At 43.1% G+C, this 228,329-nt stretch overlaps 1 protein-coding gene and 1 pseudogene across 3 annotated transcripts; one reads left to right on the top strand and one right to left on the bottom strand.

Moving 5' to 3' along the window:
* Nucleotides 1–13,004: 13,004 nt before the first annotated feature.
* GRIA3 (glutamate ionotropic receptor AMPA type subunit 3) lies at nucleotides 13,005–204,341 on the bottom strand. 2 transcript variants are annotated; one of them, XM_035112435.3, is made up of 16 exons: nucleotides 203,513–204,341; nucleotides 200,698–200,856; nucleotides 157,710–157,949; nucleotides 116,199–116,386; nucleotides 99,600–99,653; nucleotides 95,915–96,076; nucleotides 89,545–89,712; nucleotides 88,798–88,902; nucleotides 85,287–85,394; nucleotides 83,955–84,161; nucleotides 75,287–75,663; nucleotides 63,320–63,518; nucleotides 49,155–49,402; nucleotides 22,953–23,067; nucleotides 19,786–20,050; nucleotides 13,005–15,785 (listed from the first exon to the last, which is right to left on the bottom strand). In XM_035112435.3, exons 1-15 carry the CDS (start codon nucleotides 203,601–203,603, stop codon nucleotides 19,805–19,807), a joined length of 2,667 nt encoding a protein of 888 aa, XP_034968326.1. In that variant the 5' UTR covers nucleotides 203,604–204,341; the 3' UTR covers nucleotides 13,005–15,785; nucleotides 19,786–19,804. The 2 variants fall into 2 exon arrangements, with proteins under 2 accessions (XP_034968326.1, XP_088520623.1); XM_088664497.1 differs by having other exon boundaries at nucleotides 13,313–15,785; nucleotides 19,803–20,050.
* On the top strand, nucleotides 27,178–31,959 carry LOC118083703 (SMAD family member 3 pseudogene; annotated as a pseudogene). Its single transcript, XR_015948648.1, has one exon. The product of XR_015948648.1 is annotated as an SMAD family member 3 pseudogene (transcript).
* Nucleotides 204,342–228,329: the final 23,988 nt, after the last annotated feature.

The following is a 228,329-nucleotide window of genomic DNA, read 5'->3' as shown; positions in this document are numbered from 1 at the left end:
TTGCTGTAAGTGCTTTCTTTTGTCAACAAAGGATCAACTATCAGACATATGCCCTCCTTGGCTGGGGTGCCTAGGGCAGGTAATTAGAGAGACAAAGGCAATTAAATATATATATATATATATATATATCTTGGAAGATTTTAGGGTTATAAAAAGTACATATAGCACCTCCAATTTCAGTTCATAGAATCTATTTTACAGGTCAGCTGTATGCAATTTGACACACTACTGCTATAGATAGTGTGAGGCTGTGGGGGGGAGAGATAAGAGGGGAGAGAGGGGGGTGTTAGGTACCATCTATAAATGTTCCCTTCTTTTGGCTGAGGTGGATATAAAGGGTGGTCTCAGTTTAGACCATTGAAAGCAGAGCTGAGTGATGAGAAGTTTGCAGACAACAAGGTGGGCAGCTGGGAGACAGAATCATGCCTAATTTCTGTTGGAATCCCAGACTACGGCTTTGAGAGAAGCAAAATGTTCCTGGGGTGTTAATGCTGTGAACCCCTCCACCATTGGCTCAGTTTGCATACTGTATATGTAAAACACTACAGTCTCCACTGCCCCTCATTCCAAGGAAACCAAACCCTGGGTAAGTGCCTGGAACCCCTGGAATCCCATACTACTTGGAGATTGGGGTGGTATTCAACAACCCAAAGCCCCAAATAGCTTTAAAACTGTTTAAAAGTGCTTAAAAACAGCACATCTTCCAGCACCAAGCATCTCAAGCCCAACAACCAGCAGGAAATATCTTATTGTGGTGCTACTGCTGGATGCTGCCCAGCTAGTGTTGACACAACCTTCTCAGGCTTTTGATGGTTGAAAGATACTTTTCTTGGCAACCTCAGATCCTCCAAGTGTCTCTATTTTCCAGGGACGTCCCTGATTTAGAGAAGCCATCCCAGTTTCTGAATTGATCCCAGAATATCCCACTTTTCCTTAGGATGCCCCTATTTTCATTGAAGAAATGTTGGAGGTTATGGAGTCATCCGACCCCTGAACCGTCTGAAGGCAATCCTGTATATAGGGAAGTTTTTTTAAAAAACATGCTTAATGTTTTATTAAAGGTGATAGCTGTTTCCTAGTTCTGCTGGATCTCTCAGCGGCTTTTGACACCATCGACCATAACATCCTTCTGGACCGTCTAGAGGGGTTGGGAGCTGGGAGCACTGTCATACAGTGGTTCCGCTCCTTCCTCCTGGGCCGTGTTCAGAAAGTGGTGGTGGGGGATGAGTGTTCAGACCCCTGGACTCTCAACTAATCCAGAATGCAGCAGCTAGACTGGTGACTGGGAGCAGCCGCCAAGACCACATAACACCGCTCTTGAAAGATCTACATTGGCTCCTAGTACGCTTCCGAGCACAATTCAAAGTGTTGGTGCTGACCTTCAAAGCCCTAAACGGCCTCGTCCCAGTATACCTGAATGTCTTCACCCATCACTCAGCCTAGACACTGAGGTCTAGCTCCAAGGGCCTTCTGCTGTGAGACGTGAAGCTACAGGGAACTAGGCAGAGGGCCTTCTCGGTAGTGGCGTCCGCCCTGTGGAATGCCCTCCCATCAGATGTCAAAGAGAAAAACAGCTACCAGATTTTTAGAAGACATCTGAAGGCAGCTCTGTTTAGAGAGGCTTTTAATGTTTAATAGATTATTTTATTTTATTTTTCTGTTGGAAGCCGCCCAGAGTGGCTGGGGAAACCCAGCCAGATGGGCGGGGTATAAAAATTATTATTATTATTATTATTATTATTATTATTATTATTATTATTATTATGTTTTTATATATGTTGGAAGCTGCCCGGAGTGGCTGGGGCAACCCAGTAAGATGTGTGGGGTATAAATAGTGAAATTATCATTATGGAATGGGATGTCCCTATTTTCATCAGAGAAATGTTGGATGGTGTTGCAACCTTGAAAGCATTAGCTCTGAGGGGATGTGCTTTCAGCTACAAAACAGAAGTATGATCTGGCCTGCCTGGCAGGTTTAGCTTGTGAGAAAATGTAAGCCGTCTGACCGGTCCCATTAAACCTATTCAAATCAGCCCTGAATCTTTTTAGGATAAGAGCTGTAGCTCAGTGCTAGAGCATCTGCATTGCATGTAGAAGGTCCCAGGTTCAATCCTCAGACTCTTCAGGTAGCGCTGGGAGAGAGAGACACCTGCCTGAAGCTCTAAAGAGCAGCTGCCAGTCAGTGTCAACAGTTGCGGACTTCAGGCTTTCAAATTTCAGCGGTCCCCCCCCCCCGGTGCAATGGCAAAATTTGGTGCCCCCCCCACCTCTTGCCTTGTTCTAAGTTGTGACACCCCCCTGTGGTGCCCTTTCAGCTCTGTGCTCAGTGTGGGTGAATCACTCACACTCTCCTAAATCCACCTCTGGTCTGACTCGGTACAAAGCAGCTTCCTCTGTTCCTTTCTATCTGGATTTCAGACTCCTTTGCACATGTGATATATTTGCAAGAATTGGTTTGTAGGTGTTTTCTGTTTTGTTGCTGTCTCCTTTATAATTCCAAGCCAGAACCTTTACTGATCATGAATTGCTATTTGGTTGGTCATTCAGTTCCAATGCCAGTATTTTGTGCCAGCCTTAAATGGCCACTAAATGTCAGTATTGCTCCAAATTAATACATCTTCCACAAAGCTTAGAAAATTAAAATGCTTCTAAAGTTGAAGGACTGATACTGAGTAGGTTGAAATTAACAGAACTTGCTCCTAGATTTTAACCTAATGCTTTCTTTTCTCCTTTCTTTTTTCCTGGAAGCCTGATTTCCTTAAACCTGTGAAGCTGTAATATTGCAGTGACTTGTAATAGCATAGTTCTTGCTTGCTTGCTTGGTTCCAACTCATTATTTTATTTATCATTTATAAAGCACCTAAAACGTACTGGAGGTTAAAAACAAAAACAGAAAGCCCTCTTTTGTGAACTGCCTTGAGACCTGCAGGTATCAGGGTGGTATACAAATTTAATAAATAATAATTCCGTATTGGCTTGAATATAAGCCGCACCCAAAAATAAGCCACACCTTTAAAATTGGAGGGGGGGGGAAGAACCCCTCTGAATATAAGTCACTCCATTCCTCGCTGCTCCAGGCTGTAGACTGGGGAGGGGGAGAGAGCCAGGGAGCCCTGCTGTGTTGCCATTGGCCTTTCTCCTTCCTCACTCTCTCCCTTCTCAGCCTTGGGGGAAGAGGATGGGGAAACTGCAAGCGGGGTGGGCACTGCTTTGCTGCGCTCCTGGTGCTGTTTGCCCTGCGCTCCTGGCTGCATACCATAAGGTTGCGAACATAAGCTGCACTTTAACTTTTCATGGCTGGAATTTGGGGGGGAAAGTGAGGCTTATATTCAGGCTTATACGGTAATAATTCTGGAAGGCTTTCAATCTTTCAAAAGAAGAAAGGGACGGAGAACACTCAGACACCAATTAGGAAAACTACAAAAGCAGTTCTCATAACCACCGATGTTAGCCAGGTGGGATACTGTAGCTGCTAATTGATAATGGCTGAGGAAGTTGGAGCTAAACTGCAACAAATGAACTGATTGGGTGGGACCGATCACCCCACTTTTCACTTTGATATTGAAGCCAGGTGCAGTGGCTTTTTATCCCATTTCCCTGTTAAGAATCAATCAAAGCAACTAACCAATAGACAAAATAGCCATGGCATCAAACAAATATCTAACGGAACATTGCGACAATTAAATAACTTGATTAAGAGCTCTAACTTGCAAATAAACAAATAAAATAAACCAGGCAGTGTTGTGTATTAAAGTAATAGCACAGCCAAGTATTGTATTGTATTACAGAGTTTATTTTAATGTACAAGTTCCAGCGGGAACGTCTATCATTTGCTGGTTCAGGGTGCAGGATTTGGATCTTCTGCTGGATTGGCTTCCGCGGGAGGGAATCCGTGCCATTGGTTCCCGCCAAAATGTATCTTTTCCCTGCTAGTCCTCTGTATTATTATAAGCCCCAATTTTCCCCATTCCTGTGTTCTGGCCAGGGCCGTCTTAAGGGTATCCAGTGCCATGGTGCAAAAATCCCTCCAACGCCCCCCCCCCAATTTCCCTCTGGCCTGAACTCAACATTTATTTGTTGGGTTGATGGCTGGGCACACTCAGCTCTGGCCTGGTGCGATCATTGGAGGGGGTAGTGGCTCCAGGTTCCCCCAGCACCTGTGCAGCGTCGGCGGTGGTTTGGGCGGCTCTTGGCGGCTTGGGAGCCGCTCAGGCAGTGTGAGCACGCTGGCTGGGGCCCTCCCTCTTCCCCTCTAGAGCACCGGTGCTCCGCAGGCCGGGCTACCCCAGGGCCTCGGAGCTCCACCCGGTCGATGGGCAGGCGCCCTTGGCTCCAGCCTGGCACGATCGCTGGGGGAGGGCAGCGGCTCCCCAGGTAGTCCACCAGGTTCGCCCGGCATCCACGCAGTGGCGGCGGCGGCCTCGGTGGCTGCTGGGTGCCAACAAATTTAAAAGCGTAATAGCGTTGCGTGAGGAGCTGTCTGGCGGCGCAGCAGCGCCCCTGGTGGCCAGGCGTTCTGGCGGGAGGCGGGCCCCACACACAATCACTTTCCTCCGGAAGGGAGGAAAGTCCTTCTCATCAGGGAGGAAAGTCCTTCTCATCAGGGAGGAAAGTCCTTCTCATCAGCTGTCTGGCGCAGCAGTGCAAACATCACCTATCTGGCGGCGCAGCGGCGCCCCTGGTGGCCAGGCGCCCTGGTGCATTGCGCCACCCAGCCCAGGCCTAGAGATGGCCCTGGTTCTGACTTTTACCTGTTCTTACCTATCTGCACCGCTGAAATCACTGAAGACCCACTACACAACAGGCAGCTGCCTCATTAGGCTGTAATATGGTATAATTGTAAAATCAACTATCATATATTCCTAATACATGTTTTGAAACAATCTTTTTAGAAAGCTAGTAGACCTTCCTTGGGATCACATTCCAGAATTGTGATGGCACCACAGAAAAGACGCTGCTTCCTTATGCCCACCGTCAGTTTCTTGGCAGAGAGACATGGAGCAGTACCTCTGATGTTGACCTCAGCACTGGGTAGGGCTATATGGAACGAAGGTCATACCCTTTGGCTATATTTTCTATTTCCTTCTCCTCGCCTTTCCCAACCCACCCAGAGCTGAGCCCACCACACGCCAGGTGGGGGGAGGGGTTGGGATGCGGCGATGGGGTGGGGGTGGGGAACGGCGGCGGCGGGGACACGAACGCCCCGGCAGCTCATGTCTCAATCCCTCACGGTCCCTTCCCCTCTTCCCCTCGCGCCATTAATCGGGAGGTGAGGCGCGGAACGGCAGTTTGGAGGGGAAGCCGTTGAGGGAGAGAGAACCGCATTCCGCTCCCCCCCCCGGCTCTGTGTGCGTCCAGTCTCTGTGTCCAATCCCTGTGTCTGTGGGGGACATGCTCAGTAGCGCGGAAAACGGGACACACGGAATCTGGATGCAGAGAAACAGGGACTTTATTATATAGGATATGATTGTTCTATGAACCATCCCCTCATGGGAGGAAGTGGTTCATAAAGATATTCTGGTCCTGGGCCATTTATGCTCTGCCCCAGTAGACTGAAATGCCCATAGTTTCAAGGCAGACTTTGCTGTCTTCCTGATATTTCCTTCTATATTCCCAAGGTTCTTGTGGGGTAAGAGTCTTAAGGGTCACATAGAAATGCTTGGAGGGCTGCTTTTGGCCTCTGGGCCTGGGGTTCTCCATGCTTATTGTAAAGTAACCCAATGTCCTCAAGTCTGCTAGAGCAAATGCTGAAACAACATTCAGCTACTAGTCCAGTTGAATTCAGGGCAGCCTTGCTCAAGTTTCCTTAGCTTAATGGCTTCCTTCCAAGACATGGACAACAAAATTTCTTGGCCCGTCCTGAATGAGTTACGTTGCATGCAAGGATGAGATCCTTCTTGTGGTTTTTACCTTCAATAACTTAATGTGCTCAAGTACCATCAGTGTGTTCCCTTCACATTGCAGAATCCATCACTGTGTCCATTAAAACATGTGGGCTCTCTCAATATGGTTTGTGGCCTTCACAGAATCATCTGGTTGGTCACTGTGGGAGACAGAATGCTGTACTAATTAGGTAATTGGGGTGATTCAGAATGACTCTTCTTACCTTTCACCTTTCTGGGTCTTCATTCTACAGTTTCAAATGCCTGTATATTCCACGCCTCCCCCCCTCCCTCCCTCCCCACTCTCTAACATTTTAATGTTCTATCATTTTATCTCTCCAACATTCAGTTCTTTATAACCTTTAGTCCTAGCAACCGAACTTTTATAGGTTTTTATAATATTCTTTTATGCATTATGTTGTACCTCCATTTTTGTGGTACTGCTTTGTGCTTTTGTTGTGCCTTTGTATAGCACTTAGAGATCTTAAAACATTGGTTAGAATTGTTTTTACATGTATAACTAAATAAAACTGCCAAACGTCAATAGGCTATCTCTGTGGCTTTTTCTTAAAGCTCCGCTGCTGCTGCTACATGCGCGCGCGCACACACACACTTTAAACAGTATTGTAATCTGAAACAACCTTATTTGGTATTTTGATAACGCCAAGGAATAATAAATCCTCTATGGTAACAAAAGATTCTAAGCTTAATAGCTTACTTCCAATACTTGTTTGTGTTCTACAGATTCCAAAAGAGCATAGATTTTAAGCCAAGATTCACTGAGGAATGCTGCAATTTCATTACAACGCCCAGAAACAACTATTATTCTGTTGGCTTTCATTTCTGCTTATTTCTAGCAGTTAAGCTTATCACACTTTGCTCTGAAATAGACAATTTGCACATCAGAGGGATATGATCCCATTTGATTTATTTTCAAAGTAGCAGATTCCAAGATATTTTCCGAGATCGTTTGAGCTTGTGCTTTTGTGAACCTTTTTGGCTTTTTAAAAGAAAGTTGCTAGTCTTGATTGAAAGGGCAATCAAAATGAGAGAGGGGGGTGGAGGAAATGTTAAATCCAATATTGTTGGGGTTTTTTTGGGGGGGGGGGAGATAGAGTGTCCAATATGTACTGCTGGGAGGACACTGATTTGCATAAAACCTTCACATACTAATTAGGAGGTGCACATTTAGGAATAATCACAGCAATTGAAAGAGAAATACATAGTGAGGAAGATTAAGACCTGGTGACCTGTTGAATTCCTGCTGAATTCACTGCTCAGGTGCTGACAATTGATGAACAGCTTCAAGTCCCTGATCTCTTTTCATACGCTTGTTTAACTCTAAGCATGACTTGGACAGCCCTTCTGCAAGATTACTTCTTTGAACGGACAGCTCTCGGCTGACAGTCTTTCAAACAGATAACTGTACTCTGTGCGGTAGTACTGTACTTATGTCCTCTCTTACATGTGGCTATGTAGCATGGTGGGGGTGGGAGATGACAGGGAAAGAATACAGTTCCATAATACAATGGGCAGGGCAAAAGCAACGTTAGAAAATGGCCCAGGAGTGCTAGCATTGTATGAATACACAATAATATCCCATGCCTGAATGCATTGTAAGTTTATAGTGCAGATATGCTCCTTTAAGTAATGTTTGCTGCTTCTTTCAAATATGCTAGAGCCTCAGTTCTCCAGGAAAGCACCCCCATGTGCAATGAGCGCAACCTGAGACCTACATGCTCCTGCACCTCTTTGGGAAGACAGCCGCCAGCTCAATTTAAATGTGCCAATTTCCTAGCTTCTTGTAGCACACAGCAGCTTGCAGCTGGAATAGCTGTGCAAAGGGCTGCTTGCACAGCGAGGGCTTTATTTATTAGTCTGTCATTACAGTTTCTTTCACACTTCTATAACTCTCACAGTCAGAAACGTCCAACAAATTAACAGCCCGGTTCTCAGTGCCATGCTGGTAATTTTGACATGTGCTTCGTTGGTTAGAATATCAATCACCAGCATGCGGTTGGTTCTGCTTGCCGGATTCCACCATATTTTGCACTGAGTCTGGAAATAAAGGAAGGCAAGCACATTTTGCTTTGAAGGATGGGGGTATGGTGGGGGTGGGGAGGAACCAACAACACACCTGTCTGGGTCTGATTAAATTTTGAGCATGAAATGAAGTTGCTAACAAGGAATATAATATTGTTCCTTAACATGCATCTCTCTGTGTGCATACTGTGTGGGAGGTTCAGTACATAAATAGATTCATCTTGCTGCGTTGAGCTGAATGTAGCTAGGTGACAAATTTCAGAAATAACCTTGCATCTAGGATTTGTCTAAGGCTGCAATTCTTTGGTCCCTGGGAGGGTGTCACAAACGTGCTCTTCCTGCAGCAGTGGCAGGGCATCTCTGGCCCAGGGCCAATCTTGGCCTGCCAGGGGTCTAATTTGACCCACAAGGCCCTTTCCCCCCAAACCTTGCCCATCTCTCAACCATCACTCTAATGAGCAGGTGAGACTAGCTGATGGGCATGGGGTGGGTTTCTGCATCTGTTGCACCTACCTGTTCCCGACAGGGAAGTTGGGTGTGCACAATCGAAGCAGCATGATTAAATCACCTGCTTATCAACAGGCTAAATCCAGCTCAGCCTCAGATCCTTGGAGAGAGCAGGGTTAAACTCTCTGCTCAAGATTTCAATCCTCATTATTAAGTCATCAAGTGATATGTGGTATGTGGTCGGCACGGATACAGCCCACCTGGTCAAGAAGATTCCACTGCTGGGCTATAGGCTACATTGGATTTGGTGTCCCCCCCCCCCCCAGACAGAGATCTCCAACCTCGGCAAGGCTGATACTGGGTCACACCTTCTCCACTGCTGCAGAAACTTTTGTGATGTTGCAGTCCATCTAATGTTGGCTCTCCAGTGTCCATAGAAGGATTGAATCTGAAGGGTCAGGTATCTTTGCTGTCTACCATCCCATCCGCAAAGCTAGGGTAATTTTAGATGTGCATAGGAAACTGCCTATAGACATCTAGCTCAGTGTTATTTACACTGAATGGCAGCAGATCTCCAGGATTTCAGAAGGGAAATCTTTCCCAGCCCTACCTGGGATGTTAGGGATGATGGCCTCTGAGCCATTCCCTCCTTTCATTCTAGATCAGCTCAGGAGCTGGAGTGGCTCTCTCCCTTGTATTTCTTCCTCTCTTTGTGCTCAATGGAAGGGAAATGCTTTTTTTAATTTAAAAAAGCAAAAACAAAACAAAAAAGCAAAACAAACAAACAAACAAACAAACAAACAAACAAACAAACGTGCTCTTCCACACTCATTTCCACACCCTCACCTTACCATCACAACCTTAGGGAACCTTGTATGTCAACCTGTCCATGCAGAGTCTCTGCGTATCTCCTGGGAGAATCACCTGGATTTTCAGAGATGAAAACTAGGGTGTTTTCATATCATAAAAAATATCAAGGCACATGTGTCGGTAATCTGGCCACTGAGCTGTAACCTTCTCCAGCTTCTTAGGCAGATCAACTGCTACCTCTGATCTATCCCCCCCCCCTTCTGGATATGCTGGAGATTCAAACTGGAACCTTATGCACACAAAGTTCAAAATTAAACAGATTGAGGTTGAATCCTGACAAGACAGAAGTACTGTTTGTGGGGGACAGGAGGCGGGCAGGTGTGGAGGATTCCTTGGTTCTGAATGGGGTAACTGTGCCCCTGAAGGACCAGGTGCACAGCCTGGGAGTCATTTTGGACTCACAGCTGTCCATGGAGGTGCAGGTCAATTCTGTGTCCAGGGCAGCTGTCTATCAGCTCCATCTGGTATGCAGGTTGAGACCCTACCTGCCTGCAGACTGTCTAGCAAGAGTGGTGCATGCTCTAGTTATCTCCCGCTTGGACTACTGCAATGCGCTCTACGTGGGGCTACCCTTGAAGGTGACTCGGAAACTACAACTAATCCAGAATGCGGCAGCTAGACTGGTGACTGGGAGCAGCCGCCAAGACCACATAACACCGCTCTTGAAAGATCTACATTGGCTCCCAGTACGTTTCCGAGCACAATTCAAAGTGTTGGTGCTGACCTTTAAAGCCCTAAATGGCCTCGGTCCAGTATACCTGAAGGAGTGTCTCCACCTCCATCATTCTGCCCAGACACTGAGGTCCAGCACCGAGGGCCTTCTGGCCGTTCCCTTGTTGCGAGAAGCCAAGTTGCAGGGAACTAGGCAGAGGGCCTTCTCGGTGGTGGCGCCTGCCCTGTGGAACACCCTCCCAACAGATGTCAAAGAGGAAAACAACTACCAGACTTTTAGAAGACATCTGAAGGCAGCCCTGTTCAGGGAGGCTTTTAATGTTTAATAGATTATTGTGTTTTATTTTTCTGTTGGAAGCCGCCCAGAGTGGCTGGGGAAACCCAGCCAGATGGGCGGAGTATAAATTATTATTATTATTATTATTATTATTAAGTGTGTGCTCTGATGCTGCGCTCGGACTTCCCTAGAGTGGTCTTCCCTCGCTCTGCCTGCTGTGCTCATGTACTCTACAAAAGCCAGTCTTCCACAGATTTAAATACATTAAGGCCCTTTCTTCTTGATATAGTAAGGAAAGAATAATTATCCCAAAATAAATGACCAGCAGCTCAAATATAACCTGGTGGTTGCTGTGTACATGTGAAGTGGTCTGCTGGTCACAGCAAGGTACCTTAGTGTTGAGGCCTCATGTTTGAGAGGGGCCATAAATCAATCTACTTTTCTTATAGAAGGTCCCAAAATCCTACATCAGCAGGTCAAGATGGGGCAAGGAAAGAAAACCTGCCTGAAACCCTGGAGAGCTGCTGCCAGTCAGTGTGGACAATACTGAGCAAGATGGCCCAATGGTCTGACTCAGTAGACGGCAGCCTCCTATAAAGGCACTCTCTTGAAACTCTAGAGAAGCAGCTATATATGAGTTGGGGCATTTGTGGCCCTCCAGTTGTTTTTACAACTCCACCTCCCATCACCCCTGACCAATGCCTATGGAGGCTGGGTCTGATGGAAGCTGGAGTCAAACAACATCTAGAGGGCCACAGGATTCCCAGTCCTTGGGAAAAAGAATGAGAATGCCAGCAAACTCACACTGACCATTTCACCAGGGCATCCCTACAAGACAAATGTTTGGATAAGTGAGGAACAGTGATTTACAGGGGTTAGAAAACAGGGACTGTTGGTCTCTTCCAAAGAGGATCAGTTGGAAAACATGCAGGGCCGTCCCATCCACCTCAGGCAGCAGGATACCCAGGGGCAACAGATCCTGAAGTCAGTCCTTTATTACCCTGTTGCTCCCAATGCAGATCTTCATTCATCCCTTCTCACCTGGCAGGGAGGGGATGTGCTGTTTTGGGGTTCACCTCAAGTGGCAAAATGTGTTGGACCAGCCCTTAACACATGCAAAAAACCTTGCAGTGTCCATAGATGATGGGCCTTAATGTGCGTTCTGACCAGGCTTCTTACTGTCTTACTGTCACCACATAATCTGAAGGGTGGTTTGTGTTCTAAAACACACCTATCTGTGTTCCTAAGTGCCTACCTGCCATTGCACATTGTTGACAGAGATGGCTGGTGCCCATATGGTCTGCTAAAGCAGAAGGCAAGGAGCACAACAGTAGATGGAGTCAGAGCCAATGGCAAGCTGAGCCAACTGATCCTGGTTTTGGCCCCATCCTCTTCCCTTCTGAGTTCTACAACCCCAACACCAAGGAGGAAGCTGCCAACAGTACTGGTTGTAAGCAGAGAGGTAGGCAGGTGGTGAGACTGGCTGAGTGCAGAGGTTGGTGGGGCAGTGCCCCATTTGAATTAATGAACCAGTCCACACTGGTTGTGGGCATACAGGGTGTAGGAGTCAGATGGGCAAGAGATGAGAAAGGGACCTTTCTGCTGGGTTTTCCACATCACATCTCACCTGCTGCCAATTCTGCTCACCACCCATTGGTCCCACTGCAAGACTCTTTGTAGGACTGACTATGGGCCAAGGCAAACTTCCCCACAGTCTTTGTAGAAATGACCATACTGCTGGTTAAATATGTTGCAGAAAGGAGCTGTTTCTTTAAGTAGGATAGTTTATGTGACCAAGCCTGGTGACAGGCAGAGGCATTCGGGGGGGGGGCGCCCTGGGTGCCATTCCAAAGGGTGTGTGTGTGGCAAAATGCCGACCCCCAATTGGCGGCACCCCCCAGGACACACACCATACCCCTGGGACACATGCCACACACCCTGGAATGAGCGCTGCTCCGGGTACTGCAGCAGGTTGCTTCACCTCTGGTGACAGGGGGTCAGCATGATCAGGCATCTGTAGATGGTCTTCACCCCAGAAGTGGGCTGTCTGACAAGAACCCTGTTGGATCTGCTGCAGTGAGGAAATAGATACATTGAGGATGGGGCGCCATAGACGGTGCCATGCCTAAGAAGCCATCTGAAATCTGGAACCAACAGTATGTGGGATCCTATAGGTCTGATTCCAGCTCATCCCAGCCAACCTTCCCCCTGCATCTTGGTTGGAGAACCACATTGCAAAATTCTCAGAAAAGCAGATTTCAAAGGACAGCTATGTTTTGGTTGGTGTCTTGTTTTAGAAAGTGGAGATTAGGTAAGTGCACCTTCAAATGTGAGCTGAATTCAAATGTCTCCCTCATCCCTAACTAGAAGATGCCATGTAAAATTTCCCATAATTCCCCTAATGAAGTAGCAATCTGGAGAATTGTGGGGATTTCTTAAATGGTGGCTCAAAGACCCAGTCACCTAATACAGGAGACTGAGATGAGCCCTGATAGTTGCCTAGGTGATTGTGTGGATGGCTATTTTGTCATTTCAACACAACTAATTCCTTTTGATAAAAACTGTATTTAGTGAACCTGTGAGCAATTGCTGCCATAGTTTTATTTTGGAAATGCCAAGTATACCCCCAGGTTTTTCCTGTATTGATGAGGCCTAGAACCTTGTTCTTTCTTTCTTTCCTTTTTTTAAAGGGTTCTTGAGAATGGTGGAAACTATTGCAGTTGCTTGGGTGTAAGTTGCCAGGAATATCCGTGAAACAGGCTACTGAGCCAAGTGTTTGCTGTAGGCAAAAGTTCAGAATCAGATTTTTTAAATTTTGTTTTCTTTACAATTTTATTTACAAAATGTATTAAAACTCTTTGTACAATGCCTCATTCAAATGAGGCTTAGGAATTTATGCCCACACATGCAGTTTTACACTTTTGACAGCCATGAGTTTCACTCGGCAGGGTTTTTTCTTCTTCTTCTGTTCACTGAAGTGCAATTTTAACAACCAAATAAAGAAATAACCTAAAAAAGATTTGTTGTTGTTTTTAAAAACAAAAGGGAAAAAATAAAATATTTTCAACTGGTTACTGCTGAACTTCCAGAGCTTGAAGTTAGTAGCAGGATTTTTTTTTTTAGCAATTGACACTTTTTAATTATTTAAACATGCATGTTTTTAAAAATAACAACCCTTTTACCAAACCCTTCACTAGTGTGAAGTCTCCACTCTGAAAAATTATTTTCATTTGACAAACATACATTTCTTTTTATACAGCATCTAAGAAAATGTCTATTTTTTCCTTTTTTTAAAACTTAAATACAACATTTTGCACAGCTTTGCATTTCCTTTTGCTGGAACATTATAGCATTCAGAAATTGAGAATCACAGTTTCATGAAAAAGTACAGCTTCTTTTTGCTTAATACCTCTGTAAAAACATGAGCAGCAGCTTATTCTATGGGAGAATTTTCTCTGATGATTTTTGTTTTTTAATGTTACATTTGTGAAAACGTATCCCCCCCAAGTCCTATAGTATATCCCTTGATTTAATGAACTATCAAATATATCATCAGTGACCTTTATATGCCTTGTTCTAATGAGCTATCAAATATATTCAGTGACCTCTTTCAAACATTTTTTCCTTTTTTGATTTTAAAGAAAAAATATATTATTCATAATATTTCTTAAAATTTTGTTTAATATCCAGTATGTTACCAGTGAAATGAAACCCTTTGCTGAACTACCAGTTGCACATATTGTCATAATTAGAGGTAATTAGTATGTAGATGACTCCTTTAACTTGTACAGTATTCTGTCTATCTGGTAAATGACAATGGGGTTTGTTTGTTTTTGTTTAAAGATGCAGCTTATGAACATATGATGCTGCTTCATAATGAGTCAGACCATTTGTCCATCTTGGTAAGGATGTCTACTCTAAGGAGCAAAAATCTCCCCAAGATCCCAGACTCAGAGGTCTTCCTTCACCCTGTTACCTGAGGTCTTTTACATTTAGAGATTCCAGGGATCGGACCTGGGAATCCTCTCTCACTCCAGCCACATGCTCTGCCCCTGAGCTCTTCCAATGTTGTCAACTTCTGCTAGACTCTATGGTGGAGCGCATCCTACATCTGAAAAAGCTGTAAGGCAATAAATGCAGTCCGTATCTTAAGCTGTATATACTGGAATGCGTTATATCTGTTAGGAAAACTGAAGATGAACCCTAAGTATCTTTCAGAAAGGAAAGGAAAAAAGTAGCCATGAAATTATGATTGGCAGCAGCTGAGAATATAATAACTACCAGCAATAGTAATGCTAGAGTGTTTTGTTACAAGTCGGACCAGCTGGTCTCTTTTGAGGTACCATCCTGTGTTATGTTTTTAATTTTAGTTTTTTACAAAGCGAGGCTGATCCACGAAGCATCGTTTGAGCACAGTGCTAGATTTTTTTTTTAAAAAAGTTATCATCATCATCATCATCATCATCATCCTAACTATTACAAAAGGAAAAGGAAAAAAGAAAAGAAAAGGTGGAGATTCTGAAACTGTGTTATGGGGGACAACTGTAGTCTTCAGTCCTCTCACTTATAATCATTTGATATTAAATGCTGAATGGAGAAGGGGACAAAGGTGCCAGCAATAAACATCCAAAAGATATATCGCACAGAAACGTGAAACGTGGCAGGAAATGGAATGGAATGAATTCTTCTCAAAACTAGTGATGCTATTTCTTTGTTTTAATAATAAAAATAAGAATGCACTTGCAGATGATAGAGGACATGGGTGCATTTCTAGCCTGTCTGTCCTCTTGTGTTTTCCTTCTTGAAAACTTTCCTTTGTAAGATACACCAGGTCCTTCCTTGACAAATTGATGCATGAGCCTCCATGATGTTTTATTTTGATTGGTTGACACACCTCCTCCCCCCCTCCACATATTTTCATCCTTTTTTTGTATGTTACATTCACTTGTTGGAGCAGATATATGCATTTTCTTAAAACGTGAGGCAGGATCTAGAGCGGAAATGGCAAAAGAGGATCCTTACCATCACAAAGGAAGGAACAAAGCAACACATTGTGACAGGAAATCACAGAGTTAGGTTAACAGGCTGCCCTAAGAATATAAGCAGTGGTATTCTGAGGCATAATATTAAGAACAGCTTAATATTTTGATAAAAGGGGGCACTTGAAAACCTTTTGTCTCTTTTCAAAAGAATTAACGTCCATATATACTGTGCAGTGGTATCAAAGAATGGCTTCTGTTGAACTTTTGTTAAAATTATTTTTACAAGAATACTTTTCTCTTTCTCTTTCCATGTATGAGAATATCATCTTCTTATCAATCTGTGTTCTTCTTGTAGTAGTAGTTGTTTTGTTTTGTTTTCAAGCAAAGCAAGACTATTTTTTGATGGTTTGCATTGTTTTTGAGTCTTAAGAATTTCCTGTAAGGCACTGAAGGAAAAAATAAAATTCCTATGAAGAGTTCATTGCACCATCGTCAATAATGTGTCAGACCCGACATCTGGGAGGGAGTAAAATTGGCTCAGGTGGTCAGGATCACTGAAGTTGCTGGGATCTTGGTAGCTCCTTCCTTTGCATGTCATCATAAGTGCGGGATCTGCAATGAGAATGCAACTATCTCAGCTCTGTCCCATGAGAGGGAGGTTACCACGAAGACATAGGTGAAAACCAGGGATGAAGGAAGAAATGATCTGAACATTAGCTACTTGAGCATTATACTGAAAAATACATAGCATCACAAAATCCAACTAAACAGAGGACTTGTTCACACATTACACTGAACACCGGTGCAAGCTGTCTCTACACATGAACAAGTGTTTGAGTGAAAGAATGTACACTTGCTGATGTGTACAGCTCAACTCTTGAACACACAGGGACACAGACTGTACACTTGCTGAAGGCTACATGTGAATAACTGTAAAGGTAGTCGAGTTACCACAGGCTTAACTTGACTCAACAGTGTGATGCAGCAGCCAAAAAAACCCTCTAATGCTATTCTAGGCTGCATCAACAGAAGTACAGTGTCCAGATGAAGGGAAGTAATAGTCCCACTCTATTCTGCCTTGGTCAGACCACACTTGAAATACTGCGTCCAATTCTGGGCACCAAAATTTAAGAAGGATGTTGACAAGCAGGAATGTGTGCAGAAGAGGGCAGCCAAGATAATCAAGGGTCTGGAAACTAAGCCTTACTAGAACTGCTTGAAGGAGCTGGGTACATTTAGCCTGGAAAAGAGGAGATTGAGAGGAGAGATGATAGCCATCTTCAAATATCTAAAAGGCTGTTACATGGGAGATGGAGCAAGCTTCTTTTCTCCTGTTCTGGAGCCTTGGCCCCGAACCAATGGCTTCAATCTACAAGAAGGGAAATTCCAACTCATTATCAGGAAGAACTTTCTGACAGTAAGAACTGTTCAATAGTGGAACAGATCCCCCTAGGGGTGGACTCTTCGTCCTTGGAGGTTTTTAAGCAAAGGTTGGCCATCTGTTGTGTACGATCTTGTTGAGATTCCTGCATTGTACAGGGTTGGACTACATGATCCTCCGGATCCCTTCCAACTGTACAATTCTATGATTCTAAGTGTGTATACAGGTACACAAATAATGAACTCATGGAATGTAGAATGTGAACCCCATATATGTAGCTGTCTTCAGAGTGGCTGGGGAAACTCAGCCAGATGGGCGGGCTATAAATAAATAAATAAATAAATAAATAAATAAATAAATAATTAATTATTATTCAAGGGTTGCAGATGAGTTTGCAAAGGGGATTTAAGAAACATAGGAAGCTGCCTGACTCTGAATCAGGCCATTAATCCAACTATATTACTATTACCTATACTAATAGGCAGTAGCTCTCCAAGGTTTCAAACAAGGGCCTCTCCCAGTTCTCTCTGAAGATGCCAGAGATTGACCTTGGGGCTTTCTGCATGCAAAGCAGATGTCCTACTACTGAGCATAACTCATAGCCTATCACTCTCACTCAGCGATACCAATTCAGCAGGCTGCTGTTGCTTTGCATGCGCTTGCTAGACAACAAAGATCCAGTCAATGTCTAAATCAGGGTTTCCCAACCTTGGGTCTCCAGCTGTTTTGAGACTACAAATCCAACCATCCCTAGTTAGCAGGACCAGTGATCAGGGATGATGGGAATTGTAGTCCAAATCAGCTGGAGACCCAAGGTTGGGAAATCCTGCATATTGTTGTTAAAGCTTCTCTGGTGCAGGAAAGCTTATTTACCGTACTGATATGCTAACTAACCTTTCTTTGAGATTATCTAGGCCAGGCATGTCAAACCTGTGGCCCTCCAGATGTTTTGGCCTACAACTCCCATGATCCCTAGCTAGCAGGACCAGTGGTTGGGGAAGATGGGAATTGTAGTCCAAAACATCTGGAGGGCCGCAGGTTTGACATGCCTGATCTAGGCTGTATCTACCTATTTGGAGTAATAACCTCAGCTCCATGTAGAATTGCCTTACTGAATTAAGAATTAATGTTATGACCTTCGCCTTCCTGGATGGCCATTGTGAGAAATTACTTTTGGCACAGCCACAGAGGATGTTGTCATTATATTACCTTGTATTTAAATTGGGGTGGGGGAGAATCTGAGTTTAGCCATGGAGGAATTTCTGTTACATCAAGTGAACCTGTTTGTTTTCTGCTATCAGACAAGGAAAATTATGTCACCTTGCATTCTTCCTTGCTTGCACTGGCAGAAAATAGAGAGTCGAATTCATAGCTGAATTCTGAATGCCATTTTATCTATGTTATGACTTATAGCTAGAGAAATGATGATTGCTAAAGCTATAGCACATTACTGTGACCTTTCAAATGCAGTAGAGATAGGAGTTAGGGCTTATCCACTTCTTGCCCCACTCATTCCAGGCAACGGTCCACAAACGGTTTTCTGCAGATTGTCCTTTGCTCTGATTCAGCTTTTGAAAGTGTGTTTTTACAGGGAGCAAAGCTCTGGAGCCAAAAAGAAAGAAAGACAAAAGGGTGCTCGAACACAGAGCTTTAAAGTGTTGGACTGGGCCAGGAAAGCATGAAAAAAGGGTTAGTGTGGGTAAGTCCTTACTCATTGTTAGAAAGCAATAAATGAGAATTCTGCCCTTGTCTTTACCAGGAGATTCCCCTACCCCTACTCCTACTCCCATGTACATACAGACTTGTCATTCACCCTTGCTGCTTATAAAAGGTAAAGGTAAAGGGACCCCTGACCATTAGGTCCAGTCGTGACCAACTCTGGGGTTGCAGTGCTCATTTTGTGTTATTGGCCGAGGGAGCCGGCGTACAGCTTCCAGGTCATGTGGCCAGCATGACAAAGCTGCTTCTGGCGAACCAGAGCAGCACACGGAAATGCCTTTTGCCTTCCTGCTGTAGCGGTACCTATTTATCTACTTGCACTTCGACATGCTTTCAAACTGCTAGGTTGGCAGGAGCTGGGACCCAGCAATGGGAGCTCACCCTGTCGCAGGGATTCGAACTGCCGACCTTCTGATCAGCAAGCCCTAGGCTCTGTGGTTTAACCCACAGCACCACCTGTGTCCCCTTTGCTGCTTATACAAATCACATAATTGTAGAAAGTCAGTGTGTTACCCACCCCCCCACCCCCACGGCTTTGGCAGCAGGGAAGACACCTCCAGAATGCACTTACCTGAAGTCACCACAGTTCCCTTTAATAAATGAAAGGGGAAAAGATCATAAGAAAGTCAGGAAAGAATAATCAATGATGTCCATCTCTATGTGTAAGGCTGGAGGGCATGATGATATCCTGGCAAGACCTGCGGTGCCCAGTGCCAAAGTTTTCAGGGCTGACCTTCCAGTGAGGATAAAATGAGGCAGCTGGTTCAGGAGACAAATTTAAGGGCCCCTCTTAAGGGCAAACAAATTCAATTTATTTTTTATTATGATTTTTAATGACTGATTTAAACATCATGTGTTCTTGTTTTATATTTGTGTGTGTTTCATATTTGTGTGTGTGTGTGTGTGATTTGTAACATTAATTTTTGATGCACTAAGGTGATTGTTGGAGGCTGCAATGTTAATGCATCCAGTCATGGCAGCTAATAAATTTGGGATGTTTTTTCATTGAGTATGCACTGGTGTGTGTGTGCTGTTTTTATTTACAGTAGATGATCTTTCAAGTTGTGGCAAGTCCTGGACCAGCACTAGAAGCTGCTATTCAAAGTGTCCTGGCATCATAGTGAAAATCCAGGATGGCAAATGGTTTAAGAAGTAATCCAATACTTGTTTGGGAATTAAAGGTGGGGAAGCCGCCTTATACTGAGTCGGAATGTTGACCAGTCTCATTGGGTATAACTTGCAGTGGCCTCTCAGTATTTCAGACATGGTTCTCTCCCAGCCAGAGGGCTGGAGACAAAACTAGGACTTCCTGCATGTGAATCAGGTGCTCTGCCAATCAACTACTGCCTTTCCCATGGCATTGCTAGAGCACATATTGGAAAGGCATCAACTGTGTTGTGTCCCATTTCTGATGTGCATAATCCTGAGATGTTACTCCACGTTGGGGAACACAACACCAACAACACATCACCACAGGGAACACCAAAAACATAAACCAGTTGATTTGCTTACTGGACCTTTAGCCGTACCACTAGATCTTAACACTTTCTGTTCCATACACGTTGTAGCCTTCTCTGTACGTAGCATAATTCTGGGTATTGGGTGCAGGAGCAGGCTTAAAGTTTTGTGTGTTCTTTGTGAGTTTCATTCGTTTGGACTCGGCCCGAGACTTGTAACAGAACTCTATCAAGGCCACCGTCATGGCAAGGCCGAGACCTCCGACAAGAATATAGAAAACCCCAGCAACATTGCTCAGGCTCAGAGCGCTTGTCTTGTCCTAAGAAAAATGAACCAGTTGGTTAGTTTTGCAGTGGGAAGGAAAGAGACAGGAGGACAACATCTTTCTAGAGGTGTCTAGCTTTGAAGGCCTAAATGTGCATTTAGACAACTCACTCTCACTATTTTGCAGCTTAGAACTCTTTGTACCCAAATCTTTACATCAATTTCAGAGGTAACCAGCTGAACCAAAACACTCTTGCCAGATTCATCTCACAAATAATGTCCCATGACATGAAAGAGCTTAAGGCAGGAACACCCAGGAAATAATGTTTTATCTCCCCCTACTTGATACTAACTATACAGTATCTGGTAACAATATGGATTGTTCCCTAAACCAGTGGTATTCACTTTGTAGCTGACTACACACAGCTTCATGGTGAATATCACTGTGCTAACCTGAACCTTTCTATTGATCTTTTAAATATTTCCCCCCTCTAGAGCGGGGCAGAACACAGCATGGTGAATTCAGAAAAAAACTGCTTTTTCATTAAAAAATTAAAGGCAGGCCTTTAATTTTGTTGATATTGGAGAATGTAGAGGAAAAGAATCACTTTTTTTAAATACTTTTTAAACATCTGGTAGCAACAGTTGCTGTTTGATGAAGCTGGTCAGTTACTTTCAGGCTGAGCTAAATAATCCTATGCTCTCACTTGAGTTTCTGGGGTTGAACAAACAAACAAAACTCCCAGCTTAAAATATTAATCAATCTATACTGTCTAAGGTGTACCATCAAGGCAATGGGGGAAGCCTTTTGTTTGAAAAAAATAATATTAATGATTTCTCTGTCTGTTTTGAGACACCATCATAACCATTTTGCTGCTGAATTGGATTACCTGCTACATGGTTTCTCAATTGTTTGAATACTTATGGTTTGAGCTGTGACACAAAGAAAATCAGAAGGCTTGTCAACATGAGAAGGCTGTGCAGGTGTGCATTGGAATATGAATTCAAACCGATTGAGTCAAACTGGTTAAAGTCTCAGAGTGGACAGACTGCTTTTGGGCTTGTGGGACTGGGTTCTCCTCCCAGCCAAGACTCACATTGCAACCAGTGACTAAACTATCAGCAGCTGTTAATGTTGCAGGACTAAATGAGCCTCCACGGTTATAAGAATTGCAAAACTTAACTCAGCAAGCAGAAAGTGGCAACAAGCCATTCTAATTAACAAAAAAGCAGTCCACACACAGGGGCTTGCTCCAGTCTGACAACTGATTTCATCTAAAACCAACACAGCTCTCTCATGTAGGCAAGGCCTGAGTAATTGATGTCAATCTGGATTCCAGACCAATTTGCGGCAGAAATTTGAAACTGACTCTTTAAAAAGTTGCAGGTTAAGCCTCAGCTCACCAAAAATCTTTAAGCAGTTGCAAAATGTCTTTTGAATTTGGAGACACTCCCCCCCCCCAAATGTCTGAAAACCAAACAATGAAAACCACACCCCAAAATAGATCAGTTCCTTCCAGCCAGGGGAAAACAAACACACTTTAGAAGACTGGGCTTGGCTGTCTTAATAAATTTTGAGTTCTTTCTGATTTTTTGGTTTTAGGTTTGAGTTACAAAGAGGCTGATCCTGCAATGGTGCATTCAAACATCCATCGGCCCAAAGTTCACCTTAATAAGAAGCCATATCCAAGCCCTACTGGAATCAATACTCATCAGTTGACTTCAGTAGGACCAGAAAATGGAGCCCTCTAAAAAAACTTCTAGTAATTCTTATTATGGTCATTATTACAGTAATTTTTCAAAGGCACAAACAAAAGGCAGGTGTTCAATTCTCATCTATTTGCAATGGGAACTGGACATCAGGCTGTTGTTTGGTGCCTTAGAAATGCATCCAAATCAGTACAGTATTTAATACTGGTTGGGTATTTCAATTCTTTTTCCTTTTGAAATTGTTCCATTATATACATCTCCATGTTTCATCACAGCAGGTAAGCATAATGTTTTCTCCCAAATCAAGAAGGAAAAGCGTTTATGGATGGAAACCCCCATGGTTACTTCTACATATGGAGTATCCATTTCAAACTTATGGAAGTTCCACTGGAGAAGTCCCCACTGGGCTGGTCCACACCCACCGCCCCAGCAACATAATTTGTGTGTGAAGCTTGTGACAAGCTGAAAGCCATACCATAAAAGGGAAATCAAAGTACGCAGTGGCAAAAGTTTCTGGTATGGAATGTGAGTAATACAGTAGCAAAATGGTTTGATGAATAATCATAAAAAAAAATTGAATGGCTAAGATTTATGGAATGAACCAGCAATAAAATAGTGCGCTATTATATATAGATTAAAAAAATAAACCCCTCCAAACTTTCTTTTTTTAAAAAAAAGGATATGTCATGCTTATTAATGTGATGTCCTCTGAAAAATATCCATCCTTAACACTCATGCATTTGTTGTTCAAAAACCATCATTGTGCATGGAAAGGAGTTACGAAATTTCGTAATAAAATCGATGAGTTTTGAAAATTTATGGAAAATAAAGGCAAACTGGAGGCTAATAAAATCATACATGGACTCAAACGGAACTTCTGTAGGTATATATTAAAGTAGAGATACCAGTTTGAGATTCTTTTTTTTTTGAGGGAGGGGTCAACCTGAGTATATATATTAAAAAATGTACTTACAACTAGCGCCTTTGATACTGCAAAAGAAAAAGGCTGTCATTTTTACTGAGTTTTTTTTATATAAAAATGGAGTTCTCTTAAAAATAAAATAAAAATAAAAATCCCTGCCCTTTTTTGACGGGGATGGGGTGTGTTTTCCTCAAAGCTTTAGAATGTAAATATTTAACTTTGGAGAATCATTTTGGTATAAAATAAAACAGTGGGTCAAAAATATATATATATATAAATATATATGTGATTGCTAATCAGTACAAAAAGACCTTCAGCGACTGACCTTACTTCCCGAGTCCTTGGCGCCACATTCACCCTTATCGTACCACCATTTGTTTTTCAGCTTGTCTAAGATGCCTTGTTCACTGAGTTTCAATACTGCAAGGTTTACAGGAGTTCTTCACGTGGGAAATAACATAAATAACATTATATTATGTTATTTTATGTTATTCAAGCTTTAAACTACTTAAAAACTATACAAAGCGATAAAGCAGGGTTCCTGGCCACAAATGTCAAAAGAAATTATCTCGTACTGCAGGCAAACTGGAATCGTAAACCCCTTAAAAGTTAAAATTCTAGAGCATCGCTAGATCACCAGGTCCTGCCCATATCGCTTTGAGTAATCGGCACACACTGTTAAATAAACTCCATGGAAACAAAGTGGTTCAATTCTCCCCAGTTTTTTTCCACCCCCTTTTTCTTTTTTTTCTTTCTCCCCCGGTGAGTACCTTTAGTCAGCTTGCAGTAGCTTTGCAATAGATGGGAGTTGGAGGAAAAAGAAGATTGCACTCAAAAGGTTGCTTATTGAACTAACAGAAAGAATACCTCTTTGTTTCAGCCAGTGCTGATGAATGTTTTTCTACTCACCCACCCCCATTCCACTTCACCTATGCATCCAGCTGATGAATAAGATTGGGTTATCCAGTATATTTGCAGAGAATTTCTAGTGATGCAGCTGCGGGTAATCCCTTTGTACAGTGGTATGTCAAAAGAGATCACAATGCAGTTTTCTGCACTGTTGCATGTAGAAATTATCTACAGTCACTTTTATCTCTGATCTGGTGGCACAGGAAAGCTCAATAGATATATAAAATGGATTTCCTTCTTATGACTAGCATAAATAGAACCTCATGTGGGCTTGGTGAGATCACACCTGGAGTACTGTGTCCAGTTCTGGGTGCCACAATTTAAGAAGGATTCAAGCTGGAACTTGTGCAGAGGAAGGTGACCAAGATGATTAAGGGTGTGGGAATTAAGCCTTATGAGGAATGGTTGAAGGAGCTGTGTATGTGTAGCCTGGGAAAGAGGAGACTGAGAGGAGATATGATAGCCATCTTCAAATATCTACTGGCCACATGATATGTGCACTTTGAAAATATTTCAGCTTGTTTCCCTTGTCTTATATTCAAAAGAAGGAAACAAACAAAAGAATAGGGAGAGAAATTCAAACAAGCTAGAAAGTCTCAAGCTGTTTATGAGAGATGTTAACCGAATACATACCTTACTAAGGAAGTGTGAGTTTCCCTAAATTCTGGACACAAACCTCTCTCTGGCAAGGTCTGTAAAAAGGGAGCCATGATGTGGGACAGCTGAATGATGAAACGGTTTCTTGTTGTTGTTATGGGAACAGTGTGGGACCACACATTTGAGAAATAATGGATGGATTGGATTACACATGCTCTGTAGTCTGATGATCAACCACAACACAAAGCAGGATATAAATCCTAGAGCTGCTTCCAACTGAGTTCTACTCGGAGTAGAGTAATTAATGATCTTATATTAAGTATTGTCCATTAATTTCAAAGAATCTACTCTGAATAGGACTAAGATTGGATGCAGCCTCTAACAGACTGAGCTACAGTAGGATATGTTTCCCCCAGAATCTCAGAATGAATGAATAAAATTAACCACTTTCTATGGAAATAATGCTTGACAGCTGGAGCAACTAGTGCTGCTTGGATTCCAGTGACTTCATTAATCACCACAACTTTGAGAGGTGGGTAGGCATTGGGTATGCCTAGTCTTCGTTGGAAGGGAGGTTGTAGTCTCCATCTGCTCCTCCATGGCTAAGGGTATCCTGTTAAAAGGACCTGGGAGGAGTGGCTCCTGTCCAATGACCAGATGGGGACTAGGGGCATACCCCTCCTCCAATGGAGACTGCTTGGGGGATGCCCTGATTTGACGTAGGTCATAGAGCGATCCCCCCTCCACCCACCAGCTTCACCTTTAGAAATACTCCCAGTGGACGAGCAGGAGTGGCATGAGCCATTGTTTACCACAATGCATTTGGTCAAACCTCACATATGTAACCAATAAAGTTGTGGTCTTACTTGATCCCCAAAACCAATATGCCATGTGTTGTCTAGTTATTTGCAGGGAACAGGGCAGTCACAGGGCCTTGATATGCAACCAGATGAAAGCAGACTCCCACAAAATCTCACAACCACAACAACTAACCCTAGTGAATTGCTAGGCAACAAGCCTAGCAGCTCACTTTTCCAAAGCATGTTGCAGAGTTACAGGAACAGGAGTCCTGATCTGGACTTGGGTCCTGATGTACCGGCTTTAACACTTTGCCCCTACTTCAGTCCAATCTGGATAGGGTTCCCATTCCTGCTGTTTGCACCAGTAGTGTGTGTGTGTGTGTGTGTGTGTAAGGAATCTCCCATTCCAATCAGGATTTCTAAGGTTGAAATATATTTTTAGGATCAATCTTATTTTTGAAATGTTAAGTTGTTGGAAACTGTTTTTTAATATTATACAACATTGTGTTTTAATATCAATATTGTATTTTAATTGTTATAAACTGCCCCCTGAGACCTAGGTAATAAATTGCAGCAGCAACAACAATTACTATTATCAAATGAAATTGGGGTGGCTAGTGGCTGAGAGAAATGGCCATTGGTTTCTTCTGAGCTCATGTTCCCAGTGGCTCATCCTCATAGAATCTCAGAACTGTAGTTGGAAGAAACTCTTGGAGGTCCTCTACTCCAACGCCTTTAAATGCAGGAATCTCAACTAGATCATAAATGATAGATGGCCATCCAACCTCTGCTTAAATACACTCAAGGAAGGGAGAGTCCACCACCTCCCAAGGGAGTCTGTTCCATTGTCAAACAGCTCTGTCATATCTTCTTTGAAGCATTTGCAAATACCATTGAACAGCTTTGCTTCTTTACTAAGTGTATGTGGACTAACTGATTCGTGTGCACAAGGCACACACATACTTGATCGCTGCCAGACTAATGGTTGCATCCAACCTTAGATATACTCAGATCCATTGGAATGAATGGGCATGATGATTAATTCATTTCATTGGGTCTATTCTGAGGAGAACTTAGTTGGATACAACCCACTAAACAGTAAGTACATGAGAGAAGCTTGGTGGATCAGGCCAGTGGCTCTTCAAGTCCAGAATCCTGTTTTTATCTAAACCTTCCCCCCGCCTTGATGCTAACTTTTGTACTGTTGAATAGCAGAAGCATGGAATTCAACAGTTTTAATTTTTGGCTCCTGTTTCTGACTTCTGAACTCTGCAGCAACATCAAAGTATTCCATGGGGTTTGGTGTAGCCTTCCCTAACTTTGCATCCCACAGATAACACAAGAGCTCTTCTGTGTCAGGCCAGCATCCTATTCTCACCAGATGGCCATACGAAGCTCACAAGCAGGAGCTGACACAAGAGCACTCTCCCCTCCTGTAGCTTTCAGCAGCTGGTATTCAGAAGCGTTACTGCCTCTGATAGGGGAAGCAGAACATAGCCATCATGGCTTGTAGCCATTGATAACCTTACATTCCACAAATTTGTCTAATCTTTTTTTAAAGCCATCCAGGTTGGTGGCCATTACTGCCTTTTACAGAAGTTAATTTACTACAGCACAGCAAGGACATTTTCACCATCCTGACAAAAATCTATTTTAAATGGACAAACTACAGGTGATGTTAATTTTGTGTAAAAAGCAATGAAATATTAGAACAAATATACCCATTCCACTACCCTCCACCCCAAAGGGCAAGTTTAGGGCAACAGTGATTTTAAAAAGCTTAATGAGCTACTGGGTGAGATCCCATGGTCAGAAATATTCAATGAGAAGGGGGTCCAAGAAGAATGGGAGTTTCTAATAGGAGAAATATTGAAGGCCCAAATGCAGGCAATACCAACAAGAAATAAAAGTGGGAGGCATCTAAGGAAAGCGGTGAGCCTGCATAAGGAGTTTACAGATGAGCTGAGAGTTGAGAAGACAATTCTAGGAGAACAGGTGAGGTCCCTACAGATTGGAGGCAGGCAAATGTTGTCTCCATCTTCAAAAGGGGGGCGGAAAGGAAGACCCAGGTAACTACTGACTGGTGAGTTTGGCATCGATACCAGGGAAGGTCCTAGACCAGATTATTCAACAGTCAGTTTGTGAGCATTTAGAAATGGATGTTGTGATTACTAAGACCCAGCATGGGTTTCTCAAAAATAAGTCATGAAAGACCAATCAGATTTCTTTTTTCTTTTTGATGGAATTACAAACTAGGTGAATAAGTTAATTGCTGTTGACATAGTTTATCTAGATATCAGTAAGGCCTTTGATTTGTGGCTGGTTGACTGACCGAACCCATTAATGGTCCCTCATCCTGGAAAAAAGTGACAAGAGGGGTGCTGCAGTGTTCTGTCCTGGGCCCGTTGTTGTTCACTGTCTTTATAAATGAATTGGATGAAGGAATTGAGAGGATTCTCTTCAGATTTGCAGATGACAACAAACTAGGATGGGTAGCTAATGTCACAGAAGACAGAATCAGAATTCAAAATGACTTTAACAGATTGCAGAACGGGGTGAATTGAACTGCACTGGGTGAAAATGAATTTCAATAGGTACAAATGTAAGGTTCTGCATTTAAGCAGGAAGAACCAGATGCACAAATATGGGATGGGGGACACCAGCCTTACTGGGAGTACATGTGAAAAGGATCTAGGGGTCTTGGTGGACCACAAGGTTAATGCGAGTCAACAGTGTGATGCAGCAGCAAAAAAGGCTAATACTATTCTAGGCTGCATCAACATAAGTATTGTGTCCAAATCAAGGGAAGTAATAGTATCACTCTATTCTGCCTTGGTCAGACCATAACTGAAATACTGTGTCCAATTCTGGGCACCACAGTTTAAGAAGAATGTTGACAAGCTGGAATGTATGCAGAGAAGGGTGACCAAGATGATCAAGGGTCTGGAAACTAAACCTTACTAGGTGCGCTTGAATGAGCTGGGTATGTTTAGCCTGGAAAAGAGGAGACTGTGAAGAGATATGATAGCTATTTTCAAATGACTATCACATGGGAGAAGGAGCATGCTTGTTTTCTCCTGCTCTGGAGGGTAGGACTCAAACCAATGGCTTCAAGTTACAAGAAAGGAGATCCCAACCAGTGGCGGAGCTTCATACTTCGGCACCGGGGGTGGGGGGTGGAGAGCAGGCGGGGGTGGGGCTGGTGTGCATTCTGGGGGCGTGGTGTGCCACCTGTAGGGGCGTGGCATGTGTTGCGGGGGCAGGGCACCCAGTACGGGTGGGCGGGGGCAGCCATGATGGCGCCCTTGGGATCACACTGCCCGGGGCAGAGCGCCCCTATCGCCCCACCATTCCTGATCCCAACTAAATATTCAGAAAAACTTTCTGACAGTAAGAGCTGTTCCACAGTGGAATGATCTCCCTTGGGAGGTTTGTGGACTCTCCTTCCTTGGAGGTTTTTAAGCAGAGGTTGGATGGCCATCTGTCATGGATGCTTTGGTTGAGATTCCTGCATTGCAGGGGGTTGAACTAGATGACCCTTTGGGACAATTCTATTGGACAAGGGCATGAGAGGTGCAAACAGACCTCTTATTCCCCACAATACTCCAGTGTGCTGTCTGTACATGCAAGGGATGGGGAAATGGCACCACAGGATCTTTTGACAAATTCTAAACATTACACCAGCAAACTTGCGTTTCCCACATGTCTGCCAGTCAATGTGAATGCAGAGGCTGTAAGTGTTTGCAGGAGAGAGTATCAGCAGGAGATGAATCTTCCCACATTTGTCCATTTGCTCATACAAGGGCATTCAGCCTGAGTTTTCTATCACGCTGGGATTCATTTCTGTGTACATCTGAGGGGAAACATTTTTAAAACATCCAAGGGAGAGTTTTTAGGGGAGAATTCGTGGGTGTGGAAAGGGTTAAGCACTAGGTGTTGCATCCAAAGTTCGTCTTACTCAAGAGTAGACCCACGGAAGTTTTCGGACAGGCTTAGTTTAGGTCTATTAATTCCAACTCATCTGCCACAAGCAGAACTTAACATTGTCTACACACCATACATTCAAAGCACCCCCCCCCCCAAGAATATTGAGAACTGTAGTTTAACCTCACAGGATTCTTTGGGAATACTCTTTAAGGAAGTACACTTCCCAATATCCTTTGCACGGTGGCTTTAAATTTAAATTTATTGAGTTCTTGCAGCCATCCTAAACTGGATGAGAACCTTCACTCCCAAACGCAACAAAGTGTTGGTAACTCTGATTGGCTGTGCCCGCCCTGAGATCTCCTGCAAACTTTCTGTCTCCAAGGGATGTTGATAGGATACTAGGTCATAAGGAGGAGTTCGGGGGAGGGTCCGGCAGAGGTATTAGTAGCAGATTTTGCCTTTGCCGGCAGAGGCGCCTTCACAGAGGAGTGAGAGAAATCGGGAGAAAGTTTGGGGCGCGAGACAGGTGTTGCAGCTGCTGCGCCCGCGCCCCTCTTGGCACTGTCCCATCTCCTAGCCGCGACTGGTCTTCGCTGCTATCCGGGTGCCTCTGGAATAAGAGAAGCCGGCAAGTCATCCCTCCTGCTTCCTCTCGTTTTCCCGCTGTCGCTTGGCTGCGTGGGTCCGACGCAGCCATGTCCACCCCATTTTTCCATTCCGCCACCGTCAAGCGCTTGCTAGCTTGGAAGATGTTCGTGTACAACGAGCAGGATGGCAAGGTGTACGAGAATGCTGTCAAAACCTTGGTGAAGAAGGCGCACAGCACCAAGCAGCTGGAGGAGCTGGAAACGGCTATCACCACTCGGCATACTGGCACCAAGTGCATCATCATCCCCAGATCTCTGGTTGAACAGATGTATGCGACCTACGGAAATAACTTCCCGCACGTTTTCTACTGCCGGCTGTGGCGATGGCCAGATGTGCAAAGCCACCATGATTTGCTTAGCTTTGAAACGTGTGAATATGCCTTCCACAAAATGAAGTCTGAAGTCTGTGTGAATCCGTATCACTTTCAGAGAGTGGAAACCCAACAGCTACCGCCAATACAGCCAGAAGCTCCAGCTTCATATCCCCCAATGCAGGACCACAGCTACTACTCTCAAGGAAACGCGAACTACGCTCAAGGAAACGCGAACTACACTCAAGGAAACGCGAACTACGCTCAAGGAAACGCGAACTACGCTCAAGGAAACGCGAACCTCCAGGCAAGTTTTGTCCCTGAAAGCAGCAACTTTGTACCGGTAGAAACAGCTTCCACTGTGTTTCATTATCTTCCTGAGAATGCAGGAGCCTGTAGTAGCCAGCAGGTGAACTACAGCGTGGATACATCTCAAGCTCTGGCGGTCCCTGGACCCAGTAATCTGAACCCCGAGCCCATCCTGTACTGTGAACCAGCCTTTTGGTGTTCCATCTCCTACTACGAGCTCGGCCAACGGGTTGGGGAGATCTTCCATGCTTCGCAGCGCTCCATTATTGTAGATGGTTTCACCGACCCGATCAATGCTGACCGTTTCTGCTTAGGCCAGCAGTCCAATGTCAACCGCGATCCTGTGGTGGAACAAATGAGAAGATACATCGGGAAAGGAGTGAGACTCAAGTACGTCGACGGGGACGCGTTTGCGGAGTGCCTTGGCAAGAATCCCGTTTTTGTCCAGTCTGCCATCTGTAACCAGCGCTTTGGATGGGATCCGTCCACTGTTATCAAGGTTCCAAATGGATGCAACTTGAAGTTTTTCTACAAGGAAGAATTTGGTGCCAAATTGTCCCAGTCTGCGACCAAGGGCTTTGACGCGGTCTACCAGCTGACGAAGATGTGCATCATCCGACTGAGCTTCGTCAAGGGCTGGGGAGCTGAATCCAAGCGGCAGACGATCACGAGTGTTCCCTGCTGGATTGAGATCCATCTGAACGGCCCCTTGCAGTGGATGGACAAGGTCTTGAACCAGGTTTGTTCTTCGCACACCAAATGTTCCAGCAAGTCTTAAAGAAGTTGGAAGCAGAAGCCAAGACCAGGAAATGGAATTCGTTTCACTCCTGGCAAAGAGCAACCTAAGTTATAATCATTATCATTATGGTCATTTCTAACCTGTTCTTTTGTTTGTTTCTGGACCGAATTTACAGGTAAAGGAGAAGTAATAGATTTAAAACAGTAGATATATAAAAAAATCTATTTGAAATGTAAATATATTTAATATGTCTAGCTCAGTACGAAGCACTTGGCCACGGGCAGGTGCCCTTTGCATCCGCTGTGATGACACCAGTTTTCACTTATGCATCTGAGAAGCTCGCTGGATGGGCTGCCACACAGTGGATACCTGTGGGCAAATGTAGTTGGAATGAATGCCTTAATGTTGCAGAATAACGGGACAAGGTGTTTAAGGAGATTTCTCTAGCAGCAAAGAAAACTCTTGTCCCATCTCTGCATCTGGTGCCTTAAATACCTTAAAAACAAGGAACTCACCCCTGCCTTTCGATGGCAGCAATAATGTATGTAATAAGGTTTTGAAAAATATTTGAGTTAGTCAGTTTGGACCATTGGTCCTCAAGTGTCTGGCAAGGAAAAAAAAATAAATCCCCATAAACTGCAAGTCTCTAGGGGTTCTAGTAAAAAAGACAGGCTTTTTGTAATACCGGTAGCTAGACTTTTTGTTTGATTTCATATTATTTATGAATAACATTCTTCAAGCCTATGCTAAAGTATGGTTACATGAAAATACAATTGACAAAATTTAGCACTTATGCTATTTGATTTAATTTTTTTCCTTATTCTTATTATATCTCTGTTAATTAGTATTATATTGACTATGTTTTACTCTTACTCTTAAATCTCTAATCAATGGTGCACACATAAGAAAGTAAATTAATATTTTTGTTTGATTATTTTTGAGTTCAAAAGTACTGCTAATGATTGTAGAACGTTTTTTAAGGCTGTGTAGTAAAAATGACAGGCTTTTTCCAATATTGTCTGATTTCATATTGTTTATGCATATACAGTCTATGCTAAAGTATGGGTTACATGAAATTACAATCAACAAGATTTAGCAGACTCATGCTATTTGATTTTCCCCTTACTCTTATTAGAGCTCTATTAATTTTTAATATATTGATTATATTTTACTCTTATATTTCTATTCATATGGTGCACACATAAGATAGCAAGCAAATTAAGATTAGCATCTTTTTTTGAGCCACCTCTTGAGCTCAACATATTGCTAATTACTGTAGAATTTTCTTTTTCAAATATGTGTAAGTACTTGTTAAGTACAGCAAAAGATTTATGTTCCATGTCTGCACTGATGCTGCATGATGGTTTTTTTCTCCTCCCCTCCTTGTTTTTCCTTCTGTAAGTTTTGAAAGTCCAATAAAAACTATATGAACAAAAGGTCTCAGGCTCAATCTTTGGCATCTGTAGCTAATAGGATCAGGTAGCAGATGATGGGGGAAACCTTCATTTGAGATCCCAAAAAGAGTAATAGAAACATAGATTTGTAGAGTTGGAAGGGACACCAAGGGTCATCTAGTCCAACCCCCTGCAATGAAGGAATCTCAGCTAAAGCATCCATGGCCATCCAAGCCTCTGCTTAAAAACTTCCGAGGAAGGAGAGTCATTGCCAGTCAGAGTGGACAAAAGTGAGCTAGATAAACACAGTTCTAAGGTAAAGTGCTGAGGTGGGTAAAGAGCAAAAGCAAATGAAAACATTGTTGGGTCAACTTTTGCCTTACTTTTCAGAATAAGAAATAAATTACTGACCAAATCTGGGCTATAGAAACAATGGCCAGCTGGGGTCCCAGCTTGAGTTAGGAAATTAAAAGGAAGTTTCTATTGAAGGTGCTTCTCCTTGGAGTTTTGTTGAATAGACAGACTTATTAAAATGCATTTACAATATCTAAAGTGCCAAGATAGACACATGAAGTACAAGGTGTACATAGTGACACATCTGTGCAATTCCATTTGCCATAGCAGTGAGATTTAATTGGGGAGAGGCTGTATCCTTGGTGTTAAGTGCTCCTGAAATTTCTTTTTTCCAAATATGTTTCCAAACAGTGCATTTAGATATTCTTTCTCTCATTAAGGCGTTGAGGACTCTTGTACAATGGGCAAACATTTTCATCTCTTTTGAAGTGCAGTTTCAAATCCATAGAAGTGTGTGAAAATTAAAGCAACGATTCTCCCATTCATCTCTCAGGATGTTGATGCCTGCTGAAGCTAAATGAATGTTTTAAGGTATTCTTTTGCAGAATATGTGTCCCACCAAGCCAAATGCATTCAGCCAGCCTTGCCCTGTAAAGCTCTCCTTTATTTTGCAGTCCCAGAAAAGCAGCAAAAAAGAGAGGTCCTCAGTGGACTGTCAAGCATCGCTGTCGATTGCAGAAGATGGCATGGTTGGGTGGCAGTGCTCACCTCGCTTCTGGTTGGTTGTGTCACTGCTGCTTACCATGATGTAGAGAGGGAAGGGATGAGAAGGCAGTCACTTCCAGCTCCTGGGCAGGTTTTAAGTATGGAAGTCAGCAGGTGGAAGCTGGCTGAGGGCAGGCTGAGGATGGTGGTGCCTCATCCACCCCATTCATCCCAATGGATCGTGCTTCGCTTCATTCTGGAGAGATTATCTGAACGTTCATCTCCACTCCTTGCTGAAAATATTAGGCTGATGTTAGATGGCATGAGCCAGCTTTGTGGATTTATAAAACAGATATTTCTTTATGTTGCAATTCATACTGACAATAGACCCAATCCAGGCAGATGTTGGCCAAGGGTAACATATTCATGTCCGTTTCCTGAAGTGTGTTTTTCAAAGATGCAAGTTAAGTGCAGACATTCATCAGTATTCAGTCTCTTAAACAACACTCCTCAGTCGGCTGAGTTGTAATCCCAATATAAAAACACACTTTTTTCCCCTATCAGGAGTTGGGAGCAATTTTCAGCTGCCTCTTTCATAACCTATGAAAATTAGCTGAAGTGTTAAATCTCATTGATGAGTTAGGAACTGTAGCAACACAGCATCACATCACAGCATTCTTTTCCATTTTCCATTAATATATTATTTTGTTTCTGTAATTAGTTTCCTTCTGAGCAATTGAAAACCCTTCTTATTTAGTTGCTTTCAAGTGTGCACATTTAGCCTTTGATCCCTGCTGTTCCCTTGATGGAATTTAATGCAGTTTTCCTGCCATTTTCAGTGGAATTTACCCCTCCCCCACATGAGATGGTGCATTCTGCTCAGTTAAAATACATAATAAGGAAAACAGCAATATGTGTGTGCAATTTGATGAAGTTATTTTTGCATATCTTTGCATTCACCTCTGTGAAAATGTTGCTATCTATGTCCAATGGCAGCATCTGGCTTGACAGGTGCCTCTTTATATCTTGTATCTCTTATAAATGTAGCCCACACATATTAAATTCTACACCAACAATATTATAGGTGCTAATGCAACAATGCACAAGTTGTCCGATTAGGAAATCAACCCTGCTGCCAGGGATCTTCATTAATTCATAACCATGGTACTGGACATGATCCAGGCAAATACTTAGAACCCAGTTGTCTTAATGGCATAGCTGCCAAGTTTTCCCTTTTCTCGCGAGGAAGCCTATTCAGCATAAGGGGAAATCCCTTAAAAAAGGGATAACTTGGCAGCTATGCTTAATGGGAGAATGAAATCAAAGGGACTGAGAAATGCTTAACTATGGGTTGTACTCAGTGATTGCACAGCACATCAAATGAGCTGTTCAATGTTGGTGGAGAGATCGATACTGGCAGATAAATCCTTTCCTTTGCTCTGGGCTGGGTCTTTGGGCAGCAGTGTTGTCCATCTAGCAGCAACACTGACCTCTGACATCCTCCTGTCACCTGTGGAGTGATGCCAGCATTGTTCAAAAGGTGCAGAGATTCCCCTTCTGCTAGCAGATGTGCTGGCAGAGATTCACCAGGCAGCAGGCAGTTGAAAGCCTGAAAATAGGATGTTCCAAGGGTAAGTTGGGGTTGAGCTAGCCTGGATCCCAAGCCAGTGCTGCTGCCATCATGTGTTGGCTTTGGACCTATTGCTGTGCCAGCTCCAGGTCAGAGTACTGTATCAATAAGTCTGCCCCTCACCTTCCACTCTGGCTGCCAATCTCTGTAAAAGACCCTCTGGGCTACTTGGGCAGTTATGACTGCTTCCTAAATGAGATTTTGGGGGGAGGGGGCTTTTCTCCAATGAGTTCCACAATCTGCCTCCAACTTTCCCCTCTTGAACAGTTTGCTTAGAGATGGTCTGGAGATACTTGATGAAGTTCTACAGCTGAAGCAGCTTTGGATTTGTATACTGTCTTAGTAGGACACCACTGGGAAGCCACATGAAAGCTGCTCTGAGATCCAGGGAGTAAAGTGAAAACACTTATGGGATTTAATTTACTTGCATTGTGATAAACGTCCTAATCAATCTCTTGCCCTTTCTTTTTTGCAGCTTTATTCCCCCTTTTATGAAGCCTTCCCCATGAGTTTCTGAGTCTTGGGTTGTCCAAGGACTTCTGCACGCTTGACATCTTCTCCTATACAGAAGCTCAATCCATTCTGAGGTAGATGCGCTTAGCTGCAGTGGTCCAAGATCTTCATGAAATACATGGGAGCTTCTTGCAACAAAACCAGACCAAACTCATTATAGAAATGCAAATACGTTGAGCGCATGAGCTTCACTCAACATGTCTTCAGGGATCAGTGAATTAAAATGGTGGTTGTTTGCCTATTAAGCTAGGTGTTCCCTTTTCTCCTCGTAGCCCTATCAATATTCAGCTCTGGGTTCCAGGATGTGTATGAAGCCAGTTGGGAATATGGCTTAGATTCAGCCCAAGTACTTCCAGACACAACAGTTGGACACCCTTGGTTTCCTCTTCGGTATGCAGTTCCTTACATTTTCAGCAGCAAGTTTTCCAGGAGGGGGAGGGGGAGAACAACTACAGGAAGAGTGAATCAGAAGGCAACGTAATGTTGGTTCCAGGTTGCAAAATGCTCTCAATGGGTCCTTCTTCTTGCAATTGTCACTTGGTATTTTGTCCAATCTCCACCACTGATGAGAGATAAAAGGAGTAAGGAGGCAATGGAAGCTGCTGTTACTTTGGCTCACTCCCATCACTGGCTGATGCTCTTCCTCAGAGCAGGTGGAAATGGCAAGAGCGGCCGCAACAGGGCCTAGGCTGCTCTGGTGATCACCGCTGGCCCTTGGTAGGTGCCCAATGGTCCTTGACATTTGTCCTGGCACACACAGAAGCTTTCATGTTGATCCTCAGAATTTTGACATGTGAATATCTTGTGGATGCTGGAATTGTACTCCACCCCTTTCCATTTTTAAATTGCATGCAATTTTGATGAGTTAATTTCTGCCAGGGAACTGCAGCCAATCCCAGGTCTCTCATGAGTTCACATAAAAAGATCACATTTTGTCCAGCATTCAGCTCTCACAGTGACAACCAGATGCCTATAGGAAGCCCAAAAGCAGGACCTGAATACAACAGCACTTTACCTTGCTGATTAATCTGCTTAATGCATTCACCAATCTATTGCATTAATGCACCTATTTCTCAATACATACTTGTTCCATCAATGCATTACCTTTATTTGTTTATTGACTAATGTTTCACTAATGTTTACAGGTATGCCTTAAAAATGTCACATATTGATAATCTCATAAAGAAGAAGAAAGGAATATCAAAAAATATGTGGTAACTCCATCTTGCACCCCTTCTTCAAAGTTGGAGGAAAAATCACCTGTCCAAGTCTGATATTTGTGCTTGAACCTCATGCCTGTCACTTGGACTCAATTTGCTAATGAAATTGTTCTGTGTCTTCCATCACATGTCTTTTCTTTCCTGGCCCTTTATTGTCTGCCTCTGTTTGGCTCTTGGAGAGAGATAATTGGGCAAATGATCGACATCAAGTCATTTGTTAAAAAAGAAGTGTGCTTGTTTTTCCTGAGCAAATAATTATCTGGGAAAGTGCTTGAATCTTGCTTTTGCTTCTTCTTTTTACAAGCCCTAGTACTCAGATATTGTCAGAATACTGTCAAATAGTTCAAGGTCTGTCAAGGCATGTTGGCAAAATAATAACTTGCAAGGACTTCTCTTTCTTTTCCCCTTATCCACTGGAAATTCTGAGATGTCAAGATAGGTTTTCACTGGTCTGTTTAGATGCCACTGGGGCTACAGCAGAAATGTCAAAGGCACATATGGGAGTGCACACAGGTCTCTTCTATGCGTGCACACAATTCTGTAGCACTGTTTAAACCACAATCAGTCCACCAAGCATTGCACCTATGCAACCTGCATCAATAATAGCAGAAGATGTATCAGAGTGCTATACACTTCTCTCTGATACAGCATTTATTTTTGCAATACAGGGTTGGAAAAATCAGGCAGTTGTACTGGTTTCAAGAACACAGAAAGTGGCCTTATACTGATTCAAACCATTGTCTGCACTGTATTGTCTACCCTGATTGGGAGTAGCTTTCTAGGGTTTCACATAGAGGAATCTCCCAGTCTTATCTGCAGGTGCTGAGAACTGACTGTGGGAGTTTCTATATACAAAATAGATACTCTATTGGTGAACTTTGATCTTTCCCTAGCAACTGCAAATGCAATTCCCTAGCCAATCACTGCAGGCAACTGAAGCACAGTTTGATCTCACTGTAGCAAACTACCACTTGGTGAAATTGTTGCCTGCATTCAGTCCCCAAACAAACTAAGCAAAGAGCCTTCCTCTGAAATATATTCTCATAAAGGAAAATAAAATGTGCTTCATCTCACTGTATCACTAACCAATAAGATACATGGTATGCCATCCCAGGCATGTCTACTCAGAAGTGAGCCCCACTGAGTTTAATGGGACTTATTAATATAAGTTTGCAAAGGATTGCAGCTTCTAAGCACATTCTTATTTCAAATTAAAAAGTAATGCAAATCAAACACGTTTTGTAGCAGGGATAATTATCCTAACATGAATGCCAAACCACGGTGAACAGAACGGAACAAAGCTGAAAACCAGAACCCTAGTATCCAGAGAAGTGAAGTATGGCATTTGGCATGCAATGCTACTTATTTCTTCACTATTCTAAGAGAAGGTTCACATGTTAACTTTCATCCACGGGAGTAAGGTAATGTGTGATTCAAGAGTTCACAGATATCACTGACTTCTGTAGGGCCTTTGGTTAAGACTGTAAATCAAGAGAGAATGCAATATTCTACTAAAGCCTTGATGGCCATGTACAATGAGCATTGGTACTCACTTGTGAATACTGACAATCCCAGATGAATTTTGGGAATGTTCAATAATAGATATATCCCCTCCCCTCCAAACACGCATACTCTGGGGGCATTCACTACAATAATGATTTAGCTGAGCCTCAGCATTCACTTTGCATCTCTTGAGTTTTAGGATATTTACACAATTTGCCTGAGATTGTCAATATACAAACTGTTTATCAGAATTCATTCTTGAGGAAGCACCAGTTCAATATACATAGGGACACAGGAAGAGCCAGCTGGAGCAGGCCAATGGGTAAATGGATAAAAAAATGTAGGAGAGGGGGAAATGACCCTACTGTGAGTGTCTACTATAGCCCTCCAAGCCAGACTGAAGACTTGGATGATGCATTCCTAGAGCAGGTTACCAAGCATTACAAAAGGAGAGATCTAATAGTCATGGAGGACTTCAGCTACCATGATATCCGCAGGAATTCGAACTCACTCTTTCAATAATGTAAGCTCCAGAAAATTCCTGAATTGCCTCACTGGCAATTTCCCAAAAGGTGGAAGAAGCAACAAGGGGATCATCTGTTGGCGCATTGCCAAAATAAACTTGAAATGAGCCTTGAAGCACGTCCCTGAGGCACTCCTAAAACATCTGCTTAGCAACAAGAATTCTCCCCAGCAACAGGTGTCTTTGGGCATTCTGGAGAAATATAGTTAAGTGTGAGGCAGTCAGTGTGGCTGCCAGAATGTGTGAAAGGCTGTGAGCCTGTCTCTCTGGCTGGATGGCTGAAAGGAGTAGTGTATATAGTTCTGTTTCTTATTTTATATTTAGACCGGCAGTATTATGCAACTTGTAATGTAAATAATAAAGACTTTAGAGAAGAACTGGATGGGTGATGTGGTTATTCCTGTCACAGAAATTCACCAAGAGAGGGCAGGAATGCTGCTGCTGTGAAGATGCAGGAAGACTTTCTGAGGAACTCTGCTGAGACAGAGAAAAGGAACCCTAAGTGTTGGTGCTCATGCACTAACATAATCTCACCTGGGAAGAACTGATTGACGAAGGGAACCTTGGGAGGAAGTGATCATGTCCTTTTGGGTTTCATGATCCAGAGACAAGGGAAAGGTGGAAAGCTGAGTGTAGTTGGACGTGCATTTTGGACTTTAAGAAGGCCAATTTCAATAAGCTGAAGGAACTACTGGGTTGAGATCCCATGGTCAGAAATACTCAAAAGAAGTGAGTCCAAGATAGATGAGGGTTTCTTAAAGGTGAAAAATTGAAGGCACAAATGCAGACAATTGCAACAGGAGAGAAAAGTGGGAAGCATTTAAAGTGACTGGTGTGGCTGCATAAGAAGCTTACAAATGAGCTAAGATTTAAGAATGGCATGTATAAGAAATGGAAGAAAGGGGAAAGAGTATACACAAATGAAGGAAGAGTATATATACATGAAGAGCCAACAGTTGCAGGGAGAAGGTCATGTGAGCAAAAAGCACTAATAAATCAGCTCAGACTTGCAAGAAGGGTAAAAATAATAAAAAAGGGTTCCTTTGCGATGTTTGAAGCAAGAGGAGAACAAGCAAGTAGTGGGTCCTCTGCATGGAGAAGACAGAGAAATATTGTTGGGTGACAGAAAGAAGGTGGAACTGCTCAACACCCATTCTGCCTCTGACCCAAAAGGAAAGCTGTGTCCAACTTGGTGATAACAGAATAAACAAAGGAAGGAGGGAGCAGCAACCCAAGATAGGAAAAGAGGTGGTAAGAGAACACCTGGTAGTTACTTTAAATGAATTCAAATCTCCTGGCTTGATGAGCAGCACCTAAGGGTACTAAAGGAGCCTGCAGATTTAATCTCAGGGTCTTAAAATATTTGAGAATTTCTGGTGAGCAGGTGATGTCCCTGCAGACTGTAGGTCAAATGTTGCTTGATAAGTCTTATTCTTCATGAATTTATCTAATCCTCTTTTAAAGCCTTCCATGTTGCCTGAGACTATAAATATCTACTACCTGATCTTTTTACTAGAGACAGAACGAACCGAATCTAGGACCTTCTGCTCTACAAATATCTGGTCCATGAGCCTTATGGTCCACCAATCCTCATTTTGCCCAGAAGGTCATTTTGGACAAATGTCCACCTGTCCTACACCTGATAACATAGCAGGTGTGGTCAGTAGTAGACATCATGGGGCCAAAATGGGGTTTGCAAGCTCCTAAATGTAGCTAATCATTGGGGGTTGCACCAACACAGCTTAATTCGAAGCCATGTGGGTGAAAATGGTCATCTGATGTCATTGTGATTGTCAGGTGACAGAGTTGGGCAGCCCTGCAGGGGGTGGGGGAGAGAAGGATTGGTCTGGTGACCAAATCCAGTTCCCTATCGTTGCATTAAATTATTCACCTCCAAAGGAGGGACAGGAGTCTGGCTTGGCCTAAGGTCCAGCAACCTTTTCACACTGACTTGAGCCAACTGCATGGAGGCTGTTGACATGTGCACAGAGGTGTTCAGTAGAATCTCTGAGATCCTTCCACATTAGATTCCCTGAGTGTCAAATTTAACCAGACTGTCACTTTATTATTATCAATACATCACAACCATGAGAAGCACAGAGTGGGAGGAAATGTGTGGGTTAATAAATACTTATTTAAGTTCATAATAAGAACTTGGTATGAAAGATTAGTGTAGGTAGGTGCAAAATTACGAAGTGCCAAACCAGAGATGCGAGGCGGAGGAAGCCTTGGAGCAGAGAAGGTAGGGGGCCTCCCATGAGGAAAAGTCAGAAAAACAGACCTGTCATTAAGCATGCATTTGGCCCTATTTTAAGCCCATTATGTGGAAACAGGTTCTGCTGATTTAACAGAACATCATGGTAGTTATCCAGTGAGGGTTCTGACATGAAAGCAGGAAGGTGTCTGTGTACGCTGGGATGTTTCATGTATGTATGCAATTCAACAGTTCATTTGTTCATTTGTTTTTATGCTTTAGAGGAGGGGGTTTAAAATATGGGTAACGGTGTCTACATGACAGCAGAAAGAGGACCGAACTGGAAAAGCCAAGGCCATAAAATACCAGGGATTTGCATGGACCTCTTCTGTATATGGCCAATAAGGTTGCCTGTAACTTTTCAGTTAAAATGAAATAGGTAACCAAAGTGAGTCATGCCCATTATTTTCAACGGACCTACTCTGGATAGGAGCAACACTGGGAAACTACCCAATAGGTCTAGGTATGGGAATGAGAATGTGGAATTCTGTTTATAGCTCCTGTGCTCCTGACTTCAAACTTTTTGATTGCTTCTCTCTTTTCTGTGACGTTATCATTTTCCAAATTGGTTGCAGTGCCTCAAGTTGGTTTTTGTTTGTTTGTTTGTTTTTTGAACAGGACAGCAGGATAGAAATATTTGCAATAAATAAATGAATGAATAAATAAATAAATAAATAAATCACATTAAGCCAGGGGTCAGCAACCTTTTCCAGCCGTGGGCTGGACTATATTTTGAAAAAACAAACAAATCACGAATAAATTCCTATGCCCCACAAATAGCCCAGAGATGCATTTTAAATAAAAGCACACATTCTACTCATGTAAAAAAAAGAATCTAGGCAGGCCCCACAAATAACCCAGAGATGCATTTTGAATAAAAGGACACATTCTACTCATGTAAAAACATGCTGATTCCTGGACCATCTGCGGGCCGGATTGAGAAGGCGATTGGGCCGCACCCGGCCCATGGGCCTTAGGTTGCCTACCCCTGCATTAAGCACAGGAAGCCGCCTTACACAGAGTTATACCACTGGCCCAAACAGGTCACGTTTGGGCAGCAGATTTTCAGGGTTTCAGGCAGGAATTGTTCCCATCTCAATCAGGAGATGCCAGGAATTAAACCAAGCACCTTTTGTATGCAAGGTGGACAGAATACTTTTTTCATAAGGTAAGCAGTGCTGATGTGTCTGTGTTACTATTTGAATCATCACCCTCAGGTGGTGGAAAATCTTGGGCCATTCCTAGAAGCTGTCCTTGTTTCGCAGTTTGATCCTTTTACATGGTTTTGCATGTTTTGTGGTATTTTATGAATTGTGACTTGCCATTATTTTTATTGATTATAATTTATTAAATCTTTATTGTAATTGTTAACCATTTAATTATTATTTGCTGACATTTAATTTTACAGTTTACTTTTATATTCTAATGGATTATTGAACATTGCTTTACTTTATATGTTGTTTATTTTAAAGCTGTTTTTATTATGGCTTTTTTGTATTGGATCAGATTGTTATTAGGTATATGATCTTTAGTGTCTATTTTGTTGTTTCTTCAGCTTGTAAACCGCCTTGTGTGCAGTAATATAGAAAGGCGCTACACAAATTAAAGTCAAATAATTTAAAAGAAGAAATTTAGGTTGTTCTGGAATTACCATGAAAATACAGGGGCAACTGGTTTAAGAATGAATCCAGTAAGTGTGAATTATGATAGGAACATAGGAAGCTGCTTTATGAAAAGTCAGACCACCGACACACCTAGCTCAGTTTTGTCTATACTGACTATTAGTGGCTCTCCAGGGTTTCAGAAAAAAAAAAATCCTCCCAGCCTGACATGGAGACACTAGGGATTGAACCCAGGACCTTCTGCATGCAAAGCATGGATTCTATCTCTGAGCTATAACCCTCCCCTATATAGCTTAGACACTGAGGATATTAATGGGCAACTCCAGAGGATAGTAGTACCATTCAACATTTGCTGGGCTGCCAAGACCAGTCATCACTTCAAAAGGACTAGTCACCTGGGAAGGTTGAAAGGAAAGCAAGAGAATTCTTTGCTTGCCACGTGTCTTGCAAAATCCTGAAGCTAACTCTGGAGCATTTCCTTGAAAGATGTGTAATCTTGGAGATGGGGGGGGGGGATATTGCTTGAACAATTGCGGCTGAACTGTCTTAATTACAGTAGGGAATAAATGCTTTTAGAGTGTTGTACACAAAGACATTACTGTATGCAATATTAAATGTTTATAAAATGTCACTTTAGAAAAAGAAGCTATTTTGAGCAAAAGCTATCTCCAAAAGATGCTCCAAAACATTGGCCCAAGACAAAAAAAGAAAAAAGAAAATTGGGGGAGGCCTATTTCTGTTTCTTTTTATATCAAAAAGCAACATCATGCCAGCCTTTAAGCAGTTTTAAAGGGCACCGTTAATTCTTTGATGAAAATGTGTATACATCTGGCACCAACAACTGGCTTGACCCATATTATATTCCCAGGTGACTTGGCCTGGATGATGGAGGTTTAGAGCTGATGACTTCTGGTTCTTAGGAGCAGCTTTTGTGCTCAAGAACAAACACACAATAATGCAAGCAAGCAAGGGAGCAAGGGAGCAATTTGCTGGTTCGGAACAGGGAAATATAGGTTCTTATTTCCATTTCCATTTTATATAAAGGGTAAATGCTGAGAGCATTTGGCCAGCACAGATGGTCAAATACAAAGAGCTCCTCCAGAGCACCCAAACACTTGGGCATTTCCAGTGTTTTGTTTGTTTGTTTACTTCCCCTGCTTAACAGAAGTTCCTGCATAATTAATTCACTTAATTTATTGCCACAAGGAGTGGTAATGGTCACAGGAGCTTAAATGGCTCTAGAAAAGGACATGGCACATTCAGGGAGGGTAAGGACCTATAAGAAGGAGGGAGCAAAGCTGCGACTCTCCAGATGTTGCTGTACTACCACTCATACCACCCCTGACCATTGACCCTGCTGGTTGGATCTGATGGGAGTTGGAGTCCAGCAACATCTAGAGAGCCACAGATAGGGACTGGCAAATCTGTCAACTGCAGTTTCCTCTGTTTCTCATTCTTCCAGTCATAAGCTCAGTTCTCCGCATTTCCTCATCAATTTGAAATTCTTTTTTTAAAGCCCCCATAAAAACTCATCAGCTTTTTAGCACAATATAATGTTTGCATGCAACTTTGCCTTACACATTTTTGCAATGCAATTTCCCCTAATATAATGTACTGTATTTTTATATGTCATTTTCATAAGTTGTTGTTGTTTAGTTGTTTAGTCCTGTCTGACTCTTCGTAACCCTATGGACCAAAGCATGCCAAGTACATGTATTTTCACAAGTACATGCATTTTAATCCCCAATTTGCCCCACTACTGTATATGAATTTTTGTACATACAGGTAACTCTCAACTCCTGCTTGCTTAACATGTGCAATTTTAATTTTACGTGGTTGAAGGCTGGCTGAAATCACACAAATTAGATGCATGGAAGGTGGAGAGCTAAAAAGCTCTTTTTGCACAGGGTCTTCCTGGCATGGAAATAACTTTTAAGTTCTGAAACTAGTTTACCAGGCTGTGGGAAGCTCTTGCATGGGTTCTGGATGGGAGAGATCTCATAGGAACTTGGACAGCCCTGCAAGATTTTGAGAGCCTGACACATACTCAGAGCCTGTTAACCAAGTCTAAGAGCACAAAAGCTCTATACATTGCTTAGAGGGAGTAGGTAAGACCTGCCTGGTTTTCCGGCTCTGGGTAAGACTGCTCCTGAGGGGACAGGCTTGTACTTTTGCATATACCGGTAAGTGCCATTCGACCCCTGCAAAAGATGTGAGCTGTCTTGGCTGGACAACTGCACTGCAAAACTGGGAGAAGTGCAAATTTCAAAGAAGGGCTGTGTTTTGGCTTGACATTGCTTTGGAAAATATGAATTTGATAGGTTCGCTTTGTACTGTGAACTGAACTGACTGAATCGAATCTCACCCATATCCCTAACAGCAGGTTCCCTAAACCTGACATAGAAAGAATGGATGGCAACCATGGATGGACTTTTCCAAAATAATTCCCCGATCGTGGAACATTTTCCCCAACATTTTTTTAAAATTTGTTTTGGAGATAGAGACTAACACTTTCTTATTTGTCCAGGCATAGTGTCTAGATTTTGTTTTCCTTGCTGTGGATGTTTTATCTTTTTTCTTTAAATACAGTTTTGCTTGCTATACGGACCCTTGTTTTGTATGTTGATTACATAACATTCTTAGGTTTGATAAGCCAATGCTTAGTTTATGTTTGCAAGCAAGGGTGAGGTATAAAGCTTTCAAATAGTGCGTGAGCCTTTGGGTCATGCAGAGCTTTGCTGGAAGCCAAATGGAATGTTTTGGTGGCTGGATTTGGATCCTGGACTTTCAGCTTCATCTCCATGTTATAACTGAAGTCTACATCTGGTTTTTTTTAAGCATAAGAAAGGCCTGCAGTCTAGCATCCTGTTCTCACAGTGACCAAACCAGATGCCAAGTAGGGCAAGAATTCTCTTCTGCTTGGCATGAATGAACAGAATCTGACTTTTATTTGATGTCTGCCCTGATTTGAAAATGAAAATGAGAGTCACCAGTTGGATGCATCTAGGAAGCCCACATTCCCAGTAGTGATGTATGGAAGTGAGAGCTGGACCATGAAGAAGGCTGATCGCCGAAGAATTGATGCTTTTGAATTATGGTGCTGGAGGAGACTCTTGAGAGTCCCATGGACTGCTAGAAGATCAAACCTATCCATTCTGAAGGAAATCAGCCCTGAGTGCTCACTGGAAGGACAGATCGTGAAGCTGAGGCTCCAATACTTTGGCCACCTCATGAGAAGAAAAGACTCCCTGGAAAAGACCCTGATGTTGGGAAAGATTGAGGGCACTAGGAGAAGGGGACGACAGAGGATGAGATGGTTGGACAGTGTTCTCGAACATGAGTTTGACCAAACTGCGGGAGGCAGTGCAAGACAGGAGTGCCTGGCGTGCTATGGTCCATGGGGTCATGAAGAGTCGGACACGACTAAATGACTAAACAACAACAGGAAGCCCACAAGCTGGAAAAGAAAGCAATAGCTTGCTCCCACCATTGTTCCTCAGCAACTGGTATTCAGAGGCACTATATGGTCACCATGAATACTATTCACTGAGAGCCAATATAGTGTAGTGGTTAGAGCAACAGACTAGGCCCCAGGAGACCAGAGTTCAACCCCCACTCAGCCATGAAACTTGACTGGGGCCAGTCAATAGGGCTTGGTCTAACTTACCTCACATGTTTGTTTTGTAAGGATAAAATGGGGGAAGGGGAGAACTGTGTATGCCCCTCCCACACTCTGAGCTCCTTGGAGGAATGGAAGGATATAAATGTAAAACAAACAAACAAACCAGCCATATCACATTATTCAGAGGGAGTAACATATCTTTTTACCTAGACTCTCAAAAGAAGGTTGTGATCTGCTTCAGCATTGCATTCGCAAGCCAAATTCTACTCCTTCTGGACACCTTACCTAATATGACAGCATGAACAAGAGGGAATTTAAGTATTTCATAAACTCACATCAGTTACATTAAAGTAAATGTTGGGCTACGGAATAAGCCTTTGAGCTCAGATGTATACTTGGATATTTCCCCAACCCTAGCTTTTATTCCCGGTGGTAATGACTAGAGAAGTGAAGAAAATGGCATAAAACTTCCTTTGTTTTAATCATATACAGCTTTTGCTGCTATCCAATATGATTAAAGTAAACGATTATTGCACTTGCTCTGCTGATAGAAGCATCATTTATGAAGAAATTCAGGGGGGAGCTGTATTAACTGCCTGCACGTTTTCCCATCAATAATCTTCCTGCAAGTGGGTTTGTTAACTACAGAAAATAATTACAAATTATTGTTGGCTCTTTTTTTTTAAAGAGTAGATTGCATGGAGGGGGGGGAGGGGAACAGCAGCCCAGAGAATTTAATGGAATTCTTCAGGGTATAACTTTTCAATTAATGGGATTAATTTAATGAAATATCCCTTTCCTAGCTGGGTTATTAGATTTGACAAAGGGCTGTGAAACTGAAACATGCATTGTATTGCAGGAACAAGCCATGGGTGTATCACCTTCAAACAATGCACACCACAATGCCTACTTGCATAGCATCATCACAATATCTGCTGGTGGGGGAAACTCCTATGCACCTTTTAGGCAAATCCATAGCATTCAACACATCTCCAATGAGAACAGGGACGCCTTCAGATGTCTTCTAAAGGTTGCATAGTTGCTTATCTCCTTGGGTTACATAAAACCATACTCGCTAACATTTCTCCAATGAAAATAAGGATGTCCTAAAGAAAAGTGGGACATTCTGGGATCAAATCAGAAACTGGGATGGCTTCAGTAAATCCGGGACTGTTCGTGGTAAACAGGGACACTTGGAGGATCTGCAAATCTCGAAGGCACGGGGTATTTTGTCAGGGAAGGAAGTAGCAACCGAATTTTAAAAAACGTGTCTTTAAAAATTCAACATGGATATTGTTTCTTTCTTTCTAACAAATCACAAGCTGAGCATCTGGTTATTTAACTATCCTAGTATCCATTAACCTTACCTGAGCTATATATGTACAACAATACATATTAAAAATTAGCAATGAAAAACTATCAGCTTAAAGAGCCAGCAAATCCAGAAACAATATGATTTTTTAAATGTAACTTTCTAAACTTAAATATTCCCCCACATTTTCTTAGTCTTTAATATGTAACTTGCGAAAATTCTATTTTTTTTTGGAAATACTCAGTGCCCTGTGCTAGATATGCAATGGAGACACAAGGCTAACATTTGGCAACCTTGGCTGGAATCTGAAGAGTGAATCCTTGAAAAATATCTGCCTGCCACACCTACCAGAGGCCACATACAAACGGGGACGGGCGACCCAGTAAAAACCGCTGGTGTATAAGCAGAGACTCATATCACCTATCCCACTCAACCCGTAACCCATCATATAACTACATCCAACTCAACGAATGCAACAAGAGAGGATTCCCTGGACTGCATCCAACGAAGTTATACTCAGAGCAGACCCATTGCCATTAACAGACCTCAGTTAACCATGCCCACTAATTTCAGTGGGCCTACCTTGAGTATGACAAACATTGGATGAATCCCTCAGTCTGGTTTCTTCTCTCTTTCTCTCTGTTAGTTAAATAAGGACCCAGGATTGATTGCAATGGTAGCAGTGCAAAGGAAGGGGGGAAGAAAGAAAAAAACCCCCCTCCCTGAGCCATGCAAGCTACTGGAGAAGCAAGTGACTTGAACATGATGGTTTCAATATGGTTTCTCATCTTCCAGGCTCTTTTTTCCCTGATGCATAAAATAACAGCCTTGCCGATTACTCTTGACTAAGGTACCCGATTGTGGTGACATTGAGGCTGACCTTGGAGTCACCTCCCCCGCTGCCGCACTCTCCTTTGTCGTACCACCATTTGTTTTTCAATTTGTCCAAGAGGCCTTGCTCATTCAGTTTTAATACTGCCAGGTTAACAGCATTTCTTGAAACGATAAAACATAACTCGTAAGAATAATGCACAGATGCTCGGTTAAAGTCGTTAAAAAACGTATAAAGAAAGGAGCAGAAGGAGGACAAATTGGCCGGTAATTTTTGTTTCCTCTTTTCTTTCTCTCTCTCTCTCTTTTCTTTTTGGTTTTTCACAGGGAGATGGAGCTATATAGAGAACGTGTTTGTTACAGCAAATAACAGGGTTTAAATATTGGAAAGGTGGCATGGAGGATCTAAACATTTGCTTAAAAAACGGAAGTGTGCGGGATGGGGAAATTGTCTTTTGAGAAAAAATAAGAAGGAGAAGGAGGAGGAGGAGGAGGAGGAGGAGGAGATTTTAAAAAAAGAGGCGACGAGAACACCACGTCATGCAATTAACACCCGTCACGTATGGCGGTTTTTAAGTTGGGCTTTTACCATTTAAATTGAAAAAAGCCACTGGACTGTAAAATTAAAAACAGCAACAAACAATCGGAAAGGACAACACGGAGAGAACATTTAGAAAAAAAATGGATGCATTAAAGTCAATGAAACCATAATTTACCGTCTTATTTAACTTCATGGAATACTGATTTTTTGTTGAAAACTTTTTTAAGTTTACCTCAAATCCACAAGAAAGAAAAAGACAACACAATACATCAGGGTAGGTGGAATACTATAACAACATGGATATTGTTATATTATTCCACCCACCTTAATGCTGAGCCTTTGGGAGTTGCTACACCATAGCCTTTGGAATCCAGGTTCCCACCAACTTTCATTGTGTCACAAGGCTTCCGTTGTTCAATGTACTCATTCATGGTCGATTCGAGCAGGAAGGCAAACTTCCCCTTAGATTTCCTCACGCGGGCCACCCCGTCCGCTGTTGTTTTGGCAAATACAGATGGCTCTGCTGACTTCATGTACGACCACATTTTCTCATAGACAGCTATTTTGGATCTCTGTAGAAGATAGGAAGGTGGGGTGGAGGAAGAAGGAAAGGTTAACATGCAATTTCTCACTTTACAAAATTCTTAGCAGGGTCCAGGGGTTCCCAAACTGTGGCCTGTAGACCACTGAGCTTCCTTCAGGTGGTCCGTGGAATGTCTGCAATGAATACTCATGATGATATTTAACTGTATTTTTGTTGAAAAAAATGAAAAAAATGAAAAAATTGCCCAGTAGCACCTTAGAGACCAACTACGTTTGTTCTGGGTATAAGCTTTTGTGTGCATGCACACTTCTTCAGACTTCACATTTCTTTTGTTGCTTCTTTTATCTCTTATATTGCATTTTATTGTATAACAGTTGAATTCTATGGAATTCAAAGTCTAATAAAGTAAAATGCAACACAAGAAATAAAGGAAGAAATAAAAATGCAATTAAAAAAACAATAAAGCATCTAGAACACTTCTTTGAAATCGCTAAAACAAGCAGAAATATCATTAAGTGGTCTGCCAAATTTCTTGGAAATTTTCAGGAGGTCCATAGGGGAAATGGTTTGGGAACCACTAGCATAGGCCATTCCCCCCTGCTTCTGATCTATTTTCTTCAAATGTTTAATCCGTTCATACAAATATTTTTGTACCATTTTTCATCAAGAAAGAGATCAGAAAGAGATTTACGGTTTTGGGAGGGGCCCTAGCTGAGGGGTAGAACACCTGCTTTGCATGCAGAAGGTCCCAGGCAGGTTCAATCCCTGACACCTCTTGGTAAGGCTGGGAGAGACTACCTGAAAGTCAGTGCAGACTTCTAGAGATAGTTCTTACGGTATGGTTTTATGCATTTTTGTTGTAAACCACTTTGATATTTTAAAAATGAAATAATATATATTTTTTTAAAAAAACACATATGTATAAATAAATTAAACAATACTGTGCTTGGTGAGCTAGTGGTTTGACTCAGTATAAGGCAGCTTCCAATGTCCCCCAAATCCAGCAAAATTAAGCAATACTATATAAAAGACAAAATCTAGACAAGTGAGCAGGGGTGCCAACTTCAATGAAATATTGAAGATGGGGAGGGGAATAGGTTAAGCCCCGTCCTGCATAACTGATCATATGACATGGGGCACACACACACCATTTGAATGGCAATGCTCTTCAACTTTGGGGGCTCCGGAGCCCTCGAATATTTTACTGGGGGTCTGAATGGACCTCAGCCCCTAGACTGGTTGGCTGCTATGCAAATGAAGTGGAAACATTAAATACAACAGATCATCCTACAATACCAAAGCATCATAAAATCCACTGAATGTGCAGAATTACCATGCAAAAATCCATAGATCATAGGAGCTAACCAGACCATATGATGTGGCAGTGGGTGTACGAAGGCGGGTGCGGTGCGGGTGTCATCACTGAGGGGTGTGTGCGACAAAATGGCAAAAATGTGTGTTTTAAATAATTAAAAATTAGGCTCATGACACTTAAAAAAACCAAAACACTCCCGCACCTACCGCATCCCCTTCCTTCGCCACTGGTAGCTAGGTGAGGTGTGAGGCACTGAGCGCCACACCGCAGGACCTGGATCTCCTGAGGGGGAGGTGGCGGGCGGACTGCCTGCAAGCTCCGTGCTGCTTTTTCGAGCAGCCCAGGGCTTTTGTATGCTCCTCAGCTCAGCCGCCCTACAGCTGAGGGGGAGGCTGCTGCGGAGAGGCTCAACACAGTGCGCCCTGCATTGGCTTGCCTCACCCCGATGGGCAGTTCGCCCCGCCCCCGGCTGCAGGACCCGTGTTGCATCGGGCACCCAGGTGGCTAGCTACACTGCTGGGCGAGGGCCAACCAGATGCACTGGGAGTGAGCTAGCTAAGCATTCTCCCCTTAAGAATAACACAGCCTCCCTCCCTCTCTTCTTCCCACAGGACAGACTGTGGCCCTCCAGAGATTGCTGTCAACATCCTTGGCTGGAGCTGAGCTGGACTCCAACAATCACCGGAGAACCACAGGTTTCCCTTCTCTGGTCTAGGATAAATGGTGCAGGCCTCGTTGCAAACACCTGTGTGGAACCTGAATCTGATAGTCAAGGTTCACAAGAGAGCACAAATAGGGCATCTATATTTATTCTCCCTGCATCTGTGCTGTTATGGGTGAATTGGGTTGTGTGTCTCTGCCTTTTTACATAAAAAAAGGGCGACTGGCTGATAAGAGCTGATGGGGAACAAGTATGGAAAACATAGTTCAAATATGTTAGCCCCAGGTGGGGTTGTTAATTTTTCTTCTGGTAGTACTCTTCTTCTCTGAACCGCTGGCCCAGCAAGGAGAAAGCAGCAGTTAAAATTCCACCCTGCCCCATCACGGAATCCCCATGCCAGGAAAAAAAGGAAAAGAAAATGGGATTTCACATTCCATTGAGTAGATTCAAATGCAGCCCTGAGACCACAGGAGTTCAGTTTGGCTGATGATATACACAGCAGGGAGGGTATACTAAAACACTGTATTAAATAGTAAGCAACTGTTTTAGCAGTGCACATTGTTCAAACCTTTTGCAGGAAATCAGTGAGCCTCCCAAGACCATCAGTAATATAACTCTCTATTTCAAACTTTTAGTCTGCTGTGAGCAAAATCAGGTCCATGGGCTTAAGCAGGCATGGCAGGGTTCCTTGTCTGGCCATTTTCTTTAAACCACACCCACCAGCCCCACACCAGATGTCATATATAAGATGCAGCTGCAACGGAATGTTGGGGAACTTCAAGTGTGCCCTGATTGTTTCTTTGCAAGCACAGCTCAGCGACATCACTGATCAGCTGATGGGCTTTGACAGCAAGCCCCTTTGAAGCTGGCCATTTGCAGGCATTGTTTATATTCAAACCACACCTGGAAATGGGTGTTTTCCCAGGCTGGCATTGCAGTGAGTTTTGCTGGTTTGTAGAGGAACAAATGCCCACTGGAATCCAAATCAGGCTGGCAAATGAACACAATGGGGCTTGCTGCTGTTTTGCTTTTATTACAATGCACTGTTCTTTTTTCTGATTTTTTAATGTCATGCTTTAAGATCCTGCAAGTTCCTTGGTGACTTCTTATGTTTCAAGCAACTGAATCATCACCATCACCTGTGGCCTTTTGCATGTAAAAGCATGTGCTCTGTACTGTGCCACAGTCCTTTCCCTATTACTCTGATCTCAACTCAAGTGGGTTCAGTGGCCTGAAGTAATTATTGTATCCTGGTGTAAATGCAGTGGTACATAAAAGACTTCCTTCCGATCCAGCTTCCTACATTCAGCTTGCCCTCATCATAAACACATGGAGAGAAGCCAAGTGTTGAAGCCCACAAATGGAAGTGATTTCTCTTATGTACTCTGCAAAATCCATTTTCCTTTTTTTGATACTGCTCTTTAGAAGTCCAGAGGCAAATTTTTCTTACAACTTCAAGAGATAAAGATGATAGCTTTCTGGGGGGTTGTTTTGCATGTGTGAGTTTTTAGGGACAGTTCAAATACAAACATATTTCTAAGTCTTTCATGTAGGCCTTCAGAGAGATTAAAACTACCTTCTACAACCAAATGTTTATTGTAGATTATAAATAGACATTATCAGCAACTCCTGATGCTCCTTCGGAAACTCCTCCAGAAATAATTAAGAAGACTACCACACTATTTTCACTGCAGAAAACAGACAAGTGCCTTGAGCTACTTGGCTCAGTAATAGAGCTTTGCATGTATTCATTGTTAGTTCTACTCAAAGTAGGATGTGGCTAACATAAGTCCATTAATTTCAGTGGGGCAACTGTGGGTAAAAACTTAGTTGGATTCAACCCATAAGGCTCCACTAAATCCCCAAATAAGATCTCCAGCATCTCCAATTAGGACTGTCTAAAGTCCTCTAGACCAGAGCTAGGGCTCATCCACATTTCCATTTGTCCCATGCATAGAAAGGGCAGGTCTGAGCAGTTTTCCCACTTGTCTTGTGCGTTCTAGCCATGGGTCTGAGCAGTTTTGTCTTTCCCCAAGAAAACCCGTTCTTTAGCACTCAATCAGAACAACACACTCTCCAAGTGTCCCTATTAACCAGGGACAGTCCCAAAATTAGAAAAGCCAGCCAGGTTCACATTTGAGCCTGGAATGTCCCTATTTCCTCCACCAGTGCTATTTCCTCCACCAGTGGAATGTCCCTATTTCCTTCACTGTCGCCAAGCTTGGGAAGGAGGTTGAGCCGGTGCTTGTCCTAGGTAGTGGTGGCAGCTGCAGCTGCAAGGGAACATTCTGTTGCCTCCCCCTGGCTTCTCCCTGACCTCTCCCTGGCCATCGCTACCACCCTCTTCCCTTGGGCAGCTTGTAGTGGTTGCTGGAGAGCAAGCGAGGAGGAGGAGAGGCTGCTGACCCAGCTCTGAGGTGCAGGCAGAAGGTAGGACTACCCTGGGCAGGAAGATAGAGGGAGTGGAGCAGAGCACAGGGAATCTTGATTTTTTATTTTAAAAAAACGCAGCAGAGTGTGAATTTTGAAGGATGGTGGGTATTTTGGTTCCCATGTTTTGGAAAGCATGAATTAAGTAGGTTTGTCATTAAATGTGAACTAAATTGAATTCTCTCCCCCCCCCCTTCCCTAGCTGTGACCAAGGTTTGTTCTTGGTAAGCAATAGTTAAGAATAAGAGAGATCCTTCTGTGTGCTGGGACTGCTATCACTTCCTATATTTTCTTGCTTTGCCTGCAGGGAAGAAATTGTTAGGCCCTGGGAGCATTACAAGATTGCTCTGGAAACCTAGTGCGGTGTACAATGCTAAGAGCTCAGAGGCTAAGTGAGATGCCCAGAGGATACAAGCAAAGAATCCTTTCTCCAATGAATCTCCTGTCCCCAAAGATAGAGCAGGATAGAGCAGGAAAATAACAAACATCATTTCATCCTGCACAGAATCTGGTGCTTTGGCCAAATGGGCACCCAACTTTATGGATGTTAACTGCTTATTGCACCTTGTTGTAGTCCCAGAATATGTAGGGGTTCTTCCCTTTTCATTTGCACAACTACCTTCAGCAGTTGATTAGGATGACACAGAAAGTGCCCAAGAGCAGCTTTGGCGTCTTTTGAGTATGGAGTGGCTTGTGAGTTGGGGACACACCACCCTGGTGTGGCAGGAGAGGACGGCAAGTGTGGCAGGAAGATTCAAAGAAGTATTTAAGCATGGGGGCCTGATTGGTCTTTTCTTACAGGCCAACCAGTTGTTGCATTCTACGATCCTACCAGCCCAATAGGCTGATTAACTTCTTCCTGGAGCAGGGCCGGCCCTACGGCCAGGCTGGGTGGCGCAGGGCGCCAGGGCGCCTGCCCGCCCGCCTGCTGCGCTGTGTGCTGCGCCCGCGCAGCTCTGCCCGCCTGCTGCGCTGGGAAACGGGTCAGGGTGGGAGCACCGGAGGGATCCGTCGCACCATGGCGCCAGGGCACCAAATATACTTAAGACGGTCCTGTCCTGGAGCCTGATTGGTCTTCTCCTGCAAGCCAATCAGTTGTTGCATTCTAGAATCCTACTTGCCTATTGTTCTAGGATCCAAGCGTAGTACATAAGAAAGAGGTTTCTACAACCCCCCCCCAACCCACAAACATCTCTTCACCTAGGCAAGCAAGACCATTGTTGCAGTTCAAGGGCACATTCCAGCCAGCCAAAAGCACCAGAGTAGCATGCCTTGTAAGGGGTGTGGCCTAAGGAGGGGGCTTGTGGCCTAGAGGCAAGGGGTGTGGCCTTAAGAAATTCCCTAGGCCAAAATAGAGAAGCCACCGGGTCTAAGATTCCCCAGCCCTGCCAAGTTGCCTTCTATTCACTCTAACATGCACACACAGAGAGATGGAAAAAAAACCAAGAACCAGTCCCAGTGCACAGGCAAAACTAGGCTTTATTACACCCAGGTCAAAGACACAGTTTGGCGCCACCCCACATGCACACACAGGCTGGGAGCCTCAATGGCACCCCTCTGGAGGCTTGACCCAGGGCAAAAAACCCAGCTAGCCCCCCCGTAGCTATGGCATCCCCCAGTGATCTCGACCATGCCAAGCAGACACTAATGTGGAAACTGGACTGCTCCATTCCAAGTGTCTCAAAGCCTCAGGTGAATTTGGACAGTTTTGGGTTGTAGAAGGCAAGTTATTTGGGCAGTAAGTAAGTAAGCAAGTAATTTAACAATTGTCGTTTTTGGGTTTTGACATGCATTGTGTCTGTTATCATTATATTAAAAAATGCCTGGATGGGTAGCTGTTTTGGTCAGCAGCAGCAAAAACAGAAAGAAAGAAAGAAAGAAAGAAAGAAAGAAAGAAAGAAAGAAAGAAAGAAAGAAAGAAAGCAAGCTATTGTGGTGCCTTAAAGAATAACAAATTTATTATGGTGCAAGCTGGGGTGGGGAAACACAGGATCTGGGGCCAAATGCATCACTCCAGGCTCTCAGCACTCTCCCCATCACAGACCCTGTTTTTTAGCCTGATTGGAATGCGTCCTTGAGTTCTGATACAGCTTTTTGAGTGACTTGATAAAGATAGGACTGGATAAGTATGCTGTACAAAGGTATATTACATTTGTTGCTTTGTCCGCTTTTGCCTCTGGCCTCTCACCACCACTGACATGTGGCCTCCCCCAAAAGGCTGCCCAGAAGGCAATGCAGCCCCCAGGCTGAAAAAGAATCCCCTCCCTTGATACAAGCTTTCATAGATTACATTCTACTCCATCCAATGCATGCAGACACAGGAAAACACTTCAAGCAGCTTATGCCATAATAATCAATGGTAGTCTCTAAAGTTCTGAAGGATTCTTTGCCATCCTAAGTGAGGCATATACAGTACAGAGCTGGACTTCTCTTCTGTGAAAGGATCTACCATTCGTGATGTTTGTAAGCTTTTTTTAAAAAAAAAGTTGTAAAAATACCTATTATTCATTTAGGGCGCCTCTTCAATCGCTCAAAAGGTCTTTCATCAATTAATAATCTAACCAACTCATCACCTGCACACTTGTGTCCCTACTGAGAAGCTATATATTTTCTTCTAACAAGCACCTATTCATGTGACACAGCAGTTATATAAAGTGGTACAGTAAGTTAGGGGGTGGGGGGAAGAATATGGAGCCTTAACTATCTCAGGCAATGTCACTATCATTATCACGTAGTTGTTCTCCCAAAAGTAGAACACGGGAACAGGGAGTGATTGCATTTCCCTGGGGCTCTGACTGCTTTGCTCTAGTGATACATTCTCCTAGCTACCAAGTTAACCCGTTAGCTGAAGCTCTGCTGCAACAACTTTGCAATTCATGCTTTGCTCTCTGACCTGCACAAAGTCTCAGGTCTCACAGTGTCTTCTGCAAGCAAATATTCATGAGATAGTGAGTGAAATTTGCTTATGTGTGTGTTGCAAATCACAATTAAAGGTTAAATGGAGTGGAGGGAAGATTTGCAGGATGCAAGTCAAAGAGACCATTTATCAGCCATGCCAAATTTTGCTATGAAGATATAAAAGATTTCACTTTAGGACCAGGAGTGGGCAGAGGTGCAGTAGTCTGGGGTCCAGGAGGTCGAGGCCCTGTTACTATTTCTACAGCAGGGCCCTAGTAGGGTCCCTGTCTTCAGCAACCTAGAGATGCCTAATCAACATGAAAAAGGAAATTTGTAGCCACTGAAAAGGAATATTCTCACTCTTTGCACTAACTGAAGCCAGAGTGAAGGGAGCTGTGTGTAAAGGTGTAGTGGTTTTTCCTGTATGCTCCAAAGTTAAGCTCTTGGCAATATTGAAAACACAATATTGAAACACTTCAGTTTCAAGAAAATGGTGTGCAAGTTCTGCCACATACAATGGAACTTCAAGAAAAGCATGCCACTCCAAAAGAAGATATTGGAACATTCCAAATCATTTGCCCATGTACATATGCATGAAAAAGTAGATCTAGCTGAAAAGCAACATATGGAGACCTGCATTGGTCATTACAATGCATCTCTAATGATTAGGTAAAGGTAAAGGTAAAGGGACCCCTGACCATTAGGTCCAGTCGTGACCGACTCTGGGGTTGCACGCTCATCTCGCATTATTGGCCGAGGGAGCCGGCGTATAGCTTCCAGGTCATGTGGCCAGCATGAAAAGCCGCTTCTGGCAAACCAGAGCAGCACATGGAAACGCCGTTTACCTTCCCGCTGTAGCGGTTCCTATTTATCTACTTGCATTTTGACGTGCTTTCGAACTGCTAGGTTGGCAGGAGCTGGGACCAAGCAACGGGAGCTCACCCCGTCACAGGGATTCGAACCGCCGACCTTCTGATCAGCAAGCCCTAGGCTCAGTGGTTTAACCACAGCGCCACCTGGGTCCCTCTAATGATTATTCATGTATAATCTTAGAATATTGTATAATCTTAGAAGAGTGTGTGGCTGAGACCATAATGAAGTTACTCTGCACTTCTGAATTTCCCACTAAATTCTGTGAGTAGGGAACTTCAACCCTGGGGACTGAATGCAGGCCTCTGGACCCCTCTGTCTGGTACTTGGTATTTTCCACAGGTTGCACCCATTCCCTGGCCACATTCCTTTCCCCTTGGCCTGATGTGCACCCTCTTTGAGTGTTTTTTGCCTGACTAGAATGTGCCATTGAGATTCAATAATGGTTCTTGCTTGCTTAGAGGGAGGGTAGAGAGGTAACTAGCCTACTTTAATTGCTCCACCTACTTTTGCTTTGTGTCCTGCCCACCGCTGGTATGTGTCCCCTGGAAGGTTGTCTGGAAGAGAGTGTAACTGAAAAAGGTTCCCCATTCCTGCTTTAAAATGCACTGTGTGTATGTGGTGTGTGTGTGTGTGTAAGAGAGACAGCGAGGTAACTGGGTGCAAGGGTCACTTGGATCTACTGGAATTATCAAAAACAAATGGCAACACCATGCTATTTTTGTGCTAATTATGGATTCTATCATCCTCTTGTTAATTCTGATGTACTGAAAGAATCAGATTCATTATGCAACTTTAACACAATAATTACATTCTCCTAAGGCCAATAGCAATGAATTCAGTTTTTAGTCATGCAATGTGCTGTCAAAACAACAATAACTTTGTACTCCAAGGAGCTAAAGGTGACATACATACAGTAGTTCTCCCCATTTTATCCTCACAATAACCCTGTGAGGTAGGTTAGGCTAAGGGATACAGTCACAAGCCCAAGGTCAGCCGGGAGCTTCATGGCTGAGTGGCAATTTGAACCCTGGTCTCCCAGGTCCTAACCCAACACTCTAACCACTACACCACAGGAGCCTGCTAGATCAAGCCAATGGCCCCATTTAGTCCAGCATCCTGTTCTCACAGTGGCCAACTTGGTGTCTATGGGAAGCCCACAAACAGAACCTGACTGCAATGGCACTCTCATCACTTGCAACTCCTAGCAACAGACATACCGAGGTATACTGCATTGGACAGCAGAGGTAGAAGATCACCTCGGACATTTTGAAATAAAAGGGTTTATTTTTAATAGAATCAAGGATTACACTAAAAATGCTAAAACATTCCTAATGTCTATCCCATCGGGATAAAAGCATTCCAGAATGTGGATAAAAGTGCACGAAACCCATTGACTGCCATTTATAGCACCACCCTCGTAAGTGTTGCATTGCTGCAAAAGGGCCTAGTGTTGCTAACTAGAAATAAGTAAAACAAAAAAAAGGTAAAGGACCCCTGGCAGGTAAGTCCAGTCACAGACAACTCTGGGGTTGCACCGCTCATCTTGCTATACAGGCCGAGGGAGCCGGCGTTTGTCCACAGACAGTTTTTCTGGGTCATGTGGCCAACATAACTAAGTGGAATCCTTTGGTTGCCAGATAACTTGTAGTTGGGAAGCTGTACGAGCTCAGTAGCTATTTGGAGCATAAAGTATGTTCTACAGATGAGAACACCATATCATGAGAACTCAGGGTGTTTTTTTTTTTTTAAAAAAAAAGAATGGGAATGTTTGGCTTATAAAGTTTGAGTACTGCCAGCCACCAAACCATTATGATGGCTAGGGAAACAGTCAGCAGTATAAAACAGGTTGCTGGCTGGATGATGCCCAGTCCTGAAGCAGATGAAATTCATTACCATCTGTTCACATAAAATGAATTGCTGGTGTGATTCCACTTTCAAATAATAAGTGTTCCTCATTTCATTAAAAACAACACCACAACATCAGTGACTAATGCTTTGGGGCTTTGCTAATGAGGCCAAACACTGGACTAACCTAGGCACCTCTCACCTGCACATGGCTACGTGCCAGAGATTCTAGGACATGAACCAAGAACTTCATTTTTCCAAGAACTTGCTGAGTGACATATCTGTGCTCAGGCACCAGAATACTCCTCTGAGCACAGAAAGAAAGAGGAAGAAGATTGCCAATGAGCAGAAAGGAGCAATCCAAACAACCAAAGGACTGGAGCATGTGTCATATGAGGAAAGGCTGAAGTGTTCATTGCTTTTTAGCTTGGAACAAAGGTGGGGTATAACAAGATGCAGGTTGAGAACAAGGGGTTAAGGCAAAATAGATCCCTCATTTCATGACTTTAGAATCTGGATGTGGGTGATCCAGTGAAACACAAGGAAGTACACCTCCACAGAATATGTAATTTGTGGAGTGCAATGTTACAAGATGTGGTGATGGCCATCCACCTAAGTGGCTTTAAAAGGGGGATTAGACAAATTTATGGATGAAAACGAGCAGTCTGTTAACAGCTATCAGCCATAGTGACTGTAGAGAAGCTCCAGGTTCAAAGGCAGTATCTGACTCTCTATCAATTGCTGGAAAGCAAGACTATTTGAGGCACAATTGCCTTCATGGTCATAGGCTTCCAGGAGGCATCTACAGTGGTACCTTGGGTTACAGACGCTTCAGGTTACAGACGCTTCAGGTTACAGACTCCGCTAACCCAGAAATAACACCTCGGGCTAAGAATTTGCTTCAGGATGAGAACAGAAATCGCGTGGCGACAGAAGGAGGCTCCATTAGTTAAAGTGGTACCTCAGGTTAAGAACAGTTTCAGGTTAAGAATGGACCTCCAGAACGAATTACCGGTAAGTTCTTAACCTGAGGTACCACTGTACAGGATGCTGGGCACTATGGATCTTTGCTGAATCATACCAGGGATCACAATATTTCAACAAATCCCCAGGTAGTGCCAGGCACACCTTATCACCACCACCACCACCACCACCACTACCACCACCATCCTGTCTTTCTCCCTGATAAGGACTCAAGGGTAAAGAAACAGTAAACAATGTAGTATTAAAAAATAGAATGTCACATTCTCCCATATCTAGTCAACAGAGCAAGACCTCCTGTCCAATGCATTTCAGCATCAGCCTGTTTCCTCAGCTCATGCTCAGGGATTAAGAACCAATGACCCTTTAGAAGTTGTTGGACTTCAACACCCTTCAGCCTCCCCCAGCATGGCCAATGGCTAGGGGCAATGGACGTTGCAGTCCCACAGCATCCCCACCCTTGCTCTATCTCCTGCTTAAGCCCTAACTCTGGGCCCAGACCCAACCCAAGTCTTCAGCCCTCAGTGGACTTTTTATCTGAAAACGTTCCATTTGAAATCCAAACACCCAAGGTCTTAGCCTGACTATGACCCCAAGTTGTAAGGTACATAAGTGCTTATTTTAGCTGTCAGAGGAGTCCCAAGTTAAGCTGCCACAGTCAATTTCATCTCTTCTACCAACTCCTCCTCTTGATTGCACTAGATTTCTCTTTACATATTATTTAGAATTCCAGATGCATCTTCCTCCAAGAGACATAGCAATAAAGCACCCAGTTCTTTTAATTGTACATTGCAGCATTCAGATATTTAATGATTTCCTTTTTGGTACACCTTGTAACAACACTTGCCTTTCATTACTTCAAAGGAATGATTTCTTTTTAGATAACAGAAGAGGGGGTGCATGCACCCCCATCTTTTCCTATCTGCCAGCAATTGATCTTTATTTAAAACACCCACACCCACCCACCCACCCACCCCTTGAATCACAGTTTGAAGACAACAGAAGGGTCATAGCATCCAATTCTCTGGAGAGGGAGATAGCAGATGAAAATAGACAGTTGCCAAAAAGCACTAAGGAAATATCCTTGAGTGTTTGCGTTGAGACTTTGTTGCACAGACTCCTAGATATAAGGTGCAGGAAGAACTGGAGAGATGGTGGGGGGAGTTTTCAGCTAATCACTCACTGCAGCTGTACTGTAGTTCAATAACACATGGATGACACACCCCTGCATTAAACCATAGTTTATTGTAATGTTCACAATAAATGGGCATCACAATAAACTATGGTTTAATGCAGGGGTATCCTCCAGATGTTGTTGGACTTCAACTCTCATCATACCTAAGCATTAGTTATGCTGGCTGGGGCTGATGGGAGTTGGAGTCTAACAACATATGGAGAACACCATTTTGCCTAGCCCTGGTATAATGCAAAATTAATGAGATATGAGCTCATATACCTATCTCTTCTTGTGCAACTGTGCAGAGACTGCAAACATTTCCTTTTAGCTTTGATTAACCACAGTTTAGTGTTGTGTCCAAACCCTAAATTGTGGTTAATCTGAACTATGATTTGGCCAAAACAATCCAGCTGCCATGTCTCTTAAGTGGCTTATTTCAAACAAGCCATAATTGTGGCTCTCCACAGCTTGTTATGTTTGAACAGCATGACAAGCTGCAGTTAATGGGGGGTAGCTCTTTGAATCCCAACAATTCTTAGCACTCTTTACAAATTACAGTTCCTGGGATTCTTTGTGGAAAGCCAAAGGTAGTTTGATATCGCCTTAAGTAGTATCTAAGAGGAGCCTAAGAGGGCTGGTTCACTCCTTCCTGCTTGTACTGCCAACTAATGAATCACAATCTCTGGCTTTGTGCTATGTTCCAATCAGGGTTCTTGTTTAGCTTTGCTACAGCAAACCATAGTCAGTAAGCCAAGAACAAACCATACATATTGTCGAGATAAACCATGGTCTCTGGTTCAGACCTAATGCTGGGCCAGGGAACATGGTTTGTTTCCTCTCCACATGAGCAGAAAGGCAATCCATTAACTATGGTTTGCCATGGCATGTTAACGAGGTCACTTAATTATGAAAAGACTCCCTCTAAAACAAACTTACAGTGTACCATACCAGGCCTGCTACTGGAATGTTAAGCATATTTACATATACAAAGAATCTTTTGAGACTTATCAGCATATAGTGATCACATCAAAAGGGGAGGAGAAATGTACCTGCTGGATCTTCCCTCCACCCTGAACAGGGCCACATCTACAGGAACATAGGAAGCTGCCTTGTACCAAGTGGTATGGTCCATCTACAACTCCGCTCATCCTTGACAACTGGCCATGCAAGATGGCACTGATTTGAGCCCAGCATTGTCTGGAGGTCAGCACCATTTCTACCTATGTTGCCTATGCTGACTGGCAGCTGCTTTCCAGTGTTTCAGTTAGGAGTCTTTTCGTCTTTACCTGGGGGTGCCAAATTTGAGCCTGGGACCTTCTTCAAGGAAGGTATGTAGAACCATAGACTCATGGAATCATAGAGTTGGAGAGCCATTTAGCCCAACCCCCTGAAGTTCAGGAACATTTCTGCCCAATGTGGGGTTCAAATCCATGACCTTGGTATTAGGAGTCTCATATTCTTACTGTCTGAGCTGCTCTGCTATTGAGCTAGGACCTTCTCCCCTACATCCATAGCCTCTCTCCATGAAACTTTTGCAGAGCTTTTAATTGCACACACAGTGCCTACATGCATGTAGGTTTCATGCACATAGATTACGTTCATGTGTTAGGCTGAAGATGGAGCAGCTCCAGTAGCTGCAATCCTTCTCCACATACACAAACATGCCGAATGAATAAAGGGTGATTTAATAATAATAATAATAATAATAATAATAATAATAATAATGAAATAGTTTAGTCTTTGTAACAAAAACCAGGAAACTTACTCTAAAAAATTCTTTGGTTGAACCTGAATCCAGAGTTCCATAGGCTATTTCGGTCTGCTTAGCCAAGTCCTCAGCACTTTCTATGGGAGACACCATCCTTTCCACCGTAAGGAAGGCAGCAAGATTGGCAGTGTAGGAAGAGATAATGATGAGGGTGAAGAACCACCAGACGCCGCCAACAATTCGCCCTGAGAGAGATCTAAGAAAGAGGAGATGAGGTTATATCGGTTATAAAAACAAGTCTTTGATCTTTTTTGAGAAGAGAAGATGTTGTTTTGTGTGTGTGTGTGTGAGAGAGAGTGAGAGTGAGTGAGAGTGAGAGTGAGAGTGAGAGTGAGAGAGTGAGAGAGTGAGAGAGAGAGAGAGAGAGAGAGAGGTAGACACCCACGTTGGCAATAAAAGAGGCCACAACACCATCAATAATCACGGCATGAAAACCACCAAACAGGCTTGAAGGTAACTCCAGTGCCAAAACCCCTGTTATGATACACCTAATGGGCTGACAATTCATTCACCCAGTGGGTAGAGGCAAGAGAGAAATAGGTCTCACCATGGCTACTATCCTTTTTTGGGCAGAGCTCTGGCTGTCTTTAATCTATGCAAGGGTGGAACCCCATAGCATCTTTCCTCCTGCTCCTCCTGCCTAGCTTGATCCCTTCCCTTTCAATAAATCTTATTGTATCTCTAGCCAAATTAACAACTCATGTCCCGTGACTGCTAATTCAACTCACCTGGCCCTTGACTGTTCTACTCCAGGAAGGCTACAGGCCAATCTAGGCCCCCAACCATGCATGGCGAGAACCAGTTCCAAAATGCTATGGGGGAGCACCCCATCCACCCTCTGTTTGCTTTTGTTTCCATTCATTGTAACTATCCTGTAGAACATGTGTGAGTTATTAGCATGCATTGAACTCTAGAGAAAGTATGGCTTTGTGTGCGTGTGTGCGTGTAAATACCTCTCCCACTCCACTTCTCTCTCCCTCTCCCCCTCCCTCTCCCTCTTGTTATTCACATGCTACACTGAGCACATGTACAAGTTGCCTCTACATCTGTACATATGTTTGTGTGAACAAGTGTACTGGATCACAACTCAACTATCGCATACACACAGGTATGCAGACTGCACATTTGTTGAAAGTCACATATGAAATATTAATGGTGCTCACCTCAACTATTTACCTTACACTTGTTGAATGTAAATGGCCTCTCTCTCTCTCTCTCTCTCTCTCTCTCTCTCTCTCTCTCTCTCTCTCTCTCTCTCTCTCTCTCTCTCTCTCTCTCCCCAACCCCAACAATATCCCCATTGCATGCAACATTCATATACATCAGAGTCAAAATGAACTTTCTCCCAACAGACCTTCCCTGAGAATGTCAACGGAAAGGAGGACTCATATCCTCCTCCTCCTCCTCTTTAACTCTCAGCTCCCTTCCTACCCACAGAGTTCTTTCCTCATTGACTTCCCTCAGCCTTTTACCACCTCTGACATCAATACTTTTCCAATTCTGGAGCTTTGCTTGCCAGCTACATTGACCAGGCTGTCTGTACAATACTTACATATATAAAAAAACCTCTATGTGTGTAGGCTCTGCCTGCACAAACTGTTCCTTGCATATTTTTAGTGTACAGATTGCACGTTCCACTAGGCTGAAACCCTACCTACCCGTGGACTGTCTTGCCAGAGTGGTGCATGCTCTAGTTATCTCTCACTTGGACTACTGCAATGCGCTCTATGTGGGGCTACCTTTGAAGGTGACCCGGAAACTACAACTAATCCTGAATGCAGTAGCTAGACTGGTGACTGGGAGCAGCCACTGAGACAATGGTCATGAAAGACCTACATTGGCTCCCAGTACGTTTCCAGGCACAATTCAAAGTGTTGGTGTTGTCCTTTAAAGCCCTAAACGGCCTCGGCCCAGTATACCTAAAGGAGTGTCTCCACCCCCATTGTTCTACCCGGACATTGAGGTCCAGCGCCGAGGGCCTTCTGGCAGTTCCCTCACTGCAAGAAGCCAAGTTACAGGGAACCAGGCAGAGGGCCTTCTCAGTAGAGGCACCCTCCCTGTGGAATGCCCTACCACCAGATGTCAAAGAGAAAAACAACTACCAGACTTTTAGGAGACATCTGAAGGCAGTCCCGTTTAGGGAAGCTTTAATAGATTATTGTATTTTAATGTTTTGTTGGAAGCCGCCCAGAGGGGCTGGGGAAACCCAGCCAGATGGGTGGGGTATAAATAAATTATTATTATTATTATTATTATTATTATTATTATTATTATTATTATTAGGAAGGTCTCAGGTTCAACACCTGGCATTTCTGGGAGTTGCCCCCTAGACAGCCAACCCAGTCAGTGTAGACAATACTATGATAAATGGGCCAATGGTCTGATTTGGTGTAAGGCAGTTTCCCATTTCTGGGGGTGGGGGTGTTGTTCATTTCTGAAGAAAACTTTTCAAAATGTGACTCACTATGGACCTTCCCCAATTACTATTTCTTTTGGTCATTTTCTTCTGCTTAACAGGAGCACTTGTGCAATTTTAGAAATGAAATAACTGTTCTATATTGCCAGATTAAGGAAATATAAATGTAATATATTCAGTGAATGGAAATATGTAATTTGTTGGGGAAAAAATATGTATCAGCAAGCTTTCTTGATCGGATCCTATTGGGACTTTGAGTATCTAAGTCTAACACAGAGAGACATGAGGAGATGTTCTGGTGTATTTTATGTTAATTGGAATTTGCATGTCTAAAACCCAATGTTCCAAAGCATGCATATTCCACTTTAGCAATTGAGTCTCTGGCAGATTTCCATTTTAGCCAGCATTGTCCCGGAAGAGGACTGCAAATATTTAGTCACTTCATTCTCCCGAGCAAATTTATAAAAACGCAGAATGAATTTATAATAAGCCAAGCCATTATAAGAAAACTTTTTCATCACCAGAAATCCAGAGATATGATTTTGCATTAGTTCACTGGGTGGTGAAGGAAAAAAAACAACCTTCTTTGCACCAGCCACTAGAGTATGGCTAACACACAATTCAGGAAATAACACTAATGCATCAAATCAACACATATGCAGGGGTTGGAACTGTGCTCGCTAGACCAGTGTTTCCCAACCAGTGTGCCTCCAGATGTTTTGGGACTACAACTCCCATCATCCCTAGCTAGCAAGACCAGTGGTCAGGAATGATGGGAGTTGTAGTCCCAAAACATCTGGAGGCACACTGGTTGGGAAACACTGCGCTAGACCCATCCCTGAAGTCATGCCAAATGTGTGTGCTTTGACATAGGTGGCTGAAAAGGAATATCGTTCATTGTGTACAGCTGGACTCATGAAGGATTCCACACAATATGGAACCCTGTTCAACCAATGATTCCCCCTTTACTGATGTTTGTTTGCATCAACATATTGGTGATGTGCATGGCACCACTTCATAGTCACTAATTAATTCAGCATGTGAGCTTTACTTTCTTAAATGCTTCATGTTGTGAGACTTTCCCTCCCTCAGGCTTATAGTTATCATTTAGTTACAGGTAGGTAGCCGTGTTGGTCTGCCGTAGTCGAAACAAAATAAAAGAATTCCTTCCAGTAGCACCTTAGAGACCAACTAAGTTTGTCATTGGTATGAGCTTTCTTGTGCATGCACAGGTATCTGAAGAAGTGTGCCTGCACACAAAAGCTCATACCAATAACAAACCTAGTTATCATCGTTTGGTGCAGACCCCAGCCCAGTAAACCAGGGAGAGACTTACTTAAATTTGATTAAACCATAAGAGTGGATACCCCTTATACTAGCTGCCCCTTCCCCACAGCAACCACCCACCCAAGAGCTATTGTTAACAGGAACAGAAGAGAGCAGTCTGGAAACCAGTTGGGCCCATAAGTCTCCAAGGGTGAATCAACTTAACTGGACTTCCACCCTGGTAGATGGATGGAAAACCTGTAATCAGAAAACCTACAGCGAGTAATGGCCTGACCACGATAAAAGAAGCACACCTCCATCCTTCACTTTCAGAACACTGGAATCTAGGCTAGAATAGAATACCAATCCCAATGTGCGGCCTACAATAATGACTTGTCCAAATTATATTGGGGTTGTATTCTCTTGGTCTTTGAGAAGACTACAAAGCTCAGAGCTTTCACCAGTAGGATACTCATGGCCTCTCAAGTACATTGGGCTGTATTCAATGCTAGTCTGACTCAGAGTAGACCAATTGAAGCTAATAGGCATGACTAATTTAGGTTCCTTAATTTTAATGGTTCTACTCTAAGTAGAAATTAGTTAGATGAAACCCATTATCTCTGCAATTTAAATTTGTGGACTGCATGCACACCAGATTTCAAATTAATGACACAGAACATAGACTCACTGAGCTGGAATGGACCCCGAGGATCATCTAGTCCAACCCCCTGCAATGCAGGAATATGCAGCAGATCGAACCTGCAACCTTGGCATTATCAGCACCATGCTCTAACCAACTAAGCTACCCAGCTATAATGATATAATCTGCAAGGAGTACCAATATTTTTCTGAACCCCAAATCCCTGGTCCCAAAAACAAACTTTAGGATTATAAAAGTCAGTGGTTTCCCCAATCCCTCTAAATTGCACCCGTCCACTCAATAGTATTTATGCAAAGTACATAGAGTGGTCAGATACATGAAAATAAGCACAAAATCAATTGCAGTTAAGAGCACCTTCCTCAACAAATGAACTTTAGCTATTATCATGAAATCAAAGTAAATAGCATACCTTGAGAGGAAAATTTGAGTGGATGCATGTTGTTAAAATAATAGCATGTTAACAAGAAGGACAAAACAGATGCATTTTATGCAACAATTACATTATATTTACAGAACATTATATATAGCCATATACTCAATCTTTAATGGGAACATCGTGAATGTTTAACTATACTCTTGACTTCAAATTATGCATCTCTGACTTAGACAAATTGTCATTAGGCACTCTAATCTGGAGCATTTTTAATCCCATTTACTTCTGTTGAAGTCAGTTGGCATGATTCTTGATGGCCACAAAGTATTTCTGTAGCTGTTTTTTTTTTGGGGGGGGGGGGGAAAGAAAGGACAAAGATATAGAAATGCAGGCTGGGATCTAAAAGTGCTATGTAAAGAGATTTGTAGGTGCAAGGAGAAAATGCTGGCCGGCCTTGGTTTTCTCATATCTGTAGCCATGGAGATTTTCCACCCCACTCAGATTCCTGTTTGCTTGTTTATGTCCTTTAAGCATTTCAAAATATCTACCAACTTTCTAAAAGGATTAGGAAAATTCCTTCAGGGTCAGACTATCAGTGGCTTAGCAGCTGAGTTGGCTATGTTCTACCTCCTCTTGTTGGAATCACTATGCTTCTTCTGAAAGCCAGTTGTTGGGATCTGCGGGGGGGGGGGGAGGTATTGCCCAGTCCTGCTTACAGACCTTCTATTTGCATCTGGTTGGCCACTGTGAAAGACGGGTGCTGGACTAGATGGGCCATTGGCCCAATCCAGCAGGCTCTTCTCATGTTCTAAAGCATTTGCATCCACCAATGGTGGGCCACTGTGTGTACAGGATTCTGGACCCTTGGAGGCCTGCAAACAGGACCTGAGAGTTGCAGCACTCCCATTCCAATAACTGAGTATAAATAAATAAATAAATAACCATAAAAAACTATATAGAAACAAAACTCACTGCAACCTGAATGGGTCCTTTCTGAAGAGACAAGCAGAGAGAAAAGTCTCCCTAGCCCTCCCCAAGTGCTGCCTTCCCAGTAGGGATCCTCCACCCCACACACCTGTAATTAATTAAGGTCACATTCCCTAAGATTCAATGGGGTAACACATGTGTTTAAAATGTAAGGTGTGAATGTGACCTTAATTAATTATAGAGCTCTGTGCTTTAAATGCATTTTAAATGTATGGTGGGAGGGATAAGCATAGTGAGAGGTGCAGAACTGTACTGTGCAGAAGGCATCTCTCCAGCAGCCTATGCTATGCATTCAAAGCAAATTCAATACACATGTGTTACCCCATTGAATCTTAGGGACTGTAGTTGTTAAGGGTTCTAGGAACTGTGAAGGATGAATCACTGTTCTCAGGCCTCTTTGAGGGAAGCCATGGTTGCTTAAAGGGGTACAACACTGCTTTAAATGTGTGTATGGGTGGGACCATATGAGGAAGGATAAAATGAATGAATGAGTGAGTGAGTGAATGAATGAATGAATGATAATCATTAACATCTAACAGAACTCAATTTCCTGGACAAATGCTAATTCTCATGAGGATTCCATTGCAGTGTATAGCTCATTCCAGCTAAAAATCTAACATTAGTAAGGGCATACCCTCAGGAATTTCCACACCAAATACTCACCCATTATAGGTCTAACTAGGCATTAGGTGTTCTGGCTGTTTCACACAAAGGCAACTTGAAAGTGTCTAGGTCAGGAAGTCCAACAGTGAAGTCTCTCCCAGAATTCTCGTCTGTCTAACAGCTCTGCATGCTTTCATTCCATAAATGTACTCCAACAAAACTCACACCGGAGGACTTAAACTCCTTTAACTAGTGATATTGAAAAACAGACTATAGGCTCAGTATCTTCTGAATGAATGAAAACCTTGTTCAGCTTTTTCACATTTGCAGAGCAGTGGATGGGATCCACAGGAAGGGTATGCAATTGTGTGTGTGTGTGTGTGGGGGGGGGGAAGTATTTGCAGTAGAGGTTTGGCTCATTGTCCTCCACCCATGAGCAGTTCCCACTGCTGAAGAAACATGCCTCTGTTCTGCTTCAAAAGTGGATTGGCTCTTTAGCAATAAGAATCATTGGACTGGTTTGCACATAATGGTGAACCAATGTTTAAAAACTATGGCTTACCAGGAATGAGCAAGCATGCTGGTGCATGCATGCTACTCAAATCATGCCAACCTGCCTCCCTTTGCTATGCCATACTGAAACAAGCCATTATGTGCTAACCCAGGCACCCCCAAACTTTGGCCCTCCAGATGTTTTGGACTACAATCCCCATCTTCCCTGACCACTGGTCCTGTTAGCTAGGAATCACAGGAGTTGTAGGCCAAAACATCTGTATGGCCGCAGTTTGGGGATGCCTGTGCTAACCGATGCTCATTGTTTCTCTTCTTCAAACCGCAAGAAGAAGATACTATGGAGCACTCTTGAGGTATGTATGGAGAGAAACAAACCATTAGCATTGGTTTACATGTAATGCTAAGACAGCACTCTGGTTTGTTTCCTGATATAGGACAGGACCTTCTCAGTTGCAGCACCCAGAGTGTGGAATTGCTTCCTTAGAGAGGCCTGGGATGTTCCCTCTCTTATGGCTTATTGACAGGGAGGCAAGTCTCCCCCCCTTATTTCTACAAGCTGGTTTACTATGTGTTGTAAATCCCACTACATATTCTGTTTCATTCACTTCTCCTTTAATGCTCTCTGGCATTTGTTATTTAAAAAAATGTGTCTACAATTTTTATTGTCATATTGTATATGTATTTATATTTTATTATTATGAGTTGCCTTGGGGACCCTTCTGAGCTGAAAGGCAGAGGCAGAAAGGTTCTTATGCATAAATAAAATATTAATTAATTGTATTGAATCGTGGGTAAATCTTCTGATGTTTCATTGTGTGGTTTGGCCACAACACAGTGCTAATTATTGACAAAATGTTGGGCTTTCTTGAATTGCCCCCCCCCCCACTAATACTCAGGCATGGGGAGCAGCCAAGATTGGGTTGGAAACTTTAATAACACTAGCTACTCATAGACTGATATGTATATTACAGTGACTTTGATCTTTCATAGGCCTTCTTGAAGCATCCAAAATTGGGACATTGATAAGAAGAGAAAATGTCCCATTCATTATGCAAAACAGAGATTGCTGAACATGTTAAGAGTCATCTAAAGAGCCTAACAGAAATCCTATGGGATTCTATTTACAGCTGAAAAATAGGTCTAGTGGAAACAAATATAAAGCCTGCAGCTTTCCATGTGATGCCTCATGCTTATTTTCCCGGTCCTTTAATGGGTGAACACATGGTCAACAGCAATTTAAATGCTATCACTACACACTATCTTAACAGCAAGCAGAGAGGCAGGGACTCATTACAGGTTTCAGGATTAAACTACAAAGCACACGGGCACATGAAGGAGGCTATAAGCTACTCATATACAGAAGGGTATTATGACAGAAATTTGTTTGACCATCAACAAATCCTTATAGAGGCATTGCACATAAACAGCTGGACAGATCATAAGGTCTGGATCTTAATGTGACTATAACAAACAAGCAGTCACGGCTTTGTGTGAATTCTGCTCCAGTCCCATTTAATTTCATCAGAACTCTTTGCCATCTAGATCCACAGTCTTGATTTTTTGTTCTTGCAAATATTATATAGGTCTCCTAAAAAATCCACCCCTGTCTTTGTAGTTAGTCCCTGAAGATGGGGAAATAGGTACAAGAGGGCACCTGACTCCCACTCTGCAACTAATAGCAATGAAAAGGAGAGATCATTACACGCTGACAACAGTGCTTTTCTTCTGGAAAAATGGTGCTGGTACTCACCATGAAGACGTTACAGTAAGTGCCACACTTTGAAATAGTGCTTTTCTTTTCTTTTTTTTAAAAAAGAGGAGCTGGTACTGCGTACCCTTCAATACCCCCAGGAAAAAAGCACTGACTGACAGCACATGTGCTAGGGTAGCAACATAGGTATGGCCAAAAAGGGGAGAGAAAATAGGATACAGCATTGCATATGAAATATCATATAACTTCCCATACTGGGGAAGATAGTGAACAGGTGGCTTGTTTGCATGTTGAACCTGCTACCTAGGTGCTAACTGTTGATGCACAACATCAAGGCCCTAGATCTCCCTTCTAATGGCTCTTTACCTTTAAACCCAATCTGGCGTTCATCCCCATCTCGTTCCCCTGGAGAAACCAATGGTTTAGTGTTGAATCAGAACAAATAGCAACTGGGTTTTCTGCATATTGCCATTTGTTCCAATTTGGTGCTAAAGAGTGGGTTTTCCAGGGGGAAGCAGCAGGGCAAAGGCAAAACCACTCAGACCCATGCCTAGAAAGCCCAGCACTTTCTAGGCATGGGAAAGGCATGGGAAAAGGAGAAGCACTTCAGACAGAATACTGTCCCCTGTAAAGTACGACTTATGGCAACTCTGCATGCAGGTCTACATGAATCCCAGGCATCTTCAGGTGGAAGTTTCAGGCACCAGGTGATGGGACTCTGGAGAGCTACTGGTGGCTGGTACTCAATGGGACTGGGAGGGGAGAAGGCAGGAGGACCAGTGGTAGGTGGAACCAGAGCTAATGATAGGCAGAGTTATAACTAATGGCACGCAGAACCAACTAATTCTCCTTTTGTTTCCATACTCCTACTTGTTAAATCCTACAAGGGAAAGACTTATGGTGGAGAAGTTGATGGGCAGTGTTATTTCTCTGGAATAGTTGCAAATAAGAAGGCAGACAGGTGCAGATTGTGGAAAGAAGACTGAAATTGATGGGGCAGCGCCCCATTTGCCCTAATTGAGCATCCTCCTCTGGCTGCCACTGAGAGTAGATAACTGTGGTCTACATAGCCTGGCCTGATAGAAAGTAGCTTTCAATAGAGCAGGGGGCAATTTCACCAGAGAAGCTACATAAATCTCCCTTCCATGGGTATAGCCAGGGTGGGGTGGCGGCAAGGAGGGAGGGGCGGTGGCAGGGAGGGGCAGCTGGCCCCCCAATCAATAAAAACACATAGCTAACTGAGGTTCTGCCCCTCCCAACAAAAGGCCTGCCCCCCCCCAATCCTGGCTATGTCCATGCTCCCTTTTCAAATTTCATCAATACATCGCAACACACTTCTGTTAAAAAGCTTTTGTGTTTGCATAGTTCAGTCTCAAAGAATAAGGGCTCATTCAGACTTAGGGCTCATCCACACTTGCCTTTCCCCTGCTCATTCTAGGCTTTAAGGCTATGTTTATGAGCCCCCCCCTTTTTTTGCTCAGAAGCTTTCCCTGAGAAAACCTGCTTTTTGAAGCTCAATCAGAGCAAATGGCAACCCACAGAAAACTTGAATTGATGTTTGCGGGCAATCGCTTAGATATGGAGCTTTTAAGCTTGGGCCAGTGCAGAAGGGTAAGCCCTTCTGCTGTCCCACTGCTTCCCCCAGGGGAATCCCGCTCTTTGCTGCTGAATAGAAGCAAACATCAGTTGGGTTTTCCAAGTATTGACATTTGCTCCATTCAGCAGTAAAGAGTGGGTTTTCCCAGGGAAAGTAGGGGCAGGGGAAGCAACTGAAAACTGCTCAGACCTGTGTCTAGAAAGCATTGGACAAGCAGAAAACCTTTTGGATCATGGGAGTAGCCAGTAGTAGGATTTTTCTTAGGGGGAGCAGCCAAATTTGTTGACCTTTTTTAGGAGATTGCCCCCTTAAGTTCAGAAATCATGGGGGGGGGTCTGCCTCCAGCTAGGGGGGAGTGAACTTCAGTTAATTGAGTACAGTGGTACCTCAGGTTACAAAAGCTTCTGGTTACAAACACTTCGGGTTACAAATTCTGCTAACCCAGAAGTAGTACCTTGGGTTGAGAACTTTGCTCCAGGATGAGAATGGAAATCGCGCAGCGGCGGTGGGAGGCCCCATTAGCAAAAGCGCGCCTCAGGTTAAGAACAGTTTTGGGTTAATAATGGACCTCCGGAATGAATTAAGTTTGTAACCTGAGGTACCACTGTACTTTCAATGGTTTCCAATAATTTTGGGGAATCTGCCCCCTGCCCCCTGGCCCAGGTTTCAGATCCATTTTTTCTTGGCACAGGACACACTGTAATGTGGAGGGTGCCCTAAGGTAAATCTCCAGTTTTGTAAAACTGTAACTAAAAGCTTTTTTTTTTTAAGTGTCTTTAAAATTCAAAAGCATTGCCTCTTTTAACAGGATTGCTGAGATATGCCATACCAAGATCTAATACAAATAAGATTTATTAATTTTTTTAACGAAATAGAGGATTTGAAACATGGCAGCCTTTATTACAAAGACAGTATGGATTGGGGCTGTAGCCATAATGAGTGGTGAGAAGGAGGCCTCACAAAGACAATCCAAGTCTCCTCTTTGCATTATTTCAAAAGCTTTAACCCTTGTATTTATAGAGATTGGAAATGATACATTTTTTATTGTAAGCTGGCTATTTGAATTTTTGTTGTTGTTTTTGTTGCTGCTGCTGTTCCAACTTACATTCAATCTGCATTTATCTAGTGTCCCTGACATGTCCCAACGTAACATTGTCAGTCAAGGCTCTGAACTATGTTTAACAGACTGGGAGATCCGAGCAAATATGTTTTTCAGAACAACACGTACACAAGGCAAGACATAACAATTCTGGAGGATATGTATGAAGGAATGAATATCAGATAACAACGTAAGTCATGGATGAGAGGAAAAAAAGACAAGAAGATGAAGGCATGACGAAAACTCAAAAAGCTAGTGTGAATAATGGCGAGCAGCATAGAGGGTTTCTATTTTTATTTTTAAAATGCTGTTGCATGTGTGGCTTTGCAAAGGCATTGGCTCTTGTTTTGCAAAGCAGAAATCAAAGTGTTATATGCACCAAGCAGATGACCGTAAAATGAGAGATGCAGCAAAAACACGGTAACCCTCCAAGTATTGCTGAAAGATGTAAAAACCCGATGCATTTTACAGTCTCAACATGGTGTATATAAGTTCTGGCAGTGATGCACGGATGAGAGGCATTGAAAAGCAATGCCCGTCACAAACATTTCTTTTCGAGGGCGAACGCCGGCAAGCAATTGTGGCTTGATGGAGGAAGCTTAGCATTGGATGGAATGTCAAAATAAAAATTTGGAAAGCATGTTTGAGAAAGAAGCATATATGCACCATGGCATCAGCCAACGACCATAAAATGCAAAAAGGTGATGGGAGTGTGATATGGAGTGGAAAAAAACAAACCTTGGAGAAATATCGCATCCTTGCTGCATAAAGGCACCCAGGGAAAACCAAAGGCTGTTAAATATTCCAAACTCATTTGGAGGGTCAGGAGGGTTCTGAGGGTCTCGTGGTTCTTCCTGGTTGTCCTCCAAATGCCACTCGTAAGGGCTGAATCTGCTGACTAGGAACAGAACCACGCTGACTCCAATGTAAGCAAAGACTATACACATCCAAATTTCATAGGCCAAAGGATCCAGGAAGGAGAAGACACCCGGTTTAGACTTTTGGGGCTTCTTGATCATGATGGAAATGCCCAGGCTCATAAATGGCTTGGAAAAGTCTATGACTTCTTCTCGGACCAAAGTTATAGTCAGTGGGGCAACTGCAATATCTGCTCTCTGAAAAGACAACACACAGAAAAGAGAAGAGAGAATTACAGCCAGGTATCCCTGCCATCTTTGCATAAAAACAAAAGGCATTTATATAGATCAGCCTTTCTGCTAACCTGGTGACCTCCAGTTCCTATCACCCTCAGCCAAAACCTATGGAGGGCATCATGGAGGCAAAGGCTTGATGGCTTTAAATGAGGATTAGAGACACTCATGGAGGATAAAGCCAGCAGTGGTTAATGACTACAATTGCTATGCCCTTCCAGCAGTATTGGAGGCAGTGTGTATCTGAAGACCAGTTCTTGGAAATTGCAAGAGGGGAGGGTGCTGTTGCACTCATGTCATAAGAGCCCATCTATTCCCTCATGCTGTTCTTACTCTGTAAGCAGCACCTGAGTGCAATTGTTCTCTCCCCACTTGCCTCCTAACTGCGCAGGTAGAACGTAGCCATTGTGGTCTGTGGCCAGCAAGAGCTTTATCTCCCATGAATTTGTCTAATCCTCTTTAAAAGCCACCCAAGCCAACACCTCCCACATATTATATCTCAGTAGTTCTTAGGTAATTTATACCCCTTATGATTCCTTACATTGCTTCACATACAGTACTTCAGTGATCCCCAAGACAGAGCTATAATAATCAGTATAAGTGCCCATATGTTTTGAAAGTGTGGAAAGCTTATCCTGCCGCCACTCTTCTAGCATCTAGGAACCCCCCAGTCATTGCTCAAACATCTTCAAGCCAATCTTTGGAGCTCACAAAGGCTAGAAACAAACAAACAAAAAGAATCAGGAAGCTTGTGTTCTGTGGTTAATACTATCTCCTGTTATCGTCCTGCACTTTTGCAGAATGCATACAGCCTATTGCCTTTTTTCCTTTCTTAGTTTTGGTGGGGGATAACACCATCCTGTTCAGTTGCTATTTAAGGCGTTTGAAACCAAGTAAAGTTCTGGCATTCTGCTCCACGCCCCCCCCCCCCAAACGCACACATACATGCCAACCCAGTAATGTTTGAGCGAGGGCCCATAATGTAGTGAAGACCCATAGGCAAAATGGTCCAATGCTTTCAACCGAAAGCAGAAACTGACCCCAAGAGGCAAAGTCTCGAAAATAGGGTAAAAATGAGGTTATGCATGACTCTGACACAGATTTGATATTGAAACAATTGTTCAAAAGATGTCGAAGGAGGTGAGAACTCACTAGGGAAGAGGATCTGTCCCCAAATTGAAACAGCTTATAAAAAAAGGATGAATGCTTTCTGCCAAGGTAATCAAGATAGCCAGGTCTTTGCACAAAAACATGAACCTACATTTTTAATGCTATGAACAGTGCCAGGGGTGGGGGTGGCAGGAGGAAGCTGGGAAGTTTCATTTCAGAAACTGAGTCCAGGCTCAATTTAGCCTGTGCTCTATACACTTAATAAATGTGCAAACACAGCCTTCCTCAACCTGGTGACCTCCTGATGTTTTTGGACCACAGCTCCCATTGTCCTTGAGGTCATGCTGGCTGGGGATAATGGTCTGAAGGAAAGTGAGGCCACCCCATTGCTGACACTAAGCGGTGCCTTGGGTTCCATGACTGAAGAAAGGAAAGGTACCGTATTAAATAAATTAAACGTAATAAAATAAATGGGGTGTGTGTGTGCTTTATGCAAAAGGTGGGTTTTGAACAAAGTAGCAGGGATTTAGTCAAATTTAAAGGGAAACACAGACCTGTTCATCATGATGCCTGGATGGAGCTTCCATGTTTAAATGTAGTATACCACTGAATGGTGCTTGCTAGGGAGCAACAGCAGGGAGAGAGGGCTGTTTGTCTTCAAGCCATGCTTGAATGCTTCCAATTGGCCATTGTGGGAAACAAGGCAATGGACTAGATGGAACTCTTCTTATGTTCTTAATTAGGGCTCATCTAGCAAATTATGGACTGTCTGGCCATTTCATTATATCAGCAGGAAAGGACATATTGGCGCCTTTAGGTTGTTTCAGATATATGCAAGAGCAACTTCTGGGGAAAGAGACACAAATTCCCAGCTTTGCTCTGTGAAGGACGCACACTGCTGCAGTGCTCACGCTACTAAGGTAGCATCAGAAGAAGCCGCAATGTGGATACGCATCAGCTAGACTGCCTTGGCCCGCTTCATAGGGAGCCACTTGTCTGCTGTGACAGTTTAAGCACACAGTGGACAAACACAAGCCAAAATAATGAATTATGCAACCGCTCAGCTTGGCTGTTGCAGGAACTGACTTCACAACAGACCAGCTTCCTTCAGACCCCGTTCCTTGCTGCTGCTGCTGCTGCTGCTGGTGGTGGTGGTAGCATAGTTGTTCAAAATTAATACCGTGCATACAAAATAAGCCAATCGTTTTTCCAGACAAGACACACAGGGGCATTGAGAGAAATGCAAAAGCTCTTTGCCCTTGACTTTTCTGACAGGCTCCTAAGCTCCTGAGAGAAAGTAAAGCCATCTTTTGAATGAAAAGTGTATCTACCATAATGAGCAGTTTTATAGGGGAGCTCATCTTCAAATGGCCTTGTGGGCATTTTATTATTAAGCCCCCTGCACCTCTGAACTGCCATATGTTTCTGCCTCTCTATTGCTGGCAGTGGGGGGAAAATGAGTGTGAATTTCATTATTCTGTGAAGAATAATGGTATGAAAAAGGGAGTGTAGAAGGAACCAAACTGCACACTCCCTTCCCCTGGCTCTGGTGCAAGTCATATTAGGTTGAGTGATGGCTGTCTTAATTTTTTTAAAAAACTCTAATCCTTAAGGCCATGGGGGCAAAGTTCAGCTTTCATTTAAATACAGAAAGCAAAGGTTCTAGTTCTTATGGGTGTGGAGATAAGCTTGGAAATGTATGGCAAAGTGTCTGCTTAAATCCAGAAGACTAGTTGAATAATCAGGGATGAGCTCTAGTGCCCATCAACCCATCCCTTTCCCCTCTCAAGGACAAGGAGTGAGAGAACGCATTATACAAAGTAAGCAAAAGGGAAAATGTGCCTATTTGCATAATTCATATCATGGTTAAAGGAATCACCTTTCCTGATTGCAGAATGTGGCAGGTTCCCTAGTATTTGCTTACCAATTTCCTGATTTATTTCCTTCCTTCTTGTCAAGGTAAAATTTTGTCTAAGCAAATGCACCCAACTTGGGGCTACTTGAATGCTGCAGACCATGGGATGATCAAGCACATTATGAGCAAATTACATATTTGGCAGCAGAAAAAGCTGCAAATTGGGGGAAAGGGCATGATTTGCAGTAAAAAGAGTAACAGGAAGGAGGGAGCTTAATCCTCCCACCTATTATGTTCCCCTTGCAACCTTTCCCCGCATCTGTTTCCCCATGTAGTAAAAATGTACCCAGAACCTTACTTTGAGGGCAGAACATTAGCGCTGAATTATATGGAAGAAGGAACCAGTGGCAGGGGTGTTCCTTAATTAAATTCAAAAGCCCTACCCTAGGCTCTCCCCATATTTTGGCCAATTCATGCTCCCTATAACTTTATAATAAACTAGTATCATGAAGCCCGTTAAAATAACGGGTGCTAGAGCAGACCTGTTGCTCTAGCAACCTTGGGGACATGCACAGAGCTGATGAAGCGGCGGGTCTGCGCTCCAAGTCCCAACAGATAGAACTGACCCGATGGGGTAGGAGTTTGGAGAAGGCCTCACTTTCTTTCCTCCTCCACCGAGGCCAGCAAGCAGCCCTACGAATTCCCTTCCCGGACCTCCTACCTCAGCCTGGCTCGAGCCCCGCAGCGGCCTGCCCGCCTCATTCTCTCTCCCACCGGCGTCGCTCCTCGCGTGGATGAGCCACCAAGCTGCGCCCTGAGGAGGCCGGGCCCACCTCTCCCGTCAGGACCTACAAAGCAGCAGCAGCAGCAGCGCCCAGCAATGGGGAACGGGTGGTCCTCGTGCCCGCTTCGCCGCCTCAGCCTGGCTCGTCTCCCTGCCGGACCGAGCGGGCACCAAGCTCCCCTCTCCGAAGTGTCTCTGCACTCCAAGTCCCAACGGCTGTCCGTGGGGCACATGTGCAGTAGCGCAATCCCCTGGACACAGGGACTGGACGCAGAGAAACTTGGATATTATTATATAGGATAAGAGCTAAAGGAGCTGTGCTCCAGGGCTAGCTAAAGACAATTTGGCACCTGATGCAAACCACAAAATGGTGCCTCTGTCCCTGTCAAGGGAAGAAGGGGTGAGTGCAGATCTACACCAGGAACAAGGAGGGAAGAAAGATCTACATCTGGACCTGCTGTCCCTGTAGATCTTGCAGCCTGAGGCAGTCACCTTGCCTTGCCTCAAGGGTGGGCCGGCCCTGTATTTGAGTGCTGGGGGAAGGTAGCTGGAGCAACTGGCTGGCAAGGAAGAAGAGTAGCAGAAGCAATGCCAGATTCAGGCTATGGAGGGCTCTTGGGCACAATGGGTTTGCCTGCCAAACAGGCTTATAAGCAGCTGTCAAAACATAAAAGTTTTTAAATGTTTTAAATATGTTTTAATTATATTTTATATTGCTTTTTGTTATCAGAGGAAGGTTTGCTGCCCTGGGCACCTTTGGGAAGAAGGGCAAGATATACGTTTAATAAAATAAATAAATTCAAAACCAGTCACACAAACATAAACTACATGGTTTGGAAAGTAATTTCCCTTTGGGTTTCACATTTCTCCAAATTTTTCAATACAGCTCTTAGTTTCACACCAAAATGTGCAAAAAAGAGAAAGAAACATATTTTAGGAAACAGTACTTTAAGAAATGTCCATATTGAGATAACCTAATTTAAACATCTTTTTTGAGAAGAAAGGTTTTGATAAAATACATGTGTAAAGTACTTATTTTATGATAAAAAAAACAGATTGGTGCAAAAGTAGAATGGACCTGACATATGAATGAAAACATGATCAATCCACCTTTGTTCATCAGCAATGTGGAAGTCCTCTCTATCCAGATCTGCTCAGGCAGAGAAGTCTGCCTTCCTGTTTTGTTAAAAAAAACCAAAGTATCATTGCCTGCCTAACACTCAGAGCTATTGTGCTCCCTGTGGAGAGAGGTTGAGAAGTGCAATCATGTTCACGTAACACACCCGAGGCTCTCTGCAACACACCAGAACAACAGCCTTCTGAGTTGTACTAATCCCAGAAGATCAAGGGAGATTTTTGAACTGAGACGAACTACCCTACAGAAGTCTGGCTTTTGCACGGAGATTTCGTTGTTTGCAAACTCTTTTATCATTCACTGGATGCATCTGCTGTAGGGAGACATGTAAGCAGATCCCAAACTGAAATGATATTGCCAGTGTGGTCATGAGAAAAGTAGGTCAGATGTGGCTAGCGGTTGAGGAGAATCCAAGAGGTATGGATGCCGAATCGCACGGAGCATGGAGCATCAGGGTTCAGCATTGTCAAGTCGCTGCTAAGTTCCGCACCCATGCAGGCTACCCCTCCGTCAACCCTTGGAGCCCCCTGGTTCTGCCTCTTCTCCTATTCATTACTGCTACCTATTCACCTGCCTTTTCTGAGCAGGCAGTCTGTTAGGAGATGCAGAAGCATCACATCTACATGTCTTCTGCTCTCCCTTAGGACAGCTTGGCAGACTGACAAGTGAAGGAAGGGACAGTGGTTGCAACGCCAAAGAGAAAATGGGCCTGTTGAGAATATCTTGGCCAAAACTTGGAGCTGGCACTAACTGAGCAGTTCTGGGGAAATCACTTCATGTGGGACAATATTCAGACGTCTGTCAGGGCCCAATGAAAGGGGAGGACCCCTAGGTCAGAGAATGGGAGCCTCATGCCCACAGCCCTCCAGACCTCTCTTCCCCAGGCCACACACACTCCCTAGCCCAGGCATAGGCAACCTTGGCTCTCCAGATGTTTTGGAACTACAACTCCAATGATCCCTAGCTAACAGGGCCAGTGGTCAGGGATCATGGGAGTTGTAGTTCCAAAACATCTGGAGAGCCAAGGTTGCCTATGCCTGCCCTAGCCACACAGTCCCTAGCCACACCCTCCTTGGGTTTTTGTTTTGTTTTGCCTGCATAGAATTCTGATAATGCTTCTTGCTTCCCTAGATGGAAGATAGAGGTGTGTGTGTGTGTGTATGATGTCATGGACTGAATGGACACAGGAATGGTAGGAGGCACCAGTTGGGGGACCCCCAAGGGAAGATGGCTCTGAGCCTGGAGAGTGGTGGTGGGGTCAGAGGGAGAAGACCAGGAAGAGGAGGTGTTGGCAGCTGAAGGGGTAACAGGGCTTAGTGAGCTGGGAGAGGCTGTGGCAGTCCAGAATCAGAAGGAGAAGCAGAGGCTGGAGAAGGTGGGCGAAGAGGCAGAGATTAGCCAGGCTGGTGAAGAAGCCAAGGTGTCTCTCCTTCCTGCTGTGGTGAGCTCCCCTCTCGCCCTGGTCTCCCACAAACAGAAGAGGTATGAAGAGGGAGGAGCAGAGACAGGCACATTGGCAAAGTCTCATATTGCTGGGGAGGACACGGGAAAGGAGGATATCTGGGAGCTGTGGAAAGGGGGGAACTTCAGCCACTGCAACTGCCTCATAGGGGTAAAACCTACAGAAAAGAGTTGCTGTGCTCCATTGCCAGATACAGACCTTGCTAAAGCGTAAAAGTCTCCTAATCCTTACAGATTTCTTTTCTGGCCACTGTGAGAACAGGATGCTAGACTATATGGGACATTTGCCCCATCCAGCAGGCATTCTCATATATATATATATATATATATATATATATATAGAGAGAGAGAGAGAGAGAGAGAGAGAGAGAGAGTATATATATTTACCTGCAGCCCAAAGTAATAACCACTCTGAGAAAAACACTTTACCATGTAATTCTACTTAATGTATAATCCACAAATAACACATCAAATGCTGACCAAAGTTAATATTACCTGCCTCAGCACTAAAATGACTAAGGCTATTTCACACATATTTATGTCCCGCTGAATAAAGTGGGGCTTACTTTGGAGTAAACTACATGTATAACATAACACCATTAAGTCTACTTTCTCCTCCTGGCAGCTGAGATGATTGAACGATCGCCAGCCCAGATGAGGGTTGCTGACATGCTCACAGAAGCAGGGATGGTTCCAATTTGAGTGGAGAGGAATAGCTTTTCACACCGGGCAAGAACATTTTCATCATGAAGTCTCCAGGTGTTTTACAAAATCCTTGCTGGGTGAGACTGAGCTTGTATCATTCATCCACATTTTACCCTGGGTAAAATGTCAGGCTCCTTGAGGTTAACTACATGGTCAAACATCACTCAGCAAGTCAGCCGCAGAGCCAGAACAGAACAGGGTGGTATTGGCTTCCACTCCATTTCTTTAATTGCTCAAGAGCTTTTATATCCGGGAAGCTCTCCCTCTTGGTTAACCTAAGCCTACCTCTCTGTAATTTGAAACAATCACTTCTTGTCCTGTTTTCAGTCCATAAGGCAAAATGCTTACTCTCTTCTTCTGTCTGAGATCCCTTTAAACCTGCTAAGGTCACATCTACATAAGGATGTCAGAGAATTCCCATGAAAACAGAAACAGGAGCAATGTTCACTTGTTTGTCCAATGGCCATAACATAAATCATTCCAGTGAATACAATTGGCAATTGCTGCTGTTTATGCTTTCAGTCTATAAGCAATATGTAATTGATTAAACAGCCCCTCCCAATTTTTGCTTTCCATTATTCCACCCCATTCATTGCAATGCAATGACAAGATAACATACATAATTATTGTGCATATGGACATAACATCCGTATTGTCATACTGGATGTTGGGAGGAATAATGTAGTTTTTGGTGGAAGGCGGCAGCAATGGAAACAGTTTTGCATACAACACATACAATGCATACAACAAATACAAATATCTTTATATTCTAGATGTTACTTGGTTTAACCGTCATGGAACCCTATGCAGGATGGTGGAATTCCCAAGAATTCCTTTGGAAAGGAGTAGCCGTGACAGCTATACCAGCATAATACTAATTTTTTTCAGGTTCACCCAATTTGCAGCTGTCCTAAAGAAAATTTGAGTGAATGCTTGAAATGATGAAGTCACGTAATTGAGAATGGTCAACAGGTGACAGACCAAAGAGACACATTATGCTCAGGTTTTGGACATTCACCACAGTACTGTATATCCCAAAGTGATATTTCTTACTTTCTTTGCACATTTATGTTCCTGCATGCACATCTATGGAGCTTTGCCAGTATAGATTATAGAAATTGGGCCCTGCTTGGCTTTGTTGTCCATTCCATCATATGGTTAAGCAAAACCACAATATATGCACAAAAAGTTCAATGGAAACTTACCCCATAGACCAGCTCACCCACCATGCCATTCCACATTTTAGTGTCAGGATCCCTTGCTCCGTATTTCCCATCGGGGACAATGGACAGTTCATATTTTATCCCAACGTGCTTTGCTATTTCATAAGCTAGATCAACACAATAGCCTTCGTACTTTTCATTTCCTCCCTTTTGGTCAGGAGATTGCTTGCGCATCACGTAGGGTGCTTCCTGTGAAATGACAGGGGGTGAAAACAAAAACCAAAGTCCTTTCCCCCCAGTTTTAATATACATACATCTTCTATTAAAAATGTGTCTGGAGTCTGCAGGGTGTGTGTGAAGCAGAGACGGGCAAACCTGCAAATTTTGTTTTCTCTCAGTTTCTCATTTCCCCCCAATCTAAATTCAGTTCCCCATATTCCTACACCAGTTTGCAAATTCAATTTTTTAAAGTCCTCATGAAATTAGGGTGAATTTATTCTAAGTGCATACACATTCGTATGCAATTTTATCTAAAACACACATCATTTTATTTTTCTGACTGTATTTTTGTGTATTGTTTCCACTAATGTATGCTTCTCAATGCATGCCTTACCAAGCATACAGTTGTGTACACAACTGGAGAACTGCATTGTTCTCCAAATGCAAATAGGGTAGATCTAACTTTAAATGTGAACTGAACCAAATTTTTCTCCTCTCCCTAGTTTGCAGGTGTCCATCTTCATCTGCAGCACTATCTCAGAAATGCTGGAAGTAAGCCGAAATGGAAGAGAATAAAGGGCCGTATTTGGATAATCTATTAGCTTTTACCTTGAAGAAAACCCCTTGCACACTCATCTCCCTGTAAGCAGCCATTGTTGGCCTCCGTCTGTCTCTAGAGACAGTGGAATGTGCCTCTGGGGGTGAAATCAAACTGCTGCATTAGCAGCACCAAAGTGACCTCCCTGGGGTGCAAACCTGGGCAGAATGTATGGAGGACCTGGGTTGCCCAGATGACAAGACCCGCCTCTTGGCCTTGCTGATGTTGTCCAAAAGAAAGCACAGCAGTACATTTGGCACCAGCTTGGCCGCAGGAGTTGCTGGAAGGAGGTGTACAAGGCACCACCCAACTGTCTTAGAGATTTGTGTAGGGTTTACTTCTTAGAGGGGGTGGGAAAGACTCTCCCAATGCAGACCTATGGGTCTTTTTGGCACCTCCCATACAGTACAAGGCAATGGTAAAGTGTTTGGGGCTTCTTGAGGTTAGAAAGGAGATAACTAAAGGAGAAGCATGACTGGTTTATACACTTTTGGAGAGAACAATCTTTTTCTAAGACTTCTATTTTCTAGTTACAAACCGGCTGCTCCAGAACTTACAAGGATGGTTGTGACCACGATGGTCCTGTTCTCGACAGAGGAAGTGTCATTGGAGACTGTGGGGTCTACTGCTGGCACAAACCTCTCGTATTCATTCCAGTAGCCGGCCTGTAATTGAAGAGAACACAGCCAAATTAGCACATTGCATTTCAACTGTGTTAATATTTCACCAGCCACTCCATGCAATTCGCTGGGCCACTGTGGGGATAATGACAGCCCTGCTGATTGGCACTCCTGGTGCTTTACATAAATTAGCACAAGACACACATGCAAAAAAAAATTCAAAGGGTTTTTGTTAAAGGTACAGTATTTATTTTTTAGGAGTGCTTTCCCTCTCTTTTTGATATGTCTTGCAATAAGTGTTTGTCAAGAGAACATTTCAAGATATCCATTCTTAATGTTATATGTACTTCCTCCATTCATTCAATAGGTCATCTATAGACTGGTGTGTGTGTGTGTGTGTGTCTGTCTGTCTGTCTGTCTGTCTGGTAGGATATGTACTCCAATCCACTGCTTGATGTAGGGATTCTAGAGGGCATTGCAACACATGGCTATACAGTCTCTGTTTGAAGAGCTGCAGTGAGGCAGAGCCTGCCAGCCCTCTAGCTCAGGGGTCAGCAACCTTTTCCAGCTGTGGGCTGGTCCACCGTCTCTCAGACCATGTGGTGGACCGGACTATATTTTGGAAAAAAATATGAATGAATTCCTATGCCCCACAAATAACCCAGAGATGCATCCTATATAATAATGTCCAAGTTGTCCCTGCGTCCAGTTGTCCCGTGTGTCCCTGGGGTACTGCGCATGGGCCCCAGGGACACAGGGATTGGACAGCAGAGACAACGTACACACACGCGCACATGCTCTCCCCCCCCACCCCTCTGCCAACTGCCGCTCCCGGCCGGACAAGCGCCTCAGTGTGCTTGCGCTAAAGAGCGAGGAGGAGGAGGAGGCTGCTTTAGCCCCCTTCCCCCCCCTACGACCAGCAGACCAAGGGGCTCAGTACCTTGGATGCCGGTCTGGTGGGACATGACGGCAAGCAGCCGCCAGGAACTGCCGCCTCTCAGGCCGGGGGCAAAGGCAGGAAGCGGCGCCGGGGAAAGAGAGCTGCAACTCAGCGCCTCGCTTGCCTTCGCCCCGGCGGAGGCTCCTTCGGGCCAGGCAGCGGCGCCAGGACTCGGGCCGGAGACACCGGGGAAGCGGCAGAGACATCGGGGAAGCGGCAGAGTCACCGCTGCCATGTGCAGCTGAGGAGGCGGCGGGCGTCGAGCCGAGGGGGCCGCCGGGGAGGCCGCCTCGAGCTCCGGGCTCCTTCCTTCCTCCTCCTCCTCCTCCTCCTCCTCCAGCAGCAGCAGCAGGAGCGCGACAATGGTGGGACCCCCTCCTCCCATCTCCCGGCAGCTCCGGCCGCCCCTCGCGGCTCCTCACGGGCGTCGCCATAGCCTCTGGCTGGCTGCTGGAAGAGGAGGAGTAGGCTCGCTGGCCCTGGGATCCACCCACCGCCGCCTCCTTTCCGCCCCTTGGCTGCCTGAGCCCCGACACCTCTCCTTTTCCTAGCAGCGCCCATGGTGTCCTGGCCGAGGAGGTGGCGCCGCGGCCCCGGCTTCTGCCGAGACACGCGCTCTAGCGCCCGTTTTTAAACGGGCTGAATTCCACTAGTTTTAAATAAAAGGACACATTCTACTCATGTAAAAACACGCTGATTCCTGAACCGTCTGTGGGCCAGATTGAGAAGGCAATTGGGCCGCATCTGGCCCACGGGCTGTAGGTTGCCTACCCCTGCTTTAGCTAATTGGTTCCATTGATGAACCACTCTTACCTTGAAGGCCTGACTCCTAACAATCAACCAAAATCTCCCTTTCTGTAACTTAAGCTTTTTAGATCTAGGGCTTATCAACACTTTTCTTTTGCCCTGCTCTTTCTAGGCACAGGTCCATGCAGGGCCGGCCCTACAGCCAGGCTGGGTGGCGCAGGGCACCATGGCGCTGGCCCGCCAGGAGGGCGCCGCGAGTTGCGCCCGCCCGCTGGCCGGCCGGTCCGCCGGTCCGCCGCGCAGCTGCTCCCACGGCAACCGCGCTGTGCCCGCCCATCGCGCAGCAGCGCCTGTGGCAGCCGCGCTGCGTGCTGCACCCACCCACCCACCACACTGGGAAATGGGGCGGGAGGGTCCCGGAGGGATCCAGTGCACCACGGCGCCAGGGGCGCTTAAGACAGCCCTGGGTCCATGCTTTAAAGCTCTATGTCTGAGTGCTCTTCTTTTTTGCCCTAGAGCTTTCCCCATGAAAATCCATTATTTAAAGCTCAGTTGGAGCAAACAAGTGAAACATGTGGCAATTTAGATTTTGTGTGTGTGTGGGGGGGGGGGGGTTTGCTGTTTGCTCCAAAGTGGAGAAAAGGCAAGTGTGGATAAGCCCTTAGTCTGCTGCCCTGCCCCCCCCCAACATTTTTAATAACCCTTGCTGGAAATCACAGGAGGGGAGAGTGTTCAGGTCTTGCTTGTGGGTTTCCCATGGGCATTTTGTTGGCCACTGTGATGGGTCCTGATCCGGCAGGGTCCTGATCCATACCAGACCAGTATTAAGTGGCACATGGCTTTCATCACCTGTTCACCTTAAAGGATTGCAGAGATCTACAGGTGGGGCTTTAATCTCATTTATTTTATTTCACAAATTTATAAACTGCTTTCCAGCCTAGGCCGTCAAAGTAGTGTAGAACAAGATTAAAATAAGATAAAATACAAAACCAAACACATTTCTGGATACAGTTAAAAACCATTTCTGCAAACCACAAAAGCAAGACAACAATTGATTATTTCATAAATAACAGGGTCACACTTCATGGAAAGCCTTCTCAAAGAAAAACAGCTTCAGTAGGCACCTAAGCACCACAACACTGGGTACCTGTCTAAATTCAGCTAGCAACTGAATCCAGGCGGCTAGAGATTCAACCCTAAAATCCTGGGATCTAGTATAAAGTAAGTGCACCTCAGGGGCATGTGGTACAGCCATGAACCATCTGAGGAGGCCAGACACCCAGGAAATGTGAGGTAACTGATCCCACATTGTTGTCAGAGGCAGTATAGCCCTGAATATCAGTTGCTGGGAATCATAGAACCATAGTAATGTAGAGTTGGAAGGGGTCCTAAAGGTCATCTAGTCCAACCCCCCTCCAATGCAACCACAAGTGCTCTCAGATCCTGCTTTGGGGCTTCCTATAGGCACATGAGGCTCTTCTTAAGTTCTTATACGCTATTTATTGCGTTTAATGGTTTTATGCATATTATATATTGTTGTGAGATTTGTAAATTTATAAAGGAAACCTGGTATATGATGTTTTCTAAAAATAATAAACAAAATAAAAAGGAAGCCCCCATAAGTTAGAAGTCTGCTTGTCCCCAATGACTCTATTAAAATATTTCTGTTTTTTTAGCTGATATTTTCTTCTATTTTAAACTCATGGTAGAAGCAGGGCTGAGCTGGGAGAGTAAATACACATTTGCCCATGTGTGGCTTACCTTCCGTGGTCCTCCAGGTCTCATTTCATAAACATCAATTGTATAATTAGTTCTACGTCCGTAGGTGTCAAATTGGATATTTCCTGTCATTCCTTGCACTTGAACCTTAGCAATGATAAACCACAGCTTACTGTCATTGAAAGGAATAAAATGCCCACAGATCTGAAATAATCTTCCCCCAATCTACTCCTTCTTCATTTCTTCCATTGTTTCCCCCATGGTGAATTTTAGAATGTATGTTCTTTGGGGCAGGGACCTGTCTTCTTGTATTTAAATAAATACCTACATTATACACACAAAATGTCAACAAAGATTGTAGTGTAGATTTTCCAGGGAATTGTGTTCAACACAGGCTGAATCATAGGAGCCAGCTTGTAGGGGAGGAGGTCCCTTCGTGTGCCCCCCTAAAATATTTGAGGGGGCTGGGGGTGCCAAATTTGATGGGTATTGCCATTAAAGTGGTTTCCGTGCACCACATGATGTGATTGATGCAGGGTGGGGCACACTTGGGCCCCCCTTGATATTTTATTCAAGTTGGCAACCCTGGTCTGAATACAGACAACCTGTTTACATGACATTGTAAGGTATCAGGTAAAATAAAGGCAATACATTTTGCATGGCAAAGCCAGGTTGTGTACTTTACAGCTGCATGCACAGTCAAACACATTTCTCGGATCCCCTAAAGATAACCTATATAGCCAAATACATTAGGATTTAGGTTGGTGTCGTCATTGCTTTTGTCCTTACCATTTTCAGTGCTCTTTCTATATCAATCCCTTGGCTCCAAGGCACAGCAGGGTTTGCTAGGCAATCTCCAGCACTACCTCTCCGGGAGACATCAACACGCTGCCTTCGGAGGTACCGGAAAGCTTCTGCTATGACTAGTATGGCATCATGGGTCAGTGCAGATGTGTACTGAAGAAGATGCAAAAGAGACAGTTTGATAAACTGCATTTTGGTAACAGCTTCAAACCCAGTTTTGCTCCCTGTGTTCATTTGTTCTTCAGCCTGGAGTAGTCACCCTAACTAGCCCACATCCCTGGAGATGTCAAACTTCATTTTGTAATTACATAATTCTTGACACAGGAGGAAGAAGGGGTTTACGTTTTCCTTCATATTCATGCTGGTCATTGACTGTAACAATAAATATTTCCTTTCCTTTCCTTTACATTCACATTTACCTTTATATTGTCGTTCGTGTCGAAAAATATTAATGGAGGCTTAACAAGAGACTAGTCCAGAACAAAATAAAACCAACAACAGCAACAATAAAGTGTCATCTGCGTATGTAGTTCTGCTGGGTTATCTTATTCCATATTAATTATGCCGATCTCAAGGAGATGTCTTCCTCCCGTAGCCCCTATTTGGGAGACCCAAATGATTCCTTCCTCTCTGTCATTCTTCACCAGCTCCTCCCAAAATTATTTTTGGTGCTTTTGGAAGTTGTGTCTACTAGCACTTTCCCTCCCCTTCCTTCTATAGTGTTTATTTATTTTACCACATCTCTCACCTTTCAATATGCAGTGGTTTTTTGTGAGGTGTTACCATCTGCTGCAATGTTATAGGGAGCTGCCTTATACTCATCCATCTACATCAGGGCATCCAGCCTGCTGCCCTCCAGTTGTCTTGGACTCCAACTCCCATCATCCAGCCAGCATGTCCAATGGTTAGGAGTGATGGGAGGTGTTGCCCACAACTTCTGGAGGGCACCATGTTGTATCTGTGCCAGCCTTCCAGGTATTTTGGGCAGGAACTCTCAGCACCTCCAGAGCAAGAGAGTGGGCAGGTGAGCATGAGAGAGAAGGTAACATGGCTTCTGGTACCTGCCATAGAGCAGCTACCAGAAGGATCGACACACATTGGAGGATCCAGTTCTGATGTGTGACATACCTGGAGAGAAAGCAAAGAGACCACTCACCTGGCAATGGACCTAGGCTGCATGCCTGGCTGCTTTGCCCCTGCTCTTGCTCAGGGGTAGAGCACTTGTTTTGCATGCAGAAGGTCCAAGGTCCAATTTCCAGAATCTGCAGATGGGGCTGGGAATGGCCCATTAGTAAAATGCTGGAGAGCTGCTGCTAGTCAGCATAGACAATACTAGCCTAGTTGGGCCAGTGCTCTGACTTGGTATAAGCAGTGCTCCCCACCCCCCCCAAAAAAGTTTAGTGGTACTCTCATTTTCACTCAAGAAAATCACCATTTTATAGTTCAAATTGGAAAAAATAAATATAATAAATAATAATAATAATAATAATAATAATAATAATAATAATAATTTATTTATACCCCACCCATCTGGCCAGGTTCCCCCAGCCACTCTGGGCGGCTTCCAACAAAATATTAAAATATAGAAATCCATCAAACATTAAAAGCTTCCCTAAACAGGGCTGCCTTAAGATGCCTTCTAAAGGTCTGGTAATTGTTGTTCTCTTTGACCTCTGGTGGGAGGGTATTCCACAGGGTGGGTGCCACTACCGATAAGGCCCTCTGCCTGTTTTCCTGTAACTTGGCTTCTCGTAGCGAGGGAACCGCCAGAAGGCCCTCGGCGCTGGATTTCAGTGTCCGGGCAGAATGATGGGGGTGGACAAAAGTACAATGATTCACAAAATGTTTAGGGGTATGCACCCCCCCAAGAAAAAAGCACTGGGTGTACGGTAGCTCCTTATACTACTATGCCTGTTTCCTGGGTCATAGATTTGTTTTAAAACCCTCTCAGAATAGCAGGATGTTGCATAGTTGTTGTGGTGCACACTGCAGAGGCACTATCTCAAATTTTTAACTTGATGTGTGGCACAGATTTGCCAAGAAAAGTTGGTAACCACTCACGTAAAACAAAATTCAAGGCCTCATTAGGTGCAGGGTCTATTCATGACATTTTTCTGCCTATAAACCAAAGAGATGTTATATATTCTATATAACATCTCTTTCTGTCCTCTTTTTGCTTGCAGTTTTTTTCTTTTTTGTTAAACAATGAGCTAGCCAATATAGGCTGTCTGGTGTTAAATGCACAGCGACTATGAATTACATCTCTCTGGACCGTATTTTCTATTAACTCAAATATGTAGCCAGCAATAAATCTGTTTTTTTCCTTTAGGAAAACAACGAAAACACACCACTTTCACTGCTTTCTCATACGGTTCAGAATTACTGTTCTTATTGAGGTTATAAATCTGATAAACATTCCTGTTCACAGGAAGGGTAAGATCTCTAAATGATTATTATTATTTTTGCCAGTGAATTGAATTTATTTCAGAGAAAGACTTAAAAAGGAAAAGAAAACCCAACTCTTCAAAACTAGAGATTTGCTTATATTCTGAATAGATTGCTTTCTGTGGTCGGCATTCCATTTCTTTGTAGTTGAATATTCAGAGTTGACAAAATTACTGTAGCTGGAGACTCCCCATGTGATTTAGAACCCTGATTACGCAGGATTCTAAATTGTGCAGAGAACCTCTGTGGCTACCGCAGAAGCTTCTCAACGGCTAGGGAAGAGCCACTGGGCTAGGTTCCCAGCTGGTGGGTTGCTGTTGCTTTCTGGCTTGCTGAGTCATTTCACGGATGAATGAACCAGCCATGGCTTATATCCAGCTAGTCTTGCCTGACCAATGTCTATGGTGGGTGACCTAACAAACCATGATTAAACAAGGCTGTTGGATTCAGGCACCATATCATAATGTAGTTAAAACAAGTAATGGTTTGTGAGCCATCAACAACCCATGGCTTTGCTTTATGTTTGTTGGTAGACAATAAACAATAGTTAGTCTGCTGGGCTAGGTTTACACATTCAGAATAACCATAGTTTGGCTAAACAAACCATGGCTTAGCATTATGTATGAACCAGAGAAGAGGGAGAAGCAGGAACACAGAGAGAAAGAAGGATGTGTATGATTTTAATAGCATGGCTGAAGCTAATGTTGAAGGTGGGTTCTGAAAAAGTTGAAGACTACTGTGCTACAACATACCAACTCTGAGTTAAAGGCTAATATGAAAAGTAGTGGGTCGTAGTGAACCAAGTACTACTCAGAGTAGACCCAAAGGAATTAATGGGCTTAAGTTAGCCATGTCTATTAACTTCAGTGGTTCTACTATGCATAGGACTATTCTTTATTTAATTTGTATACCACCTCTTAGGGCATTTCACAGCATAAAAATACAAGATAAAAACACAGAAAATATACTAAAAACAATAACAAAAAAACCCACAAATCACTAACCCTCCTTTCCCCAACCCCATCACATATTATAGGATAAAACCCTATGGACACTGGGTGGCAACCTCTCAAAACATGAGCACGGTAAACATTCCCTTTATCTCCTCTTTCACTTCTACTAAGCTAAATGGTGGAATGATGTCACCAAAGCCACAGCCAAACCACACATTTAAAGCACTTTAAATAATGATAGCTCCCCCCAAAGGATCCTGGGAGCGGAGGCGTAGCAAGCCCAGGTGGTACCTGGTGCAGAATTTTTTTTCACCCCCCACGCGGCTCTGGCTCTGGCTCTAGCTCTGGTGAAAAGTGAAAAACATGAATTGCAAAAAAACCCCTAGAGCTTACAGAACAAAACCGACTTCAGATATGAAACCAGAATTGAAAGAACATATAAGAACAGTGGAAAAATCTCACGCAACAGAAAAAAAGTTCCCCAGTGTGTGTGGGGGGTACCGAGTGTTACCCCTCCTCCAGGGTTGCACCTGGGGCGACCCGCCCCCATTGCCCCCCCCTGCTATGCCACTGCCTGGGAGCTACAGTTTCCTAAGGGTGCTGAGAGTTCTTAGTAGACTCCCTATTCCCTTCCTAAAGGTACCCTGGGAAGAAGAATGGCTAAACAACTCTGGGAACTTTAGCTCTGGGAGGGGAATGGGAGTCTTCTAACAACTCTCAGCAGCCTTAACAAACTACAGCTCCCATAATTCTTTTGGGGGGGCACCATGGCTGTATAAAGTGCTTTAAATGTATGGTGTGAATGTGGCCCAAGTCGAGGAAGCACTTGATCACTGCTCCCAGCAGCTACACAAACCCTATAACATTATTTTGCCCTTAAAAAGACCGCCTTTGCTTAGAAGCCCATAAAGAACTAAATATGTCCTCTCTGAATAGCTGTGTATTTCTAAGACAAATAGGCAATATCTGAGGGAATCAGGCTCCTGAGTTTTAAATTGCAACCCATTTCCATAGCACTCTAGATCAGGGGTCAGCAAACTTTTTCATCCACTGTCCCTCAGAGCTTGTGGGGGCCCAGACTATATTTTGAAAAAAAATATGAACAAATTCCTATGTCCCACAAATAACCCAGATGCATTTTAAATAAAAGCACACATTCTACTCATGTAAAAACACACCGATTCCCAGACCATCTGCGGGCCGGATTTAGAAGGTGATTGGGCCGGATCCTGGCCTTAGTTTGCCTACCCATTCTCTAGATAGTTGGTAGCCCAAATATATCTGGGAGGATATTTAATAAACTAACTAACTAACTAACTAACTAACTAACTAACTAACAACTACCGTAACTAACTAATGCTTCTTCTGTTTCACATGTTAGTTTGTTTTTTGTTAGAGCTTCTTTTAAAAAGTTAAAAACTAGCAAATATCACAGAACATCTCCACCACACAACTGAGCATTAGAGTCGACTTTTGCTCTTACAAGAAAGGGGTTTTGTAAGAGCTGTCCAATCTATTACTATATAAAGCTCACACAGTGGTATTGTCTCCCTCGGGCCAGGCCTGCTTTAATGATCAGAAACCCAAATGCATCCTCCTTGGAATCATGCCAAGAAACAAATCAAATTTTCTATTTTATTTGTATTCTACTAACAAATGCATGAGCATGCAAAGGAAAGCCAGCGAGGGAAGAAGGAAAGAGTAGATGAAATACTGAATAAATCAACACACCAGGGCATTAGTCTCTAGCCAATTACATTTCTTAGTCCCAGACAATTGTACATTCATTTGTCAGGATGGTTTTCTAAAGGGGAGTGGCTGTCTCTTTCATAAACACTGTACAAATTTAACAAATCAGGAGTAAATCTGTGCAAATATTAGATTCAGGTAGGTAGCCGTGTTGGTCTGACATAAATAAAAAAATTAATAAAATTGTCCAGTGGCACCTTAGAGACCAATTAAGTTTGTTATGGGTATAAGCTCTCATGTAGATGCACACTTCCTCAGATGTGCAAATATTAGTTTAGTTCCTGAGCGATACCCAACAATAAGAATATTTTTTAAAAGCCAGAGGAGTACTTTTTTTGCCCCTGACCCCCAAATCAGTTATTTTTAGGCCTAAACTATAGTAAATTACACTACAGAGCTCTGATACACGACACACTGCAATGCTTTTTGCACTGGATTGGACAAGATAGCACTGTCCTGCCCCCAAGTAGGAATGGGTGAATATGTCAGTTTTGGTTTCTCTCAGTTTACAAGTCTTAAGTTCAGTGCAGTCAAACCTCTGTTCTCGAATGCCTCCATTATTTTGGCTCCCGAATGCCGAAAACCCAGAAGTAAATGCTCTGGTTTTCAAATGTTTTTTGGAACTCGAATGTCCAATGCAGCTTCCACTTGAGTGCAAGAAGCTCCTGCAACCAATCGGAAGCCATGCCTTAGTTGTTGAATGTTTCGGAAGTTGAATGGTCTTCCAGAATGGATTAAGTTCGACAACCGAGGTTTGACTATATCACATTTGCAAAAAAGCTATTGTAAAGGTTTTTAGCATTTCGTGGAAATTTCTCTCACCACACACATTTTTGTATGACATTTTACCTAATATGTACATGGTCTGTCTAACACAGTGTTCATTCAGCAGATATCAATTGGCATCAGTCAACAGGTATTGAGTTCCAAGAAGCTGCATCTCCAATACAGCTGAGAAAGGCTTCCTACCTGAGATCTCAGAGAGCAAAGTCAGTGGTACAAATTAGTGGTGAGGGAAAGAAGAGGAATTGCCACAATGGTCATGGTTTTAAAAGTGGTCACCCAATATCCATAACTTTTCATTTCGGCCTTCATAGTTCATGTGTTTTAGCATAGTAGCCTCCAACTTTTTCAGATCCGGGATCTACCCTGAGAAAGCTATAGACTCCTATTTCTTACCCATTCTGTCACTGCTCCACAACACTTACCTTTAGCGGAGAATTTTTTGCTTCAGGGAATTCTCGTTCATCAAGTCTCACCCAGCGCTGCATAAACTGCTGGACCATTGGATTGTCATTATTAATAATCTGAAATCCAGTTACATTGGCACCTCCTTGTACCACTCTTTCCAGTGAAATATCTGTAAAACCCTAGAAAGACAATAGAAATATTTTTTTTTGTTTTGACCTGGAAACAATCTTGCAGTCTCCATCCTAAGGAGGCACATGCCAGGAACAGCTTAACCACTTTATGCTGCTGGATGTATAAACTGTTGCTTTCAAGTTGGAAGAGAGAGAATTAGAAATACATTTATTCATTTTTTTGGAATACAAAAAAATAACTGTTTTGAAATTCAGAAATGCAGTATAGATACATAAAATAAAAGAAGAGCCTGTTGGACCAAGCCAATGACCCATCTAGCCCAACATCCTCTTCTCATAGTATCCAACCAGATGTCTATTGGAAGCCTGCAAGCAGGACCTGACCACAGGAGCACTCTGTTCACCTGCGATTTCCAGCAACTGGTGTTCAGAGGCATATTGCCCGTGACAGATAAATAGAACATAGACATTGTAGCTAGTAGAAGGACCTACAATTGAAAACAGATTATCCTAAGTGGGATGCAATTATGTGTCTAAGCCTTATAAATAAGCACCACCTTATTTAAGGGACTGTTGTCTGAAAATTCTGTGTAGGTGGCACCACAGTGCAGTTTTCTCATATGACATCAAATATCCTCAAGATTGTTGGTGTGGTTGCAGTAGCAAGCCTCCCTGCAACTCACCCTTTTGAACTTGTGGGATGATCAAACCACATCTTCCCAATCTATGGAACTTCTTCTTAACATGGATGCTGGCTACAAGACAAACCTATTTGGCCCAGAAGACACTACAGAACTTAAACCTCTTGTCATAGTCTAAGGCTATGTGGACTCTGGCTATTGTAGAGAACATTTCTATGCTGTTTGGTGGGATTTCATTTCTTAAGTGTCAAATTCAAATACATACAAAACTCTCTTCCCCCACCAGATCACAAATTTTGCTTTCATTCTGTGTTTTGTTGCTTTTATTTTACTACATTATATGCTCTCTATTTATGAGGAAAATCCTACCTTTCTTTTTTTACCTCTCCTATGTTTTATAACCTTGATTATACTCTTTCCTGTTTATATTTTTTATTTTACATTAACCAGGCCCTTTTTGTGAATGGTGAGTGGGAATAATTTAATTGATCCAGATTCAGTAATCCCACATCACTTAAGATCACGCATTGCTGTATTTAGCCAACTTCTACAGTCCAGCATCTTTTGTAAGGATCTCAGCAAACAGTGTGTGCTTGCAGGCTGGCCCTACCAAGGCTGTGGCTATGGGAGGAGCAAGACCCTTTTGGGGTATTGGTGCTGCAAACACCTCCATTGCAGGCTCAGGTTGCATATATGTGAAAATGAACCATGTATCACAAAGACACCACAGTCTGTTGTGCCTCATTCCCCAAGGAAACCCTGGGTAAACGCCTGGAACCCCTGGAATCTCACACCGCTCAGAGATTAGGGTGGCGTGCAACACATGGGAAGTGGAGAGAAGACTTTCAAAACTCTCTCTCTCTCTCTCTCTGTCTGTCTGTCTCTCATGCCATAAGAAGAAAACCTTGGGAAAAACCTGTTATAAAGTATATGTTAAAAATCAGGGCTGGCCTAGTCATGAGGCAAAGTGAGGCAACCGCCTTGGGCGGCAGGATCCACAGGGGCAATAGATCTGGCCTTCAAGGAATACATCCACCATGACCACCACCGCGGTGGCAGAAACAACTGGAGCACACCTCAGCAGGGCTCCTCAAATGCTGCTTCCATAGCAGCCTGCTGACTCCCCCCCCCCCAATCATTAAAGAGGAAATGGTGGGGGTTGCTTTCTGGGGTCTCCTGTCCATGATTTAGAGTGGACCCCTTTCCCTCAAGCAACAGCCTTTGATTAACACTTCAACCATCAAAGGTTGATTTGATGCCCACCTCCACCCCTGTTTCTGATGTAGAACTTTAATCCCTGCTTATTCCTGGTGTAGACCTTCACTTTCCCCTTGCTCCCTGTGGTTCATTTCAGGTGCCAAAATGGGCTGGCCCTCTTAAAAATAGACTGACACCATACCTAGTTATTTAATATATGAAATATATTAAATATATGAAATTTAATATATGAAGCAAGATATATCTTACTCTCTCCACAATAAGCTTTAGATGTACTGCCTGGAATTGGACAAATGAATTGTTAAGCAGCTTGACAACTTGGCAAGATAGAATTATGGATTAACTTTGAGTCTTCGTAACAACTGTAAAATAACCAAGCACAATGTCGTACTTCTTAGCAGTGAGGTTGAAACATTATAAAGGAGATCTGGATTCTCAGTGGCATAATTTGAGATGAAATACAAATTATGAATTAGTTTCAGATTGTTAGGGCAGGGAAGCTTCAGTAAAAAGCCAAGAGGCAGTCACTGAGTACAAATGATCATGACATCCCAGTTCTAGCATTGTTCCAAAGCCACACATCAAGGGCTGGAAAATACATTCTGGCCAGGATTCAAATAGGTGCTTTAGAAATGCCTTGAGTTTTGCACATGCTCGATGGAACCTTTTTGAAATGTCCCTTAAATACAAAAGAAATTTGCCAAGATTTCAGTCTTCACTGACTTCCTATTCCCTTCTGGGCTCATTTTAAGAGAGGATAACAAGATCCTGGCTGGATCAGGCCAACAGCCCATCTAGTCCAGCATCCTGTGCTCACAGCAGCCAACCAGATGGCTGTATGAAACCTGCAAGGAGGACCAGAATGCAACAACCTCCTCTCCTGTGGTTTCCAGCAACTGGTGTTCAGAAGCACACTTCTTCTGACTGTGGAGAGAGAGTTTAGACATTATGGTCAGTAGCCATTGAGGGCTTATCTGCCATGAATTTGTCTTTTTAAAAAAATATAAAAAGTCCTCTAAGTTGGTGACCATCACTGCCTCGGGCAAAAGGGTGAATTCCATAGTTAACTACTGTGCGTGCTATATAAAGAAGTACTTCAATTCTCATAGTGGTTTGTCAATCCCTCTTCGTGGGGAACTCTGGAGATGGTAGCTTTGTGAGGGGAAAAGGGACATCCAAACAATTCTCAGCCTCTCTAACAACCTACAGTTCCCAGGATTATTTGGGGGAAGCTCACTCTTTAAAGTGGTATAATGATGCTTTTAATGTATAGTGCAGCTGAGGCCCTAGTCACCCACCTCTAGACCTATTCCACTTTGTCATTGTCTTGTGAACTGGACAGAGGGCTCCAGATACAGCCTGAATTGCTTAGGGTTGAGTGTAAGGATTGCTTCTTGTGATCTGGATAGGATGTCTTCATCAGAAGCAGCTCACTGGATGGGGAAGGGCTGCTAAGCTAGCTTCCTGGCTGGTGTACCACTCTTGCTTTTATTCTAAAGAGTGAGGTGGTTTGAAACATTAATCCTGGGAATATGGAACTAGTTGCACACAATTCATCAGATTCTAGTGACCATCCTTCAGTTTGCTTGGGCAATTAGGAATGGCATGACTTAAAGGTCACTATGTTATTTCCTGCAGTCATGCTAAATCTCCTACATTGATAGATAAATAGATAGAGAGAGAGGGAGGGAGAGAGAGACAGAAGGTCTTACCAGATTAGCAAGCATGTAGTGATAACTTCTGGAATGTTTACTAAGGGTTGCAACCTGTATAAGGGATAAAGAAAGGGAAAAAAGACACATTATTTAGCTGCAGGAAATTCCACATGAATAAAAAGGCAAGCATAAGGTGATGTTGACTTTGAGGCACACGTGCAAGGATTTCTGTGGTGACCTCTGCTATTCACATTGCCTTCCACGCAGGGAAGTGCTGCACAAAAACTCACAAGAAAGGACTTCTCCCATGAAAATTCTGTTTTTGAAATGAATGGAACCTTGTGCTGGAATGTATCTGATGGTAGATTTTCTACTTTGTGATCATGGGTGCCTATTCCCCAGGTCATGTTAGCCTTGCACAGATACTGAGAATGGTGAGGATTCCTTGACTGGGTATAGAACACATTGTTCATGTAAGCAACATATTAATCTCTGTCTAGTCTTGCATAGATCTCTGCTTGGAACTGCTGACTGCAAAAGAAACACGGAGTCTACAGATCTTTGGGGTGGTGGTGGTGGTGGTGGTGGTAGGAACACCTTAATGTGAATCCTGCATAGGAACATACTGAATCAAACCACTGGTCTACCCACCACTGTATTATCCACAATGACTAGCAGTGGCTCTCCAATGGTTCAGAAAGAGTTATCTCCTAGCCTTCACTAGAGATGATAGGATTGAACTTGTGACCATCTGCATGCAACTGAACAATGGCCGCTCCCCAGCTTTTGTCCAAGTGACACTTCTCACTTTCCTCCCCAAGATGGAAGCTCAACAAGCTCTCTTGGCAACCTATACTTAGGGCAACTTCACAAATGAACATCCATTGCTTGGTGACAGTGGCATCTAAGTGTTGACTTGTATCTACAGAACAGGCAAAAGACCACAGAGAAGGCTTCCATATCTCCTTGAGCCACACTGGGAACTCCTGGGAACCTTGGAAGTTCTTGGTGCAGAACAACACAATGACTCAAGATATGTGGTTAGGTTTCTATGGAGAAATCTCCCTGAGTTGTTAAGGAATGAGGCATGTGTTGTTAAGTACTTTAAACAAAGCTGTTCATCTTTTCCAGAGTTTTTGCCTCTGCAGCACTGTCCCTGTGTTTTATTGGTCAGCACAAAGCAGTTATTATTGGCAGAGTGAGTAATTAAGCTAGGTTGGTAACCTCTATAAGGACAAAGCCTTTGCCACACTCACAGGTTCAAAGCATAATGGATGACCAACATCCAGCCTGCAGTCCAAATGTGATACCTGGAAACCACACCAGAAAAATGTGTAGGAAACAGGAGAGTCTGTTCCGTAATGTTATCTCTTTCTTTTGAATCTTGCATGTAGTATATATTTATACACATACATGTGTAATACAGAATTGACTAAACGTATGTGTTCCATAACTGTGAAGTTAGACAAAATTGTAAACCAGTGGCTCAGCAGTAGATGTTGCATGCAGAAGGATTCAGTTTCAGTCCATGGCACCTCCAGTTACAAAGGCTGTTAGTCCTGAGACCTTGGTCAACCTTTGCCAATCAGAACAGTCAGTAACCTGTCCCCAAATAATATACTTTTATATTTTTATACAGACAAGGGATGGGAAGCCTGGGGCCCTCCAGATGTTGTTGAACTCTAACAGCCATTAGCCTCAGTCAGAATTGATGGGACCTACGGTCCAAGAAGATCTGGAGCTTCACAAATTCCTAATCTCTGATATGTGCAGATTTTGGTGGCATGATCTTAAGAGGTGTTCAAATGCATAGCAGATGGACAAACAACTTTTCAAAATATATACTGGAAGGCAAAGTTAATAATCAGAATGAAGTAGTGCTCATTTAGATTTCAGAGACAGATAATTCTATTGGAGGAAAATAACAGAACCCACCCTACCTTTCCCTCTGCTTCTACATAGAAAATGCCATGTTATTACATTTAGTTTGCCTTTCTCTTGCCAGGATTAAGTGGGAACAATCTTTTGCAGCTGCTCTTTGAATGTCTGCTACCCACACAGCCGAATCCAGTCATTTCTATGTGCAAACGGCAAACAGTTCATTAATTACCCTCTATTTGGCAAAGCTGTTTTGATTGCATATCTGAGGTTTTTTTTTAAATGATGTGCTCAGCTGCACAATAAGAATACCAGGAGTACGTTAACAATTGCACGTGCACGTATACACTAGGGTTACCATATGTCTGGGATTTCCTGGACATATCCAGAATACTGCAGCAGTGTCCAGGTGCAAATTAGGGCAAAATGTCCAGGAAAATCTGGACGTATAGCAGCCTATGTTGGCAGAGCTGTTTTGCCGACTTCCCATAAAAAATAGCTTTAAAAGTGAAATTTTTTTTGTGCATTTTTGCCCCCAAAGCCCAACAACTTTGCCCCAAAAAGGTCAACAACTTTCACTGTTTGAAATCTTCTTCTTTGGCGATCACTCGTAGATGAGTAAGATTGTCTTCCATAAACACGATTTTAACAATGAGTCCATAAGTGACTGTGAAGGCCAATTCTGGATCCACACATCCTTCCACAGTGGGGACATTGGTTTCCAGGCGGGAGTTGATCATGGTGTGGATTTGCCAAGCGTGCCTTCCTCTTAGCACGTTTCTCCTTTGCGTCCTGAGATCGAGTGTCTTCTAAGCCTATGTCACCTTTGGTAAAGGTTGTTCTCCAACTAGAGCGCTCACAGGCCAGTGTTTCCCAGTTGTCAGTGTTTATACTACATTTGTAAAGATTTGCCTTGAGACAGTCTTTAAACCTCTTTTGTTGGCCACCAGCATTACGCTTTCCATTTTTAAGTTTGGAATAGAGTAGTTGCTTTGGAAGATGATCATCAGGCATCCGCACAACATGACCAGTCCAACGAAGTTGATGTTGAAGAATCATTGCTTCAACACTGGTGATCTTTGCTTCTTCCGGTACACTGATATTAGTTCGCCTGTCTTCCCAAGTGATGTGTAAAATTTTTCGGAGACACCGTTGATGGAATCTTTCGAGGAGTTGGAGATGGCATTTATAAGTGGTCCATGTTTCACAAGCATATACAGTGGTGCCTCGCAAGACAAAATTAATTTGTTCTGCGAGTCGCTTCATCTTGCAATAATGTTGTCTTGTGAAGCGCGGTTTGCTGTGGCAAACAAAACAAAACAAAAACAAAAAACCCTGGGAAAAAAAATCATCTTGCGAAGCACGGCCATAGAAAACTTCATCTTGCGAGTCACCAAAAACACCGCAAAACACTTTTGTCTTGCGAGTTTTTCATTGCGCGAGGCATTCGCCTTGTGAGGTACCACTGTAGTAAGGTTGGTAGTACAACCTCTTTTGTTGACCACCAGCATTACGCTTTCCATTTTTAAGTGGTCCATGTTTCACAAGCATGGTAGTACAATAGCTTTGTGGTTTCCCTGCGAATGTCCCGGTCCTCAAATACTCTGCACTTCATTCGGGAGAAAGCCACACTCGCATAGCTCAGGTGATGCTGGATTTCGGCATCAATGTTGGCCCTTGTGGAAAGGTAACAGCCAGGTAGGAGAAGTGATCTACATTTTCCAACGTTACACCACTGAGTTGGATTTGTGGTGCTGCACTTTGGTTTTTTGGATGTTGAGTGATAGGCCAAGCTTTTCATAAGCTTCTGCAAAGATATTTAGGATGGTTTGGAGGTCATCCTCTGAGCATGCGCACACTACGTTGTCATCAGCATACTGAAGCTCTATGACGGAAGTTATGGTAACCTTACTTTTTTGCTTTCAGCCTGTTCAGATTGAAGAGCTTTCCATCTGTTCAATATATGATTTCTACTCCGGTGGGGAGTTTCCCGCCGACAAAGTGTAGGATCATGGCAATGAAATATGATTTGAAATATGTTTGAAATATGGCAACCGTTGCATACACACTCTGCAAGTTTCGAAGTCAGTAAAGCAAAGTGATTAGGTAGAACAAGATGGTTGGTGTCAACCAAACCAATAACAACTTACAGAGAACAGAATCCTTTTTTCTCTTTTAAAAAGGGTTGATTGACTTAAAAGGCACTCCCAATAATGAGGAAGGGACCAGGCATGCTGGGTGCCTCACCATACATTACTGGTAGCATTGGAGCCAACCTCTTGGGGATGAGGTCGTTTCAGCCCCCCAAGAAAATATTTCAGGGCTCCCCCTCAATTGATGGACCCTGCCATTCAAATGGTGTGTGCCTGCTGCATCTTGTGATTGATTGTGCAGGGCGGGTTCTCACCTGGGTCCCCCCAATATTTTATTCAAGTTGGCACCCCTGGCACCCTGAAACTGCACCCTGAAACTTCCTCCTTATTCCACCACGTCTGTTCAGTTCATTGCTCTGATGTTGCCCTACCCAGCCCTGCCTTGCTGTGTCCATGGCACAGGGCACCTGACACTCTGTGTAGCTTCTGTGAAATCTAATAGATTTCCTGCAGAGAGTCTGAAAGCACCATGTGGTTCTAAGATCACTGTGCAGCAGCGGCCAAATCCCTGCTTGAGAAAATAGCAGCATTTCCAGAAGAAAGTTATCAGGTTTTGTTTTATATATGTGGTGAAATCGAAGCTCGTTAGAGGGAAAATGACTTAATTAGGCCCTAATAGTACTTTTAGAATTCAGCACATCTTCCTAGCCTAGAGCTAACGGCATGTAAGCCTGTGAAAACATTGCAGCAATCTGAATGGAAAGAGAGGCAAGCTTATCAGAACCAATCAGCCACACTGGCGTTGGCCCTACAGGAGCAAATGAATTTGATAATGCCTTTCCACAAAGCAGAAATACAGAAGCAGAACATATAAATCTTTTCAACTGTGTATACATTTTTTTGAGTCTAGCAACCTAGAGGGAAAACTGACAGAATTGTTACAATGAGAGCAGAGAATCTTTGTTCAGCTCCTTAGCTTAGCCAGCTTATTTATTTTGATTGTGCAAGACAGGCAGGTAAACAACAACAGAAGCCTTTTTCTTTATAATGATGATGATGATGATGATAACAACAACAACAACAACAACAACAATTTATTATTTATACCCCGCCCATCTGGCTGGGTTTCCCCAGCCACTCTGGGCGGCTTCCAAACGAATATTAAAAACAGTACAGCATCAAACATTAAAAACTTCCCTAAACAGGGCCGCCTTCAGCTGTCTTCTGAAAGTAGAATAGTTACTTATTGCCTTGACATCTGCTGGGAGGGCGTTCCACAGGGCGGGTGCCACTACCTAGAAGGCCCTCTGTCTGGTTCCCTGTAACCTCACTTCTCGCAATGAGGGAACCGCCAGAAGGCCCTCGGTGCTGGATCTCAGTGTCTGGGCTGAATGGTGGGGGTGGAGGCGCTCCTTCGGGTTTACAGGACCAAGGCTGTTTAGGGCTTTAAACGTCAGTACCAACACTTTGAATTGTGCTCGGAAACGTACTGGGCGGCCACTCCCAGTCACCAGTCTAGCTGCCGCATTCTGGATTAATTGTAGTTTCCGGGTCACCTTCAAAGGTAGAGCGCATTGCAGTAGTCCAAGCGAGACTTAACCAGAGCGTGCACCACTCTGGCGAGACAGTCTGCGGGCAGGTAGGGTCTCAACCTGCGTACCAGATGGAGCTGGTAGACAGCCGCCCTGGACACAGAATTAACCTGTGCCTCCATTGACAGCTGTGAGTCCAAAATGACTCCCAGGTTGCGCACCTGGTCCTTCAGGGGCACAGTTACCCCATTCAAGACCAGGGAATCCTCCACACCTGCCCGCCTCCTGTCCCCCCAAAACAGTACTTCTGTCTTGTCAGGATTCAACTTCAATCCATTAGCCGCCTTCCATCCTCCAACCGCCTCCAGGCACTCACACAGGACCTTCACCGCCTTCACTGGTTCTGATTTAAAAGAAAGGTAGAGCTGGGTGTCATCTGCATACTGATGAACACCCAGCCCCAACCCCCTGATGATCTCTCCCAGTGGCTTCATATAGATATTAAAAAGTATGGGGGAGAGAACGGAACCCTGAGGCACCCCACAAGTGAGTGCCCAGGGGTCTGAACACTCATCCCCCAACACCACTTTCTGAACACGGCGCAGGAGGAAGGAGCAGAACCACGGTATGACAGTGCCCCCCAGCTCCCAGCCCCTCTAGACGGTCCAGAAGGATGTTATGGTCTATGGTGTCAAAGGTCGCTGAGAGATCCAGCAGAAATAGGAAACAATCCAGCAGAACTAGGAAACATTAACCCTTAAGAAATTAATACAGTGGTACCTTGGTTTAAGAACAGCTTAGTTTATGAACTTGGATTAAGAATGCTGCGAACCCGGAAGTAGGTGTTTTGGTTTTGTGAACTTTGCCTTGGAAGCAGAACGTGTTTTGCTTCCTGTTGAGTTTGTTCCATTTGTAAATTGAGTCCCCCGCTGCTATGGGAAAGCACTCCTTGGTTTAAGAATGCTTCGGTTTAAGAACGGACTTCCGGAACGGATTAAATTGGTAAACCTAGGTACCACTGTACTTCATAAGAAATCTAGTGGCATACAGAACTGATCTGCTCTCTCCCCTGCCCTTGGATGAATTTCATAATTTCCAACTTGTAGGTATGTTATATAACTGTACAATGCTGGTGCCAGCAATGGTGCCCAGTGGAACTCAGTGGAACCCAGATCATCCTCTCAAGTTTATGGGGTGTTTTAAGAGGAAAGAAAGAGCTTTTTTTTTAATCACCTGGTTATGGAAATTTGGTGGTAGAGTCTAATTGCTCTGCAGCCCTTATGGCTTTTCATCCTCCCTTCCCTTGCTGATGCTCAGTAACAGACATTGAACTCTCATCTCAGAAGCTTCCCAGCCACCATCTTTGTTTTCCCTCAACACACTGGGAATTCCTGGGACAAAGATGGGCCTCTGATATGATGGAAGTGTGTTTGTTGCTGTTAAGTGGTATGGAAAACATTGGGGTATTTGGAGGGTGGGTGATGCTGAAAAACCACCAGGACTACAGAGAACTGTATCATTCACACAATTTTCTAGAATAGAAAGGAAGAAAAGCAGATATGATGGGGTCGGCCAGGGAAAGTGGGGCATGGAGGTCCCTCCTGTTCTGAGGGCCTAGTGCCAGCCTTGGAACTGTCTCAACAATAGTTTTACTGAGGGATATAGGATAGACATGGTGAATGCATTGCGTTCAGCTCCCCAGATCTATCAATGCCTAATGATCCATGCTTATCTTTTAAAATGAGGGTTAAACCATTTGCTGCCGTGTTTTCTTTTTTCTATTTGCCGCTTCCAAAGGTGACATTTCAGATATTCCTGAGCCCATTATATTTCTCCACCAGATAAAATATTGAAGATGACACATGGCATTGCTAAAGATTTTCATGGGTTTTGCAGTAAGTGACAACTCATAGAAATATGCCTCTTAAGCAGGGGTGGCAATGAGAGATCGACCTGCTCCAATGCATTTTTCTCATTCTGCAGAAGCACCATACAATGAGGTACTATTCCAATGGACAGACAGCAGTTTTTATGGGTTACTGAAAATGGTTGTAAGATGCACCCAAAGAAGCATAGTCTGATTACAGTCTTTTTTCTTTCTTTCTTTGTTTTCACTAGAACCTTCTGTGTGGTCTACCATTTTTTGTTTTAGTTCATTATTTTATTTTTAAAAACGAATAGGCTGCTCTTCTTTTATGACTGCAGCGCTAACGGTGACATCTACCGTGTTTCTCATATTATAAGACATGTCTTATATTTATTTTTTCCTCAAAAAAACACAATATGGCTTATTTTCAAGGGATGTCTTATTTTTTTCCTTCTCCTCCTGCCGCGGCCGGCATTGCTGCTGCGCCTATCACTATGTCTTATTTTCGGGGTATGTCTTATATTCCTTGAATGCTTAAAAATCCTGCTATGGCTTATTTTATGGGTATGTCTTAAAATATGAGAAACAGGGTAGCAAATAGCCAAAATGTGCATTTAACATTCACATTGAAATCAAGGCATTTAAAGAAGATTTTTCTGTATGCTAGGCTTTCTAGGCACTCCCGTGTTGTTGTTTTTGAGACAATTAGAGCAGACTCCCCCAATCTGGTTCCTGCACAATGATTTGGACAGGACTCCCATCATCCCCGACAATTGGTCATGCTGCTTGGGGTTGATGGGAGTTGTAGTCCAAAACTCCAGGGGTGAACCAGGATGGTGAAGGCTATAACAGAGGATGAGATCAGCTGGGCAAACTTAATATAACCCTGGGGAATTGATCAAGAATGGGATTCATCTAAGGCAGCACTATTTCCAAAAATGTTATTTCTGAGATAATAGCATTCTGCCCAGCTGTGGTTTTAGGAAACCTAACTTACAACTTCTCTAGGAGCAGCAAGTAGGATGTAAAATGATAGAGAGTTTTCATGTCAGGGCACTTCCTGATGACCCATTTATTGAGCATTTCTCTTGTTTTGTTTGTGCAGGAGATTAGATATTGCAAGCTATTTCATAAACATTCCTTCTGATTTGTTTGCAGACATGTTCAATGACATGGAGCCAAAGCAAGCGCTATCCCACATTTTTCAGCACATTTCTCCTATTCTTTAGCTTAAAAATACCAACCTTTTGGAGGAAGCAGGCTTGTTGTGTAAAACTTCCCAATCAATTAAAATTATGCAACCTGATTTTGCTGATATGTGATTGCATCTTACTTGGAAAGGGTGACAGTTCAGAATACTTTGGCTAGTTCCTGGGGAACTTTCCCTATTACTCTTCCTCAGTACCAGAAAAAAATCCCTGTCTACTTAATTTTAATTTTTATATGCCCACCTGCTGTTAAGGGGGCAGAGTTAATTTATGTAGTTGACATCTTTCACTGGGAGCCCTTGAGCAACTCACTCACTCTCGTCCTAATCTACCTCAAAAAGTTGATGTGACAATATAAGGAAAGCAGGCTATGTAGGTTACCCAGAGGCACCGGAACAAACTGTGAGTGGAATACAAATACATTTAATAGATAAAGTAAATGGAAGATTGCTCCTTGGAAAAACCTGAACCATAACATGTAATGGTTGGGGGTTTTACCCACTGGCAGATTTACTTGCAAGGAAGCAGTTGGGGGTGGGGGGTTGGTAGCTTTGCATTTGCTCACATGTAATTCATGCGTCACTTTTTCTACATAGGAGAACCTAGAACTATATGAAGTGTAACACAAGAACCAAGTGGGACAAAGGCAGGAGGAGATTTTCACCTCTTTGTTCTGGACACATTCATTGGAAGGAAGAGCTATTGCAGAATAGGAAGCTGCTTTCTACTGAGTCAGGTCATTGGTTCAGCTAGCTCAGTACTGTCAATACTGATTGGTAGAGGCTGTTCCGATTTTCAATCAGGGATCTTCTGAAATCATTCTTGCAGATGCTGGGGATTGAACTTGGGATCTTTTGCACATGGAGCAAACGCTCCATCTACCGAGCTACTTGCAAAAAGCCGATTCTTAGGGCATTATCTTATCATTTGACATTGCCATGTTTTCATCTGCTTTCTCCTACTCAGTTTAACCAAGTTCCTCTTTTTTCCAGAGGTTGCCTTGGAAACTAATTAAGGAGTGACTCTACTTGCGAGTGAAGTTTCCACCCCAATGCTTGAGTTGAGAGACAGATGCAGAAATTAAGGTAATGCCTACAAAGAGAACAACATGTATGATCTTTCATTTTAAGCTGAACAAAGATGTAAATGTTAGGACTGGAACACAGGATTTGCTTGCATGGAACCACTGAGTTTTTTTAGGCTTACAGCAGGGGTGCTCAATGTAGCATCTGTGCCAGTGTGCCCACCACTACTTCAGTACATATCCCTTCAAAAGCCCACAATGCACAGGAAACAGTTTCCTGCTTGGCCATTTTTTGTCTTCCCTTCCCCTAAAAAATGCCAACATTTTATTGGAAGCTAGGATTGGACAACGACCTTCCCTTCCACTCTGAACGGAGGGGAGACAGTAAGAGCTTCTCTCTGTGAGCAAGCACAGTAGTGGCTGATGCAGGAACCCATTTTTAACTGATGGGGTGGCTGATGAGGGAAGCACATACCCACACAATTTTGGGTATGGGTTTTTTTCCTGCTGTTTTTCCATGTTGCAGCATTTTGTGTCCAGTTTGCTTGCATTGGGTGCTGCAACAATGATGAAAAACAAAAGGTAAGAGGTGGCACTGCACAGGGCAGCACTGAAATTTTAAAGCCTGGAGTCTGCCATTGCCATGCAATGTTTCACAGGTGAAAACAGTGGTGTGCCTGTGAAGCAGGGGACGGGGCTGAAGCTCAGTGCTAGAGTAACATCTTTGCATGCAGAAAGTTTCAGTTTCATTCCCCATCATCTCCACGTAGGGCTGCACAAGTCCCATATGTGCAGACTGGGGGTAGCCTTCCAGACTATAACTGATGTAAATGCAAACAGCACTGCTTATATTTCACAGGAGCATTCTCGTTTGCAGCCTTATATCTCAACTGTCCATATCTACCAGGGCCTGCCTCTATTTTTTCTGGCACCTGCCTGTACCTGTTAAATCACAGTTTCTATATTTTCTTTTGGAGGAGATGCGGGACGTGACTGGGAAGGGCCATAGCTCAGTGATAGAGCACTTGCTTTGTATGCAGAAGATGCCAGGTTCAGTTCCTGAAAACTCCAGTTAAAACCAAGAGAGGCTCCAGGCTGAATGTGGACAGTATTGAGGGTAAAGAACCAAGTATCTGACTCAGTATAAGACAGGAATATGCTCCTTCATTCTATCCACATTCACATACTAACTGTTGTTACTCAGGGCCCTATGACATATTGTTATGCTCCATCTACTACATTCATTAGAAAATGTCCTTTACAGTCCCCCCTTCACTGTTTTAAAAGTAGCAATGAGTGTGTCATGTCCTCCTTTAACGCCTTCAAATCCAAGTGATTGTCACCACCTCTTTTTGTGGCAGCACATCTCATAAACGAGTTAGGCACTGGGTGAAGTGACTCCCTTTGTTTGTCCTGACTCAATCACCAATTAGTTTCATTGGGTGAATCCAAGTTCTAGTGCTAATGAGATAGGGAGGAGAAAACTCTCCCTGCCCACTGTTTCCACACCATGCAAAATGAACCACTCTCAGAGAAGACTTCTCCCATTATGCCTCTGAAGGAGTTGTGGGCTGAAACCAAAGGAATTCAAGTTAGCTATGCTGGACTTCGTCTTACATTGATTTGGGACCTACCTTGGTCTGCATCCAAATAAGGCATTCTGGGCTTGACTCACACAATGGCTAATTCTAGCTTTTAAAAAAATAAAAAAATAAAATCTTCAAGACATAAGAGTGAAATGAACCTCCCATTTTAAATGTCTAAGAAATGGTGCCATAGTGATCAAGAATGTGTGAAAGCACATGCTAAACTCATTCTCCAGAGAAAGCGAAAAGCACCAACGGCATATATAATTCATTTCAATTCTTTTGCTTGCTTTCCTTTCCTTTGGCTGGGTAAATTCTCTTCTAAGCTTAACGGAAAAAGACAATCCAAAATATGCAAATCCAGAGTAATCCCACCCCACAGTGCTGCATTATCAGCCAAACACAGTTGCCAAGAAGAAAGGACCTCTCCTTTCCCCTTGACTATCCCTATGCAGAGATCTAAGAAGTGTTTAAAATTTCCCTGAGATTGTCTTATTTATTTATTTACCTTGTGTGGTGATAAGGAGTTGAGCTGGAAATAAGGAAGCAAACACTTTCAAAGAAAGAAAATGTAAACCACACAGCAAGTAAACCCAGGGGTAGATCAATCCTGTCTGGGAAAGCAAGGGCAGATCTTAGGGCAGATTGCTGCCACTAGGCAGAATGAGTTGAGCACATCAGGTGGAAGATATAATAATAATAATAATAATAATAATAATAATAATAATAATAATAATAATAAATTATTATTTATACCCTGCCCATCTGGCTGGCTTCCAACAAAAGATTAAAAATACATTAAAACATCAGTTATTAGAAACTTCCCTAAACAGGGTTGCCTTCAGATGTCTTCTAAACATCAGATAGTTGTTTATTTATTTGACATCAGATGGAAGGGTGTTCCACAGGGTGGACACCACTACCAAGAAGGCCCTCTGCTTGGTTCCCCATAACCTCACTTCTCGCAAGGAGGGAACCTCCAGAAGGTTCTCGGTGCTGGACCTCAGTGTCTGGGCTGAACAATGGGGGTGAAGGTGCTCCTTCAGGTATACTGGGCTGAGGCTGCTTAGGGTTCAAAGGGTCAGCACCAACACTTTGAATTGTGCTTGGAAGCATACTGGCAGCAGTGGAGTAGCAGCAGCATCCTGGCTATTAAGGACAGAACCTTTCTAGGCAAGGCCAAAATCGCACACAGACCAGCATCCTATTCTCACTGTGGCTGATCACATGCCACTGGGAAGCTTGCAAGCAGGGCCTGAGTGTGTTTCCCTGCAACTGGTGTTCAGAGACATACTGCCTCTGACAGTGGACACAGAGCACAGCCTGAATGGCTAGTAACCATTGACAGTCTTGTCCATCATGAATTTGTCTAAAGACCCTTTAAAGCCATCCACATTGGTGGCCATTGCTACTTCTGGTGGGAGCGAATTTAATAGTTCTAAATATCTTGATGGCACCTGATTGGAGACAGCTCTTGTTTCCTCCTAGCCCTGCTTTGACACCAGTCCTTTTGGTACTCATCACAAGTTTGCTATTAGAGGGAGTGATGCCTCTAGGAAGCGTGCAATCAGTGCCTAAGTGTAACAGCACCCTTCCCAACAGCTGGGATCCAGGCGTATACTGCATTCGACAGTGAAGCAATAATATGGTGTCTCTGATCCTGGAAGTAGCATATAGTCATCATGCCATTGGTAGCTGTTTCCACCATAGGTAAAGGTAAAGGTAAAGGGACCCCTGACCATTAGGTCCAGTCGTGACCGACTCTGGGGTTGCACGCTCATCTCGCATTATTGGCCAAGGGAGCCGGCGTACAGCTTCCAGGTCATGTGGCCAGCATGACAAAGCCGCTTCGGGCAAACCAGAGCAGCACATGGAAACGCCGTTTACCTTCCCGCTGTAGCGGTTCCTATTTATCTACTTCCATTTTGATGTGCTTTCAAACTGCTAGGTGGGCAGGAGCTGGGACCAAGCAACGGGAGCTCACCCCGTCACAGGGATTCGAACCGCTGACCTTCTGATCAGCAAGCCCTAGGCTCAGTGGTTTAACCACAGCGCCACCTGGGTCCCTTGTTTCCACCTAAATGCTTCTCTTTTTGAATGCTTCCGTATTGAGTTTTTCGTGTTAATTTTTCCGTTTTGAGGCTTCCATATTGAGTTCTTGGTTTTTGAATGTTTCGGAACTTGAACAGTCTTCTGGAATGGATTGCATTAAAAAACCAAGGTTCCACAGTAGTTTCATTCGTTTTGTCTTGAATCTTTCAACATTCAGTTTCATTGGATTTATCAGTTTTAGTATTATCACAGACTTCTCCCTGTTCATCTTCTCCAGAACTGTACATAGTATTCCAAGTGCAGGCTTACAATACATGTGCATAATGACCTTATGACAATGACAATTTCATTTTCAACCCCTTTCCTAATGATCCCTAGAATGCACTTTTTCCAACAGCTGCCACCCATTTTTCACAGCTGCTACACACAGGGTTGACATCTTCATGGAGCCATCCAATAAGACCCCAAGGTCTTTTTCCTGGTCCACAGTAGTTAGAAACCGACTGCTTCTGATCTTGCCTTCTAGAGCAATAGAGTGAAAGTCTGCTCCCTCTTCTCAATATAATTTTAGTTTTTCCTCGGTGCATTCAGACATGTGATTTATTGCATTAGTTTTATGAATCAAAATGATAGCACTTCTGTCCCAATTTCCATTTTCCCTTTTGTACACTTTACTTGATTAAAGAACTGCATCCCAACTTTCAGAGGAGTAAGAATTTTAAAAGATGGCTGTGTTTCTGTGTACTTTTTCGGAAAGTGAGAATTAAGTAGGTTAGTCTTTCAATATGAACTAAATCATAATTATTCCCCATCCCTACTATCAAACCGCCAAACCCTTTTGGGGTTCTATGTAGCATGTGTGAGCTAAATTCATAACTGTTAGTTCAGATTCCCAGTAATGCCAGGGATCAGTACCATTGTTTGGAAAGGATCCTATTCCAGGTCTTTCAGGTTGAGAAACCTGCAGTTCTGCTACATCTGTATGAAAGGATCAGAAGATGAACCAATAGGATCTTCAGTGTAAATCAGATAAAAAAATACAACCAAGGATGTTTATGGGTAATTCCCAATCATCACCAAAAAGCTTAGCTTTTTGCAATGCAATTCAACATCATGGCTCTCTTGCAATGTTCCTGCTAAGTTCAAAAGCAGCAGGATATGTATGACCCAAGCTCCCCAGTTACCCATGCAGATTCAACACACAGCTTGATTGGAGCTGAATGCTGTCGGAACCAATTCACATCTTCAGCGCTTCTCCCGAATTGCTTATAGCGGGGAGGCTAGTTTGCCATCAGTCAATAATGGAAAATTTGCTCAGGAAAATATGCTAATGCTCTGTGAAATTTTAGGCAACAAACCTAAGCATGCTTCCCAGGAATGAAAGCCCTGCTGAACTTAGTGATACTGATTTCCTAGTAAACAAATTTACAGTTCGGCTGCAGTTGTGACTTTCCATTAAATTCCAAGCTGTAAAGTCGAATACTTGATTCAATAAATTGAATTCTTCATATATTATTTAGATAGCGCCATGAGCACTGATGACATTTCACAGAAAGTGCAGGAGGACAACCCTGGTGGTTCATAATCTATCATATGGTGCACTTTTAATCCAATGATTTTATTGTATTCCAAATTGCCACAGATCAAGCTTTAAAAACAGTCCAGTGCATATTCTGCTAGCTCTTTCCCCAACCTACAAACAAACAAACAAACAAACAAACAAACAGCCCTCTCTAACAACCCTATTTAGAAATAATGATCTCAAATGCAGAATTATGAGAGCTGTGTTGTCACAACAGGGCACAGTTGGGAAAGGACCATAGCTCAGTATTAGAACATGCTTTGTATCTTCATTCCCCAGTATTTCAAGGTAAGGTTTCCCTGAAATCCAGGAGAGCAGCTGCCACTCATTGAAGACAACATTGAACCAGATGGATTAATAGTCTAAGTATAAAGCAGCTTCCCATGGGAGTGAAGTCTTCACTCTCTGCAGTGGAGGCCTGTCCCTGAGAGCCCATATTGGGTGATAATTAGGGTCTCATGAGTTTTGCTCAGCTGTCAGCACAGCCACATGGGATAGGAATCACCCCCAAGGTCAGAACGCCAGCACTACATCACTCCACCATCATGCCAGGCTGCAAAAGCCATTGCTAGGAAAAAAGGAATAGGGCTTTTTGTCTGAAGATCAAGGTAAACATGCTTTAAATAATGAATGAACAAAAAGTGATGGTGCAGTAAATTGTTACTGATTCACCCTTGCATGTAAAAAAGGGGTTAAAGTGAGCCATGAGCTCATGTTGCCAGCGAGTACTGCTTTGCTTGCTCCCAGCAGCTTTTGCCTCCTTATTTCCCCCCCTTTTTGTTTGTTCTCCGAACTCAGCAAATGCTGCATGTAAATGAATTGAATCTCTGTAAAACCCTGTATGTTTGCTAACCCAAATAGTATATGATCCTTTTGGTAAGAAAACCAAGTACATTTATTTTTAAGTCATCTGGAATATTTTTTATCTTTATTTTACTGCCAGCAGATGGAGACTCATTTGATGCAACTTCTAGAAACCCTATGAGTAAAACAGTCACTTATCTGCAAAGGTAAGTTTCTGTGATTTATTCTGGCCTAGATATTTTTGTGGTGAATGTTTGTTTAAAGGTGGATAAGAGCCAATATAAATCTAACAAAGTTTTAATGTGCTTGGAACAATAACATTGTGCTTAACTCTGCTTTTGGAGAGTAGGTAAAGGTAAAGGGACCCCTGACCATTAGGTCCAGTTGTGACTGACTCTGGGGTTGCAGCACTCATCTTGCATTATTGGCCGAGTGAGCCGGCGTACAGCTTCCAGGTCATGTGGCCAGCATGACAAAGCCACTTCTGGCGAACCAGAGCAGCACACGGAAACGCCATTTACCTTCCCGCTGTAGCAGTACTTATTTATCTACTTGCACTTTGACGTGCTTTCGAACTGCTAGGTTGGCATAGCTGCCAAGTTATCCCTTTTTAAAAGGGATTTTCCATTATGCTGAATAGGCTTCCTCGCGAGAAAAGGGAAAACTTGGCAGCTATGTAGGTTGGCAGGAGCTGGGACCGAGCAACGGGAGCTCACCCCGTCGCAGGGATTTGAACCGCTGACCTTCTGATCGGCAAGCCCTAGGCTCTGTGGTTTAACCCACAGCGCCACCCGCGCCTCTCCCAAATCTCTCCCAAATCTCTCTCTCCAACATAATTTTCTTCTGAATAGGCAACAGTGGTGCTGCAGGCCCAATACAGGATGGCTCACAATGCTTGGTAACAACAGCAGGCAGCCCAATCCTTCAATTCACACATCCGGTAAGGTGGAGTGCAATGTGCATTATGCATAAAACTGTTGCACAATGATATGCCCATTACAAAAAGGGAAGTTCTTTGCCCATCACCTACCTGTTCCAAAATGGTGTTTATTCTTTCAACCTCGCAGTCAATCAAGTATCTTTTCTCCTGCCGCTTGTCCATTTCCTCAATGATTGCCTTGAACTCCTGAACATCTTTTATGCTTCCCACGGATCGGGCAGTCACTTGCCAATTATTTTGCACGGCGGCTTCCATAATTGCCTGAAGAATGGAAAATCCTGGGGAAAGAAAAGGGGGAAAGAAGACTTAAAAACAGAAAGTGGGGACAAATTGATTTAAAAACAAAGAAGGAAAGAAATCTCCTGCTTCATCTGGAAACAGCTGCAGTGTTTATAACCCAGTAAAATTAATGACCTGCGAGCATTCTGTGAACAATAGAAATCCAGTTGTAATTTCCCTCCTGCTTGTAGTAACCCTCTGGATTTAGCAGAGTTGCCAAGACATAGAGATTGTTCATGAAACATTTAACACGTGCCTTGACAATTTTCAAGTCCATTCATCCTGCTGCCATAGACCAGGTACACCCACACCCACACACTCACACACCAACAAACCAGCGTAACTTCCTTTAGATGACCTCATGATGCAATCAGCTTGATGTTGCGGAGGGAATCTATTCTGCGCAACCTTCCAGGAATCACATGCCAGAGATGGAAAGGTGGGCAGAGCAGTAAAAGTGCAGTACAGACACATGTACACCCCTCTTTAACCTCCATCCAGTCAAGTTCAAGGCCACCTTCCAGGTTGGGAAAAACTGGAGAGTGAAAAGTAGGGCTGGTAAGGGTCAAGACCTAGGGAGAGGAAATGTGGCTAGGGAAAAGGCATAGCCCAGGGAAGGCTTCCAAGGGCCAGATAGACCTTGGGGGGGGCACATTTGAGTTTCCCCATCCCTGGCCTAATCAGCAGCCCAAAGGACAACTTGAAAAGTCATGTTCACACCTTCAAAATATGCTCACTGAAATTGTGAGGATCATGTTTTCCACCCCAGCATTGATCTTTGTATGTTCAGTGGAAGGTGTAACAAACTCCAGCTCCCAGGATTATTTGGGGGAGACCATAACTGTTTCAAGCGGTATGATACTGCTTTGAATGTATAGTACCGGTGGAGCCTTATATTACATGAAGTAGCTTCTGTTTGACATTATCAGATTTCCAAGGTGGCACGGAGCAGTACTGGAATTGATTGGGAGGTGCGGTCTGTCCAATAACTAGCACAGACTGAGCTCTACATAAGGAGAAAATGGCAATTAAAATATTGTGGCAATTATCTCAAGGCAAGTAATGTAGACGTGGTTTTACTGGTATTCAGAGGTGTGCGGTCGTCCCCCCCCCCCCCCGTTCATGTAGTGCATTTCTTTCTTTTTTTAAAATGGAGAATGTAATGGCATTAAATAACACCTTTAGAGCTCATATTAAGGTAATATCGACTCATTTAACAGCTTCAGCAGAGCAGGGAGGCAGCATAAAACGAACAAAGAGCAGCACAGTGGGAAATTTACGCTTGCAAGTGGACCATTCATTCCTTGTGAACAACTGTGGCTGGGACGTAGACTGAATTTGAGCAAACTGCTGAGAGCTAATTGTGGAACAGCTGGGGAGAATAATCTCATTCTTGAAGGCTATCTGCATGGAAGCTTTTTTTTTAGGGGGGAGGGGCTGCAATCTTGCTATGGTCTCTTATAGCAGGAGGGCAATGTCCCCTGACTTCATTTAAGAAGCCATTATTTACTAATGATAGGGATTCAGTCCAGGGCCGTGGGTGGATTTAACAGGTCTCATCTGCACTTTATTCTGCAAGCAGTGCCATACCATTTTAAACAGTCATAGCTTCCCCCAAAGAATCCTGGGAAGTGTAGGTTCTTAAGGGTACTGAGAGTTGTTATTCCACTTCCAGAGCTACAGTTTTCAGAGTAGTGTAACACTCAGACCCTCTTTTCAGGGAACACAGGGAATTGTAGCTCTATTAGGGGAATGGAGGGATGCTTCCTCATAACTCTCAACACTTTTAACAAACTACATTTCCCAAGTTTCTTTTTGGGAAGCCATGAGAATCTGAAGTGGTATGCTGCTGCTCTCTATGGCCTCTGACTGGCTGGCTAAACCAGGTGAGGGTGGCCAATGGGTCTCAAACTCTCAGTGAGTTAGTGACTTCCCCTGCATGCAAAGACAGGCTCCAGTGGATTGAGCGGATGAGACCCATAGTGGGTCCAACCGTTAAGAAGGTAGTTTCTGCATGTGCTGCGGAGGTAAGTGAGGGGCAGATCGGTTCATCAGCCTGGGAAGGGAACCCAACTAGGAAAAGAAAAACTCTGATCATAAACCTCTGCTGCCTTGCAGGATATCTTTGGAAGAAGAAAAGGTGAAGGAGTAAACCCTAAACAAATCTGGAGTGGAGTTCCTAAAATGGTTGGATGGTGTCATGTTTGCCTCCTTCCAGCAACTTCTGCAGCCAAACTGGTGGCAAATGCATTGCTTTGGGCCACATCAGTGAGGCTAAGAGGGGGGTTTTGACTGCCCAGGCTTGTGCACTGTGGAAGGTCACTTTGGTGCTGCTAACACAGCAAAAACAACATGGGAGGCAGCAGCTCTGAGTTACCGGTTTCTTCATCCACAGCAGGCACTATAATTCTCCAACGATTTGACTCTGGAGGTGCACTCCGTTGTCTCTTGAAACAGATGGATGCCAACAATGGCTCTTTGTCCAGCCTGTGAAACTCTTCCCCAAGCCACACACCAGTTGGGCTCACATCAGTGTGTAGAAGCCAGCTTACTATGCAAAGGTAACTTTTATATTTGTTGCTCTGTCCACTTCTGCTTCTGGCCAGTGGTCCTCAAAAGGCCACCCAGAAGGAAATGTAGGCCTTGGGCTGAAAATTACTCCTCACATTACCTGGTTTACAGGTTGGGTTGTCTGCCCTTTGTAAATGAGCTTCAGTCCAGGCAGTTCCCAATGCAGCATCTTTTAAATATAACTTCTGAGCAGGGCTTTCTGGTTCCCTTAATGATGTCCTGACTTTGGTTGCTTAATGCTTCTTGAACGTTCTTGAGTTTGTACGTGTGCACTTTATTGCCGTACAATTAATACATGCTGTGCTTGGGAATACGGTCTGGCTTCCCCTCTCCCCTGAGACCACTGAAAGAGAGGCATTTACATATGTATGGTACAATGAACTCAGCCTTCCTTAACATCATATTTTACAAAGATGGCTGTGATGTCTGAGGCAGCATTACGATTCTGCTACATGCTATAGAACGAGCAGGTACAAGGCTTGGGTTAGCAGACAGCTTACAAATGAGACATTCTTATAATTGAAAACTCCAAGTGCAATTAAAGGGAAATTTATGCTGGTTTTTAAAGCTAAGTGGGGAAAAAATTGGCCTTTTATTGCTTTTGCTTAAGGAGTGTTTAATATTGTACATCTCGTCCCTAAGGGAACCTGCCAATATACCTGGAGTCTTGCTTCACTGCCACACAGCTGTTGTATGCACTCATACTTTCCAAAATTTCAGAGACAAGATTCTTGGGGAGGCATAGGTCAGTGGTTAAAGCTAGGTCACCGGCCTTTGGGGGCCAAATGGCATGTTTGCAAACTGGAGAAACATGCATGCCACAAGCAGGGATGGAAGTCTGTTTAGATCCTCTCAGCTTTCTCATTTTACCAGTCTTAAATTCAGTTCTTCACACATTGCAGCAATTTGCAGATTTTTTTAAAAAAAAATGCACATGAACCACCAGCATTTTAGTATGAATTTCTCCCAACAAACACATTTTTATATGCAGTTTTGACCAATGTACACATTTTTAAAGCAATTTGCCTGAATACAATTAATTTTAGTGATTTTCTTTAACAATTATCTTCATTTTTGCGTACATATTCTCCTGATAGATATGTTTTTTGAGAGCTTCATCACAATTTTTTACAAGGATATAGCTATGTCTCTGTTTCAAAAATGTGCAGATTTGATAGATTTGACTTTAAATACACATTTCTCCCTTAGCCTTAGTCACAAATCACCCCCTCCAAGGAGATTAAAAAAGCCTTATTTTGCCCAAATAATTCTTTGTGGAGATGGGACCCTGAGGACACCAAGGATGTGTGCCCGTGTTGGTGACACATGGGGTAAAAAAAAAAAAACCTTTTACCTATGGGGTAAAAAAAACAAAACCCTTTGTATCCTTAAGGTCCAGATTCAGTTGCTGGCAGCTTCTGTACAAAGATCTGACAAGTCTGGAGGCGAACCAAAGCAAACCGGAGTAATCAGTGGCAACATCCATTCCACACATTTAAGACACATTGAAAGCACATGACTCCCCCCCCCCCGAGAACTCCTGGTAGTTTGTTAGAGGTGTAACTCTATCAGGATTCTTTGGGTGAAGCCATGTATTTTCAATGTACTTTCAATGTGTAGTGTGGATGAAGCAATATCAGCTATTGTGATTTCAGCTAAACATTGGGTGAAATGCATTAACAACAAGAGTTATTTGCCTATGGAACAGAGTGCTTCACGAGGAGATTGCTTAAATATCTCTAGTGAAGGAGAGAGATAGAGAGAGACACTGGGTGGCCATTTTTAAAAATATATATATTATATTCCTATTACTGACTTTTCCCCAGTGAGATCAGGGCCTCTATTCCGCTCCACTCTATCCATGTAACAACCCTGTGAGATAGATTAGATTGAGAGACAGTGATTGGCCCAAGCACACCCCACCCCATGGCCTTTGTGTTGGGAGTGGGGATTTGACCCTGGGTCTTCTTCTAGTCTAACACTGACCACTGTGGCACATCAGGGGTTGAACTAGATCAGGCACCCCGCCAGATGTTTTTCCTTTTCTCGCAAGGAAGCCTATTCAACATAAGGGAATTTCCCTTAAAAAAAATTCCCTTTAAAAAAGGGAGAACTTGGCAGCTATGGAATTGTAGTCCAAAACATCGGGAGGGCTGAAGTTTGGGGATGCCTGAACTAGATGAACCTGCCCCCCTGTACGATTCCAACTGTATGGTTCTGTGACAGCTGTGCTACACTGTTGCTGCAAAAACACCAGTCTTCTTGTGGAACTTTAAAGACTCACAGGTTTATTATCAATGGGACTCAGTCACGGAACTAATTTCTGAGTAAGTAAGTATAGGGCTGCTCTGGTCATGCAGGAGGGCTGTCATAGATTCTGCACCAGGAACTATTTTCTTACCACCTTAATGCAGTTGTAAGTGTGGTCTAAACCTCCTGCTCATGGAATCATAGAACTGTAGGTTGCTGCAAGTGCAATGCCTCCCTCTATCCCAAATGCAAACAAAACTGATATATCGCTGTCAAAGGGGAAAAAAATAAACACATTTTGCCTACAATTTTAGACAGATACTGTTGCTCTGATAATACCACTACACAGACAAAAGAGGCCTATTTGCCCAGTTTAATAGCACTCTAAAAGTGTGTGAGAATCTCTCTTTTCAAAAGCAAGCTGAGCAGCAAGAGGAAAATAATACTTTTTCCACTGAAGAGCTCATTCAGTTACATAAAATTCCATGTCTAGCAGGACTGAACGAATTTTTTATATAGTTGTGCTTGGTCAGATAGCACTGTTGTGAATGCAACTGAAGAAATGATAGATCCGATAAGGGCTTGCATCCAGTGGACCATATTAGCGCATATCTTTGGAAGCATGAAAATCTTTAGGACAGCCATCAAGCACATTAGTGCAAGAAGGCACCAGTAATTTAAATCCGTCTTCTGTAGCTAGCTGCTCTTCTTCTCCAGCCCACCCCACTCCCCTCAATGGGTGTTCAGGCAATTATGCCTAATATACACATTTTTGCAAAGAGATATAATGATTTTTTTAAATGTTATTTTTACAAATACAATGCTTTCCCTTAGTATATGCATTTTTGTAAACATTACCTGCCTGGAGAAATGCATTGCAAAACTTTAAGGCGTGGGAATCTCGAAGGATGCCTGTGTTTCGGTTCGTACATCATTTCAGAAATTTGTTCTGAAGTGTGAGTTAGGTAGGTTTATCTTTAAATGTGAACTGAACTGAATATACCCCAGGTTTTAAAAATATGCCCAGCAATCTGGAATGCACAAAATCAAAAGCATTTCTCTCTCCCCACGCCTCTCTGTGTATATGTGTAAAAAAAATTCCCCCTCTCTTTAGCTGCTGGTGCCTAACTGAAGATGCAGATGAACACATCTGCCCATGTTTATGTATTTATTTAAGGAAAAGGGATCTAATTAGGAATCCTGCAGTTAGTAATTACCAGGTTAGCAGATAACCTCATGCACTGGGTGAGACGGTTGATCTGTGTTCCAGGAGGGTTGAGTGCCTAGATGCAGGGATACCCAAACCTATAATCAGGTGGCTCTCAGCTGGAGGTGAGATGCTGCTGCTGCTGCTGCTGGCAGCTTCACAATTGCCAGAAGCACATTCAACACCCTCAAAAGGTACATTTGGCTTATGGAACTATTTCCAAGAAAATTGCAAAGAGTTAATTAATTTATTTGACTCTCAAGCCAGATTGGCTCTCTTAGCTGTGAAGGGCATTCTGCCGTTGACAAAAGCCTGCTCCCCCTCTGAAGGGGTATGCAAGATTACACACACACACACACACACACACACACACACACACACACACACACGGCACTGGGATTCCAGTCATTTCTGCTGGTCTAGTTCATTTCATGCCTTATTCATTTGCATTTGTTTTGTTGTGGCACCCACTTTTATTTTTTAAAAATAAACAAAACAAAACCCCAGCCCCAACCCCATTTTTTTTTATTTGCTTTTGGTGGCAGCGACAGAGCAGACATCTGTAGCCATTTCTGGAAGCTGCTATTTGGTGCCCCCCCCCCATTCAGCAATGCAGGATAATTCTGGAGCATTGCCAGGGGTGGGGAGTGATGGTAGCCAGGGTGAAGCATTCTGGGAAAAGACAACAAATGGCAGCTGACAGGAGCAGCTTAATTTTCTGTGCCTTTGGGGTGACGTTTTGCAGGAGAAAAGGAGGTCAGGACTGGGGAAACATGGAAACAAGCCAAAAGGGATGGAGCAATGAATGTGGGAGGGAGAAAGATCTTCTGCTAGCAATTGGCACAAGATCTTTGGCAGGAACAATCTAGCCCTCTCCTCACAGCCTGCTGAGCAGGGAGAAAAAGGTGGTTGGTGACAAGTGGCTTGCTCGTCCCTTGCTCGCCATCACAACATGGCTCCAGACCCATTACCTTGAAGAATACAGCCCCATAGCTACCATCTGGAACCCACCAGATCTAGGGGCCAGCTAGGATCACCTGCTTCACCTGACTTGCCACGTTTTCTTGCCACACAGGATTCCTGTGGGGAGCAAGTGCCACCCTGAGCTCCAAGGTGGAAGGGCATGATAAAAATGTAATAAATGTAATTTCAAATGCATGCAGTAATCTTACTGATAAAGTGAATCAAGTTTTCATTACGCAAGCCTGAATAATGCTGAATAACGCTTAAAAAGAGAGAACAAAAGTCCAGAAACTGCTGAGTTTAAATAATGATAAATAATATTCGTTTGAAGAAACAATCGCAGGAGATTATGTTAATCAAGCCACGAATGGAAATTCATATTCAACATTTATAAGAGTATGTTAGCTTAGCAAGTCTTAGATAAATGTCCCAGAAAAGTCAAATATTTGGCTGGCTGAATTGTCTTCCTATTTCGTCAAAAGATTCTTGATGCCTAACCTCCAGTCATCAAGAGTGAATAAATATGTACCTCCTCTTGCTAAACTTTAATATATATTTCTGAATCCACCTTGATATTGTCATTAGAATATGCTAATAATTTTAAACCAGAAATAAAACAACCACCCCAAAGCAAAAACCTACCAGTTCTGTCAGGGAACATGTCATCCTTCACTATTCAACTTTGTAACAGGAATTCTGTGCCTGCACATTTACGTGAAGTTGAATTTTGTTTTAAAGAAGTGGTCATCAAAAAGTACTCTGAAATTTACATACACTGTTTACAATGGCATTAATAATAATCCATGGATAACTTGGCATACTACATGCAAATCAGTCCAATAACTATGTTCTTCATAGTTGAAAGTGGTATATGTTTTTCTTTTCGTTCCCAGCAAATATTTTATTCAGCACTCTGCAGTCTCCCTGGCTACCCCTGCTTCCTGATCTCAAAAACCCTCAAACAAAACCACCTTATGGAAATAATTACCCCATGATGTTTTCCCTTGGTTTCCCTTTTATCAGAACATGGGCAGCTAGGAAAGCTGCAGGGTGAGATGATTGGCAGAATGAAATAAAGGGTGCTCATAAACACCCCTTGTCCCCAGTGGCATCGCAACAGGGTGGGGGCGGGGGGCGGTTCGCCTGGGTGCCGTGTCTGCAGGGGTGACAATAAGTCACCCCACGGGGGCTCGCAGCGGCGTGAACAGCCATTGTGCTGCTGCAGCCACATGTGGAGGATCCTCCGTTCGCGGCTGCAGCCATGAGCAGAGGATCCCAGCACTGGCAGCAAACCGCTATGTACAGTACATGTGCTGTATAGCGGTTTGCCGCTGCCACTCCAGTACCGTATGGATGGTGCCGGGATCCCTCCGTCACCACTACAGCCGCAAATGGAGGATCCTTTGTTCACAGCTGCAGCCGAGAGCAGAGGGACCCGGCACCATCCGTACAGCACTGGAGAGGTGGTGGCGGCAAACCGCTATGTACACCGCATGTGCGGTGTTGCTATGGACAGCGCATGCGCCCTACGTAGCGGCGCCCCGCCCCATGTGTCACGACGCCTTCCTTCACCCCTGCTTGTCCCCCTCAAATGGTAGGCAAGCATAACACAAACACAGTACCACTCCCATGAGTATTTCATGGAAATGTTCTCGCCCCTTGGATAACTTTGAAATGTTATATATACATATATACATATATATGTAGCATATAATTTCCAAATATCTCATTACATACATTCATATCTTATTCAATTTTTTGACTTCCCTCAGCCACGCCTGAAGATTTCCCCACTTCCTCACTTAGTCTTACATTCCATTATCTTCACTATTACTTATAAATACACCATAACTCAATGTCCTTTCTAAGTTTCCCATGTAATATTTCATATAATCCTCCTTCCAGAACTTCTTGTGAAATACTATATATTTTCACATTTATTGATGGGAAATAGCTAAAACAACAACCACTAGAGAATTTTTGGCACAGCACTAGAATTGGTTTCTTTGTAGAGGAACATATCTGGTCCCAAACTCCATGGAACAGTCTACAACACTCCCATTTGCTTGGAGGAAGATCCTTAGATGCATTCCTCTTATGCAATGCTGTGTGATCATTGCAGTCCTGCAAGGACTAGATCTCCATTGGGTGGGAAGCGGACTGCTGGATGCTTCGAGGAACATTTTGGTCTTAGTTTTGAAATAAGCAGTTTAGCACAGCTTCAGCACAGGGGCAGCATGGTGGGAGAGGGATGGCAATAGTGACATACTGTGAAGAGTTCGACGGAACCCTTCCCACCATGTGCAATTTGAGAGGGATTGTGACCATAGCTCAGCCCCTATGCACAGTTTTAGAATTAACAAGGTATATGAAATAAAGCATTGTCTGGGCTCCAGCATTAAGACTCTGTGGGTGTTCCACCGGACATTCTTACAGCAGTAGATTCTCCTCTATATATTTAACTGGAGCATTCAAAGCAAGAAGGTAAGGTGTTAAGCAGATAGGGTACAATACAAATTGAGTGGGAAGTGTATTAGTGTTCTCAGTTCCCCACCTCACCCTGTGAATCGGATGCTTCTCTTTTCTTGTTTATTTCACATACAAAGCAGAAAAGATGTTTATTTAATATTGCCTCACTATGATATTTATATCTGTGCAAAAAGAGGAAGGGAAAGATAAGAAACCAGGTCAGTGTTGCCCGTGAGCCACAGTACAGTTGCCTCAAAGGAGGAGGTGGGGAAAAAACATGTAAAATGGCTAATTATTTGCTTGCAGATATTACAGGCTTGGAATAACTCCAGGGACTACACCAAATTCTCTCACTACCTTTTGCCATCCATTTAATCACAACCCTTCTGTTGAGATTTATTAAGGCTAGAATCATGGAAGCAGTATTTCTTCTAAGACAAAGGTGGGGGACCTGTGGTCCTCCAGATGTTGTTGGACTACAACTCCCACCATCCCTGTCCATTGGCCATGCTGGCTGAGGATGATGGGGGCTGGAGTCCAACATTGATACTCTGATTCCAGAGAAAAACATGGGGGAATGCTTACAATGTATTTCAAATGCATTCCAATACACATTTAAAGCACATGACAAACCCCAAAGAATCAAGGGCCCCCCTCACAAACCTACAATCTCCAGTACCCTTAAAAACTAAAGCTCCCAGAATTCTTTTGGGGGGGGGCAGGGAGAAGCCATGTGCTTTAAATGTATGGTATGGATCTGTCCCTATAGTCACAGCAAAGATTACTGTTAATATCCTGTTCTGTATTTCTGATTGTTCTGTTCTGTTGGTTGTACGCCCTGCAATCACCCACCCTCCACAATACAAAACAGGATAATGTGTTTACTTATACAGGTGTGCTTTAGACCCTGAAATGTGTTGGAAATTTCCATGAATGGAGGAGATTCCCCACTTCACAAAGCCACACTCAAGCTCACAGAGGGCTGAAAGGTGACTAAAGGTAATGCAACAGAGATCGCTGAGTCCCGTGCCTATCTCTGACCTAAAACTTGAGTCCTTGAAGGGTGAACCAGACACCTCCATAGACTGAGGGCAAAACTACAATTCCCATCAGCCCCAGTAAGCATGGACAATGGCCAAGACTGATGAGGGGTGTAGTTCAGCAACATATGGAGAGCCAAAGGTTCTCATTCCCTATGCTAAAACTTTCTGAGTTTCAAAAAGAGAAAAAGAAACTTTGGTGGTTAATTTATCAACTCCTCTTGTTTCAGAAGCATAGCTGCCAAGTTATCCCTTTTTTAAAGGGATTTTCCATTATGCTGAATAGGCTTCCTCGTGAGAAAAGGGAAAACTTGGCAGCTATGTTCAGAAGCCATTGCATGATAGGCCATTGTTGGGAAAATGAATACAGGATACAGCAGACAAAAAAAAAAGGCAGGTAGACCTCTGGGTTTCACCCCATCGCTCCAGCACCTCTTACTTGGCTGGATGGAATGATATGTATAGAAACCTATGAGTTTGGGATGAATGGAATGTAGCTTGCTGGCCAAAGTTGCATTAATTGCTCCACTTACTTTGCTTCTGGCCCCACCGATCACTGGCACACATGACCCCTGGAAGATGCCAATGAGGAAATGTGGCCTTTGGACTGAAAAAGGCTCCACATCCCTTCAATAATGCAAGTGTTTCAGTTTTCATCTACAAAATGTTAAATATGTTGCTCTTCAAAGAAGAAAGCACAATACTTTGTTCTAGTACAGTAATGTTATTCCTTTAAAACCCTATACCAGGCATAGGCAAACTTGGCCCTCCAGATGTTTTGGGACTACAACTCCCACCATCCCTAGCTAACAGGACCAATGGTCAGGTATGATGGGAGTTGTAGTCCCAAAACATCTGGAGGGCTGAGTTTATCTATGCCTGCCCCATACGATCTAGGACCCTTGTACCTATGGGAGTGCCTCTCCTGGTATGCGCTGCAGAGGACCTTATGGTCTGCAAATAATAATACTTTGGAGGTCCCGGGCCTCAAGCAGGTTAGACTGGCCTCGACCAGGGCCAGGGCCTTTTCGGCCGTGGCCCCGGCCTGGTGGAACACTCTGCCACAAGAGACCAGGGCCCTGCGGGATTTGACATCTTTCTGCAGGGCTTGCAAGACAGAGCTGTTCTGCCAGGCCTTTGGTCCAGGCCCAGTCTGACCCTCTTCTTTTCATGAAACCCTGTATGTAAGTGGCCCCCTTGGCCCTTTCTATTGGCCCATATGGGACCAGCATGGGTGACCAGGCCTGGCGAATATTTAATATTCCTACCTTCATGGCTATGATTCGTGGGTTGGCCACTTAATTTTATTTTGATTTTACTGTGTTTTTGAGCTGTGTTTTTTTTAATGCATTATATATTCAGTGTTTGCTGGGGAGGCCGGGAATAATAATAATAATAATAATAATAATAATAATAATAATAATAATAATAATAAATTATTACTAGTGGCTACTGCAGGCAGAAAGGAGCTTTGCAACATGTGTTTTCTAATTATCAGGGGTAATTAGGAAATTGCCTCAGAGGAGGTTCCTTTCTTTATAAAAAACACCAGCAGTGGGGTGTAGGGCAAGCTGCAACTGAAAGTGGTAGCGTAGCAGATGTTTTGTTAGCAGTTGTTCCCTAATAGCAAACATCGCCACTGGAACTTAATGGTATTTTCATTCTTTAATGCTCAAGGTTTCTGCATGAAGACTTGAACTGCACCCTTTGGGACGGATGGATTGAAATCAAGATTGAGTGCAAGCACAAGAATTGATTTGAGTGGGGTGCAAATCAAGACCATTTAGTGACTTCAATCTTCAGTTTAAATAATCAGAACCACCCTCATTTAGGTTACTGATCTTCATCAATTTTCAATTTGCACCTCCATTGCTCTCAGAAACTTGTTCTCGACTTCATTGGTTTGAAGAGCCAAGCAAAGCATGTGCATTCTCTCTGTGCTTCATTGCAGAGGATGTGGTGTAATATCATCTCAACACAGCAGTGCCCTTTCAGATATCAGTAGAGAGACAGGGAAAGAGATTTCATTAGTGGAGGGCAAGATTTACAGCAAGCAAGTCTGGTGTCAGCACCTGATGTGGTAGGACAAATGCCAGGGGCCCCATGCAGTGGCGAAGGAACCCTCTCCAGCACCCGGGGTGGGACGAACCACTTGGTGACGCATGCGCAGTGTCCGTATGGACTGTGCATGTGCGGCATCCCGTATGGAGTGCGCACATGTGGCGACCGTATGGGCTGTCGTGCGTGCGCACTCCGTATGGGATGCCGCACATGCGCAGTCTGTATGGGCTGCCACTCACACACAGTGGCTGTACGGATGGCACACGAGCGGCGCCCATACTGACTGCGTGCGCCCTCAGCCGCTCTACAGCTGGTGGGAGGCAGGGGCCATCTTGTCACACCCCCCCGAGTGGTACCCGGGGCGGATCGCCCACTCTGCCCCACACTTCATATGTCCCTGGTCCCATGCCTCAAGGGTCCATTGCTGCTGACACTGGACTCGGTTTGGTTTTTTTTGCTAAAGAATCCTTTTTAAAAACCCTTTATTTAGGACCTGGCACTCTAAAAAAATTAAAAAAAATTTTCGTGTAAGTTATATATACTGTATATTTATTTCCCTCGAATGCCTCTGGACTCCAATGGGCATAGGAAATTGCTTTAGACTGAGGCAGATCACTGCCCCATTTAGCTCACAATGCATGGGTTCATTTAGGCAGCAGACTGGAAATGACAGGTTTGGAAACTGGGACATTTTGCAATGAAAACATGTGCTCCACCACTGAGAGATGGGTACTGGTAATGAATATGGGAACCTACCTCTGTCTGAGCCAGGAAACCATTGGTCCACTTAGCTCAGTATTCACTTGCAGTGGCTTTCTTGGACTTCAGACAAGAAACACAGGAAGCTGAAACTGGGACCTTCTGCATGTACAGTGTGCACTACCTATTGCCCTCCTTCCATAATGGGGAGCCTTATCTGGATACCATAATTCTGTGGAGCCTCTGCACTGAGAGTTACTGAAGCAGGTTCACTTGGCTCTGCTGAGATACCACATCTGTTGGATTTATCCACTCCCTAATCTGTTTCCATTCCAGCTGGTCATTCTAAGAACTACTGTAGAATGTTCAGAATTAGTGTCTGAATTTGCTTGTTTTCTTCTTCCCTCACCCCATTTTCTTTTTGTGCCATGTCCTTCACATTATAAGCTTATGGACAGGGAATGTGCTATTTTTATTGATCTTAAGTAAACTACTTTGGGAGTTGTTATGGATTAGGGTGGGGTAGAAATCTTTAATGTCCAAATACTTAATCCACTCATCTTCTTTTAATAAGAACAGCAATAATAAAGCATGTTCCACTATGCAGAGGACTCCTCATCCATGCATCCTACAATGGAGAACTAAAGAAATGTGCACTGTCACAAGAATGTTGGGTGTGGAAGGAGAATAAGAAAGCCAAGCTATTGAGGGTTGAAAATCCAGTTATTCCCAGCTAGGCCTGATCTCCATAGCAACCAGTATATGGAGGAGAGGAAACGCAGAAGCAAACAAACAAACCTAATTTAAAGAGTCAGACTTTCATTAATACTCTGCTTGGACTTCTCCACTTCAGGTGTCGAGCCTGGGATGCAGAATGGGCATTGTTTCAGAGCCAGCCCCAGATATCCAGGAGCTCATTTCTTAGGCCTAGAGATTTTGCTCTGCTCTGACTCCAAGACTCCAGTTCAGAAGCCCTAATGAAATCACACTCTCAACTGACTCATTGGAGCTGATGACTGTCAAAACCAGTCCCCTTTAAATGTGGAGACTCCTACCCAGGTGGAGTTGCAGCTGCCATTTAAGGCTTAGGGCTCATCCACACTTCTCTCTGTGTGTGGGTCCAAATGGTTTTCTGCTTGCCCCATGCTTTCTAGGCACAAGTCTGAGTGGTTTTACATTTGCCCCACAGTTTCCCATGGAAAAACAACAACATTATTTACCACTGAATTGGAACAAACATCAAGACTTAGTGGTAATCAGTGGGATTTCCCAGGGGAATGCAGCAAAGAAAATGGAGGTGGGGGTGAGGCTCTTAATCTTATAATAGCAACGGTGTCCATGTGAGAGGTGCCAGAACTGAGTTCCAGTGAGTTCTGGCTGTATGAGTCTCCAGCTTGACTTCCACATGGAGCTACCGGTATTTATATATCCCTATTCAATTCCTGAACCCTGGCCTTTCCTGAAGCTAAATCTGCCGTATGTTGACTCACCTTGTGTGCTTGATGGAATCAGAGCTACTGATCTGAACCTATTCCCCTTTCCAAGCTTAGGCCAGAATCTCCACAGCTGAAGCCATCTCTTGGAACATAAATTAATGGATACAGTGCTGAAAAGTCCAGCTTCTGCAAGCTTCTCATTTGATGGCTGATCAACAACAAAACCTGAGCTAAGGTTTAGAAATTGTCTTGCAGAAATGCTAAGAAGAGACGGACATACTCTAATTGAACTCCTGAGGCAAGAGGCTCCGATATGCGTTTTGCAAAGCAATTCACAATAGTGGAATGCCCAAATCCAATTAAGAAAGCAAAGGGATTATGTGTTTCTAGTTGCTCCAAGGCACCATTAAAAAGGAAACAAACACACAACCCTGATGCATCAAATTCAAATATTTCCTTTTGAGAATATGCCTGGCAGTCAATCTGGGAAAGGAAAGGTTAGCTCCACCCCCTTGCCCATTAATTTAACTCTCTGATAGACTGATCCTAAGCAGGTTTAGTCAGATACAACCTTCCACTGGATTTGACAGCCCTTTCTTCGAAGGACAGTTGCTTAGGACTGCAATGTTAGGCAGCCACTGGAATGGGGCTGCTCTGATTGTACTTTGATTGTCTGGCTTGTGGCCTGCAGGCAAAAACTTGGCTGCTTAAGTCTAATAAATTATTCATCTATCTAACAGAATTTATGTAGCACTGATTGCAAGTAGAACCTCTAAGCAATTTACAAAAAAAACATTAAATTTTTAATACAAGAGAAAAGTTTTACTTGCGTCATCACCTAGTAATACTTGGATTAGAAAGACTTCCTAAACAAACAAACAAACAAACATTTTAACAAATGAATATATATATATATGAATACATTATTTTGCATACTTCATTAAGTCAGTTTATCACCTTGACATTCTACCTATGTCCAAGAACCAAATAATTATCTTAGGATCCATCTGCAGCATACATTTAAAGGAGTATCATGCCACTATAAACAGTCGTAACTCCTCTCCAAAGAATCCTACGAGATGTAGTTTGTTAAAGGTGCTAAGAGTTCTGAGGAGACCCATATTTCCATCACAGAGCTACAATTTGCAAAGTGGTTTTTTTTACAATCAATTCATTTTTGTGGGGGAATTGTAGCTCTCTGAGGGGAATAAGGATTGCCTGACAATTTTCAGCACCCTTAACACCCTACAGTTCTCAGCATTTCAAGGAAGAAGTCATGGCTGTTTATAGTGGTATGGTATTGCTTTAAAATGTATGGTGCACATGCGGTCTAGGAACACACAAGACTTGTTTTAATATCTTAGAGCTTTGTTGTTGGTTGGGGATGAGGAATGCATGACTTTTCAATTGTTCTTGGACTCCAACTGCCATCAGTCCCAGCTAAGATGACCGATTGTCAGGGATGATGGGAGGTGGAGTCAAACAACTTGCAGAGTCAAACCTACTTTCACATGATCATCATTATCTCTAATTCTTGTACTTCATTTTCACCAGACCTCCCTGCTAACAATCACTCTCCCTCTTCATATCTTAGTGTTTATCTATCAAATGTAACAAAAAGGTGACTCACTGGAAGAATGGAATAAATTTACTTTAGATTCAGTATCAGAATGTCAGAAATCAAGTAAATTGATGTGAGTATTAACTGTCTGATTACAATGATAATATATTGATTAAAATACATATTGTTTTGATTTTTTAAAAAAACCCTCCGAAAAGTACTACATTTTATGTGCATTTTTAAAATATATTTATGCTGATGTAAACAGCTCAGAGTTCTAAGCAGTCTTTCTCCCTCGATGTGAAAGGAAGCTCAACATTTTTGCATTGTTTTCAACATGTTTTATGTGTCATGGAAGGTGTAGCGGACAAGTCAGTCAGGAAGCTAGAATGCCACTATTCGCACAGTTAGAACTAAAATAAAACTACAGGAGTCCAATCAGGTAAAATTGCACCAACTCTAGTACAGTATTGTGCTGGTTAACAAGGCAAGTTGGATTCAGAGGAAACACTACTCATTCAACTTCCACCTTACCACTAAGTTTTAAGAGGGGAGATAGAGATTCACTCTTGTCTAAACACTACAATGTTACCAACCAGCAAGCAGGTATTGCTGGATTTTTCACAATATAATCTGGCCCATGTTCCATTTTGGTGTACTGTTTGATTTGCATGTGTCTTTTGCAGAGATCAGAAAGACCAGCAAACTCATTGGAAAAACACTTTGTAAAGATGCCGGCACTATTTATAGAGTAAGGCCACTGACACTCAAAGCAATTATATGCATGAAAATGCAAGTGATTCTTCTTTAAGTAAATGTGGTTGCTAGGCAAAACTATACAGCTCTTAACAATGGATACCCAAGAACAATTTTGTTGCTGCTGGAGCGACAATTTTAAGCATGACTTACCGGTACATACAAAAAAGAGTAAAGTCTCCATCTGTCAGTAGGATGTGAAGGAACTCCACTGAAGTCACCTTCAGTGAACATCAAACCACCCCCTTCAAATGTGGGCACTTTGGTTTCACTGAAGGTAGTAGCTTTAGACCAGTGGAAGCCAGTGTGGTGTCCTCAAGATATTGTTGGACAAGTAGGGATAGGAAATTCTGTTAGTTTTGATTTCTCCCAGTTTCTTATTTTTCCCAGTCTTAAGTTCAGTTCTCTAAATTTGTGTGTGTGTGTGCGCATGGATACACATGTCTTTTAAAAAGCCCTCATGAAAGCAAATTGGCCCATTTTAGTACACATTTCTCCTAATAAACACATATTCCTATGCAATTTTACCGAATATTTGCAAATCAATTTCCCCAAATGGAATGCATTTTCATGTGTCGTTTTCACGAATACATGCACTTCTGTGCACGTCATACCCTAGTATATGTGTTCCTACACACATTACTCTGTTGGAGAATGCCAGTGCAAAATGGGAAGAAGTGTGAATTTTGAAGAGGAGGAGGAGGAGGAGGAGGAGGAGGAGGAGGAGTTTGGATCTGATATCCCACTATCACTACCCGAAGGAGTCTCAAAGCGCCTAACATTCTCCTTTCCCTTCCTCCCCCACAATGAACTTTCTGTGAGGTGAGTGAGGCTGAGAGACTTCAGAGAAGTGTGACTGGCCCAAGGTCACCCAGCAGCTGCATCAGCTGCATGTGGAGGAGCAGAGACGCGAACCCGGTTCCCCAGATTATGCGTCTACCACTCTTAACCACTACATCACACTGGAAGGATTTTCCATTCATGTATTGTTTCAGAAAGAACAAATTGGGTAGGATAACCTTGTAAGTAAGAGGTGAATAAATTTTCTCCCCCACCCCTAACTACAAATCCCACCTTCCCTCCTCATAGGCCATGCTGGCCGGGGGGGGGGGTTGTGATGGGAGTTGTAGTCCTATCTGGACAATGCCTGAAGGGAACCGGGTTAGCTATCCTTGCTTTGCACCACAGAAGCACCATGGCTCCCCACAAACACCTGACAGCCCTTTGCAACAACTAAAGGTTACAGTAGGAGGTGCACCTTTGCACCCTGCACCCCAGAAGCACTATACTGTATATTTAAAGCAGTATCATGCCACTTTAAACAGTTATGGATCTCACCCCCCAAATACAGTGGTACTTTGGGTTAAGAACTTGATTCATTCTGGAGGTCTGTTCTTAACCTGAAACTGTTCTTAACCTGAGGTACCACTTTAGCTAATGGGGCCTCCCGCTGCTGCTGTGCTGCCACCATGCGATTTCTGTTCTCATCCTAAAGCAAAGTTCTTAACCCAAGGTACTATTTCTGGGTTAGCAGAGTCTGTAACCTGAAGCGTCTGTAACCTGTGTGCAGTGTTCATGCACACAAACGCTCATACCAATAACAAACTTAGTTGGTCTCTAAGGTGCTACTGGAAGGAATTTTTAAATTTTGTTTCAACTATGGCAGACCAACACAGCTACCTACCTGTAACTAGTACTAACCTTACTGTATGTTTGTGAAACATGGACCTCTTATGAACACCATCTCCAACTCCTTGAAAGATTCCATCAATGGTGTCTCCGAAAAAATTTACACATCACTTGGGAAGACAGGCAAACTAATACCAGTGCACTGGAATAAGCAAAAATCACCAGTGTCGAAACAATGATTCTTTCTGGGAATTGAAGCCCCCTAAGGGCAATATGGCTCTCCTAACAACTCTCAGCACCCTTAACAAACTACAGTTTCCAGGATTCTTTGGGGGAAGTCATGGCTGCTTAAGGTGTTATGATACAGCTTAAAATGCATAGTACAGATGGAGCCCTAGAACCTTGTGGTCTACAAGGTTCTAAGTTCTGCCACCCCCCTCAGCCTTTGTGCATTCTGTCTGCAGATTTCCTCTGTGAGAGGATATTCTCTACACATAGATGCTTTCCTGTCTTCTTATCTCCCCTTCCTTTGTTGTTTCTGCTAACAAATGTTAGCTCCTTGGAGTTGGAGATCTCTTGTAGCATGCACACTGATGGCTCAATGTAAGTAATAAACATTTTTTCATTTTCTTTTCTTTGGAGAGACCGGGGGGGGGGGGGGGAGATGGCACAAAGTATGCTTTGGGGAACTGTTCTCCAGCAAGCGCCAACTGCTGTAAAGACATTCTGAGCCAAAGTTTGGAATAAATGTGCTCAGAACATGAAAAAAAAATAAAAGATGTTAACAATTATTGGGGAATGTAAATATTTATACATGGTGAGATTCAGCCAGAATTGTCCTTGCCAGTCAGGAAAGTTGTAAGCTGCCTTAAAGCAAATCAGATTATCTAGCTCAGGGATGGGAAGCTCTTCCTGGCCATCCTTTCCTTGGGCGCTTTTGCCTGGTCCTTTTGCACAGTGTCCTTGAATTAGGATAATGGCTCTTACTTGCCATGGAGTAGGGTAGTGTGTGAGAGAGAGCACCTTCATCAAAGGCACACAAAGAAAGCAGGTCAACATTCTTGTACAATGAATTTGCTCTGTCAAGGTGAGGGGAGGATCCTTTTGCTGTAGGGAAACCGATAGAAAACTATAGTGTGTGTGTGTGTGTGTGTTGGGGAGAGTCTCTCAACTACAGTGTCATAACCTCCACACGGACAAATGAGGAGAACTGCTCAATATAGGATTAATCTATCAGAGATGAGCACAACATATCTAACTGTATTAAGAAACTAGTCTTTGCGAGGGATCTAGCATATTTTTAGTCTCAACCTGGTAGGGTAGCTGGGTTTGCTCTGTCATCATTTTTTTTGGGGGGGGGGATTTTGTCCTTGCACAGGGCACCATATTGCCTAACACCAACCCTGGCTCAGTATTATCTACACCGACCTGCAACAGGGTTTGAGGCAAAGGTCTCTCCAAGCCCTGCCTGGATATGTTGTGGACCAAACCTGGGACTTCCTTTGAGCAGAGCAGATGCTCCACTGTGGTGGGCCTTCCTCTAAATTTGTCTAGGTGAGTGGCTGTCACCAGATCTTGCGGCATTAGTTGACTGCACCCTGTGTGGTGTAGTAGTTAGTTGTACTGACTCTCCTGTCAACCAGTGTTCTGACCACCTCCTCCTTCCTGCAACCAGGCAACATCTTCACCTTCATTTCACCTGACAGAAAATAGCTAAGCAATACACATTATCGATCAGCCTTGCACATTTGCCTGCACCCACAATCATCCATCCACATTTAGGTGAAGCTCTTATTAAAGAAATTAAAAGCCTAATGTCCATCTCAGCCTCCCTACTCAACCTACAATAATGACAGCCTGTCTTGAAGGAAGAACAGTTTTTATACAGAGCCCCCCCCTTTATACAGAGTTTCTGATTTATGTATACCATTTTCTTCAGTTTCTTAACCTATTTCCTCCTCATGTGTCACAGGCATTCAGATGGCTACCCTGAAGGGATGCAGAGTAGGAATGGGAGTGGGGGTTGGGGTGGGTGGGCAGGAGAGGAAATGATGCTTGATATTATTTCTGAGAAAAGGAGAGATTTTGAGAGGCGAGGGAGAAAAGCAAAGGAAGGGGGAGAAGCCGAATGATACATAAGCAATAGCTGCCTCAAGGCAGCTGTAATGTACACAGTGACAGTCTGAGTTTCATGCATTGCTATTTAAAAATAATGGCATTACTAAAGAAATTGCCCACATTACATTAGGGGAATGCGTGGATGTGTCCGCATCTCAGGGATTCATGCTGAGCATAAATGGCTAGAATGTAGAGAACTACCCAGAACTTATAACAAGTGAGTGGATATTGAAAGAAGAAGTGGCAATTCATTTTGTGAGAGTTTTGGAAGATCAAAGATGAAACCGTATTATCATCTACCCCCATATTATTATTATTTTATGTGGTGTTTGCGCAAGTTTCATTTCATGGTTGTTATATGGATTTCTCTCCTACTCCATCCTTTTTGGTGCTATTTTGTGACTGCATCTTTTCGAAATGAAGGTATCCTATAGACATTGGACAAGTAAAAAAAAACACCATCTGGCTTTTATTGTGGCTGTTTCTGATAATTGTTTTAATGATGAAGTTTAATGTGTGTCTGTCTGTTCATATCTCAATAGTCACTTTGAGCAATTTCTTTTGGACACAAGTGTGTGATATTTCTATATCTATATTTGTGTAAGGCTGTTGTCATGCCATAGTTTGTATGGCTACCAACAGATGGCGCTGCTAACTGCTGTGTGGCCAGGGGACCTTGATAGGCAGCTCCAGCAAGCCACAGACAGAAACAGATGGCTTGAACAGACTGCAGCAGCCCCCTAGTTTAATGGACACACCTGCCTGCCAGTCTTGGGGCCTCTGCCTGGCTGCCTTCCTCCTTGTCAGGTCTGGAAATCCAATGCTTCTGCTGCTGATTAGGATGAAGAGAGGACTTAAGCAGGAGAGGAGGCTGGGGCAGAGGAAGAAGGATGGGAGGTATTTTACTACTACTACTACTACTAGTACTACTAGTAGTAGTACCATAGTACTACATAGTAGTACCATTTTACTACTACTACTACTACTACTACTACTACTACTACTACTAGTACCATAGTAGTAAGGTAAAGGGACCCCTGACCATTAGGTCCAGTCGTGACCAACTCTGAGGTTGCGGTGCTCATCTCACATTATTGGCCGAGGGAGCCAGTGTACAGCTTCCAGGTCATGTGGCCAGCATGACAAAGCCGCTTCTGGCGAACCAGAGCAGCACACGGAAACGCCGTTTACCTTCCCGCAGCAGCGGTACCTATTTATCTACTTGCACTTTGACGTGCTTTTGAACTGCTAGGTTGGCAGGAGCTGGGACCGAGCAATGGGAGCTCACCTCTTCATGGGGATTCGAACCACCGACCTTCTGATCGGCAACCCCTAGGCTCTGTGGTTTAACCCACAGCGCCACCCATGTCCCACTTTATTAATTGCATTTCTATACTGCCCTTAATCCAAGAGGCTGGATTACAATATAAAAACACAAAAATACATAACATACTAACAACCAAAACAATGCCCCCTCATAACTTAAAATCTCATAGATTGTTTGATTAGCTAAAGGCCTGGGATAAGCAGAATGATTTTGCCTGTTACTGCAGAAAGGGCTTGCTCCTGCATAGCCACCTTCCAGACCTCTCATGAAGAAGGGCCTCAGATGATGACATGTACGACTTACCTCACATTGGCCCCACCCACCGCAGTCACGTAGCGCCCAGAAGATTGCTCAGAAGGAAATGTGGCCCTGGGCTAAAAGGGTTTTTTTTTTGGGGGGAGGGGGCAGACTCAATCGAGGGGTGACCCAGGTCTAATCCCTTCATTAGACAGTAAAAAGACTCAGAAGCCTGTTGCCAATTGCCATCTCGGCAGCAGAGAGAGGAAGAAAGTAAATAAGACCAACCTGCCAGCTGCTAGGCAGAGCCATCTCTATAAACCCACTGAATTAAATACTCTCAGTAAACACATCTCCAGTCTCAGTAACATTCATGTAGATAGGCGCACGTATACTAGACTAGCGATACCATCAGGTGCCGTGTGTGGCATTGACAGAACTATCTCAAAGGCAAAAGACATGTTAAAGCTTTTGTGACATACAGTTGCAAGACTCCTGCAGAATCCTTAACAACTGGTGCTTGGGACTCCTTTAACCTTCCCAGGAGGATCTGCCTTTTATCCAAGTGTCATGCCTTGCCGTAGCAGCAGCCCCAGTAGCTAAACTCAAATTTATGAGTCTAATAAAATATGCTCCCTATGGGGCTAAGGAAACAGAGCTGGGGTTTATGTTTTCATTAGTTACAAGTCTGGCTCCTGGGCTACACTATGCTCTGAGGCAGACAGAGATGTTTGCTACAAGTTTCTATTAGCCAATCAGTGCTTTTGGGGGACCCAGGGCTGATTTCTTGTAGCACATTTGGAAAATTTAGACTAGAGCTGAGTGGAAGTGGCTCAGAAAAAAAAGCACTTCCTTGAGAAAATGTTCATCAAAATGGCTCCCTCTTCCATGTTTTTCTGTCCATGAGAAAGGCTAGCTTGAGATCTTCCTGGATATGTCAGGGAATTCCATGGAAATGAGGAATGGTACTAGGAGCTGGGTCACTTTGTGAGTCCATCTGCAAGTAGGAATGGTAATCAGGCAGGCAAATACAATCAATATTTGCTGCCATCATTTTCTTCTACAGTCTGCAATTCGCTATTATTTCCCCCACTACACAAACAATTATTATTGATGGTGCACCCCATTTAAATTAATGGTGCGCAATCATATAACAATAATGTAATTAACTATATTATTAAATCTGTCTGCAGATTTAATAATATAATTAATTAATTGATAATACAATCCAAATCCAGCTCTTTTCACAATCTTTCTCTGTCTAACTATGTATTGCTGTCAGCATCAATAGCATGTAGACATTGTTAATGACACCAAGCCTTGACTAGGAGCCAATTCCTGAGAACATGCTGACCTTTAGTAACAAAATCCTCAAGCTAAGATCCTATTTTGTGGTACTAGCCAAAAAAAAAAAGGGGGGGGGAGCGCTTCCGTTCAGGTCAAGCCGGAACAGCCATGTTGCCTTCCAGAATAATGCATTTCATTCATGTAAACAATGGATTGGCAGCTGGTAGAATCCAGAAGAGCCCTCCTGTTTTAGGCCAATGGCTCATCTAGCCCAGTTTTCTGTTACTCACACAAGCAAACCAAATGTCTCAAGAAAATTCACAAGCAGGGCACAGAATCACAGACTTGTTGAGTTGAAATTTTTGAGTTTCTGAGCACAATTCAAAGTGTTGGTGCTGACCTTTAAAGCCCTAAATGGCCACGGCCCTGTAAGGAGCGTCTCCAACCCCATTGTTCAGCCTGGACACCGAGGTCCAGCTCCGAGGGCCTTCTGGTGGTTCCCTCACTACGAGAAGTGAGGTTACGGGGAACCAGGCAGATGGCGCCCGCCCTGTGGAACGCCCTCCCATCAGATGTCAAAGATGACACCTGACGTTTAGAAGGCAGCCCTCTTTAGGGAAGTTTTTAATGTTTGATGTTTTATCGTGTTTTTAATATTCTGTTGGGAGCTGCCCAATGGACTCCAAGGGTTATCTAGTACAACCCCTACAATGCAGGAATTGCATCAAAAGAATCTCTGACTGGGATGGCCTTCCAACATCTGTTTAAAAACCTCTAATGAAGGAGAGTTCTCCACCTTCCAAAGGAGTCCATTCCATGGCATGAGGACTTCAGCTCTCCCACCCCACTACCCCCTCAGCTGTTACTCACAGATTTATCTGATTCTCTGGATTGTATTGAACCAATCCATATTCACTTTACAAGGAGAATTTCCCCAAGAATACAATATAGTCTGTTTACCACATTCGCTAGGAAATTAAGCTGTGACTCACTAGAGGCAAGAAGATATATGAAGGAGGAGGGATGACTATGATTTTAAACATCTCATTGGAATGCCAAACAAAATCCATCTTTGTAAGAGGGAAACACTTTACAAATTGCTTTAAAAGTAATTCAAAACGAGGTCATTTCATCCTCCAGATGCACAAAGTTTGTCATGTTTGTGTCCCCCCCCTTAATAAAACATCTGAGTCATCATTATGCTCCACTAAGGGAATTAATACTTTCCCAGAAAACATGACATGGATAATTAAACAGGTAAGAGAAAACAGTTGATTCCATTGTGTGAATTTTGAGGAGTAAACTCTAGAATAATAATAATAATAATAATAATAATAATAATAATAATAATAATAGAAGTACTACATGCTTTGGCTCAGTACAAGAAATTATCAGCCTCATTTTAGTGCCAAAGAGGTAGAGTTTGCATGAAGTGACTGTATCCCTCATCATTCTATAGGAAGGGGCCTGTAGCTGTTTGCTTCTATATACAAAGCGGCTATCAGCTGTCATCCTTGCCAGTTTCTGAATCAAGTCTTTTTGTGCTTGTACAAATGAAGCAAAAATGGCTTCCCCCATGGGCAAGAGGGAGATATTAGCAGACTCAGAATAACCCCCAAGGTTTGCAGAAGTCTTCAGAAAGGAGAGAGGGAAAACTCCCAAACTGTCCAATAAATACTCAGCTGCCATCTGTAGACTGACTGAAAAGCAAAATACTGGGGAGGGGGGAATGGAATGCAGTAACTGGAAAAGGAAGATGAAGGAAGACATACAGCTGTAGAAAACGTGAGGAGAACCCCTCTCATTGTCTGGATGAACAATTTCCTGGTTCACACTGAGAAGCTGTGGTTAAATGTCCTTAGGGAAAGAATGTATGTTTTCTGCACTGAAAAAAAATGGCGTTGTTGCTTCTTCTTTTTTAAAAAAAGCTTTAACAGTCAATGTGCAATAAATAAATAAATTAACAAATGGTGTATATACTGCTAATTATAATTAGTATGTAATTTGGTTGGGCTTACTATTTATTTATAAGTTTTCTCACTCACCCCTCTCACAGAAAATATAGTTATAAAAACAGATAAAACCATAACCATAACAGATAAAACCACAACCACAACCACAACCATAACCATAAAACCATCTGGTATGCAGATGACACAACCTTGATGGCAGAAAGTGAGGAGGAATTAAAGAACCTTTTAATGAGGGTGAAAGAGGAGAGCGCAAAAAAAAGGTCTGAAGCTCAACATCAAAAAAACCATGATCATGGCCACTGGTCCCATCACCTCCTGGCAAATAGAAGGGAAAGAAATGGAGGCAGTGAGAGATTTTACTTTCTTGGGCTCCTTGATCACTGCAGATGGTGACAGCAGTCACGAAATTAAAAGACGCCTGCTTCTTGGGAGAAAAGCAATGACAAACCTAGACAACATCTTAAAAAGCAGAGACATCACCTTGCCTACAAAGGTCCGTATAGTTAAAGGTATGGTTTTCCCAGTAGTGATGTATGGAAGTGAAAGCTGGACCATGAAGAAGGCTGATCGCTGAAGAATTGATGCTTTTGAATTATGGTGCTGGAGGAGACTCTTGAGAGTCCCATGGACTGCAAGAAGATCAAACCTATCCATTCTGAAGGAAATCAGCCCTGAGTGCTCACTGGAAGGAGAGATCGTGAAGCTGAGGCTCCAATACTTTGGCCACCTCATGAGAAGAGAAGACTCCCTGGAAAAGACCCTGATGTTGGGAAAGATTGAGGGCACTAGGAGAAGGGGACGGCAGAGGACGAGATGGTTGGACAGTGATCTTGAAGCTACTAACATGAGTCTGACCAAACTGTGGGAGGCAGTGGAAGACAGGAGTGCCTGGCGTGCTCTGGTCCATCGGGTCACGAAGAGTCGGACACGACTAAACGACAACAACAAAACCATAACAATTAGAAAACACATAAAACCATTCCATGTGGGACAAAACAATATAAATTCAGCAAACAAGGTTGGACCCGCAAAGCAAAATACCTTAATTGCCAAGGGCCAAGGTAAAGAAGTGTATCCGCAGCATAGAGCAAAAACTTGTACGTATAGTGGAAGATGCTAAGCATGCCTCCATGGGGAGGGAGTTCCACAATGTAGGGGCTGCCCCAGAGAATGTCCTCTCCTGGGCCACCATATCCCACACTTTTGTGGATGGAGGAAGTACCACGGGTCTATAAATCTTAACACTCAAGCCAGTTGGTAGGGATGGAGATAGTCTCAGATGTAAGTTGTTGAGGGTTTTAAACACTAATGTGAGCCCTAGCTGCTACTGTCTTCTGAGGAGACGAAATACACCAGTCTCATGTTTTATGTATCTCCTTGCCAGTGTCCTATGCTGCCTGTGCAATTAGCACATTTATTTGATGCTTAAAATGCTTAAAAAAGAAGACCACAATGTTTGCATTGCTCTGCAGATTTTGGAGGAAGGGGTAGGATAGAAATTCAATAAATAAATGGGAGTTGCCCATAAAACTAATGAAACTAAATCCAAGAATTTACATTTGTGTGCACACAGAGACAGGGAGGGAGAACCAAAATGAGGACTGAGCGGCCACAGTGAGCTCAGAATGCTGAGTGAAGGTTTGGGTGCTGGTGAGAGAATGGAGTGATATGAACTCTCAACAGAAGCCAGGAAGGCTGTATAGCTCAGTAGTATAGCAGCTGCCTAGCATGCAGAAGGTCCCAAGTTAAATTCCTGGCATATCCAGGTTGGGTCAGGAATGTGCCCTGTCTGAAACCCTAGAGACACACTGTCAGCCAGTGTATACAGTACTGAGCTTGATGGACTAAAGGTCTGCAACATTTTGTTGCAGGACCCCACTTCTATAATTTGAGTGCCTGGGGTTTCGAGAGCAGGCGGCAGAAAATGGCCAGCACACTACTGGCAAGACCTCACAAGTAATTTGTCTAATGCTGCAACACCAAATATTTCATTGAAGAGCGTGGTAAAGGGGATCAATCCTTCTCTTAAAATTTAAGCAGATGAGTAGCTCTATGGAAGTCAACTGGGGCTTCCGCCATGATTAATGTCAGATGTGCATTTTGGATGCAATATATTGCTCTAGGCATCTAAATAATAGAAAGAATGGCAGAATTAATCAGCCCCTGTCTGTTCCATCTTTACAGTAGCAAGTCTTACACTTGGCAATACTAACTGAAGCACCTGCAGTTTTTCTGCTCTTCCTTCACCTTGATATATGAAAAGGAGAAGCTGCGGAAATGTTTATACACAGCAACCCTAAGGATTCATCTCCACACTGTTATTTTTTTAATGGGGGACTGGATAAAACTGGAAAAGGAAGAAGCATTAGATTTGGAAGGACATGACAATAGATATGGATGGCATGCATACTTATGGTATGGGAAAGGGAAAGTACATGAAGGATTTTATAACCATAGAATTAGAAGGGGCCCGTGACCATCAGGTCCAATCGTGTCCGACTCTGGGGTTGCAGCGCTCATCTCGCTCTATAGGCCGAGGGAGCCAGCGTTTGTCCACAGACAGCTTCCGGGTCATGTGGTCAGCATGACAAAGCTGCTTCTGGCAAACCAGAGCAGCGCACGGAAACGCCGTTTACCTTCCCGCCGGAGCAGTCCCTATTTATCTAGTTGCACTTTGATGTGCTTTTGAACTGCTAGGTGGGCAGGAGCTGGGACCGAGCAACGGGAGCTCACCCCGTTGCAGGGATTCGAACCGCCGACCTTCTGATCAGCAAGCCCTAGACTCTGTGGTTTAACCCACAGCACCACCTGGGCATACCTGCCAAGTTCGGGACGTAAAGATCCGGGATCGGCAGTGCGCGCATGACCGGAAGTTGCGTGACGCAACTTCCGGTGGCGCTTCGCCCTTCTATGGGCACCAGAAGATGGCGGCGCTGGAAGTGGCTTCCGCGCATGACCGGAAACACGTAAAAGCGACTTCCGGCGCCGCCGCCGCCATTTTCTGATGCCCATAGAAGGGCAAATTGCCACCGGAAGTCACGTCACGCAACTTCCGGTCATGCGTGGAATCGACTTCCGGCGCCGCCATTTTCTGGTGCCCATAGAAGGGCAAAGCGGCACCAGAAAAATGGCCGCCAGGCAGAAGCCGATTTAAGGGACAATACCGGGATTTTTCACTAAACGGGAGACCGCCAGGAAATGGTAAGAAAAAAGGGGTTTTCCCGGCGGAAACGGGATACTTGGCAGCTATGCACCTGGGTCCCGACCATATAATTAGGAAATCATTAATGAGAGTGTGGGAAAGGTATAAGGATTTAATAGAACAAAAAACACCTTGGTGGTTATCACCAATAGAAGCTTCGTTACTCAAACCGCTTGGCAAAAAGGGAAATTGGCCTACATATAGAGATCTATTGAAAGATCAAGAAGGAAAATGGAAATTAAAAGACTACAAAGAAATTAAAGAACATTTTCAGAGTTGGTTGCATTATAGACAGTTAAATGAGATGTTCAAGGAAGATAAAAAAGAGTTTAACTATACAATCCCCAGATTTCAAAAGGGGGTTATAGAAGAAGTGAAACTATTGAAGAAAGCATACAGTATTCTGCTAGAATGGGAAATGAAAGATGAAGAGGTCAAATCAGTTATGATTAAATGGGTGCAAAATATAGGACACAACATACAATTTGAGGATTGGGAAGGTAGATTTGAAATTTACAGATTGTTCTCTTTTGAAGGAAAACTACATGAAAATGATGTACAGATGGTATATTACACCAGTTAAAATGGCAAAAATGTATAAAACTGGGTCAAGCATATGTTGGAAATGTAAAGAAAAAGAAGGCACTTTATATCATATGTGGTGGGAAGTAAAGAAGTCAAAAATTTCTGGGAGATGTATGCTACAACAGTGGCAAGAGTCTTGTTAGCACAAAGATGGAAGAATGAGGAAATCCCAACGAAAGAACAATGGCAAGAAAAACTGATGAGGGGTTGGCAAAGATGATATATAAACTACGTAAGAAGGACAACTGTGACTTCAAAGAAGAATGGGAACTTTTTACAAATTATTTAAAAAGACAAAAAAAAAGGATTTGGACTCCTTGGCAGGTTTTGAATAACTACCCACAATTTATTAGTAGAACATATGATAGATAAGGCAATGATATGTACAATTTTATAACATGCAGAAACCAATATGTACAAACAAATCAGAGAGGGGAGCTGAGGGAAGTCCTTAGAGCAGGGGTCAGCAACCTTTTTCAGCTGTGGGCCGGTCCACCATCCCTCAGACCTTGTGGGGGGCTGGACTATAATTTGGGGGGGAAAATGAACGAATTCCTATGCCCCACAAATAACCCAGAGAAGCATTTTTAAATAAAAGGATGCATTCTACTCATGTAAAAACACCAGGCAGGCCCCACAAATAACCCAGAGATGCATTTTAAATAAAAGGACACATTCTACTCATGTAAAAACACCAGGCAGGGCCCACAAATAACCCAGAGATGCATTTTAAATAAAAGGACACATTCTACTCATGTAAAAACATGCTGATTCCCGGACCGTCTGTGGGCTGGATTTAGAAGGCGATTGGGCCGCATCCGGCCCACGGGCCTTAGGTTGCCTACCCCTGCCTTAGAGGGTGGGAGAGGGTAGGAGACGGAGGGATGGGAGGGGGAAAAGGGGGAAAATTGTAATTGGCTATGTTATTGGTACAGTAATTTGTATTGTTTAAAAATTCTTTTTCTTCAATATTTTTTTTGAAAATCATCTGGAATCATGACGACTGGTGACTGGTCCTGCCCACTTGTTAAAATTGACCTGTGGAGATAGGGGACCAAGCAGGATTGAACTCCCCATATATCAGCTGACATGCAGGGAGTTTGGTCCTGGTTTCTGCAGGATTCAGGTGTACCAGCAAGTTCCCTGTTGGGAAGTAACTTGTGAACCCTAACCAAGCAGGAATGAACTCCTCTGCCCATCCACCGATATATGGAGAGCTCAAACCTGCTTTTCCAGGTGCAATCTCCAGTTCTGTCTACCTGACATCACTTATGAGAACAGATGGGCAGGTGGGCATAGTTGGGGGAAGATGACTGAGTGAGCCAAATGGAGAGTTCTGTGACAATGGTGAATTTTGCGTTTGTTGTGTTTCCCACTTTAATACCTGCCCCCATCCCCCACTGACATATTGCCTTTAGAAAGCTGCTCAGAAAGACCCTTGGGCTGAAAGGTGTTGCTTACCCGCCTTATAGTCTTCTCATAAATTTTAGGTTCCCCTTTAATGTGTGGCACCCACCCCTTAGTTGCAGAAACCTACCGATTCTCCTGTGTACCCAATCACATGCAGCCTGTAGCTTTGCCTGAATACCTATGTCTTACAGAAAAGGCAGGTTCTAGATTATTAATTCACTCCTTCCCCCTCAGCCCCATCAACCCCCTCAATGTTTTGTCCATTTGTAACTTGACTCACTCTCTCAATGTGTGACCATCTCTGTGACAACCCAATCAATGGTAGGTCCAGCAATGGCCATTAATCATAGTGCAGTAGCCAATAAACAGGACCTCCATGTTCTGGGATAATCAGTGGAATATCCACTAATGGAAGAAAAACAAGGGGAGGTGGCCTTCATGTTGCTCAGCTTCCTGGATTGAACTGACCAATCACTGCTGGAGACAAAAGCCTTTTTTGGGTACTATCCCCCATGTGAACCTGTTATTTTTCCAATTCTGATGATTTTGTGTTTTATGTTTGCGTGTGTGTGTATTGGTTTGCTTGCTGGTGTTTTCAGTTAAGTACTGACTAACCAGATAATATAAGAAAACAGTAACATAAACATGCACGTAAACTGAAACATGAATTGACATAAACATGTCTTTTGCAGATGGCAACATAGAAGAAAAGCAAAAAAGGGTATTGCGGGAGAGGAGTCAGATCACGTGAAAGGTAAGTTCTGCCGTTTATAGAACCCTTATATCCCAGCTTGATCACTGAGATCATCTGCAGGAGCATTGACAGTCATTTCCCAAGTTACTGTGCTCAGAGACCAAACAAGAAACCAAACCTTCAGTGTCATTGGCCCCATCCCATGGAATACTCTGCCAATAAGGTTCACCCTTTGGGGCCAACATTTAAAGGCCTGCTGAAAACATTTCTGTTTCACCAGGCCAATTAAGAACATATCCTTCAACAATGGTTAATTGATGTTTGTTTTTAACATTTTTATTTAATTTATTTATTGTATGGTTTTGTGTTATATTTCTTATTTTTGATTTATTTGACATAGTGAATACGTACATACATACATACATACATACACTTATGAATGAATTACATTGTCCACAAGAAAGTCAGAATGAGAATATATTACACACACACACACACACACACAAGAGTTGGTGGTAAAATAAATCAAGGAGAGAAATGGAGAGAAAAAGGGTTACGATATATATTTACTATAGGGACATAACAAATATCCTTGAATGGTGCTGATGGTGGGGGTTGAGGTCAGGGGTAGAACCAAGTAGAGGAAGGTGAGGGGAACCATCATTTCATTTGCATGCATGTTTGTTGCTAGAATTGGTCCACAGATGCATTCCAAAAATTCAGTGAACAAAGTATCTTTCCCTTAAATTATTTACATATCTACACATACCATGAAAATTAAACATGCTTTATCCTGTTCTGTGAGAGTAGCTCAAGCAAGCATGCATATTTATGATCTGGTTAATATTTAAATAGGGTGTATTAAAACAAGCTCCTGCTTATACACATGGCATGTCTGCAACTCTCAAATGGCCGCGCACTGGAATTGCCTTCCATGCAGATATTGCATTCAGTGCTGCCTCTCTTTATGCCCTAATGAATTCCGTTTGCTTTCCTTTTTAATCTTGGTGATATTGATCAGTGCATGAGAACCTTTGGAGAATTTTAGACATTATTTCTAATTTTTTTCTTTTGTTCATAGCCCATTCCCAGTTTTCTGTGCTAAGCTGAAGTACTCTGCACCTATCTCCTATCTCATAACACACCATGCTTGTCTCATGCTCAAAATGTGCTTGGGAGGCCTTAGAAGGATGAAGTAGCGAGGCCTGCAGAGTCTGTGAGCCACCAGATGAAGGTCCTATCTGCACCACACAGTTAAGGCAGGAACATTATACCACCTTAAAGGGTCATGACTCCTCCCAAAGAATCCCAGGAACTTGAGTTTAAGGGTTCTGCTATTTGTTAGGAGGCCCCTATTTCCCTTACAGAGCTAAATTCCCAGCTTTCCTTGGGTAGCGGGATTGATTGTTAAACCACTATGGAAATGAACCTCTGAGAGCGGAATAGGAGTATTTTCTGAACTCTTAGCACTCTTAACAAACTACAGTTCCCAGGATCCTTTGGGGGAATCCATGACTAGCAAAGCAGGACCGCACTTTCTGCTCAGTGGCTTATAGGCTTCCCTAGAAGGTTGAGTTCTTTTGAGAACTGTTTTATCTGTTTTTATTTGCTGTATTTTTATTGTTGTGCACCACTATGGTATTTTGTGGTGTTTATTGTGATGTTTATTTTATAATGAAAAATAAATGCATACATATGACTAAAACTGACCAAAACTAAAAAAAGACTTGTTAAAAGTAGTAGTGAAATACCTGCTTTAGATCTTCAGGAAATATTTTTTCAATGTATGACATCTTCTTGCCTCCATGGATCGTGTCCCATTGCATGATGGTAATAAATTATTTGGCTATACGTCTAGGAAGTTTTGCCTCTTATTTGTGAAGGAGGTGTGATTATGAAAGCAGCACAAACCCCACCATCATTGTTTAGGATAAATACCGACTTAGCAGCCCCCCAAGAACTATGAAAAAAACCCATTCATTTTGCATTTAAACATGACTCTCAACATGGCTGCTCTGTACATCAAATTAATAGATTTTCCACCATGGTGTTTTACCCTGTGGTCTACTTAGCAATGAAGTAAGAAAACAGTACAGTAATTGCTGACTTAAATTCCTCCCACCCTCTTTGCTTGTAGAGTCAAAATTAGGCCTTTAAAGTCTGATTCTCTACCTGTTTAGATGAGAATATGCAAAGATAGTATGGATAATATTATTGCATCTTTATTTATTCTCAGCTGACTGTTACTCTCATTTGAATAGGAACATAGGTAGCTGTCTTATACTAAGTCAGAGTTTTGACCCATCTATCTCAGTATTATATGCACTGACTGGTGGTGGTTCTCCAGAACTTCAGTCAGAGAACATTCCCGGTCCTACCTGGAGATACTGGGAATTGAACCCAATACCTTTTGCATGCAAATCAGATGCTATACTGAAGCATGAGTTTTTGTATGTAGTTCTTCACAGCTTGCTCTTCATGTATGGGAAGCTGTCTTAGAAGAGAGTATCTGCCCATCTAGACCAGAATTATCTACTCTGATATGTAGGTGGTCCCAAATCATTGCCAGAAAAAGAGGAGCCATATTTTCATTTGTGTGTGTGTGTGTGTGTGTGTGTGTGTGTGTACTAATTTATGGACCAGATTAAGCTACCTTACTCCGCTAGTAGAAGAAACCAGTGAATGGACTCTCATTGGTACAGTGGGGTTTTTCCCACACATCCCCCAGATTTGCTCTCGAGTGTTTGGGGATTTTGCAGAACAGAGGGAGAAAATGCTTTCTCCCTGGGAACTATCTGTTTAGTGCTACATTGAATTCCACATTGAATGTCTTGGTGCCAATTCAGAACGAACTTAAACAGAATGTGAATGTTTTTCTTACTATAGCCAAGCATCCTGTCTGCCATCTTAGGCTATTGCCCAGGTGTTAATTGCTGACGCATAAGTTCAAGGCACTTATTCACCCTTCTTAGGGCTCTTTAACTTTAAACTGGAGTAGGACTGAACAACCCTTCAAATGAAGGACTCTCACTCTCAGTAGCAAGAATTCCTTAGGGTCTTAGGCAGAAGCCTTTCTCATCACTTGCTGATACTTTAGGTGGAAACCTGGAGCCTACAGCAGCATTTAGTCATAATTATCAAGTGGAACCTCCATCTGCAATTCCGATACACCTGAAGCAGGTAACCCTCTTTCAGTCTGAGGGCTGCATTCCTTTCCAGGCAGGGCCAGATATAGAAGCTGGAGTGTCACATTCCCCAAACCTGAAATATTCCATTGAATACCCGTTGCTGGAGAGCAAATGCTGTGTTAACAGCACTGAAGTGACCTCCATGGGGTGCAAGCTTGGGCCAGTATGCATGGAGGCCCTGGGTTGCCCACACAATAAGACCCTTCCTGACATGCCGGACCCACTGATGTGGTCCAAAGGAAAGCAGAGCAAAATGTTTTACACCAGCAGGAGTTGGTAGAAGGAGGCATATGAGTTTCCTCCAACCATCTTAGGGACTCTACTCCAGATTTGTATAGGATTTACGCCTTATCCTATTTCGAATATGTGCAGGGCAGTGGATACAGAGCAAATGCAGGGGAAGCCTCTTGCCCAAGCAGAGATCTTTTTGTCTTCTTAAGGCAACTCTCTATGCCCCCCATATATGTATGTATGTGTATATATATATATATATATATATATATATATATATATATATATATTCATTAAAGGGAGAAAATAAAGGGTTGGAGTGAGACCTTATAATGCTTAGAGTAGACCCACTGAAACCATAACTCAATTTTAAGTAGCAGTATTTCCAATGGATCCACTCTAGGTACAACTAAACCTGGGTATATCCTATGGGCTCAGTTACAGCAGAGGATTTAAGCTTGCTCTTCATCCTTAGTGGCCCTAGCCATGCTGAAACCAAGTTTGCATCCTGTGTTTCGAATTTTGATCGCCCCAAAGTGTGGCACAGTGTTAAGGACTTAGATTACAGCGCTGCAGCTCTTTACAGAACATGAGCAAAATAAGTCCCTGTCTTCCAAGGAGCTTACAATATAATATACCCTTCCACAAAAACACATTCCATTTTGCAAACACCTGTAATATGCTACTTGCCATTCCACTGGTAAATCCACAGTTTAATGCTTTCTATCTGTCTTTCCCAGCAACTCAATAGTCAAACCAAGGAGGAAACAGCTCAACAGTCTGCGATTTCTCACCGATCACCCCATTCTAACAACAGCCTAGTAAGCTAATAATGTTTACACACTGAGAGAGAGATTGTATTTAAATGATAATGTATTTCAAGAACCGACAGAAAATTGCTCAGTACCGTCTCCCAGTAGTGCCCCGAGCAAGCAAAGATTTGACAGAACAAATTATTAAAAAGTATGACAGTTCCAGATTCCTCTCCTTGCCCGCCCTCCCCAATTTTCAGTGGGATTTTGGCAGTGACATATATGAAGTCTTTTACTGAACCATCTGATACAAGCAATGACTCCCCACAATTACTGGGGAGGCTCTTGTGATGCTCCCTTATTTGAAGACCCATCACAATAGATTAGGCAGCCTACCCAAACTGCCAAATGTTTCAGATGCTGTCAAATACAGTTACAACTCTCAAGAAGATGGGATTTAGGGTCTCCTGCTCCAAAAGGTAATGCACTTGTCCTGCAACTCCAGCTTGCTCTTGGAAATTCTACTGACTTTCATGTGGTCTTAGAACAAAAATCCACCAAGCTGGTGCTCTTCAGTTCCAGCACTTGAGCAGCCTTAGATTGCGCCCTCTGTGTTCTCAAATCTCTCAGAGGGAGCCAAGAGTTCTGGGTGGGCCAGTTTAGATTGCTCATTGGAAAGACCTGAGCTGACATCCTTCTCATACCATGCCTGGTGGATTCTACAGGCTTTGAGATTTCATGGAGAGATTATCCTGGGCATCACTAGCAGAAGGACCTGGGTACCAGAACCAGAGATACATCTATGTTGTGATGCACATTTGAATGTGTGGAACACAGAACCCTTCATACCAGTACAAACTATATCTCCATTAAACCTAGCACTGTCTATTCCTGACTTACCATACCACTCTGGAGTCTCTAGCAGAGACACTGTCCATTACCTGAACCTTGTAACTGGGGATACCAGTAGGGTTGCCACCTTGTCCCTAGAAAATGGGATCATCATGCTTTTAAACAAAAGTGTCCCCTGTCCCATTTGGACTTAAAATGGGATGTCCCCCTCCCATATTTGAGCTCGGCTGGTCCGAAATGGCGGTTGCATCACTGTTGGTGCCGCTGATGAGGAGCCTGGTACAGTACGAGAGAGAAGGGGTAAGGAGTGACCCCTCCCTCCCTCCCTTGCTCCTCCTTCCTTCCCTCTCACTGGTGCTCCTCCTCAGCCAGCTGCTGCCCATTGGTCTAGCATGGTGTGGGTCTGCCACTGCTTGGTCCCCTCCACCACCCTGAGCTGACTTCTCCTCCCTCATCCCTTCTCCTTCTCGAGTATCTTCCAATTGCAACAAAGGAGAGAGTTAGGAGCTGCAGCTCAAGTTTCCTATGGGAGCCAGCTATCTATCCCTGGACCCTGTCCATCTACACGAGTCGAGGGGAAGAGCAAGACCAGGGTGGTGAAGAAGCCGGTAGGCAAGGATTGGGTGTCATGAGAATGTGTGCCCCCCCAAGTTCCCACCCCTAACCTGTCCTTTATTTTGCCTGACCTTTCCCTTATTTTACCCGACCAAAGGTGGCAACCCTAGATACCAGTGGTCACAACTGGGACTTTCTGCATGCAGAACATGTGCTTTGCCACTGAGCTATAGACCTTCTGCAAAAGCTACACTGTGCAAGGGCATTTTCAAGGTGGGACATGGTAGAGACAAAGAGGTTTTCATGGGTTGGGGGGTCGATTGCGGCATCCTTTGATCATTCATCAACCATGGAGCAAGAATGCTGAACAATTGTACATAGCTCGCTCTAGTACCCTAGTAGCAAAGTCAATATTAGATGGAGCAAGATTTCTGCCTTCCTTGACTGAGAGAGTTCAGTTTTAGATGACAGCACACTCTCTGCTGTAGCCAGTCTACAGATCTACAGCTACAGGTTAATTAAAATACACACCACTAGGAAAACTGGAAGTTGTCTTATATCAGACCTAGTCCAGTTTTGTGTACTGTGGCAGTGATTCTTCTGAGTCTAAGGCAGAGTCTTTTCCCATCACCTACCACCTAAACCTTTTAACAGATGTTTTCCTGGAGATTGAACCTGGAACCACTTGCATAGAAAGCATGTGCATTACCTGCAAGCCATGTCCACCCCCACCCACCTGTGCATGAGGATGTGCTGATAGGCCTATATTACAAAGTGAATCAGGGCACACTTCCCAAACAACAACTAGCAACTGAGCTGTGCATATGAGTGTGTGTGTGTATTGGGGACTAAGCATCTCTATTACATTTTATGGATTTAAAGACCTCAGGCAGTAATTACAACACTTCTTTAATTTCTTAGTCTGGGAAAGATATCCTCACAGGGCATTAACAGCACAAAAAAGATGAAACAGATGTTCTGACTGGGGTTGTATCTGCCCAAAACACAAACTGTCTTTGCTTTTTTTGGTGAAACTGTAAGGCAATTATATTTTTATAGATATTTACAAAATCAGACCAAGTTCTCTTCCCCAGCTAAAAGAAAAAGCGGAGTAGCTCCAAGCCAGTTTTTCCCCCCTATCTGAAATCTGTGGGTAGTCAAAGCTATTTGAATACCTAGCCTGCGGTTTCCAAGTAGCAACTAATTTTGGAGCTTGTGATACTGTCTTGGATTAGATAAGAGCAGTGTTTTTTTGTGTGTGATGGTGCCCAGTGGTATACTGTACCCTTGCCTCAATCACCCTTGGCATTGTTATCAAGATATGAGTACCAGCACCTCATTTTTAGCAAAAATTTGGGAAAAAACACTACAGTGAACTTTATATTTGTATGAGTGTGTATCTCAGCAATTTGCTTTGAGATGTCTTTTTGTTCCTCGAGCTCTGCTAAATTTAACATACAATCTGTACTAAAAGGTGCATATAAAGCAAGTGATAGCATTATTCTTCCCTGCTCCCTACCATATACTATGGATGGGAAATCTCAGGCCTCGGGGTAAAATGTGGTCTTGTGACTCTCCCCAGGCCACACACCTCTCACCAGCCCTGCTATGAGTTCTCCTCAAATGTTTTTGCCTGGCTGGAACATGTCATTAAATTCTGATAATGCCTCTTGTTTGCCTGGATGGTGGATATAGAGAGACATGTGATTGCAGTAGAAACTAGCCTACACTGCAGAAGTAAAATTTACTGTTATTGCTCCAACAACTTTTGCCTCTGGCCACACTTACCACTACTGACTTGTGGGTCATAAAACTGCTGTGCAGAATAGAATACAGCCCTCCCCCCGATAAAAGAGTGATGTGCCGGTCATTTTAGCCCACACCCAAAGGATTTGTTATCAGCTTTGCACAGACTTTATCAGCCCACAAGAAACCCCAAAGCTGAAAAGCTTCACTCTATTGAAACTCAGCTCTTTGCTTCTTGATGGTGGTACCCAAATCGTCACTTTGGCCTTATATAAAGAGGCAGCAGAACTCTAAATCAGTATAGAGTTGGGACAGAGGACAGCTTTTGTTTTTGTTTGGTCCATGCTTTTCAGTAAACCAAGCTGCTGGACTAATGAATAGATCAGAAAATCACTCAGGTTTCCTCCAAATTTTGTGATACAATTCTTGCCTAATCAAATTGTGCCAAAGTGTGTTAGAATTATTTATTTAATTTTTATTATTATTTAACGTATACCCAGTGCTTATTTTCTCTGGGGGTACGCAGGGGTAAGCATATTCCTAAACATTTTGTGAATCTAAGTTTGGCCTCATTGAGGGGCAGTATTTCAATATGAGTAGGAAAATGAGAGTAACCCTAAACATTTTTTTAAAGAAAAAAAGCACTGTCTATACCACTGAAGGCCAAAATAGACTTCTAAGCAGCTTACAGGTATAAAAACCAGTTACACAGACGTGGAAATATAAGCATCCACAGTTAGGACACACAATACAACAATCTCATTTTTAGATATAAAAATAAACTTGAGTATAAAATGAATATTTTAGGATAAGGTATGCTTGGAAATACATAATGCATATGGAAACATGTATTTAAATATAAAATTTCATATGGATTCAAACGTGTATTTAAGTATGCATTTTCATATGGAGAAACACACACACACACACACACACACACACCCCACAAACTGTATGTATGTGTGTGTGTGTGTGTGCCCACATGCATACAAATACATCACATAAAAAAAAAAGAACATGAGAAAAACCCTGCTGGATCAGACCACAGCCTCATCTGGCCCAGCATCAGATTCTCACAGTGGCCAATCAGATGCCCATGGAAAGCCTGCCAGAAAAACTTGAGCATCACAGCACTCTGCCCACTGCTGCCAACAATGGAAGTGGAAAATAGCCATTGTGACCAGGTAACCTTGCGCTCCATGAATTTATCTAATTCTCTTTTAAAGTCATCCAAGTTGGTGACCACCACTGACTCTTGTGTGATAGCACTGTGAAGAAGTGCTTTCTTCTGCCTCTCCTAAATCTTCCAGCAAATCTTCCTGTCTCTATCCACTTTCTTCATGATATGCATTATTCTATACACCTCCATCAAGTCGCCTCTTACGTGTCCTTTCTCTAAACTAAAAAACCCTAAATGTAACCTTTCCTCACAGGGGAGCAATTCCATTTCCTTGAATAATGCAGAAATGGGACAGAATGGGCTTTTGAATGGGCACCTGTAATATGGACTCTGGTCCAAAATGTACTGCTCTGCCCATCCTTTGTGTGCAGAAAGCAATTAGTTTGAGATAAGGAAGAGCATAGAGATATAAACCCCAGCTGGATTTCTAAGAAGGGGAAACTAGCATCTCTCCCTCTTGACATCCCAGGTTCTTTGCACAGGTTTCTCTGTGATTATTTCTTTTTCTCTTTTGGTACTTGGGATTATTCAGTTAAATGAGCTGCCACCTCACTATGCAGGCTGAAGTGGTATAATCCAGACACAGTGTCACTACCTCATTTGCTATTTATGAGAACCAGGCCTTAGCATAGCATTGTGATGGGCTCCAATCATGGCTCAATCACACTGCTTTTTTAAAATGCTATTATTATTGGACCTCGCTAATATTTGCTTAGTAAAAATAAATATTACTTCATTGTTACGCTGCTTCTTGTATTTAGCATCTTAAGTACTAGCATCCAGGTTTCACCTCCCCACATCACAGAGCCACAATGAGAACTAAGGAAGAGGACTAAGAACCCTCAGGCCCCAAGGTGGCTTATTTTGACAGCTGAGAGTTAGCTTTAGAACCTTTGGCATGCTGATGCAACCTAGACCAGATCTGGCTAGGGAGCTGCCTGTTGCCAGGACATATCTAACTGTTATTTATTTATTCTTTGCATTTTTATTGCAATATTTATTTATACCCCACTTTTCTCTCTAGGGAACTCAGCATGACACACATGGTGTTCTCCCCTGGCTCATTTAATCCCCACACAAACTTGTGAGGTAGGTTAGACTGAGAGCTGATGATTGTCCCATGGTCACCCAGTGAGCTTCATGGCCAAGTAGGGATTTAAACCCTGGATATGAACCCTAGTACAACACAATACCAGGCTAGCTCTCAGATCATTAAATGACCAAGGAAAGAAACTGCTTAGCTATCACGATGATTATCCAGTATACAAATTCTGTTAGATAAAACACCTTGTGTGTAGGAGCAGAAAGAGGGAAGTGCAGCGAGTACAAAGGGATTGTCTTACCTCTTTCTGTGTCATAGAGGTACACAAACTTCTCCCAGTTGTAGTAAGTCAGGAGGCTCAAGATGGCTCCCTTCAGAGCTGGGCGCATTTGAATGACAAATTGCACATCAGCATCAGTTGGGTAACTGGGAGTGATGAAAGATGTGTGCAGCGCCCCACAGAAAGACGTCAGTGTGTTCATCGACATCTGGTCGTAGAATCCAAAGATGGCATACACGCCCCTGGAAAACTGCGAACAGACTAAGAGACAAAAGAACAATGCTGTTACAAATCAGGGATGGGCAAGGATGGATGACAATGTTTGAGAAACATGATGAAGTTTCAGTGATGCTTATATAGCAAGCAAGTCACAATCATCTTCACTAACAAGGCAAGTTGCAAATATGATTGCTCTTTGCTTTGCTTTCAGGCCAATAAGAAAATCCAGTTTTAGAATGGAGTGACTCATAAGCTTGGTTCACTAGAATTCTTCTATTGCTAATTTTACATTTAAAAAAGCAATAATAATAATAATAATTTATGTTTCAAAACAGATAAGTGGAACTTATGAACCCTTAGCATTTAATATCTATGAAGACCTCATTCTATGCATCTGTTTTTGAAAATCTGTTTTGTGCCATCTGAAAGACCCTTTACAGCTATAATCTTCATTGTATTTGGAAACCAACCATTTCCTAGTAATGATATATTTTACTGCCTAAGATTCGTGGAGGAATAATTGCAAGGGATAGAGGCTACAACCTTTGCAGTAAATACAGGATGCTGCATTCCCAAGTACCATCCCAAGAGCATTCATTATTTCCACAAATCATAATATTTAGAATCTCTAAAGCCTGATAAAGTAATTTTTAAAGGCAAAAAAGATCACCCACAATAGCTCATTGACATAGAATCAGGGGTAGCACCTTAAAGAGTACTTCTTAGGAAAGAGAAACTAAAACACATTTTTTCTCATCCTTGTGAAACACAGATGCAAAAATATAAAACTGGTAAGAATAGATTTTATTCTGGAGTGGTTACACACTGTGAATGAATACAAAGCAAAAAGGGCATGTGGATATTAAGAAAAGGGCAGGTGCATTTGGATAAAGAGTCGATCATCACCAGACACATCAAGGAAATAAAGAACACACTTTAATGAAAAACAAAATGTTAAGAGCAGCTTCAGGAGCTGAAATGAAGATATAAAAGCACATAGAATACTACACTTGCTTCCTCCCCAAGATTGAAGAGAACTGTTAGATCTTTTGCTAAAAGTATACAGTGTATATGAAAGAAAGAAAGAGGATTTTTCAACATTGTAAACAAATAAACACCTAATATCGTAAACTAGCTTACAGGCAGATAGAGTGTGTGTGTGTGGGGGAAACATTTGAGTGTTCATGGGTGGGAGGCGAATAAGCACTATCATCTGCAAATAATCATTCCTGCAACCCATGGCTCTTTGTCACCCAATGGCAATAGCTCAATGGTAAGAATGCATATTATGTATACCCAAGAGTCCAGGCTTGGTCATGAGAATTTACAGTTGAAGCACTCAAAAATTACTTGTAGAAATGGTTGATAGTCTTATAATTTTACAACGAGGGGTGTTTCTGAATGTGCACAGCAGAGTAAAAGTCTTGCTTCTAACAATGGATCCAAGTGGAAAATTGGGCAGTCATCCCCAAACTCTGTGGGCAGTCATCCCCAAACTCTTGGGCAGTCATCCCCAAACTGCGGCCCTCCAGATGTTTTGGCCTACAACTCCCATGATCCCTAGCTAACAGGATCAGTGGTCGGGGAAGATGGTAATTGTAGTCCAAAACATCTGGAGGGCCAAAGTTTGGGGATGACTGCTCTTGGGTAACTCCATGGATCTGAGCAAAAGCGAGCTGAGCTTGAATCACAGAGGCACTATGGGTGAGTGGTTCTTCTGCCTGAGTTGCCTACCCTGTCCCTAGCTCCTTTCTCTCCTTAAGGTGCAGTCTTACACAATAGCCTTCCTGAATCTGGTGACCTTCAAAAGTTTGGAACTGCCACCTTCAACTAGCTAGACAACCATACTTACTTAGGGATAAAAGGTAAAGGGACCATTAGGTCCAGTCATGACCGACTCTGGGGTTGCATGCTCATCTCACATTATTGGCCGAGGGAGTCGGCGTATAGCTTCCAGGTCATGTGGCCAGCATGACAAAGCCGCTTCTGGCAAACCAGAGCAGCACATGGAAACACCGTTTACCTTCCCACTGTAGAGGTTCCTATTTATCTACTTGCATTTTGACGTGCTTTCGAACTGCTAGGTTGGCAGGAGCTGGGACCAAGCAACGGGAGCTCACCCCGTCACAGGGATTCGAACTGCCAACCTTCTGATCAGCAAGCCCTAGGCTCAGTGGTTTAACCCACGGCGCCACCTGGGTCACCTTAGGGATACATCCCTTTTAACTCAATGGGAATTACCTCCAAGTAGACCTGCATGGGATTGCACTGAAAACCTCTTTAGATCTGGCAACAATATTTGAGCCTCATCTACCACACATACATACCAAACTGTAAGGAAGAGGATTCTCTCAGATGGTTGTTTTATAATATACTGTATAAATAGAAGACTGTGATTGCTGCAGGGAACACATCTGGCTTACTTAGATGCTGATCAGAATGCATGCATGCAAATAAAAAGCAAATGGACTTTTAAGTTTAGAATGTGAAGAATGTGGGATAAAGCCAGCAGGTACTAAAGACAGCATATTTACAAGGCTTTTCTTAAGGCAGGATAACCATTGTGGTATTTGATCTCTCCCTTTACCTGCACTGTACACTAAATTCCCATCCATTCTACATATGCTTTAGTGCTGTTTGCATGAAGAAAAATGCAGAGCAACTCTCTGTCTGCTGCCCTTCCCTACTGCTTCCATGTAATTCAGGTAAAGCCCTCCCTCCCCTCTCCCCACTGCCCAACAGCATCAATGCATTTTTCATCTCCATTTGAAATGTGGTCAGAACGGGAAGCTCATAAACAGGTTATTAAATAAGCAGTTTTGGTAAGTCATGATGGAGCAAACAGCAATAAAATATTATTTAAATAAATTCTGGCCTCAACAGGCTCATCTCCTTAATAATTATTGCTCCTTAGAAATGCTTTCCATTTTTATTCACGTAACACTGTAATATTTATTTCAGAGGATTATGTTTTTTAAGGACACTAATCATTTTTATTTTTATCTTAGTCTTTCCAGTACAGGGAATTTCTCAGCAGAGTGGATTGTCCTTTTGACAGTTCAGTGAAGGACAGTACGTGATTTAAAATGCACAGAAGATCTCTCTCCTCTGTGCTGCAGTTGCTAGTACTGGAACAGATAGGAATATTTGCTAAGGATGACATGGGAAGAAGTAGGAGCAGGTCCAGGTAGGCTGAGCCTAGGAACGTGTGAATCTGTCAGTTTTGACTTCACTCAGCTTCTCGAGTTTTAAATTTAGGTTTTCATATTTTAACATCAGTTTCTGAATTCCTTATGAAAATTTGTCAGCATGTCAGTATGGATTTCTCCTAATATATACATTTTTTCAACACTATTTTGTCTAATATACTCTCTCTCTCTCTCTCTCTCTCTCTCTCTCTCTCTCTCTCTCTTGCAAAGCAGGTTTCCCTAATTCATTTTTGTATGCTATTTTTTGCAAATATATGCATTTTTATGCATGCTTTACCCTAGTATAGGCATTTTTGGGGTACAAATTGCCCGGCTGGAGAACTGCACTATAACAATGGCTTTGTGGGCTTGTCTCTCTGTCTGAATCTGGTGGAATTCTAAAAACATCCCAGCACAAACTGAAGACATCACATTTACAAGGCTATTTTTAGGGTAGGATAACCATGGCAGCATTTGATCCCACTGTTTAACCCTAGTGTACCTACAGATCCCATCAATTTTGCATGCTTTAGTTCCACTTGCATGAAGCAAAACACAGAGCGACTCTCTAATGATCTGCATGCTGGTTATCTAACATGGATATTTTTCTGCCGCGCCTCTCACCTCGTTTATATGCTGTGGTTAGCCATTTGCAGAAATGGACTTGCAAAGTAGATGGAACTGAATTCTACACTGCAATGCAGAACCCTCAAGGAGCACTAAACTTATCATTATCTGCTCCTTTTAACCTCAGAAACCAGTAATTGAACCTAGCACCTTCTGAATGCAAAGCAGTGATGTTTGGATCTAAAGGGGTAGTGGCTATGTGGCAGCAGGGCAAAAAGGTCATGAAGGTGTAGCCAAAGCGGTTGTTAACATGCTAATAATAAATAATTATAATAAGTATACCACCACAAATACATTTATTGTGCTATTAAAATAAAGCATATCAAGAGCAACAAAAGACAGCAGTTCCCTGTCCTGAGGGGCTTACAGTCTACACCTCAACATGAAAGACACAGAAAGATTCTCTACTCCTATATACATTTATGCAGGAGTAAATCCCACTGACCTGTTGTAAGTGATCAGCAATTATGACTGCATCATGCCCTATGGCAAGTTACGGTATATGCAAGAGCCTGAAGAGCTTAGGTATGTGATGACCAGAGATAGAACATTATCTGTCGAATACCAGAGAGAGAGAGAGAGAGAGAGAGAGAGAGAGAGAGAGAGAGAGAGAGAGAGAGATTCATTTGCTGCCACCATTTGGTCTTTGGACATCAGATGGAAACAGTGGTGGAGGAGGCAATGGTAGACGCAGAGCCATTGGCAGGCTGAGCCAACTAATTCCAGTTTCATCTCCATCCTCCTCCCTTATGAGTTCTGTAACGACAACACTGAGACTAAGGAGGTGGAAAGCTGACAGTGCTTGAACTTGTCAGAAAGAAAGCAGGGAGGTGGCTGAGAACAAGTTGAGTTTGGTTGGTCAGTGCCCCCATTCACCCTAATGGACTAGCCTCTATTGCGTGCAGGAGTATGCTGCTGCTGCATTTCTGTTTTTGTTCTTGTTTTCTTCTCTAGGGGGGGGGGATTTTATGAGCATCCTTCTTATTCAAAACTGAAAGGTTAAGAAAAGAGTGGCAGAGAAATGGAGCATCAAATGTGGATTCAGGGAAGACTTTTTTCAGTATGTTGGCAATGCCGCCATTCCTAGAAATGGCATTATGTAAGACAGAAGGAGGCGAAATGACATGGGTGTGGAACCTACAGCTCACCAGATGTTGTGGGACTCCAACTCCCAGCAGCACTAGCCAGCATGGCCAATGGTCAAGGATGATGGGAGTTGAAGTCCAACAAGGCACCAGGTTCCCCCTCCCTGTTATACTAATACCTGCATAATAGAGAAAACTCCACACATTGCTGTTCCATTTGTACTATATGATTGTCTGGATTCTTTGGAGAGGGAGTTGTTTTTGAAACCCTCATTCTAAGCTGCTGGGGGAGGGCATTGTGACAGAATAGCAAGAGCTATTTTCAATAAAGTGCAGGACAAAAAGAGACGTGCTTACATTTGCAACCCAGTATTTGTTTGCTGCTTCATTTCTGAGCTCAGTTCACAAAGCCAAAATTTGTGTAGACGTTGAGCCATGATGCAGCCTTTATTTGAGCAGATTGCCTAGGAAGCTAAACATTATGCAGAAGAGTTGGGTTTTTTTTTATTTTGGGGTGGGGGGAAGGGAGAGAAACTCAAGCATGAAATTGGCACTTTAGTCTGCAACCTGCCAGATTTGAACAAAAGCCCTCCAAACTCCCTCCCTCTGCTAGATCCTCTCTGGCTTAAATAACTCAGGGATACCTCACTCATTTTAAAAGCAGTACCTTCATTTTGCTCACTTAAGTCAGAGGTTCCCAAAGCGTGGGTCTATAGACCACCATTGAGCTTCAGGTGGTCTGTGGAGGTAGTGGAGGGTGAGAAGAGACTCTGCCTTCTCATCCTCAGAGGAGTAAAGCTGCTCAAAAGTCCCAAGCTGCTAAAAGAGGCTGTCAAGGCACTTGAAAGGAGTGGAGATTCAATACATGGGAATGGAGGAAGCAGTAAGAAAGAGGGAGGGGGAGAGCTTAAAAAGACCACTGCAATTCTGAAACAACAGGGAGCAAAATCATTAAGTTCTTTGTGAAGATGCTCAGCAATTTTCAAGCATTCCATAGTGAATTTTTTGATGGGATCCACTGACTTAGGATATTTCAGGTAGTTGGGACACTTCCCCCCTTAAAATCAGAAAAAGACTTTAACTACAATTAATTATATAAATAACTGTAGTATTAATAGATGTTTGGGCATCATCAAAATGGAAAGGTTGCAGCATTTTAAAATAACCTCAGAACAGGCAGTGTCAGAGTTTCTATATAAACGCTGCAGCTATTTAATAACATTCCTTAAGGTCTGATAGCTTGTCTGTTGTTTTAGCTTAATGCAGCCTGATAATTGATGGTCAAGGGACATTGCTCAGGGGTAGAGTGCATGTAGAAGACCCCTGTTCAGTCTTTGGCATCTCCTGCTAAAACAATCTTTTTTAAAAAAGACCTCTAGCACCTTGGACAGCTCCTTCTGCTTGAGCAGAAAGTATTGCAGGACTTAATTTAGGCTAGGGCTCAGAAGCTTCAGCCCATTGTCAGATCTTAATCCTGAAACACACAGAGAACAGACAAGATAAGCCTTCAACAACTTCAGAGGGCTGTGGCTCAGTGAGAACACTTGTCTGGCTTGCAGGTCCTGGGTTCAAACCCAAGCATCTCCTAGTAGGGCTGGAAACATTCCCTTAAGACCCTGGAGAGCTGCAGACAACATTGACCTAGATCAGGCATTCCCAAACTGCGGCCCTCCAGATGTTTTGGCCTACAACTCCCATGATCCCTAGATAACAGGACCAGTGGTCAGGGATGATGGGAATTGTAGTCCAAAACATCTGGAGGGCCGAAGTTTGGGGATGCCTGACCTAGATGGACCCAAGTAAGTATAAAGTCACAGATATGAGGGATTGGAAGGAAGTGGTGGGGTTTTTATGATAAAGTTTCCAGGCAGATCATTTTGGCATCTCTCCTCCTGGAAATTAAAAGCTGCATAGATGAACCAACAACAACATGGCTAGACATTCATGAAACAGAGGTTGGAAACAGAAAAGGTATTCATTAAAACAATAAATTACCCCACAATTCAGACAGGAAACATTCCCAGAGCAGATCCCAAATCACTAAAGAGAGAGAATGAGAGGGTGTGTGTGTGTGAGAGAGAGAGAGCACTTACAATTTAAAAAATACATGACACAAAAGGGAGATGCTTTTGGTGGGAGGTAAGGGAGGGAATAAGCAAACTCAGGTTCAAGCTGTTAGTTTCAAGTTGTTCTAAGGACCAGCTGGGATAGAAAATGACTCTTTGGTCACTCTTTGCTAATTGGTTGCTCATTCTGAAACTCATACATGACAACAAGAATTTCCCTGCCAGGTCAAGACAGGTCACAGGCAGAACTCCTCAATATATTTTAATTGTCTGTAGAGTCATGCCTGGATTTTTAATACTCCGGCCCACACCTTTGAACACCACACATGCATTGATGCAGAGCATTTCCTTTCATGTTTAGTCAGAGATAAGTATCACTGTGCTCAATCAAGTTTCACAAATCAGCATAATGGGGCTTACTCCCATATATGTGGGGATATGACCACTGCCTTAGATCATTCATAGCAACTGAAAAACTAGTATGAAAGCAGCAATCCTCTATAGGACACTGCCAGGCGAGTGTTTATGGGGAAAGCTTTTTTGATTATAGGTTGGTTTTGTTTTTTTTGCAGCATCCATACAACTTCATTGGAATCAGAATGCCTGCCCATATTCCTTTCTCTGTATAATCTGGATTTGTCTTTCCTCTTGAGAATGTAAGTACACAGTAAACGAACAAACCTCTGTGGTCAACAATGTACCTGCAATATCTCAATGACTTATTTGCAATTACCTGTTCAAGGAGGCTATTAGCTGCAATAGCCATGTTTTACCTGCAGTTGCAAGAATCACAAGTGGGGAGAGTGCTGTTGCGCTCACATCCTACTTGTTTGCTTCTCGTCAGCATCTGGTTAGCCATGGTGAGAACAAGATATTTTCTATTGTGTTCTTAAATTAAACCTGATATGGAAGCACCAATACGTTTATGTGAAAGCAAGTCCACTGAACACAAAGCGGCTTACTTCTGAGTAGACATGCACATCATTGTCAAGTTTATAGCCCAGACCAAGGTGAGGTACCTACCATATGTCTGATTATTTCTCCATATTATAGAAAATGGACATGCTGAGGGGAAGGGTGGGGAGAGAATCCTTTCCTTAACATGCTAAGTTTTCTATTTGCAGAATGTTATTTTCAATATGGGAAAACATGCAGAATATCATCTTTCCTTTAGCTTACTGTAAGGTTTAATATAAAAATAAAGGAAGCATCATTTTTGCCTTGAGTTCACAAATCTATTCTCTTTTGTTTTTTCAAAAAACAAAACCAACAGCCCACATTACTTATTCTATTCTAAAAAAAACCATGCAGAATCCAGCATTTTAGCAGGACATTCCTTGCCAAAGGAATATTTAACAAATTGTCTTTACTGGATATGAGGGCAATTTGTGTCTTAACAGCGGATAGTGCCTATTGGGTGAAAGGCAAAGACACCACCAGTAGGTGGCGTCAGAAACAATGACAGGTAGGGGCAACTCATTCTACATTTGTCTCCATCCTTCTCCATGGTGAGTTTTACAAGGCTGACCCTGAGACTGAGAAAGAGGAAGCTGACAGGCAATGTGCCCCTCTTGAATGGCTGTAAGTAAAAAAAGCAGAGCAGGTGAGGTTGTGTTAGAACAAAGGAAGCTGTCGTATCCCGAATCAGACAATTGCTCCATCTAGCTCAGTGTTGTCTACAGTGATTGGTGGTATTTGAGTATTTCAGAGTAGGGGCATTCCCAGCCCTACCTGGAGATGATGGGGCTTGAGTTACAACATAATAAACTGGCCTCCACTGCCCATGGGAGTTTTGCCAAAATCTAAAATGGAGGTTTAAGGATCAGGGCAGATTAAAAAGCAACAGAATATATAAGAACCCACCATGCTATTAATAGTGTTTTTTGTGGGATGTTGCAACATGAACTAAAAATTTTATCTCAGGAATTTATGCTTAAATGCTAACCACTAAGAATTATCCTCATTATTTTGCTGGGTATTAATTAGAAGGGCTAGCAATTAGGAACTCGGCCAAATTTCAGGTAAGCAGGCAAGCTGATTAGAGTTTTAATAGCTCAGTTGCAGCTAGGCCAGATTGTGGCAAAATGCTGGAGACAGGGGTTACACAGCTACACCTAATTTTCCATTCTGTTCAAGTAAAATTTCCTTGCTGTCAAGCCAGCAAGCAGGTTTCATTAATTCCCAAGGTCTTAAAAAGGAGGACAACCAGGCAATTTGGTTTTTTTTAAATATATTTTTTAAGGAGAGAGAACAGTATGCAGATTAATGTCTTCACCAACACACAAAGCTATCTCAATATGTTGAAGATGAGTGTCAGCCAAAACTGGAGCCTGACAGCAGCAGATTTCTGTGTCTGGTCACCATTGGGTGGATATTGTGGTGCGTTTGGGGGAAGGGCCATAGCCTTTCTTTTTCTGGGTGTGTGTGTGTGTGGGTATGAGTGTGTAAAAGGGAAGTCACACAAATTATCTCAGAAAAAAAAAGTATTCTGAGAGTTTTATACTAGTCATTCATTTGTTTGTTTTTCTCAAATGGAAAAAGAGAAAATAAAAGCTGAAATCTCCTAATTTTGTGCCACTAGGCCAGACAAAATTTCTGACAGGTCAAATGCTGCCTATTGCTTGTTTATATACCAGGTGATCCCTCCCTCTTGGATGTATTATTATTTTTGTTGTTGTTGCCCCAACTGCATTGTACACCATTTGCTGGATCAATACTTTAAATAATAATCAAACAGTTAAACAAGAATTTTATAGCATAAGGGAAGGAAAAAATGAGAAAGAAAATAAAATCAATTGGCAGTGTAAGGCACCTGCTAGACTAATATACAACTGTAGGCTTATATCCATTAAAAGAATACTTAGAATAATGCTGTATGTTGCATTCATGGATCAATTCTGGAATATCTATTGCAAGGGGCCATTTCCAGAGGGAGCTATCATTTAACTTCACAGCTCCAAAGCAGCTGTTGGGCTCTAGTTTATGAAATGCACCTTTGCTTAATGGCTTCTTTGCTGATTCACAGAAAGTGAGACCTCTTTATGAAAGGAAAAAAGTGTGTTATTTCACCATGAAGTCATTGAACAAGGAGGAGGACCACTAATCTAGGAGTTGTAGTAAAAGCTAGTCCTACCCAGAGTAGACCCACCTAAATCAATTGGCATGGTTAACTTAGGGCAATTAATATATGTTGGTCAGCTGTCCAGATCTTACCATCCCTGGTTAGTTTTCCAACAGATACTGCTAGCAATAATAATTTTGTAATATTGTTCTTCCACAATAAGCATCTACGAGAGCAGGGCAGGACGAGAGAACCTGTGGCTTTTCTGATGCTGTTGGGTCCCCAAATAATCCTGGGATGTTATGGATGTTGAGAATTATAGTTCTTTGAAGGGCTAAACTACAGTCCTCAGGATTCTTTGAGGGAAAGCAGTAACTGTGGTATAAATGTGCATTAAATGTATGGTGTTGGATGTAACCTTGGACTCTCAGCTTCCGTCGCCCACAGCCGGCATGACTAACAATCAGGGGTGATGGGACCCATAGTCTAGTAACATCGAGAGGGCAACAGGTTCTCCAGCTCTGCACTAGAATCAGAAGAAATCTGTCAAATCTGCAGGCTCTAACAATGTGTACATACAATATAAACAATAACCCCCTCGCACATTTAGTCCAGAAAAGACCAGAAAGAAGCGAAGAAGAAGAAGAAGAAGAAGAAGAAGAAGAAGAAGAAGAAGAAGAAGAAGAAGAAGAAGCAGCAGCAGCAGCAGCAGCAGCAGCAGCGGCAGTATTTGTGATTGCATGTCTATCCCTAGAGGAGGACAAAGGTTCAGTCTTTTGTGGGAATTGACCCATGAGTCTTCCCAAAGGTGCAGGGGGGATGATCCAGATGCTGCATCAATTTTAGCCGTCAAAAGGGCCCTTCTTCTTCAACATAATAACACAGGACAATTCATCATCTTTAAAAAACCAAAAACCAAAAACCAAACACATTCACAGGAAAAGAAAAAGATTTCTCAATGTAAATTATGCATAATCAGTATTTATCGAGCTCAGTTAATTGACACATAACAAAAGAGATGTCTGGTGCACTGCTGAGTAATGTGCACACCAGAAACAGGGAGGGAAACTGAACAATGAGTATCTGATTGCACAGCGAAGGAGTCATTGCTGCTTTCAAAATGCATTTTGCATTTTCGGAAGAGGCAGAGGTCAAAATCTGATGGCTTGGGTCATATGCGCAGAGCAAGATTCAAATCCCAGTTCAGACAAGATGTTCAGTGGTTGGCCTTGGGAAAGTCTCTCTCTCTCTCTCTCTCTCTCTCTCTCTCTCTCTCTCTCTCTCTCTCTCCTTCTCTCTCTGCCCCACTGAACCCAAATTGCTATTGTGATCAGAGAGGTATGCAAGCAACTATAACGTACTCAGTAGATAGCTGGTCTTGGACTACAGTTCATATCTCTGTTCATTCAGTCATTCTCTATCACCCTATGGTACTTCACAGGGTATTGGGAGAAATCTAAGTACACCAACTTGAGTTACAGGATGCAAGGATAGACCTAGCATGGTGTGGCAACACCCTTGAGGAATTTCTGGAGAGATCAACTGGAAAGAGTTTTCTGGGCCTTCTGCTTCCAAGCAGGCTTCAGGATCTAAGGCACAGGAGGGGAACACATGGCACAATGATTAGGATTGATTTAAATTCAGCACAGATTGCAAAACCCACTTGCATCACCTCCACTTGGGAGTTCCTGATCAGAGCTCCCAGAAAGGGTGGAGCCAAGGCTTGCAATCAGAGCTGAATTTGCTGAAAGCAAGACCTGCGTTCAGCAGGAATATTGTCAGCTGTAGCTTGAATTCAGTCCCGGGCAGCAAAGGAGGAACCAGGAGTGCATTGAGTATACTCCCAATTCTTCTTTTGAATTCTGACACCTGACATCATAGGATGTCTTGTGATTGATAGGTGAGAGGATCTGCCCTGCAGAGAGTGAGTCAGTTCTGTATCTGTTCCCCACCCCTGCCAAAAAACATGTTTATGCTGTTCAAAGTATGCTGATATTTTCCTCTTTGTTTTTGGGTGGCTCCACTTTGCATGTAATTTTATTGACATTTAACGCTGGACTTTGCTACTAAAGGGAGTGACCTTGCATTTTGGATAGGTGGATGACTTACTTTTCAGAGCAGAAGTGTTGATAAGTACATGAAAAATAATACTGCAATAAAATCAGTCTTCCTTTTAATGCAAAAAGGTATTCCATGCAGATGGCCCAAATCACAATTTCTAGCTTACCTTTACCTCTTTGAACTTGAAAAATATATAAAGGTTATTTTGCCCCAAACTTACAAGCTGGTTGAACAGATTTATTGATGCATCCTTGGCATCCTTCTAGTACCCATGCTTGGAAAAGTAGGATAATAGAGTTTCACAGGCGGATTCAACAGATTAAGTAAAGTGTCTCTTCAAAAATGAGGAGCGACAAGAGACCTCATTTTCTAAGAAGTAGCAGTTCAAAGAACAGAAAGAAAGTGGGTTTTGTTAAAGCTATTGTCAACTTTTTCATCTCCATGAACAAATTCATGCTTCCACAGTCAGTGTTGTTATCACTCAGTACAAACCTTACCTTGGACAACAATGGCATTGGAAACAACGAACACAACTGAGCTTCATTTTTAAAAAAGCGATTGTCAAAGAGGCTGAATTGAATTCATTCTGATTGTAAGGAATGATAGATTCAGTTATATTCTAGCCTCCTTAGGTCCCATCAACAGCAAGGAAGAGACACTGGATATTACAAAACTTATATTTGGACATTGCTGGGCTGGTATTGCATGGTAAGTACCCCCTTTCTCATATTTTAAGACATACCCATAAAATAAGCCATAGCAGGATTTTTAAGCATTCAAGGAATATAAGCCATACCCCCAAAATAAGACATATTGATAGGCGCAGCAGCAATGCCGGCCACGGCAGGAGGAGGAGGAAAAAAATAAGACACCCCCTGAAAATAAGCCATAGTGGTTTTTGTTGAGGAAAAATAAATATAAGATGGTGTCTTATTTTTGGAGAAACACGGTACTGATCGGTAGGATCAGACCCGGGAAAACTGGAGCAGACAGATAGAACTTGAGGAGGATTTAAGACTACAGCTCCCTCAACATAAGAGCCCTCCCAAAGTTATGTTTGCTGAGACAACAAGTAGGCCGGGCAGTATTGGGTGTGGGGATGGGGGTGGAGAATAGATGAAGGACTGAATATTTCACATACAGAGACACCACTTCTGCAAATATCCCCAAGCCATTTCCTCCCACTCTTGCTCCACAATAAGTAGCCAGCCTGAGTTGGGGGAGATGAATTAAACACAGCCTGAATAACATCTATACAGTACTGATGAGGGACAAGTGAAATATAATCTCTAATTATATACTGATTTTTCCAGAAGTAGCCTTTTCCCAGCACTGGGAATTCAGGGCTGGACTGGAATTCCCAGGACTGGAAATCAGAGGAGGAGGGCAAGATAAATATTTATAATATTCATTTTATTTTATTTTAAAAGATTGTGCTGCCTACACCGTTGAACAGAAGGCTCCAGAACAAGACTGGCACTCTGGCATAGGTCTGCATGCTGCATGGCATCCACAGCTCTGGACACCCAGGATCGCAGGGCCAAGTAGGCACTCCTTGTGGCACCCTAAGATGTTGCTGGATTTCAGCTCCCAGCATGTCCACTAGTCAGTGAAGTTGGGAGGAGAAAATCTGCAAGGTCACAGGTTTCCCACTGTTGACTTTGAACAGGGAGCGAAAGGATGCCCCTGATTATTAACAGCAAGGAAAGCAATCAGGAAGAATGCAATCAGAAGGCAATCAGTTCTCTCAAGAATGTAATCAAGCCAATATTGCCTTTGTAGCTCTATAATGCAGTTCATCCAGTGTGTGTGTGTGTGTGTGTGTGTGTGTGTGTGCGCGCACACACACACACACATATGCATAAACTGCCACCAAGCCATGACATTAGCCCAGGCCTTGTTTTGCTTAGATGGGGCAAAATCATTATGCCCTTCTATACTTTCTGTTTGGTTAGCAACATGTTTAAGGTGACATAATTGAAGTGGAGAGAATCACAATATGTACAGAGCACAGATCACAAATAGAAGTTTGGTGCAGTTAGCATGCTGCTGCTAATACTATCTTCTAAACCAGGGTAATGTTATAATTTTTTCAGACCATTTTCCAGACTATTTCCATCTGGGCAACTCTCCAGGGGCCACATGCCAGTGCTGGGTGGGGCCAGAGTCAAAAGTGGGCAGAACAAATGTTGTTTTTACTCCTGTACAGCAGGCTAGTTTCCTCCCTGCCTCCTTATTCTCTATCTAGGCAGTCAAGAGACATTATTAGAGGACACATGCCAGCAAAGCAAAAACACTCACAGGAGGTAAGAAGCAAGGCTGGGGAGGACTGTGGCCTGGAAAGGGCTGGGGAGGTTCCCACCCCTGTGCTAAATATTTACACAGGGCTCTTTCAGTGGTGGCACCCCAGCCCTAGAATCTCCACATTTTTGAGATAAGGATTGAGCTTTCTGTGCCAGCTAAAGTTATTTGTCCAGCTTTTTTCTGGCTATTAGTGCCTGGGCCTGATTCAATTGCTTGATGGAAGAGGATGGCGATTGTGTATATTTTAGATTTCCTTGCCCGATGCTCGATCTGTTGTTTCACTTTAAATGTACCCTGCCCTGGGATTGTCTCCTTGACAATGAAGGGCACATTAACATTATTTAAAATGCTTGAAAGTCCATTGGAGTTTGCTGTTTTTCCAGCCTTAAATCCCATTATCAACATTTCTACACCAGTATGTCCACATGACAATTCATCCGCATTTTAACGCAATTTCTTTTTTAATGTACCCATTTTGTATGTAATTTTGCACGATACACACATTTCTGCAAAGCAGTGTACCCTAAAATAATGGACTTTTGCATGCTTTTCTCACTAACATAAGCATTTTATCCACATGTTACAGTAGTGTGTTGATTCCTGTGCACATTACTTGCCTGAAGAACAGCATTGCAAAATTCAGAGGACAGCAAATTTCAGAGGATGGCTGAGTTTTGGCTGGTGTACTGTTTCAGAAACTGCAAGTCAGACAGATTTGCCTTGCAATGTGCCACAACTTGAATTTCTCCCACATATTAGATTTCTATTATCTTAAATAATATATTGTGGGTGTGGTAGTATAGCATGGAGGACACTTCCACCCATATGACATGATAAGATTAGCAAAATTTTCACAAAATTCAAAGAGAAAGAGACCAAAGAGAAAAATGCTTTCGCAGGGGGATTTTTATGGGTCCATGGCAAACATCTGCTCTCCCTCCCTTGCATTTCTAGTGACATCTGTCTCTTTACTTAGAAATGCTAAAAGGTACTGAATGTGCTCACATGCTCAGCAGCGTATTATTTATTTAGGCCAAATTCTGTCTCTCGCCCACCTTCACAACATCTGCCTCATCCTAGATCCCCCCCCCACTAGCACTTTGCACATGTCTGGAAATGAGTTTGTTTTTTTAAGGAAAAACAAATTAGGTCACCGTTTCTGCCCCATGAACTTTAACTTTTTCAACTCTACTTCTGTCAACTGTCCCAAAGTTGACTACTACTTGTGCCTCATCCCTGGGGTGGGTGCATTCTTTCAATGACTCTCTCCTCAAAATGCTTTAGATGGCAATGCATATTATTTCACTTGTTTCAAATTGTCGGAAGCCAGCATGGCTGTATTTGATAGCCCTCCTACCCATTCTGGAGGGTGGAACCTTGGACCTCTGTCCCAAAGTGCTGGTCTGATGGCACCACTGGACCTTCAACATGTTACAGGCTAAAATAATGAGATGTTCTAGGCCAATATTTGAGGTTCTAGGCCAGCCAGAGATACCTGAGCACCCCCTTTGCTCAGATTATTCTGCTTTACTGAAGGTTCTGCTCACATATTTTATATGTGGTGCTCATGTTGCATTTGGTCTCAGCTCCAAGCTATTTCAAAAGCCCTCTGGGCCAGTAATGCTGTGTGTGTGTGTGTGCGTGCGCGCCCCCCTCACACACAGAATGAAATACTAACATGATGTCCTACATGGGTATGGACATCACCTGACAAAGTGATATGCAAAGGCTGTATACAACTGAATCATACTCACAGAAGACCCACTGAGATTAAAGAATCAGAGTTAGCCAAGCCCTACTCTGAGTAGGACTTACCTGATTAGTCATGTAATCTTTCCTACGATGTAAAAAAACAACAAAAAGGGGAAAAAAACTTCTGAAAATCTAGGAGAATCTAATGGAAGCTTGGCACTCATTTCCATGTTAATTGCTCCCAGAAAAAGAAATCCATTTGCAATCCCATTAACCCAGATATATAGTTATATATATATATATACTATATACTATATATATATATATATATAGTTCTTTCCCAGCACCTTTATGGATGAATCAAGGGGGGGGGAGAAAGAAGCATATCTGAGCATACGTAATGTGTTTGGGGGGTGGTGACATGTTTTGTGATGTCTGCTGTTGTATCACACCACACCCATTGGTTTGAACGAAATGTAGCATGACATGTTGGCAATATTAGTCAAAAAGCCATGGTTCCATAACATGGCAGCTAATGAAGAGTGAAATGTATGTTGTAAGCCAGGGCAGCAGTGCTAGCAATATAACCAGGAAAATTAGTGCATTGGTCTGAATGCACCCAAATGGGCCCAAGGCCTGATCCGGCAGGGCTCTCCTTATACCTTCCTCACCCCTTTTTATTTTATTGCTATGTTTCTCCTCTCTCAGCTTCTTTTCTTGTTGTTGCAGCAAAATGAGTTTGATGGGGGAGGAATGTTATAATTCTTTTCTGAAGTATTTTCCATGTTTATGACTTAGGAAAACTGAGAATGAAGTCAATCTGGCACTCTGTGTAGTTTTGACTGGCAGAAATGAAATTGTATCAGGAAAAGTTACCATTAAGGATGGATCAAAAGCATTTAAGGGGAAAAAAGGGGGGACCGAACCTGACATTTTCTTGCACTTTAGGGAATCCTGTGAAGAAAGTAAATAAGAATAGTGCCTAATGTTTTCGTAAGTTCAAATAGGAGGGCAAATCTATCTCACTATCCATCTTTGCCCTGTCTTTTTCCTGTGATCAGGTCACAGAAATATGACTGCTAAGCAATAGGTGGCAGCTGTCGCTATCTTTGGGCTATGAAATTCCCACAAGGCTCACAAAGAGAGATAAAGGAGTAACAAAGGGGTAATTTGTAGAGAAAATACAGTTCCACAATAACTCCATGAAGCTACAGAGAACTTAATTGTTATTTCACCCCCACCCCCGCCATAGTTAATCCCATTCACGGAGGAAAAATAGGTGTGGTTGTAGTCAACTAAATCCCATTCAGAGTAGACTCATTGGAATTAATATGCTTAAATTAGTCATGTCTTTCAATTTCAATAATTAAACTCCATGTATAGTTAACATCAGAAGCAACTCAACCAGAGCCAAGGAACAATGCATATTTATGGTGACAGCATCAATCAAGTTACCATGATGCGAATTGTACCCTGCAGATCTGATGCCACAACTCAGACTTTTCATTTTGCCGTATAAAAGACAATGCTTTTCAACAGAGTCAGTTAACAGATTCAGCTTCCTCCCAGCAAGGACTGGTTCAGACACACAAGTGGTGCACAACAAGTGATGCCTTGGCATGTGTAAATAGACTTCCATGGATACAAGCACCAGGCACAGAACTTCACTATAACCTTGCATAGAATATTTTGAGTGGAGTCAGTTTACATAACCTTTCTAGCTGACATTTGCTGGGGAAGATACAAAGATCTCTCATGTTATTGCATCAGATTTTTTTTTTTATGTAAGCCACCGAGAAGATCTTTCTGGATCAAAAGGCAGGATAAGAAATCAAATAGACTGTAGTGGTGAACAGGTAGAAAACCATTCCTGGTTTTTGTAACCTAGCCTCTAAACATGTTTACTAGGAATTAGGGGTGTCGGGGAATTCTTTCAGAAACAGGAATAGGAGTGGAAATTGCTGCAATTTGCAAGCTCGTCATACAGAAACAGAAATCATGCAAGTGAATAGGAGCAGTATTAGCTATCGTTATTTTAGTCTGCAAATGTTATGTAAATAATTACATTATTATCTGTATCATTTTAAATGCTTCCCTTCCATTAAAATTGATTACACAATTAATTATGTTAGTTTTGGCCATAGCAGATATATAAAAAGAGACTCTAGACTGTATGGAACTGTATGGAACTGGAATGGAAGAATGGAAACAGAGCCTATTGCAGCAAAGACAGAATCGGTTGGAAATTGCTGCCTCCTACTTGGGACACAGTGGGTTAAAACACTGAGCCTAGGGCTTGCTGATCAGAAGGTCAGCAGTTCGAATCCCTGTGGTGGGGTGAGCTCCCGTTGCTCGGTCCCAGCTCCTGCCAACCTAGCAGTTCGAAAGCACATCAAAATGCAAGTAGATAAATAGGAACCTCTACAGCGGGAAGGTAAACGGCGTTTCCGTCTGCTGCTCTGGTTCGCCAGAAGTGGCTTTGTCATGCTGGCCACATGACCTGGAAACTATACGCTGGCTCCCTCGGCCAATAATGCGAGATGAGCGCGCAACCCCAGAGTCGGTCACGACTGGACCAAATGGTCAGGGGTCCCTTTACCTTTATATCCCTACTCAGCATCCATTTCCAAGGTGGAAAATTTGCCATAAAGGCACAAACTCTGAAAGAGTAATTTCACTTCCTAGGTTGCCAGGGACTTCCTAAAAGTTCATTTTCTAATTAAACAAACAAACAAAAAACAAACAAACAAAAAATTCCAGTAGCCAACCTTTTAAAACTTTATAGTTCCTTGATGTGATCTGCCTTTCTAGCTTCCTTTGCAGTAAACATAAATAATAATAATGAAATGAGTTATTGGTGTTTACTATGACAAAAGAATATCTGTTGCTTTAATATGACAGTATAGTGGAACAGCAAAAATTGCCTGTTGTTTTAATTCAAGAAGGCTGAACACCTACTGTGTTGTGTTCTAAAACCATCCATTTCATGAACAGTAGGAGTTCATATCTCACACAAATATTTTGTTTGTGTATTAATGTGTATATTAATGTTTATGTATTAATGTGTGTAGATATTCTAATTGTGTATTAATACTGAATAAGTCTGGTCAGAGAAAACCCTGGCAATGATTAAGCAGAGGCAATCACAAGATTCACTGACATTTGGCAATTATTATAGCGCCCGGTCGATCTTTCCCATCCTGCTGTGTATAAGAACACATTTTCTTTCCTGCAGGATTCATAGGCAAGTGTTGTTGCTGTTAATGTAATGGAAGTCTTGGTCTCCTGCAGAAATGATAAGAGATTAGTGTAGCTCTGAAAATTATGATTGCTGCAGTAAATACCTGTACAGGTGTTTTATACTGGTGGTGTTTCATGTGCATGCATTGAAAAATCGCAATCTGATCAGGTACATGGAGAAAGCACTGTCATAAAACAGCTCTTTCCTACAAAATGTGTGGAATTGACCAATGTATGAGTTTTCTTTAATTCAGTTTTCTCTCTTCCTCTCATTATTGTATTTTGAAGGTACAGTTACCAATGGACACAAACACATAAATCCCAGTTGTATTTACTAAAGTAAACCTTTGTGTAGGGATGGACAAATCTGTTGATTTCACTTTCTGACTTTTCTGGTTTAATGTTCTCCACATTCCCACATTAGTTTGGGGTTTTGTTTTTTGTTTTGTTTTACAAAAAGTCCTCATGGAAATCAATCAGCATTTTAGAGTGGTGTCCCCCCCCCCAGCATGCACTTTTTTGCATGCAGTTTTGCCTAATATACATATTTTTGCAAAGCAATTTCCTCTAATATAGCACATTTTATTTGCTGCTTTCACTAATAATTGCATTTTTGTACAGATTACTTGGCTGGGGAATTGAGATGTAAAATCTGAAGAAGTGTGGATTCAGTCTGCATATTGTTGCAGAAAATGTAAGTTTGCCTATCAGACAAACCAAATTGAATTCCCCATCCCCAGCTCTGTTTCTGAACTGGTTGACAGAACTTTATGAAGAAGCAACATTGGAGCTGTCCTCCAGTATCATATATAGTAGTAGTAGTAGTAGTCAGGCAAGCAACACCACCCACAGTAGAGAGGTGCATGGACCCATTAGGCCTTTTCACTGGTGGTGCCAGCACTATGGAATTCATTCCCTGCTCAATTAAGACAGCGCCCTATTTGCATTGGTATTCCACTTGTTTTAGAAGATGCATCTATGTACACAGGCCTTCCCCTGATCTCTTGACCCAAGTATGCAGTTTTAATTACAGCATTGTTTTGATGGGATCACTCCATTGCATATTTTAATTATGGATGTGTACATTTTAATGGGATTATTTCATTGTGTATTTTAATTATAAATGCTTATTTTAATGTCTATGCCGTCCATTGTGATACTTGTAAACCATTTAGAAGCCAATCCTGGCATTAAGCAGTGCTTAGAAAAATATTAATAGAACATTAGGAAGAAGAATGCACAGACATGGCCAATGCTCAAATTAATCCCCTCATTTCTCATCAGAAACAAAAGGATGACCTGGCCTCCAGGAGCAGAGGCATACGAATGGACTTTTCATCCATAGATTTCTCTGCAATCTTACCTTAATGCACAAGACTGCAGGTGAGAATATTTGAATCCTGTTTAGATTAAGCAGTTCTATAATTATCCAATCATTCCTACAATGTGTTTTTGACTAACAATTCCATCTCTTTCCAAGCCTCTCTTTGCGGGGTCCCTGCCTTGCTGTGGTCTGTTTCATAATTCTGGATCCTGCTTTAGCCAGGGCAATTAAGAGTTGGAACATGAGAACCCATTTTCGGCCACTTCCTCAAGTTACTTCTAACATGGCAGGAAAGGAACAAATGAGAAAATGCTGCAGCTTATCCTCAGCCTGGGGTGCAAACTTGGGGGTGGCCAAGTAAGCCCTGCCCTGCCCTGAATAATTGATCACATGATGAGGCACAAGGACAGCATTTGAATAGCAATGTCCATCAACTTGGGGGGGGGCACCCCCTCAAATATTTTATTTGGGGGCGAAGATCCCTTGGCCCCTAGGAGTTGGCTCCTATGTCCTCACCTGCTATCAGGAGAGTTAGCCCACCTGTGAGGCGATTGTCTCGGGTGGCAGAATCCACAGGGCCAGCAGATCTGGCCTCCATGGAATGCATTGTCCACTGATACTGCGGCTGCAATAACAGCAATGGCTGTGGTGTGCTCCTTGGAGGTTGGATCTGCTGCTTGCACCCCAAGCAGTGCTGGATTTATGTATAAGCTAAATAAGGTATAGCTTAGGGCCCCACTCTCTTGGGGGCCCAAAAAAAATCTAAAGAGAGAGCAGTGGACTCGTAATTTGGTGAACCAGGTTCACACCTCCACTCCTCCACATGCAGCTGCTAGGTGACCTTGGGCTAGTCACACTTCTCTAAAGTCTCTCAGCCCCACTCACCTCACAGCGGAGGAAGGGAAAGGAGATTGTTAGCCACTTTGGGACTTCTTAGGGTAGTGATAAAGCAGGATATCAAACCCAACTCTTCTTCTTCTTAAAGGACAAAAAAGTGGATGTACATTTCCAAAATATAAGATAAAAAAACAAATAAAATGGCTTTAGATACCTATTAAGTCCATAAATTACCATCCACAAAAAACAGTGACAATTTGTTGTTGACAAGGGAGAGCTGAGCATATAAAGGGCCCCATTACCTCCAGTAGCTTAGGGCCTCAGCAAACCTAAATCCGGCCCTGACCCCAAGCCACCTCTACAGCAGCCTCTTGGTGAAGTGCTGCTCCCCCCCCCATTCCTCTTGTTGATCTTTATTTCTCCCTTGTTCCTGATGAAGATACTCAGTCACCCCTTCTTCCCTGGTGCAAGGGCGCCATTTTGTGGTTCGCCTCAGGTGCTAAAATGTCTTGGGCTGGCCCTGCCTATCATGCGTGATCCCTTTCAGGAGTTCTGTGAGCTAGCTGTGACCTGCTTCAAGATACAACAGGGAGCTGAGGCAGAATATCCCTCTCCCTCATTCAGTTTTTCATTTTCCCTAACTGACACCCAACATTTGATGACTGCTAATCAGCACATTCCTAATTATGCTGTGGGGTTTTTTGGGGTGACTCCTTAGGCATTTTTAAAAAATAAAGTTTGCACTTTTTTCATATTTCAGGGTTCCCTCAAGCTTGCCTTTACTTCCCTCTTGTTATTCCGTGGCCCCATTTCCCCTCAGTTTCTATCGGCACTCACCAACCTGGTTTGCTGTTAGGGGGAGTGACAGATATATTTTGCTTGAAGATTCTGATTGAGAGCAACAGATTGCAGATGATAAGAACAGAGAAACAGCAGCCCAACAGCCATCTGCTGAGCATCTCTCTGGAGAATTCAACACTAAGAGAAGTAGGTGACTGAAGAGCATTGGAAGCGAATATACACACCATTAGCTAAGTGACAGCATGAGAAATAGCAACCTTTTTAGGGTTAGCTTAAACAAAATAAAAAAATAAAAAGATTGCCAGAGTTTCTCTCTCTCTCTCTCTCTCTCTCTCTCTCTCTCTCTCTCAGATTTCAGAAAGGCAATAATAATGGTTATTGAGGATGCTGAAGTATAGCAGATTCTCAAGGAAAGGCATAACTGTCATTTTCACTTCTTATCTTAGAACCAGAAAGGGAAACTAGGATTATGTCACGTTTGGAGCACTTTCGAAGCCCTACTTCTTAGGCAAAGGCCATGACTCAGTGGTAGGACATTTGCTCTGCATGCAGAATGTACACCCCCTGGCAACTCCAGGCAGGACTGTAAGTGTTCCCTGGAGAGCTACTGCCAATGTATTGGCCAAACTGAGCTTGATGGAATGTTGGCTCCCTATATTATTTACTTTTGCTATTCGGGCCTCAAGTGTACTAGAACCAGAGTTGCCCAATATAGCTGAAGATGTTTGGAGGAAATGAAATAAAGAAAAAAAATCCATAATGCATTACTTACAGAATCTTCTGTCTCAACTTCTGCAATGGCTGCTAATCTAAACATGGCATCTGCCATCTGTCCCAGCTCCTGCCAACCTAGCAGTTCGGAAGCATACCAGTGCAAATAGATAAATAGGTACCGCTGTGGTGGGAAGGTAAATCATTACACTGTCCCATTGCACCAGAAGTGGTTTAGTCGTGTTGGCTGGATAACTGTCTGTGGATAAACGCTGGCTCCCTTGTCCTGAAAGCGGAGATGAGTGCTGTACCCCATACTCAAATTCAGTTGGACTTAACTGTCCAGGGGTCCTTTACTATATATTTCTTTATCTATGTAGTTTTTTCACTTTCTCCCCTTTCCTTATCTTTCATCAATATAACTGAAATTAATTTAATAAAATATTGATAATAAAAAAGACAGAGAAAGCAAACAATGAACAAGATGGAAATATATGATTTGTGTGTGTGTGTTTGTGTGGGGAAGCAGCACTGTGTTGTAGTTTAGGGTTAAGGGTGGCCCTAAGATTGGCAGGCTATAATGGACCATTGAATACTGCTTGAACCTAATAAACAATGTCTAAGACATAGAAGGAAAGCACAGCTGCTGTTGTTGTTGCTGCCGCTGCTCTTGTTTTTCCTGAACCCTAAGTTCCAAAGAAAGAGCACAGCAGCCTTGTAACCCACAGAACCATTTTTATAAATTCCCCATTGTCCTGGAGTCTTTTCTTTTCATCTCTCTTGTTATAACAAGAACTTGGGGTGGGCGTGGGAAACACAAGCATATCTAGGTATTTGATGACAACTCCTAGAGCTGTAAAAATTCTAGGGTATCCAACATTTATCTTCAGTAGCTGTGTCTTAAATATCTGATGTGTGTGTCTGAAAATTACTTAGCTGTCCACTGCATTTTTGCAAGGGAAAAGGATGGGGGTGGGTGGGTAATCAAGAGTCAGATGACTGGCCCCACATTAGCTGCTCTGCCTATGGTCCCACCAGTTGTGTTAGTTTTTAGCCACCACTGGAGAAAGAGTACGGGTATTTAATTTTTAATAAAGTGGGTTTTTTTTGTCCCTTGGTCTATGCAGCAGATGTTTGTTCATGCCAACAAGCCACTGCTTTTTGAGTTTGTTCTTTATCAGTGCAAAATTATTCCTTTTCTTAACTCTGTCTGTTTTTGAAAGCATTATAGTAATCTTTTGATTCTTAAAGCAGAAATACCCTATTATCCTTTCCTTTTAAGCATCCTAAAGTACTCTCGAGTGATGAATGGCTCTCAAATTCATCCGCCACTAAAAAGAGTCATAAGAAGAAAGCTTGTTATTTTCGGCATGCAAGGAAGGTATAACTCAGGGCATCATTTCATATTCTCATAATAGCTGCATTGTGCAACTGCCAGGGCAAAATGAATAGCCCTGTAAATACAAATCAGTGCAAAGTTCTTTCAAAGAAGTGGCAAAGTTGTCAAACAATCAGCAGTTTCACTGTATTTTATTGGCCTGTCCAAAACTCAAAACCCGAATGGCTGAGCTTAATTGCAAGATGAGTGCAGCCTAGTCATCATTTTTGTATATTTATATTATTATCCATTGTTGTCATCAATGAAGCTTTGGAGGTCAAAATAAGCCGGGGGGGGGGATTACTGCCCCAAGGAGCTTTATGATCTAGAATGTGGAAGAAAGCAGGGGAACAAAGGTGATGGAATATGTATGTGCAAATGTGAATTCACTAAGCTTCATGTGAGCTGGAGATCAGGACTAAAAGACCAGCGTATTCTGAATGTACAATGAGTACAAGGGCTGTATCTTGATCCCTGGAGCTTCCACTAGATGAAATCAAACAGACCAAGCACTGGCTCAACAACTGACAAATCTTAAAGATCATCCAAGCAGCGCTGGAAACACTACACAGGTACAAGTGTGCATTAAGAATGCTTAATGGGTGGTACTCAGGCACCATTAAGTTTTCAACACCCATTTTTAGCAGCTTCTTCTTCATAATAGTGCACACATCCACCACTCACTGGGTCATAGGAGACCCGGTCCATAGCCTTAGATAGATGGGGCCAAGGATCAAGACTTAACATAATTAACAAATCACCAACTCAAGATAGAGAGACCGCTAGTATGGGGAAAGTTCAATAAATGAGCCTATGCCATATGTGGTGAATCCCTGATGAACAGAGATTCAGTCACTGGGATTTACCTGAAGCTGGCAAGGAATTGTGGCAAGGGAGAGAAGAAAGGGTTGGCTGAAGATCTGCCCTAGGGCAAGGGTAGCAAGGAGCAGGACACAGCCAAAGAGCAGGACACAGCCAAAGAGGTTGCAAGGAGGCAAGGAAGAGTTAGGGTGGAAAATAAGCTCAGAGTTAATAAGAACATGATTGGAAGTCTTAAGAAGTATACCATAAGAACATAAGTAAAGCTCTGCTGGATCAGGCCAATGGCCCATCTAGTCCAGCATCTTGTTCTCACAGTGGCCAACCAGATGGCCATGAGAAGCTCACAAGCAAGACCTGAATGCAACAGCACATTCTCTATTTGTGATTCCCAGCAACTGGTATGCAAAGACATACTGCTTCATGACTTGTGCCCACTGATAGCCTTTTTCATGAATTCATCTAAGGTTGGTACCTCTTATGGGGATAGTTTAACTATGCACTGTGTGAAGAAGTAGTTTCTTTAGTTCACCTGAATTTTCCAGCATTCAGCTTCCTTGGAAATGACATGTTCCTCAGGCAAAGAGGGCTGGTGACAACTTGAGAAGCATTTCTACCCAGCAAAAAGGAAAGAAATAGTGCAGGAAGGATAAATTTGTTCTCAGAAGATTTATTACAGTTCAATGTGCTTCAGAACACAAGGTTCCTTCTTCAGGAGCGGTCTGTAGAATAACTGAAGCAGTTTACACAATATATTTCTGCCTGTCTGGCATCATGGCTTATGCATACCCTATAAGAATCACATGTCCGAAATCAGCACAAGCCAGAATCCCGAAGAGATTTCCAGGCAACCTGTGCCCTTCCACTGCAGAATCATCACATGAGCACTACTGCCCTTGACCACAGCTTCCAATCGTGCCAGCTTGCATTCTGTGCCAATGCTAATCAATAGTGAAAGGGATAAAAAGAATGTTAGCTCTTAAACTGTTCATAATTAGGCCTTGGAGTATAAAATAGGCCCTTCTTTTCAGTGTGAATGTTAGAGGCTCACCCTTTTCTTTGTGGTTCTGCCCCCTGTGGCTCCAGGGACACAGATAGATCACAGCTTGCACTGTAAAGCTTTTCTTACCAGCCGACAAGGCTGAATCTGTTCTAAAAAGAAAGCTTTATTTTATTTTTTAAAGATATATATGTAAAGCAGCTACATTTGCAGGAAACCATTAAATCTTTGGGAATCTCCCCAGCTGTCAGACTTTGATTCCTGGCACAAGCATATCAAGGTCTGATTTGGTGTGCTTCTTTCCTAGTCTGTACCTACCCTCATATACCTTTGTATACCCTTTGCATACACAACAGTCAGTGTATACAAAATGAATTCATGCACCACACAGCACACATTGCTTATCATTATGTTCCATCACTGTGACATTGATTAAAAGCCAAGCAAAACTGGAATATTTGGGAGAAAGTATCTAAGAATGTAGGTTTTGAATGCAGGTTGGCATGTTGGATCCTGTCATTGTAGTGAATCTGGATGGATAGCATTCAGATGTTCATAGTCTTGTTACACCTGGAAAGAAGCATGATTAATGTTACCCCACCAGTGATGTCTACAGCTGACCCTCAGCTACCTTTGGGAGGGACAAGGTGGCACTGCATATATATTTTGTTTAATTTCATTGTTCCACAGTAGTACCTTTGAGTGAAGGGCAGATTATAAAGAGTTCCTGATAAATAAGTAAATAATCTGTGGGGTCTTGGGCTCACTTCCTCTGATTTAGGACACATGCTCTAGGATACAGTCATCTCAAAGGGCCAACTTCTCTCATGGAAAAGCAACAAAAAGGGGTCAAAGCCATGCTGATGTAAGACAAAAAGCAATTTTCCCACAAAGGGTTAATGTATCAAATTCCAGGTAAGTTTTCAAATGTCTGCATTGTCTCTCAGGAGACCACAGTAAAGCAGATATAAAAGCAGCTTCTTCCACTCTTTTTCTCTTTGTTAACATAGTGGATCTTAAAAACTAATTTCATAAGGAACACTTGTCTTGCACCAGTTGGCTTTGCCCTTTAATAAATTTTGGGACTTCCTTTTAGTGGTTACTGATGCCATAGACACCAGCATATTTCAACAAGAGGCCTCATTCTTGGATTTAAATAGCTAAAAAGTTGCTCATCATACAATGGTGGGTCTGGGGACCTACTAACAATTGCGAGTCCTTGCAGTTACAAATAGACTTCTACTGCAAAGTTTGAAGGATAAACACCCACCATACTTTACTCAATGGTCTGAAGATTTTACTGCATTTTTAAATAAAAAAAAACATTTGGAGGTATCCATCTCATTTGCATATCTTTTTGGACATATATAAAGGTAAAAAGGACCCCTGACCATTAGGTCCAGTCGCGAATGACTCTGCGGCACTCATCTCGTGTTATAATAATAATAATAATAATAATAATAATAATTTATTATTTATACCCCGCCCATCTGGCCGGGTTCCCCCAGCCACTCTGGGCGGCTTCCAACAAAATATTAAAATACAGATTGGCTGAGGGAGCTGGCATACAGCTTCCAGGTCATGAGGCCAGCATGACAAAGCCGCTTCTGGCAAACCAGAGCAGCACACGGAAATGCGTTTACCTTCCCGCCAGAGCGGTACCTATTTATCTACTTGCACTTTAACATGCTTTCGAACTGCTAGGTTGGCAGGAGCTGGGACCAAGCAATGGGAGCTCACCCCGTCACGGGGATTCGAACCACCGGCCTTCTGATCAGCAAGCCCTAGGCTCTGTGGTTTAACTCACATCACCACCTGCGACCTATAGACAATGCCTATTAATATATGTATATTGAAATATGTATATTGAAATTGGGGTTGATTCTTATTGATGTGAGCTGACATCCCTTCTTTCTTTTCATTATATCTGCAAACAATGAAATTAAAAGTGGTGGGGACCACCACCATGCAATGCTGATCCTGAGAGCCATCTGTAGGTTATTTCATTCATACTGCTGGAGTGATATTGGGAGCATTGTGTGTTTTTACAATGGTGGGTGGGTTACACCAGCACTACTGCTGGTGGCTGTCTGTAGAAAAGCCTGCATATTGCTTTGCCAGTCTCCCCCGAAACTGGTGCCAGGGCTGTCCAAGGCAATGTCATGCCACGCCACATACATTCCATACCACCTGCAGGGTGCCATTCTAGATGGATACTGCTTCTACTAACGTTTGAGGAAAGGAGACAGATTTCTTTAAATAGTTCAATGATGACTTTCCAAAAATGACCCTTCAACTTGCCTTATCTTGTACTAGATATACAATTCCATAATACAAATTACTGTCACCCTCTAACTGTACTCAGCACAGAGGAGGATGCCAATTGTGGACAACATGCCATTTGCCCGGGTTGCTATCTCACTCTCCATCATTCCAAGCTAGTGGATATTGTTTTAGAAAACTCACTCCCAATTCTAATGAATGTAGAATAAGGTAGTAGCCCCCCAAGGACACACACACAGTTCCTCTTAAGGCCTTTGCATACATTTTGCTGAATCAGCAGCTTGTCGCCTTGGGTAAGAACATTTCAGCCAGCTTTCACACAGTGATCTGTCCAAGGTTCTGTCTGAGCTTGCCTTGTCTAAGCCAGACCCTGATTTACCAAATCACTAAAGCCATATCTGTACTACACATTTAAAACACCATCATATCACTTTAAACAGTCATGGTTTCCCTCAAAAAATCATGAAGACTGTAGTTTGCGAAGGGTACTGAGAGTTGCCAGGAGACTCCTTTCCCTCCCTGAGAGCTACAGCTTCCAGAGTGGTTGAACAATCAATCCCTCTTTTCAATAAGCTCTCTGAGGAGAATCAGGGTCTCCTAACAATAATTCTCAGCAGCTTTAACAAAATGAGGTTCCCAGCATGGGGGCTAAGCTGCCCTGCCAATATATGGCAACAGTGTTCCAGCCTAGCTACTCTGTGAACCCTGAGACCAGCTGCACAGGACATCCACTGTATTTTTCATGCAATTGGCACAGTGTTTAAAAAGGAAATCTACTGCTCAGGACCTAAATTTTAGCAGGTAGAAGGAGAACTGATGTATCCACATTCCAACAAGTAACAGGAATAATGGAAGTATGCTGACTTGTGATGTGACATTTTTGGCATTTTCCCTCTCCCCTCTTGGTAAGCATTAAATTATATGCATGCTGAGAAAAGCAAATATCCCATGGTGGCTCAATGCAGGAGACTTCCTCAATCTGCTAATTATATTCATCTAAAGTTTCTCCAAGGGTGACCTAATCTGAATTGCAATGAAAATGTCAACCTTGAAGCCAGAGTTAGCATTGCCTGATATTTCAGATGTGTGAAAGAGGTTGATGACAGGGCTGCTCTTTTGACATTAAGCAAAGTTAATTAGACAACGAGAAGTTTGGCAGCTTCAAAACAAATGCAATCAATATAGCAAAACTGAGGAGCAGCAGAGGAGAAGCTGTGGTCACCTACCTGGTCCCTCTCCCCATGTGACTGCAATTCCCTTTTGTTCCAGTTTTCTGGCCTTTTGTTTATTTCAAATCAGACACTCAACTAGGGAGTTTTCAGGTGAAGTTTCATATTACACAGTGACCCAATAGGCTAAACATGTGAAGTGCGTTAGTGTTGGTGTTTTAAGAAGAAGAAAAATGAGTGGCAATGTCATCTTCAAAAAGTTTAGTACTTATTTGGTACTATATTCACTGGATCCAAACCAAGCCAATACATCTACTTGTTGTAACTAATGGGTCCATAGGGCAATCTTATTTCCCTGTGTCGTCCCAAACAAAGCTGGGGATTTGTAACAGCCAAAAGGTTAGTTGTTGACAAACACAGGATGCAGACTTATACTGAATTATTTAATTGGTTCATCCAGTTCAATATTTTCTGCAGAGACTGGCAAAGGCTCTTCAGAGTTTCAGAGAGGAATCTCTACCAGCCCTAGCTGGAGAAGCTAGGGATTCAACCATCAGCCTTTTGCATGCAAAGCATAAGCTCTGCCATTGAATCATGACCCTTCCCTTAACTCAGGGTGGAGAAACACGTTTCATGCCAACTCCTTTCAGCACGAGGCAGCACTGCCAGGGGTCAGGGGTGATGGGAGATGTTAGCATCCCAGATATTGTTAGACAACAAGTTTCCCATCATTGCCCTAATTGGAGTGTGTCCAGCAGAGGGCAACCGGAATAGTGAGGAAGTCTGGAAACTAAGTCCTATGGAGAATGATTGATGGAGCTGGGTAAGTTTAGGCAGGCGAAGGGAAGATTAAGAGGAAATATTACAGCTGTGTTTAAATATAGGGCTGCCATACAGGGTTGTCATAAGGTAGATGGAGCAGGCTTGCAAGGAAAGATTTCAGATAAGCTTTAGGAAAAAATTATAGCAATAATAATAATAATAATAATAATAATATATTTGTACCCCGCCCATCTGGCTGGGTTTCCCCAGCCACTCTGGGCGGCTTCCAACAAAGATTAAAAATACATTCAAATGTCACACATTAAAAACTTCCCTAAACAGGACTGCCTTCAGATGTCTTCTAAATGTCAGGTAGTTGTTTATCTCTTTGACATCTGATGGGAGGGCGTTCCACAGGGTGGGCACCACTCCCAAGAAGGCCTTCTGCCTGGTTCCCTCATTTCTCGCAGTGAGGGAACAGCCAGAAGGCCCTCGGAGCTGGACCTCAGTGTCCGGGCAGAACAGTGGGGGGGGGGGAAGAGATGCTCCTTCAGGTATACTGGACCGAGGCTGTTTAGGGCTTTAAAGGTCAACACCAACACTTTGAATCGTGCTTGGAAACATACTGGGAGCCAATGTAGGTGTTTCAGGACTGGTGTTATATGGTCTCAGCGGGCGCCCCCAGTCACCAGTCTAGCTGCCGCATTCTGGATTAGTTGTAGTTTCTGGGTCACCTTCAAAGGTAGCCCCACGTAGAGCGCATTGCAGTAGTCCAAGCAGGAGATAACTAGAGCGTGCGCCACTCTGGCGAGACAGTCCACAGGCAGGTAGGGTCTCAGCCTGCATACCAGATGGAGCTGGTAGACAGCCGCCCTGGACACAGAATTGACCTGTACCTCCACAGACAGCTGTGTGTCCAAAATGACTCCCAGGCTGCGCACCTGGTCCTTCAGGGGTACAGTTACTCATTACTCCATTCAGGACCAGGGAGTCCTCCACACCAACCTGCCCCCTGTCCCCCAAGAACAGTACTTCTGTCTTGTCAGGATTCAACATTAGTCTCAGGACATGGTGGGCTGCCCTTTGCTGGAGATATATAAGTAAAGTCTGGGCAGTCTTCTTTCTGGGATGCTGTGGCTGCATTGCACATTTTTGATCCTGCATTGTGCAGGGGTTGTTGTTTATATTATTTATACCATTATGTGCCAAAATTTATTAGACTATATGACTTCCAAGGTCCCTCACAACTCTCTAATTTCAAGTTGTAAGCTTAGGTTGATCAGTCATTGTGCATGCATTAAAAAAACCAGTTGGCTCTCCATGTATTATTGAACAGTAACTCCCATTATGCCATGCCTGCTGGGATATTTTAGCAATATCAAGAAAGCCAAAGGTTCTCCAGACCTGCTTTACGTACCATTGCAAAAGGAAAGTCCCAATGCAGGCTCCTGGTATTTATTCAAATAGGAGATTCTCTCTCCCTACTCTAAACCTTCAGTTTAAAATAGCCATTTATGTTGAGCATTCTGTTTTTCCCTTGCTTGCCATGCACCTCTATGCTCCCTTGGATCTGAACTGCTGTCTCATGTACCAAATTTGTCAAAGATTTGGCTTGCTGTGCAGCTTTCTCATGTGAATATTCCCAGTGGGTTTGGGTCTTGTTCCTCCTGAAGTCAATGGGAAATAAAACTCTCAAAGACCTCAGTGGCAAAGGATGAAAGTCCCCAGGCTTCTTGTTTAAGTAAGAACTCAGGCGCTTTCTGCTCCAGTGAAGAATACTCAAAACATAAGAAGTAAAGCTACAATCACTACTGGCCATACTCCTCTTAGAGAAAGGCAATGCAGTTCACATTTTGCATCAAACATAGTGAAAAGGTTCTCAGATGCAGATGGTCAATAATAAGACATCTGCAGAATTCATTTAAGGTACTCTTACACCACTTTAACTGTCATGGCTTCCCCAAAAGAATAATGGAAATTGTAGTTTCTTAAGGGTGCTGGTAATTTTAGCTGTGTAAGCTGTACAAGTCCTAACAATTCTCAGCTCTCTTAACAGACCATAGCTCCCAGGAATGTTTTGGAGCAGGGAACGCCCTGGCTGTTATAGTGACATAGCACTGCTTTAATTTATGATGTGAGTGTAACCTGGGAGAATTTAGTCTTGGGGACCATATATATAAATGCTGAAAATATGTCTCTAGTCATTCACAGGTCATCAACACACCAGCAGTCCTTGTTTGTATTTTACAGGTGGGTAGCTACAGTCAAGTGTGTCCATGGACAGACAGATTTATGAACCACTGACTTTAAGGGTAGCTTCATCTGTATCAAAGCCTTTGCACCTGTCACCACTTCTTGTTGTTCTATGAATTCATCTTTAGTGAGGCCAGAGATTGGTCAGAGACTTAATGAGATCCAGATAGCAGGAGGAGAAGTAATCATGGAGCATCCTGCTAATTGTAACTGCAGCAGTACAGGAGGGTAAGGGAGGAGAAGGGCACTAACTAAAACAGGTGCAGGGAACCTTTGGTCCTCCAGATGCTTATGGACAACTGCCATAAGCTCCAGCAAGCATAGCCAACAGCCAGGGATGTTGGGAGGCATAGCTCAGCAACAGCTGGAGGACCACATGTTCACCACACCTGCACTAACGTGAAGGCTGGGTTAATTGATGCCATTATCATTTAAAGCTTAGCAGAAGCCCCCAATCTGGCCAGTGTCTGGATGTCTGGGACAACACAGGAGCCCTATATAAACTGAGCTTCTCAAAACATAACCAACATTTAGAGTGTCTCAGTGGAGAGGGCTATCCTTTGAGGTAAGGTAAAGGTAAAGGGACCCCTGACAGTTAAGTCCAGTTGTGAATGACTCTGGGGTTGAGGTGCTCATCTCGCTTTACAGGCCGAGGGAGCTGACGTTTGTCCGCAGACAGTTTTTCCAGGTCATGTGGCCAGCATGACTAAGCCGCTTCTGGCAAAACTAGAGCAGTGCACAGAAATGCCATTTACCTTCCTGCTGGAGTGGTACCTATTTATCTACTTGCACTTTGATGTGCTTTTGAACTGCTGGGTGGGCAGGAGCAGGGACCAAGCAACGGGAGCTCACCCAGTCACAGGGATTCGAACCACCAACCTTTTGATCAGCAAGCCCAAGACTCAGTGGTTTAGACCACAGCGCCACCCGCATCCCTTCCTTTGAGGTACCTAAGAGTGATTTGCACTTTCAATTGCTAGCCCTTATCCTCTCTCTCTACCCCCTTCCTCTTTTAATGTCCTTAAAACAGAGGCATCTTTGGCAGCAGTCAAATGACCAGTTTGCATCATCATTGCTTTATCAGCTGGCTTGAAAGAAAGAAAGAAAGAAAGAAAGAAAGAAAGAAAGAAAGAAAGAAAGAAAACAAACACCCAGAGGCAAGGAAAGCAAGTTGTTTGTCTAGTGGAAACAATGAGGAACAGCAACAGACAAGAAAGGTGGTGCACAGAGCAGGGAGTAAAGGCATTTTCCTTCTTTAAATGATCTCTCCAAGTTGTGGGTCATATCAGGTCCTGTAACACTATCCACTACATCTAAACATGCCAAGTTTTTGTTCTGTAAAATCGCAACCCTCTGAATGCTTGAAAACGAATCAAAGGGGGGGGGGGAACACACCACACCACTGAGGAGAAATAGTGAAGAAAAGCTACAAAACCCCTCATTTGATGAGAAGCACCCAAACAAACATCTAAATGGATCTCGGCAAACAAGGATAATTGGGTAATTATGCTCTCTTCCCCTTTGGTTGGCAAAGGAGGAAATGCTGTGGCATCTGCATCTAGGATGCAGACAGATCAACATTTGTTATCTCTCATTGTGGGCTAGCTGAAGATTTTGAAGAGATACCTACAAGGAAATTTAATAAGAGGAATGAGAATAGAGGGTGGCCTGCAGATTGGTCAAGGTGGCTAACTGTTGATCAGAGATCATCTGCATCGTACAACTAAAGCTTTTTTTAAAATAGGCCCCACCTCCACTAAGATCAACCAATTTTCTTGCAGGGTTTTAAGTATTAAAGCTAACCCTTTTCCCTAGGAAAATTCCAGAGCGGGGTGGGTGAAGTAATCCAAGGCTTGGGTTTCTGAATATCCCCTGCAAATGGTGCATAATCCAAGACCACATTTGTTGACCATAAAGGTGTACAACAGCCTTTTTCTTTGCGATGACAGTGCAGAGAGAGAGAGAGAGAGAGAGAGAGAGAGAATATGCGATCTGAGTGCTAATGAGCTGACACTGCAGTGGCTGGAGCAATGTAGTATAGTGCACTACAAGAGCAGAACAGAAAAAGACACAAGCAGTGCTTTATTTTGAGGGAATAGGAGCAACAGAATGTTAAACATAATTGAAAACCTAACAGTAAAAGACACCGGAGGTTTTGAATTAAGCTCAGAGAGAGGGAATATATATGTATACACAAACAGGTAGACATGCTACAGATGGAATTATGCATTTAAGCTGCTCTGTCTCAATATACTCCAACAAAGATGTCTCACTTCAAATGTGAGCTGAACCCTGCAATGCCTCTGTATCCACCTGCTTATGTTGACTTATGCACTCGTCAGACTTGCAAAGCAAGTTAGCAGCTTCATTTGGCATTTCCCATTCCCCAAGGAAGAGAGAGAACCCAAAGCTGTAGAACAGTCACATTATTGCCAACAGAACATTTGCCCATCTGACTGCTGTTGCCTACACTGACTGGCAGTGGCTCTCCAAGGTTTCAGATAAGGAGCCTTTCCCAGCCCTACCTGGAGATGCTGGGGGTTGGATCTGGATCATGCAGGCAAAGCAGATGCTCCACCACTGAGCTACAGCTTAGTACAGCATCTCTCCTCTATACCCCAGATAGGTGTTTACAACAAGATAAGAAACATGGTATGCCAAGAAAAAATACTACAGGTTTATGTAGCAAGTTAACTGGAAAAGGGGGGAGTGCTTACACACACAATCTCATGAGTAGTTCTGCCTCTGAAAATAGATGATACCTTTTAGCGAATAGTCCATTTTCCCTTCCCTGTTTCCCCAGGTAAGTCTATGCTACCTCAGATGTGCACCAGGTTGCAGTAAACCGGATACGGCATAAGAAATGAGTTTTCTTCCTCCTTGATCAAATTAGAAAATGTTTTCAAGAGATCATCATTTCAAATCTTAGGACAATCTTCCTGGTATGAATGTTTCCTTATCATTCGGCCTCCACAGTCACAAACCTCCATTTAGATCTCCATTTATAGTTATATGACACTGCAAGCTGACCAGCCCTTAAGACATGCCCTGTTAAGTGCCAGAGCTCTGGGCACCCTGAAAGTGCCCTTGGTTACACCAGAGGGCAGAGTGAAGGTTGTACGGAAGGAAATGTCAGCCAAACAAGAAACTTTCTAACACTAATAACTGCTCGATAGCAGAGCAGACTGCCTTGCCGGGGGTGGGGTGGGGAGGAGCTGTCAATTGCTGAAGGTACTTAAGGAGGAGCCATCTAGACATCAGCCAGGGTGGCTGTGGATGAAACATATAACCATTGCATCCCTGACTGATCCTTCACTGAACAGAGCACTGCACCTGGATTCCCCAGGGAGGAAGGGCCATAGCTCAGTGATAGAGCATCTGCCTTGCATGAAGAAGATCCCCAGTTCAATCCCTGGCATCTCCAGATACAGCTAGGAATGACTCCTGGTTTGAAATCCTGGAGAGCCACTGCCAGTTGATGTAAGCAATACTGAGCCAGATGGACCAATGGTATAAAGTGGTTTCCTACCGTATGCTGGGTGGCTAATAATAATAATAATTCTGTATCTATTTACTTAATTTATACATTGCTCACTCCATAGGAAAAAATACATGTCATTTAAATATCGATTTAAAAATACTGATAGAAGCAAACATTGAAAACAAGGTGGCATTATTTTTAAAAAGCAAAATAACAAATAAAAACAGCAATGATTATCTGGCTATCTTTGGAATGCAAAATATTTGTATAGGCATTTTAACAACCCAGTGGGAATCAAATTTTGCACACACACGCGCGCACCCCCCCCCAACAACCTAGGATGATTTTACCCTAGGATCAAATAGTGAAACTATTAGGGTGAAAACATCTTCAAATGTCTTTAGGAAGAACAATATACCACTTGATACCTTTACAAGTGCCCCAGCTGAAAGAGAAAGGGATGGTTAAAACAAAATAGGAACCAAGGACCTGAACATTTAGCACCATCCCAATTTAAAACATATTATAGAATTTAGTGATAAAAGAATAATAGTAATCCGACCACCTTGTCCCTTGCAGTATTCATTATGACGGGGCTCTATTTATAGTATAAACTTATATTGGTTTTATACCTATCACTCTAATTGCACCCAAGGAAGGTAATTTGGCAAAGCACTGAGTTGGTCCCCCAACCACTCTTCGCAGAATTACATTTCCCAAAGTCCCCTAAGGAAGGGAATGTAACTACCATCTTTTCCTAACCTGGTGGTCTCATGGGCTGCATGAAGCTGGTGCTGAAGGGAACATGGCTATACTAGCTAAAGCTGATGGGATTTGTCCAAAACACCTGAAGGGCGCAAGGATGGACTAAACAGTCTGTTTAATCTGCAGTGTAGATAAACCCCAAATCACGGTAGAGTCACTGCAACTTTTTCATTTTCAGTTGCAAATATCAAAGGCAAATATCACATGGTAGCCCTTGAGGGAAGGTGATTGTCCAAGAGAAGCCACACAATTGTAGGAAAATGTAGCCAAAACATAAAAAAGCATTAGCTCATTAATAAGGATAAGGGATTGGCAGTGGCTAATTTGTATAGACTTTGGGGAACTAGGGCATATTTGTATGCATGAGCATTATGACTTTACGGAAACAAATTACTTTCAGATCTGAGAATAGTAGTGGCCTTTCTGGATATTTATTTGTAGCTGCAAAGACTTCAGTGTTCAGTGGGCAGGACTGCAAATAATGTATTTCCACCCACTGTAATACATCGTCAACTGAGCTTTTTATTCCAGACAAGGTCACTTTCCCCTACCCTTTCTTCTGTGTACTTAGCCACAGATGCTCCAGGAGAATAGGATGCAGAGAAAAAAAAGAAAATGTTTACCTTCACATATCATATCAGATACAAATTTGCTGGGCCACTTGTATTGAATAGTCTGTTGCAAATCTACTGCCAAATAAAGAGACATAACTTCTTTTCAAAAGGCATGTAAGGAATTCCATTGACAGAAGATATGGCTTAGACAGTTTCTTTATACCATGTCAAACCATTGATCCATCTAGCTCAGCATGGCCTACACTGCCTAGCAGTGATTTTCCAAGGTTTGTGCTGGGGATCTTCCCCAGCTCTATCTGAAGGTACCATGAATCATATTAGGGATCTTCTGCATGCAAAGTGCTCTTCCAGAAAGTCACAGACCTTCCCCTTGAATTCAAGAGACAAGTTAAAGTATCCTACAGCAACTTTAAGCTGTGGATACACCCATGAGCTGACGGAGTTTGCCACTGAATATCAGATGCTTGAAACAAAGAGGGGAAGACTACATCGTGCTTTGCCTTTAAGCTTCCCAAAAGGATGCCGCTGGCCACTCTTTAAAGCAGGACATTGGACTAGGATTAGTGATGGGGAATTTGTGGCCCTACATGTTTTTGTTAGACCACAACTCCCATCAGCCCTGACCATTGGCTGTGCTGGCTGGGGCTATGGGAATTGGAATTCAGCTGCATTTGGAAGTCTGTAGCTTCTCATCTCTGGCCTGGATGGAACTCATGGTCCAATATAGGGTGCAACTTGAGGAAAAATAAGCATGCTTTTGTTTCCTTTACAAATGCTTAATTGCTAAAGCAGACTAGATTGCCATAAGCAAGCATGAAATGCACCCTATAATCACACTAACCACATGTATGGGCAAATAAGGGCAGTAACAAGCAACCAACAGTGCAACTCTGTTTACTCAAAATTAAGTGCACCTAGTGGGGCTTAGTCCTAGTGAAAAGAATTGCAGTTCTAGTGATGTTAAAATATGCCGTTGTGGAGGAGAAATACACCTTGACATTACAATGTTATTTTCTAATTGGATTAGGGATGCATTCAAGAAGATCAAGTGCTACTGCAACAAGTAATATAATGCATGATATATGCTCCTGAGCATTTAATAAACTATTCAATTCCATTCTGATTGGTAGTATTCAGAAGAGTGAAGATAAAGCCCTGCTTCTCTCCAGGTACAATTCATGCATGGAGTTCCATGGCAAATATCTAGAATAGCTTTCAAAGGGGTTAGACAAATGAGGATTATGCACTGAGATAGATATACCGGTATAAAACCTCCATGTTTAGAGGCAGTATGCCACTGAATAGCAGTGAGGGTGGGCTATTGCTTTTATGCTCAGGAGCACATGACTGGTACCCTCTTTCCTGAAGCTTCTAAAATGGGATCTGCAATAAGATATTGCTAAGTTGAGAGCTCCTGCACTTGTGGTCTGCTCCATTCCAGCCAGCCAGGCTGTCTCTCAAGATTGTCCATTCCATTTGCCATCTCTCCCCAGTTTTCTATTCCTCTGCCAAGTGATGCTTAACACCCTGTGGCCATGGAGCATTCTCAGCCCTTACTGAGCTGACGGGAAAGGGCACTGCACTCTCTTAAAGCCTCCCCTCCTAAACATGGCAGTACCATGCTCCTTGGATGGTGCCTTGTAGCCTCCTTCCAGCAGCTCTTACAGACTGGCTGGTGCCAAATGCATTGCTCTGCTTTCCTTTGAACCACATCAGCAAGGTCAATAGGGGGAGGGTTGTGTTGTCTGGGCAGCACAATACCTCCATACATACTGCCCAGGCTTGCTCCCCAGGGAAGTCACTTCAGCACTTCTACTGCAGTAGTTTGATTTCACTCCCAGCTACACTCTATTGTCTCTTGAGACAGATCCCAACATGGCAGCACCTCTTTCTATTTTTTCAGTAACCTCATTTTGCCTACATAACCATTGTAACCAGATATCACTATTAGCTTATATAATGCTGCTGCACTGGATGACTTTGGGGTTTGGCTGAAAGGGCTCTTATATTCTTAAAATGAGGGTAATTATAAAGCAGAATGATTACTTTGGATGCCACGGAAGAGCAGCAAGGGGCCAATTATTTTATCATTAGGTGTGTGTGTTTGTTTAACCAAAAGAAGAAGGAATGGTGTTTATTTTCCATCTTAGATCGACAAGTGTTTTAAACCAGCTTTGCAAGCAACTCTGGAGTTTTATTGAAGGTTTATTCTGTGACATGTTTTCAGTGGCCCATCCATAAGGCAAGCTGAGGTGACAGCTTCAGGTGGTAGGATTCACAGGGGCAGCCAATCCAGCCTCCAAGGAATACATCTCTCCCTGCTGTGGTAGCAGCAATGGCTGTGGCATGCTCTTTGGAAGCTGGATCTGCTGCTTCCTTAGCTACCCCCACCCCAAGTCACCTGTACAGCAGTCTCAGCTAATAGGAAGTGCTGCTGGTTTCCTCCCCCCCCCAATGTTCCTCTTGTAGATCTTTATTTTCCCCTTGTTCCTGATGACGATCTTCACTCACCCCTTCTTCCCTGACAGGGGTGGGCAGCATTTTGTGGTTTGCTTCAGGTGCCTAAATACATTGGGCTGGCATGTTTTTGCCACAATATAAATGCACCAGTGGTGGATTTATTCTGCTCTATTGGTTTTTCTGTGATGCTTCCCAAATGCTGCCACATTATTGCTTATAGAGCAACAAGGGTGGCAGAAACAAACATTTGGTGTATAGAATGTTACAGGTTTCAGCAGGAAGTTACAGAACATGTGGTGGTTGTAAATGAAACAGTATTGGATGTGGGATCACTCAGGACTGTTCCAATAGCATCATGAACACAAAAAATAATAATGCATGCCATTAAAAGGACACCTTGAGGCACCCTTCATAGGATCCAAGCAGCAGTTTTGTATTTTTTTTTAAAAAGTAAGTAGTTAATAGCCAATTATCATAAAAGTACAGTGCCTTTAGTTTAAATCCATATAATTGATATTTTAAAGGGAACTATGTTTGAGATAGGGCCTCTTGAAGGGATTACATTCATTAAGGATTACTACTCAGATATGTGTTAAGAGAGCCATTTAGGAAGGACAGGATTATTAAAATAAAACTCCAAATCTAGACATAGGGTTTTATTGGGGGGGGGGTGGGGGTACTTGCCAACTGACCAGAGAAACAAGTGTGTCCTGCTTTTGTGCCTTTAACATTGCAGAAACCAGCAGATGTAGCTTTCCATAGCATTAAAAGAATCCTGCTAAGGTCCACACATATGCTGCTGTTATTGTCACAGTTTCAATGGCTGGTTAAAAAAACTAGGAACCTTCATTATAAAAAAGACTATTGGAATTTTCATTTAAACTTCCAAAGAGCTTGAACTGTTAATCCTACACAAAACAAAACATAAACCAATAGGATGGAATTGCACAACTAGGAGCCTCCCTACAAGGGTCTGTGCAGCAGCAAAAGGCTTCCTTAAAACTAAGCTCACTTTGAGAGCCAGTGTGGTGTAGTGGTTAAGAGTGGTAGACTCATACATGCAGCTGCTGGGTGACCTTGGGCTAGTCACACTTCTCTGAAGTCTCTCAGAGTGTTTGTTGTGGGAGAGGAAGGGAAAGGAGAATGTTAGCCGCTTTGAGACTCCTTAGGGTAGTGATAAAGCGGGATATCAAATCCAAACTCCTCCTCTTCTTCCTTGCCCAATAATTTTCATGTCCCTGGGACATCTTGCAATAGGATCATGTTATTCTCCCACACACCACCATCACCAGTTCAATTGGAAGGTCCAGGGGAAACATTTTATACAAATGTTACCATGATAACTAATTGAATTATTTGCTTAAGAGTAAGGATTTATTTTTATTTTCTTTAAAGAAAATGCCTTAAGGTAGGGAACAGCAACTGGTAGATGCAAGACCAAATCCAGCCTCCTTGCTGCCCACCAAAGCTTCTATAAAAAGAGGTGAAGCACCATCACAGAGAGTGGTTCTTGGCAGCAGGGCATGAGAGCTGACATGGTGTAGTGGTGGCTTCCAGATGTTCTTGAACTCCAACTCCTATCATCCCTAACCATTGACTATGCTGGCTTGGGCTGTTGGGAGTTGACAGTGTAAAAACACCTGGAAGGTACCACGTTGGATCACCCCTGGGCTGTAAGGTCCCTAGACTAGAACTGGGGAGACCCAGGTTTGTGTCACCTTGAACCTCTGGGCGGAAAGGGCAAGATATGAATCTCTTACATTTTAAAACCAGCACCGCACCAATTGGAATTGTGCGGTCCACCATCCAGTCTGAGAAATCTACCCTTGACCCAAGTGTACCCAAGGGTCTACTGTTCAAATAATCCAAGTCTGAAATCAGACACCAACTAAGCTTTCAGTGCGGAAGGTCACTGGAATTAAACAGCCCTCCTTTTGTCTGCTTCCTAAACAGCTTCCTTGGATTTAAGATAAGAGGTTGGCATACAGCCAGAGATGCTCTTGTTGCTGTAAACGTCATCCTTCTCCCAAACAAAAACAGATCCCCAAATATTAAGATGGGCCTTCTAACAGGCTGCAATGTAACAGAATGCAGAACTCACTTGCTTTCCTTGACCACACTATATTCATTCCATGTCTGATTGCCTCAATCTCTCCCTCACTAGTCACCCTTTTTCTCTTGTGAAACATCAAGAGTTATGAAAAACACACATGCATTTGCAGTGCTAATTTCTCCAGACTGTCAGGCTTTCTTCACCAATTCTCCTCCCACCCTTCAGTTCCTAGGGCATCCATCAGTTTGCACAGTCACACTGGTTTTTTATCAAGGCATTCTCAGCAAGAAGAAATGCTGTTTTTAAGGCAGAAGGAGGCCAGTAAGCTTATTTCCCTCTGCCACCCTCAAGGTCACTTCAAAAAGCTTCCTCCACATTTTGTTCCTGAGAGACATTATTTGTGAAATAATCCCCACCTACTTGCTCACACTCCTATCCATGCTTTGCTAAATGCTGCTTATAATCTCCGCATCAAAGCAACAGAGGCACATGAAAATGTGTCTTACTTGGAATTGCTTCCGTCAGATTTATTGGTGTGTGTGTGTGTGTGTGTGTGTGCGGGTGAAGGGGGGGTGAGCCAAAACCATATTCATGATCCCAACAGTAGCATGCATTAAAAATGCTGCAAGAGCAATGAATGATGTCTTGCTGCAATCTAGTTTTACCAAACATGAAATGCAGTTCTAGATAGCTTTTCAGGGCAAGAGGGAGATAATGTGTTTGAAGGGTGGAGTTGGGGAATCTGTCTATAAACAGGCAGCAGCTATAATATGAAAAATCCAGCTAGCTACTTACATGCATTTGTTACTGAAAAACTGTTGGAGGAATCCAGGTGGTCAACATGGTAGTTCAAGTGAAAAGGTTTTTCTGTAAAATTCTGGTTTGTGTTGTATAACTGTACAGCAAATCGGAATGCGCTGTGCTCCTGGACTGTGTTTCTCATGAAAAGTCCCCCTGTAAGGCAGAAGAAACAGCATTTGTTTATTTGCTTGGGTAAAAATATATGCATATTTTCAACTGTGTTGGGAATATGCTATGCAATTGATGCTTATCACCAAGCATCACACAGCAAAAATACTATATTCCATATCTAAAGCAATGTATTCAAACATATAATGCAGCTTACAACTAGGGTTTATGTGAAACATGTACACACAATCTCTATCTCACTTGCAAGGTTGGAATCTTGTGCATGTTTACCTAGAAGCAAGCCCCACTGACTTCCAAGGAAACAGGGATGGGATTAGGCTTCTCTAGCCCATTAGCAACTATGCTTACTCTGGAGCAAATCTCACTGAGTGAGGGATTCCTAACCCACAGGTATGCATACAATTGCTGCCTGCAGTTTATATGCCTCATATATGCTGGTGGCTCACAACAGAACCTTAAGGTACTGTATTCTTTTAGGGCTTTGCATTCAGAGCAAACAAGTACTTTAAACAAGCAAGCTGAAACAAATCCTACCAATATCAATATGGCTCCCCCCAACCCCCAACCATGAACATGTTCAGCCTATTCCTATGTATGCTTACTTAAATGCACATTCAGTGGGGCTTGTTCTCTGGTAATGATGCAGAAACCCAACTGCAGCCTTGCCTGGAAGGAGTTCCAACTGGTTCTTACTTCCAAGCAGGCACGCATAGGAAAGGACCTTTAACACTGCCATCCTGTACATGCCTACTTAGAAGTAAATCATCCTGAGTTCAATGGAGCTTATTCCCAGATAAGAGGGCACAGGATTGCAGTGTGATTACGGGCTTAAACTATGGTGTAGATATACCGAAGAACACACACATACACACACACACCGAATTTAGTGGGACTTCTGAGTAAACACAGATAAAGATCAGATATGCATGGCATAAGGCTCCATGGACCCTGGGGGGCTAGCAGGCTTCTGCAAAGGTTTTAGGGTCAATCTACGTGATATGTCTTGGCTCCAGGTATCAACTGGAGGGTTCAAAAGGGTTCTGTTTTGGTCCCGGAGCAACACATAGCAGACACACGTTATGCACGGACAAAGTTTTGAACAGCAATGCGCACAGAGGTCTTCCCCACAAAGACTGGCATGGATCTCGCCTTAGAAGCAGTGAAGGAGAAGGCAATGGGGTGTACCCTTCAAACTGAATTTATTCTTGTTATTTTTATTGTGCGGGGGGCAGGAAGTCAACCCCCCTTCCCCCAGAGATGAAGAAACAAAAGACCATCTGCTTCAGCCGCAAGATGGTCCAAGGTTTAATCCCCAGCACCATCCCCGGGTAGGGCTGGAATAAGGACCCTCGAGAGCCACTGCCAGCCAGTGTAGACGGCAGTGAGTCAGATGGACCAATGGCCTGACTTTCAGCGCATCCATGGGATGCATTCCAAGGGAGCTTCCTATGTATCGCTACCACCCTTGCCTGTTCCTTCTGCAGCCATGTAGGGAAGGCTACAGCCGCAAACGGAAGGGGGGGGGGGAGCTAACCGAGGTAAAACGGTGCCTTACGCTAAATGAATACAACGCTATTTTTAAACACGGCTTGGCATTTCTCAATGCCCCAGAACCCCAGTGGGAGGGAACTTTGCACTCCCACTCGCGGAACAGCCTCCCCCCCCCCCCATACATTGGATGCAACGCTCGTTTGATGACATATGCAGGCAGACAAGGAATTGATTATTTTAGCCATCTGCCTGCACGCTCCCCTCGGTTTGTCCGCTCCAACCGCCCCCACTCCCCCCCCACTCCTCGCTCCGTGCCAGCCCAACACACACACACCAGACACCCGATGGATGGTTGTGCCATTTTCGATAGCTTGGTCCTATTAGTCTTGGCACATTTGGGTCCATCAGCTAGACTCACACACCGTCCCCCCCCCCCCCGCGTCTGCAAACAAGACAATGTTTAGAGGTTTTAGAAGAGCTTTTGAGTTACAAAAGCGTACTCCATTAAACTGCAGAGTTACGTGCCTCGTGAATCTTGTTGAGTGAGGACCAGGGAGAGAGAGGGGGAGACAAGAGGAAGTTTTGGATTCAGCTGGATTGCGGGGGAAATAGAGTGATAAGACACGGCGCCTCTCTAGCCCCATTTTTGGGGGAGATGAGTGAAAGTTTTGCTTTTCCACTGGGTGAGGGCTTGCAGACAATTATTTAACGAGAATAGCACCCCGATCGACGATCAAATCAAGAGGTGGGGGGGGGGGTCTTTAACATAAATAAATCACGGTTTCAAATGAGACTGCAAGTCTCATAGTACTGTTAATAATGGTACCGCAATCCAGGCTTCCGTCCCAGCGCTGCCCACCCTCCACACATTATTAAGCTGTCCAAAGGTATGCAGTGCTGCATTTTAATTTTAATTTTAAAGCAATTGACAGTTTCTTTTAGCGAGTGCCTGTCTTGGGGGATCCTTGCGGGAGTGGCGGTGGGGTGGGGGGAGTGGAAAGAAGAAAGGCAGTGGGTTACACGAGTTTGAGATGAAAAGGTAGGACCCCCCCCCCCACATCGCCACTACTATCATGGACTTCTTTCCATTTTCTTTCAGTATAACCTCGAAGCGCTAATACTAATACTAACAACACTAACACTAATAATAATAAATTAGGCGCTTTGGAAAGTGATAGGAGCTTCTTACCTATACTGATGGTGTTTGGAAATCCTCCGAGCGACTCCCCCAGAAGCCCCACCAGCACGAGGAAAATAGTTGGAGGCACCGGCTGACCCATATTAATATTTTCTTCTTCTTCTGTTCGTCTAGTTTTCGTTTCGCTCGGTTCTTCTTCGTCCCCTGCAGTTCAGTCCCTACGACGAAACTGACCAGATGGGCATCGGCGCAAATGTGGGGAGCCTCAGAAGTAAGACCCCCTTCCTTCCTTCCTTCCTTTCTTCCTTCCTTTCTTCCTTCCTTCCTTCCCTCACTCCCTCCCGTTCTTCGCCCTCTTTTTCTCCCTCGTTCCTCCCTTCTTCACTCCAGCCTGAAAAGGCTCATTGGCTTGGAGGAGCTTACAGCGCAGCCGAGCTGGGACTACGCTTGCCTCTCCCCCTCTTCCCCTACGCAAAGATGGTGGGGCGAGCCAAGCAAACGATCGCCCCCACCTCGCTCGCCTGCCTGCCCGCCCGTCTGCTCGCCTGCCTGCCTTCTTTCCCCCAAAGAGCGAGCCGCCCCCGATCGGGCCACGCGGGGGCTCACAACTCAAAACTTCATCTGCTGCCGCTTGAGCGCGGGTCGTCCCCTTTTCAGGCTCCCCGCACGAACTGCCGCAAGAGCCCCGCAAAACGCGGCGTCTCGATGTGTGTCAGTTTCACCGGCAAGTGAGAGAGAGAGTGTGTGAGAGAGAGGCAGGCGGGCTGCTGCTGCAACGCCGGGAGATGCGATCAATGGCAACACACCGAGGCTCACGTGGACCTTCCTTTAAAGCTGGCCCCTTTAAAGCTGCATCGACTCTTTCTCGCATTCCATCTCTGGGAGGAGGAGGGGGAGAAAGGAAGGAAGGAAGAGAGAGAGAGAGGAAGAAAGAAAGAAAAGAGGGAGATATAGCCAAGAGACAGGGCGATGGCACGAAGGGGAGATGAGAAAGGTGGGGGGAGGGGAAGAGAGGGATTGCAGGAGAGGAAGGCAAGCACACGGAAAGGTGGGGGGTGAGGAGTGTTAGGAAACATATTCATTTGGACCATCTAGCTCAGCATTGTCTGCATTGAGTGGCAGCGGCTCTCCAAGGTTTCAGGCAGAGGACATTTCCCCTGGAGATGACAGGAATTGAACCTGTGGACCTTCTGCATGCAAAGCACGTGCTCTATCACCAAGCTAAGGCCCTTCCTGCTCTCCCCAGGAGCAAGGCACCTGTGCCTCAAGGCTGTTCCCCTGTCCGTACACCTGGACCAAGGAGTACAGCCTAAGGAGCACCAAAGTCACCAGGGTAGCCAACAGGATGCCATCCAGCTAGTCCAGCTCTCATCAGTCCTACAACTGGCCTAGCCCAATGGTCAGGGAGATGGGAGATGGAGTCTAGTACCTGCAACCAATTGGGTTTTAATTCAGGAGGAAGAGTTTTCTTAGGCTTGGGTCTTCCCTGTCACCTTCCCACAGGTACCTGGTTGGCCACTGTGATAATAGGATGCTGGACTATATGGGCCATTGGCCTGATCTAGACAGGCTTTTCTTAGGTTTTTGTCTTTCTGATGGAAGCTGCATAGGATGAGCTGCAATTGCTGTGCACATTTCTTTGGGAGTAATCCCTATTGAACAACAATGAGACCCCCTCCCCCTTCTTATCCTGCATAGCAAGGATTGGGAACCTTTGGCTTCTAGGTATTACATCTCTCATTAGTCACAGCAAGCATAGACAATGGCCAGGGATGATGGGAGTTGTAGTTCAGCAGCATCTGGAGGGCCAAAGGTCCCCACCCCCATCAGTTGCATAGGATCAGGTCGCCACTCTGCATGTACGCTTACATTGAAATAAGCTCCTCTTAGATACAGTGATGCTTCTTTCTGGTAGACATTCATAGGATCTGGGCTCTCAGGCCGTCATGGGGAGAGTGAGTGCAGGTAGTGAGGTGTACTTCTAGGCTTGGGCAGGGAATGCTCTGCTGAAGAGAGGATTTCAATAGGGATGTCAGTATTTCCCCAGCCCTGCAAAACACACTGGTGCCTGTGCTGGACAACTAACCTTTCTTCTGCACAATCTAAGAAAGGCACAAAGAAGGAGTTAAGATGGTTGGATCTCCCCCTCCCCCTCCCTGACCCTCTGCCTAAATGGTGAAAGGACATAAACATGCACAGGAGCAGCTAGAGACATATCCAATGGAGCTTCTGGAAACAGAATAATAAAAAAAGGGAGACTTTAGGGCAAGGAATGTAAAGGCTTTGAAGAAAATGAAGCATAAAAGCTCTTTACAGAGCTGGCTTGGCAAGTGCTCTTCTACGCATGTTTACTCAGAAGTAAGCTGCACTGCTTCTAATGGGGTTTATTCCCCAGTGAAGTTTGTTTAGCATTAAAGCTTAAACCATTGTGCAACCACCAGTGGTGCTGCATCATGTTATCTGAAAGATGCAAGTTATTTTATTTTAGGTTATTCACTACCTTTCTATCCCACTTGTTCTCCAAGGTGGCTTACATACCTCTTCCCTTTATTTATTCCCAAAACAACTCTGTGAGGTAGGTTAGGCTGAAAGATGCTGACTGGCCCAAGATCACCAGCTGGGCTTCATGGTTGAATCGGGGTGTGAAGCTTGGTCTCCCAGGTCCTAGTTGAATACTCCAGTAGCATTTGCTTGCAAGAGGAAACTGCCTAATTACTGAGTCAGACCAGTTACCAAGTATGATAGCTGACCGCCAGCAGCTCCCCAGAGTTTCTTGCTTGGAGATGCCAGGGATTGCCACCTTTCTCATTGAAAAGAACTATCAGTAAATCCTTATCTTTACTTTCCATCCACCCCTGGTATATATGACTATATATGACTAGCAGGCATTGAAAACCTTAGCCTCCATGGATTTGTCTAATCCCATTTGAAAGCCACCCAAATTGATGGCCTCTAAGTTGTGTGCAGTTTGAGAGTGGTACCCACATAGTTCCTTCCTGGGTACCGTCTACCATGTTGTTATTGCCCTGAATAATATCGTGTCATCCCAAGAATGTGTACTTGGGCTAACTTTGGAAATGCAGGATGGGATAACTGAAGATAAGAGTGCGTGGGAGTGGGGGCATCAGAAAATAAGAAGAGCTAGGGCTGAAAATGGCAGTCAGGGAGTGGAAGGATCTGGCAGAGCTGTAGCTACCGGGGGGTGGGGTGGGGTGAGCTAGCTGGGGTTTTTTTTTGCCCTGGGTGAAGCCTCCAGAGGGATGCCATTGAGGCTCCCAGCCTGTGTGTATACGCAAATGCATGTGGGGGATGCCAAATTGGATCTGGGAATGAAAAGGGAATGAAAAGACTGACCTAGCACCATGCAATGGGCTTTGTGGAAGAACAACACTTCAGGCTCAGAACACCCTGGTCTAAGACTATTCACTGCAGCATTCTGGACTCCAGTGAGAATGAGCTGTGCAGGTACATTTCCCAATGAAAAGTAGGGTTGCCAACTTTTTTTTAGTGACTTCTGCTTGTATGCATTTCAACAGGCGCTTGATCCACCAACATTTATTTATGTATTTTGGCAATTTGTTTCTCACTTAACCAAAGTTGTCTCTAAACATTGCGCAGAAGACTTAATACTGTGCAATGAAACTAAAAATGAGTTAAAGCCATAAGATCAAGTATTATCAGGCAATCAGACTTATCTTATACATGTTGCAATGCTTCACCTGCTAATCTCTGCAAAATGAACTGTAGCTCAAGACAGAAAAGCAGGACTTGGCAACCCTATTAGAATACAGGATTCTGGCCTTTCTGAAAGGCCTCACTTCTTATTTCTGCGTAACTACGGCCAAGCACAGTCCTGCTGGGTTAAAGATGCTGCATTTGTTTCATGTTTATCTGTCTATAGATTTTGCTGCTCTCTTCTTTTCTCAGCTCTGCATGAGATTCCTTAAAAAGGGTGTGTGTGGGGGGAATGAACAGACCTTTCAAGTAATCTCTTTCATTCCTGAGCAAATGCAAAATAAAAATATTTTTTTATAGAAATGTAGGAAGCTACCTTTCATACCCTGTCAGGTCATTCACTTATCTTGCACAATATTGCCTACTATGACTGGCAATGGCTCTCCAGAGCCTCAAGCAGGTCTGTCCTTCTCATCATCCACTACCTGATTTTTTTTATTTGGAAATGCAAAGACCGAACCTGGGATCTTCTGCATGCAAAGTGTGTGTTCTACCACTGCTCTTTCCTAAATGCAGCTGTTCCCATTTTAGTGGCCTGCAAGTATGTTCTATTACTAGCAGCAAATATTCCTTCCAGCATTCTCTGCTTCTGGGTCTATGTATGCATCCAAACGAAGGGTGAAAATGTAGTAGAATAGATTATACCAGTCCAGATTTTGGGCAATGGACACTGTATGTGGTTAAAGCATATATAAAGCACACAACTTCCCCAGAATAATTTAGGGAACTGTAGTTTACCCTTCACAGAGCTGCAATTCCCAGCCCACTTAATGAACTACAGAACCTAGGATCATTTTTATTGGGAGGGGGGGCAGGATGTACTTTTAATGTATGTCTGTATTTTCTCTTTCCCTCCCTCCCTCCCTCTCCCCATCTCTCTCTCTCTCTCTCTCTCTGTGTGTGTGTGGGGGGGGTTACCACTTTCAAATATTCTGCTACAAAATATTAACCCAAACAATATAATCAATCCATAAACTGAAGATTGAGACAGACTAAAACAACAGAGTGACAGATAAAATGTGGCTGAGAGGCTAACCAAGGGCAGTTTGGTGTGGGGGGCAGAGTTTTAATATGCATAAAATATGGGATAGCTGAGTTGGTAGAGCATGAGACTCTTAATATCAGGGCCATGGGATCAAGCCCCACATTGGGCAAAAGATTCCTACACCGCAGGGGGTTGGACTAGAGGACCCTAGTGGTCCCTTCAAACTCTACAATTCAATGATTTACCAACCCCACAGCTGTCAACCTTCCTTTTTTTTGCTGGAAATTCCCTTATTCCAGCGCCGTTTCCCACTACTATCCTGGATTGTTAGATATACCATAGACTGTCCCTGGGACAGGTGAGGCTGCTGATCCCTTATTTTCAAATCTGAAGGTTGACAGCTATGACCAACCCATTCTGCTATATATGCAGACCATGCCTAGCTTTTGAGGTGCTTTCCTTTTTCCTTTCTCTCTCTCTGTTGGGAAGTGAAAGAATCATGTTTACAAGTTCATTCAACAGAAGTGTGGCTGTTGGTATTAGAGCAATAGGGCCTCAAGCTTTGCTTGCTCAGAATATTGCCAAAGTAAACCATCCATCTTTTAACTCCCAACATCTTTCCCAACATTTCTTTCCCAACATCTTTTATAGCAAAAAAAGAGGTGATGGTCTCCTGTACTAGTAAGTACATTAAAAACAAGCTCACGGAATATATATATGACTAATCTAGTTTAATGCATTTCCCCAATATCTGCTTTAATTCCCTTTTCCCAATGCTCCCGTATTTTAGTTATTATTTTTTGCCCGTTGTGTGCTAGGTTCTTTGGGGAATCAGATGCCATACAGTCCATAAGCAAACAATATAGAAAGTTAATAGGAAGTGAAAAAAATATATTAAACTGGACCATGGGATCCTTCGGTTAACCAATAAACACAATAATTTGAGTTGTGTAAGCCATGGATGGTAAGCCGCTGTAGCTGGATTGGACTCTCCTGCTGCAGCTGGATTTAAACACCCATCAGCCCCAGCCACCAAGATCAGGGATGGTAATTGTTGTACAACAATGGCTGGAGGGCCATGAGTTACCCATTCCTAGCATAACCCATATTTTCTGACAAATCAAACACTTAAACCTGAGGAAATGTTTTAGGAAACGAAAGGCCCACAGCTTTGGAAGAAATATACTGTATATAAAAATACAGATTAGGTATGTGTAAAACCCATTTACTACCTGATTCAGAAATACTGAGCTTTTCTCAACATTTCCTAAGCGTTTTGTCTGACCAGGAACCCCAATATTCACCTAGGAATTTCATGTTAGGTGGAATTTGGGTACAAGTTGAAGATTTTATTTATTTATTTTATTTTATTTTGCTGTTGATGTTATGGCAGCTTCTACCAGCTAAATGGGGTATGTTTCTGGACTGCCACAGGGAACCTTTCCCAGAGCTTCATCATACAGCAAATTTAATTATGTATCAGGGAAGATATTCAAAGGGAGGCATTTTTTGCACATGGCCTCCCTCTCTTTCCTTGTTTTGTCTCCCTCCCACACATGGCTACTGTTGCCATTGACTATAATTGAAAGCTACTGCTTGCCTGTAGGAAAAGTCTGTCTTTGATGCTCTGGACCATATTTCCATACCATCCAACATTTCACAGATGGAAATAGGTTATCCATGTGTCCTGCTTTACAGCAGACAGTCCCCCTGTTTGAAGGGCTGCCAGGGTATCCGTCCTTTGTTTGAAGGTGTCCTTTATTTGAAGTGCTATCTGGCTCAAGTTTGGTGTAAAGATGAAGGATCATAAGAATTTAGCATGGCATCTAGGGCACAGGGCAACTGCATGCTGCTGGTGCCTGCCTGTACTGCTATTGTCTTTGAGAAAGCTGGAATTGTCCAGAGGAAAGCACTATGCTGAGAGCACCTTCAACTCCAGAGCTGTTCTTTAGATGGAACCCAGCAGTGAGTTAGAGGAGCTGGACCGGGTTCTTGGCTGTCTTAGCCTGATGCTGGTGATCAGGGCTACACTGAACCTGAGACAGACAGGAAGGATCCCATAGCACCAGGGCTTGTAGAACCAGAGCTAGAATGTTCTTTCTTTTCTTTTCTTTATTCATACTCCACCCTCCCCAGTCAAAACCGGGCTCAGGGAGGCTAACACCAATAAAATTACAATAAGACATAAAAGAAAAGAAAACAATTAATTAACATACAGATTAAAATACAATATTAAAATTTAAAATTTAATATGCAGCCTCATTTTACATAGCCCATAAATAAAAACCATGAGGGAGGAAAACACAGGGGTCAGACTGAATCCAACCCAAAGGCCAGGCAGAACAGCTCTGTCTTGCAGGCCCTGCGGAAAGATGACGAATCCCACAGGGCCCTAGTCTCCTGTGAAAGAGCGTTCCACCAAGTACTGAAAAGGCCCTGGCCCTAGTCGAGACCAATCTAACCACCTTATGGCTTGGAATCTCCAGAATGTTGTTATTTGTGGACCTTAAGGTCCTCCACGGGACATACCAGTAGAGGCGGTTCCATAGGTACGAGGGTCCTATGCCGCATAAGCCTTTAAAGGTCAAAACCAGCACCTTAAACCTGATCCTGTACTCCACCGGGAGCCAGTGCAGCAGCTACCTTTGGCCCTGATGAACTGAGTGCCTCCCACACTACTTTGGCATTTCAACAATGCATCAGGTGAGAGGCTATGAACAAAGGAGAAAGGACTTCCGGTTTGCCGCGCTGGTGAAGACGCGCAAAAACCTCGAGCTCCGAGGTTTCTGGCTTGCGGAGGGGGGGGGATTCCGTGAGGGCGATGCAGACCCCCGTAGAACCCTGATTAGAGTGTCCTGGGGGCAGAAAAGCTCGGCGGTGCTCCAGGAGCGACTCCTCCGCTGCCCGGTAAGCTAGTAAGAGCCCCGAGAGCCAGCGGAGTCGCAGTCATGGGAGCCACTTTGAGCACCAACGTTACCTCCAAGAAGCAAAGCTCCAAGCCTACAGCCTGCAAGCGGCAGATTTTTTCCCTTAAAAAGAAGAGATTTGGATCAAGTAAGTCAAAAATTTATGAATTGGACTGGATAATTGGCGCTGGGAGGAGGCTTAAAAGGGAAGTCAGCCCCCCCCCCCTTGAGTAATGGACGATGCAGTAAAGCTGGGGAAAGCCCAAAAATCTTTTTTAAAGAACTTTTTCCTGATGCAGAGTAAGGGAAAAAGATAAAGTGTGTATAAATCTCTGCAAAAGACTGTGATTTGACAAGGGGGAAACCCCCCGTGAACTTGGAGTCGGGTCAAAGGAAGGATTGGCTAGCCGTCTTTATGACGTCACAATGGAAAAGAATGTGATTGTTTATACGAGTCTGAGACTGAGAGCTGCAGACAAGTAAAAGAGGAAGCTTTAAAAAATAGACCTCAAGGCTACTCAGTGTTGAACCTGAGACTGGATAATAAGAGAGAAAGTTAAAAAATAGAGGCTGGATCCAGTTCAGACGGGACTTTATTCTTTTTACATTTGGAAAATATAATACATGGACAATAACAACACCCCTTCCTGCTCTGCCACAAATATGGAGGCGGAGAGCACCATGGAAGGAAGAGAAGGTTCTGGAATGTGAGAAGAATGGTACACCTTGGGACTTGATTTTGATAACAATTCTGGAAATGACAGAGGAGATTCGCAATCCTAAAGGTGTTCCAACAAGCATGGAGGAGAGGACTGATGAACTAATAGAAACAAATTTTGAATCAGAGGAAATTCTGGAAATGACAGAGGAGAACCGCAATCCTGAAGGAAACGCAATAATTACAGACTGCTGAACCAACAGAACTGATTTTTGAGACAGAAGAGGATGAAGAAGAAATCACTGTTTCACCGGTGGGAGGGGTGGAACAGCGAAGGGACTTGATCCAAAAGTCCCCCCAAAAGGGGAAAAACAAAAAGGTTGTCACCCCAGTGAGAGAGGGGGAGAAGGAAGCAGGTGGGGGGCAGAAAGAGAATGAGATTGAAAATAAAATGTTGGGAATACAGCGGGGGGGGGGGGAAGGTTTGAGCAAAATGTTTAGATTAGAAATTGGAAAATATGATTATGTCTTTTTACTATTATTTTGGGTTTTTTCTTTATATTTTTCCTTCACTCTCCTATATAAAATGAATAAGAATCATTTATGAATAAGGTATGAAATGGAAGATAAGATGTAATTCTATGATGTCTAGTTAAGATTTGGAAATGTTATGAGTTAATTATTAATAAGGACGGAAGAAGGGGAAGGGAAGAAGTTTGAAGAAATAAGATGTGATAATATTGTTCTGCATTTTTGTATTTCTTTTTTAAATTTTCCTTTTTTCCTTTTTTCCTTTTTCATGTAAAATCTAATAAAAAAATTTCAAAAGAAAAGAAAAGAAAAAAAGGCATATTTTTGGGCCAGAGGGATGGTCCTTTAAGAGGCTGCAGTTTTCAAACAAAGGGGGTGTTGGGAGTGCATATGACATGTGGAGTGGAGCTACAGGCTCAAAAGGTTCCAGTTCACTCCCAACCCCTTTCAGAAAACGTTGCTCACTGGGAGCTGTCCTTGGTGCTGCAGCAACTGACTTTACTTGCTCCACCATGCCTGGTGGGTTAAAAAGTAAAGGTAGGTCCTGAGTGTTAGGTCCAGTCGCGGACAGCTCTGGGGTTGCGGTTACTCATTAGGATTAGAACAGAATAGGACCGGTCCAGTGCCATACTCTGTGTATATAGGAGAATGGAGAAAGGAGGGAGCTTCACGGCTGCCTTCAGCTGTAGAAATTATGGGGAGGTGAAGAAATATTGAATGCATTCTCCCTCGAAAGGCAAAGTGGCTTCAAGTCTGCTAAAACATTCTTTTGTGATCCTCAAGAATGAAACGGAGTAACACACATGAAGCTTTGTTTGTGAGACAATGAACAGTAGGGGCAAAGGCTCATAGAAAGCGGGGAATAGGGGGCTCAAAATTCTGGTATATCTATAGACACATACAGTTTTCCCATTTCTATTTTTTAATTGTATGAGAGGTTTCTGAGTAAGACAATGACCATCCCTTTCCTTTTGATTCTCCTAAAACTATCTATTGCTGGCAAGGAAGGCTGATTCTATTGTATCTTACAGCTTATTTTTTCTTTTTCTTTTCTTTTAAAAAAAGTACTAACCAAAGAGCCTTTCATCTAATCAGAAATATGCCGCTTCTCTATGGTTATTTCCCCATAAAGCAGAGGAGAGACAATTAACTGAACTTTATGCTAATGCCTGTGGTTTGATTAGCTACAACCTGATTAATTCCAAAGGAGACCAGGTTATTTTTGCAGATTGTGTGATAGTAGCACTGATAATAACAAAGATGAAAGGGAATTAAAGAGGGAGCAAATTGTCCAAAGAAGAAGAAGAGAGTGTTAATGTGGCTATGGGTGCAATTGTAGCACTCGGTACTACCGGTAGGATGCTATGTGTCCTGCCTTACAGAAGACAGTCCTCTATTTGAATAAACCCTCTGTTCAAAGGGCTGTGTGGTTCAAGTGCAGCTGAAAGATAAATAACATAAAAAAGGGAGACCAGGGATTTCAAATTTGCCCCTCAAGAGTTAGCACATGGACAGCAGACTGAGCAGATGCACATGTCACCTGGTCACAGTCAGACACACTATGGTGAGTTGCATTGTGTTTCTATTAAATTCTAGGGATAACTTTTCAATTTGCAAGCATGCATATATATTGTTGTTGTTGTTGTTGTTGTTGTTGTTGTTTAGTCATTTAGTCGTGTCCGACTCTTTGTGACCCCATGGACCATAGCACGCCAGGCACTCCTGTCTTGCACTGCCTCCCGCAGTTTGGTCAAACTCATGTTCGTAGCTTCAAGAACACTGTCCAACCATCTCATCCTCTGCCGTCTCCTTCTCTGTGTGCTAACCTGTACCCTTTGTTTGTGGTGGTGCTATTCCTCTTTTGTGGGACATGGGCAAGTAGGTCCATTGTTTCATGAACTGAAAGTTGTGATCCTGCTCCCAGATGGAAAAAAAGTAGTTAGGCATGTAAAAATAAGTATATTGATGTGTCTTTTAGCTCAATGTACACACATTTAGAAATGCATTCAGCGTGCAAAAATATGTATTTAAATATACAGTTTGTGATAAAATACATATTGGAATAAAACTCTCATACTTCTTTTAGAAATGCAGACTAATGCAGAAACGGATTAGAAGAAGCCTATGTATGAACATGGGATGCCGGTGGCACTGTGGGCTAAACCACAGAGCCTAGGGCTTGCCGATCAGAAGGTCAGCGATTCGAATCCCCACAACAGGGTGAGCTCCCGTTGCTCGATCCCTTCTCCTGCCAACCTAGCAGTTCGAAAGCACGAAGTGCAAGTAGATAAATTGGTACCATTCCTTGGTCAATAAAGCAAGATGAGCGCCGCAACCCCAGAGTTGTCCGTGACTGGATCTAATGGTCAGGGGTCCCTTTACCTTTATGTATGAACATATGCCAAATTGACACAGACAGGAAATAATAATAATAATAATAATAATAATAATAATAATAATTTAATGAATGGATGGATGAATCACTTCTTATGAAGCCGCCTGAAGTGATTTCATACTACAATAAAAAATATAAAAGCAGTTAAAATGATTGCAGGCATAAAAACAATTACATATACAAATACAGCTAAAGCAATTACATATATAAACACAATTTTCAAATCCAGTATACATATCAACAGATAGAACAAGAACATCTCCAATTGTTGAAAGAGGAAAGTCTTCAGTGGGAGCCACAAAGCGAATAGAGCCAGTACATGTGTAATATGAGGGACTGATCCATCCATTCCTAAGTCTTTGTAGCTTACTAAATGAGTCCAAAGCACATAAATTTGGAGGTTCCTCATTTTAGCCCTGGCAGCTTCTAACACAACATACACACAGGTTCCACTGCCACCCTTGAACTCCTGTCTGTATGTCCTAATCTGACTGTATCATGATGTCATCCTTTTCCTCATATGGTCCCTGATTGGCTGGGAGAAGGAGAAATTAAGCAGTAGTCGGGGAAACTATAGCCAAATAGAATCATAGAAGAGAAATATCCAGCATACCCTTGGAACACCCCAAGCTTTCTCCTTGCCTAGGACCTACTACTCCCCCCCCCTTACGCGCCACTGACAAACTGTTTCCTTTAAATCTCCCCAAGTGATGTGGTCTAGTAGCCACCAGCCATCAAGGCCTTAAGAAAGCATCAACACACAAACCCAAGAAAATCATTTTTTGCTCAGCTGGGGATTTCCTGACTCTTTGCTAGTACACTATACTATGGAAAATTGTGCAATGTAATCCTATATGTGTTTCCCTGAAAAGAAATTCCCACTGTGTTCAGTGGAGCCTATTCCTTAGTAAGTATGCTTAGAATTGCTTTCTGGGATCTGTTTGATCTCAGACAACTCACATATGTATATTTGGCTGCAGGCTTAACGGCTGTGTGACATTGTATCTGGGAAACTAAAGTATAACTAAAAATACCCACAACTCTTTATTCCTTATGTACCACACAGTTCATCATTTATAGCAGGCACCCCCAAACTTCGGCCCTCCAGATGTTTTGGACTGCAATTCCCAATTCCCCGACCACTGGTCCTGTTATCTAGGGATCATGGGAGTTGTAGGTCAAAACATCTAGAGGGCCGCAGTTTGGGGATGCCTGATTTATAGAGCAGGTTGGATGCAGGTGGGTGGGTTGGAAATTTTGGGGTTTGGGGTAGTCCAAGCATGAAAAGTGCACCAGTGAAATTAACAAGAAATGTTTAATTTTTTTTAAGTGCCAACAATAGGATAAGTGGTGAAAAACCAATTAGGATTTTAATTAGAGCTGCTATAGTCAAATATATTATCTAATTAACTGTGGTATTAATTTTAACCTGTCTCTCATGTAATTGGCATTTTATGGAGACTAATTTGAAAACTTATTACATTTATTTTTCTAAAAGAAGATGGTGTTCCTTTCTATCACATTTAACATGCAAGTCAATAGGAAAACACAATCTTTTGAATGTTGCTTTGTGGAAACAAAGATGTGGTCTGAATTCAGAGGTGTTCTTCTCTTCAACACAAGGGCTGTTTTAATCCCTGCATCTGAATGTTGTATGAGGAAAGTGAAACTAAATCCCAAGAGTTAGTTCTGCATGTTCAACCTCTTGCACAAGGGCAGGTAAGAACAGGTTATCTCCAGGGACATTTTACACTTTACCATCTTATGTCCAGGACCTGACTTTTGGAAAGTGCTTCAGATGAACATAGGAGGATAAGAAGGTATCTAATACTTGGTCAGACTAGTGGTCCATCTTAGCCCACTATTGTCTACAGTAATTGGCAGTAGTTCTACAAGGTTTCAGAGAGGGAGCTTTCCTAGACCTACCTGGAGATGTCAAGGATTGAACCTGGCTTACTAGCAGTACAAGTGAAAAAGATCTAGGGGTCTTGGTGGACCACAAACTTAACATGAGTAAACAGAATAGCTAACACTATTCTAGGCTGCATCAACAGAGGTATAGTGTCAAGATCGAGGGAAATAATAGTATTACTCTATTCTGTTTTGGTCAGACCACACCTGGAACATTGTGTCCAATTCCGGGCACCACAATTTAAGAAGGATGTTGACAAGCTGGAATGTGTGCAGAAGAAGGAAACAAAGATTATCAACCATCTAACCTCATACTGTGCCCCCCCCATTTATGGACTTTTCATCTGTAGTCCCCTTGGAATATCCTGGGCCCCCCGGTTGGGAAACAGTGGTCTAGAAGTCAAGCCTTATGAGGAACAGTTGAGGGAGTTGGGCATGTTTAGCCTGGAAAGAAACAAGTTTGTTTTCTCCTGCTCTGGAGGGTAGGACTTGAAACAATGGCTTCAGGTTACAAGAAAAGGGATTCCAACTAAACATCGGGAGAACTTTCTGATAATAAGAGCTGTTTGACAGTGGAACGGACTCCCTCGGGAGAGTGTGGACTCTCCTTCCTTGGATGTTTTTAAGCAGAGGTTGGATGGCCATCTGTCATGGATGGTTTAGCTGACATTCTTGCATTACAGGGAGTTGAACTAAATGACCTTTGATGTCCCTTTCAAAAGACCATTGGTCCATCCAGCTCTGCCCTATCTACACTGGCTGCCAGTGACTTCCTGGAGTTTCAGACCAGGAGTCTTTCCCAGTGCTACCTGGAGATGCCAGGGATTGGACCTGGGACTTTGTGCATGCCAGGCAGATACTATACCACTGAGCTACACACCTTCCCCATGTATACTTGTTTTATGAATGTATTCTTGATTTCATGCTGTCCACAGCTATGGTATTTTCCCTCTCTTAGGTCTAGTGGTATATAAATGTTTACAAATAAAACAAATAAATAAAAAATAACTGTTACAGCAAAGCTACCTTTTTTGTGTGAACTCTTCCATTTTTATTGCTTTGGACCAAGCCTGATTGTTTTGTTCTGAAGCTATGTGTACACATGTTTCAAACTGGACCTTGCATTTTCTGTACCAAATAGATGGTAAGTGATAAGGAATAAATCTAGTTCTAGCCTGTGTCACTCTCAATATGTTCACCCATAAGTCGGTTCCATTCAGTTTCCACATGGGAAATCTGCTGTAATTTTTTTAAAAAAACAAAATCCACAAATATTTGCATTTAAATACATGTTTTTAAAATGCATTTTATTTTAAGATATGTATTTTGACAATGCATTTTGATGCATATTTAAAGCTAATGACTTTTTTATTTGTTTGGAAACATTGGGAATTGGGAAAGTCAGTGGTAACTATGTTCTGATCAGCCTAATAGTTGGGGAGGTGTTTATTGGATTAATTCATATCAAAATTTATAAAGATTGAATTCCTCAAACATCTTTACTTTATTCCAACAATCTGTTTAGGCAAAATCAGGAATGCTATTTACAGTAATTCATTTCCAGTGAGGGACTTTCAACAAACGTCTACATCACTTAACAGGTTATCTCCAGGAACGCTTTAGCTGATGACTTGCTGTTTATTATATGAACTGATACTTTTCATAAGCATCATATTTTTTATGTGCCATGGAAGCTCCATACATTATGATAAATTTATGCTAGATTTTTTCAGACCACCAACAGGCTTTTCCACATACATATGTTCATTTCCAATAAATTCTTTAAATTAGAATTAATTAATAGCACAATGCACAGAAAATCAGGCTGGGCGGTTTCAAAGTCGCAATTAACCTCTTTTAGCTGACAACCCCTATGAAGCATGCATGCTTATGATATACAGCCCTTAAATCTTAAGGGACATGCATGCTATTGAACTGTTGTATCTTAAAATATTGGCAAGTATTTCAATAAAAACTAATTCCAAGCGAAGCTTTGACTCTGAATACAACATTTAAACTACATTGTGTGTTTCTCTAAATCACCTATTTTCACCCAAAAATTTTAGCTACTGGGAAAAAAGAAGCTTTGATTAGACCAGGGCATTGGATAATTTTTTGGGGTTGGTGGGAATAACAAATCTGGAAAAAATCTAGAAAAATACTGGAAATTTTCCCAGTTCAAAAATTTCTGGAAAACCCATGCACTTACAGTGAATTCTAGCTGGTGACATGAGGGATATTTAGGAAGCAATCATATACACAATAAGCTGGTGTAGAGCAAGTCAGTGTATGTTAAGCCCCCATAAAGTTACACCAGATGCAAAGCTCATTTCGCAACATGGTGGCTGCTGCTCTGCCTAAGACTACAGAGAGAAAACTTTGAAACACTGTTCTATGCCAAGTTGCACATGACCAAGCTGAACAAGACCAAGCTGACCAAGCTGACCAGAGTTAGGATCCAGCCTAAGCCCCTCCTCTCTTGTTCAGGCACACTGTGCCTCCAGAATGCCCCTTTTGGGGGGTTCACACAAGCTCACCTGGCTGAGCTGGAATGTGATACAGGACATCCCCCCCCCCAGCTGAGCAGGAGTTAGGGACTTAACACTAGCTGAGCCTGGCAGATAAGGAAATCAGTTGGCTGGGCTAAATATCTTCTGCATCCTAAGCTTCTCATCCTGATGGATCCTGTCCCCTTAGCTGGTTCCTGCCCCCCCCACCTCCACCTAGCTCTGGCCAAAGTAGGGAATTGCAAGGGGGGAAATCAGCCACATCAGAACTGTCCTTACATGACCACAAAGACTCAGCTGTTACAGCTTGACAAAGGCTACAAAAGGCTATTGCACCAGGCTTGCTTCCTAACTTTGAAATCAGAGACCAACTCTTTCTGGATACTAAGTGGGATCATCTTTAAGGATGGTCCTGGTTGTGGGCAGATCCCCAGGCCAGTTGCTCCCCCCCCCCGCATGGGCGGAGTAATGCCATCATGCCAGGGTGGCACCATGTTCACCCGGCTTCTTGGCCAATGACTTTTGTGTGGGGTGATTGTGGGGGGATATAAAAGTGGCAGCATGACACGTGTCAGGCACCTGCTTTGCGCTGCCAAACACCCGCCCACCTGCCCTTTCTTTTAGATGTCCTCTGCCCTTGCTTTGGACTTTGGTTAGTTGCCTGTCTTGGAACGGGGGCCAGGTAGGAATTTTTCCATTTGGCAGATTGGCACTGGCCACTTGGTTTTCGCCTACCTCTTAGCAATCATCAAAACTTTGTAAGGTTTGGTGGAATAATAATAATAATAATAATAATAATAATAATAATAATAATAATAATAATATATTATTTATACCTCGCCCATCTGGCTGGGTTTCCCTAGCCACTCTGGGTGGTTTCCAACAGAAAAATAAAATAAAATAATCAATTAAACATTAAAAGCCTCCCTAAACAGGGCTGCCTTCAGATGTCTTCTAAAAATCTGGTAGCTGTTTTTCTCTTTGACATCTGATGGGAGGGCATTCCACAGGGCGGGTGCCACTACCGAGAAGGCCCTCTGCCTGGTTCCCTGCAACTTGGCTTCTCGCAACGAGGGAACCGCCAGAAGGCCCTTGGTACTAGACCTCAGTGTCCAGGCAGAACGATGGGGATGGTTAGGCATTGGCTCATTGATTTGTGCGGGAAGGGAGGTCAGCCATCGCCTGCCCCTCCATTAACCAAGGGTATTTTGTTAAAGGAATCCAGGGCCTGGATCCTGTCCAAAGTCCGCTTGAGGGGCTAGGGCCATGCCAGGCCTCTGGGAACACCAAGGACAGTTGAAGGTGGGTTCCCCTGATATGGCTCCTTCGTTGGTAGTTTACCCTTACTGATTTCCTGCAAAGGGGGCAGGAGTCCAATATAGTCCTTTGCCAGTGCCTAAGCCAATACTGCTCACATTTCCGTAATCAATAAAGTTGTGGCCTAAAATTTTGCCCAATAACCTTAAACCAAAATTCTTTGTCAGTGTGAATTTTATTCTAACAAGGGGCTGGTTTGGGGGCCTTGACATGCAAACACCATCTCACCTGCACCAGAATTGCATTGGACAGTCAAACCATTGATGCTGTGTTGGCCATTTAGGCACAATGGGGTAAATTAAGGATAATGCCCAGCTTAACTTTGAAATTCTTTCCTTTTGTGTTGTTCAGGCAATTCTTTCCTGCATTACTTTGATGTACTGTAGTTATTTGCTGTTTAATCTTGTATAATAATTAACTCCAATTGATCCACTGCAGTGCTTTAGGAAAGTGCCTGGACCTATTAAATTGAACAAAGAATACACCAACACTATCTTTGTTCCAAGCATAATCATGCAACTGAGGGAGAGAGCAGATTAATCTAATGGCATCGCTAGATGGGACTCTTTGGTGCTGTAAATTTAGGAGTGCTGTTGTAAGGTTTTAAAATATTAAAAAGCACTATTGTAGAATCTCCTGATTAGCAAGTGCACATTTCCATTGTTCTTTGGAGCAGGTGGGGGTGGGGAGTCCACTGCTTCTTTGGCAAACGGGAGGAATAAAGGCAAGAACAGTTTGGAATTAAACTCTACAGTCCTTAATCAGGCCTAACTCCTCTATTCCTGGAATGCAGTTTCGGGTAAAAGTATGGAGAAATAATGCTTGTTCTGTTACTGCTCTTGTACTTGCCAAGTGTTGAAAATCCAAAGAGATGCAGAATTAGAAAGTTCTCTGTATTGCCAGATGCAGTGGGAGGGAGACTGCAGGTTTACTGCAGTGTCTGGCGAGCTTCAAAACCAGACCAAGTGCGTCCACTAAGCCATTTGCATGCACTCTTCTCTGGAATTTGAGCACTCTAAGGAAATTTTTTCCCCTAAGCCCTCTGATGCTGAAGCAGCCTTTAGCAGAGATGAGGAACCTGTGACCCTACAGATGTTGTTAGACTTCAGCCAGCATAGTCAATGGGCAAGAATGATGAGAGATGTAGTCCAACAACATCTAGAGGGCCACATGTTCCTCAGCTCTCTCACTTAAAAATAATAATAGTAAGCTAAGCCCCTCAAAGAAAGGAAATGCAGATGACTCTAGTGTAAAGGATGACACGTATGACCCCAATTTAGTTCAAGGTGTGACCCATTGTGGCTTACAACCCACCTGCTGAGAACTAGTGATTTAAAGAACTCTGGCTGGACTGGCAAAGATCTACCAATATTCCATTGCCAAAAAGGGGCAGTGGGATGCTTTTAGGCCTATGGATGTCTCTGGATACAACTTCCATCAGCCCTAGTCACCATAGTATTTTATCAGTGATGATGGGAGTTGGAGTCATGTTTTTATCCAGAGTGACACTGGCTCCTCATTGCTGCTGATGGAAACACATCTTAATGGTCCAGGTGAATGAACAATATCTACATAAATTCAGAGTGATAAGCCCAGTTCATCTAAAATTTATATCTCATATATTTCATCATGGAACTTGAGGTAGCATATACAAGGATTTCCCAGATGGTCTCACATCTAGGCACTGGCTAGATTGAGATCTGCTTCATGTCAGTGTGGTGGTGGCCTCCTGTGCTTTCAGGCCCTCTATTCTATTATCTTCATAGTTTTTAAGAAGGATGACAGCACTAAATTTATCATAGACCTTAAGTTCAAAAAGGGATACATGAGTCTCAGACAATGTAGCATAGTCTCTATCATAGCAGCTATATCCCCTTGAGGATTTACTGATGTCAATAGAACTTGAAAGATGCTTACTTCCTATCCCAACCATGTTATCCTACAGCATAACAGGAAACATTAGCAGTATTTAGGGTACATCCTCATTGTCTAGAAACTTTAACATGTGGTTCTGGTAGCTCTGCTATAAAGTATTCAGCTTTACCTCTGCTTAGAAGCTATACTGCTCAGAGCAGCATCTTGGAGAGAGAACTCTGTCCTGGCAATGCACAAGATAAAAGATATATTAGGTTCCCATGAAGAAGAGCCAATTGGATCCCAATGCAACAACTATGGTGCCTGAGGTAGTGCTGGATTGAAAGATCCTGAAGACAGGATATCCCCCAGAGGGGTGAGAGAAGAGAGAAGATTGTCGGAACAGCATTAAACCTGCTGGATCAGGCTAATAGCGTTTCTATTTTCTATTCTCACGGTGGCCAACAGGATCCCTGTGGGAAGCCTTAAAGCAGAACCCTCTCCTGTGGTTTCTAGCTGTGGAGGTGGGTGCAGTCATTGTGGCTAGCTGCCACTGATCGCCTTGTCCTCCATGAATTTGTCCAATCCTCTTTTAAAGCCATCCAAGTTGGTGGCTATCACTGCCTCGTGTGGGGGAGTGAGTTCTAAGTGTTTAATTATGCATTACATCAAGGGTTCCCAACAAAATTTTCTCGAGGACCCCTCATTGAGCCGCTATTGTGACAAGGACCCCCATTAATTCCTAATCCTAAAATTAAAAAGTGAGAGCCAAATTAAGAGTCTTTTTATATTTTATATGTATACGTTTTTTACAGTTGCTTGAACATCAAATGCATTATCTTCCTCTTCATCTGTAGGCCTTTGTCATTTTAACGAACCACTTTTTAACCAACGGTCCATTTTTAACTACACGAACTGTAGCTTCCGCGAAAAACAACGCTTCGTTTACAAACACTACTGTTTTGCAAAGAGGCAGCGCGCACCAGGGAGGAGGGAGGGGAATGGAGAAGACAGGGTACCTGCGCAGTAGCACACATATGAAGCCGACGCGCACAAAGCATCTTGGGGAGGTGAGCGTTAGTAGAATGCACGCGCTTCCTCTTTGCAAAACAGTAGTGTTTGTAATGCGCCACCTAACGGCATACAGCAGAACTACTGCCTCTATCTAATTCTAGTTTTGCGCTAGACTCTGCTCATGCAGGAAGCGGCCAAAACAAAAAATCTGTTATCATACGAAATATATTTAATTTATTTTTTATTCTAATAGCATCTTGCGGACCCCTCTGGCATAGCTCGCGGACCCCTGGGGGTCCCCGGACCACCTGTTGGGAACCACTGCATTACATGAAGAAGTACTTTATTATTTCTGTCCTGAATCTTCCAGCATTCAGCTTCATTGGATGTCCATGAGTTCTGGTGTTATGAGAGAGGGAGAAAAACTTTAATAGATTTAATTTGATAAATTTCTGTCATGTCACTTCTTACTTGCCTAAAAAGTTCCAGATGATGTAACCTTTCTTCCTGGGCTAGTCACTCTATCCTATTGATCATTTTGGTTGCCCTTTTCTGAACCTTTCCCAACTTTGCAGTACCCTGAGGTGACCAGAACAGTACACAGTATTCCAAATGTGGTTGAAGCATAGATTTGTTTATCAGTGTTTTATAATACCAGCAGTTTTACTTTCAGTTCATTTCCTAAACAATCCCTAGTATGGAATTTGCCTTTTTTCACAGTTGCTGCAAACTGGGTCAACATCTTCATCATGCTCCAAGGTTTTGTTCCTGGTTAGTCACCACCAGTTCAGACCCCGTGAATGTATGTGTGTATAAGTCTTCTGGATATACCCTATAAGATCTATACTAGACTTCTCCTAGAGAAGCTGACCAACTGGGCTGATGAAATTAGTCTATTCCACCCAGAACAAGCGGGTTTTCGGAAAGGCCATAACACCTCCGGCCACTGCCTAGTCCTCCAATCTATAATCGACAAATATCAAACCAAGTTCCACTCCAAGATCTATGTAGCCTTTGTCGATCTGTCCTCCGCCTTCGACTCCATCAACAGATCTAGACTCTGGCAGAAGCTCAGTGAAACCAACATTGACAAAAGGCCCCTAAGGCTATTAATGGAAATCCACTCCGATATATCCGCTAGAGTGAAATTCGGCCCCCAGGGAACTCTCTCCTGTCCTTTTCCCATTGCCAGAGGCGTCAAACAAGGCTGCCTTCTGGCTCCCTTCCTCTTTAATTTTTACATAAATGATATAAAAACAGCCATTAAAGCTCTTAACCAACTGGCCCCATCCTTGCAACAAGCAAAAATTCCTATCCTACTGTACGCCAATGACATGGCAGTCCTCTCACTAACAAAGGGGGGACTTAACAACTTGATGAGAGGAGTCATGAAATTCTGTGAAGAAAACCTCCTAACGATCAACTTTTCAAAAACTAAAATAATCCCTTTCGGCAAGACAAAACCAAATCCTTCGTGGATCCTCGAGGGCCATACTATCGACCAATGCTCAGTTTTTAAATACTTGGGCATCACTTTCCACCATAGATTATCCTGGACAGCCCATTTAAACACGACTATTTTGGCTGCTCGCTGGGTCATTGGTGCCTAAGTGAAATTTTTCTTCGGAATCGGTGGCCAACTGGTAGCACCGACCAGAAATATCTATATTAGTAAAATACCCCCAATGCTGCTCGACGGGGTGGAAATATGGGGTTGGAACATGAATGTACTCCAGCGATTGGAGACCCTGCAGAATCTCCTGGCAAGAAAGATCTTGGGTCTCCCTAATGGGACCATGGCTGCCCAATTGAGACTAGAATTGGGACTACCATCTATAGTAGCAAGGGCCCACACCAGGATTGTTATCTACTATAAATCCCTCGCAGATATTCAAAAAAATCCACTAGCCAGACAAGCCTTTACAGCCCTCACCGGCAGCAGCAGCTGGTCTAAGGCTATGGAATCCATTTGTGTTCGTTATTCTCTTCCAGACTTTGCTGCCCTGACTTCATGGGATAACAACAAAATCCATAGCTGGATCTTAGCTAGGGATGAAGCTTTCGACCTAGCACAATCTAAGGCGGCTAAAATTTCCACGTGGCTTCCCCACGTGAAGACAGTTACATCTCTGGCCCACTATTTGTGTGATTTAACAAACCCCAAGCTAAGAAGGGCTTTCACACTAGCCCGATTCCACGCCATACCTACAGAATTCTTACACGGTGCTTTTTCCAACACACCACCGAACCTCCGACTCTGCCCATGCAATGAGGGAATGATAGAGGACTATATACATTTTTTCTTTTACTGTTCCCTATATGACCCAGTAAGATCCAGGCTTCTCCTTTCAATCCCAACGACCATCTTACGGGACATCGATCGCATGAAGTTTTTACTGGTGGACCTCAACCCCTTGGTTTCACATGACGTAGCTATCTATATTCTACAGGCCCTTAAACTCAGGGGCACTTTCCTGGCCAACCAGCCAGGCCCTAGTCCTATGTAAATTCCCGTTATATTTTTACCCAACATGCATTCCTTTTGCCTTCACCCAACCAGTTGCATTTACTTGGATTTTATATTTAATGTTCTAATTGTATTTGTTGTAGTTTTATTGTTGTGCGACAGTTGCCTGTCTGTACTTGTGCTATGGCCATACGGCTAATGCAATAAATGATGTTGTTGTTGTGAATTTAAGATTTTTTATATTTTTTATTTGCACTGAATTGCATTTGCCATTTCCCCACATATTCACTCAGTTTGGAGAGGTCCTTTCATAGCTTTTTGCAATCTCTTTCTGTTTCAAGAACCCTGAACAATTTGGTATCATCAGCAAATTCAACCACTTCACTGCTCACCCCTAACTCTAGATGGTTTACAAACAAGTTTAAAAGCACAGATCCCAAAACTGATCCTTGAGGGACTCTGCTTCCTGTTATCTCTCCAATTGGAGAACTCCCATTTATTCCTAATGTGCTTCCTGCTACTTACCAATTCCTGATTTGCAAGAGGACTTCTATTCCATGACTGCTATGCTTCACAGTAGTCTTTGGTGAGGTACACTGTGAACAGATAAGATACTGCAGAGGCAAGATTCCAGGGCCTGAACCAGAAAACCCTAATGAACTACTTGGGGCTATTGGTATGTACTAAAGTCATAGCGTCTCTTTCAGGTACAAAATAAAGTTGGAGTAGGCAATAGGGATTGACAGATTTGCTCATTTTGGTTTCTCTCAGTTTGGTTTCTCTCCATTCCTCATCTTTCCAATCATTCATTTCACCACATTTTCAAATCAGTAACCTTTTTTTTTAAAAAAGTCCTTCCCAAATTCATCAGCATTTTGGGTATACAACTCTCTTGATTTTCTGAGTTTTGTGTGCAATTCTGCTTGCATGTTTACAAAGCAATTTCCTCTGATGTAATGTTCCTCTGAATTAATATATGCATTTCCACACACACTTTCCCCTAACACACACATTTGTGTACACATAGTTTGGTTGGAGAACTGGCCTACAAAATTCAGAGAAGTGTGAATTTTGAAAAGAAAGATGCATTTGGTACATTGCATGAGTAGGGAACACCTTTCACCCCTAGGGTTGCCTTTCTTTCTGGGAAACCTGCCACGGCCACACGTCAGGGTGGGTGGGGCCAGAGCCAAAATAGGTGGAGTTATGAATATAAATTTTATCTTTCTTCAGTACACTACTTTCTCTACCTACACATCCCTCTCCATTCTCCATCCAGGATAGTAAAAATCATTATCAGAGTTCAAGGGTCCCAGCCTTACAAAAACACTTAGGTAAAACAGAGCCAGTGTGGGAAGTGGATGAGGTTGGGGTGTGGACTGGAAAGAGTCCAGATGAAGAGGCCTGGAGGGCAGCAGACCTCTGGCCTGAGATTCCCCACTCCTTCTATAGGATTAGATCCATGAATGGCACTTGAGGTGTGCTTTGTATCACATACTTCTACTTACTGTTCAATGCTTATATTTCACACACCCCTTTCAGTTTTTTGTTTAAATTGCCTGAAGGATTCACTGCCAGCCCATCATGAGGATGGCACCCGACACCTTAATCAAAAGTAAGTTGAGAGCCTGGAGCAGCTGAAGAAGCAAGCAACAGGTAAGTATAAATACTGCATGACTTACGTGCAACATGACTAAAATAATAATTCTGTTCTCATTGTCTCTGGGCCTTGTAAACTTTCTTCTCTTTTGGGTTGCATTCATTTCTATTTTTATTTTATTTTTTCAAAAGCACTGGGGAATAATAAATATTTAAAGTAAGACAGATGAATGTCATACAAATGATCCTAGATCTCCTGCTCACCATTGGTGTGTTTTCACACATTTGTTTAAGCCTGTCCGGCTATCAGAATTTGGACAGAGAATGAGCAGAAGTCTGTGCTACATTAATCATCTACACTACAAAGTTTATGGTAATGAGCTTCTGCCATGTTTGAAAGATGTCATTTTGTTACAACCACAAAACCACACAGTTCTACCGCATGTAAGAAATCCACCCCAAACCCTCGGCCAATGAATCTTCTCTGTACACATGGCAGTCTTTCGAGAGTTCTACAGTTCACATAGAACTTGTGATGATAGTCAAGGCCCTTGGTGTCCCTTCTTAAGTCTGGCAGGATTTCAGAACAGTAAAAATTATGATTTCTACTCAGGCCTTGAACATAGGACACTGCTTTAGATATGCCATTGGGTTCATCTGGGTCAGTATTGTTTATTCTAACTGTGCCTTTCCAGGGTTTCTGCCAGCCCTAATTGGAAATGCCAGTGCCAGGGACTGGGCAGATGAAGAGGAGATGTGGAGACCACTTCCCCAGGAGCCCTCCAGAGAGGAGGAAGGGGCAGATAGTATAGATCTATAGGACTGGTTCAACACAGGGTACACCCCAGGGGAAGAAGAAGAGGGAAGAAGTTGGGAAATAATGGGAGGTGAGGAGCCAGGTAGCATTGAGCAGGCAGAGCCCGAGCAACAGCTGACTGCCACGCTGCCACTGGAGAGTCTCTCAGAACCTGTCCCTCCCCCCAAATGAG

Source organism: Zootoca vivipara, chromosome Z2 (assembly GCF_965207765.1).
Source record: "Zootoca vivipara chromosome Z2, rZooViv2.hap1.1, whole genome shotgun sequence".
In the NCBI taxonomy this organism is placed as follows: domain Eukaryota; kingdom Metazoa; phylum Chordata; class Lepidosauria; order Squamata; family Lacertidae; genus Zootoca; species Zootoca vivipara.
This window is presented reverse-complemented; position numbering and strand designations above follow the sequence as displayed.

Bases quoted from the DNA above. Each gene is read 5' to 3' on its own strand.
- GRIA3 (XM_035112435.3), bottom strand. From the start codon at position 203,603: ATGGGTCAGCCGGTGCCTCCAACTATTTTCCTCGTGCTGGTGGGGCTT. The intron at 116,387-157,709 runs GTAAGACAATCC...TTCTTTCCCCAG, and splicing joins CCTCTATGACACAGAAAGAG to GATTTTCCATTCTTCAGGCA. The intron at 63,519-75,286 runs GTTTGTTTTTTT...CCTCTTTCTTAG, and splicing joins GGATGCGATATTTCTCCAAG to ATCTCTCTCAGGGCGAATTG.